This window comes from Phoca vitulina, unplaced genomic scaffold (assembly GCF_004348235.1).
Source record: "Phoca vitulina isolate PV1807 unplaced genomic scaffold, GSC_HSeal_1.0 scaffold10, whole genome shotgun sequence".
NCBI classification, from domain to species: Eukaryota; Metazoa; Chordata; class Mammalia; order Carnivora; family Phocidae; genus Phoca; species Phoca vitulina.
The window spans coordinates 47,307,911-47,596,268 of NW_022589713.1; the positions used below are offsets into that span (position 1 = coordinate 47,307,911).

Below are 288,358 nucleotides of genomic sequence, written 5' to 3' on the forward strand. Positions count from 1 at the left end.
CCTGAGAGTGCTTTTTCCAGGAAACCATGTGTACTCGAATCCTTATCTCAGACTCTGCTTCTCAGGACATTGACCTAAGATTGTCTGCTTACCTGTTTAGTTCACCCTGAGCATAGGATCTTGAATTCGATAGCTGACCAATGTCTATATTATTTTAATAGACATCCCTAATAGTATCTGAAGGAATCATTTAATGGATTTTAGGAGACATTAAAAAGACTACTTGAGAATAATTGAAACCACTTATAGAATAACAACCATATAGATTTTTGAAAAAGTTAATTCATACATAAGTACATGCAACAACTATAGATACTTTTAATGGTGCTCATAAACTAATTTGTACATAATTATACATATACTATAATACATATAATATGTGTGTGTATATATATACACACATTATACATATACATACATAATATACATATACTAATTTCTAATTCCCTTTTCACTCAAACTTTGGTTAGAATCCTTGACCAGACAGATCTTTCCAAGGGCATATTCTCTCTTGTCATCCAGTCTGGACATCCTTTTCTTCCTTTGTCCGTGTTCTCTGAGTGTAAATCATTCCTCTTGGCCTACACCATTTTTGCCTTTTGCAGGAATGCAAGGGAAGCAGAATTTTCATATCAGAATGCTGAGTCTCATTCTCTCCTTATATCTTTGTTTGAAGTTTATTTTCAATATTGAATGATTGGAAAAATGCTTAATGCTGAATCTTTATGGTTGGGGAAAGTTTCTCTGCTTTGGGTTTTTTGCTATCTACTGAGAACCCACAGCCATATGTTGCAGCTTTGCCATTTTGTTCTGCATTACAATTTTTTTTTCTGTCCCTGAAATGATCCTGATTGGAGTCTGAGCTGAAAACTGATCCCTTTTGGGGTTGAATCAGGGCACCACAACAATTCCCATATAACTTGGTGCAGATTAGAAGGTCCAACTGTTGAGCTATTTCATATCTGATATATTTAGAGTAAATGATTTAAGTTTGGTATGTATTTTTTTAAGTTTGCAAGTTTCTAAGAATGTTACCCTTTTATGTTTTGAGGCAGGGTTTCTTCTGGATATGTCTTTCTGATTCTCAGAATCTGTGAGGGAGGAGAAGTGAGGAGGATAGGAAATTAATATCTATTCTGTTTGCTTTCCTGACATAGGAAAACAATCATTGAGTTAGGCAATGGACTGATAAAGATTTCTTCTTACTTGTAAGGTCTCTTCATCAGCCCAAACTCACTGAACCAATGCCTACTGACATGCCTTTGCTCACACTGGTCCCTCTGCTTGAATGCTTTAAGCCCCCCTTTCCACTAAGCTGTCCCATCTATAGTTCAAGCTCACGACCTACTCTCCTGAAGAAGTCTTCTCTAACTGCTCCATTCTTACATGTCTTCACTTTCTCTTGAACTCCTAGAGCATTATCTATATAAAAATGGCCAAGAAATATCATTGTATATCCTTCCATGACTGATTGGTAGTGGCTACCAGGGATACTGTGTGTAGGAGATATTAAAATGAGGCTTTATCCATGCTTAGAGGGCAAAGAAGGTATAATTAGCAATGTCAACCATGGGTATCAGTGATGGGAGTGGTCCTGTATTTGCCATCCTTGCTCTACACCATCCAACTGACAATTTTATACTTCCTGCTTTGTTCTTTAGTTATCTTTTAGAAATATTATCTCTCTCTTCAGCTAGATTTTATACTCACTGCAGAAGAGGACTATGTACTTCTCTGTAGCCACAGAATTTAGTTTCTGGCACATAGGAGGTTTTAATTGTAGCAAACCATTAATGATCTGTATTAGATAAATGATATCTATAGACTCCTAATGCTTCACTATTCTCCAGATAAGGTAAGAACTACTCTTGGAGCTTCTCTTGCCTGTTTAACCCGTAACTGGCAGAAAGTTGCAATTCAAAGAATCATAGGCATAAAACATGGTTTCACAATTAAAGTTGAAACAAAAAAGTGAGACTCCCATTGACCCAGAAACATTAAACACACACTCATTGCCAGTAGGGTTTTAAAATTTTTTTCCATTGCAAACAATGATTTGCCAAAGGAAACCACTAACTGAAGTGGACTTAAAACTCAAACTGGATCCTTTCATGGAAAACCAATTATGAATTACATCTTTATTGAATACATGTCCACAAACATGTAAGACTTACCAGATGAGGGAACATATTTCCCACTAAATGTAAACCCTAGAAGAGTTTGCATCTTTGCCTCAGAGGAAAGACAAAGAGAATATATTCAGAGTCCAAACTTATTAAATGCATAGGACAAGGATCAATACTTGAACGAACAACTTTCTTGGTTAATTTTTTTAATTCCTGAAGTTTACAATATAACATATGGGTGACTTTTTTGGGGAGCAAATAAGTGGATTAGATCATTACCATCAAGGCTTGGACATTAAAACTTGGTTCATTTATAGTGGACAAAGTGTGTGATGGCCATAAGCACTTGATCACTTGGTGGAAAGTATAGAAAATATCTAAGGATAATTTTCAAATTCACACAACAAGCCAAGAAGCTCAAGATTTCGTAAAGATGAGTTTTTAGAATGACACTCTCCAGTGAAGGAACTAACACTATAGTTTTGATATAGTCCAAAGGATACACATGTTAACTGTTGAAGGATGCTGGATACTACATGCCATATAATGATGACTAGATGCAAGGTCATTGGAGAGAACATGAGTCTTACCCTTACGTAATTATGGATTCATATCAGGTACTGTAACTGACAAATCATAGGAGCCTGGGGAATTGTTGATCTTTTCTGAACCTCAGCTTCATCATCTAATGATGCTGACTTGGAGGTCTATTATGTGAACTAGGTGAGATGAAGTAGACCTAAAGACAGTTGGGGAGCAAGAGAAGCTGCTTGAATAAGCCTTGGGTGGGCGGCCGCTCACTGTTGGCTGATAAGGGACTGTAAGATGCCTTCTTCATATATATATAATATATATACTATTATTATATATATTATATAATATAGTATATACAATATCATATATATGAAGATATATAAAATAGTAATACATATACATATATTTCTGCCAGCATATATATACACACGTATACATGCATGCACACATACATACGTGTGTGTGTATGTGTGTGCACATGTAAGGAATTGGTTCACATGACGGTGGGGCTAGCAGGTCTGAAATCTGTAAGGTAGACCAGCAAGCAGGAAACTCAGGCAGAGTTTCTATGTAACAGTTTTGAGGCACAATTCCCTTTTCTTATGGCACTCTCAGTCTTTGCTCTTAGGTCTTCAACTGCTCTGATGAAGTCCACTCATATTATGGAGGATAAACTTCTTACTTCAAGTCTATTGATCTAAATGTTAATATTTCCTCAAAATTTATCCAAAAAATACTTTCCTGGCAACATCTAGACCAGTGTTTGGCAAAATAACTGGGTGCCATAGCCTAGCCGAGTTGACACATAAAATTAACCATCACAGAGGATTAAAGAGATGAGCTGCCCTTAAATTAGTTAGGATTTGCAGACTTTGGGGAATGAAATTTAGTCAAATGATAATAAAAATTACCATCCCATAATAACAATAGTGATGGTAGTGAACACTTACTGAATTCTATGGACCAGGACCCAGGGCTACATGCCCTGTTTATGTGGATTGCTCATTTGTTCAGGCCATACATTTTTACCTCACCTCCCCAGGTAACTAGGGAATAGCACTCCAACAATTTTCTTTATATGCCTATAATAGAATATTATTCAGCCTTAAAAAAGAATAAAGCACTGATATGTTCTACACTGTGGATGAACCTTGAAAACATTATGTGAAATGAAAAAAGCCAGCCCCAAAGATCACAAACTGTATGATTCTTTTTATATAAAATATTTAGAATAGGCAAATCCATACCAACAGTGAACAGATTGGTGTTTTCCAGGGGTGGGGCAAGGAGGGAAGGGTAGTGATTGTTTAATGGTGTGAGATTTTCTTGTGAGGTGCTGAAAGTGTTTTGGACCTTGATAGAGGAGGTGGTTGTACAATATTGTGCCACTGAATTTTATACTTAAAATTACTAATTTTAATTATAAAAAATTTAAAAAGTACTCTTGTGACAGGAGTATAAAGAAATGTGCAGAGACTATAGATAACATTCCAAATGTTAGGCGTGTCAGTGGTATACAGACTCTCCATTAACTGGGAGATATCTTTTTACAATTCTTCTCCACACCCTCAGTCACTAATGCTCAACCTCTTCCCATGCTGGCATATATAACATATCCCTGAAGGAACTCCTATGTTCAGGAGAATATTTTCCATCTTGCCTGGTCATACTCTGTCTCCTCTAGGATCCATACAGCCATGTCTTAGCCCATTAGCGGCCCTTTCCCCCGGCCCCTTGGATCTTAAAGATAGGAGGGGACCACTCAGTGGTCTCAGGTGAGCTGCTATTTTGATTTTTTTCTCTCTTTTGGCCAGTCAACTCTTGGCCAAGGCATACGCATGTTAAATCTATTGCCCAGGAGGGCATGTCGGGAGAGGGGAATCTGAAGTTTTAAACTATCACCTGCCATTCTTTCTTTTCTTTCTTCTTATGGTTTACTCTTTGTATCTCAAAGTCTCTTCTCATCTCTAATACTATCTTCTGTCTTTCTCTTCTATTCTTCTACCCCATGTCTTTTTCTTGGGGACATTATTATATTATAACCTGGCGAGGGACAGCAAGCTTAGCTGGCCATTCCCAATAAGAATGATTGAGATGGTGTGTGGACAATGAGAAGGTTGACACTAAGATTTGGGGAATGACAAGAAATGAGTGGGGGAGGTAGAGTACAACAAAAGATCATTGAAAGTAAGGCAAGGAACTGTGTCCATGACATTGACTGGATTATCTATATGGATGTTGAAGTAACCAAGAATAATAAAAGAATCGAGAAGAAGAAAATGAGTAAGGGAGAATGTCTGAGAAGTCAGGATGTGGCTGCAGGAAACAGGAGTGGTAGGTGACACAGACTTTTGGCATCCACTGCAAAGGAGATGAGGTTTTTGAATGTGAAGAGAGAAAAAAATTCTAGAAGTAGCAAGGAGTTGCTGGAAGGACACCTAAGGTAACTCATTCTCCTGATACTGAGACACTTGAGGTGTGGGAGAAAAACACAGCCACCTCCTAAGAGGACGGTAGGAGAAACATGTCCTTGGGTTTAGCCAGGTTTCAGTAAACGCAAGGAGCTAAAAGAAACTTCACTCTATAGATTTCTCATTACATTAAAAGTTCCTTCTTACTTTGACATTTGACACAAAAAATTGAAATGGAATATTAAAGCCATTTTAATGTAGAACAGCAACAGTTTTCACTTAATAAAAAATGTTGATAGAGATGTGGACATCAGGTCTCAGGTGCCAATTTGCTTGCTGAACAAATTGCCCAGAGCTCTTCTATCTGTGGTGATAGGCCTACATTAGGGGATTTTCTTAGGGGATTGTTCAAAAGAGAATCACTCCTCTCTAAGTTTGAGGTTCTTACATACATATTTAGTTGTTCAGGTTTTCATTTCTAGAAGAATGTAACTTTCCCATCAAAAGAGTATCATTTTATTTTCTGAAGAAGTATCAGAATTTAATAACTTTTACAATATCTTGTTTGGGGGCAGCCAGTCTTTTTATTTTATTTTGCCTCCTTTAAATTGAACTATAGTTGATACACAATGTTAATTAGGTTCAGGTGTACAGCGTAGTGATTCAACAACTCTATATGTTATGCTGGGCTCACCACTAGTGTAGCTCCCATCTGTCACCATACAGCACGATTACAGCACCATTGACTAGATTCCCTATGCTTTCATCCCTATGACTTATTCACTCCATAACTGGAAGCCTGTATCTCCCACTCCCCTCCACCCATTTTGCCCATCCCCCCATGTCCCTTCCTTCTGGCACCATCAGTTTGTTTTCTGTATTTACAGGTCTGCTTCTGCTTTGTTTGTTCATTTGTTTTGTTTCTTAGATCCCACATATGAATGAAATCATATGGTATTTATCTTTTTCTGTCTGACTTATTTAACTTAGCATAATACCCTCTAGGTCCATCCATGTTGTCACAAATCAGCCTGTCTTTTTAAAAGATCAGGTTTTAGGGGCGCCTGGGTGGCTCAGTTGTTGAGCGTCTGCCTTCGGCTCAGGTCATGATCCTGAGGTCCTGGGATTGAGCCCCGCATCGGGCTCCCTGCTCCACGGGAAGCCTGCTTCTCCTTCTCCCACTCCCCCTGCTTGTGTTCCCTCTCTTACTGTGTCTCCCTCTCTCTCTGTCAAATGAAAAAAAAAAAAAAGATCAGGTTTTAGTATATTCTTTTCTTTCAACATTGCAGTTAGGTCATAGGAAAATGTTGAAAGTTAGACAAATCCTGTTGTGTATTATAAGAACAGGACTCAGCATCCTAGGGAAACAGACACTGGCTGGACACCTGTTTGTGTGACTTGACAGGTTTGTGGCAGGTTGTGCTGGGCCATGTTCAAGAGCAGAACTGGCAGTCATGTGTCAGTAGGCTGTGGTTTTTCCATCCAGTAAGCAAAACAGCAGAATATGGGTTGTGTTCAGTGGGTCCTAGAGACTGAGTGAGATCATTAGCCCATAAATCATGTGGCCCCATAATAATAGTGGAGCTTTCTTATTTAGAAAATCATGGGCACTTCTACGGTCAGTATTTTCTTATAGAAGAAGTTGCTTCAACAGCAGATGTTTACTAACGGCCATTAGAACAAAGCCATGCTCCTGGTGTCCTCACCCCCTCCCACTCCATTCAGAAGGGCCAACAGGGAGTTGGAAGTGGAGCTGAAACCTGATACAGGTTTTCAACCTGGTACTATGGGAAACCCTACCATCCCTTCCATTTGAAGGAAACCACTAAACTTCAGAGAGTTGGCCCAGTAATGACCTCACGACTTTATAACATGAGACACGCTTACACATGAAACAGAGAGTAAATATTTAGGACAATTCCCCCTTTTGGTGTGATGGCACATCATGAACAGGAATGAAATGGGATTTGCCTATCATAAAAAGGCTCTTGATATGGACAGCCTATTTGACAGGCATCATTTTATCTAGGCCAGGGTTCCTAGCATTGTAAACTCCCAATGGAAGGCAGAAGTTTCCAGAAAACTGACTTATAACAAAGGTGCAGTTTATGGGAAAATCAGTCAGGACATTTATTTATTTTTCTTTTGTAGGCATCACCTCTATCCAAAGAATGCAGTGGCAAGGGTCTTGGGTTTGGATGAAGCTATTTTAAGAAATAATTTAGAGTCATAGAACATTAGAGTGAGTTGCAAACAAACTTAGTGAAAGCTTATTTATGGATAAGAAAATGAGACTCCAGTTTGTTAATGGTAGAACTGGAAAGAGAATTTGATCTTTCTCTTCTTTCCTTCCTAGTCACCTCTTCTTTCCTATATAATCCAGAGTGTTCTTCTTTTTGGCTTTAATATTTACCATCTTAGCTCAAAGTTGAAGCAAATTTAAACATGATGCTATATTTCAGTTTATGGAAACATAGAAAGAGAAGTATTTTAGAAAGTCCAGTTGAAGGCAGATTCAAATGGGAACATAAGAATGATTTGACATCTATGAATACAGCCTTTTTTAAAGATAGGAAGAGAAAAATCATCAATTATGGTATATGAAATGTTCTTAAATTGTGTGGTACAACTTTCAGGAGAGAAAACAAAAATGTTATCTGTTTACTGGATCTCAATTTCTATATAACTCTAAACTGTTCTGGAAAAATACACTTCCAAAAGCCAATGGCAGGACGGACATTTCTCTGCATTTACAATGCAAACTATCACATGATTATACCTTTTGGAACAAACATTGTATTACAAGTGTGGGTGAGTTCTATCAGAATCACTGAAAATTGTCATAAAGCTTTATTTTAAGATACTCATTTTACTTCTGAATACACATAATGTTGTGTATTAATCTCTGACAAAATGCTTATAGGAGACTCACTTTTAATGATTAATAATTATAATGTATGTATTGAACTTGTCCTATGTCTTATATGTTTTATAGTATTTTTTGGGAGATTGCAAATTAATAAAAAAGTTAAGTTTTATTTTAAGTGTTCTCATGTTATGAATCCACACTCTTCCTTCATTTGCTACATAAGTTATGAAATAGAGGAAATAAACCTGTTTTTCTAAGTGTCTGGCATACATTGTAATTCATCCAAAGGAGCAGATAGTAGACCTTTCCCAAAAAGAGTTAAAGATATTTCAGAAATGTAAGAAGAAAGGAGGGAAAAAACCCCCAACTTTTTGAATTTTCATCATCACTGGGCAAGCTTATCTTTATACTTCCATGATTCTATAAAATGATTCATGTTACAAATGTATACTATGGGTTCTTTTACACCCAGGGAATGATTATGAGACACCTATTTAAAATTACCTATTCTTTTTCACAATGATAAGTTCTTCATAAAGTTATGGGTCAACAGATAGAAAAACGAAGATTTGGGCAGTGGTCAAAAATAACTCCTTAAAACAAACTGAGGGCTGCTGGAGTGGAGGGGGGTGGGAAGGATGAGGTGGCTGGGTGATGGACATTGGGGAGGGTATGTGCTATGGTGAGTGCTGTGAATTGTGTAAGACTGATGAATCACAGACCTGTATGCCTGAAACAAATAATATATTATAGTTAATAAAAAGAAAATAAAAAAATAAAGTTGATTCAAACTTCTTAAAAGAAAAATAACCCCTCAGCTGTGGTGACTCAGTGGTGGGTCAATTGAAGGGTCTTCACAACCCCAGAACATTGTGATCCTTTTTTTTTTTTTTTTGAAATATTTATTTTTTTTTCAGAGAGAGAGAGAGAGAGCACAAGCGGGGGAGTGGGCAGAGGGAGAAGCAGGCTCCACACTGAGCAAGGAGCCCGATGCAGGACTCCATCCCAGGACCCTGGGATCATGACCTGAGCTGAAGGCAGATGCTTAACTGACTGAGCCACCCAGGTGTCCCCATTGTGATCCTTTGAGGATCACAGTAAACCAACAGTAGTGAGCCTTCTACAAAAGTCAGCTTAAATTTTGACCTGTCATTACTAACAGGTCCTAAGGAGACAACGAAGGAGCAGAAGAGCATCTGCAAGGTCTGGAAAGGAGTTTCCAGGAATAAACTTGTTGTAAATACAAGTTATTCTAGTCAGCTTGGCTGCAATGCTGCCTTTGGGGGATAGGAACGTCAGGCACTGGGATTTGCCACAATCTCCTGCTTTTCTGTGCATCATACAACCTTATGATTTTTTAAAAAGATTTATTTATTTATTTGAGAGAGAGAGTGTGTGAGAGTGAAAGAGAGAGAGAGAGAGTCTCCAGCAGACTCCCCGCTGAGCATGGAACCTGACACAGGGCTCAGTCTCACCGCCCATGAGATCATGACATGAGCCTAAATCAAGAGTCAGACGCTTAACTGACTGAGCCACCCAGGTGCCCCCAGCATTATGATTATGATTTATATTACTGTGTGAATTTGTGTGGGAAAATGTATCTACCTGTGAATATGAGTACGAATTTTTTTTAGCAGTCATCATTTATAGAATGCCTGCCATGGTGCCAGTAATATGTTAATATATATTATCCTAACTTTTCCCACATCAGCCTTATGTAGTAGTATTTTTATTGTCCCCATTTCACAAATGAAAACATCAAGGTTCAGAAGAGTTAAATTAAATCACTGCCCAGGATCATACTCTTATAAGCGGTAGAGCTGAGAAATGAAATCAGGTCTGTTAGTTTTCAAAGAGTGAAGGTACTCTTGGTGCTCTGATTGTTCATTGTACAGCAATTACCTAGTTTCTTTCTCAGATGCTGGTGGGTTGATCAGTCTGAGTAAGTCTATGAGAGACTGACCAATTCTGGAGACCAGGACAAAGCTTTCTTAGGTCTGAAAAGCTGGGACGTGGGGTCTGGATAGGTGGTCCCTCCAAGCTCTCCATCTGCTCCAGCCTCCATCTTTACTAGGAGAAATCTCAGCCTTGTTTTCTTTCTCTAGCTTTAACATCACAAACCTCCAGAGGGGAGCAATGGCAGGCAAGGAAGAAAATCACTATGGGAGTGTTTGTAGCTCCCCCTGTAGTAAGTGGCAAGGGAAGAAGTTCTGTAAAAAAAAACAACATATGTTATTTGTCCTTAAATCCAAAAAAGCTCCATGTTTATAGTATGACTATTTACTTTTAGAGAGTTGATAATCCACACCAGAAAGAATAACAGATTTTCTAGTTGATAATGCCAGAACAAGTATTTTTTTTTTTTTAAAGAGAGAGAAAGAGAGAGCAAGAGAGTGGGGTGGGGAGGGGCAAACTGAGAGGGAGGGAGAGAATCTTAAGCAGGCTCCATGCCCAGTGCAGAGCCTGATGCGGGCCTTGACTCATGGCCCTGAGAACATGACCTTAGCCGAAACCAAGAGTTAGACACCTAACTGACTGAGTCACTCAGGCACCCTGTATATATATATATATATAAGTGTGTATTTCAAATAAAAAAATATATATACATATTTTAATTGAAGTATAGTTGACACACAATATTACATTAGTTTTAGGTGTACAGGGCAACTTCTTGAGAGAAGTTCCTGATGTCTAGGCCGTCTGTATTTAGTGCATATAAATATAAGTGGTTTATTTTGAGTGATAAAGCACTGGTCAAAGGTTCTGGATTGTCAGGCTTCATGTTTCAAAATACCTTGTTTAGCTGCAAGGAAATCTGAATGGCTTCTCCTTTGTCTTGGGGCATGCAGCCTCTGTTCTAGGAGCAGGACTCCCTGGAAGGATGGGCGTCCTGCCTTGCAATTTTGAAGCATGTGTCCTTGCTGGAGAAGGATTAGTTCAGTCAGTTGCTTAGTCTGAGGTTAAATTACTCTCTCTCTCTCTTTTTTTTTTAACTGGGCAGTGTTTGGCACACGAAGGGCACCCAATAGATTCTGGTTGAATGAATTAGAGACCAGAAGTTTCAGAAGAGCAGAGAAAATAGAGGGCAAGAAATAATGTAAGAACTGAAGGTAAAATATGTATCAGGCTGAACAAAGGCACAAATTTTCAGACTATATTTTCCTACCTGGCACTAAGGAAGATAAATTTAATCTAGTCCAAGTCTGGTGAAATTTTATACCTTTAAGAGGAAAGAGAAAATTTTCAAACCTTCCAGAAAGGCAAACAAAATACCTAAAAAGGAATTTAAAAAATTAAACTGCCATCAGTTTAGTTTACTAAATGTTACTAAATGTTCCTTAACTAAATGTTAAGGAACAAATTATTATAAAAGTCATTATTGGGACAAGTGGTGAAATTTAAATAAGATCTGATGGTTGGAAAATAGAATTAGTTAAAATTCTTGACCTTGATAATTGTACAGTGGTGATGGAAGTAAGTATCTTTGATTTTAGGAAATACACACTGAAATATTTAGGAATGAAGGAGCATTCTGTCTGTAATTTACTCTCAAATATATAAAAACCACAGGGATGAAATAAAGGAACAAATGCAGCAAAATTAGTGAACATGTGTAAAGGATATGTAGGAGTTCTTTGTACTGTTGGCACAAACTTTCTGTAAGTTTAAAATATTATCAAAATTAAAAGTTAAAAAATTTCTGAGTGAAAGGAAATATTTTGAACTCAAAGTGCTATAGTCAGAAAGAAATATCAATCTGAGAGAAAAATTAAAATATTGTTGCATGTGCAAAAAGAAATAACATTTAACTTCCTCTATGGAATAATTAGTGATATTAGGTCAAGAAATGACAAAGATATCCAAGACTAAAACTATACAACACTACATACATTGATGAGAGAAATCAAAGATGATCTAAGTAAGTGGAGAGACATATCGGGTTCATGGATTGGAAGAACCCACAAAAAAGTAATACTAGACATTTTAGCTAGGCTAATCTAAGTGTCAGCTAGACTAATCTAAGTTGCCATTCATCATTGAAATACATCTGATTTCTTTCTTTCCAGTTTTGGTTATTGTAAATTAGGCTTCTATAAACATCCATGTACATAGGCCCAAAGGCTCAAATACAATAGAAGTTAATTTCTCATTTATGTATCAGTTCCAGGTGGGTTCTTCCCCATGATAATTCAGGAACATGCTCCTTTGGTTTTGTGGGCCTTGTTATAAATAAGTGAGGCTGCGTCCCCATATCCAGGGTGACTCTGGTAGAAGGAGAAAGAATGCGTGGCAGTGGCTCACCATCTCTGAAAATCCTCGACCTAGAAGTGGCTCACATTCTTGCTTATACGTTGGCAAATGTGGCCACATCTAATTCTAAGGAGGACTGGGAAATACAGTTTTTTGTGAAATAAGCTATTTATAAAATTACTGTAGAACCATTCTACTTTGTGCCCTATATAGACAGTTTCCAATTTTATGCTATTATAAGTAACACTTAGTTAAACAACTTTGGGCAAAAAGTTGTTTCTCTGTTTAGTATTTTTCCATTTATGTGGTTCAGAAATAGAATATCCTGGGTCCAAGATCACTGTGTTTAAGGACTACACGTTTCATTTTTTTCACACTTGCCTCTCTTTAGGATGCCTTCATAAGTTTCTTGTCAGCTAAGTTTTCCTCCACAAAGGCTTACCAAGTTTACAGAGTCAAAACAGTCAAGTTTTATTCCTGGATCTGGTTTGAATTTCATTGTTTACTTCTTGGTGTTTACGACTCTCATATTGGTATGTATGTGGAAAAATAGACACAAGACCCTCTCTCATTCTTGGAAAAATTGCAGTTTCCCATTCCCAGAGGAAAATGGGGTGGAGGGGGAGATTTCTCAATAAAAGACAGATCCCTGGGTGGGTCATCCCTGACTGTTCTCAAGGGTTGCTGAGATCATTCATATGTGCGGTTCATGCTTCTTGACTTAGCAGTTTCCCAGAATTAACAGTTCCTTCCTGGATGATCACTTCTCTTGAGTTAGCAAGCCCAGACATTACATCTATCCCTTGGGTTTCTGGCTTTGCCCAGCTCTAGTTCCTGCTTTTAGGATGAATACAAGTCTTATATCTGTTGATTTGCTTTACATCTGTTCTTTTTGTTTTGTTTTGTTTTATTTTTTTAATTTTTATTGTTATGTTAATCACCATACATTACATCATTAGTTTTTGATGTAGTGTTCCATGATTCATTGTTTGTGCATAACACCCAGTGCTCCATGCAGAACGTGCCCTCCTCAATACCCATCACCAGGCTAACCCATCCTCCCAACCCCCTCCCCTCTAGAACCCTCAGTTTGTTTTTCAGAGTCCATCGTCTCTCATGGTTCGTCTCCCCCTCCGATTTCCCCCCCCTTCATTCTTCCCCTCCTGCTATCTTCTTCTTCTTCTTTTTCTTTTTTTTTTTTTCAACATATATTGTATTATTTGTTTCAGAGGTACAGATCTGTGATTCAACAGTCTTGCTTTACATCTGTTCTTACTGCTCAGTTGACCCCGCCAAAAATCCTGCTGTGGTCCTTCTGGTTCTTCTTCTCTGGGAATTTTTTTCCCCTGGTCTCCATGTTTTATGACCTGGCCCCTTCTCTTTATGAAAGCCATAAAAGCATCCTGGCCATTTTTTTCCCCTCTGGAAGTTATTTCTGTCTTTGAAGACTTCACTCAGTTCTGCCCTGCTCTTCTGGTAGCCTTACTTGGGCTGATATTCTCAGGTTCCTCTCTTCATTTCTCTGTTCTGTCCCTTTCCCATTTGGTCTCTGTCCTTCTGTGTGTTTTATGCTTGATCTCTTTTACTATTAGGGTGGCAGGTGTGGGGTCTCTGGCAGCCCCCAGTGGGAGATGGCAGAGGTTTGGGTTGGCCAAAGGGGCTGATGGATCACTATTGGACAAGCAGTCTGAAGAGATGAACATGCGATTTGAAGCCAGAATGGCACAGTCACACCTGTGTGTGAATGTGCTACACAAAAGAAGACAGGAAAATAACTAGGAAAGGAAATATAAAAGAAAACTTCAGATAGTCAGAGGGAAAGAACAAAAAAGAATGTCAGGTCAACAAGGAAAAGGGTAGGGGAAAGTTTTCTGAAAATGAAGGTAAGTTTTGGAAGTGTTGAAAACACATCTCTTAAGGAAAAAAAGTGCAAGGACAGAAGCTGGATTACATGGAATTCAGGAAAAAAGTGTGTAAAGAGTTGAAACTCAGGCTCTGGCATCAGAATCCCTGGGTTCAAATCTCAATGTCACTACATACACACTAGCTGAGCAACAAAGGACAATCTCCTCATTTCTCAAGTTTTTCCCTTGTGAAATAGGGATAATAAAAGTGTCTATATTCCAGGACCATTGTGAGGATTCACTGAGACAGTGTATGTGTATCACTCAGGGTTCAATCAGAGAAGCAGGACTACTCTAAGTAATAGAAAAAACAAACCTTGTAAGCATTGGACTCTGCGATTGTAGAAACTGGCAGAGGCATTTTTGCTGGGCTCTTGTCCCTTCATCTAGCACTGAGGCTGTAGTGGCATTAACCAGGTTGGCAGTAAGCTAAGAAAGCTGGATGTGGTCATGAGTAAAGACAAACTGGAACCCATGAGGATGAACGGGGACCATCCCACATACTTCATGCCGTGGCTGACTTGCAGGGGAAGCTGGTGCCCTCCCCCAAGATGCCACATGTGCATATAGGGAAGTCGCAGGAGGAGAGAGAGTAGGAGTTGGAGCAAGTGACAATGACAATGTGAGCCAGGTGCCATAGTGCCTGTGGCCTTATCCTGACCTTCAAAGCATACAAAATATGGAGGTCATTTTCTTTCTGCTTTTCAAGTCTTAAGCAAAATTTCTTTTGTGTCCTACCCTGACATGGAACCATTCAGGGAAGGGAATTCTGGGAGATGTGGTTCCAGCTTAGCTATATTGTTACAGCTCAAAGCCTATAAAGCCAATGTAACATGTTAAAGAGTGGGCATCATTGGTGAGGTTGGTTTATGAGAGGCAGACAGTTTCTGAGAAAACCAGTAATGGGACAGTGGGTGGTGTTCCCCAAGGGTCCACTGGAGGTGAATGTGTGAGGTGGAGGTGGTCTCTGTGGGAGGTGGAAATCATCCTGCTTCCTTTTTTTTTTTAATTTAATTTAATTTTTTATCTTTTTATTGTTATGTTAATCACCATACATTACATCATTAGTTTTTGATGTAGTGTTCCATGATTCATTGTTTGTGCATAACACCCAGTGCTCCATGCAGAACGTGCCCTCTTTAATACCCATCACCAGGCTAACTCATCCTCCCACGCCCTCCCCTCTAGAACCCTCAGTTTGTTTTTCAGAGTCCATCGTCTCTCATGGTTCGTCTACCCCTCCGATCTCCCCCCCTTCATTCTTCCCGTCCTGCTATCTTCTTCTTTTTTTTTTTTTTTTAACATATATTGCATTATTTGTTTCAGAGGTACAGATCTGTGATTCAACAGTCTTGCACAATTCACAGCACTCACCATAGTACATACCCTCCCCAGTGTCTATCACCCAGCAACCCCATCCCTTCCACCGCACCCCCCACTCCAGCAACCCTCAGTTTGTTTCCTGAGATTAAGAATTCCTCATATCAGTGAGGTCATATGATACATGTCTTTCTCTGATTGACTTATTTCGCTCAGCATAATACCCTCTAGTTCCATCCACGTTGTTGCAAATGGCAAGATCTCATTCCTTTTGATGGCTGCATAACATTCCATTGTATATGTATACCACATCTTCTTTACCCATTCAACTCTCGATGGACATCTTAGCTCTTTCCACAGTTTGGCTATTGTGGACATTGCTGCTATAAACATTGGGGTGCACGTACCCTTTCGGATCCCTACATTTGTATCTTTGGGGTAAATACCCAGTAGTGCAATTGCTGGATCGTATGGTAGCTCTATTTTCAACTTTTTGAGGAAACTCCATACTGTTTTCCAGAGTGGCTATACCAGCTTGCATTCCCACCAACAGTGTAGGAGGGTTCCCCTTTCTCCGCATCCCCGCCAACATCTGTCGTTTCCTGACTTGTTAATTTTAGCCATTCTGACTGGTGTGAGGTGATATCTCATTGAGGTTTTGATTTGGATTTCCCTGATGCCGAGCGACGTTGAGCACTTTTTCATGTGTCTGTTGGCCATTTGGATGTCTTCTTTGGAAAAATGTCTGTTCATGTCTTCTGCCCATTTCTTGATTGGATTATTTGTTCTTTGGGTGTTGAGTTTGATAAGTTCTTTATAGATTTTGGATACTAGCCCTTTATCTGATATGTCATTTGCAAATATCTTCTCCCATTCTGTCGGTTGTCTTTTGGTTTTGTTGACTGTTTCCTTTGCTGTGCAAAAGCTTTTTATCTTGATGAAGTCCCAATAGTTCATTTTTGCCCTTGCTTCCCTTGCCTTTGGCGATGTTTCTAGGAAGAAGTTGCTGCGGCTGAGGTCGCAGAGGTTGCTGCCTGTGTTCTCCTTTAGGATTTTGATGGACTCCTGTCTCACATTTAGGTCTTTCAACCATTTGGAGTCTATTTTTGTGTGTGGTGTAAGGAAATAGTCCAGTTTCATTCTGCATGTGGCTGTCCAATTTTCCCAACACTATTTGTTGAAGAGACTGTCTTTTTTCCATTGGACATTCTTTCCTGCTTTGTCAAAGATGAGTCGACCATGGAGTTGAGGGTCCATTTCTGGGCTCTCTATTCTGTTCCATTGATCTATGTGTCTGTTTTTGTGCCAGTACCATATTGTCTTGATGATGAAGCTTTGTAATAGACCTGGAAGTCCGGAATTGTGATGCTGCCAGCTTTGCTTTTCTTTTTCAACATTCCTCTGGCTATTCAGGGTCTTTTCTGGTTCCATAAAAATTTTAGGATTCTTTGTTCCATTTCTTTGAAAAAAGTGGATGGTATTTTGATGGGGATTGCATTGAATGTGTAGATTGCTCTAGGTAGCATTGACATCTTCACAATATTTGTTCTTCCAATCCATGAGCATGGAACGTTTTTCCATTTCTTTGTGTCTTCCTCAATTTATTTCATGAGTATTTTATAGTTTTCTGAGTACAGATCCTTTGCCTCTCTGGTTAGATTTATTCCTAGGTATCTTATGGTTTTGGGTGTGATTGTAAATGGGACTAACTGCTTAATTTCTCTTTTTTCTGTCTTGTTGTTGGTGTATAGGAATGCCACTGATTTCTGTGCATTGATTTTATATCCTGCCACTTGACTGAATTCCTGTATGAGTTCTAGCAGTTTTGGGGTGGAGTCTTTTGGGTTTTCCACATAAAGTATCATATCATCTGCAAAGAGTGAGAGTTTGACTTCTTCTTTGCCGATTTGGATGCCTTTGATTTCTTTTTGTTGTCTGATTGCTGTGGCTAGGACTTCTAACACTATGTTGAATAGCAGTGGTGATAATGGACATCCCTGCCGCATTCCTGACCTTAGGGGGAAAGCTCTCAGTTTTTCCCCATTGAGAATGATATTCGCTGTAGGTTTTTCATAGATGGCTTTTAGGATATTGAGGTATGTCCCCTCTATCCCTATACTCTAAAGAGTTTTGATCAAGAAAGGATGCTGTACTTTGTCAAATGATTTTCTGCATCTATTGAGAGGATCATATGATTCTTGTTTCTTTTGTTAATGTATTGTATCATGTTGATTGATTTGTGGATGTTGAACCAAGCTTGCAGCCAGGGATAAATCCCACTTGGTTGTGGTGAATAATCCTTTTAATGTACTGTTGGATCCTATTGGCTAGTATTTTGGTGAGAATTTTTGCATCCGTGTTCATCAAGGATATTGGTCTGTAATTCTCCTTTTTGATGGGGTCTTTATCTGGTTTGGGGATCAAGGTAATGGTGGCCTCATAAAATGAGTTTGGAAGTTTTCCTTCCATTTCTATTTCTTGGAACAGTTTCAGAAGAATAGGTATTAATTCTTCTTTAAATGTTTGGTAGAATTCCCCTGGGAAGCCATCTGGCCCTGGGCTTTTGTTTGTTGGGAGATTTTTGATGACTGCTTCAATTTCCTTAGTGGTTATAGGTCTGTTCAGGTTTTCTATTTCTTCCTGGTTCAGTTTTGGTAGTTGATACATCTCTAGGAATGCATCCATTTCTTCCAGGTTATCGAATTTGCTGGCATAGAGTTGCTCATAATATGTTCTTAGAATTGTTTGTATTTCTTTGGTGTTGGTTGTGATCTCTTCTCTTTCATTCATGATTTTGTTGATTTGGGTCATTTCTCTTTTCTTTTTGATAAGTCTGGCCAGGGGTTTATCAATCTTGTTAATTCTTTCAAAGAACCAGCTCCTAGTTGCGTTGATCTGTTCTACTGTTCTTTTGGTTTCTATTTCATTGATTTCTGCTCTGATCTTTATTATTTCTCTTCTCCTGCTGGGTTTAGGCTTTATTTGCTGTTCTTTCTCCAGCTCCTTTAGGTGTAGGGTTAGGTTGTGTATTTGAGACCTTTCTTGTTTCTTGAGAAAGGCTTGTATTGCTATATACTTTCCTCTTAGGACTGCCTTTGCTGCATCCCAAAGATTTTGAACAGTTGTGTTTTCATTTTCATTGGTTTCCATGAATTTTTTAAATTCTTCTTTAATTTCCTGGTTGACCCATTCATTCTTTAGTAGGATGCTCTTTAGCCTCCATGGATTTGAGTTCTTTCCAACTTTCCTCTTGTGATTGAGTTCTAGTTTCAAAGCATTGTGGTCTGAAAATAGGCAGGGAATGATCCCAATCTTTTGGTACCAGTTGAGACCTGATTTACGACCTAGGATGTGATCAATTCTGGATAATGTTCCATGGGCACTAGAGAAGAATGTATATTCCATTGCTTTGGGATGGAATATTCTGAATATGTCTGTGAAGTCCATTTGGTCCAGTGTGTCATTTAAAGTCTTTATTTCCTTGTTGATCTTTTGCTTAGATGATCTGTCCATTTCAGTGAGGGGGGTGTTAAAGTCCCCAACTATTATTGTATTGTTGTCGATGTGTTTCTTTGCTTTTGTTATTAATTGCCTTATATAATTGGTTGCTCCCGTGTTAGGGGCATAGTTATTTACAATTGTTAGATCTTCTTGTTGGATAGACCCTTTAAGTAGGATACAGTGTCCTTCCTCATCTCTTATTACAGTCTTTGGTTTAAAATCTAATTTGTCTGATATAAGGATTGCCACCCCAGCTTTCTTTTGGTGTCCATTAGCATGGCAAATGGTTTTCCACCTCCTCATTTTCAATCTGGGGGTGTCTTTGGGTCTAAAATGAGTCTTTTGCAGACAGCATATCGATGGGTCTTTTTTTTTTTAAAGATTTTATTTATTTGACAGAGAGAGAGAGAGAGTGAGAGCGGGAACACAAGCAGGGGGAGTGGGAGAGGGAGAAGCAGACTTCCCGCAGAGCAGGGAGCCCGATGCGGGGCCTGATCCCAGGACCCTGGGATCATGACCTGAGCTGAAGGCAGACGCTTAACGGCTGAGCCACCCAGGTGCCCCTGGGTCTTGTTTTTTAATCCAATCTGATAGCCTGTGTCTTTTGATTGGGGCATTTAGCCCATTTACATTCAGGGTAACTATTGAGAGATATGAATTTAGTGCCATTGTAGTGCCTGTAAAGTGACTGTTATTGTATATCGTCTGTGTTCCTTTCTGGTCTATGTTGCTTTTAGGCTCTCTCTTTGCTTAGAGGACCCCTTTCAATATTTCTTGTAGGGCTGGTTTCATGTTTGCAAATTCCTTTAGTTTTTGTTTGTCCTGGAAGCTTTTTATCTCTCCTTCTATGTTCAATGATAGCCTAGCTGGATATAGTGTTCTTGGCTGCATATTTTTTCTCATTTAGTGCTCTGAATATATCATGCCAGTCCTTTCTGGCCTGCCAGGTCTCTGTGGATAGGTCTGTTGCCAATCTAATGTTTCTACCATTGTAGGTTACATATCTCTTCTCCCGAGCTGCTTTCAGGATTTTCTCTTTGTCTCTGAGACTCGTAAGTTTTACTATTAGATGTTGGGGTGTTGACCTATTTTTATTGATTTTGAGAGGGGTTCTCTGTGCTTCCTGGATTTTGATGCCTGTTTCCTTCCCCAAATTAGGGAAGTTCTCTGCTATAATTTGCTCCAATATACCTTCTGCCCCTCTCTCTCTTTCTTCTTCTGGGATCCCAATTATTCTAATGTTGTTTCGTCTTATGGTATCGCTTATCTCTCGAATTCTGCCCTCGTGATCCAGTAGTTGTTTATGTCTCTTTTTCTCAGCTTCTTTATTTTCCATCATTTGGTCTTCTATCTCACTGATTCTTTCTTCTGCCTCATTTATCCTAGCAGTTAGTGCCCCTATTTTTGATTGCACCTCATTAATAGCCTTTTTGATTTCGACTTGGTTAGATTTTAGTTCTTTTATTTTTCCAGAAAGGGTTTCTCTAATAACTTCCATGCTTTTTTCAAGCCCAGCTAGTATCTTTAGTTATGATTCTGAACTCTAGATCCGACATCGTACTAATGTCCATATTAAGTAGGTCCCTGGCAGTCGGTACTACCTCTTGTTCTTTTTGTTGAGGTGATTTTTTCCATCTTGTCATTTTGTCCAGAGGAGAATAGATGAATGAGAGAACAAAATGCTAACAGGATAACAACGTCCCCAGAAAATATACACTAAACAAATCAGAAAAGACCTGAAGCTGGGGGAAGAGAAAGAGAAAGAAAGAAAAAAGAAATAGAAAAAAAAAGAAAGAAAAAGAAAAAGATAAAAACAAACAAAAACAGAACAAAACAAAAAAAACCAGAATATGATCAAATATGATCAGGCTGGTGCATAGATCAGTGCCACACACTAGATTTTGGGTGTATTTTGGTCTGTTAGAAGAAAGTGCCTCCCAAAATTTTAAAGAAAGAAAAACTTATATATGTACAAAAATAAGGGTTGATAGGATGAAGGGATGGAATATGACTGTAAAGATGAAAATTATAAAAAATTTTATAAAAGGAATTGATAAGAAGTTGTTTGAAAAAAGAAAGAAGAGGATTTAAAAAAAAAGGGAGAGAATGTGATCAGGCAGGAGAGTAGAACAAAACCATACACTAGAGATTTAGGGTATATTTTGATCTGTTAGAAGAAACTGTATCTCAAAATTTTAAAGAGAGAACAACTTATATATATATATGCCAAAAATAAGGGTAACTACTATGAAGGGATAGAATATGACTCTAAAAATGAAAAATAAAAATGTTTTTTAAAAAGGGGATTGATACGATGTTGGTTGAAAAAGGGAAAAAGAAAAATTCAAAAAAAAAAAAAGTTGAAAAAAATTAACTTGGAAAGACTAAGGAATCATGGTAAAAAAGCCATGAATTCTATGTGCACTATTCCCCTAGCGCTGGAGTTCTGCCGTTCTCATTGATCGGTAAACGTGGTCTTGGCTGGCTGTTCTCACTGATCTTCTGGGGGAGGGGCCTGTTGACGTGGTTCCCAAATGTCTTTGCTGGAGGCAGAATTGCCCCATCCTTGCCGGTCCAGGTTAAGTAATCTGCTCAGGTTTGCTGCTCTCAGGAGCTTTTGTTCCCTGCAAGCTTTCCGTGCAGCTTTGGAGGACGAGACTGAAAATGCGGCCTCCCAATCTCTGCCCCGGAGGATCCGAGAACTTGGGGTCCCGCTCCTCAGTGAGCCCCCAGAGAAAAGCAGTCAGTCATTCCCATCTCCCCGGTCTCCGGCCGCATTCTGTGCTCACCCGGCCTGTGACTGAGCATTTCTATCTCTGGCACCTGACCCCATCGGAGTCTCCAAACCCAGCAGATCCCTGCGGTGCACTCCCGCGCCGCTCCTCCCGGGGGAGGAAGGGGAGTCTCCCCGGATCTGCCGCTTGTTGGGTCCCTGCTGGAGGAGCAGTGGCCTGACTGTGCCGCGGATCACGGTTTATGGCAAACCTGAGCTGAGAGCCCGCGCCTCGGCTTTGTCTCTGCAGCCGGCTTCCCAGCTCCGATCCCTGGGAGCTCTGCTGCACTCAGGCACCCCCGGTCTTTCTGTGACCCTGAGGGTCCTGAGACCACACTGTCCTGTGAGGGTTCCACCCCCCGCTTAGCCACTGGGGTGACATCCCTCAGCGGATCCAACTTCTAAAAGTTCTGATTTTGTGCTCCTCGGCTCTATCACTTGCCAGAAGTGGCCGACGGAGGCCCCCTCCCCCACCATCTATCCTCCCGAATATCACCGATTCACTTCTCTGCAAGTCCTACCTTCCAGAAAGTGGTCGCTTTTCTGTTCAGAGAGTTGCTGCTATTCTTTTCTTTGATCTCCTGTCGAGTTTGTAGGTGTTCAGAATGGTTTGATCCCTATCCAGCTGAATTCCTGAGACCAGACAAAATCCAGGTCTCCTACTCCCTGGCCATCTTGCTCGGCCCCCAGTCATCCTGTTTCTTTCTGTTGTAGTTGTTGACACTGTCTTAAGATGGAGGTTTGGACCTTAGTCCTTTCACAACTGCTCATCAGAGCATTCTCACCCTCTCTGTGCACAAAGGACCTCCTCCTTAGCCCCTCTTGAGCTCTTCTTTCCTCCTAGGTAGAGGCTTACAGTAGCCACAGGAACTTAGCTCAAAATGGAAACTTTGGGTTTTCCATGAAAGGTGCCACAACCACCCACCTTTGGAGTTCTGGCTTATCTGCTCACGCTGACATCACTGACTCAGACTCTTTACCCAATTAGGGAAGCCCCTGCCTCAACACTGCCTCCCTCCCCCCAATGTCCCCTAACCCTCTCAGCCATGTTAAGAGAATCCTAGACTATTTTTCCTCCAAGAAATCACAACCAGGATCTTTGGGGATCCCTGCTGACACTCTGTACATTCCCATGAACACTGGTCTTCACATATAAACTAAAAGTGTAAATGAGGAGGGAAGAATCTGTAATAAGCCCTCTGATTTATTCCTCCATGCCTCAGTTTATTTGTATGGGAGATAAGGTTGTCAGCCACCTTCCTCAAAAGGATATTCTGAGGTTTTACATTGAAGACTTGACATTTATTAACCAGGGTCACATGAAACCTCTGATTTAATCTTTGGAAAAATGCTTTGAGTGTTTCAGACATAGGGACCATATAAGCATAAAGAATTTTGCCCATAGCTCTTGAAGGAGGCAGCGGTCAGTCAACAGGGGTGTGGGCCAATCTTTGGTGTGTTCTGTTTACAGTTGTGTCCAGACAAATTTAACTGGAGAATTAGAGATCAGTATACACTATGCTGGGTTATTAACTATTAACTATTCATGTACTGAACAAAGATATTCCAAAAATAGTTATAATATCTTATAACAGAAGAGGATCCTTTTAGTCGACAGGTTACAGTTGGGCAACAACCTCTTACTAGGATAATACCATTCTTGGGGGACAAGAGCAAGAACTGTGGAACCTTTCATGTGCCAGTCATTACCCTATACCCTTTCATATAAATATCTCCCTTCGTCCCTTCAACAATTATTCCAAGTAAGTATTATTATCTCTGAGGCTCAGAAAGATTAAGCATTTTATCCACAAGCTAGGAAGGAACCAAATCAGGGTTCCAAGTTAGGTTGTTTGTATTAGAAAAAAAATCCATGTTCTCTCACTCTTATCAAACAGTAATAGTTGTCTTCTAGGTCAACAGCTATATTATTAAGCATTGACTATGTTCTTATGTGATGAGGTGGTAATAGAAGTAAAGACAAAAATCTTTGGACTATAGCTAATATATTTTAGAGTACACAGTTGGATCAGTAGCACACCTAGACTTATAAAAGAGCAAAAATATTGTCACTATTTTTGCCCATTTGTGAAACAGATTATACTCCTTGGAAGAAAGTTTGTGTTAATGGGAATTCTTATGAAAGGGAGGCCAAATACACCCAGTTCTGGGAAAGAAGCTCCAGGGAACTGAAGGATACACATGTTAAAAAAAAAAGCCAGAATCATCATTATTATTTTTTTTTAAAAGCCTACTTGTGCAGTAAAATCATGGTGTTTCAGACCATCCCGTTTCTGCTGTTCAGTCAGGGTCTAATTTCTATTTCTCCAAGAGTGAAGCATCACCAAGAATCCCTCACTGTTTCTTGTCCGTGGTATGTTGGAAAGATGACATTCCACAAGTAGTCTGTTTGCAGTAATTATCCAGATCTCAAATCAGACACCCAGTGAAAATCATTTTGTATTCAGCTTGAAAGGAAGGCATTAATAAACAAATGAGCATACACTTCACTCACATCAACAGTCAGCTGAGGAGATCACATGCGAAACCTTTCAAAAAGTAAGTGTTAAAAAGATGACATGGAAACAGTGAAGACAAATCCCAGTTGGCTTCGCCACATGGCACAAATTGAGAATGTATGAAGTGTCCTTCTAAGATGCTGAGGATGGAGTTGTATCCTCTAGGGCCAGTGGCAGGCCACAGACCTGGAGGGGAGAAACCTCTGGAGCTGTTCGAATGTGTTGTTTTAAATAGAGGCTTTCCTTGGTAACTAAAGATTGACTTTTTATTATTATAATTTTAACTGTCATCTAAGTCTTCCTTTTCTTTCTTTCTTTTTTTATTATGTCATCTAAGTCTTTCTACAGAGAGTAGGTGTTGTCAGAAAGAGGACCTCTTGTGCTTCTGAGCATTTGGATATGCAAAGTGAAGGAGCTGGAGCTTCTGGGGGGAGGCGAGAGGAAGCAGAAGGAGCAGGGAGGGGACAGTGAGTTGATGGAGTGTCATGGGCTGGGACTCCTCTCTGGGTCTCTTGCTGACATCATCGTGTCAAGTGTATGAACCTCAGCCCACGGTTTATGGGAGTGGATTTCTTGTAAACACTGGTGAGAAGACAGAGTTCAGCATCCAGCCTGAGGTAGTGCAGAAACAGAAACAGCTTTGCAAGGGAATAGGGAGGCAAAGGGAGTCCAGAAGAACATAGACTTTGGGAATTTCTGGAGATTGTGATGGAGGCTCAATTATACACACACATATACACACAGACACACAATGGAATGCTATTGGAATATTGGAACTATAATGGTATTATATGGAATATATATACCATATTTTCTTTATTCTATCATCCATTGATGGACATTTAGTTTCTTTCCATGTCTTAGCTATTGTGAATAATGCTGTGGTGAATATGGGGGTACAGATATTTCTTTGAGATCCTGTTTTCTTTTCCTTTGGATATCTATACCCAGAAGTGGGATTGCTGGATCATATATGGTAGTTCTATTTTTAATTTTTTGAGGAACCTCCATATTGTTTTTCAATGTAGCTGTACCAGTTATATTCCTGGTAATGGAGGCTTTAGACTTTTCTGGGCCATGGACTTGAGACTCCCTAGTAACCCTTTATAGGTTTCAATGGTTGAAAAGACCTCAGAGAGCACCTCTGTTTTGGAGACAAATTCAGTTTAACCTGAAAAACAGTTATTGATCATTCACTATATGTAGAGAACTGTCTCAAGTGCAAGGAAAAGAGATTCAGCTGGACATTTCACATTGTGTGTTGCTGAAAGTGAGAAAAATCAGTCCCTTCCCCTAAGTTGCTTATAATCTAGTCAGAGAGAGGGACATGTAAGCATCTAGTTTATAAAGCAGATGAGGTAGGAAGTTTTGGGAAGGCATAGAGAGCCAGAGAGCAATCAATTAAATGGGTAGTAGATTCAAGGAGGTTATCCTCACTACATACGTGATGTATATTTATAGATACATTTTACTGACTATTTACTATGTACCATAACCTGTGCTAAGATCTTCCTATTTAATTCTCTAAACAGTCTAAATGAGATGGGCATTATTTGGTATTTATTTTACAATTGAGGAAATGGGCTGTAAGCTCACCCAACTGGCAGGTGCTGAGCCAGATGGGAACACAGCTAGTCTGAGTGCAGAGCTGCTACCTGTCATGACACTGAATGAGGCCTGGGACAATTTGTGGGAACATCTGGGTGAAAGGCTCACAGTTTCTCCTTCTGGGTGCTAATGCAATCTTACTATTAATCTAAGACACAGACTTACTCAATACACTTTGCTATTAACATCACTCATAACTTGAGACTTAAAAATCATAAAATGCAAACAATTCCTATTCTTTCCCCTCATTGCCCCACAACCTGAGTTGTCTTGAAACGTGATGGAGGTGGAGGGCAGTAGATGTACAAAGGGGCCTTGTGGAGGCAGCCCTGTCAGCAAGTGCTCTTTAGGTTGTTTCTCAGGAGGTGATGATGGATCTGCAACATCACACCCTTACCTTGTGACTGGGACTGCAGCTGCATTCCCTGCCAAGGGACAGGACAAAACCCAAGCTCTAGTCCAAGTCTCGAATTTGATCTCTATCTTGGTGGGCTTTGCTGACCGATCCAATCTCTTATAGCAGAGGTCATGGTCATCCAGTGCCATGACCCTGATGTGCTAAGAGGTGGGATGGTGTGCTGGTCATGGTGGACGGGGCTGGGGATGAGTAATGACTCCATGGTACCCTGAACTTATCACAAAGAGAGTGTTTTCCTTCTCCAGGGTGATCCAGCCTAGCATTCTGCCCTCAAGGAGTGTAGAGTCTATTTACTGAAATAAACCTTAAAAATTGCCAGCGGTTGGACAAGAAATGACAGATGCCAATTGAGTGGATCTGGTCAAGGCTGTGTAGTTTCAGGGGTACTGAGGTTGGTCTGGGGTCATCAGAGAAGACTCCACTGTAGGGACTGCACTTGCTTCTGTAGACCGGGATGGGGGGACGGGGAGGGGCGGGGAGCCACTGGAGGGTTTTGAGTGGGGAAGCAACAGGATCAAAGTGATGCGTTAGGAAGATGATTCTGGCTTTGAGATTGCCTCTGAAGAACCACCACCAAAAAAGGTTTTGCAATGGTGGGGGAGCTGTTGAGCACACAGTGTCAGGATGAGGCTGCCAAGCAGGCTGGCTGACCTTGCTGCACTGCCACGGGTCCCTTGTCATTGCCCTATATGGCTACAGGCTCTGCCACTCAGACATGGGCCTCCCTCATCTGTAGCCTGCCCCCTCTCTTGCTCCTAGGAGTGTCTTCCCTTCCATTTCACCTCTCCCAGTACCAATTCTGTTTTTACCCCAACCCTTACAGAATATTGATATCACCCACATTTTATGATGTCTCATAACCCTCCCAGGGTTTTTTCATCTGCCTGACTCACCCCAGTTGTGTTATATTCTTCTTATTTTCCACAATCCATTTTTGATTAGACATCTCCTTTCCCCATGCTTTATAAATTACTTATTACTGTATTCAAGATTGATCTGTCTTGAAATATAAAGTGCATTTGAAAAACAAATTAGAGCTGGGAGTGGAGTTCCTAACATCTAACCATCTCCTTATCATGGCACTGGAGCTCACCTTTGCTCTTGTTACCTCCTTATCACACAAAGCCGAGGTCACTGAAACCAAAATCCACCCTTCCCCTCTGGGAGAAATAGAAATTGGGAGGGGGAAAAATCTTTTACATTCATCTCCGGTGGCTATGAAATTTACAATATACAAGAGAGTTGTTACTTCCTTAAGGAGGCTGGATTTTTTCTAGTGGGACTGGGTCTTGGGTGGTGGTGGTGATGGGGACAGTGGAGGAAGAAGGGATTGAAGCCAGCTGCAAGAAAAGAGAGGTCCAGGGGGGCTCCTTCCAGAGACCTGCACAATGAGACTCTGCTTCATGTGAATAAAACTAGTAAGGGAAAGCTTTGAAACCAATGAACTGAATCAAAGAACATATAACTGCTTAAATCTGTATCACAGCATAATATTAATTAAATCTGAGAATGTGTGTGTGTGTGTGTGTGTGTACACACGCACACACTCTTGGATGTACTCTTACTGGCCAAACTAAGACATCTTTCTTACTTTTCTCATCCCCAGAGGCTAATTGGTCTATTACTATCCAGGAAAGGAAATAATAGCTTCCCACACTGGTTGCATATTACTACCTTACTATTGCATTTTTCCTATTCTCTTTGGTTGGCTTTTTCTGAGTTTTGGGAGCTGTTTCTTTGTTCCTAATCTGTGTTTGCAGGCTTTGGTTCTCCTTGGCCATGTTCTTAAGGTGCAACAATGACATTCAGTTAGATTTCCCCCATTCTCTCTGCACCTTCCCAAGAGGTGGTGCGATGCCATATGTTTCTATTGGTGCTGGAACAAGTGATGCAAACTTAGTGGCCTAAGCAATACAAAGTTATTATTTTACAGTGCGGAGGTTAAAAGTCCTCAATGGGTCTCACTGGAGTAGGGCCCAAGGGTTCTCTTCTAAAGTTCAAGGAGGCTCCCTGGGGGTCCAGCTTGCAGGCTCCAGGAGCAAAAGTAAAGCTCTGTAGATATCAGGATCTACTCTTTCTAAAAGTCAGGTTAATATCAATCTGTTGTGACTTCAGCTCATTCCTGAGGGTCTCACACTCCTAGGGCTTGTAAAGAATTTCTTCCCTTTGCCAACACAGATCTCCCCTACAGAGTTCTGAGAAACATAGCGTGCAAGGACCTGCTACTTTGTTAGTGATCCTTTAGAGCCTGCTGCTGCTTCATCCCCACCCTACAAAGTGCCCCAACTGGAATCTCATCTGCTTCCTGCCCCTTCCCTTCTGCCCAAGTCCTGGCACACTCACTGACCCAATACCCTTTGCTGAGAGTTCATGATACTCCTCGAATGGTGATCCTCCTGGGTACAAGTAACATTTCCTGGTCCCCAGAGCCCATGGATTTCTTTATTTCCAGCACTGGCTTAAGAAGATTTGCCTTGCACTGCTTCATTGCATTGAATTTTATGGTTTTAATATCACATGTCTGTAAGAGTTATGGATTCTATAAAATCAATTTCTGAATACTTAAGATTTTACCTTTTTTTCCTGTGATTGAAAAAAGGAAAAGCAACTAGAGCACTAGGGTGAGCAATTTCATGGTCTTTCTATAGCAGGAAGGCTCTTGTGAGGTTCATCATGTATAAGGTAGGAATCTGGCCCAAATTACAGGATCTGTGATTTAAAAAAAATCCTTGTTTCCCCTGTTGTGAAGAAGTCTCTATTGTGTTTCTATTTTGAAGATGTTTTAAACTTTATTATTCTCTGAATTATTTTTCTAGGTCCTAGACATCAAGATTGATGTGGGATGAATGAGGTCTTACCAGATGGCTTTCTCTCCTTTGGACATTTCTCTGGGGATGAGCTCAAGAACCTAAATGCTCTTTGGAATAAGAGTTAGCATAGATAAGTAAGCAGCCTTCTCCTTCTATCACCACACCTTGGGCTCACCTAACCTTATCCCCTCCTCCTCACCAGCTCCTCTATCTCCCACCAATCTCCTACTAATACTGCTAATATTGCACAAACACTCAACGCTAGAGCCTGAAGGGAGCACCCTGCTGAAGAACTGGCTCACTTTTACAAAATATTGCTTCACCTGAGAAAATTAGTAAAAGGAAATCTTATTTAGAATGGTGTTGGGAGGTCATCAGGGAAAGTTGTCATGCCCTACACTCCTCATCAATTGCAGACCCAACAGGAAAAGCCAGAATCTTGCACCTGGATGCTACCGTAGCATCCCAGCAGGAGGAAGGCAGGCTTCCTCCTCCCCTGGTAGCAGTGGTTCAGCTAAGTAGAGACAGTCATGATGATTGACAGCCAATGAAAAGCCACTATACTTAGAACTCCCAGTTTCCTCCAATGGACTTTTTGTTTATTACAGCCTCCCCAACTGCCCCTCCCCTTTTCCTCTATAAAAGAGCAGTCTTCTCCTTTGTGCTGTATCTTGCTTATCTGGGATTGCAATTCTCTGCTGTTCCTGAATAAATCCATTTTTGATGGTAAAATAACTGGTAGTTTTATTTTTTAAGGTTAACACAACTTATCTCCACAAAATATCCTCCTTCATCATCCATAAATTCTAATGAAACTAGAGTGCTTCCAGTGTTGGTAAATTATAAAAAAGAGACCTGAAAAGCAGCTTTACCACATTCAGTCTAAAATTGCCTTTTGGAAAGCCAGAACGTTTTTGGCATGAGAGGTTTGAACTTTTGTAGACCCTGTTCCTAATGGAAGCAGCATAATTCTAGCATATTCTTGTGGTTCACTGTTCTTTCTCTATTATAGCACTAATTATACATTTTCAGTATTATTGTTTGATGACAGTCATTCCCAGTAGACTCCAACAAGTATTTGTTGAGTTCACTGCAAAAATGACAAGCATCTAATGACCAAAGAAACATCCATGTTTGAAACCAGCAGCTTGTGATTCACCATGTTGAGATTTAGACTCTTAGGTATGAATACATTTCATCAGTTTATGATGTGATTTCCACCCTTCCCAGTCTTGTGGGTGGCACACACTGGAGCTGTGATGAGGTCTTAGCCCAACAGTGATTGTTGATTTCACTGTAATTTTTTCTCTCAAAATTCCCTGACCCAATATTAAAGTTTTCTGAGAATATTTTTGGAACCTCTTCACTTAAAAGTGGGTCCTTTACTGTTTCCTCCAGGGAGTTAAAGAGAATGTTTACTTAAGAACTGACATTAGTGATTCAACCTAAATGTAAAAGGGGAAACTGTGGTGAAGAGCATTTCCTCCCTCCAAGGGCTGGCACCAAACAAGCAATTGGAGATCCTTGCAAGATGTCTCTTATTTCAGTCCACTGTTGTTTACTCTTGACTTCCTTGTCTTTGAGAGAGCACATTAGTAATCATAAATGAGAACACAGATGACCTGAACACTTTATTTAGCAGATACATATTAAACTTTATATACTATAGACATGAGTTCTCTTTTTTTACCAGCATCCATTGGACATTTCTAAAGATTAGTCATATATTAGAGCACAAAATGCCAATTAATTTCCTCAAAGCAGAAACCCTGTGGATCATATTTTCTGACCACAATGCACAATGGTTCTAATCACACACATATACACACACAAAATAAAAATCTATGAGAAAATCAAAAGTCTAATTACAGAGTATTTAGAAATGAATGGAAATGGGAACACTTTCATATGGTCAAAGCTGAACTCAGAGGAAAAGTCATAACCTTGAATGATTTTTTTTTTTTTACCTTAGTAAAGAATGAAAGTAAACTAAGCAAACAATTTTTAGGAAACTTGTTTAAAAGGAGAAGATAAAGAAAAATATTGCCATGCATAAAAACAGATGGGGTCAGGTGTAACCTGAGAACCTGAGGAAATGAGGCCAGTGGAGGAAATCTAAAGAGGATCCACCATTTTTCTTGGAAATAGGTATTGTATTTTTCCAGGGTGTATTTTCAGGATTTCAGTACATCCTGACTTCCATGAACACAGGGAAGATGTTTGACAGCTGTTTAAACTTAATGGTGAGATGATAAAAAAGCCTGCTACTTTTTCATTTTTAAAAAGGAACTATAAAATAAATTGCTATTATCTTGTTAATGTTTTGAGGTACAGTTACATTTCTATTACCCAGGGGAAGATTGAGGACTATTTAAAACTCCTTATTGGAAGCTAAGGAAAAAAAATATATTCTAAGGGTCAAAAACACCAGGTGTTCTACAAAACACACAACAGAATTGCAACTGAGCAAAATCTAAGACACCGTTATGGGATATCATTAAACCAGTTTTAATTTTTTTTTGGTCCGAGTTGTTCGTAAGGATTTTTGTTTTGTGTTAAAGCTGTGGAACACACCTACTCACTCAGTTTCCTGGGGAGGCTATTTTGGGCAATGCTGAACTCTCTTTTACTCCCAGATTTATACCAGCCTATGCCCTACTGCTCAGTATTTGCTAAAGCCATTAGAGCATGAGAAAGTTACTCTTCTTCCTGAGCTTTTCACCCACTGGGGACACAGATCCCACTTTCTCCTACTCCCTAAATACTGATTCCAGAGTAGATTGTCTTTCAGCCTCCATTTTTACTATGATTATGTACTTTTGTCCTTTTCAGTAATTCATGGGTATCTTAGTGAGATGTAGGAAGAGATAGAGGGTATTAGATGGATCCAATATTATATGAGAATTCTCTACCACAGCATTTTCCGAACTATGTGCCTTGGAATAGTCTAGTTGATCCTAATAGGTGTTCCATGGGTCTAAATCCCCTTTTATAGATTTACTGTGAAAATTAGGAAATTAAAGGCTCTGAGAAATCCTGAGTAAAGAAGCCTGGTTTATTTTATTTAAATCTAAGCTAGTTGAGCACACAACACTTTTTTACAGCTGCCTGCACCTGGTTCTAGGCTAAGGTCAACCAGTAGGTTTCCTTCCTGACCCTTTTCAGAGACCTCGACCGGCTTTTGGGCCTCCTTGCTGCTTTTTTACCTTTTAGCAGTACTTGACACCAGACTATTTACAAGTACCATGACCTTCCCCCTGATTTTATTTTTCCCCCTTTAATAGTGAAGAACACTAACTCTAAAAAGTGCCTACCATGTACCATCTCATTGGTTTCTTTAAATATATGACCCAGATGCTGGACTCTTCTTCTTGACAGGAGCATGCGTATGTGTGTGTTTGGTGTGTAGAGGTGAGGAAGGAGGTGGTCTGTGAAATCAACCCTACTAGTAGTCAGTTGGACATCTACACATGGGCTCTCTTTGTAGCCCATAGCCCACATTAAAGGAGTTTCAGTTATCTGCTGGTGATGGGGTAAAAAAAAGTTCTATTCTTTACATCCTGAAGTCCTGAGGAAGGTTTAATCAGTTCTTCACTTCAAATTCACCTCTATAGAATCCAAGTCCTACAGCACTGGTGATGGAATATAGGGCACAGCATCCCTGTTCCAGTTAGATATATGCCCTCCCTTAGCTGCAGGCAGGAGCAGGAGGTGAGGGGGCATAAGGCTGTTCTCTCACACTATGAAGAATATCCCCTCAGGCCCCCCTTTTTTCCCCTTCATATTAGCACTTCCTCTCCAACCCTCTCCCTCTCCAGAATCTGTCTCTTGAGGCCTTCATCTCACTCCCATTCCCAAACTGTGGATCTTCTCCCCGCCATTTCTTGAATCTCGGAAACCTTCAGGACTTTGGTAGGTCACAGCTGTCCTTGTTCTTGCCATTTCTGCAGACAGGCAGGAGGAGAATAAATGCTGTGGCTCCTAAAGTCTGGGTATGTATATGTGTGTGTGTGAATATCCGTGGCAATCTGCATTGAAGAATAGCTTTTTCTCTGATACCTGCAAGACTCCAGATCTTTAAGGAACACCAGATATCTTGCATTGGGAGGGTTCATTGTCCACCAGTACTTGATGTTTGTAAAAATTCTGGGCCTCCTTGTGCAGGATGTGTGTTTTTTCTTCTAACATTGGCTCAAATTACGAGTCCCTGTTCTAGATATCTATTTCTGTAAAACAAATCACTCCAAAACGTAGTGACTTAAAAACCACCAAATCGTATTTATTTTGTTCATAAATCTATCACTTGGGCAGGCCCAGCAGGGATGGCTGCTGATGTCCGGGATCCCAGCTGCAGACACATATGGTCTGTCCACTGGGCCTCTCCCACATGGTGGCCTCAAAGTAGATAAACTTACATGGTGGCTCAGGGTTCCAAGGGCGAGTGTTCCCAGAGAGCAAGACAGAAGTTGCAAGGACTTCTTCTGCCTAGCCTCAGATGTCATGTGGTAGGACTTCTGCTGTATTTTATTGGTCACATAAGGTCAGTCCTGATTCAATGTGGGAGTGGGCTACACAAAGGCGAGAATATCAGGATGTGGGGGAGCACTGGGGGACCACCTTGGGGGCTGGCTACAGCAGCCTCCTTCTATTTGGTTTCCAAAGGCAAACTGATTTTGTAATGCAAGTTAAATTTGTCTAGGATATGACGCCACTGTACCCAAAAACTTCAGTGGATACTCCACCAGAAAGATCAGGACACACGTTTTCTATGCTCCTTCCAGCCACTGTGTTGTCTTTATTCAATGGACTACTCAATTAGAGGCAGAGAGTGTTTGTACTCTGGCATTCCATTTTAGAGAATGGCAGTCATATTATCCACCCTGGTTCTCGGAGAACCCATCTTGACTCTGTACACTCAGTTTTGCAGGTTGTACTGGAGAGGGAGAAAATTCTGGATGCTGGCTTTAAAATGATAGTAAGGCAACCAAACTACTGTGAAACCAGCAGCCATCCCCTCTCAGCTCCCAACATCATGCTGAGCAGTAACAAAAGAAATAAATGGAGATTAATGATACTAGGGTTTGGGAAGTAATGCTTACATGCATAAGATGTACCCACTTAAGTCTTTTAAAAACCAGTTGTTCTAATGCTTTTATTGCTCTGTAACAAAATAAATTGAGCTGACATTGATCCCAAGGTCATTATGAATTGAAGTTTAACCATATTAATGACTAAGTAATCAGATGCAAGTTTGAATGCTAGGAGGAGGCTTGCGGAGGGAGGCATCACAGTATATCGAATGCTTGTAAACATTAGTACAAGTATAGAGTAAGAGAGACTCTCCTACTTGATGCTAAATAGGACCCAAGTTCCTCTACTTTCTGAGGGATGAAGCACTAAGGATTTGTTTCCATTTTACATCTGCTAGGGTATAATATACTGCCCTAAAGAAGAATGGATTTTGATTTGGCTACTTTTCTCCTAAGATGCTATTGGTTCTCCTCCATGTTTCTAGTTCTCTCCAGGGTGGGCTCAGCCTCCAAAAGGGGTTCCTCCAGGATGGCATGAGGGAAAATGCTGCCCCTAGTACAGAGGACGTGAAATGAAATGGGCTCATTGCTGGGACTTTTTGCCCCATTCTCTTTCCCAGGTTCATCTCCGCAGGGAAATGCTTTCCTAACTGAAGGGGCTGCATAATCTTCAATAAATCAGGCTCTCTGCTCCACCTACTCCCACTTTGCCCTCTGTATCAGTGCCTCATGTCCTTCTCTGGCACCTCTGTCAGTAATTAGAATAGCAGCTGGTGCCACCAGCTCAGCCCTCACATCTCACGGCACCCCTAGGACTCACTCGGAGGACAGAAGAGACAGCGCAATCACAAAGTGAGGGGGCTGCGGGGAGCCCTCGCATGTTGGGGGCTGGGAAGCAGGACTTCCTGATGCTCTGCAGAGAGACCGCAAACGTGATGATGCGGATGGGCCAGCATTGGGGACACGCGTCTGGAACCAGAATCACACTTGGCTGTGGGGATCCGAGCCTCGCCCTGGGCCCACGCCGCGAGCTGGAGCACACTCCAGTGGGCTAACTTACATCACATGGACGGGGATGAGGTGGGTCCTCAGGGACAGCTGTGGCTACCGCCCTGCCGCCGCCACCACCTGCACGGCACTCAGCTCTCTCGGCCCCGCCCCCACCGTGGGCAGCCCGGCAATGCTGTGAGATGGGGCCTCTGTCTTGCGGCTGGTACCCCAGTCTCAGATCCGTGAGTCTTGTCTGTTTCCCGGGGGGGCGGGTCAGTGCGGCAGCTCCTCTGCGTGGACACAGTGTGAGATGAGGCATGGCAGCGGAGCCCGGCCACTGCAAAGGCAGGAAGGGCCAGCAATCAGATGTTTTCTAAGACATCCAGGGGGACGAGGCCTCTCTTCTTTCCACTGAGGACTCTGATAAAGCCATCCTGCTCCTCTTCGGAAGTCACGCAGATCTGAATGCCAAGGAAGAAAACATCAAAGTGTCAACAAGGAGGAAATTAGGAGCTGCTTGAATCACTGTGGACTGAGGCCAGGAGCACCAAATTGGAAAAGGGAGAGCACTTTCAGGTGGGGGAGGGAGGGGGGAGACTGGCTCTGTAAGAAAAAGGTTGAATAAATATTAGGCAGAACCTCGGTTTGGAACTAGGCCTAGGTGCTGAATGTTTTCTGAGTTTTATGAATGAAGTTTTATGAATGAAGATCAATAAAATAGGATTAATCATATTGTGTCCCCCCTGAAGAGTCCCTATGAGGACAGAATGATATAATGCTTACCAGAGAACTTAGCATGTGGCATGCAATGAGTCCTCAATATATTAAAGATCCAGATGAATAGCTGGCTCCTGTCATGTGCTTGGAAGTTTATACATATCATATCAGGAAGTCAAAGGAAGCTATTCCATTCCTGGCCCCTAGCAAAGCAAACAGATGCTACCATCTCCCCTCACCCACCTGTGCTGGATTTAACAAGAAAGTGGTTAAAATCTATTTGGATACCCTTGTCACTTATCACTGCCACTTACCACTGAAGGGCATGAAGTGTGGATATGGTCAGATGGACATAGGGTTTTTGCAAATAGCTGATAGGGTGTTGTGAGTTTCACCCACTCAACCTGCTTCCATGGGTGGTGGGTTATGTCTTAGGTTGGATTCCCTAGAAACAGAGCCTGAGACATGAATCCTTGTGAAGTGGCTTGTTGAGGGCATGCTCTCAGGAGGTGGGAAGTGAGAGAAGCACGGGGGACAGGGGAAGGAGCTGAGCAAGGGTGAGGTCTCAGCTGGAGATGAGCTTCAGCCTGATCCCACAGGGAGCTCTGGAGCATGAAGTACCCCGTGGAGTGGTCCCACCTCGAGGCAAGGGGTCTGGCCTCTTGGGCCCCATGTCAGTCATCGGCCACTGGCTGACGTGGGTGTGAGAGGTGTGACCTGTCAGGTGAGGCAGCTCTTGGTCCTCGGAGGGGCATTAGCTGGGTAAGGGGCAGCTGTGAGTTGTTAGTTGACACAGCAACCAGGAGATGGGTGTACCCACCTAGTGAAGGGGATGTGGGCAGAGCATCAACAGAAACCATATCACATGGAATAAGGGGCTTTAACAGGACACTTAAAGAGCTTCATTTGTGACTCCTGGGGTTTGGGACATACAACGGACTGGTTTCTGGTTCATGTTTCAGAAACTTAACTGTGATAAACTTGACTGGAAAGAGGCTCACACAGGGAAGTAAAGAGGAGTTAATTTGTAAAAACAGAAGATGTGTTGACTGTTTCCCAAAGGCCAGAGGTGAGCTGTGGGAAAGAAATAGCCTTGGGGCCATGTTAGATCCTGCTAGAGCCTGATGGGTAAGGTGGCTGCCAAAAGGAGGGTGAACCACCTGATTTTCAAAGGCTAAGACCTGTCACTGCGCATGCCAGGAACACCACAGACAAGGGATCCTAGTGATAGGCAGGTTGTAGAAGAACCCATAAAAATGCCCAGTATAGGTCATAGAAGAACCCATAAAAATGCCTTGAGAGCAGGATTTACCTTTAAAACCTGTCAAAGACTGAGTTTCTTCCTTATTGAAATATGCCCCAAATTCAACAATCCTTACTAAATAGTCCAACCAATCAGCATCAGTAAAAAACTTTACACCTGTTCCCTTGTGCAGATTTGTTCTAGATGCTTATTTAAAAAATGTCCAATTGAAATATTTAAATAGAGAAATGAATATGAAAATAATTTACTGACATATATACACATAGATGCTGTATCATGTTGACGTCGAATACAGAGAACACTTGGGCAAGGAATCAGAAAACTGAAATTCTGGCGAGAGCTCAGAGCCTTACACCATTACCCCAAGCCATAGAACAAACAAAAAAATGATTGCAGTTTGGGTCTCCATTAGCTTTTTTGGTCATTTTCAGAGTTTTCCTGGTTTACATTAACAGTAAATTTCAGTTTGTCTAGTAAGAGCCCACTGACAGTTTAGATGCGTGTCCATATACACTCCAAACCTATATTTTCCCTTTTTCTCTCTAAAGATTTCATTGTAGAAGAGAAAAAGTGCTTGGTAGAGGCAATGGAAGAGTTGTTGGCAGGTGTCTCAAAAATAGGAGGCTAAGATGCACAAATGTTCATGCTTTGTTGCATGTACTGACTTGTTCTGCACCTCCTAGTTGGCATCCCTGTAGTGATTTGATTTGGGGAGACCTTCCAAAGGACAAGGAGTTCTGTACCCACCATGCACTGCTTGGACAGTCTTGGGAGCAGACAAAGGGTAAACAGATGAGGAAGCTAAAGGAAGTTGAAAAAGATGAATACAAAAGGTTGAAAATAGGCCTGTACTCTTCCCAGAAATGAAAGGTCTAGGATTTAAAATTCTGATGGTACAAATAGATAGCTCATCAGGCTTGAGAACCTGCCATTTTAGGAAGCAATAACCAGGTTGGAAAAATCTCCTTTCATTTTGAGGTGGAATGGAAAGATGAACCCAGAAGATTATGGGTAGAGAAGGGTGGGAGGTGAGGGAGAATCAGAGGAACTCCTTTGCTTTGGAGGGTCATGAATAGGGTAACCAACTTGTCTTGGTTTGCCTGGGACTTTCTCAGTCTTTGCACTGAACGTCCTACATCTCAGGAAATTTCTCAGTCCCAAAGTAGACAGTTGATTATCCCAGCAAATGTTTTACTGGCCAGGCCACGTGAGAGATGCCCCCAATGTCTGAGTCCCTTAATTCCCCACTTTCTGTGTTCATTCATTCATTCATTTGCTCATTCATTCATTCTTCAAGTTTTTATTGAGTGCTTACTGTGTGCTAGCTACCACTCCAGAAGCTGGGGAAAAAAAGGCAGATCTCTGCTTTCATGGAGTTTATTGGGGAGAACTGGGAGAACAGACATGTGTGATGAGCACAAGGGCCTTGTGTGTTTTAATCACTGATTACTTAGTGAACAACATTTAATAAGCTGACTATATAAATCATTAACAATTTTTTTAAAAAGATTATTTATTTATTTATTTGACAGAGAGAGACACAGCGAGAGAGGGAACACAAGCAGGGGGAGTGGCAGAGGGAGAAGCAGGCTTCCCGCTGAGCAGGGAGCCCGATGCGGGGCTCCATCCCAGGACCCTGGGACCATGACCTGAGCCGAAGGCAGATGCTTAACGACTGAGCCACCCAGGCGCCCCAAATCATTAACAATTTTTGAATGAGTTTCTGAACTCATGAGGGAGAGGGTCTCTTTGCTGACCTTCTGACCTATCTCATTGACTGGAACTGGGGCACTGTCCAACTACTGAAATCATTACCAGCAAGGATCAATTCAATTAGGATTCACCTGAGTCATGGAAGGAAGACATGGACAAGAGAACAAAAATCAGGTCTCTGCAGTGTGGGGAAAAAGGCAGAGATGACTACTAGTACTAACCAACAGTTGGGTGTTAGAGGATTTTAAGTGGAGGAAGGAGATGGCCAGATATATATAAACTGGTTTTTTTCCTCTCCTGTCCTCTCCTCTCCCTTCTTCTCTTGTTACCTGATGGTCTTCTTCCCTCTCTCCCTGCCTCCCTCTTTCCCTCTCTTCCTTCCTTCCTCTCTTGCTCTCTGGACAGCCAGACTTCTGAAGACTAGACTGATTTCCTTCCTACTGCTGACAAATCCTGGCCTGTCCACCCTGCTTGCTGGCAGTGTTGCAGACTGCCTGGGGGACATCATGTGTGCAGCAGGGATGGCCTGGGCATCTCAGGACCGAGGCGGGTGCAGCATACACAGAACAGCAGCAACAGCACCCACCATACTCGACACAGCACCTCCAGCAGCCTAGTGCTTACCTAGCCATCCAGCTTGACTCCTGCCAGCCCCAGGGCATCACTCAGACTTAGTGTCTTTTTTTTTTTTTTTTTGAGAGAGAGAGAGAGCACACATGCACTTGCAGGGAGTGGGGACAGCAAAGGGAGAAAGAGAATCCTACCCTGAAGCCGACTCCCCACTGAGCGTGGAGCTCTAATAAGGGTTCCAATCCCAGGACCCCGAGATCATGACTTGAGCCAAAACCAAGAGTCAGCCACTCAATCCTGATTGAGCCACCCAGGTGTCCCACTTAGTATTTGTTATTAATGATAACCCCAATCACACATGTTTCTGCTCTGGTTTCTGCATTTATGGCTTCACCCACCCTCCTGCTCTCACTCTCCCTAGTTCTTCAGGACTATAGGAGTGGACCAGCTTTTCCCCATTCTTGTCTCCACTTGATATCTGGTTGCTGACCTACTCCCCAGCCCTCTGCTTCTCTTATGTTGCCCCAAATTCTGCTCCCTGCCAGTTAAGTGCCCCTCTTGGCTCAGTCCCTATAGTGTAACCCACTTTTGGGAGCACATATGCTAATAACATCTAAGGTCTCCCAGGCCTTGCCTCCAAACTCATTAACATTCAAATGGGCTGCCACTTAAACTAGATGAGCAGTCATTTTATTTGAAAAGATTTCTTGCCTAGCGTTCTGATCTGTCTTCCCTCAAACTACCTATGAAAAGATAGGGGGTGGGGAGGTTGAATGTTCTAACACTGAGCACTGGGACTGGCAGCCATTCCGGAGGCTGACAGGCATTTCCCTACAACCACTGGAGCTCAACTCAATTGATGACTGAAGCAAGTTGTACTGCTGGATCTAGGATGAATCTTCCAGCCTAAAACACAGCTCCGCATCCAAGGTCTGCCCCAGGCACAGAGATTCCACAACTGCCCTGAGTAGAAAGTTGGGCAGTCACTTCTCTCTTACTACAGGCTCTACTTTCTAATATAGTCAAAATATACCTTTTCCTTCTTACACTACCCTCCTCCTAACCAATGCCTCTCTTTCTACATTTATTGGGAAACTGTGGTCCTCCAAAAAGAGGAAATGACAGGAAGTAGGGGCACATTAGGTGGCACCAGTGTCTCCTGGGAGGTAAGGTCTCAGCAAATAAAACAGTGGGTGGGAATGGAGACAGAAAGACCATGGGATCTTGCATGAAGGAGGAGGTAGCTTTGCATGTGTTCCAGGAGTTGAGAATGTTGGGAAAAAAGCAATGGCAATGGCAGTGACAGTGGAAAATCCTAACTTGACCCAGCAGACCAACATTGGATAAACGCCTCTCAGATAACAGAAGTTAGCATAAAAGCCATGCGTAATTACCTGCTCCTCTAGCTGAGGATACCTGAAAACCCATGAGTGCACGCTGAGTTGGACCCACTCTGATCCACTCATCTTTCAGCTGGGAATCCTCCGCTTTGCACCAATCTACTCTTTGTTCTAGGATAAGTAAATCACTTGTGGCAGACACTGCCGGTTGATATCAATGCTCATAATCTGTTCCTTTCCCATGCAGTAGAGCCTGGACTTTTGCTCAGTTGTCCATCCCTACCCTACATGACTCAAGAGAATCCTAACTGTCCCAAGTCTGTTTTGATTCTCCTTGCTAGTGATTCCCATGGGACTCAGTTCTAGCTAATGAAACAGGATGGAATATCTTCTAGGGGACTTCTGGGAAAGTCTGTTTTCCTCTTAAAAGAGATACATTAAGAAAAAAATTTCTTTCTTCATCTGGAAGGGATTCTTGGAGTGGCTGCAGCCATCTGTGATCACTAGAAAAGGAGGCTAATATTTCAAGGATGGCAGAGCATAAGGGTGGAAGGATCTAGATCCCTGACCATGGAATCAAGCTGCTGAATTATGAATCCCCGAATTTCCCTGTATCCAGACCTCTCATTATGTGAGTAAAATCTACCTTATGAGATTGACTCAATTTGAGTAACCTGAGATGTGTATTAGTTCGTTCTTGCTGTTTTAACAAATTACCACAATTCAGCAGCTTTAAACAACCCAATTTATTACATTTCTGTAGGTCTGATGTCTGGTAGGCTTGGCTAGTTTTCTCTGCTTTGGGGTTCATAAGGCTAAAATCAAGGAGTCAACAGGGCCCTATTCTTTTCCTTCCTTCCTTCCACTTCTCTAAGAGAGGATTAATTCCAGGTTCATTTAGGCTGTTGCTAAATCCAGTTCCTTGAGGTTGTAGGACTGAGTCCCAGTTTCCTTGCTGGCTGTCAGTCAGGGATCATCCTCAACTTCTAGAGGCCGCTTGCAGTCCTTGACTTGTGGCCCCTTCCTGTATCTTCAGATCCTGTAAGTGTGGGGTGAGTCCTTCTCACATTTAATCTCTCTCCAACCTACCTCTCTGCCTCATCTCTCTTCTGCCCTCTGCTGCTATCTCTTTCTGACTCCAGCTGGATATATCTCACTGCTTTTAAGGGCTCAAGTTATTGGAGCTGGCCAGCCCACACAATCTAGGACATCTCCCTATCACAAGGCCCATAACTTTAATCACAACTGCAAAGTCCCTTTTGCATGAAATCTGGATTAGTGTCCTATGGTTGCTGTAACAATTTACTACTAATTTGATGGCTTAAAACAACACAAAGTTATCTTGCAGTCTGGGAGATCAGAAGTTCTCAAATCAAGGTGAAGGCTGATTGCATTTCTTCTAGAGGCTCTAAGAGAATCTGTTTCCTTACCTTCAGCTTCTAAGAGGCATTCCCTGGCTCCTGGATCCTTCCTCCATCTGCAAGGTTAGCAGCATAGCATCTTCAAATCTCTCTCTCTCTCTGACCTCAGCTTCTATCCTCACATTTCCTTCTCTGACTCTGGCCCTCTTGTCTTCCTGTTCTAAGGACCTATGATGACACTGGGCTCACCTGGATAATCCAGAATAATTTTCTATCTCAAGATCCTTAACTTCACCACATCTGCAGAGTCCTTCTTGCCATGTGAGGCATATTCAATTTTGGGGATGAGGACATGGGGCTCTTGTTCTGCCTACCACAAGGTGAAAGGATCAAAACATTCTGTGGGTGGAAGGGGTTTGGTTGAGAAGAAAACATTACAGACAATACACATTAAATTCAATCTATGTTAGCAGCAGTGGAAGACTGTATTGAAACTTCAGAATATTAAAGGAAGTGGGGCACTATCTGAAAATATTCTCTCAGGAAGAAGTAGAGAGTGATGAAGTGGAAAGCAATCAAGAGGTTAAAACTATAGGGGATCACAGGGGAAGAGAGGAAAAAATAAAACAAGATGAGACCAGAGAAGGACACAAACCATAAGAGACTCTCAATCACAGGAAACAAATTGAGGGTTGCTGGGGGTGGGGGTGGAGGGATGGGATAACTGGGTGATGTACATTAAGGAGTGCATGTGACTGAGTGCTGGGTATTATATAAGACTGATGAATCACAGACCTGTACCTCTGAAACCAATAACACATTATATGTTAATTAATTGAATTAGAATAAAAATTAAAAAAAATAAAACTAGAGGGGAAATATGGTAAAATAGAGCCAATCCAACCAAAGAATTAAGTTCCCAAAGGAAGAAGCATTAAGATAAAAAGGCAAATGATAAACTGGGGAAATTTTGGCCACATATGGTAGACCAGATGTAAATATTTTTAAAAGATAGAGAACAGTGTAAGAAAATAGGCAAACTACATAAACAGATTATTCATAAAAGACATACAAATGTCTGAGTATGTGTGATAAAACTTCATCCTCCTTAACCATCCAGGAAATGCAGATTAATAGAAATGTTATTGAGCTATCAAAATGACAGACATCAAAAACAGTAATGTTTAATTTTGGGAAGGATGTGGTGGTCACCTGAGTATTCTCATAAACAACTAATGTGGGTAGAAATTGGCACAACCTTTTTGGAAGCAATTTGGTCATATGTATCAATAACTGTAAAAATCTTTTATCTATTTGTCTATAAATTCTAAAGTTTATCCTAAGGAAATAATCAGAATTATGGCAAAAGATTTTGGTTTAAACATGTTCGCTGCAATTATTAATAGTTAAAAAAATTAAAATGGAATATCCAATAACAGGGGAATACTGAAGCACATTCTTGTACATCTAGACTAGGGGTTGAAAAACTTTTTCTGTAAAGGACCAAACAGTAAATATTTTTGGCTTTGCAGGCCATATGGTCTTTGCTGCCACCACTCAACTCAGCTGTTCCAGTGTGAAAGCAGCTTCAGATAATACACATATGAATGAATGTAGCTCTGTTCCAATAAACTCTGTTTTAAAAACAGGACCAGATTTGACCATAGGTCAATACGCCATAGTTTGCCAAACCCTGATGTATGTGATAAAATGTTACAGAACTGTTAAAAACTGTTTGAGAAACATTTAGTGACTATGTTAAAAAAAAAACAAACTTAGAACACTATATAGAATATGATACACCAAAATATTAATTAGAAGAAAATTTTGGTAGAAAATATACCAAATTGTTTATGTCGATAATAACCTGATGCTTGAACTACCTATCTATCTTTATTTTCTTCTTTATACTTTTTTTGTATTTTTCAAATTTTCTCCACAATAAATGCATTTGAGTTTTGTAATTTAAAAAAAATTTGCTTATTTTTCTTTAAAGCTTTGACATAACACAAAGAATCAATAAAAACAGTTCTATTGGGATGACAGAACTATGGATGAATTTCAAGAAATACTTCTATGGTATTTAAAGTCGATTTAATAAGGACATTTTTTGAATTTTAAAAATGAAAAAAAACATACTATGGCATTAGTGCAAACTCTAGTTGTGTTCATAACAGAAGGATTACTTGATTCTCTTTAGAAACAAGAGCTCTGTGAAAAAATAATAAAATAATTATAAGACAAATTAACTCCAGAGGCAGAAATGTGATTTGATCAAAGAGACGCATTGCATTTATTTTCAGAATCAAATTTCTTCTATTTCCCTGCTAAAGAGCATTTGTCTCTTTATATTTTTAGAGTTGCAGATATCATACTGGCTATTTTCTGATGCTTACTAGGTAATTTTAGGTGGCATTGGCCATTGCAGATGAATCTGGAACTCACTCTGAATGATGCTGGTAGCATGGGGACCTTGCTAAGCATTGGTGGTAGCTAGGCACTGTGCTGGCATTTTACACAGGGGATCATGTTTAACCCTCACCCCATGTCAAAAGGGAGGTGCTACTATGCCGATTTTACAGATAAGAATGTTGACATTCAGGGATTACTTTGCCAAAATCACACAGGATATGGATCCATTTCTGTAGGACATTAGAATCTGCGTTCTTGCTACTATGTTATACTCTCCTCATTTTGACCAACATGTTTTGAAATTTTACACCTAAAAGGTTTAGTAGGACACTAAAGTGGAGCCAAATTTAAAAAAATTTTTCTCAATAGATCTTTAAAATGTACATTTTCTTTCAAGTGGCTGACATTTTTCCAAAATTGGTTGCCATGTTGATGCCAAAGATTGAAAATAGAGAATTTGTGTAGGGCTAGAGACCTCAGTGCCTTTTGTTGATCCATATGTAACTGGACATAAAAATGCCTTCAGTTGTCACAGGACTACTACAGGATTTAAAAGTGAGAGAATGGAAGTGAAGATCATTCTCAAACTTTAGCTTTGATCCTGGGGAATTTATAAAGAGAGAGATTCTCTGCTTTTTCCCTGAGAAGTTCTGCTTCTGCAGGTCTGGGATGGAGTCCAGTTTTCAACAAGCTCCCAGGTGATTATGATTCAGGTGGTCCAAACCACACTCTCAGAAATATCAGGGCTTATGGAACTTTTCTAAAGGATTATGGGCAGATCCATTTGGTTCCTGGTTTAGGCTGAAATACTGTGTTGTGTCTTGAACATGTCTAATTGAAGAGGTTGGATTGTTTGCCTCTCCCCTACCCACCCCCATCCTGGAAGATGGCAGTTCAACCATGAGAGTGGAAAAGGCAGGTGTGAGCCCATTCACAGAAAAGACAATTTTGGGGACTACAGCCAAGGAATTGGTAAGAGTCACTGAGTGGATGTTCTGCTTCTAGAAATTGATCAAGTTGAGCAAATTTTAATTTGCCTCTGATTTCACTGACTTGTATATTAATAACATAAAACAATGTTTAGTTTCAAGTGGGGAAGCACAAGATTATTCTGAGGAAAAAATCAAACATGCTAGCAAAATTATTTAATAACACTTTGCCAATAAAGATGGGTATCATTCTTGAATTTATTTCATTCAAAAGACCTTCCAAGTTTTTGGAACAGGGAAGATATAGTTGAGTACATTTGGAGAAGCACTGGCATGGGAAAAGTGCCTGTTTGCTGTGTGGGGTATGTGTGTGGCATTAGAGATGGGGTCTCCATCTGATGAGAATCCATTGCCTGGATTCAAGGATGACCCACTTATAGAAGCAAGAATTTATTCCCAAAGGGCTCTCTGGTCCTCAGATACTTGCCTTTATAACATTTGCCTTCCCTGGGAGCCAACCTATGCAAATGGTGCTGTACTGCTCAAAGCTGGTTCCACATTGTCCAGGGCACATGGCTCAGTGGAAAGCACTGGCTTGGAGTTTGCAGACCTATGTTTAAGTTCCAGCCTCAGGGCACCGGGGTGGCTCAGTAGGTTAAGTGTCTGCCTTCGGCTCAGGACATGATCCCAGGGTGCTGGGATCGAGCCCCATGTTGGGCTCCCTGCTCAGCGGGGAGCCTGCTTCTTTGTCTCCTCCCTGCTCGTTCTCTTTCTCTCTCTCTCTAATAAATAAATAAAATCTTAAAAAAAAAAAGGAAGTTCCAGCCTGGATACTTACCAGGTTTTTGCCCCCTTGAGTAAGGTATATAACCTCTATGAGCCTTTGTTTCATCATTTATAAAATATAAATAGTGAATAATTAATCAATAAAATTCTTAGGGCATGTATGGGATCTCAAGTAAAATGTCATAGGTTATATACTTTATAAATATATATGTATGACATAAATAGTAAGTAATAATAATGATGATACTTTTAATAATTATCACTGTGGCAATATCTAGGACTGTATTAATTTGTTCTTCTCTGTGAATCAGGGGCTAGATATAAAGAATTTTCTTTTAAGTAGCCATAAAGAAAAGGTAAATCATTATTCTTTGGGGGTGTACTTGTTAGTTTGAAGATGATCAAGCATTTGGCACTCTATGTGGCATATAAAATTGTTGACCAGTTAGGTAAACCAGTTCTTAAAGGTTATAAATCAGATATAAAGTAATGTAAATATAAAGTAATATAAAGTCTTATGGGACTTAGAAACTGTCTTTGTAGGCAATTACAAAAATGATATTTAAGATGTGTTTTGGGCAATGCTATTGAACAAGGATAGTATTAAAATTATTATCATTTTTTAAAGATTTATCTGAGGATCAGAGGGAGAAGCAGACTCTCTGCTGAGCAGGGAGCCCGATGTGGGCTCTTTTCCAGGACTCTGAGATCATGACCTGAGCCGAAGGCAGAAGCTTAACCGATTGAGCCACCCAGGCACCCTGGGATAGTATTAAAATTATTACTATGTTTTTCATTTTGTACCTCTTTGTAGGGTGAACCTCACCATTTCCAACCAGAGGCATTAATTGCCTTAGGAAGTATTAGAATTATCATACCAAAAGTGGAGACAGAAAGAAAGTCAAGGCTTTGGCTTCCAAAATTGGAAATCAGAGTTAATTGTGAGACTTTATTAGGAGACAGAAGAAATTTCTAATGTCTGATTTCTCAAATCATCCCCAAATACACCAAGAGCAAACGTGGAGGTCTTAGAGTATTATTATACTTTATAGTGAGGATATAGGATCTGACATGAGGAAGTTGGAGTCAGAGAAGAAGGGGCAGTAGGAAGCCCTCTCTCTGCTGAAAGAAGGCAAAGAGAGGCAGAGTTAAGACAAAGAGCTGACCGTGTGTCTTGTCCTTTTGTGTCTGTCAGTATTCCAGGAGTGAGATGGGGGAGCAAGAAGCATGGAGCTTGAAGACATACATGTGCAAGGGGTTCATACCTCACTTCTCAGGAAATTGACAGTGTCATTTATTTGCCGTTGCATGCTTAACCTCACATTCAACATGGCACTAGAGCAAGATGGCGCCAGACACCTCTAGATTAGATGTACAGAGACATCTGGGCACTGGTGTGAGACAGTCTCTGGTTACTTATGTCCTGACTATGTTTTATGCAGCAATGTGAAGGTGTCTTGGATTCCAGTGAAAAGGCAGAAGCTTAGAGTCTGGACAAGGAGACCTTACTTAGAAGGGCCTTTGTGACTAGAGGCAAATACAATGAACTGTGGAATCCTCAGCAAGTAACAACAAAGTATTCCCAAGAAACTATGAAAAATTAACCACGCATTGGTGGAGAACAGCACAGAGCCCAAACTGGAGTAGGTGTCCACATGAGAGACCAGCGGTCCTCAGAGAAAAGGACCAGGACCAGATAGATGTCCTTACGCTGCTGCTATAACTTTATGTACATTTCCTCTTGTGAACAGATACCACCAAAGGAGCTTCTTAACATTCTGGCTTTGCAGGTTTAGATTCTACTATACTACATAATACCACCAGAGTATTATCTTTTCTCAAAGTGAACACTTTGAATATGACCCCATTCATTCAGATTTATGTGTATTGTTACGTTTGTTAGTGACTATTTCTCTGTTTTGGTCGTACCTGGTATGTGCTTGCATGCTTTACTCACCTGATTCTCTTTCAGTGTCATCTGCCCCTGTTCTTTACACCCAAGAAAGGTCCTAACACATCTAAAAATCTTCTCGTTTTGTTGTACTCTCTGAACAAAGTTGGCCGGAAAGAAGCCAATCCTGTCTTGAATTTTCCCCTGAAAGGAAAAAAGAGGCATGCATCCACAATTGTAGCATTTGTTGTAATTACAGTTACCCAGGGATTCTTTTTTTTTTTTAAAGAAAGAGAAATACTTACTTTCCACCAGTCTTCATTGGTGTCTTCTAGAAGAGTAATCATGTCTCCTGGCCTATAATGAAGAATGAACGGGTTAAGTGGGGAAGGTGGGGAGGGGGGGAGAGAAAAAGATGACACTTCAGAGTCACGTAATAGTTTTTCATGTATACAAATAATCCTAAAATAAATAGAAGTAAAATAAACATGACTTTTTCTCAGTTCTTCCCACCCATGAAAATAGTTTTGTTATACACTCAAAACAAGTATTATTTCTGTGCTGTATTTTAAAAAATAATACTAGCTTTATTTTTTGAAAGTTTTTCTTTATTTTGAGAGAGAGAGAAAGAGAGAGTGAGCGTAGGGGAAGAGGCAGACCCAGAGGAAAAGAGAGAATCTCAAGCAGACTCCACGTTGAGCACAGAGCCTGACTCGGGGCTTGATCCCATAACCATGAGATCATGACCTCAGCTGAAATCAAGAGTCAGGTGCTTAACTGATTGAGCCACATAGTTGCCTCAATATTAGCTTTATTTTTACATATAGAGAAGGGTTCTTTATTATTTCTGGAAGGTTCCTATTCATATTTGCCACTTTCTGTTATGGATGTCATATTATAATAGATCTGGCTGAGGCTATTATTATGTTTTTAAAACAATATTTCTTTCCTTTATTGAATTCTTTGTTTCCTCTAGAATTGGTTGGCCTCCTCTTTATCGCTTCTCCTTTTTGTCAAGGAATTTTCTTCAACATCTGTATTTCTTGGTTGTTTCTTTACATTAATGGCTGAACACAGAGGTAGATGGGTGTGGACAGCTGGGCGAGCTTCTCTGCTATTACATGCATCTGCTTCTGCACTGTGTCTCTCTCCCAAGTACAAGGACTACTTTCAGGCTCTGCTTAAGAGAGCAGGGTGTGTCGATTGGGGCATCTCATTTTTAGATGCTTGAAAATGTAGCAGGCAAGCAGCCTGGAGTCTCCTACCATACTCCAATGGCTAAAACAGGGCAGGGCTCTCTCTTAACCTTGGTGAGGAAGAGGTCAGTTGATTCTCCTGTTAAATACAGCTGCCTTTTCCTTCCTCCCCCCCCCGCTCTCTAGATGGTCTGGGGTCTAGAGTTATTGAAACACAGTTCTTTGTCTTTCTCAGACTTCTGTGCTCACATAGGAGCCCTCCCTTAGGCATGGGTTCCCTTTCTTCTGAGTTTAGGTGTTCCTTTGATTCTGGAGTCAAACACCGTTGCTGCCTATTGCTCATTATAAGCAGTAATGTGGTGTCATGAACACAGCTGGGAGTCTGTATCAGTCATATATTGCCATGATAATGCTGTGTAACAGACAGCCACAAAACAATGGCTCACTCACATGCCTGGGTGTTGGCTGGCTGTTGGCTGGGATGACTGAGGAGACTTTGCCCTATTTCCTGTTTCTCATACCCCAGAAGGCTAATTTGCACATTCATGGTAATGCCAGAATTTTAAGAGCAGCAAATGGAAACATGCAAAACACATAAGGCCTCCAAGGCCAGGCTCAGAATCATACATTGTCACTTCTGCCTCATTTTATTGGGCAAAGCATGTCATGAGGCCGGTCAGACTCAAGGGTTGGGACAGGGTCTCCACTTCTGTGGTGACAGGAACTGTAAAGTCCCATGGCAAAGGGCAGTATAGGAAACGGTGAAGAATTTGGGTCATTAATGCAATCAAGCCACTAGAGACACCCTCGTGTTCTTCAATGAATTTGCTATAAGTTCAGTCTCCTTGAATGTGCCCCTATTTGCTGTAGTTTGCCAGGAACTTCTCACAATTTTGGGGTCTCGGATACTATTATTTCTTGTTTTCTAGTACTGTTATAGAGGTATTCTTAAAAAAATATATTTTCTGATATTTTAAGGGATTGGAGCAAGAGAGGAAGTAGATCTGTGGGCTCATTTTGCCATTCTGATTCAATCTCTTCTGCTGTCATTTTCAATTCTCAGTTAATATCTATCTTTGTAGGGGATTCCAAATAGAACAGGCTTGTTGCACCTGAAGCATTAAACACGAGTGGCATTTTGGTATTTCAAGTCACAGTTCCGTGCTGATGCCACAGAAAGCAAGATGGCTGAAAAATCACTCTTTTCCCAGGTGAGGGATTTAATTAAGCAGCAAAGATGAAAGCTGATGTAGAAAAATCTTTCTAGCTCCAGCAGATTTTACTTAACTTAATAACCTAAAGAAACCGTGTGTTAGCATCAAGTCCAATGACTTTGCTGATGGCTTGGAAGAAACGGGAAGTAAGGAATAAAGCTGGAGGTGGGGGGAGGCACCTTTTCCTAAGAGTGAAAAAGGATGCTGCCTGGATCCAACTGCTGGTTTTACAGTCTAGATAGAGACTCACTCTTTACCATGGCCAAAGGTGGGCTGTCCCTGAGCATATGGCCCATGGTAACTAAACCACATATAAGAATAAGGCACTCACTGGAACACAAGCTAAAATTTTATGAGCAATACCAGACACCCTCTTGACAGTGTGATGGGGATTGTCTTATCCTATAAAAGAACATTGCCAGGACCAGAAAATTGCTTAGTGAGGGAGGAGAGTTACATTCAACTATTTATTCCTTTTTGTTTGTTTGTTTACCAACTAATTCAACAAATATTCCAGATTGCCGATTCTGGGTATTCTTTGGAGAATAACATCCTCACTGGAGTTAATGTTCTAGTGAGAAAAATGGACACAAATAAGCAAATATATAACACAACGTTTAACAAGGTTATAAATAATAAGAAGAAGGTAATCTGTATTTCTGATGAATATATAATCACAAATTATCATAAGGGCTATGAAGAGAATAGATGGGATGCAGTTATAAAGCATAAGGGTAGACGACTGATATTAGCCAACTACTCTAATCATCTGGTGGAGACAGCTAATGTCTCTTTTTCACTGCAGGCAAGATCTTGCCCCAGGCAACACTTGAATCCAAGACAGCAATGCTCTGACATCTCGGTCAGCAAACCCGTGGCCCGTGCGGTTCGTCCTGCCCCTTGCCCCTGCCCCGCATCACCCATCAATCTCGGCACTGTTCCACGGCACCTGCACTCATGGGGCCCAGGCCTGTGCATCCGAGTAGGCAAGCAAGATAAAACCACTCTGGGTAATGTCATGTTTTTAATTTAATTAATTTTCAAAGATTTTATTTATTTATTTGACAGAGAGAGACACAGCAAGAGAAAGAACACAAGCAGGGGGAGTGGGAGAGGGAGAAGCAGACTCCCCGCCGAGCAGGGACCCCAATGGGGAACTCGATCCCAGGACCCCGGGATCATGATCTAAGCTGAAGGCAGACGATTAGCCGACTGAGCCACCCAGGCACCCCTTTAATTTATTTTTTAAGAGGTGTCTTGACTCAGTTTTGAAACTCTAGCTAGAGGCCAGTCAGTTCCCCTTAAGCAACTGGTTAAGTCAACACCTCAACCACTTCCCCTAGGACTCTCATAGTCCAGGACATGATACACCAGCCCCAGCCCTACCTGCTTTTGGGGCCAGGTACCAGACAACGAGCAACAGCCCTTATGCCCTGGAACCTGTGAAATTATTCAAATTTGCTAATCCACAGGGAGCCTGGGAAACCAGCTAACCCCAGCTGCTGGCCATACGTAAGCTGCCCCTACAGTCTGAGGGCGCTCTTCCCCTGACTCCCAGCTGCAAGCCTGGGTGGCCCTGGGTGGCTGCCCTCCACTATCAACCATAAGTTCTCTACTCAATTGGTTCTCAACTTCGTTTTCTTCTCCCAGCCATGGTGTTGGTGCACTATGTCCTGCCATCAAAGAACTAAGTGCAAACATTCTGCTCACTCGCTCCACATAGGGAGAGCCTGTCCATCGTTCCTGGAGGAATGGAGGCCTAATACCTAAAAATCCTCCTTCCCCCGGTTGGTCCTAGGATGGACACTGGCATGCCAGTGCATGACTCTTTGCCTTCAACCATTTCATGCTTCTGTGGCCCACCAGGCCCCTCTCCATGGAATAGTTCTTTCTCATTTTGGGGTCTCACACTCCAAAGTCCTGCTCTGGTCTAATAGTCCCTCTCTTTCTTTCAGGAGACCTTATGTTCCTGATCCATAATGTACAGATTTTATAATTTAACTCTATTTCCAAATTCCTGGTGATGAACTTGTCAGGCCCCCAAATATTTAAAAAAAGATTCCCTTTGCTTAATTCAATCAGAGCATCCTAAGTTCAGGTAAGCATTTTGCTGTACTTTACCCAAGAATGATACATGTACACAACATAATGTACATCATAAACAGTAAAGGGATCAGTTTCCTCTTTGGCACAGACTGATCAGAGCACCGCAGCTGGCCTTTTCTTTTGGTTTGCTCAGTAACATTGGTCTTGGATCCAGAGGATGATTTTCGGGTTGGTTATATAATGATTTTTGGAAAGTCTTCACGTGATGAGGGAACTGTGCGCTACCATCAAGAGCAGGAATAGAGTAAGAACAGCTAACTGATGAATCACCACTCAACAGCGAGGGGACAACGTTGATCCGTGAATGTGTGTGTTTGTGTCCGTGGGTGGGAACTGGATGGCTGCTATCTGGTTCCTTTTCAGCAGTCCTCTGCCTCCCTCATTTCTCAGTTTTGCATTTGGACATAGGAACCTCTCTCTCCCACCACAAGGGAGACTGGTTTTGGGGACTTAGAGGGCACAGTATCACTGAGCATATGGCTGATGCTAGCTGAGCCCAGCCAGCTTCAGGGAGCTCTTCTGCAAGGTGTTATGGCCATGGTTTGGTCTTCTAGGGGTGGGCTTTTGGAGGGTGGAGGGGGAGTTGTCCTGAGGCCCCTGCCCAGTCTCTCCATTCTCCATGGGGACCACAGATTCTGTGGTGCAGACACCGACACCTTCCTGACGAGGTCACTGCATTTGAGAAGCCCCTTCTCCACTGTCTCAGACAACCTGAGACTTTAGACTGGCCCTCCACTGTGAGGCACAGGGACAAGGAAGGATGTTCTGGGCCCTTTTTGTTTTCACAATGTTTGGGATATACTGAATATTCTGGAAAGCAAATGACATTTGTCTTTCTTTATTCCTCCATCTCTGCCTATTGAGCCAAAGGAAATTATAGGACATCTGAGTATTTTTTGAATGCTTGTGACATGGTAGGTTTTGGGTGTGTGTTGAGTGTACAAAATGAGAAGAGTTTTCTAAGCATCGGTTTTCCTATCTGTAAGGTGAGGAAAATAATAGTATCTAGCTAATCAATATTTTTGAGGATTAGGTGAGGTAATACTTCTACAGCACATTTAGATAAGCCCAGAACAGATGGTGGCTGGTATTGTTGTTAAGACATAATTACTGCCCTCAAGATGCTGGTACTTTTTTTTTTCTTCTAAATAGTTAAGAGATTTTATTCTAGTAAGATGCTGGTACTTTTTTCTTTCTTCTTAAGATTTTATTTATTTATTTGAGAGACAGAGAAAGTGAGAGTATGAACTAGGTGAGGGGCAGAGGGAGAAGCAGACTCTCTGCTCAGCATGGAGCCAGATGTGGGGCTTGATCCTGGGACTCCAGAATCATGACCTGAGCCGAAGGCAGATGCTTAACTGAGCCACCCAGGTGCTCTGATGCTGGTACCCTTAAAGGAGAAAGACATAGAAGCTGGTAATTTACACCAAGGCTCTTCGCTGAATGAGAAGAAACATGCTGGTGGGGGGGAGGGGACAAACAAGTGTGGAATTGACCGCCCCCCCCAAATCCCAACATATATGCTTCATTGAGACTCAGCTACCTCAATGATATTTATCTAATTCCATACTATACATAGCAAATACTTAATAAACTATATTTATTTTGCATAGTTGCTGTGTGGATTGGATGAGAATGCGTATGTGGAAGGCTTTCGCCCTGACTGATATACATTAAGGGCTCGAAAGTTCTAATTTCTTCCTGAAAGTGTAATTTTTTTTCACTTGGAAATGAGAAGATTAGTGATTATTGCCTTTCAAATGGGTGTTCCCTTAGGATTTTGGCAGGGATGGTTGGTTCACGAGATCATCTTTGGCCTCTCAAGCGGCTTCAGTGTGATTCAGAGCTTTGAAAAAGCTTTTCTCTCTTTACATCTGCCCCTCCCTCTTGCCCTCCACCCCAGGTAGTGACGGAAAAGGTGCGGCAAGGGCTGGGGGCTGGAGCTCCAGCCGCTGATTGCAACGGAGGTGTTGGAATAGTGGAGGAGGCCAGCCAACTAGTCTGGAGAGGGATAGCAGGGTCACTGAATGAAGCAGGCATGGCCAGCTGCATCTGTACACAAGTAAGAAGGTTCGGAGAGACTTCACCAGTTACAGGCAGGATGTGAATCCACTACTAACACCACTAAATCAAGCTGCCTCTTACACCACCCAAGCCCTATGAAACTCATCAGAACTGCCCATTTGACTCTGCCAAGTATTTTTCAGATATCTTTAGTATTTCTTACCCTTTTCTATTCATTAGGAACAACAACAACAAAAAATCAACCAAACAAACAACAACAACAAAACCCAAAGGACCAACCAACCAAAACCAAACAAAGGAACAAAAACCAAATCCGTCTTAGGGCAACCAGAGTCACTCAGCCAGAAGAGATGTCCTGGAAAAACCACGTCAGGGGAACATAAAAAGGAGCCAAACTGCTCCATTAACTTCAGATCGATTGCTTAATTTTTCGCTAGACCCGCTTCTCAATTTCCATAGTCCTGGTCCAGAGCCTTTTACAGTCTGAGCACACGGGTAGGTAACGAGGAACTCCTGAATCCGCAGTTTGATTTTGTCTTAATCCTGGCATCCGTGAGACTGTCTGCGCTTCCCCAAGTCCGGGGAGTGGCTCAGAGAAAAAGCATTCAGCTAAAGGGCCATTTGGATGGGATTTGGTAAATGTTCCTGAACTGTCCTGGATCATGCTCTCCAGAACCTAATTGGAAGAGGCATCTGAGCGAGAGGATTGCTGCTGAGCACATTAGTGGCATTCAGGAGGGTCTGGGCTTCCTGACATAGTGCAGCCTCAGAACATAATATGCATCAGAGACTTTCCTCAAATAGCCTTAATTGCATTTTGATGTCCTGGTGACTGTGAAGATTATTTTTAAATCAAATTGGTGCATTAGAATTACATTTGGTTTTAATTAAGTTGATGCATTTGCCAAGCGGTAATGCACTTAGAGAATGGAAACGAGACACCGAGGCAGTCTTATTCTGTCTTACTATGTCTCAAGGGCTCTCCTTTTCTTATTTTATGAAGGATTTATAAAGCCTCACAGAGTGAAGGACACAGCCACACAAGTGGCTGGCCGAAACCTTGATGCGGACCGGAGTACTGAACGTGACCAAGCATCAGGAAACCTGCCTTGTGGCCCTGGGTCTGTCACTGGCCCATTGTGTATCTTCAGATGTCACAGCTGTTCTGAAGTCTGGCAGATACTCAGAAGCCAGGGGAACACTTAGCCATTCAGATCTCCAAGTGGGATCTGACCGTGTAGGCCTGGGGGGAGCCCAGGAATCTCTATTTTAATAATATTCTCCAGGAGGTTCTTAGGGCTGGTGACAAGTGGTTTAACAATCCCAGCCATAGTTTTATCCTCTATCAAATACGAATTTCTTGGGTGACCTCACAGATTTGTGAAAAGAACTCAAGGAGATGTCAGGAAAAATTGGGAAAATTGTGAAAGACTTTGAAACAGGTACAAATATTACAGATCTGGGTGTTTAGCTCATCTTTCCTACCATCTCCCTCTTTCATTGTCTTTGAGCTATTTTACATATTTTCTACAACTTGTAGAAAACTGGTGATGATGCAAATGACTCTCGTCCCTAGAAATGCAAGTGAACTGTGTCTGGTGGGATGTAACCAGTTGTTGCCCTTGAGGACTGACCAGTTTGGCACGCATTTGTAAATTCATGTCAGCGCTCCTGATTGCCTACGTATGTGTGATGTTTGAATTCTCCTTTGTACCAGATGGGACATTATGCTAGTTCTCTCATTAATTAATGAGTCAAATAAAAATTTTGACATGTGTTCATTTTATATTTGTATAGACTCATGATTTTACCTCAATTTAAAAAAAAATTATTAGTGAACTAGAGTGACTTTTCATGAACACATTCTATAGATCACAAGCTTCCTGATCTTAAAAACAAGACTTAACAATCCTAATAAACTCCTAAGAAGGGATATGAATGGCCAACACGGGATAAATTAATACATTGTCTCAATCTGCTGATTAGAAGGAATTGTATACACAAACAGTGAATCATGGAACACTACATCAAAAACTAATGATCTAATGTATGGTGATTAACATAACAATAAAAAAATTAAAAAAAAAAGAAGGAATTGTCAACCTCATTAGAGAGCACATCCACATAGTCAATGCAAGATGAAAAGTGTGGGGTAAGAAAAAGACCAGTGGACTGGAAGTATGCCTCCCTGGGTTCCAGCCTGAGCCTCTACTTTCCACCTGACAGTTCTTGGCCCTGGTTCTCCCACCTGGCCCCCCAAAAGGTAAAGAACTATAAACTGTCTCATTGAAATATGAACTAAAACAGCTAGGTGTCCATTCACTTAGTTCTACTGAAGTTGAAGTTAGTCTTTCCAGAATGAGGACCGGAAAGCATGTAGTTATGAAAACATGCTCCCACCCAGGCAGTGAATTTGCACCACCTCTTTGTAATGGGGTTGATATTTGCCCCCCATCTCCTACCTCTTAAAGTCATTCTCATGTTCTGCCATTGAACCCATTCTTCCTTATCCTTTCCTTACTGGAAAGGGAGAATGACTGCCCACTAACCAAGCTGCACAGGCATCTGGGTCCCCTCTTGCTGGGAGACTTGGCTTTGTTGTGATGCTACCTCCTTGCAAAGCCTTTCCTGGCCTCCCACGGCTGCTTTGATGTCTCCTTGAGGTGCTGTGGCGACATCCTGAATTACCTCCCCACCCAAAAGACCTCACACTGAAGCGTGCTTTCTTGTCTACTCTTCTGCGCCCCCCCACCCCCTTAGCCCGAGGACCACTTGAGCTCTTCGTGGGCAGGGCCTGCGAACCGTTCACTAAGTCGATGCTCATTCACCATGTGGTGAGTGGTGAAGAGATTCAAATCCTGAGAACAGCCACATAAGGGTTAAAATCAGTTTTAACTAGATTTCAAGTGGTGCTTTGAAAAAAATCAGAAAGAGATGAATTCGGGCCATCCCATCTCCAGAGGTTCTCGTGAATATTAGCTAATGAGACGAATGGTTGCCTGGTTTCATTCAGACTCAACCACGGAAAAATCCGAGACTCGCTGATTCCAAGAAAGAGGCTGGCGATTCAAGAATCTAAATACTTATTTGGGATTACAAAAGAAAATACAGTTTTCTTTTAAGCCCACCCTCCCCTGCCCCATTTAGATGTTCGGACACACACTGAAGTGGAAATTAATTTGTATCTTAGAATTTAATAATATTGGAAAAGCAGTTGCCTCTTTCCCTCTCCTGGCTCCTAAGCATTTTTCTTTTTTCCTTTTTCTTTCCCCCTTATGAAACATGGCCATTATCATATAAATTTGTTTGGGGAGAACTAATAAAAATGAAAATGACTTAGATGTGGGAAGCCAAAATGGATTCTTTGGAATAGGCATTATATGGTCACTAGAATATGCATTTGAACCCATCAGTCTTTTATTTACTCCCCATCCTTTATTTCAGAGTCCCTAAGATGTTTTAGGGGTTTGTGTTTACTTGGGAGTTATTTACATCTGCTGCTTATTTCCATGATATACCGGTATGGCGAAGCCATAAAAATTATTCTTATTGATTTTTATTTTTACTTTCTAAAAAGATTTTTATTTGAGAGAGAGAGAGAGCGAGAGAGCGAGTGCATGCACACACAGGTTTGTGTGGGGGTTGGGAGGGGCAGAGGGAGAGGGACGAGCACCCTGTGCTGAGTGTAGAGCCTACATGGGTTCCATCCTACGGCCCTGAAATCATGACCTGAGTTGAAACCAAGAGTTGTCCATGCATGGAGGACATTAGGAGAAGAAAGGGAAAAATGAATGGGGAGAAATCAGAGGGGGAGACGAACCATGAGAGACTATGGACTCTGAGAAACAAACTGAGGGTTTTAGAGGGGAGGGGGGTAGGGGGATGGGTTAGTCTGGTGATGGGTATTAAGGAGGGCACGTACTGCATGGAGCGCTGGGTGTTATATGCAAACAATGAATCATGGAACACTACATCAAAAACAAATGACGTACTGTATGGTGACTAACATAACATAATAAAATTAAAAAAAATATATTCAAAAAAAAAAAAAGAAACCAAGAGTCGGATGCTCAACCCACTGAGCCACCCAGATGCCACTATTCTTAATGATTTTTAAAAGGCATGTTGGTGTGAATAATAAGCAAGGGCTCTAAGACTGTTTTTGCAGACTTCTGAGCCCAAGATCAGCGAGGATGATGAGACTGGTTACATTGTAAATGTGGAAGGCAAAAAGCTAAGCATGTGCTATCAAGCTCTTGCTAACTATGTGTGTGTGTAAGTGCGTGTGCGTGAATGAATGTGTATTTGAGTGTGCACGGGTGTATGAACGTGTGTGTGTGTGTGTGTGTATCTGTGGGCATGTGGGAGTGTTTGTGCATATGTAAGTGTCTCACCCACTAGGCTAGGAGGGTGACTGGGCACACGGCCTATGTGCACTCACGAGGCAGCATATATGACAACAGTGTCAGTGCGGATTATAATGGGGTTCTCTAGTTTGTGTTCCAAGTAGCATTTTACAAAGCTTGGCTCATATATTAAGCTGGCCATCCATAAAGTGTAATTTTCAAAGCCCTTAAAAAATTTGATAATAAGGGTTATTGGTGGAAACTGTTTAAGACCCGAATTTCAGAAGTTTATCTACTATACAAGCTCATTACACTCAGACAGAGGAATGGGGTGCTCTTTATTGTTATCAGACCTTAAATGGTCAGTGACAGTTCAGGGATCCTGTGCATAGTGGCACCATGTCTTTCATGTCAGTGGTAAAATGTCATACCTATAAGTCAGCAACTGCAAAATAGACTCAGAAGATGAGGGACGGGGTCTCACAGTCTCCTTTTGGCTGGACAAATTAGATGAAGTCCCACTGGATATGCTCAAAGGCCAGAGAGAGTCTTTGGCTGTGTTTTTTCAACTATTATATCCTTAGGGTAGTATTGATGAGATCCAGAGGACTTGGAAATAAGACATATGGTGAAAAGATGCAAATTAAGAAGTTATCTAAAATACACTGGTCACCTTGCTTTGTACTGGGCACGAAATCCCACCTTTTATATACATTATCTGGTTTAATACTTAGTCTCCCTAGGAAGGAGCAAACTGAGCCCCCCAAGAAATTACATCGTTGGCTCAAATAGATGCAGCTGGGAAGGGTCAGCACTGGAAGGCAGATCCAGGTCTCTGTGACTCCCCAGTAGTGCTCTTTTCTGCCCTGCTGCCTTGTTCTGTCCTGCTCTCCGCCCATGCTGGACAGATAGAGCATTATCCATGAGAGCTCCAGCAATTCGGGGAGGTAATGGATGACTTTATGAAGGACATTTATTTTGCACTGAAAGCCTCTGCCTTTAGACAGCATTTGGAGACCAATGATGGGACCATGGCACTTCTAAGAGGAGGACTCACTGCCCTAAGACTGAGGGGGCAGCGCCCTCGTGGCTCCTTTCTGAGGCCTACTCCTCCATTCCTAAACCGTGAGTGCTCAGTAAGGGCTTACCGGGGCTTCTTCAAAATTGTCTGAAACCCTTTGATCTACTTTTCTATCATTTCTTCTTGACAAATAATATTCATCGTAGGTTCAAGGCCCATCTCCTCCAGGAAAGAGGTCCTGGCTAAGCCCTCTGAGCTTGGTTTGCTTCCGCTTTTATCATTTCCATTATATTATCACGTACTTGATGTGCCCACTGATTGTGCATGGCAGGCCCAGCATTAGTTGATTTCATCTCCACGATACTCATGCATTCCTTCATCACGTATTCATTAAGCGTCTACTATGTTTCAAGAACTGTCTTATGCTACAGGGATATATAGCTGCAATGACAGGTGTGTTCGCATGGAGTTTATAAGAGAGATAGAGGTTCACCAGATAATTCCAGAAATATATAAATACAAGTTGAGGTGACTGCTTTAAAGGAAAGAAATATGGTGTCGTGAAAGGAGATAACAGAGGAATTGCACCCAGATTGGGGGTATCAGGAAAGGGTGTACAGAGGAAGTGAACTCTGAGTTGAGATCTGTGGAGGTCAGTAGAAAGGTCTGGATTGTTAGCTGTTGGCAGAAAAGCTTTCCCTGTTCCTGAGCAGATACATAATGGATGCTTGGTGAAGCAATGATTCAGCCGCTCTGAGTTACAGCTATTGGCTCTGCCAGTTGGGTCTTCTTTGCCCTCAAGCTTACACTCCAAACATTCCCTGTGCTCTCACTGCATGTGTCCTCTGCCCTGAGGACAATACCGCGTGCTCCCCTGGGTGAGAATGTAGGTGGATAAGAATGATATTTTGTTAAAAGGAATTTTTTTCTACCTTACGGTATGAGGATAAAAGGATAATTCACAAAGTGCCAGTTCATTCAAGGAATTATACCAAATCCCCAAAGCATTGTATTACACATTCTAAATCAGGTGCCTGGCATTTTAAATTGGGAACACACAATCTCTTGGCAAAAAAAAAAAAAAAAAAGAAGAAGAAGAAAAAAAGGAAAAAGTATGATTTATCATTCCAATCTTGCAGTCTATGTAACACAGGCATTTCACTCCTGGGAATGAATAGTCTTGTTTGCCTCAGAGCAGACTGTAAACGTTTGATTCGTGACCAGACAACTTGACCTTTAATGACCTGCAACTGTCTAAAGTAAGCACAAAAATTTATGACCACCACCAGGCAGCTAGACATCATTCCTCAGTACCCTAATAACATCCTGTATTTCTCTGGAATTGTTCCTTTCATATGCTGACTTCAGAATAACTTTCTGGTATAAAATGGTGGGACTGACACACTGGGAAGTTGTTCCAGTTTAAATTCTAGCTATCCAAATGACGGTCTCAGGAAGGACATGACAAACCGTATTCACTGCAATGTGAACAGATATCACCCTTGTCTTCCTCAGCGGAGAGCTGATTGTGGACAGTCAGCTGAAGGCAAGGCAGCCCCCAGCAATGACTCCCAGGCAGGCTCCAACCCCTCGGGCCGGTTCTAGCTCTGACAGAACAGAGCTTCCCTCGGTAAATGCCGTCACCTCCTCCTGCAGTGATGCCAGACTGTTTGGGTCTGTTTATAGCTCCAGCCAGTGAGTTCAGCATGGCGATTCTTACTCAATGATGGAGAAAACTCAGATTATAAGAGCCTACTTGTCTGAACAAATCCCAGACGCTAGGACTCAGGCCCTAAACTCTGCTCTGGAAAGGCCCAAGAATCACTTGGAAGAAGATGGCAAATGAATACTGAAACCAAGCTGACCTTGGGTACAAGCCAGACTCTGTCAGGATACACACATCGGCTATCAAGTCTTGCTGGATGAGGGGCCTAATGCTCTGGCCTTTCAATAGTTTTCAGTGCTACTTTAGCTGTCTGTTCTTTTCAGAAGAGGAAAGAACCTATCTCTGAGGGAACATGTGACTAGAAAAGCAGCCCCTTCTTTCCTGCTCCAGGGCTAAAAAACACCAAACCCTTATGTTTTGCGGTCATGCATGGAGGAAAGGAATAAAGCATTTTCTCTGAGATAGGCCAGTGAACACCACATTATAAAAATTGTAATAACTATCAGTTACTGAGTGTTTATGATGACGAGGAACTGTGCTATATGCTTAATGAACATTACTCATTTCATCCTCAAAAATACCTCATGTCATTGTTATTATTTTATAAGTAAGGAAATCAGAGCAATGAAATGTTTACACATTGCTTAAGGTCACACAACAAGTAGCATGTGAACTCAGTGCTGACTCCAGCTTCACTATCCCTGAAACAGGAACAACCTAAACTGTGTTCGGATTGCTCAAGGGTCCCAAAGCTCACCTTATCCTCCCCTGTGTTTCAGGTACCATGAAGTGGGATGGATCCTGAAACAAAAGCACAGCTCAGGGCGGGCAGCAGTGGGGAGCTGCCAGGATAAACGAACGGTTTTAGTTTGATCCTTTAATCCATGTCAATTTGGCCATTAAAGACAATTGATTTTGATTCCCTGTTAGACCCCACAGGATGCCAAGTGCATTCGACGCTCAAGCTTCACGCAAACACTCATTGGCGGTTCTGCTGCTGATGCACTAAGTGTGCTCCTTAAAGTGGGGTCCCTGATCAGCAGCATCAGAACCTCCTGCTGACCACTTAGAAATGCAAATTCTCAAGCTTAACCCCCCAGACCTGCAGAATCAGAAACTGCAGGGATAGGGCCCAGTAATCTGCCTGCTCACGAGCTCACGAGCCCGGCAGGTCACTGGATGCTTGCTCACGTGTGAGAATCACTGCTCCATAGCATTAGGAGGTAGCACTAATTGAATTCTTTTTTTCACATGGAAAACACTGGCTTTAAATTGTCTTTCTTTCTTTTTTCTTAAAAAATTTTTTTTTTACCTCATTTCCAAATCTTCATTCTCCTGTGGTACAAATTTGTACAAGGCAACATAGGTGTTCATCTGTAATGGTTCTTTGGAAAGAGATCCCTGGAAGAGAAAATAAAAGACCAATGAGAGAATGAAGGAGGAAAACAGAAAATGAATTAAGTGAATGCAATATAATTCTAGGGTACGGATCATGAGTGTTAAAATACCTAACTATTATTCGAGGCTTTGTTTCAACCGTAGGTTTATTTTCAATTTCTTAGCTAAGTTTGATTTCATTAGAAACCACAACCAATTATGTAGAAATCTGTCAGAAATAACTACGAATTCTTCAAATAAATTTTTTCTTTGCTACTGTTGTTCACGAAAGGTGACAGGCTTAGCCCCAAGAATGGGAATATTCGCGCTATAGAAATAGGGACATATGAATAGTAAACAACTTCCACTTCCTAAAATTGACTTTTTATCAGTTAGCCTAAAATTTGGTATCTAGCCTATCAAAGGGACTCCGGTATAGTGAGGGGCAATTAGTTCAAGCATGTTGTGAAAAAAGCATAGTTTTTGACATCAGACTGATTTAGTTTCTATCAAAGAAGCACCATCTCCTGACCATGAAATCTTGCAATAATGGTAATAAAAGCTACCATTTTTGATAGCCTACTGTGTGTGCCAGGCATTATGTTACACGCATTAGCACACTTGAACCTCACAACAGCCCCCCATTGTTGTCCTCAATTTATAGGTTATCCAAGAGTCTTATAAGTGTTATATAAATATTACCCATTATTATTATCCAAATATATGTCAATGCTATATAAATGTTTTCACTTTGTAATATATAATAAACACAAATTATATAATATACAAAATGTATATTACTATCTTATAATACACAATATAACATAAGCAATATATACACATATCACTATTTAACACGTTATATATGTGTATGTAAAATTATATATACAACATATAATTGTATAATATATTTAAATACATAAAAATATGATAAACATATACTATGTAAGACATAAAGAAAAGTTGTGAACAACTTTGACTCACTCTGTTATCCAAAGCTCAAGTACCTTATGTTATATACTTCTGTCCCAGTCTATCTTGTTCTAATTATATAGATAGGTATTTATAATTATATATTATATATAAATGAGCATAAAATGTAATAAATATATACTTACATACTATAAAATATGGTCATAATAGATTATGTAATTATGTAATTTACACACCTTACGTTATATATCAATTTGTATATAACATATACAATGGTAACAAAAAGAATACAACACAGTACTTATCCTTCTTACCTTCGATGCCCTGTGATAGTTCTGTTCAGCGACATCTATCGGTTTTATGCTATCTGTGCTATGGCACGTCATGCTACATTATTCTTTTCTGTTCTGTTCTACACTCTATTCTGTTCTAGGACCTACTAACTTGATTTCACAACCCACTTAGGTAGTGACCTGCAGTGTGATCTAAGGACCCTGCCTGGTCTGTTTTCTGCGACATCTGCGAAAATTAACAGAGGGAATTCTCACTAAAATGGAGTCAGGAGGTTGGGCAGGGGAGCTCTTACGCCCCATTACTCGTAGTCGTCAGTTTAGACCTTGCTCCGGACACTGCGTTAGCTACGACTTTACTATCCCAGCAGGAGGAGGGAAGGAAAACGGCTCAGCCAATGAAAGACAGACTCAGCTCAGCCAATGAAAATCCACTATATTTAGCGCGCCTAGTTTCCTCCAATGGACTTTTTGTTTATAACAGTCTCCCCAATTATTCCCCTCTTCTCTATAAAACAGCTTTTCCCTTCTTTGCTTGGTGGGATTGCCTATGGTTTTGCCTTAGCTTACTTGTCCTGCATTGACATTTTCTGCTGTTTCTGAATAAACCTATATTTTGCCGGTAAAACAATTTTTTAAGGTTAACACAGCGATAAATACCTGGTGGTTTATGTTCTTTGCTTGGTGTCTGAAATCGTCAGTGCCATTTTCTGGATAAGTAAAAACTGAAGGAGACAAGAAAAAGCAGGTGCTTTATGAATCCAGTCACCATGTTTTGGAATCATGCCTGGAAGATGTGGCTTTATGTGTTCCCTGTTCCCTAGCTTCTACTTTCCTCCTCACTGCCTTTTCCTCATCTTAGTGACACAGCTTTAACGTCATCTTCCACGTGAGGCTTCCCCTGCGCCCCCAGGTGGCATTCCGCACCACCTCCTCTGCATGCCCACAGCCGTGTCCATGCCTCCAGCGAGCATGCATCCTCCTGAATACTTGGCAATTGTGTTCACAACTTGGCCTTATTTGGCAGCGCATTTCATTCATCTTTGAAACAATGTTATTCATCTGTTGAATGTATCAAATCATTTGTTAATGGAACAGTGAGTGAGGGATGGCCTAATTGTATTTGAATGACCTTTTCTAAATACCAGATTCTTTTATCTATTTTCAATATCTTGATTCCAGTTTCTTGATATCTATATTCTATTTTGCACATTAAAGCTTTAGTTTTTTTTTTTTTTTTTTTTTTAAGATTTATTTATTTGAGAGGGGGGTGGAAAGGGCAGAGGAAGAGGGAAAGAGAATCTCAAGCAGACTCCCCACTGAGTGCTGAGTGCAGAGCCCCATGTGGGGCTTGATCTCACCACCCTGATATCATGACCTATGTCCAAATGGAATGGACTGAGTCACCCAGACTGAGTCACCCAGACGCCCCTAAAGCTTTAGTTTTAAACTGCAAAATATTTCCTGGATCACTTATTGTCAATGCATTGGGACTATTATTCACAATAAAAAACAAGTAGTGGTTTCTCATTTAGTTTGTTTTGAAATATGTAATTCTTTTCCTTTTGCATTGAAGCAGCCACTCTGTGGTCTTTAATAAAGAACAAAGCTTCCCCAAATGGGCAGGAGTTTTCACTGTCCACATGCACAGCTGGCGGAGATCTCTGATGGGTATTGGGGGGCTCTGCCTTAGCTAGTTCGGTCAGCCACATTCACCCCAGTGACCAACGTGACAGCCTTATTCTCACCGCATGTATCTGCCTCAAACAAAAATGTGGCAAGTGTTTCCAAGTGTGTACAATAGAGTTTTGGTGTCTAACCTACCAGCTAGATGACTTGACATTTAAAAAGAACACATTGCTGCTTTCTTCTTCCCTTTGGTCTCCTTTCAGATTATAAGGAAATACCAGTAAAGGAGGAGACACACACCACAGAAAACTCTATAACCTATTTTAGTTACTGCATTGACATCTCCACTGTCCTTAAAATGAACTCAATAACTGTGATGCAGAAAACATGCTTCAGAACAAGAGCCTCTGTAAACGTACTGATGCTCAGTAAACATCTATTCTCCACAGTTTATAGTTCCAGAGCCTGTGCATGAAATTCCATGATTCCTTGGAAGCCTAGGCATAAATATGCAGTCATTGGAGGAACTCTGGTTTGTAGGTAAGTGGAAAATGATCCTATGGGCCTTGTCTGCCTCAATATCTGGCTACTCACCTTACTAATTTGAACTGAGTGGAGGCCAATGATACTCTTCTTTGGGATTATGTGATTCCCTAAGAGCTTGGTGTAAATATTTGATCCCATAAGTATATAAAACTGGATACTTCTAAAAGAATATTGAATATCTGCAGGAAAAACGTAGAGAATGTTCCTAGAAAATTCTTGATTGGACTTAAAAAGGGAGACTTCATAGGCTACATATCAGTTTGAACTGATTTTACAATTTTGCAATTTCACATTTTAAGCTTTTTATTGAATATCCATTAACCATCTGGTTCAAAATATGTACCAGTTTTGTGAACTATGCCGAAAATTATTTGAAGTGACTCCAAATGTATTTTTAACTATATGACTGAAAGCAGACCACTGCAAAAAAAAAAAAAAAAAAAAAAGATTTAAAAACCCATTCCTATGGGCTATTTCTAAGACTTTGATTTGAGGGAAAAAGAATAAAGAAAGGTAACTATTTTACTACAAATATATACTTTTTCTGCTTGGTGCTTTAAATTTGTTTTATTAAAAATTATTAGGTTGCTGATTTCACCCAGGACAAGTACTCAGAGAATATATCCATTATGCAGACATATTTTCTAATGTTACGGAAGCAAATGAATCTTTAGTTTCTGCCACATCCCCAAAGGACTTTCTTCTTTTCCTTTTTCATATTCTTTTTCACTTTGTAGTCCTGTGAAGACCATGTCCACCACTTCGTTTTCTAATGAGATGGTTATCTGGTTTTTCTTCTTCAAGCTGGTAATGTACAAGTTATGTTACTTGCTTATCTAATACAAACACATATGTGCATCCCTGGAATAAATCTAACTTGGTTAATTATGCATTACTTTTAAAAAATAATTATCGGGGGCACCTGGGTGGCTCAGTAGGTTAGGTGTCTGCCTTTGGCTCAGGTCATGATCCCAGAGTTCCAGGATCGAGCCCCGCGTTGGGCTCCCCCCTCAGCGTGGCATCTGCTTCTCCCTGTGCCCCTCCCCCAGCTCATGCTCTCTCTCTCTCTCTCTCAAATAAATAAAATCTTTAAAAAAATTATTGGATTCAGTTTACTAAGATTCTGTTTCAGATTTCTGCATCCATATTCAGGATGGAGACTAGCCAGTGATTTTCCTTTCTCAAGCTGCCTTCAATTGGTTTTGAGGTCACAGACTAGCCTGATAAACTAAGTTAAAGAATATAGCAGCCGTTCTTCCCTGCAACTTTTTCATTTTCCTGAAAGAGCTTACATAATCTGGAAATTTTCCATTCCTTAAATATTTGGTTGAGTTTACTTTTAAAGTTGTCTGGGCCTGGTATTTTCGCTGTGCAAAATTTAAAATATTGACTCATTTTCTATTATGACTAGAAGCAAATTTAAGTTCTCAGATCTTCTATTTCTTCCTGAGTCAGATTTTGGTCATTGATCTTTTTCTTGATATGCGTCCATTCAAAAAGGTTTTAAAATTTATCGGCATGAAATTGGTCATGGGATTCTTTTATTTTCCTTTCAATCTCTGTCATAGTCATCCCTTTTCATTATTGCCTTTTGCTTCATCTCTTTTATTCTTAAAAACATTGTTAGTGATTGTAGGGATGCCCGGGTGGCTCAGTTGCTTAAGCAACCCGACTCTTGAATTCAGCCCAGGTCATGATCTCAGGGTCATGAGACTGAGCCCCTTGTTGGGTTCTGTGCTGGCTGTGGAGTCTGCTTAAGATTCTCTCTCTCTCCCGGGGTGCCTGGGTGGCTCAGTCATTAAGCGTCTGCTTTCGGTTCAGGTCATGATCCCGGGGTCCTGGGATCAAACCTGCATCAGGCTCCCTGTTCAGGGGGAAGCTTGCTTCTCCCACTCTCACTCCCCCTGCTTGTGTTCCCTCTCTTGCTGTGTTTCTCTCTGTCAAATAAATAAATAAAATCTTAAAAAAAAAACTTAAAAAAAAAGATTCTCTCTCTTCTAGCTCGTGCTCTCTCTCTCAAAAAAAAAAATTCTTAGTGATTTTGAGTTTTCTTTATTTCTTTTTTTTTAAGATTATTTATGAGAGAGAGAGAACACTCATGTGAGCGGGGGAGGGCAGAGGGTGAGGGAATCTTCAAGCAGACTCTGCACTGAGTGTGGAGCCTGACGTGGGGCTTGATCTCAGGACTCTGAGATCATGACCTTTTTATTGCCTTCCTACTGCTTTTTGGGGGCTTATTCTATTTCTCTTTTTTGACTTCTCAAATATGATGCTTAGGTTATTACTTTTCGGGCTTTTTATTTTTTAATAGAATACTTTTATTTATTTTTTAAAAATTTTATTTGTTTGAGAGAGAGTGAGCACATGAGCAGGGGAAGGGGCAGAGGGAGAGGGAGAAGCAGACTCCTGGCTCCGTGGGAAGCCTGATGCGGGGCTTGATCCCAGGACCCCAAGATCATGACCTGAGCCAAAGTCAGATGCTCAACTGACTGAGCCACCCAGGTGCCCATAGAATACTTTTAAAGCAAAATATTCTAGTCTCAATTTAGCTACATCCCACAAATTTTGATCTGTAGTGTTTTCATTATGACTTAAGTATATTCCAATTTTCATTATAAATTCTTTTTTGACACATGAGCTTTTTGAATGTATGTTTTAATTTTCGAAATGATGGGTTCTCCTATATCTTTTGGTGATTGGTTTCTATCTTATTTGCATTATAGTTAGAAAGGTGTGTTCTCTATAATATTAATGCTGTGGAAATTTATGAAGCTTTCTTTATGGTCTAGCAGGTGATCAATTTTTATAATTGTTCCGTGTCCTTAAAAAGAATGTGAATTCTCCATTTGTTAGATGGAGTGCCCTTTTTAAATCAATTAGACTAGGATTGTCAAATGTGTCCTCAGATTCTCTAAATACTGAATCTTTTTATGCATCTGCTTTGCCAATGACTTGAGAGGCATGTTAAAACCTCTCACTGTGAAGGGGAATGTCAATTTCCCTAATGCTTCTATCAATTGCTCCTTGAGTTCCTGTCACTTTGGGGCTATATAAGTAGACACGAGTTTAGAATTTATATCTTCTGATGAAGTGGACATGATCATATAATGATGCTTTTTTTTCCCCTAGTAATGCTTTTCTGATTTTAATGTCCATTTTTTTCAGACATTAATACAGCTATACAATCTATCTTTTGCCTTTTAAAATATATGTGTTTTTTTACTTTTAAACTTTTTATATCCTCATGTTTTAGACTGTTATAAGTAGTCATTTAAACAATCCAGTGTGTAAAGCTCTTTTATCTAGGGCTTAGTTAATTTACATTAATTTTGATTACTGATAAATTCGGATTCTCTTCTAGCATTTTATTTTGTATTTTCTATTTGTCTCCAATTTTCTATGCTTTTTCTTCTACTTCTGTGCCCTCTCCCCTTTCTTCTTTTTAGGTTATATGGCTAAAGCTATTTTTTTAATCTTCTAGTGGTTAGTCTAAAAATTTTATGAGGTATATTTAACTTAACAAAATCTAAAGTGAAAGAATATCTTTAATTTCCTTCTAGTTAATATGAAAATCTTTGAATGCCCATTTCTTACTTAAATACCCAGTATTTCAGTTAGTAAAACGTTTTATTAACAACTTTTTGCTAACATCGTTATGTTTTTATGTAGCCAATGTTCACTTGGTTCTTTCTTCATGCTTCATTCCTTGCTCCTCAGTCCTTCCTCTGAGGTCACATTTTCTTCTCTGAACTACATCATTTTGAAATTTCTTGAGTGGATCTTTCTTCACTGCTCTGTAGACACAGTGTTGGTCTGAATATATATTTTTGAAAGTTTTGCTTTTGCTCCATTTACAGTTCTATCTTAAGAGTTACTTTTCTTTTGGATTACTGAAGATACTGTTCTACTGTTACTTGGTTCTATTGTCACTTACAAGAAAGAGTTGTCTGTCTAGTTTTCATTCCTCTGCAGGTAATCTGTCTTTCAGTCTGCATTTAACATTTGTAATTCTGCAGTTTTGCTAAGATGGGTCTAGGTATAAATTTCTGAATTTGAGGAATGGTGTCTTTAATAAATTTTGAAACATATTAGCTATTATCTTCTTGAATATTGTCTCTCTCCCATTCTCTCATTATGTACCTTTTAAGTGTCAATTAGATGCATGTTGGACTTTCCTGCTCATCTTCTGTGTCTCTTTCAAGTCATGAATTCTATTGGTTTGTCTCCCTGGCTCTACAGTAAGAAATTTCTTTGCCTGTGTATTCCATGCCACGAATTCTCTCTTCAGCTATATCTAATATGCTATTAAATCCAACAAGCAAATTTCTTCTTCTTTTTTTAATTTCTAAAAGTTCTGTTTGGTTTTCTTAAAATTTGCCTGTTCAACTTGGATAGTGTCTTACTCTTTTGTTGTGTGTTCTAGTCCATTTTTTATATTTTTAAATAGATATAACTATATAGTTAGATATTTCTTTTTTTAAGATTTTATTTATTTCTTTGACAGAGAGAGAGAGAGCACAAGCAGAGGGAACAGCAGGCAGAAGGAGAGGGAGAAGGAAACTCCCTGCTGAGCAGGGAGCCTGATGTGGGACTCAGTCCCAGGACACTGGGATCATGACCTGAGCCGAAGGCAGATGCTTAATTGACTGAGCCACCCAGGCATCCCTAGTAAGATATTTCTTTATTTGATAATTCCAACATATATAATCTCTGAAGTCTGATCATAAAAAAGGTGGTTTTGGCTAACTCTTACACATGGTAGCTCATTTTCTCATGTATTTGGTGTATTTCAATTTTTAGCTCATGTCTTTTGGAAGTTCATTTGTGGAAACTTCTGAGGTCTGGGTTTAAATTCTCTTCCTCCAGAGGCCATTTGTATTACTTCTGCCAAATGTCTGGTGCATTTATCCAACTGGGCTACTTTAAAGAAATTCAACTAAAATTTTAAATTATTTTACTTTGTCCACAGAAGTAGTATGAATTCAGGCCCTAAACCAAATTAAGAGTTTCTTCCCTCCTTTGTTTTCTCTTTTTCTTCCTTCCTGCTCTTATTCCATTTCTTTCTTTTCTTCCCCACTTGAGCTAAGGCCAATATAGCATTTTTCTTTACTAAATTCCTCTGCAGGGCATTCTTTTTTCCTAGTGCTACTAAGGGTGCCTTTTGGGGTATCAGCATTTTCCCAAAGGGCCTCTCATCGAACCTATTACTCTGCCTGCTCGCCAGGTCTTGTTCCCTATTGACCATATAAGGAGCTTATTCTTCCCCAATCTGAGGCCCCAGGGATGTGCAGAATAAACAATAGCCTTCACCTGCTTATGTCTCTGGATTCATGCTTTATTGTCATTTCTAGACTCTAAGGAATTGCCTTATGTTGCTGCCAGCTCAGGCACGCATTAACTGGAACTTTCTTTTTAATTCTTTTTCCCAGCAATTTTAGGTGTGCTAAAGTAGAAAAAAATTTCTCTAAACATCCAGCCCTCCACATAGCTGGAAAGAGAGTCCTCTATGCTTTTAAAAAGACCTTTACCTGCTCTAGATATGAGACATCTAGATACTAGGGTATCTGTCAAAGAAGGCATTAAAATATTTGCTTCCTTTTCTGGGTGACAAATCAAAATGTGAGATATAAAATCAGTGTATGTTAAAGGCAAGGATAAATTTTCCAAATCCGAGCTTGCTTTTTTCCTTTCTGGGCAAAATTTCTTTGCTTCAGTGAAAAGTAAGGTATCATTGGGCTTTGTAATATCCTCCAGTGGATGTGATTAACCCCGTTCTTTTTGAAGAATATTTCTAGGTATTTGTCTTACTTATGTTCTCTTCCCTCTGCTTCTCTTCCAGGAAATTTATAATCACATAGAAGTCACACTGAAATGCAATTATTGAAGGCAGCCAATAATGTCATTATTTGGCATTTTGAGCTGAAATAGGCAGCCTAGATTTTACTTCTCCCTTTGCTCATCACATTGCTTCAAGTGGAGTTTCTGGCCAAAGGTGAAGAGAGCAACTCTCCCCTCTGATGCATCCACAAATAGTGTTGAAAACAACAACCAGAAACAGTCAGACCTGCCCAACATCTTTCATGAGAGAGAAAACAGAGACTGCATGCTTGGTAAAAAAGAAAGGAGTATGAACTATAACCTCTTCCAAGGTGCCTTTGGAAATCCTCCTCAAGGATTTTGACATGACACTTGGCTGGCATAAACAACACCTGTATGCACTGTGTAATTTTTAGAACATAAATGAAACGTGTCATGCAGAACAGCTTGTGACCGGAAGCCAAGTGCTGCTTCTGAAAAGCCAGCACCCTCCATGCCATGACTGTGGGGAGACCAGTGGGAGCCTGGACACACAAGCAGGGTGTTTTCTCTGCGTTGTTTCCCAAACTGCATGGACAGGGGATTAAATCCAATCACAAGAACATGTTTTGAAGCAAACTGCTGCATAATTAATCCCTCCAGCTTCCAAGGGTGCATTGTAAAGAAAGCTATTGCTGATCAAAGGAATAGCTAATAGATCCCCAAAGCTTTACAGAGGTTTATTGCTTGCTAAGTTCTTTCAACAGATTTCTTTGAATGAGGCTCTAAAAATGCCTCTTAACATAAAAGAAATGGCAAACATTCAACTTTGTGTCTTTGAGTGTATTACATCTTGCCTCAGTTTCCTTATCCACACAGTATGTGTTTGTGTGTGTATGTATGGGTGTTGTGTGTATTGGAGGGGAGGGAGTTGGACTAGATGACTTCTCATCCTGCTTCTTGAACTTTAATAAGATTAATATTCAAATTATCATTCTGCAGCTCTGGAAAGGCCTGAGGTTCTGCATTTCTATCAGCCTCTCTAGTGATGTCCAGGCTGCTGGTCCATGGGCCACACTTGAGAGTGGAGAGGCTCTAGGTTGCACCTTTGACACTTGATGACCTCATGATGAGTTTATTACAAGCAAACATGCTTCACTTTGATGATTCTCAAATATAACTCCTTCACATAAAAACTTATCGAAGACCACTTTCTGAGTAAAGAAATCTCAAGGGCAAACAGAGACCTTAACTACTTAGGAAGAGGTGAGCAAGAGCACCAATACCGCTGGCTGGGATGCCTGAGGCAGAGAGGTAAGCAGTGGGCACATGCCGGGAATGATTTTGAAGAGTAGAAAGTAAGATTTACTGACAGATTGGCTACAAGATGTGAGAAGAAGGGGGGAGTCAAGTCTGATGCCAAAAGTTCTGACCTGGAGTAAGACTGACTAGCAGAACGGAGTTCCTATTTACTGAGCAGGGACAAACGGGGAAGCGCCGGTTGGGGTGGGTGGGTAGGTGAGTGAATCAAGAGTCCAGTTTGGGTGTGTTAACGTCACGATGCCTGCTCCGCATTCAGATGGCCGTGTCCAGTGGGCGATAGGCATCTGGAGGCAGCAGAGGGGCCTGAAGTTTCAGATTCATCAATGTATGTATAGTATTTACATTCATTATTTCATTTAATGATCACAGCACCTTATGGATTCAGTACTATCATTATCTTCATTTCAGAGATGAGGAGATTGACGCAGAGAGACCAGGTCATTGTTTTGAGGCCATATGACCACTGAGTGAAGTCCAGTGGTCAGCCTCCAGAGCAAGGAGGGGCTGAGGACCAAATATGTCCATGCAGTTAGTGATGAGCAATTTGGTGAGACGTGTCAGGGAAGGATGCAGGCAGAAGTCAGACTCAGAGGACAGAGCAGCTGACCAGACTTGAAGTGTTAACATGAAGATCTGGCTTCATACCTGTGTCTGGTGAGTTCGTGCTCAGATGCTGAAGAATTCTGGCCAAATTCAGTTGCCGTATCTGCGGTGTTAGACAGACTTGGGCTGGGTGGCCCTGTAGGATTACTGCCCCGCTGTGAGGTTCTCCTGGTGGCCGGCACTCTAATTTGTCTCTCTAATGACACTGCTAAGTGCTCAGTGAATGTTTACATTGATCTGAAAGTGCAGTTTTCTCTATGTGATGCCAAAGAATCCTTAGCCTAGCAGTGCACTCTAGCAGATGTGAGTGGGCTTGGCAAGGGGGCCATGGTGAACATTGATGCTTATTTAGGAAGGAGAATCACAGAAGATTCTCATGTGGGAATCACAGAGACACCATCCTAACTAGAGAAGAGACATAAATGAACTCCTAGAGCTAAGGAAATGGAAGAGATACCTCATAAGACAGTTGCTGAGAAGGCAGCTTTGGGGTACTGAATGCAGACCTTCTGCTTCCAGTCTGGAAAGGGCAGAGGCGACTAGCCAAGTGAAAAATCTACCCAAGGCTGCACATCCCCATGCTTCCCATGCAGGGATAACTTCGACCAGGAGAACGTATTCAGCCCAGGTTAACAACGCAAATCAGAACCCGCAACTTGGCTAGGTTATGAGAGACCTGAGGAGAGCCTGGTGACTCATGTACTTTTGCCGGTCATAGTAAATACTTCATAAATACCTTTTGCATAAATGAGTGGAGATTAAGTAGTTGTTGACATCAGAGAGGCTCGGCAAGATTCCTCCATAAGGGGCTGGTTGTTTCTTTAAACTCTGGTTTAAGAGGTTGTTCTTTCTTAACGTTAGCAAGCAACAGTATGTAGTTAGCATTCAATAAAAATTCTAGAAATGATTGTTAACAAGGGCCTAAGCCATGAAAAAATGAAATAACATTTATATAGAATATTTGGCTAGATCATACAGATCAGTTTTTGAGTCTTAGTTATCTGTGCTGGGGAAGAGCCACGTGTGAGGCCGGTACTCACCTGGTGACCTCACCACCCACCTGGTCTGGGGTACTTCAGCTGTAGCAAGGGAGTGGCTTCTTTCCAGAATGGTTTGCTAATCTAATGTAGGTCAGTGGGGGAAATGATGTATTAACAAAAAGGTCCAGAAGTGACTCCTAGACCCCAATGAAGCTAAGTCCACAAGGGATGAGAATTCAGGGAAAGTTGCAGTCAAATCACGGAGATCCACTAGGAATTATGCCCAGTTTCCCTCCAGAATACTGAACACCTGCTCAGACTGAATTCCAGAGCTAGCAGAGAAAGAAGAGAACTGGAAGTCAAGTTTCCCTGGCCACGGCCCAGGATGAGCAGTGCTCTTCACATCCCTGCTGGGGGTATGACTTTCTCCCGCCCCCGCTCGCTCACTCACCACTGTTGCTGCGTTTCCGTGGGTCATACCCACCTCCTGGCCCGTCAGGTTCTTCAGGAACCTCCACGAGATCTGAAGTCTTAGAGAAAAGAGGGAACAACACGGAATGAGCAAAATCCTTTCAGTGGGCCAACTGAGCAGAGAAATTCGACGTCCGTAGAGGAATCAAGGTAGAATTTGCCTGACACCGTCTGAGGAATCCAATCACTGATCTCTGGTCTGTCTGGCTAACTTCAGAGAGGCTGTGTGTTCCCTCGTGGGTGCTGTAGCTCCCTTCCGGTGTGTCTGTAGGTTCGGGGGGCAGGGGGCACATGATAGGCACTCAGTGAGTGTTGAATGAATGTCTAGATGCACAGGTCATAGTCAGGCTTCTTCCCAGGAAGACGCAATAGGGAGAAATCAGAATTCCTGCCCATACCCTGTCATGTCAAATTCTCACTAACACTAGAGCTCTTTTATAGGTGAATTTTAAATACAGACAGTCCCCACGATGGTTCGACTTATGATTTTTTGACCTTACCATACGCATTCAGTAGAAACTGTACACTGAATTTTGAATTTGGATCTTTTCCCGGGCTGGAGTTATGTGGGACGATCCTCTTTGGGGATGCCGAGCAGTGCCCAGGGCTCCGGGTCAGCCACCCGATCATGAGGGCGGACAAACAGCAAACAGTACACTGACAACCCTTCTGCACCCACACAGCCATTGTTTGTCACTTTCAGCACAGTTTCAATCAATTACATGAGAGAATCAACACTTTATTATCAAATAGGCTTTTTGCTAGATGACTGTGCCCAAGTGTAGGTGAATGCAGTTGTTCTGAGCATGTTTAAGTTAGGCCAGGCTAAGCTATGATGTTCGGGAGGTTAGCTGTAGTGAATGCGTTTTGGACATAGGATATTTTCAACTTATGATGAGTTTATCAGGATGTAACCCCATTATAAGTTGAGGAAGATTTGTATTAATTATAGGGAACAATTGAGAGATGCATTACCTAGGTATGAGTTAAATGCTGTTTCCCTTGCTGCAAAATTATTTATGTAATACTTACTCTGCCTTTTCTTTTCTTTTAATATGAGAAGCCATAGCCATTCTTCCGCTTTGGTTACAGAAATAACAACATCACTCTAAATGGCTAATGGTTACTGATCATTTATCATGTGCTGTTTTATGTACAATTGATGTATCCATTTATTTTTCACAGTAATCCTGTGACAGACCTACTTTTCAGATAGGAATGTGGAGCCCAGGGAGGAATCAGTAACCCTTCTTGAGGTCCCACAGCTACTAAGTGCCAGAGCTGGAGTATGAACCCCTAGTGTTGTCTCCAGAGCTCATGCACTTGTGCTGGAGAGGCTCAAATGGGCTGTTGAGAGTCTTCAGGGCCATCACATTGGGAGCGTGAAACAGGCCTGGGTGGGAATATTTACACCATGGAAATTGGCAAATGCTGCAGATCAGGGTCTGGCCCCAGCTGGTGGTTAAACATTTATCAGCAGTCCACTGATTGCCTCTATCAAAGGACCAGATGCCCCGGCTTTCATCTGCGTGGCTCCCACCTCTTTGGAAGAGGAATTTAGGGGGCCTCAGAAGAGGGTCGCATTTTGAAAACAATTTGTTTACAACTTATTTCAGGGGAGCAAGTTTGCCTTCCCAGCCCTCTTAGTCAGCCCTAGAGCACTTTAGCACCACCCTCTAGAGGCTGATTTTTGTTATAATCTGGCTTTAAGCTTTTCCCCAGCCATTCTTACGTTCATGACACATCAGAAAGAAGAAAAAAAAATGTCACAGGATCTCTAAGTCACTTATACCCTGCTCCTTTGAAGCTCACTATTTTTGAATAAAAATTGCTATTATTAGGACCCTGGGATCATGACTTGAGCCGAAGGCAGACACTTAACCGACTGAGCCACCCAGGTGCCCCTGTGGGAGAGTTTTTAACTACAAATTAAATTCTTTAACAAATATAGGGCTATCCAAGTTATCTGTTTCTTCTTGAGTGATTTTTGATAGTTGGTGATTTTTGGGTAATTTGTCTGTTTTATCTAAAATGTAGAATTTATATTTTTTGGGGAAAAGATGGCGGAGGAGTAGGGAACTCTATTCCAACTGGTCCTCGGAATTGAGCTGGGTATCTACCAGACCACTCTGAACACCCACAAAATCAGCCTGAGATGTAAGAAGACAGATCTGGATCTCTACAAACATAATCTCACAGGCGGTTGGTTTTGAGGTATGAAGCAGGGAGCTGTGATTCCGTGGGCAGATATTGGAGGATAAACGGCAGTGGGAGGGAGCCTAGCCGTGGGGATCCAACACTGCCAGTGAGCGATAGCCTCCAGTGCTGGGGACCAGGCACAGACTCGCAGACCGGTAGCGGCGGGGAAAGGACTTTAGGGCAGTGGGGCTGCATGTGGAAACTGGGGGTGGCTGGTGGTTTTAGAAGCACAAAGGGCAGAGATGAGCCCCGACCTGGAGGCGAGGATTGGGAGCGCAGCTGAGGGGCACACAACCCAGGATGCCGCAGTTTATAGCAGCACAGACAGAAATGGAGATAGTGTGGCCTGGAGAGCTCACTGAAGAACAGACTGTGATCTCTCTGCTCTGAGGCAGAGGGTTGGAAACGGTCTCTTCTGCTCTGACTCTCAGAAGAGATGTGGAAAGCCGCCAGAGAACAAAAGCCCCCCAAAACTGGTTTCCACTGAGCCCATCCCCCACCACAGGGGGCAGGGCAACTCTGCCCAAACAGGGTTGCCTGAGTAACAGCACAGCAGGCCCCTACCCCAGAAGACAGCCTGGGAAAACAAGAGGCCAGCAACCCTAAGGTCCCTAGAAAATGGGTGCATCTTGCTTGGGTTGTGGTCAATAATTTGGACTCCATACATTCCCTCAACCACCCCTCAACAGAATGACTAGGAGTCGTCATTCTTATTTCCAAAATAGGAAAGACTCAGAGATTATGACTTATGTCACAGATTTACAAATGGATTCAGATATAACCAAGATGTCAGAGATGGAATTCAGGCTAGCAATTGTGAAGACAATAGCTAGAATGGAGAAATCGATAAATGGCAACATAGAATCTCTAAAGGCAGAAATGAAAGCTGAATTGGCAGAAATTAAAAATGCTATCAGTGAGATCCAATCTAATCTAGATAATCTAACAGCTAGGGTAAACGAGGCAGAAGAACAAATTAGTGACCTAGAAGACCAATTAATAGATAAAAAGGGAAAAGAGGAGGCCAGGGAAAAACAACTCAGAATCCATGAAAATAGAATCAGAGAAATAAGTAACACCATGAAACGTTCAATGTCAGAAGTATTGGAATCCCTGAGGGGGTGGAGAGAGAGAGAGGACTAGAAGATATATTTGAGCAAATCGTAGCTGAGAACTTCCCTAATCTGGGGAATGAAACAAACATTCGTGTCCTAGAGGCAGAGAGGACTCCTCCCAAGATCAAGGAAAACAGGCCAACACCCCGGCATGTAATAGTAAAACTCACAGTAAAACTCTTAGAACCAAGGAAATCATCTTAAGGGCAGTTGGGGGAAGAGATTCCTTACATACAGAGGGAGGAACATCAGAATAACGTTAGACCTATCCATAGAGACCTGGCAAGCCAGAAAGGCCCAGCAAGACATATTCAGGGTACTAAACGAGAAGAACATGCAGCCAAGAATAATTTATCCTGCAAGGCTGTCATTTAGAATGGAGAGAGAGATGCAGACCTTCCAAGACTGGCAGAAACTGAAAGAATATGTGACCACTAAGCAGGCCCTGAAAGAAATATTAAGGGGGGTTCTATAAAAGGAGAAAGACCCCAAGAGTGATATACAACAGAAATTTACAGGGACAATCTATAAAAACAAGGTCTTCACAGGCAACATGATGACAATAAATTAATATCTTTCAATAATCACTCTCAACATGAACAGCCTAAATGCTCCCATAAAAAGGCACAAGGTTGCAGATAGGATAAAAAGACAGGACCCATCCATATGCTGTCTACAAGAGACTCATTTTGAACCTAAAGATACATCCAGACTGAAAGTGAAAGGATGGAGATCCATCTTCCATGCCAACATACCTCAAAAGAAAGCTGGGGTAGCAATTCTTATATCAGACAAATTAGATTTTAAACTAAAGATTGTAGTTAGAGACACAGAAGGACACTATACCATTCTTAAAGGGTCTATCTAACAAGAAGATCTAACAACTGTAAATATCTACACCCCTAACATGGGAGCAGCCATCTACATAAGCCAACTGTTAACCAAAATAAAGAATCATATTGATAACAATATGTTAATTGTAGGAGACCTCAGTACTCCACTCTCAGCAATAGACAGATCATCTAAGCAGAAAATTAACAAAGAAACAAGAGCTTTGAATGACACACTGGACCAGATGGACCTCATAGATATACACAGAACATTCCACCCTAAAACAACAGAATACTTATTCTTCTTGAGCGCACATGGAACTTTCTCCAGAATAGACCACATAGTGGGTCACAAATCAGGTCTCAACTGATACCAAAAGACTGAGATTATTCCCTGCATATTCTCAGACCATAATACTTTAAAACTGGAACTCAATCACAAGAAAAAATTTGGCAGAAATTCAAACACTTGGAAGCTAAAGACCACTCTGCTCAAGAATGTTTGGGTCAACCAGGAAATCAAAGAAGAACTTAAACAATTCATGGAAACCAGTGAGAACGAAAACACATCGGTCCAAAACCTATGGGATACTGCAAAGGTGGTCCAAGGGGGAAATACATAGCCATCCAAGCCTCACTCAAAAAAATAGAAAAATCCCGAATTCACCAACTAACTCTACACCTTAAAGATCTAGAGAAAAACAACAAACGATGCCTATGCCATGCATTAGAAGAGAAATAATTAAGATTAGAGCAGGGATCAATGAATTAGAAACCAGAAACACAGTAGATCAGATCAATGAAACTAGAAGCTAGTTCTTAGAAAGAATTAATAAGATAGATAAACCACTGGCCAGACTTATTCAAAAGAAAAGAGAAAGGACCCAAATTAATAAAATTATGAATGAAAGGGGAGAGATCACGACTAACACCAAGGAAATAGAAACAATTATTAGATATTATTATCAACAACTATATGCCAATAAACTGAGTAACCTGGATGAAATGGATGCCTTCTGGGAAACCTATAAACGCCCAAGACTGAAACAGGAAGAAATTGACAACCTGAATAGGCCAATAACCAGTAATGAGATTGAAGCAGTGATCCAAAACCTCCCAAAAAACAAGAGTCCAGGGCCTGATGGATTCTCTGGGGAATTCTACCAAACATTCAAAGAAGAAATAAAACCTATTCTCCTGAAGCTCTTTCAAAAAATAGAAACAGAAGGAAAGCTTCCAGACTCATTCTATGAGGGCAGCATTACCTTAATCCCCAAACCAGGCAAAGACCCCATCAAAAAGGAGAATTTCAGACCGATATCCCTGATGAATATGGATTCCAAAATCCTCAGCAAAATCCTAGCTAATAGGATCCAACAATACATTAAAAGGATCATCCTCCACGACCAAGTGGGCTTTATCCCCAGGATGTAAGGGTGGTTCAACGTTCACAAATCAATTAATATGATAGAACACATTAATAAGAGGAGAGAGAAGAACCATATGGTCCTCTCAATTGATGCAGAAAAAGCATTTGACAAAATACAGCAGCCTTTCCTGATTAAAACTCTTCAGAGTATAGGGATAGAGGGAACATTCCTCAAGTTCATAAAATCCATCTGTGAAAAACCCACAGCAAATATCATCCTCAATGGGGAAAAGCTGAGAACATTTCCCTTAAGATCAGGAAGATGTCAAGGATGCCCACTCTTGCCACTATTGTTCAACATAGTACCAGAAGTCTTAGGAACAGCAATCAGACAACAAAAAGAAATAAAAGTTATTCAAACTGGCAAAGAAGAAGTCAAACTCTTTCTTTTCACAGATGACATGATACTTTATGTGGAAAACCCAAAGACTCCACCCCCAAATTACTAGAACTCATACAGCAATTCAGTAATGTGGCAGGATACAAAATCAATGCACAGAGATCAGTTGCTTTCTTATACACTAACAATGCAACTGTAGAAAGAGAAATTAGAGAAACGATTCCATTTACTATAGCACCAAAAACCATAAGATATCTCAGAATAAACCTAACCAAAGAGGTAAAGGATCTATACTCTAGGAACTACAAAACACTCATGAAAGAAATTGAAGAAGACACAAAAAGATGGAAAAACATTCCATGCTCATGGATCAGAAGAATAAACATTGTTAAAATGTCTATGCTACCCAGAGCAATCTATACTTTCAATGCCATACTGATCAAAATTCCAATGACATTTTTCAAAGTGCTGGAACAAACAATCCTAAAATTTGTATGGAATTAGAAAAGACCCCAAATCGCCAAGGAGATGTTGAAAAAGAAAAACAAAGCTGGGGGCATCATATTGCCCAATTTCAAGCTATATTACAAAGCAGTGATCACCAAGACAGCATGGTACTGGCACAAAAACAGACATATAGACCAATGGAACAGAATAGAGAACCCAGATATGGACCCTCAACTCTATGGTCAAATAATCCTCGACAAAGCAGGAAAAAATATGCAATGGAAAAGACAGTTTCTTCAATAAATGTTGTTGGGAAAATTAGACAGCCACATGCAGAAGAATGAAACTCGACCATTCTCTAACACCATACACAAAGATAAACTCAAAATGGATGAAAGACCTCAATACAGGAATCCATCAAAATCTTAGAGGAGAACACTGGCAGTAACCTCTTGGACATCAGCCACAGCAACTTCTTTCAAGATAGTTCTCCAAAAGCTAGTGAAACAAAAGCAAAAACGAACTTTTGGGACTTCATCAAGATAAAAAGCTTCTACACAGCAAAGGAAACAGTCAACAAAACAAAGAGGCAACCCACAGAATGGGAGAAGATATTTGCAAATGACACTACAGATAAAGGGCTGGTATCCAAGATCTATAAAGAACTTCTCAAACTCAACACCCAGAAAACAAATAATCAAGTCAAAAAATGGGCAGAAGACATGAACAGACACTTGTCCAAAGAAGACATATAAATGGCTAACAGACACATGAAAAAATGTTCAACATCATAGCCATCAGGGAAATTCAAATCAAAACCACATTGAGATACCACCTTACACCAGTTAGAATGGCAAAAATTGACAAGGCAAGAAACAACAAATGTTGGAGAGGTTGTGGACAAAGGGGAACCCTCTTACACTGTTGGTATGCAAGTGGAATGCAAGCTGGTACAGGCACTTTGGAAAACAGTGTGGAGGTGCCTCAAAAAATTAAAAATAGAGCTACCCTATGATCCAGCAATTACACTACTGGGTATTTACCCCAAAGACACAGATGTAGTGAAAAGAAGGGCCATATGCACCCCAATGTTCATAGCAGCAATGTCCACAATAGCTAAACTGTGGAAAGAGCCGAGATGCCCTTCAACAGATGAACGGATAAAGAAGATGTGGTCCATATATACAATGGAATATTACTCAGCCATCAGAAGGGATGAATACCCAAGTTTTACACCAACACTGGAGGAGTTTATGCTAAGTGAAATAAGTCAAGCAGAGAAAGTCAATTATCATATGGTTTCACTTATTTGTGGAACATAAGGAATAGCATGGAGGACATTAGGAGAAGGAAGGGAAGAATGAAGGGGGTGAATCGGAGGGGGAGATGAACCATGAGAGACTATGGACTCTGAGAAACAATCTGAGCGTTTTATAGGGGAGGGGGCTGGGGGGATGGATTAGCCCAGTGATGGGTATTAAGGAGGGCACATATTGCATGGAGCACTCGGTGTTATATGAAAACAATGAATCGTAGATCACTACATCAAAAACTAATGATGTATTGTATGGTGACTAACATAACATAATAAAGTAAAATTAAAAAAATAAAATAAAATGTAGAATTTATGGGCAAAAAAAGGTTGCTATTATTATGTTAATTTAATCTTAGGAAACTGAAGATTATTCACAAACTAGCCAGCCGACTTCCAGAAAGTTTTTGAATTTGGTTTCTGCTGGCCTTCCCAAAGCCATCCAGCCTTTTATATTCCAGAATATTTGAAAACACATTAAAGAAACATAACGATTTAGAAACAGCCAGGCGGTGACTTCCCCACAATGTAAAGGCCAATGCCCTGACAGCCCTGGAAGAAAATAAATGCGTGGGACAGAGTTTGCTATGTGGGAATATGTTAACTTTAGGACATAACAAAACTGCAAGAATGGCAAGTGGCTGAAGTTCATTACCATTTGACCCTGCAGGAAGGAAGCAAAATCATTTTAAAGTACCAATCAATTGTTTCTGTTTTCTTCATTGAAGCAAGTGGGACTCTGGGGAAAGAGTGAAGTGACAGATATTTAAGTACAATTTGATTTGTCTTTGTCTCCCTGCAGCCCTGAGAACAATGCCTTCACAGAGCACAATTCCGAGAATATTTACTGATAGAACCAGTGTCAGGAAGTTTAAATGGACTGTGATGAATGGATACCTTATTGACATTCAGAAAACCATGTCTTCTGCCCTGAGAACCAGTCTGTAGGGGCCAGACATGGCTGGAAACAAAACCATTTCAGACAGAAAAGCAAACTGGACATCCTTAAATTGTCTCTCTGATGTTCTTGCTACTTCTACCAGGAGAACAAACTCTGGAGGCTAACATGGTCATTGTCTGCTGTGGAGGGTCTGAGAACATTGTGAGTTTGACACAGCTCAGGATGCAGGGGCAGCCATCTGCTGCTGGGGTGGGAACATCAGGGCCATCCCTGGGGAGCCCCCATCTCTGCTCTTGCCTCCCTAGGTTGGCTTTCCATTTGCCTTTCCACGAATGCCGGCCTTAGACGAGCATGAGAGATGCAGGCACTGGAAGCGGATTGAGGAAATACCGGCTCTCCCCAGAGACAAGAGAAAGGCCCACTCAGCATGCAGGGCAAGTGGCCAGAGCAGTTCGTGTTCTTCTTTTGGGCAGAAAGTCTTGATTTGTAAGGGGTGATGGCTACAGGCTGACAGCCAGCTCTATGTGGCTCTGGGGGAAGTGACGGCCCTCCTCAGGCTCCTACAAAAGAAAAATGTAACGTGGTATGTGGGGTGAAGGACATGATCTATAGATCAGTGGTTCTCAAACTTTGGTGGGCATCAGAATCACCTGGAGGGCTAATCAAGCACACAGAGGCCCAGGCTTGTTGTAGTAGGACAGGGCCTTGATCTTTCTAATTTTACAAGGCTCTTCCGTGGATCCAGATCCCCACCAAAGTTTGAGAATCACTGGTATAAAACAACAGAAATAAGAAGGGAACCAAGAGTCCTCGTGTTTGAGCAGCTTTGTCTAGTTGGGTAGGAAACTATAGGAGAGAGAGAAAAGTGAAATGCAAAAGGGAAAAATACCAAGTAATCTGCAAATCACTATGATTGATGAATTGGTTGCTATGGGAGCCCAGGGAAGGGGTACCCTACCCAGACCAGGAAGAGAGATGTTGTCTTCATAGAGGTAGAAACAAGATGGGGGCAAGGCCCAGTAACTGGGCAGAACATGGTGGTCCAGAGAGCTACAAAGTATGCATGGGGCTGGGGGCATGAGCATCAAAAGGTCAGGTTGAGTTTGAGGGTTCTGAAGTCAGTCTTTAAGAATCCCCGTTACTTTTTCCTCACTCTTCAAGCATTTCTTGAGCACCCACTAGGTGCCAGGGCCCGGTATAATGAGACGAATAGGGAACACGGCCCTGCTGTACAGTCACTCAGTATCTAGTTTAGGAAAGAGAGGCAAAAGCAGAAAATTACATTGCAATCGTCTCTATCTTATAAGAAAGGAATTTTTTGAAGGCCTGTGGGAGGAGCAACTCATTGTGCTTGGGGGAGTCTGAGAACTCTTCATGGTTTGTGTCAAAACCAAGCTGTTCTTAAAGAACTTCAGCTGGGGGAACAGCATGTCCTAAGGTACGAATAAGTCAAAGAGCCTGGCATATTCAAGGGAAGGTGGGTCTTCAGGGCAGTGACAGGCCTCACATGCCATGCTGGAGTTTACGCATCGTCGTTCGGGCATAAGCAAGTCAATACAGTGTTTCGATTTGGAAAACTGCACAAGGTCTTTCTTTAAAAGATGATAAATCTGGAGGTATTGATAAGAGTAGACTCAAAAGGAAGAGGGGAACACAGCTATTTCTTTGAAATAATCTGGGTGAGATGATGAGATTCAAATCTCCAGCACTGGGGACAGAGACGAAGGGCACTTTTGATATACATTTCTGGGTTCTGAGTTAGAGGACCTGATCACCAGTGGCGCATCATTTGAGCTTGGACATGCCAATTTAGAGATATCTGTAGGACCCGTCTGGAGGTTAGGACTAGAAGTATCTAAGGAGTCATCAGCTTGGACGTGGCGGTAGGACCAGAGGAATGTGAATGAGACAACCATGAAGAACTGGTGGCACAGGAAGGCCAAGGCAAAGCAGAGCCCTGGGAACATCCTTGACTTAAGGAGTGACTGGAGGACACATGAGAGAAGACAGGCTGAGCAGGACAGCAGGGTGGAACCTGGAGTGAGTCCAACCTCTTACAGAGCCCAAGAATGAGCCCCATGAATGGCCTGGGAAATGTCCTCAGAGAACATATTTACCTTTCTAATGGATTACACCCTTGTTTCACTTTGTCATAACTCAAACCCAGCCAAGGGCTAAATGCTTAATGAAAATTAAATATCAGCAACTTCCATTTATTGAGTGCCAGGCTCTGTGCTAGAAACTTTCCTTATATTCTTGTTATCATCCAACCCATGTCGCCAGAACCAACATTATCATTGGGACTGCCAACTTGATGTATGGCCTCCCTAGGGAGATCATCAGGATCAGGTACCTTAAAATGTCACAACTTATACCTGCACTGCTTTGAGGGCAATGTCTACTGAAACATTTTCCTTCTTTACTCTGAAATCCTGCTGTGTTCCTATGCCATAGCTATTATAATACACTTAACATGTATGTTATGTTCCAATTCTTAATACAAATAGCACAAGACAGATAAAAGTGTATTTCTTAAAAAGTGCCAAATAATGCTGTCATCATCTGCTTTGTGCTCTACTGCTTTGGTCTTCTGAAATAAGTTGTGAATTCTGAGAGTAAGGAGTCATGTCCTCCCCTTCCTCTGTGTCCTCTACAGTACTGGTGAACTCAAGGCACTTAATTCATGTTTGCTGAGTAAAAGAGAGAACTAATTGACATCAATTTTAGGGTCAGCAAGGAAAAAGAGTACAATATGTTTTGGTTCTTCCTTCTTAGAAGTTAGTGGGATGCACGAAGAACAGGGCTTTCAGTGAGTTTAAAGGTGGCATCTAGGGGCGTCTGGGTGGCTCAGTTGGTTAAGCATCTGTCTGCCTTCAGCTCAGGTCATGATCTTAGGGTCCTGGGATCAAGCCCCACGTCGGGCTCTCTGCTCAGCAGGGAGTCTGCTTCTCCCTCCCCCCCGCTCATGCTCTCTCTCTCTCAAATAAATAAATAAAATCTAAAAAAAAAAAAAAAAAGGTGGCATCTAGGATGACCATGTGGCATCAATCTGAAGACCTTCAAACCTACCTACTCACCCACATGACCTACACATCCACCCACATAACATCTCAGTTATCCTGTGGATTGACCTGCACCCATTGAAGGAGCTGCTTCTACTCAGCCCCTGACAACCCCTCTGACCGGTACGCATCCCCCTTCTCCATTCACCCTAATCACTTGATGTTGACAGGACCCAGCTGGGCAGACCACCTGGTGGCTCATCTGTGCCTTGCCCTGAAATCCTTATTTTAATAGGGGCTGCAACAATGGAACCAGTAACTGGGTGCAAGCCATCCTAATTGGCAACATCAACTGGAAGGTCCTTGTCTCTGCAGGAGAGATGTTGGCCTTCAGCATGAGTGGCAGAGTTGTGTGGCATTGTGGGGTATTTATAGAAATTCTGGTTGGGACAGCCAGAGATAGGATGATGAGAGCATGTCACAGAGATGCACGGGGCAGTCATTTTAGACCAAATATAATGTGGGAGAGGTGTCTGGGAGGCTGAGTGTCCCATGGAGACAGGTCCAGTGCTCTGGGGAGGGCAGCTTTTGTGTGAAACCAATTGGGAGTACCTTGTCTTAGCGAGAAAAGACTGAGAAAATGTAAGAAAGAGCTGTATTCTTGAACTGGGATGTAGCCGGAAGGAGATTTGGAAAACTGGCCACAGCTGGGACTTCCCTGCCTCTGCCACTGTTTGGGTGAAACCTTTCTATGTTGACTGCCATGCAATCAAATATTGGTGGGAGGGCAGGGAGGGGGAGTACATGGAGAGTCGAGGATCATGAGGCCAAGAGCATGGTCTTTGAGGATGAAAGTAAAATGATCCCTGGGTGTTGGCAACAAACAGGAAGTTAACCTTTAGTGGCCCAAGGCACCTGGGCTTTCCCTTCAGAGGCTGCCTGACTCCCAAAGACCTGGCCTCACGATGCATTTATGGGGAGCCCCTGAGGCTTGCCCTTCCCAGAGCACTGCAGGTGGACTGAGGGAGGAGGAGTATAATTACAGAGGTTCTATGAGGCGAATCAGAGCCACTGCCGGAGCTGCCCTTCTTGGTCCTCTGGGCCAGGGAAGTGCCGAAGCGGAGGGTCTCATAGACAGGGTCCACCTTATTGCCACAGGCTGCAACAGAAGAGAAAGGTCATCTGAGTGACAGGTTTCCTCCACTCACCATCAGGAAGGCAGCCAAGAATTTATCAGACCTCCTGGGTCAGCGGCACTTGAGAAGAAGGTTCTGTGCCACAGACTCACTAACCCCTGGGAAAACGGAGCTGTGCGTGGTCAAGCTTTCCCGGCAGGTGGGCCCCCCACAATATGTGCCCTTTGGCCAGGTCTTTCCCGTGCACCCACCACTTACATCCAGAGCTCTCTGCTCCCAGACGCTTCCTGATTTATTGGTTTTCCTCTTTTGTTATCCATCCTCAGGACTCCAATGTCAAGGTTCTGCCCGATACCAGCTTTATTTCCCCTAGTGTGAAGTTCTGCTCACCAAGGGACAAAGCCTTGAGCGAGACTAAAAGTTTGCAGTAAGAGGCAAGTCTTTTTGAAAGAATTTGACATTACCAGGCCTCATGAATTTCTGTTTAAAAGCTTTCTAGTTTAAAGCTTGCCCCCTCCAAAGGCAAAAAGAGATGGAGATTCTCAGGGAGAGAGAGAAAAATAGAAGTAAACTGAAAGATATTGTTAAAGAAAATTTCAAGCCAGAAAGATCTATAAATATAAGACATTTTTTTTGTCCTCATTAAAGAAAAACTGATATTCACAGAGTTCGTTCCAAGCATTGGTCTATAATTTACATTTATTTTTTTGCAGCAATTATGAAAAGCAGCTTTTGCTGTTCTTCATTTATAGGGTCTGACAGTTTGAGTAACTTGTCCAGACACACAGTTAGTGGGTCAGTGGGGGAGCTGGGGTCTGAGCCGGGTTTGTGGGATGCTAGGCTCCATGCTCTTCCCACTCTGCCATGATGCTGAGGGATGGTATAGCATATCAGCAGCCTTTGGGACATGAGTGTTTTTCAAGCTTCATCGGGGAGGGGAGAATTTGCTCCTCCTTATGTTTCCTCTCCAGCAAAGCAAACAATCATAATACCATCAGCCACCAGACAGACGCACAAACATAGCCTGCTAGATCTGCGGTCCTGAGACAGCAACAGCTGTTAATGCTGACATTGCTGCTCAAAACCCAGCTCAACCCATCAGCGTCCCAACTCACCGATGGGCATAACTTCTTTAATGCATCCAAACTGTTCATGGATGAGCAAGGGGGAACTGTAGTAACGCCGAAACCCTTTTGGCTGGAGAGAGAATGAGAAAGAGAAAGGCTTAATGTCACTGAGGAGATGGAGAAAACCACACAAGAGCTCTGAAAATCATACCAGCTGGTTTCTCCAGGGGGCACCGCTCTGTTGCCCTTGAAGATGCTGGCTTATCCTAGAATTTATCCCTGGGGGGGGGGGGGGGGATGGGAGGTACAGGTGGCAATAAGCAAGCTATGCTCCTCCCAGAAAGCAAGCCCCAGCCCTGCCCTTCCCTTTCCTGCCTCTCTTCCGTGTGCAGACCATAGCAGCCTCCCTTGTGTTCAGGCTCCTCATTATCTCCCAGGATACAAATGGACTGGCACGCATTATTTCACTGCGGTTTACTATTGAGGTTTATTAAACTCATAAAAGGCCTGGGCAAGGGGAAGCAGACCTCAGAGAGAGGCCAAAAGGACCTTGGATATATGATAAGCTCCCCACAGAGTCATTTGCCTTGTGTTCTAGACTCTCTGCTATGTTTTTCTGATCTCTCACTCATGGTCTTTGCCTTGGCTTGTGGAAATCATTGGAGGAGGAGGAGGGGGAACAGGTGCGGCAGGGGTTTTAGAGAAGAGGACACTGCCAATCAGAGTAAGGAGATGAACTCTCTAAGAACCTTGAGTTACTATATGCCAATGTTGGAAGGGAACTTTGTGGCCCGGCCCCTACTGGAATTTCAGAATCCTCGCCCATGTTCCTGGCAAGTGGTATCTTCATTTTTTTGAACACTGCCACTGCTGGGGGGGGGGGGGTGGTGGTGGTGGTGGGAGGAGCTCCCACTAGCCATGGAGGCAGGTCTTCAGTGACATTAGCTCTTTGTTAAGACTTGGTATCTACTGATCCTAGGTCTTTTCCCTGGAGCCACAGGACAGGAGAGAATTCCTCTTTTGTATGACAGGTCTTAAATTTTTTTGAAGACAGCTGTCACAGCCTAAGTATCTCTAGGGTAGACATTCTTGGTCCCTTTGATAGTTCTCTGGTCATCCTAGTATCGATACCCTCAAAAGTGCTCTGGGTTGCTTTTTATCCACATGTGGCACCAGTACTGAAGCCCACGCTCCCAAGATGCTAAGACCAGAACTAGAATGGGCCAGGGCCATCTGACCTTCCTTGGCTTGGCCACCATGATCTCTTAAAGTGGTGCGTTGATTTTTATTATTCTCTCCATTTTTAGGGGTGTGGTTAATATCTCTCCCCTTCTTGACATCCAGTGAGCCGTCAGCCAATTTAGCACTGAGGTGACCAGCCACCCTTGTTTTTATGGGCTGGGAAGGTTCCTGGGATGCCACACTTTCCTCTTTAAAACATGAACAGTCCCAGGATATGGGACTTGCAGTGCTAAAATTGAAAAAGTTCCAACCTGGGACAAGTTGGTCACCATGTTAAGGACATGGAGTCCTTTTCACATGGGGAGCATTTGTCTCTCAGGTTGATAAAGCTCCTCTTCTGCTTGATCACTATGCCAACAAGGAAACCTTGTTGGTAGGCCAGGGATTTGGGGGCTGCTTTCCTAGTGTCTGGCTATCAGGGTGCCACGGGGAAGGAGTTTGGATGGGCAGGGGGTTCTGGGCTCACTCCTGGCACCAGCCCTTACCAGCTTGCCCATGCACCGCTGGGGTGCTAGGCCATCCATGCACTTGTGGTGGATGCTCATCTTACAGGCCTTGCAGCGCAGCCCATGCTTAGCGTTTGCTCCTGTCAGACATGTGTGAGCTTTGGTTAGGATACAACCTGCCTTTACCTGGTGACTAGCATGAAGTCCCTAAAAGAGTGGTTACTCCCTAAACCCGGGTCATTCTTCTTCTCTGTGACTTTAGCATGATGTTTTCGAAACAGACAAGATCTTATGGTAGATTCTTTGACCTTCTCCTACATCTGGTACCACTTAAGGTATCAGCTCTGGTTTCTTCCTACTCCTTTCCTCTTCATTACTCCAGAAAATCTCAGCCTCCTCCATGTCACCGTTCAACTCAATTCAAGCTAGCAAATGCCACTTTCTTTGCCCGTTTCTGCTCTTCTGTATGTCTTGCCAAGGAGTGCAAGTGCTGAAATTTTGCCCATTTTTTATCTGAGTTTCTGTCACAGAGTCTGAGCTATTGGGACTCTTGGGAAAATGGCCAATAAAGGGGGAATGGCATGGTCTGTGTGAGAGAGGGCTGAGGATACTTAAAGTGGGGACAGAGGGCTGGATCAGACAGCAGCTCCTGCCTGGTGGAAGAGGAAGAGGAGGTGGGTGGCCATGAGAGCACTGCTGCAGAGAGTCACCCAGCCTCCTGGGACAGGGTGCCTTGATGGGGTAGGAAGAAAGGAGGCAGAGGAGGAGAGGCTCCTTGGTGACCCTGTGCTGCTTCAGTGAGGCTCAGGGCAGCAGTGCTGGGGGGCAGACAAGAGGGTGGGCCCGGGGGGCCTCAGGGACATGGGAGGGATGCTGGCCACCTGCATTCATGTTCTACACAGCAGCTGGAGGGAGGCGAGGCAAGGATGTCAGAGTGGGACATTTTCTGTCTCCACTTGGTCCAAGACAAGAGGTGCGAGACAGAGTGAGTGAGCTGATAGGCTCCTCACAGGCCTCCAAAAATGGGCTGCCAAAATGGGAGTTTATAGCTCTTAGATGGCTAAGCACATCAAGCACATTAGAAAAGTGAAGAAGGTGGGGGCTGGGGAGGGTTTCTTTGTGGAGCTGTTGAGGTCCTACTCCTTTCATCCTGCTCCTCCCACACAGTGACAGGGGTTGGACCTTCTCTACTCAGTCCTACTTAGAGAGGATTCAAGGGGGTTATTTTAAAAGCTTGGCTTATGTCCCCTGGAGTCTGTGGGACACACGGCTGTGGCTATACCCACATAAAGAATGCTGACAAAGAAGACCACTGGACAGGCAATGGGACTCCCTACATCTCATAGGCATTGATATGTACATATACCCAGAGACATGAGGCCACAGGTATCCTGCTGCATATGCAGCAGACTACAGAAGCAAAATGAGGACACCCCAAGATCGTATGTGAAAACCACCCTCTTCTCCGCCATCCAAACCACCATTGGCCCTTGTCCAGACTCATTCCTAGTTGAACTAGTTTCTCTGTTTTTGTGTTCCTCCAGTGCGTGCGCAGTAACCAGAACAATCATTTAAACAAGACTTGAATCACCTCCCTTTCTTGTGTAAACAGCTTTCAGTAGGTTCTCCCTGCCTTTCTGGTGTTATACAAAATGCGCAGCATGGTGGGGAGGCTTTGTATGATTTGGTGGAGCCCATATCTGCCTCTATCTCAAGCTAACCCCCTTGTTCGCTATACTCTAGCCACATGGCCTTCTGCAAGTTCCCTGAAGGCACGAGCTCTTTAATTCTTCAGGGTCTTTCACACACACTGCCCTAAATGCCCGGAATGTTGTCTCTATCACTCCTCACCTGGCTAGCCAATCCTCATCCTTTGGGTCTCTTGTCATTCCTCCCATGAAGCTTTCTTGGCCACATTCCCCCTTTCCTTGTCTAAATTATCTTTATTCTTCTTCTTCTTCTTTTTTACAGCACTCTGTTGTTGTTTTTCACAGCATTTATCGCAATTACTCATTCAAGAGTTTGTTTTTGTATGCCTTTCCTCCTGGACTGTGAACCCAATGAGGCTAAGGGCTGTGTTTGTTCATCGGCCACTGGGTACCCAGCTCTGAGTATGATGTCCAATAAATATGTGTTAAATACGTTAATCAACAAATTCTCTCACAGTCATACATGTACTGAAGCAAGGGTGACCGACTGAGATAATTAAGTGGAGTTGATTCATTGATGGTGTAGAAGCAGCATTCAAGAGGTCAGAGAGGACTTGAAGATCATCTATAGGGATGATTTTATTCCACAGATGAGAAGCCTGAGGGTCCAGGTCAGAAGAGGTCCTGCCTAGTATCACTTTTCTTCTGCTTGACCCTAAAACTTCCTCCATTTATTGGGGATAAGGTACATGAAGATATGAATGGGGATAATTAGACATTAAAATAAAGGAGAGTACAAGATATTCAGCTGGGAAAAGCCACAGGCAAACTCTTGTCTGGACAAAGATCCACAATACCTTCAGGAGGTATTACCTGCAAACTCCCTTTGAGAAGGTATCATTTAACACAAAGTGTGTCTGCTCTTACAACCACAAAAAGGCAAAGTGACATATAAACAAACCATAAATTACTGGGTATGTGTGCTTGTTCATAAATACTAGTTGGAAAGGCTCTTTTCCTTTTTTGAGAGTGGTTACTGCAATGCCTTCCAAACACTGGACTTTGAAAGCAATCATTTATTTTTTTGTTTTCAAATTAGAGAATGCTATTTGTGCCCTATGAGAGAATAAGTAAAAGCTTCAAAGAAGAGTTATTTCATTGTGTACTGGACTCTGAAATAGCACTATTATATATTAAGGTATATTCTCCTTCAGGCCCGAACACTAATTTCAGTTTTCCTTGTCTGTTCTAATACACTCCACTATTTGAATGAATCAGATCACCAACAATAATTTGGTTTTAGGTGTTCCAATTTCTATTGTGGAATAGCAGGAGTGACTGAAGAGGAAAGCTTGTATTCTGTGGCTCATAGAATAGTTCAAAGGGATAAATCACATCACTCACTGGTGTTAGCTTACTGTAGCAGGATATGGGAAAGCTATTGTCTGACCCATTACTAGTGACCTCCATCACAAAGGCATCACTGAATGTGACCCTTAGGCTTCAGTAAGAGTGGGAAAAACATGGTTTTAAATTAGAATCTGTCTCATGCTGGCCCTTTAAACTTAAGAAAGCTACTATCATTCCTGGAGCCTCAGCTGTCTCCTCATTAAATGGCAATACTTCTAAGTCCTCCCAGAGTTGCTAACAGTAGTAGTGTTGAAATATATGCAAAGGGGATTGCATGGATTTAAATACTCATAAACATAAAGATGTCACTGGACTTTGAATAAACATGGTGGATTGGCCACATGAGAGTCCCATTTACTCATACCAAAGCCCACTAAAATGTCAGGCCAATAATAAAAAGTGGTATAAACCCCAAATAACAAGGTTACTGGGAAGAGTGGCAAGTGTAGAAGAGAGTTCAACATGTATTCAGAAGATAGAAAGCAACTGGAGGAATGGCAAGGAATTTAGCAGAAAAGGGGGGAGATTGGATTTCCCAATAACAACTTGGAAATGGGAAGATCAGGGACCCTCAAAAACTGCGGAATTTTAAAATTCTGAGAGAAAAGACTTTCCAACCTTGAATTGTATACCCAGGCAAATAACCAACGATTATGTAGGCAGAATAAACACATATTCAGGGATTCAAAATATTTGCTTTCCATACACCCTTTCTCAGAACATTAATGAAAAATGTGCCTTAGAAAGATCAGGGAATAAATTGAGGAAGAAGAAATTGTTGGATCCAGCGCACAACGGAGGAATTGACACAGAGGAAAGGTAAATGATATGCCCCTGGGACAGCTCTGCAGTAGCCCTAGACAGGTGCTACAAGATGAAGTAAGGCCATACCCCTGGGGGAAAAATGGAACTTAGAAGTTTATTGATGCTTTTCAGGTTTTGATGCTGTAACAGATATGGCATCTGACAGATACATGAAAGCATTTGAAAAAAAAAATAATTATAGGTGCATAAAAGGTCAAGGGAATTAAAAAGGTGATTTCTAATTGAGGAAATATAAAACTTGTGTAAGGAAAGAAATGTAATCCTAGCACAATATTTGAATCAGAAATTAGCAATAGTCACAATAGTGTATACACTATCAAGTTCACACAAAATTGTGACGGAACTAGTTGTGATGATGAGAACAGAGGAACAGCAAAGATTGTGCTGTAACTCTTGTAGGAAGGTGAGAGCAAGGCAGAGGGGAACGAGTGGGGGTGCCAGAGGGGTGACAACCAGAAGCCAATAAATGTTTCACTAATCAATAAATAGTAAGTGCAGCATTTAGACATATTGAAATAAATGCCAGAAGAAACAATTAAAGAGGATGAAAGTAGCTGCCTTTCAGAAGTGTCATGGTTATAGGATGAGAAGTTTTCCACTGAAGTATTCTCAGTACCATCTGTATCATATTTAAACTATTCTCATGTCCTACTGTGGCAAAAAGCAAATAAAAATGAAGCTGCTGGAAGCTGGGTCATATCAGCCCCTTGGATTGATGTGGTCTGTGGTATATGGAGATACAGGGAAAATATGGAGCCAGCTTATCACATAACCATCAGTTCTTCCCTGGAATTTGAACTTCTGGGATAAATCTAAGATAGTTCTATGAGTTATGGTGGAAAATTGTTAAGGATGTTAGTTATGATACTCAAATGGAATTTGGAATGGATCAACACTGACTAACTGTCCGGCACTGGGCTATTTTATGAGCATGGTAGGATTTACCATTATGGATAAGTGAGCTGTCTCTAGAGGAACCAAGTGTTGAAGCTCTTGTGAATAAAGGAGTCTCTATATAGATATTGGCAGAAATATAAAAGGGGTTTTCTCAATGCAAATGGCTACTCAACGACATTGGATGACAGGCTCCTTTTTTTGAAAAATAAAATTGATTACACATATCTACAAAATAGCTGGCCAGAATCGTTTTGATAACATTTGGCCATTGAGGCATTGTTTACTCCTTAGCCAAATTTCATATAGTATCAAAGATAAAACAGGATAAACCAAGGGTTTACAATCAAGACCCCTTAACCAGGAAAATAATATGGAGAATGAGTAAAAATAAATTTGTGTAGAAAAAGAAATGGAATCATAATACAGTACTTAATTCCGCAGAGAACAATCATTGTAATTATTATTAATAATTAGTTTGCTTTCAGAGTCTACAACTATGGAATTACTCCTACAATTTATTTGATTAAAATTAATGTCAGATAATAAAAAAGACTCTTTACTGTGATTTGGGAAAAAACTTAAAAAAATTTAGAACTATATACATAAAAATAGAGTATCTATAAATAGTTCCATAAATATTTCTTGGATTACATAAAATACCTATAAATAATTCAGAGATAAATACAGGTCAAAAAGTTCAAAGACATACCAGCCCCTGTTCTTGTGGGTTCAGGTACTGGGGCCACCTTTGCCCTTCCCCAGTGCAGGGGGCCACACCATGGCTGGGAGAGGAAACTGCACGGATGCTTATATCAAGAGTGTGCAGACACTAGCGAGGACCAGAAGTCCATGTTACAGAAGGTTCTCAAAGCCAGAGAGATGAGAGCAAAAGCAATAAGTGAATTTTTGGTGCCTGGGCAAACCAGAGGCATTTAAGGGCTAGAAACTATGCAAACAGTGGAAAGATGACAGTGTTTTTAAATGAGAGGCTGTAACAAAAAAATCTCTACTGGATAATAAAGACGGGCATTATAATGCAGCTAACATTGTCCATGGGCCCTCTACCCTTAAATGAACACGACACAAGGGATGGGACAGAATTATGGGGGAATCTGTTAAGAAGCCCTCTGTGATGCAACCCCCTGCCCACTTGCCTTGTCTCATTTTCAGTATATTCCACCTTGACCTCCTTTGTTTTCCTAGATCATTTGTGGTTCTTGGCAACGGGGGCTGGATTAGGCTTCTTAAGGGTTGCTCACACAAACTCTTCTGCCTTTCTTGTTCAGTTGCTAAACAGCTTCTCATCTCGAACCCCTTTTAAATATTCTCTGAAGCTGCCTGCACACACACCCTACCCTCTTCCATTATACAGGACCCTCCACTCTCCACAGCTCCCTCACTGTTCCTAGAGTACCTTTCACAGCAGGTCCTCAGCATGGGATGCTGGGTAATTTATTCACCTCTGGAACCTCTGCAGCCAGAAAGGTCCTTGGCTGGGACACTGCAGTCCATCAGGAATGATGAGCCACCCAGGCCTGGGCCAGAGAAGTGTTCAAGCTAAGAGAATGCTGGGGGTCCACCCCACTCATTCTGTGGAAAGAGCTAGATATCTCCTTGTGGCCCCAAATCCTGGAGGCTTGTGCGACTATTGGGTTCTACTCTACTTGCAGATCCGCACTGTATGGGCCCCCACCTGGCTGGGTCTTGTTTTTCATACCCTTGTTCCAATGTGACTATATCCGGCTTTGCTGGGACTCAGACCTCCCAGGTCCTGCGTGGCCCTACAGTCCAGGCCAGATACTGTTCCATGTGATGTCTGCCTGACCTAGGAAGTGAGCTGAAAGCTGATTCTGGGAATCACTGTCTCTGTGTCTGCTACTGGCTCATCATATCTTCCTTGGAGCAGATGCTGAAAACTATCTGGACTGGAATCAGATTAGTCATGCCCCTTGACTCATGTCCCTTTGCTTGTGGACTCCTTGTAGCTAACAGCTTACATTGGCCTCTGAGTCTTCCTCCTGGTATGAGCTCCCATGACACCTCCCAGAGGACCCTACAACAGTGTCTGTTGAGTGCTCTGCTGTCCCGACAGAGACGCTTAAGATTTCCCCCATTGCCTTCATGATTGCCTTCAGTACGGGAATACTTAAACTCTGTATCTTCCGTGGCTTCATTATTAAAAACTGTGGCTTCAACATCTAAATAATAACAGGATGATTTGGAAGAGTCAATGCTCCATAGTGGAATTAAAAATAATACATGCAGAACATGGGAAGTATTTCTGTGACTTTCACATGCTACTTCTTTTTGATGTCAAGTAATGGTGTGGAGACGATCTTTAAGACTGTGAGGCCACACGAAGCCAACTAAGCTAAATGGAGTCACTGGGCATGATTCTCTCTCTTCTCATGAGGACAGAGGGGGACTTGAGAGAAAAACAAATGGATGGAGGAAAAAATCAGTACAATTAAGATGGGAGGAGTTTGGCGGTCAACACACACACACACACTTGCGCACACACCCTCGTGTGCGCACACATACACACTTTTGAGATGAAAGAACATTGTACTAGAAGTCAGAAACGAATTCTCACCCTGATCCTGCAGGAAGGAAAGAAAGCGGGAAGGAATTAAAAATTATCGAGCTCTTGTGCACTGTTAGGCAGTTTCCTGGATGTTTCTTCATTTTATTAATACTTGTTACCTGTTATATGCAAGGTATCATTTTAATTGAAGGAGGCGGGGGTAACTGATAACTTCGATGGCAAAGAATGGACAAACACTGAGTTGGGGTGAATATGTAACTCACTAGCTGTGAACTCAATACTGCAATTTTCCCCCTGTTTTTATCCACTCAGTCCTGTGAGGTAAGGACTTTTGTTCTCTCATTGTTACAGGGAGTGAACAGAAGCCCAGGGACACACAGCTAGTGAGGACAGAGACGGGACGAGGGTCCAGGTCTATACAACTTGGAAGCTTGCCTCTCTTCCCTCATCCCGTCCCCACTGCCTCCTGCCAGCCATCTGCACATCAGCACATCTCTACCCTCACCTGATCTGGATTTCTCCTATTGAAATTGAAAGAGAAAAATTACAAAGGCATTCATGGTCCTCTCAGCTCTGTTTATGATAATCATAGAATAAAAATACAAGTATGTTACCACAGCCATTGAATATAAGGTTGGAAGGTTGGAGGAGAAGGGGCTATTATGTTATGTCAGTAATATTTCCTGTCCCAACATCCTCTTTGGAAGAGGCGTTCTGATCACATATGCGATGGGTAACAGATAGGCTCTCATAGCGGACAGATGTGAACAAGAATTTTTTGGATGAGCCGGCCACTGCAGAGATGCAGGTCCATGTAACAGATATGTATAAGATATTACAGGCTCCACTGATCTTGAACACACGCAGAAGAAAAGTGTGGGAAATACAGAGTCTTTCCCATTGCAGACATTGCCAAACCCGCCAAGCTGGCAATTACTCATGCAATCAATAATGCATTAGGAATCAAGGCTGCAAATGCATTAGCCAATATAAGTGTACACTGCTGTTTCTAGTTTTCATATGTCCTTATTTGGGGACTTATTTTTGTTTTGAAAATGACACTGATGTCATAAATGTTCTCATCTTGGTTGATTCTTTTTAAAAGGAAGAGTGGAGCCAAGGTGGAGAAATAGAAATGTAAGAATACAAAAGTACAAAAGCAGGATAGCTGTTCTACAACTTATTATAACTTTCACACGTAAATTGTCTTATATTTGTATGTTCGATCTGGGTATGTGTGTATATACATGCGCACATAATACATAGATGTACCATGGTGAGGTGGAAGAAGTTGGACTTAAGGTATCAAAAGCCTGAGATATTAGTCCTTAGCTCTGAGACCTTGGACGGACACCTGTCCTCTGATCTCAGTCTCCCCATCTGAGAAAGGGTGTCACAAGCACAAAGTGGAAAAACCAAGGGACCCTCTTTTTAATAAGCACAACTTAACATGCAAAAGTAAATGGTAACAGGACTAGAAAGTGTATCACCTGTAGCTCTAAATGGTGGCTTTCCCTGAGGTCACGATTTCCAGATTCCTTAAGGCTGAGCTGGATATTCCAACTCAGGATTCGATGAGGCATGACCCAGATAGAGCACCGTCTACATTCTACTCTCCTGTGTGTACTACACCGAAATCCCCACACTCACTGTACAAATAAGCAAGGTGACCCTTGCTCTGTAAAGGTTTACCTCCAATACATTTTTTTTTTAAGATTTTATTTATTTATTTGACAGTGAGAGAAACAGCGAGAGAGGGAACACAAGCAGGGGGAGTGGCAGAGGGAGAAGCAGGCTTCCCGCGGAGCAGGGACCCTGATGCAGGGCCCAATCCCAGGACGCTGGGATCATGACCTGAGCCGAAGGCAGACGCTTAACGACTGAGGCACCCAGGCGCCCCCCTCCAATACATTTGAAACACGAATACAGCATCAAATACTAAAGAAACGTATTATTTATAGAAGAATTCGCTCCATCGATCTTTTATAAATAAGATTCATACTTATTTATTAACTATGTTACTACTTTATTTAAATAATACTTAAACATTTAAATATAATAATATATAATGATTATATTTTCGTTATGTATTAACGTCATAAGCTAACCATTTAAGGACTTCTAGCACCTGATGCAGACCAAGCTGATGAAAGTTTTAGCAGCCGTGGCCAACGGGAGAGAATTAGAACCAAAGGTTAAAGCCCATGTGGACTGTCAGTTGCATGACATTGATCCCTCAGCTTTCTAGGAGAATGTCTGCAGGGCAAAATTGGGCCTTCATCTGGAGCATCTCTGTATTAAAGGGCCACATATATCCCTGGAGGATCTGTATCAAAGGACCACACTGGGAAAGGTTTGAGATTGAGGAGAGAATATTTTTTTTAATTTTATTTTATTATGTTATGTTAGTCACCATACATTACATCATTAGTTTTGGATGTAGTGTTCCATGATTCATTGTTTGCGTATAACACCCAGTGCTCCATTCAGTATGTGCCCTCTTTAATACCCATCACCAGGCTAACCCATCCCTCCACCCCCTTCCCCTCTAGAACCCTCAGTTTGTTTCTCAGAGTCCATAGTCTCTCATGGTTCATCTCCCCCTTCGATTTCCCCCCCTTCATTTTTCCCTTCATACTATCTTCTTCTTTTTTTTTTTTTAAACATATATTGCATTATTTGTTTCAGAGATACAGGTCTGTGATTCAACAGTCTTACACAATTCACAGCACTCACCATAGCACATACCCTCCCCAATGTCTATCACCCAGCCACCCCATCCCTCCCACTCCCCACCACTCCAGCAACCCTCAGTTTGTTTCCTGAGATTAAGAGTTTGAGGAGAGAATATTAAAGCAAGCAAACAAACATCCCCCAAACAAGACAAGACAAATGAATGGGTAGGCACTTTCATCCACACTCTAGAAAGATGGGCCACTGAGATGTTAAGTTTCACATTTCAGCTCTGACTAGGATTTGGGAAGCTCTGGCAGGGATTGTGGAGAGAAGCTGTCAGAACTGAGAAAGTCAGTTCTATTGACATGGGTGGGGTCCTCCCTTGTCTTCACTTGCCACTTTGATTTTAGGGGAGCAGGGGAGAAAAAAGAGGCTGAGAGCTGGGGAGGACCATGGAGCTTAGCCTTCTCTGGAGTTTACCCTTTCAGGATGGAGAGGGGACAGAATTACTTGTCTGGCCTTACTCTCTGGTAAGAATCTCGCCCATGCTGAGCATGCCACCAGTGACATTTTTACAACATTCACCACAGCATTAGAAATGCTTTCTTGTCATCTAGTGTAGGATTTTTAAAATGTAGCTTACAAGCTAATCAAGTGAAGGCATAATTACCAGGAGGAAGGCAGATGACCCCCAACTCCTTCTTTGAAAAACACTATATTTCAAGAATCTGGAGATTCTGGTAGCAGAATGGAGGATTTCTCCAGAAGAAAACTCGTCAACCATGCAGAGCTTGGCCATAAAGGAGTTTTCTTGTTTTTTTGGTTTTTGTTTGTTTTTTTCTTCCTGAGGAGTTAGACTAGGGGCCAGAAACGTGTCTCTCTCTGTAAAGGGCAAGAGAGTAAGTATTTTAGGTTGCTCCTGCATCTATTCCACTTTGCCGTTGAGGCATGAAGCAGACACAAATAACAAGTAATCAAATGAGCATGGCTGTGTCTCCATAAAACTCTATTTAGAGACACTGAAATTTAAATTCATATAACTTTCATGTGTTATGAAATATTCTTCTCTAAATTTTCTTTCAACAATTAAAAAATGTAAAAACCATTCCTATCTCGTGGTTCAAAATAGGCAGTGGGCCAGATTTGGCCAGTGGGCCACAGCTTTTTCTTTTTCCCAGTATTTTTTTTAATTGAGGTACAGTTCACATAACATAAAATTGACCACTGTAGAGTGAAGAATTCGGTGGCATTTTGTACATTCGCAATATTGTGCAATTATCACCCCTATCTAATTCTGAAATATTTTCATCATCCCAAAAGGAAATCCCATACACATTAAGCAATTATGTCCCACTCTTCCCTCCCCCAACTTCTGGAAACCATCAATCTGCTTTGTGTCTCTATGGATTTACCTATTCTTGCTATTTCATATAAATAGGATCATCAATCTGTGACCTTTGTGTTTGGGTTCTTTCACTTAGTTTGGTCTTGAGGTTTATCCACATGTATCAGTATCTCATTCCTTTTTACGGCTGAATATTCCATTGTACACAGTCTAGTTTATTATTAGAAATAGCTATTAATCTAATTACTCATAGAAATAGATTTCTCATTCTGATTTAAGCTCTTAGTGAAGATGGAATAGAAGGATATTCTATAATATAATAAAGGATACACATCTGACATGAGTTTGTCTGATGCTTAATGAGGAAACATTAGAAACTCTCTCTCACCAGTAAACTGCTCTCATCGTTACCAGACACCAACATCTGGCTAAATCTGGTAGTCAAAGTTCATCCCATAATTGATCTATCTACCAATAGCAGCATTTGATAAGGTTGATCATTCTCTTTAACATTTTCTTTCTTGGCTTCTAAGATGGTATATCTTCTTGGCTTATCTCTACCACACTAGGCACTTCTTCCCGGTCTCTTGCTGGTTCTTCCCCTTATACCCAACTTTTTAAGATTGGATGGCCCCAGGGCTCAGTCCTTGGTCCTCTTCTCTCTTCTGTCTGTACTTACTCCCTTGGTCATATCATCCAACCCTATCCCTTCAAATACTATTTACATGCTTACAACGCCAGTATTTATATCTTCTACCTAGGAAAGGCCCCTCAAACTCCCTATCTCCTGACTTCTTGACATTTTCCTACTTGGCTACAAGATAAACATTTCAAACTTCAACGTGTCTCAAACTGAATTAGTGATCTTTTCCCTTCAACACCTGCCCCAGAACCTATTCGACCTGCAGTTTCCCCATTTCACTTGATGGCAACTCCATTTTTCCAGTTACTTGGGCCAGAAGCCTTGTTGGCAGCATTCCTGTCTGCTAATTTCCTCATGCAGCCCACATGCAGAAAATCCTGCTGGGTATTTCCTTCAAAATACATCACGAGTCTGGCCCCTTCTCAGTTCTTCTGCTGTTCCCTGATCTTGACCTGTGCTGCTTTGACAGCCTCCTGACTGTCCTCTCTGCTTCAATCCTTGCCCCATCCCTCCAAAGTCTTAGAAGCCACTATTCTTTACATAGCAGCTAAAGAAACCTTTTGCAAATATCATTAAAGTCCTATAATTACTTTACAGAGTAAAAGCTGAAGTCCTCTCAATGGTCTACAGTTACACTTTCTTCTGCCATCATTCACACTGGCTACTGGGCTGTTACTTAGCTTACCAGGCATACTCCTTCCTTAGGCTTTAGTTCTAGTTGTTTCTTTCACTTGAAATGCCCTTTCCCCAGGGTTCTCCCACCTTTCACAAGTCTTGCTCAGGTCTTATCTTGACAAGCTTATGCTGACCACTTCCTGTGATACTGCAATCCGTCCCTTGCCTCTGAACTCCTGATCCTTCTCACCTTGCTTTACATTGCTCTTCCTTCCACATCACTTGGAACCTTGAAAACTCATCCATGAATCCATCCATCCATCAATCCATCCATCCAACCATCCATCCTATCCATTGTCTCTCCGACGAAAATGTCAATTTTACAAGGGCCAGCATCTTTTCCTGGTTTATTCACTGTTACATCCTAAGGGCTTAGAACAAAACCTGGTAGAGAGGAGATACTCCACAAATATTTGTTGAATGAATTCTTTTTAAGTTTGAAAGAAGACAAAGATGCCTGATGTTATGAATACTCAGCATGGTATTATTAAATAAGAAAAGAAAAAAAATATGTGTTGAAGGGATGCCAATTTTCTCCAAATAGTTTTGCAAATTCACCAGAATTCCAGTTGAAGTCTCAATGGGATTTGGGTGGGGGACTTCCTAAAGTGATTCTAAAATTAATCTTGAAGAATAAATGCTTGAGAATAGCAAAACATTTTTGAAAAAGAATCTATGATAACCCACAAGAATAATTAAACCAGAGAGCTATTGGTGCTGAACAAACAAACAAAATAACCAATAAAGTGAATTGAAAACCAAGAAATATACTTAGGTATCTTTAAAAATTTAATGATTGATAAAAGTGACTTTTGAATCAGCAGTGAAAAGAAGGATTATTCAACAAATTTTGGTGAATCACCTGGTAAATTATTTGGTAGAAAAGATCAGATATTTAATTCATAAAATATTCTGAAATAAAGTTTGGATGGGTTAAGGAATTTACAGAGAAGTTGAAAGTATTAGGGGTACCTGGGTAGCTCAGTCAGTTAAGCATGTAACTTTTCATTTCAGCTCAGCTCATGATCTCAGAGTCCTGAGATTGAGCCCTCTGTGTTGGGCTCCATGCTCAGTGGGGAGTATGCTTGAGATTCTCTCTGTCCCCTTTCCTTTGCCCCTCCCCCTGCTCTTTCTCTCTCTCTCTCTAAAATAAATAAATAAATAAAACCTTAAAAAAGTTAAAACTATTAAGTTAATTGAAGAAAATATAAAGCTAGCTTATTTATTCTTGAATAGAGAAGCTCTAAGTATGATTTTATGAGAGAAAACAATATACAAAAGATTGATAAATTTGATTACATTAAAATATACTCACTCATAAAAAAGGCTGAAAGGCAGATAAATTGGGAAAAATATGTGCCTTATAAAATTCAGGATATTATACTGTATTATATTGGATTGATGAGCATTTCTTACCAATTAAAAGGGAAAGATAAATAAACCAAAAGATATATTGCGCAAGGACATAACCTGACAGCTTATAAAAGAAACGGGATTATAAAGCAGGAAAATATATGCAATGGAAAAAAGACAGTCTCTTCAATAAATGGTGCTGGGAAAATTGGACAGCCACATGCAGAAGAATGAAACTTGACCATACACAAAAATAAACTCAAAATGGATGAAAGACCTCAATGTGAGACAGGAGTCCATCAAAATCCTAGAGGAGAACATAGGCAGTAACCTCTTTGACATCGGCCACAGCAACTTCTTTCAAGATACATCTCCAAAAGCTAGTGAAACAAAAGCAAAAACGAACTTTTGGGACTTCATCAAGATAAAAAGCTTCTACACAGCAAAGGAAACAGTCAACAAAACAAAGAGGCAACCCACAGAATGGGAGAAGATATTTGCAAATGACACTACAGATAAAGGGCTGGTATCCAAGATCTATAAAGAACTTCTCAAACTCAACACCCAGAAAACAAATAATCAAGTCAAAAAATGGGCAGAAGACATGAACAGACACTTGTCCAAAGAAGACATATAAATGGCTAACAGACACATGAAAAAATGTTCAACATCATAGCCATCAGGGAAATTCAAATCAAAACCACATTGAGATACCACCTTACACCAGTTAGAATGGCAAAAATTGACAAGGCAAGAAACAACAAATGTTGGAGAGGTTGTGGACAAAGGGGAACCCTCTTACACTGTTGGTATGCAAGTGGAATGCAAGCTGGTACAGGCACTTTGGAAAACAGCGTGGAGGTGCCTCAAAAAATTAAAAATAGAGCTACCCTATGATCCAGCAATTACACTACTGGGTATTTACCCCAAAGACACAGATGTAGTGAAAAGAAAGGCCATATGCACCCCAATGTTCATAGCAGCAATGTCCGCAATAGCCAAACTGTGGAAAGAGCCGAGATGCCCTTCAATAGATGAATGGATAAAGAATATATACAATGGAATATTCCGTATATACAATGGAATATTACTCAGCCATCAGAAGGGATGAATACCCAAGTTTTACATCAACATGGATGGGACTGGGGGAGATTATGCTAAGGGAAATAAGTCAAACAGCGAAAGTCAATTATCATATGGTTTCATTTATTTGTGGAACATAAGGAATAGCATGGAGGACATTAGGAGAAGGAAGGGAAAAATGAAGGGGGGGAAATCGGAGGGAGAGATGAACCATGAGAGACTATGGACTCTGAGAAACAAACAGGGTCTTAGAGGGGCGGGGGAGGGGGGATGGGTTAGCCCGGTGATGGGTATTAAGGAGGGCACATACTGCATGGAGCACTGGGTGTTATATGAAAATAATGGATCGTGGATCACCACATCAAAAACTAATGATGTATTGTATGGTGACTAATATAACATAAAAAAAAAAAAAAGAAACGGAATTAAAAGTTAAGCATTTATTAAGTGGGAGACTTAATTAGTAATCAAAGAACTGGAAATAAAAATAGCAAGATATCCATTTTTACTCTATCAAATGTGAAAAGATTTAAAAAATGGAAAAGAAAACCATCAGTGCTTGGCTGTGGGGTGATTGGCACTCCCACACACTGCTGCTAGGAGGGAGGAAATGGTAGCCCTTAATTTGGGGGCTTAATTTGTTAATTTAAGAACATGCACCAGTTAATTTGGGACCATGTACCAAAAACTTTAAACAGATGCATAATTCTTTGCTACAGCAATTTCAATTTCAGAATTGGCCTTAAAACATAACTAAATATGTCTGCAAAGATTTAACTACAAAGACGTTTGCCATTGCTTTGTGAATATCACAAAACAGGATAATAACTAAAATATCACAGAATAAGGTATTAGTTAATAAAAGCTTGGAAAACCCATAATCAAAATCCTTTTTGGCTACTGAGGCAATTTTTGATTTAATAACGATTGACATAATAGAACGCTCACAGTATAATGTTAAAGTGTCAAAATATGGGTAATATACCACAATGCTTAGAAAACCCTCATTTAAAATGAACATTATATACATGTCAAAAAGTCTGGCAGGGCATATGCAAGACTTTGATAGTATTTCTATCTGGGTGGTGGAATTATAAATACTTTTTAGTTCTTGTTTTTATCTGTATTTCCTCATTTTCTATATGGAGTACATTTCCCTTTTGTAATGAGAAATAAGATACGGCATATTTTTGAAAGGAAGTGCAATTATTTTTGAAGAATTATAAAAATAAGGTCATGTTGAGATGAGAGGAATCACCCTGGTGGTGTGGTTTCGGGAGTTCCCACTGTGGGGAATTTGTGGTTGGGGTCCGGAGCGTGAGAGCTTGGGGCAAAAAAGGTGACAGCAGCTCTCCCCCATCTCCACGCACCACGACCTTGGCCTCAGTAGAATGGAGAGTGTTATCCTGGAGGCCAAGTCCTGCCAATTCCGCCAGGTGCCAGCTGCTCACTCGCTCCATGCCGCACGCCCTGTGCATGCTGACATGCACGGCGGGCTTTGTTTTGCTTTCCTGGAACAACATCCTTCGAGGTGGGGCCTTCTTCCGGGTTCCTCAGAGCACATTCTACAGCAGACCTCATAGACTATTCCATCTCAGTTACCTCTGGTTGGCAAGGGAAAAGTGCTCATCGACTCCCCACCCCCAACCCCTCCTTTTTTTTCAAAATTTAGTGGATAGCTTTATTGCTTTCTAGATTCCAAAGTCTTTTTTTTTTTATATATAGAGAGCGAGAGTGCACATGCACAGGCATGAGTGGGGGGTGAGCAGAGGAAGAGGGAGAAAGAATTTTAAGCAGACTCCCTGCGGAGCACTGAGTCCCATTCCGGGTTTGATCTCAGGACCCTGAGATCATGATCTGAGCTAAAATCAAGAGGCGGACACTTAACTGATTGAGCCACCCAGGGGTCCCTCAAAGTCTTTTTTTTCAAATCCAAGTTTTTTGAGCAGAGTTTCTCAGTCTCTGCACTAGTGACATTTGCAGCCTGTAAGTTCTTTGCTGCGCGTGTGTGTGATGGGCTGTCTTGTGCACTGGGGCATGGTTAATACATCCCAGCCCTCTATTTGCCTGGTGCCGTTGGCACCCTCTGTCCAGAACTGTGATAACCAAAAACAACACCAGGCTTTGTCAAATGTCCTGGGAGATAAGGCTGCTAGATAAAATAAAGTCCAGTTAAATTTTAATTAACAAATTATTTTTTTAATATATGAATACCTCAAATATTGCATGGGATAACTGTGTCCCAAATATTGCCTGTGATACACTTACACTAAAAAAATCATCGGTTGTTTTTCTGAAATTCAAATTTCTTTTTACTTGCTAAATCTTGAATCCCTACCTGGGAGGTAAAATCGCCCCCTAGTTGAGAACCACGGATGAAAGGCAGCAACTATTTTCAGCCCTCTTTTATAGCTGAGGAAAATGAAGCTTTTGGGGAGGGAAGTCCTCAGTTTAAGGTTTAAGTCCTCATGGAGACAAGGGTGGAGAGGAAATCTGAACCCAGTTATCCTGATTACAAATTCCCTCTTCCTTTCTGCACACAGAGCTACTTGTCTTTTCTCCTGGGAGGCTGAAAACTGAGAGACCACTGGGATCAGAACCCCTGGATATGTAGCCTGTGCTCAGGATCACCAAGAATTAGGTTCTTGCCATATGTTCTCTGTAACACAACAATCCCTTCAAGTTAGTTATTATTCCACACTTAACAGATAGAAAATTAAGGTTCAGAGAGTTTAAGCAATTTACCCAAGTCTATTTAGCTGGTAAGTGGTAGGGCTGCAATCCTAAAGCAGGTCTGACTTAATCCATACTCAACATTGCATCTCTGGCTGATGTCCTTTGTTTATTTATTTCTTCCCCACAATCAATTAGGTTTCACTGAAATCTTTTAGCTATATTTTCTCGTTGCATCATGGTACCAGATCTTTGATCCATCACATTTAAAAATCAGGGATAAAAGGATGAACTGGTTCAGAACTCTTTTCTTTTCATTTTTAAAAAGATTTTACTTATTTATTTTGAGAGAGGGAGAGAGCATGAGAGAGAGGGAGAGAGAGCACGAGCAGAGGGCAGGGGCAGAGCGAGAGGGAGAAGCAGACTCCCCGCTGAGCAGAGAGCCCGATGTGGAGCTTGATCCCAGGACCCCGGGATCATGACCTGAGCCAAAGACAGACGCTTAACTGACTGAGCCATCCAGCCGCCCATCAGAACTCTTTTCAAATACTATTTCAGGCAAAAACCAAGTAGTGTAACCACCCGGTTTGTTTTTGGATATGGTGCCTGCCATGTGAGAAGTCTACCAAAAAAACAGAGAGGCAGTGGTTAACCTGGACAAATCTGCAGGCTTTATCATCAGTTTCTGAGACATTAAGAGTTGACTCCCCGTTAACATTTTTTTTAAAGAAAATATGGCATACTTTGGCTCTTTGTACTCAATGGGGAGGTCTAAGACTTATAATGAGTTTGGTAGGAAGCCTACCTCAAAGGCCACATTCTTTATGGAACTTTCATTGACCTCTTCCTCCTCAGGTAGAACTATTGGTCCCTCAGCTGGGTTTTCCTGGAACTTTTAATATGCATTGGTGCATGTATTTACAAGTGTATGTGTATCCCCAATTATTTATTAAGCTTTCCATATTTATTATCTATGGAAAGAAAGATACATATATATGCAAGAGACAAAGTTAGAAATCTTATGAAAATTTAAAATGAGCTCTTTTCTCTATTTCTGTACTTCATTTCTCTTTCCCAGGTACCTATGGCAAGGCCTCCCACATAAATCTTAGTGACTTGCTGAGTTAAGAGTGTCACAGAATTAATTAACTAATTAATTTTTGTTTTTCTTTTTTAGGTGTCCTTTGTTGGGAGTATAGTTCTTTTTAAAATTTTTTTATTTGTTAAAGATTTTATTTGTTTATTTGAGAAAGAGAATGAGCGCTTGCACGCATGAGAGAGAGAGAGAGAAGGAGCAGGGGGAGGGGCAGACTACCTGCTGAGCAGGAAGCCTGATGTGGGACTTGATCCCAGGACCCTGGGATCACGACCTGAGCCGAAGGCAGATGCTTAACCAACTGAGCCACCAGGCACCCCAAGAGTATCACAGAATTTAGTCAGGAAGATCCTTAGTGCCTTGTGACTTAAAATGTGGCCCACAGGTCAGTATAATTGGCATTACCTAAGACCCTGTGAAGAATGCAGAATCTCAGGATCCAACCAGACCCACTAAATCAGGATAAGCATTTCACCGAGACTTCCAGGTGATGTGCATGCATATTCAATTTCTGCGAAGTCCTGCCTTTGAGACCAGTAGCCTAAAGACGGCAGATATATAGTATATGTACTGAAGAAGCGCTTCATTTTGTATACATGGCAGACACCACTCATCAATCACAATAATTTTCTCACTGAGCAGCTTTAGAAGTTTCTCTGGGCAATCACTGCCAATCAATTAGTATGGAAGCCAATTTGCACCCCCCCTTCCCTGATCCAGCCCAACTCCCTCATTTTACAGATAAGGAAACGGGCTTAAAGAAGCAAAGTGATCTGACAAACATTACACTGTTCCTTCACAGCAGAGCTGTGTTAAACTCCGAGTGCCCAGCCCCCTGTTCAATGTTCTTGTCTCACCATGCTGGGAAGTTAGGCAGACATAGCTCAACCCAGGACCTACAATTCTTTCTCACCATCCCCAAAAGAGCCCTAGGTTACCTGTCACTGTCCTCACAATGTGGTGTACTGGAAAGAGCTTGAGCTTTGGACCGAGAGCAAGGCAGCTTAAACTGCCCCCAAACTTTGGATATCACTCAATACTTAGAAAGTTTTCTGCTAACGGGGAAAAAAGGGAACATATTTTCCATCACAGTTGAACTCTAGTCATGGGACCCTGATTAAAAATAACCCATCCTATCTCTCCCTTACTTCACTTGAACAAGATGGGTTCCAAGTTTTCCGGGAAACTCGCTAATAGAGTAATTTACCAGTGACTTGAAATGCCATTAAGCAAGCAGAAAGGGCCACTAAAAAATGGGAAGACCCCTCGGCCATCTTTCCCTGCCTATATTCTCCACTCCTTGCTACACTTACATCTTTCCAACCCCCTCTTAGCTTAAAAAAAAATTAATGGCATTCATTGTTTATAAATGCTTCTGTTGATCTTTCCTATTTCGGTTCCTGACTGCTAGTGGAAAAACTCTCCCTACTTCCCCCGCCCCTCACCCGCACCGAGCTTTAAAAATAGCAATGGGAGTTGGGTTGGCTCGGGGCTTTGTGTTTGGAGACCATAGCCTTTGCCCTCTGGGTCATTAGTTCACATCGTAATACCATGGCCACCAAAATTTCCTTCTCTTAAGTGTGTTTGGCTTCAAATGTTGAGAGAAGACATCCTCCTCAATGATCACTTTCCCATGACCATTTGGGAACTATCTGAACTTGACACCCTTATCAACCCTACTGATAATCACTGCACAAGGGAGTGATTATCTCCCTTGTCTGGGGTCTGACGTTTTTACAGTCCCGTTTGCTTTCTTCAGAACTGTTCTAGCTTAAGGCTTGAGAATTTGTACTTCTTCTTAGGTCTCCCCAGAATTGATAGGCCAGTCTAGGTTCTACTCCTTCTCCCCATCCCCAAAGTGTTTGCCTAGGAATTTGGCATACTGTTAATATCAACCTTTTGTACATAAAGATGGCTTTAGTAACAGTGACCAGTTTTTGAGTTTCATAGTCCACAAAGAATATTCACGTGGGTCACTCTATGTAGTTGTCAGTAAATTCTAAGAAATAGATAGGTATTGTAATTTTCAATCCTGTTTGAAAGACACTGGGATTGAGAGAAGGTCCATCAGCTGTCCGAGGTCACTCGATCTGCTAAGTGCAGAGCCAGAATGCCATACCCACCCGATTCCTCCGCACCATTCCTCCTCTCTCTTGCTCTCTCCCGCAGGTCCACATTTTGAGTCTGTTTGCAAAGATTCTCTTACAGATGTTCGCTCGTACCACTGATGACGACTGCCAGGGGTAATGAACAAAGTACCACTTTCTACAAATCTGATGGGACAAAACCTCATTGCTTCTTTGCTTTTATTGGCTCCTGGAGGTTTTAGAGTAAGTGTCAAGTCAGAGAAGCGTGAGTGTAATTCTTTAGGCAATGAGATAGTGAAGCATTCCTGAGAAAAGCAGTAATTCGATGTCAGTTTGTTTTCAGATGAGGTTTGGCAGCAGTGTGTAAAGTAGATGAGGAGGTAGAGATGGAGAGAAAGAACATGACTGGGGTAGTTCTTGAAACAGTTCATGTGAGATGTGCTGGACGAAGCCTGGGCTGGGGTGGGAGCAATGGGGGAGAGAAGAGGGGCCTGACCTGACCACAGAGAAGTCACAGAGTGTGTGCATGGATGGGGTTTCTGGATGAAGGGGCCAGGGGAGTCAAAGATGGCCTGGAGGTTCTGGCCAGGAGCTGAGAGCATGCAGGTGCCACCTGCCCCAACAGGAGAGGTCCTCAGTGATGTGACATCTTCTATGAGGAAAGGAGCTGCTCTGTGCCACTGTGGACATATTTAAGCATGTCAGCATTGCCAAGGCATCTGGGCAGCCAAGTTCTGGCTGCTGAAGTGAGAGGAAACAGGGAGAAGCAAGGAAAGTTACTATAAGTGGACACTACTGTTTTTGGGTACTGTCTCATTTAATCTTTATACCAAACCTACCAGATCGGCATTTTTTATTTCTATCTTTAAAATAAGAAAATGGATGCCCAGAAAGTGTTCCTTAAAATGTCCTTTTCAAACAGGGATAGTAGGCTGATCTCATGCAAAGTGATATAGGCCTTCTGGATCAAACTGAGTCAGGCTGGTTCACTGTCCTTCCTCAGTTTTAATAAGTCATTCTGGTTACTTCTCTTTATGGCCTTAGAACAGGGTAAAGGTGGTGCCTGGATGTCGTGGGCAGGCTGAAGTGACGTGAATTCTTCAGACAACATTCTTGCTGTGGCAATGCAAGCACGCATTTCCCTGACTGAAGGTATGAATGCGTGCGTGGTGTGTACATGTGTGCACTCCCACATCTCATTTGTTTGTTGTTATGTTGTTGGGGTGTGGAGGAAAGGGTCATGAGAGGCTTTTGGATTTTCTTTCCAGGTAAGTTTAGCATGTGACAAAACAGTCTATGCTTTGTTTTTTCTCCTTCAGCAACCAGGTGGTGTTTGATAAGCTACTAAGAAATTGCTTTAGTAGTATTTAGCCATGTAGGTCTCCCCACCTTGCTCACCCCCCCCACCCCATCCGCAGTCCTGAGTAACTAGGTCACAATGCACAGGTGTCTCCGATACACACACACACACACACACACACACACCACACCCTGCTTGATGCTTTGAGCCCCAGACACACACAAGGAGCTGCCCTATATTTTACTACCAGCCTAGTTCTGTCATCTTATGATGCAGTATCCACTGTGGCTGACAACCAACGGGACCATTCTAAAGTAGGTCAGTGGAACATTCTCCATTAAGGCGGCTGAATGAAGTTCGGGCTACACATTTTCCAACAGGTCTGCATCGCCCGTGTTCACCTGAAGATGGCCTGTTCCCATGGTTCCCCAGCCTCCAAACACAGAATTAACAATGGGTCCAAAGGCAGGCGGCCTCTCTACATTTGTCTGTCATGGCTTAGTCTGAACCTCAAGCAGGAAGGCATGAATCAGCAGCATCATAGTCAGGAAAAGGTTCTGCGGCTTCAACTTTAGAAAACTCTCAAAGCATATCCAGGATTCACAGCAGTGTCCACTTTCTGACTGCTCAAACTCTGCCTTCAATGATTCCTCCTTCTTTCCTTCTGCCCTGGGCACCTTTTTTATTTCTTGGTGGATGGGTCAAGGAGAAAATGTATGAAGCACAGTGGGTCTTGGGAGAACACGGAAACACACATATTCAGAATATATTTGCTATGATATTACTATACCTAGCTGGTGATACATAGGGAAGGCCTAAAAATTAAACAAAAGACCACCTGAAATTATCACTCCACCGCTCTAGTGGGTTATTTACACAGGGAAAATACTGTCCTGTGTTGCCCTTTCTTTCTGCTAAATTATGATCTTAAAAGGCTCCTAAAATACAAATCTCTTCTTTGGGGCACAAAAAACATTATTCTTCTGGGAGATCATTGCTATGCCATGATTCAAGAAATCACCAAACCGTTTGCAGACATCATGATCTATAACTTAAGACGGACAGTCTCTGTCCTTTGTCTGACTTTCCCCCCAGATTGTAACATGTAAGACTCTGGTCCATTACTAGTAAAATAAACACTTCACAGGAATAAAATCTCACATTTTCTTTGTAACACTGATTAAACAGTGGCAGTATCTGGCACTTGAGAAATTTTTATTTTCTGGAGACCTTTATGCATATAAAGATTCTTCCTTCACCACTTGGTCCCTTTCTTTTTCTTCCTAGTCATGAGATGTTTAAGGATGGGATAGAGGAGGGAGGCAGTGTCCATGTTTTCCTAATACCAGCCTATGTGTACATCATGAAAAACAGATTTAGGAACATCTGCCTAAGTATGACCAACCTCATACTCATGTCTAGACAAATTAGACTCTGATAGTTCCTCTGGCTTCCTGACTTCCCCAAACTGGTCCCCAAATGGGGTTCAAATATTCTCCCAACAGTGATCTGGCTTCAGGACATGCCAGTTGGGTCCCCTGGATGGGGGTGGGGGGAAGGCCCTGGAAGGCTAGTGACAGCATCGCGAGGCCTGTTAAACCCACCCTGTCCACCAAACACCACAGTCTGTCACCGAAGGAGGCCCAGTGCCTTCAGCTGAAAGTGGCAAGGGCTCCTTCTCAATTCCTCCAGTTTCTGGATAACGTCTATCCCCTTTCCTTTGCTACCTCCCAGGCTCCTCACTTGAATTCATGCAGATGTGAGATGTCAGCACTGGGCCTGGCGCACAGCTGGTGCTCAGTGTCTAAAGGACACATGGTTATTGAGATTACCTGCAGTTCTACCTTATTTCTGAATATTTTGCTTTGTGTATAACAAAAATGATCCTAGCCATAATTCTGATACTATTATTTCTGATTGGTTGAGGACTCGTTTATCTATTCATTCACTCATTTAATAAATTTGCACTGAGCAACCCCTACAGCTTGGTGCTGAGGACGCTGCAGAGAACGCACGCACCACAGCGTTCATCCTCTGTAAGTTATGCTGTCACACTTGCCCTTCGTCAATGAACGTGACCGCATTCCATAACCTGCCCTCTTTCCACAATGCCTTAGGGAAAGACACACTTTGGAGGATTATACTATATTAAACAAAAGACAATTAAAAACAGCATTTGCTTTGGGTTGACAACAAAATACAAGAAATCCTGATACTTTGATAAAGGAGTCAAGAGGAGAAATAAAACAAAACAACAAAACAAAACCCTGGAAGAATAGTGTAGGGGATATAGGGAAGCAAGAAATAAAATGTCACCATCTAGTAGAGGTGGTACCGGACAGAATTGCCACTCCCGATGATCTAATTACTGTCATAAAGCAGCAATTCCCAGATTTTTGGACTTTCCAGACTGAGAGGAAAGGAGAGGGTGTACCACTAGCTTCAATGGAAGCAGAGTGGGCAGCGAGACAGAGACACAGGACACGGCTGAGGGACATTTCATAGAAACTACAAGAAGCGCTGAGTTGCTCACCAATCTGCCTCAATCTGCAAGAGATTCATTAGCCAAGCAAGTGGGGCCCCTGGCAATTCACTCCCATATGCTTTTGGTAGTGAAAATACACACTGAACAACCGAGAAACAAACAAGAGCTGAAGAGTAGAGATGTCATGTAACAACAGAACAGGTGGTAAATACTGAAATCAGTTAAAACTAGAAATGTCTAAATAGATGTATAAATCTTATTATAAAATGTATATCTATCTTAATATTTATTCTCAAAGGTCTGACTTGTAAAACATTGGAATAACAATAAAAGTCTGAATTAACAAGAGTGGCATACTTGAGTCAGGGTTAAAAGTTTGGTTAAGTTATGGGGCGCCTGGGTGGCACAGTCAGTTAGGTGTCCAACTCTTGGTTTCAGCTCAGGTAGTGATCTCGGGGTTGTGAGATCAAGCCCCATGTTGGGCTCCGTGCTCAGCATGTAGTCTGCTTGGGTTTCTCTCTCCTTCTCCCTCTGCTCCTTCCCCTCATGCTCACTCTCTCTCTCTCTCTCTCTCTCTCTCTCACTAAAATAAATAAATAAATCTTTAAAAAAAGGTTTGGTAAGTTATCTGGAATAATAGAGAAATCAAAATGCCAGATTTATTTTTACTTTTTAATAACCTGACAAATGTAGAATAAAGAGTGTTTATTCAAAGGTAATCAGTAGGAGAAGAGTATATTATATATCTTCCAAAACACAGGAGGTTATAAAAGGAAAGAACACACAAACCACACATGACTAACACACACATGAAATGGAAGGACACAGAAAACACAAAATAGAAACTACATAGTAATAGTTTCTTGTTTCCCTTCCTTTAAGAAGGAAAGGCAAATATTTCACTCACAGCAATGAATACGAATCCATAAATCTCTTTTATTTTAGAATAAAAATTCAGGTTGGGGAATAAAGGAAATCGAAAATCCAATTATGTTTATTTGCAAAAGCAGCATTTAGACAACATGACCAAAAACGTTTAAAGTCAAAAGTAGGTAAAGGCAAATATAAAACAAAAACCAAACTAAGGTGGAAGTATGACCATAACAGTGGGAGTTCAGGACACTAGTATTAGACAGAATGGGATGGCACTCTATTTGTATCTGGATATAATTCGAAATGAAGAAGATATCCCTGTTATGACCCTTTGTGCACTGAGTAACGTTGTGTTAAAATATGCAACACGAAGGGGAAATGAAGAGGAAGATCACGGAGGAGGAAACAGGGCTTCTGTGTCAAGTTTCCTTTTAGGCAGGCTGTAGCCTCAATATACCTGGAAATAACTTTCAGAGGGATTAGGAATTTTCCATGTTCTTCCCCTATTTTTTTAAGAGATTTTATTTATTTATTTGAGAGAAAGAGAGAGAGCATGAGTAGGGGGAGGGGCAGAGGGAGGAGGAGGGAGAAGCAGACTCCCCATTGAGTAGGGAGCCTGACATGGGGCTCAACCCAAGGACCCTGGGATCATGACCTGAGCCAGAGGCAGATGCTTAACCGACTGAGCCACCCAGGCGTCCCTCCTATTTTGTTTTTAGTTGGCTTCTATTTCTGTTGGTTGGTATTTGAAGGCAGACTGGTCTTTTTCCCACCCACGAACTACCATTTTCTAAATACTCAGTGTGTGCCGGCTGTGTGCCAGCTGCCATGGGAACGGGCACATAAATGAGACCTGGTCATGTCTTCAAGTTGCTTACCGATGTCTAGTCTGTTTGAGGAATGATACGCAAGTTCAGAGAAACAGTGGTCACCAAAGAACTCAAGGAAGCACTGTAACTGGCTCTGGATAGATTTCGGACCAGAATTGATGGAGAGAAGCAGGAAAGAAGGGCATTTGGATGTTCCACAAGGAATGGCAAAATGTCAGCACACTGAAAATGGGCTCCAAAAACACTTATTAGGACCTTCCCCAGGGAGTAGGATGTCTGAGGGAGGGTGGTGAGAAATATGGTAACATCCTCTCCACCTCCCTCCTCTTGTTCTATCTTCTCTCTGATCAAGGATCTTTACATTTTAAAAAGGTGATGATGTGCAGGCCCCATGTGATGCTCCAGAGCTGAACACTAGCCCTTAGACCCTAGTTGCTTCTACTTCTGTGTGAGACTCCAAAAAACCTTTCCTGGAGCCCACCAGCATCCATTTCTGCTCAGTCTTTGCTGGAAGGAATGTGGATTACTTTCTCATGTAAGGAATTTCCAGTGAGAGATTTCATAAAATCCTTAGCACCTGGCGGCAGGCATCACATTTTAGGAAGCTGACAGAAGACGCTAGCTTAAAAGTATTTTGTGCCCCTTTCCTTGAAAGGCGCTGGGTGCGATGTTCTCTGAGAACACTGGACCTGAATTGAAGTCTTAATAACTCTTTAATGAATTTGCCTTTGCAAGCATTGAAAAGGCTCTCTGAATTATGTACACTAAAGAGGTACAAGCCAAAAACTGTTAAACAACAGCCAAGTGGAATTAGGGAAAAGTAGATGTTGGGAGAGAGAACTCTGTAGTTATAATCCATTTGATCCACTGTCTGTTCTCCACTGATAACACTCAGTAGTTTTCAGAATAGCAGGACTTCAAAATGCTAACGTGTGCTGTCAATATCCAAAGGGAATACAGTGTACAGCATTTTCCAAACATATACTTTATTGTGGAAAATCCCCCACTCCCCAAATCTGTAGAGCTTCTGGAATTATTTTTAGAAGCTCTCCCCTTTAAAGTCTTCCATCATTGGGCACTTGGGACACTGGGTGAGTTTAAACCCTCTTCCAGATGAGATCTGTTCAGCCGTTTGAGGACACTGACCATGTTCCCCAAAGTCTCTCCACGCCAAACGTCGCCACGTCCTGCAAACATTCCTCATCTGGTAGGATCACAATCTCCTTACCCCGCTTGTGCGCTAGTTTTACTGACTTTCTGTTACTAGAGTCAACAGGATTCTCTCACGCGGGTCAGCTGAGCAAAGAAGACAAAGAATTACCTCTATTGGACTGGGCATTATACTACCATTCTGTCCTCTACAGAAAAGTAGCAGTTAAGTTAGTGCTACTTTGAAGCAGTCAAAATACCAGAAGTGAACAATCCTCTCCGACAAAGCACTGAGGTCTGGGTACTGCATTTCAACATGGATACATACCATGACCCAAAGGAAAGGATCTATTTGAAACTTAAGAAAAAGCTTCTAGAGAGCATTTGTATTTTCTTATCTATTAGCTGTACAACTTCTAAAACAATTGTCTGGCTGAGTGATTGATGGCACCTCAGAGTTTTAATTCTATTCTGAGAATACACAGATTTGACATTTGCTTTTCAATATTCCCCTTGATTTCTGTTTGGCCTTTCCCATCAAGAGACAACTTCATTGGTGGGCAAACACTGCCTTGTCTTTTTAGTTTTATGTACATATGTATGAATGTGTGTATGATTTTTTTTTTTTTCTATTCAAGGTTTGGTTAAGGTTTTATGGCTTTTCTGAGCAATCAGATGAGGTCAGGAAACAGTTAAACTAGTGGTCAAACAAGAGCATAGCAGAAAGGTCCTGGACTCAGTGTAATGTAATATTTCCTCATCTTATAATGTTACCATATTACCATTCATTATGATAGTAACACAATGTTACTGGTACAATGCCAAGGTCCCTCTGCATTTTATATTCATTCATAATGGAGGATGTTTTTATACTGCATCTACGTTTACAGATGTCGTGATGCTGCTGGTGCCTTGTCCAGATCTGGTTTATCATGCTGATGTTGTGACTGTGGGCTGCTAATGGCTCACAGGTGCTTCTGTTCAGAGAATAAACCGTTCTGAAGACTGAGTGACAGGAGATACAGGCCGGCCCCCTCACCCCAAGGTGGGACTACTAGGTAATAGCAATCTGTGTCCCAGAGCTCCCCACGGGTGGTATCAGTTTGAAGCCAACTCCAACCGAGGGCACATCCTTGCTTGGCTCCTTCCCCTGCCTCTTCTGCTGAGAGCAGCAGAATCTGAATCCTCTCCTGAGGGCACGCCCCACAAAAAACCACTTTCACAAGCATCTCTATCTCAGGCTCTGTTTTAGGGATGCTGACCTGAAACAAAGTCATTATTACTTTCCTCTGTGGTTGCCACCTGGAGAGTTTGAAAGCGAATGATTCTTCGTGCAGTGACTCTGTAAGCAACTTGAAATTGTAAGCAATGAAATCCAGCTGTTTTGCTAAATATTTGTTTAGGAAATATGAGCCCATTTAACATGCTGTCTTCTAAGTGGATGCTAACTAAGAACATGTAGTTAATTTAAAAATCGTTATGGAAACAATGTATCTGACAGTAAATAGGATTGAGTCCTTTGGAAAAACCTCCTTAATTGATGGAGTAGACTCATACATTGAGTCAGTTATGTTAATAGTGCATGTTGGCTTGTTCAAGTCTCTGAAATTTCAAGGAGAGGCAGATTACCACAAGCAAATTCAATGCTCTCCTGAAATGAGGGTGCCATAGATGAAATACATTTAAGTTGATGTACAATGAAAAGGAGTCCCCACCCATAACAGTCCCCATCGCCAAGGCTTAAGGATTAGAAGAGTGGATCTGCTTGCTGGATAAAGGATGCCCATCAAGCCAGGAGGATTCTCCTAGCCTAAGACTGGGTCTTCAGTCCTCTTGACTCAAAGGCTGGGAATTCCAGCATTGGGGCTGAGGTACACCTAACTGTCTATTTGTCTCTCCATGGAAGTTTGGGTTGACCATCTTTGGCTTGCATAGCTAAGTTTTCTGGAAAGGGCCAGTCTAAGGAGGTTATCATAAGGGGTAGCCATGTCCTGGAGGCAAGATTAGACTTGCAGAAGAGCCTGCCACAGTGCCTGCTCAACCCAAGGGCCTGGGGGCCACATTGGTGGGGGAGGTGCAAATCCAAGGGGAAGGGCGAAGCTGGCAACAGGGAACGAGTTATAGAGTGAAAGAGCTGAGGAAATTAGAAACTTAGAGCCAGGGAATGAGACTGGGGTCCTAGTCTACTTTTCTTAGTCACTTTCTTGTGGCAAATGTGTAGCCTTTCCAGCTTTAGGGCTCAGGCAGTCAGGCGAGGAACAAATGTGAGGCTTGTCAACCGAACTCTGTGTGTCCATTCCAACTCAGAAATCCTAGACAGTGAGAATGCCAGATTCCTTTTATTTTTAAACAAACATCCATCATCTAGGAACCTCACACATGACTTTTGACTTTTCTTGGCCATCATTGTATAACCTTTGGTTCTCAATTGAAAGGAAAACAAAAACTGCTCTAATATATTTTCTAAAATGTCACTCTCAGGGGAGAGCAGCAGGTGGCCTTTCCCTAGAACTTGGGATATGAAGAAGAGCTGGGGCTTGAAGCAAGCAAATCTGCAGGTAATACCTGTGGAGACAGGAGGCTAAATTTGAAGAGCAAGGAAAGGGAAGGAGGGCAGATCAACTGTGCTCTGGGATCACCGACCAGCGTCACCCCTGCCTCCTTTCGGGAAGTTAGAACATTTGCCAGTCTCTGCTTCACACGTTGCTTGCTCTCTTCACCTCCTCTCCCCTTTCCTCCCACCTCACATAGAGCTCTTCACTAATTCTCCTTCCTCTTTCCTAGAAGGAGCCTGCTTGCTTTCCTTCACTTTCATCTTTGAAAAGAGCAGAGTGCCTGGCTGACTCTTTTTTCCCCTCTGTCTTTTTAAAGATAAAATGGCAACTAGGATATAAATTTAATTCTAATAAGGGGGAAGATATAGTAAGGTTCTCTTTAGCACAGGGCGCATCTTTTTTGTGATTTTCAAAATGGAGTCCTTCGAAATTGTGGCTGGTACTTGAGAAGTTTCTAAGCCCCCCGCTCCCCAGGATAATGATTGTGACGTTCCTCAGAGGCAAACTCATTTCTGTTACTCATTTTAAAAACACACGTTCCTTTGTCTTTTCACACTCGTCACAGTGAGATTTAAAATAGAGACACATCATCACCTATTTAAGGGTTATGAATAGCACTGCCTTGAAAAGGCCTGGTGGGAATTTATAGGGAATTGAAAGTGACGCAGCAGACTTGGAAGACAGCTAGGCAGACAGGAAAACGAGGTTGGAGGCCAAGCTGCCTCCATATCCTGAGCACGGGACATGAGACCCTCTTCCCGCCACGCTCACAGTCAGATTCGAGGCATCACTTCCAGATGGAGAAGTGGAGTGGAAGGGTGGGACAGCCCCAAGACTTGGTGCCATCTACCCAACAAAAAAGTTTCAATGATCCAGAGGTCACCCTCAGTACTGCGGTAGGTTGGATGATTGACCTCAACTTCACCCCTCCCGTACCCATGTCTTTTGCCAGGTGGCTCTGCAGTCCCTGCTATTGGAGGTGTAGTTCTCCACCCCTTGTCATGGGCTGGGCCTACCCACACTCTGGAGGAATGCCACCAGATGGGATAGCGTGTCACCTCCTATCTGAGACCTTAAAAGCTCGGTATGTTTCCCCTTGTCCTTGCCATGGGAGGAACACACCCCGGCTAGCCCACTTGTCCAAGGAAAGGGTAAGAGATGAGCAATAGAACATGTGATAGCAGCCCAACCCCAGCTGATCCAAGGAAGCCTGAGTAAGAGTCAAAGAAAGCTACTCTAAGTGCTGGGGCTCGAGAGCACTCGTTACCCAGCAATACTGTGGAATCGACGAGTGACACAAACACTGCTCTGAAATGGGGCTTGGTCACAGGAAGAGCGTGAATGACCGTGACTAGAAAGTGAGTGTGAATAGAATACGGTTTTCTAAAGATGAGGACAGTCCTTGTGTTTATGGTCGCTAGATGGGCAGACGTTGCTTCCCCGTTTGAACATCCCACCCCTTAACTGGGTCTTGGCCAGGGGTGAAGGGAACGACAAGATCCCGCCTTCCTGGCTGTACTGGAAACCACTGATACGTCCCAGTTCAGTGATGACAGACGTTGGCTTCTTTGGGAAGCACAAACATTTCAAAGACTATCAGATAATTAAGGAAGAAAAGACCTTCAGATGACCTCTGCCTGACACAAGTTAAACCACGCACTACTCACAAGGAAAGCCATTCATTCAGTCAAGTGCATGGCTTAAGTGGTTATATTCTCACTGAAATTTGCCTTTTAACTTTACCCCTTGTTCCCAACCCTCCCCTCTAAAGCCACATTGCATGAGTCTCTTAACTCTTCCAACATGGTACGTTCAAACACAGCCGCACATCCTAAATCTTTTCCACGCCAAACTCCCAGAGTTTCCTCATTCTTTTATTTTGACACACCACTCACCATTCTGATCACTCTCCTCCAGACACATACCTGCTTCTCCAGGTCCCTCATAAAATATGAAATGCAGAATTATAGACAATCCTTGACGTGCACCTAAAACATTGCCATGTACATGAGGGACTAATTACTTCTTGTTACCTGGATGTTATTTTTTTCCCATTATTTATGCCTATTAAGTTTAATTTCTTTTTCTGTAAAACTAATTCGGTTTATCCTCTGAATATATTTCTCTGCTTCAGGAGAGTAATGACTATTTTCTCCTCTAATAATGATGGTGATAATACCAACTCCAATGGGCTCATTGTACCAAGTACTCATGCCTGGTACTTCCCCTCTGCCAGTTCACTAATCCATTCAAAACCCCTGAGGGTGGTATTATCATCTCCATACAAAATGAGGACCCAGGCTCAGAGAAGGTGAGTCACTGGCACTCGGTCACACAGCTGCATGGGGTTCAAGTCCAGCCTGATTCCATGCACATGGTCTTTCTACTATCCTCAATCCCTTACATTGTTTTATCTGGAAAGGGAAAGGCTAATTATGTCATGGGAGTAGCCACAAGCAAAACATGGGTCAGCATTGTCCCCACTCTGTGCACTGAAGAGAAAGGTGCCTCTTTGCCCACTCTGAATGAAATGCCTCTCACCATGTGACATGACACAGCCATCAGCTGTGTGAAAGCCATCAGAGTGCCACAATCACATGATTGGCATCAAAGCCAGGATGGAAAGGAATCAACAGAGGCCAGTCCTGTGATCTTCAACCAGAGTTTTCTTCTACTGTTGTGGTGGACACTGTCGATGCTCTGCCCAGATACCCCTACTGCGTGTGCACAGGCAGAGGGATGGCCCCCTAAAGGTGTCCACCTCTTAATCCCCGGAACCAAAGAACATGTTATGTTACAAAGCAAGGGGAAATTGAAGTTGCAGAAGGGAGTAAGGTTGCTAATCAGGTGGCCTTGAGATGGAAAGATTATCCAGGTGGGTGTAGGAGGGAGAGTCAGGACCAGAGAGAAGGTGGTGTGAGAAAGATGCAACCTGCCATTACAACTTTGAACACAGAAGGGGCCACAAGCCAAGGTGGGGGCCGTCTGTAGAAGCTGGAGAAGGCAAGAACGTATATTCTCCCTTAGAACCTCCAGGAAGGAATGGAGCTCCTGACGCCCTGATTTTAGCCCAGTGAGACCCACTGTGCACTTTCAACGTCCAGAAGTATAAGATAATGAATCTGTGTTGTTTGAACCCATTAAGTTTGTGATACTCAGTTACAGTAGCAAAAAGCCACTAATACACCGGAGGTGTGTGTACTGGCTGCTAATGACTCACAGCTACCCCTTTCTCCAGAAAATTGCCTTCAACAGAACATGAGCCACTTGGCCCAGGGGGTTCTGAAAGGGCCTCCGTCGTGGGAGGAGGAGGGAGGCCCACAGAGAGTAGGCTACGAAAGGCTGGCCTCAAGGAAGGACCAGCTGTGCGACCCATGCGCCAGCGCTCCTCCAGAGCTGGCTGAAGTAAGACGCCCACTGAGACCACTTTTGTATTCAGCAACTTCCCTGCCCCAATCCGCTTCCTCCCTCTCCCTTCTCCTGAGAGCGCCCCCTCAACCCATCACGTGCACCCAACTCCCCTCTCAGGCTGTGCTTCTAGGGAATCTGGCCCGAGACAACAGTCAGCCTCAGAAGAGATGCCAGGCTATAGGAAGCTGGTCCTGGAGGGGAAACGGGGGGGCTGGATGGTGTGTGTCAGGCATGTGTCAGGGTAGAGGAGCTAGAAGACGAGACTAGAGGGCATACCGGCTTTTCCCCGGAGCGTTGCTGGGCCCTGGGCCCAGCTTGATCTTAAAAGTGTCCTTCCCTGAAGCATTCACGCCAAGCCGGACGCTGTGGCATCCGGGCTGTGAGCGGGCGCCACAAGGTGGGGAAGGCCTCAGGGTGCTTCCAGGCGCTCCAGGAATTCGATGGGCTACACTTCTGGAGGGTCAGCACCATCTCGGGAAGACAGTCCACATCTGGATCTGGATCAGCCCTGCATTTTTCATTTTTCAACCTCATTTCCAGTCGTGATACCCTTAAACTTCTCCTAACCAGGGGTTGGGGTGGAGGGGTGGGGGGGGGGGTTTACATCCTCACGCCCCCTGAGAGCAAACACAGGCCTGTGTTCTGTGGCCACTGGTCAATTACCAGGATTTAGTGCTGCTCTTGAAACAACTGGTTTAAACTCACTCTGAATCCCACCCAAACTGCTTTTATGATTTCCTCCATCTGTTTGGTCACTGGGTTCCTGACACTGGAGAGGCAGAAGAGTATGAACTGTGGAAGTTCTGTGCGGGTGGCTCTGAATGGCCTACTTTTTCCTTGTAGCTGGGACATTTTATGGATCATTCTCTTCATCTGGGCACAACCCCTAAGACTCTCAGGCTGCCCCCATTTCTCTGAGGTACCATGAGTGAGTCCGTGCCTGGTCCAGACTTGTAATGGTGGCTCAATCACCTTTCCTGCCCGGTTCAGTGCCTCCCCCAGAATCATCCCCCCCACGCCTGTCTGTCCGGGTCATTCCCCTATAGTTCACCCAGCCACAGACTCCCTCTGCAGGCTACCCCAGAAAGACAGTGCCATGCGCCCTGTAGTGGATGCTGTGACGTGTCACTCAGGTCCCCCCGCGGTACCGAAGTGTTCCGTGCCCACCTGCCCAGCGTCTTGGTTGCCTCCCACTGATTCCCTCTCTGCCCACTGCCCTTGGCTGAAAAGAGCTGCTATGTCCAGGATTATGCCCTCTCCCCAGGGGCTGCCTATACACAGTGAGAGGTGAGGCAGGGCTACAAAGGCCCAGACCTCTAGCCTCAATGCAGATGACTGTCCAGGGCCCTTGGGGGATTAGCTGAAGGTGCAACTGTATCACCATCCAACTTCTCCCTCTGCCCAGTCCTGCTTTCCCTTCCCTGTGCACAACGATCGTTCTCCAGAACATTCCCGAACAACCTGCCCTCATGTACATCTCTGAGGCTCAGAATCTGTCCTGGGGCCTGGACTCGGGCTACACCACTCTCCCTTGTCCTTCCCGGGGGTGCGGGGACCTGGAGGTAGGGGTGGGGGAGGCCTTACCCACGATCATGTGGTTGCAGACATCACAGAAAGTGGGCTTCTTGAAGATATGCTCCTGAAAGGCGTGGGCCTTGCTGCCAGCCCCTGGGTACAGGCCGGTCCTGGTGGGTGTGGATGTCAGGCTTCCAGAGGTGGGGAGTGGGCTGGAGCTGGGGCTGACCTCAGCCAGCATGTCCCCCTGCAGCTTCACGTCACTGTTGGTTCGCTGGAAGAAGTTGTCAGCGCTTTTGCTCCGTAAACTCTTGGTCTTGAAAGAAAGTGATCGTTTTAGTTTCTGGAGCTGCAATGCAATGACAGAACACTCTCTTACGATCGATCATGCAGACTCATGCTTGGGGGGTGAGGTCTGCTCCAGGCACTGCACTGTTCCAGCTGACACCCTCCGCCCCAAGGAGGCTCACAAATGTCCCTGTGTGGGTGGGCAAGGTCAATGCCTAAAGGGTATGTGGCAGTCCCTTCTCCATCCCGTGCTGAGCCAGACTGCCCAGAGAGGCCCCAAGGTGCCTTTGCTTCTGCCCCTGCTCCTCCTCCCCGCCTCCTTGAGGTCCTACCAATGTGCTGTCAAAGTGTCCCATGACACTGAACTTTTGACACCATTTGCCTTCTGAATCGGAATCATTGGAAATATTAGGTGAATGACCTTCTGGGCTCAATGGCTGTGTCTGCCATGCCAGAGCCTCTGCCAGTCTTTCTCTCTGATGGTCACTTAGCAGCTACTTGTCTCTATACATGGCAAAGCAGAAGAGGCCACTGTCTGCCTCGAATCCATCTGGGTGAACTATCCACAGAACGGGAACCAGAAACTCTCAAGCCTGCTTGGGTCTGAAGCATATGGATGAGTAATATGTGTGGATGTGTGTGTGTTTGCGGAGGACACGGCGTGGGATTACTTGTTTGACTTTCTCTGCTCTTCTCCCTGCCTTGCTGCTTGTTTTCGGCCATGGCAAACTGGATCATTTCTCCTTTGCCTTGGAACTTATGAAGAATTAAAACCTGGGTTTGGAGAACTAATTACTGAAAGGTCTGGGTTTGGTGCGGTCTGCACCACCAATCCAGCCTTACTGGAGCTAGCAGGGTCTTTTGGAAATACAGATGTGAGCATGTGAGCCTGATGGTTAAATCCTTCACAAGGTTTCCTTTGTTCTTAAATCTAAAGAAAAGCTCCTTGTCATGGGCTCCAGGGACTGGCAGCTTCTGGGTCCCCATGACAGCTTGTAGCAACGTGTACCTTGCTCTGTCCACGCCAGCTACAGTGGCCCTTTGAAAGTCTGTGGTATTTACTATGCTTTCTCACTGCCACCCCTTTTGTGCATACTTCTCCCTTTGCCCAGATAAAGGAATAAAGCACTTAGTAGCTGCATGACCTGCAACAGGTCACTTTACCTTCAAGGTAGTTTCCTTTTGTCATTGACTATCCATGGGGACTCTGCCTGTCGTCTGGAATGTCTTTGACCCAAAGTTGCAGACAAAAAGGAGCTAAGCACACGAGTCTAATAAAGGCCCCGATCAAGTGTAGTCAAACACCTCTCCAGGACGCATAAGATGAGCTGATCTGGCCTTGCCGAGCCGCGTCACCTCTGCGTCAACCCTCCAACCTCTTCCTCGGAAGACCAGGAAGATGTGGTCTTTTGTGCTTGGGGTAGACTGCAAAAAAGCTATAATTTTCCTCCATTTCCCTTCCCCATTCACCTCTGCAATGTAACTTTGCAGCCCCACCCATCAAAGGTAGCATGTTTCCACACTCCTTGGATCTTGTTGGTTTGGGGAACTTGACCAGTAAAAGGTGCCAGAAGAAATTTTAAGCCAGTTCCAAGCCCAGACCTCAAGATGCCTTGCATGCTTTGTCCTCCCTCTTGGAAACCTGCCAAACTGCCTTATGAACCAACCCAATGTAGCCTGAAGGATGATGAGAGACACACAGTCCAGTCACCTCCCATCACATGAGTAAGACCACCGAAGCAGGGCTACCCTGTTTCCCTGCAGGGAATATAAGGGTCTAGAAGAGACCAGAAGAACTGTCGAGCTGAGTCCCATCCAAATCGTCAGCCCACAGAACCATCAACTAAAGAGATGACTGGTGTTTGAAACCATTAAGTTGGGTATCTATTGTGTGTACACAGCAATACATCGCTTCTCCCCACCTTCCTGCCATGTGCTGGATTTTACTTCTTTCCCCCTGTGAGGTTGGCTGTGGCTGTGTGAAGCCAGCTCCCCACTTCAGGGAGCCATCTGGGGAGGAGGCCTTGTTGGGGCCCTCTAGAGGAGCTCCACTTAGCCAGCGATGAGGCATCATTAGCCAGAGACCAGCAACACCCTATATTTAAAGGTCAGAAACAGTGGGTTGGCCAAGAACACTGTCTCTTTCCCTTTGCCCTATGGCCCAAACCCACCAGAGGCGCTATAGCCACCAAAGAAGGAAGAGAAGGAGGTGCTGGTGAGTTATTTTGGTGTTGTTCATTACTGTACCATAACCTAGCCTATCCTGACTGATATAGGGGAGCAGGGTCATGCATCCTTGGGAGCCCTGCATTTATTGTGAAGAGGACCCTCCATCTCCAGCAAAGCTAAGTGAGAGCGGGCATGAGACAGCACTCACTGAGACAGAGCCACACCAGGGTGAGGGCCAGAAAGCCATAAAGGAGAAGAACAGACCTTCCTTACTTCGCATCCTTCCAGTTATTGCCTGGGCTGGTGCTGGAGGAAGGGGGGTTTAAATAGATAAGACTAGAGTTTTACTGTGGACAGATTTTAGTAAAGTGACCAGGAAGTTAAGGAATCTGCTAAGATTTTGTCGTGGGCTTGGCAACCCAGGGCGAGGGTGCTTTATCAGAGCAAATATCATCATATAGAAAAATAAAATCCTGTCATGGAGTTCAGATGGTTCAATAAATTGGCTACTCTTGTCTCAGAAGCGGAACAAAAGCATCTATCCTAATTATAATAATAGCAGGTGCATCCCCAGGTGACCCTTCTTCATTTTCCCAACCATCCAGTGAAGACACTGTTGTTTTACTCCTGTAGAAATGGCTGAGGGAGGTTAAGGGACTTGCCCAAGGTCACACAGCTCACGTGAGTCAAGCCCAGGGTTCAGAATTAAATTTACCTTCCTTTAAGCCCCCATTCTTCACATTGGCAGTGATGGACAGGTGATGGAGAGGGAATGGAGGAGAGCTTACCCTTCACCCTCGGGGGGACAGAACTACTTTTGGCAGACAGTGAGAGCGGGAAAGAATGTGCAGTGAGAAAGCAAATCTGCTTTTTGGGGAGCTATTTCCCTTATTTTATATATTTCAAATTTCTTAAAAATAATAAAGGAGCATAGCTGTTTATCAAAGGGGAGCAGCAGACTTCCTTTTAAGGCTCCTCTGACAGACTCCGTGGACTCTGTTGCTAGGCCAGGGAAGGTCATGGGGTGCTGCCTACGTACGTCCAGTCTGGTCTCCCTCCTGTGCTCGTGTGCTTTATTTCTGCCTTCAGAAACTTCCATATATGGTATTCTGTGTTCCTTTGAAGTTTAGCATGATGCCAAGACACCTGTAGCATTTTCCTTGTCCTGTGGGATGTGGCTGGAAACTGTGTCAGACTTTCAGAGCCTGCCTGCCTACAGAGTTGGAGAATTTGCCTTGGAAGCCAATGTAACATTTCTTATTCAAGTGGGTAGCTTAAAAGAAAGGCCTACAAGTTAAACAAAGTCTGAGCAGTGAGCTCAAAGGAACACACTTTCTCTAATTATTCCCCAAAGAGTAGAGGCCAGATGGGAACATATAAAATACAGAAATAGAAGCAAACCCTGATAATAGCAGATGTCACAAAATGATTATCTTCCAGACAACATTGGCACAACCCAACTCCATTTTTTTTATAATAATAATGGGAGAAGGAACATACATTCTCAAGTACTTTGCCATGTGCTAGAAACTGCTCTATACATTTTAATTCATGTAATCATCCTGGTGATCTGATGAGTAAGAGATCATTCATTCATTCAATAATTCATTTAATAAATATTTATTGTGTCACTACTATGAGCCAGGCATTGGCCTTGGCTTTGGGGTTATAGCAGTGGAAAAAAGTAAAATCCTTCCCCTTAAGGTTTTAAGGTCTAGTGGGTGGAGATAGAAAGTAAATAAATAATAAAAGATGTATATAATATAAATTTGGGTAAGGATAAGAGACATGAAGGAAATAAAACTGGAGCCAGGCTTTAGAAAGTGACAAGGAAGGCTTCTCTGACCGGTCACATTGGAGCAGAGACACATGAGAAGTGAGGGCATGAGCTACTTTGGAGAAGAACAATTTGGGTAGTGGGGGAAACTACAGGCAAAGGCCCTGACAAGGTGGGTGTGCCTGGGGCAGAAAGTTGAAGGAGAAAAGGGGCAGAGAAGTCAAGGGTCAGCTTTATGCCAGGCCTTGCAGGCCATGGCAAGGGCCTTGGAATTTATCCTAATGGTGATGGTTTTGAGCAGAGAATTTTATTTTATTTATTTTTTTATTTTTTATTTTTTTAAAGATTTTATTTATTTATTTGACAGAGAGAGAGACAGCGAGAGAGGGAACACAAGCAGGGGGAGTGGGAAAGGGAGAAGCAGGCTTCCTGCCGAGCCGGGAGCCCGATGCGGGACTCGATCCCGGGACTCCAGGATCATGACCTGAGCCGAAGGCAGTCGCTTAACCAACTGAGCCACCCAGGCGCCCCGAGCAGAGAATTTTAAAAGGGTTCCTCTGGCTGCTCTGTGGAAAACAGACTACAGGAGGGCAAGATGGAAGCCAGGAGACAAGTTGGAGACTCTTGCAATTATCCCAGGGAGAATCCATTTTGGCTTGGCCTGCCATAGTTATAGTACAACATGGTTGAATATGGGGTACAGTATGAAGGTAGAACCAAATGGGCTTGTTGAGGGATTGGATATGGAGTACAATGGAAAGAGGGGACTCAAGAATGATTTCAAGGTTTTGGGCTTGAGCAAGTGGATGGATGGAGGGACCATTTACTCAAAAGAAGAGTCCTGGAGAGGAAGCAAGTTGGTGTGGGGCAGTGGGGTGGGGATGAAGAGTTGAGTTGGGGAAAGTAAGTTTGAAATGCTTATGTGGAATTCATGTGGAGCTGGGTATATGGCCTTGGGATTCAGGTGAGGGGTCCAAGCTGGAGAAATACATGTGGGAGTCACAAAGACATCGATGGTACTTACAGCTATGAGGCTTGATGAGATCACTATGTAGTTAGTGCGAACACTGAAGAGAAGTGCTCTGAGGATGGAGACCTGGAGGTCAAGAAGATTAAGGAAATATTTCGAGGCCAAGATGATTAAGAAAAAAACAAAGGAATCTGAGAAGGAGAGACTGGCAAGAAAGGAGTGGAAACTCTAGGAATAAAATGATTCAAGGAAGAGAGAAGAACCAACATCATCAAATAATGCCTACACATCGAGTAATGTGAGGGCTAGGGGGAATGTCTTTGGGGGATTTTTTTTTTTTTTGGTTTATTTAGTTGAGAGAGAGAGTTGGAGGGGGAGAGGAACAGAGCGGGGTGGGGGGAGAGGCAGAGGAAAAGAGTCTCAAGCAGACTCCCTGCTGAGCACAGAGCCTGATGCAGGGCTCAGTCTCATCACCCTGAGATCATGACCTGAGCCGAAACCAAGAGTTGGACACTTAAATGACTGCTCCAAGGAGGGGGGGGCGTGTTTATTTAATGGTAGCAGGTGCAGTGAAGTGGTAGGGGTGAAGACCTGACAAAATTTCAAGAAAAAATGGCGGTTGTTGGGGGAGTGAATGCAGGTGGTGAGCACAAGCAGTTTTGCTCTAGAGGGGGATAGTGAGAGGGAAAGGGGATGCAGCATGAAGGGTGGGTTTGGTTTTATTTCAGCATGGGAGTTAGTTCAGCATGTTATTAATCTGATGCTGCAGAAGAGAGTGGGGAAATGCTGGAAGGATGTCCTCGAGTAGATGGGAGGAGGTGAAATCCGGTGCACTGGAGGAACAGTTGACTTTAGCCGGGAATGAAGGATTTGCCTTCAGCTCAGGTTATGATCCCAGGTCCTGGGATCAAGCCCCATTTCGGGCTCCCTGCTCAGCTGGGAGCTTGCTTCTCCCTCTGCCTGCTGCTTGTTGATCCATACGGGGAGAGAGAGAGAGAGAGGCAGACAGGCTGGTGAAATTGGCGCTAGTTGGATGTGATCTTCTCTCTTGATTGCTTTTTTTTCTCAGTGAAAACAGAAACAAGTCTATCTCCCGAGTGAGGGGAAAAGGGAGGGAGTTGGAATCTGGAAGTGAGAAGATGGAGAATAGCTGTTTCAGTGCATTAGCACAATGCACAATGCAGGGTGGTACAAAGGGTCTGTTTCAGGTTATTACCTCATTTTATAGATGAGACAATTGAAACCCAAATTTAAATAGCTAGTAAGTTGCAGAATGAAGATCCACATACAGGGCTCTGTAACTCCAAAGCTCCTTAAGCCAAACAGACTTTCATAAGATTTCCTACTATTGGGACGCCTGGATGGCTCAGTCGGTTAAGGATTTGCCTTCAGCTCAGGTTATGATCCCAGGTCCTGGGATCAAGCCCCATTTCGGGCTCCCTGCTCAGCTGGGAGCTTGCTTCTCCCTCTGCCTGCCGCTTGTGCTCTCTCGTGTTTGTTCTCTCTGACAAATAAATAAAATCTTTAAAAAATCAAAACAAAACAAAACATAAGGTTTCCTACCCTTGACCTCCTCTTAGTAAAAGTCCTCTGTTTGGTGTGCTCTATCTTCTGATACCAGCTGGAATTTTAGCAATAATCCATGTGGTTGCCATGCTGCGCATGGCAATCAATTGCGGAACACAGAAATCAGGCATCATTAGAGCAATGGAACACGGAGAATTACAGCCTGCAGGTGATGGCAGTGGCATGCGTGTGATTTACTAGTCTGTTCTGCAGAAGCACATCAAGTTAATTAGCCAGGATGTGCTTGGTCATTTCAGCCAGGATCTGAAGTTGCACTGCGTGGGAAAGAGGTGGTTCTGGAGCAAACGCATCTCTGCCCACACAGGCATAAATTGGGAGGCACAGTCACCGTGTCAGTTTGGTTTCCTGTTAAGTCTCCTCTATGAACATTTCTTTTGCTATCTGAGGCCCCACCAATAATGTGCTGGCTTTTGCTGCTGGATCGAAATGAGGTCATCTGCAAGCACGTGCCTCCTCTTTGGTATGCACATGTGATCTACATCTTTGGTTCATATTTTGACTTTTCTAAAATAAGGATATGTCCTAATTAAAATACTCATTCTTTTTAAAATTTTTATTTATTTTTAAAAATGCTTTATTTATTTGCCAGAGAGAGAGAGAGAGAGCACAAGCAGGGGGAACTGCAGAGGGAGAGGGAGAAACAGGCTCCCCACTGAGCAGGGAGCCTGATGCAGGACTCGATCCCAGGACCCTGGGATCATGACCTGAGCCAAAGGCAGATGCTTAACTGACTGAGCCACCCAGGCATCCCTGAAATACTCATTCTTTAATTTTTTTCCTGAAAAGGTATTATTAAACCAATTGCTGATAGCTAAGACTCGGGGAAATGAGTTATTTGCCTGTGTGGTATGACAGTCCCACCCACTCCCTCGGAAACTCAGGTCCCTTCATTCTCCACCAGCCATGCAGATGCACTTCCTCTCTTCCATGTTTGGCGGATGCTGTGGTTCCTCCCACGCTCACCCATAACATTTTATTTGTGACTCCACAGGCAGAGAGGGAGTGCTGGGGTCCTGAGAAAGGTAACGCCTGTGATGAGGGCCTTCTCACCAACCTTTTACCCATTCACAGCCTGATTTCTTTTAAGACACAATATATTCCAGGTCCTGATTGGCTTCCGTTTGGATGGGACTTCGAAGTCAGAAATAGTCTTCTTACATCTACCTAGCTTTGTCATAACCAGCTGCAAAAACTGTTGTTAATGAATATGTTGGTAAAGCGAGAGCTACTGGATACAATTAGCTTGGGCAGGCCCTCAAGCTCCTTAGCTTGGGTTCTATCCATAAACGGAGAGGAACAGCTGAGAGACTGCTAAGTTCCCTTTCTGCTCTGACAAGTCAGCACAGTGAGGGAATACAAAAGACTCGGAACAGTCTCTACTTATAGGAAGTCTAAGATCTAATTCTGGAGACAAGTAGCAATGCTTAAGACTATCCAAGGGTGACACAAGACCCTATATTTATATTATCAAGTGATAAGTAGAGTGTTTTGATCACTGCCTATTCTAATATGTCAGAAAAGGGAGTTATCAATGGGGCCTGGAATAATCAGAGACATTCTTTCAAACCTTAAAGAATGAATTGACTTTAAAACACATAACTGAAGAGTTTAAGCACTTTGATGGCCCCCCTCACATCTAGGTTATACCCAGTCTCCTCCCTGTGTGATACAAGAACCTTCCTGATGGATGAGGGCCATACACCTGCCCAGTAGACCTCTAGTCACCCCTCCACCATCCCAGGCACACAGACACATTAAGAGAAGTCCAAAGATTTTCAATGATGCCCAATGATTTTCAAAATTTTTTATTCTGCCTGGAAGTGGCATTCCAGTCTACTTGGAAAATGCCTGATTCTCCTTGATTGCTTGACTTCTGTCTGGCCTCTCGCCTGACCTTCCCTGCAGGTGGACAGGGACTTTCTCTCCTGTGTGACCCAAGTGTGCAGAGTGGAGATGTGTCACTGTTCCTCCTGCCCTCTGCTCTGGGCTCCTCTTCAGACCATTAGGCTACTCCCAACAAGTGCCTAGCACATAGTAATGATATTAATTAGACTAGCAAATAATTATTCAGCTCTTGTTATACACCAGACTCCATCTTAAGGGTTTACATAAGTTATCTTTTGATCTTTGTGCTAACCCTGAAATAACGTGCCCAAATACACCCAGAAAAAGTGCTAGAGTCAGGATTAGAACCAAGCACCAGTTGACTTCAGAATCCAAGCTCTTCGCGTCTATACACATTTGTTAAATGACTGCTGGAAAGACTGACGGATGGACTGAATGAATAGGAGGAGCTCCAGCCAGATTGAAGACTTGGACATGAAGGCAGGGATGAGTGCACCACGAACACGTGCTCTGGGGCCCCACAGGATTTCAGCAGTGCTTACAACCGGACTCTAAACATACAAGTTGTGCAGCAAACCCTAACTGAAAAGCTGGCCTACCTGGTACACTAGGTGTGCTGGCATGAGAAGCAAACGGTGGTGATGAAGGAAATGCGCATGGGTGTGTGTGGGTAAGTGTCCCAGATAATGACGGTAGCCAGGTGGAAAGAGTGTAAAGCACGGTAATCACAGAGACCCACTGCAGGTTTTCCAGAAGGAAGAAACAAGTCCTGATGATCAAGTCGTGGTAGGACCTGGGTGTCTTAGAAGGAGTCACATCAGAGACATACCCTGGGATGGACAAATTAGTAAGCTGCTCCCTCCAGCCCTAAGGCTGGCTGCCATGTTTCCTCCAAAGATGTTTCTGTGTAGCTCCCAAGTCCACAGTTGCTAGAACAGGGAGAATGTAGTAGCATGGAGCTCCTGGCTACTTCTCACCTCCTGCTCTCTGCGGAGAAATTCAAGATCATCAATTTCCTGAGGCATCATGTTCCTTTCAAATGTTGTTGAATTTTTTTTTTTTTGTCTTATCCTGAAAACAGTCCTCACCTAGATTGTTTAAGCCAAGCGTGGTGGCATTGGTTAGATCTTGTTTAATGGCATACATCAAGAGAATAATACTTCATTTTTTTGATACAGCTATACACACACACACACACACACACACGTTTATGTGACATACGTTTCCATGAAACAGCCCTGTGAATGCAGCAGGGCAAATATTACCTCCATTTTACAGATGACAAAATGGGACAAAAGATGTGAAGTGACATTCCCAAGGTCCACAGAGGATGAGATGCTTAATGGGGAGGAAGAGTTTTAAGGATCATCTTAGGCGCAGGGACAGAAGATCCTTTCAAACCTGAGGATGACGCACTCAAGGCTCTGGGGTCAGACAGACTTCTTTGCTGCCCTTCCCGGCCTGAGGGCCCCAGCAGTGTGAACATAGGAAAGTTGCTTAACTTCTCTGAGCCCCAACTTCCCCACCTATAAAATGGGGACAATAACACTTTCCTTGCAGGTTTTTTGTGAGGATTAAATAAGATAAACATCTAAAGCCCCTGGCATAGTCCTGGCACTCAGGGGCCACACCCTCTCAATGCCTCAAAATCCCCAGCACACCACCATCCTTTCTGGTTGTCATGAGGTTGGGAGCATGGTTCTTATCCTTCCCCTGTGTGTGGATGCCAGTGTAACAATATTGGGGCCATTGCAACACCTTCAGGGATGGGTCAAGATTCCTCTTGGGCAAGAGTACTATATGTGCTCAGAAGAAATACTTTGAGAAGCCAAAGGCAAGGGAAGATGGCACCTCAAAGACCAAACTCAATAATAATAATAATAATAATAATAATAATAATGACAATAATAATAAAACACAGCACTGTGTTATGGGAAGCACTGAGAAGGGTGAGGTTTGCTGTCTGAGGGATAGAGCTGTGCTACAATGTATATTGGACTTAAGTCGGGAGAGGGGGTGGGCTACCATGAGGGAGGTGTGCAAGAAGGCAGTGAGAAAACAAATTTAGAGGTGGTATGGATTTTTGAGTCAGACAGCTACTGAATAGGGTGTGTAATATAAACCTCCTCTTTCTTCTTCTCAAAATCTTCAGTAAAGTGTACATTTTTCACTAATGTTTTAGTGAGCGGGTACTTTTTTTTTAAAGATTGATTTATTTATCTGAGAGTGAGCACAGGTGAGCAGAGGGTGAGGGGGAGAGAGAATCCCAAGCAGACTCCCTGCTGAGTGTGGAGCCCAATGAGGGGCTTGATCCCAGAACCCATGAGATCATGACCTGAACCAAAATCACGAGTCAGATTCTCAACCAGCTGAGCCATCAAGACACCCCATGAGCGGGTACCTTTTCAGGGGGAATGCTGACATGGGCATCAGCACCTGGACTAACATGGATTCTGTGGCCCATTTTGGAGAATACTCCTTAGCTCTGGAATCCTGACAGAGAGACGGCCTGCCTGACCAGGAGCCACAGAGGTTGGGACTGAGAGTACTGGTGTTGAACCATGTGGCCCATCAAGTGGGAGTCCCACAGGGCTGTCTGATGCTGTGGTCACCCTTCCTCAGCAGGTCCAGCAGTGGCCAGTCCCCTCTCAGCTGCTGCTGTCACTGTTGTGACAAATTGGGAGGAGGGATACAGCCCCAGGGACCACATTATTATTATTTTTTATTCCCATGAGCAGAGAGAGGGATGGACCCTAGGAAGGCCAATGAACCCAGAGAAAATGGAAAAATGCTGGCTGTCTAAAAGGGAAAAACTGTTTCAAGGTCAAATGAGTTTAGAATGGGGATCCTTCTTGATTCTGATTCATATATTAAATGATTCTACTGATTAAGTGATGGACCAAGAAACAAAAGTATTTACACTTAACTGTGCTGGGCCTCATTTATTAATACCACCTCCCATGGTGCCTTGCAAATAGTAGGTACTTATTAGGGGCTGAATCGTGTCCCCCCAATTAATATATTGATGCCGTAACCCTCCATACCTCAGAACAGGACTGTATTTGGAGACAGGGCCTTTCAATAGGTGATTCAGTTGAAGTGAGGCCTTCACGGTGGGCCCTAATCCTGACTGACTGATGTCTCTACAAGAAGAGGAAATTTGGACACATGGACACTAGGAATGCATGCGTGCAGAGGAAAGGCCATGGGAGGACACACGGAGAAGGTGGCCGTCTGCAAGCCAAGAGGAGAGGCCAAGAGGAGAGGTCTCAGAGATTAACACTTTGGTCTCGGACTTTCAGTCTCCAGACTTCTGAGAGAAGAAATCTCAGTTGCTGAAGCTGCTCCATCTGTCCTAGTTTGTTATGGCAATGCTAGCAAACTATACAATGCTCAGTTAAAGCTAGTCAGGGTGAAATACGGTGCTCCTAGAGCTGTCAGTTCCAATCAGAAAGAACTGCACTGAGGCCATTCCTGCAGGGTCTCTAACGTCCCACATGACAATATGCCCAGCCAAGCGTTTCGCTGGGTAATGAGAATGGAAACCTGGGTAGATGGTCTTGTCCGTGCTGTCTGGCCAGGAATGTCCTTCCTCACACACATTCCTGGGGACCTTCTGCTCATTGTCTAAGTCGCAGCTCCAGTGATGCCTCCCATGGCCAGTCCCCAGTCTTCCCTGACTACTCCATTTATGTGGAGCTCTGGGAGTCTTATCATCAGTGTGTAACCTGTAGCAGAAGCACATCACCACAACCAACCTTCCACATACTTTCATTCTATTCACTGAGGTCAACAGTTTTCACGTTCGTAACTCTCACACAATGGTATGGGGTTCTGGTCTGGGATGGGCATTCTGTGTCGAATAAGTGATTGAATGAATGATGTCTTGCCTTATGTGTTTGAGTTCTACTCATTTAGTAGTGACAAAATGAAAGAGGAGTCATCCTTTCAATCTTTTGACCTGGAACAATCTCTTTGCCGAGGACTCCTTGAGTTTTTCTTCTCTCTAATCTTAAACCCCATTTTCTGCCAGTAACCAAGGTTAATCCCTTTTCCTTTGAAAATGTCTCCTGTATTCCCTCTTCTCTCCAAACCGCACCAACTCTGAATGTTTCTCCCTGTGTTATGGCCTCTAGTCTCTCCCTTCGTAAACTATTCGTGCAGGCTTATCTTCTAGCAGTTAGGTAGGGTTGCCTGCCTGGCTTTGGTAGGAGCGGGGGTCAAAGAACCAGAATGGGCATGGGAGCACATCAGGCCAGTCCGCAGTGTGAAGGTTTGGAACTGAAGGAAACAGATGAGTGCGTTTCTGTTGACCTTGAGTCCCGAAGCCAAAGGAAAAGTTCTACTCCTCACTCAGAAAACCAGAAGACAGCCCTAAGATGACCGAAGGACATGCAAGGGGAGGGAGCATCTTCTACAGTATCTATGTCGGCCCTCATGGCCAGACAGAGGGAAAAAGAGAGCAGTGAAGACCCTGAGTAGGTTCTAAAATGTACCCCAGCACTCCCAGACTGCCCCCTGGTGGTGGATGAAGCCAGGGTGGCTGCAGGTCATGGGGAGCATTTGTCTGCTCAAACTCCCTCTCAAGTGTTGTGTGGGGAAGGCACTGGGAACCGAGGTTGATGGTAGGGTCTTGGCAAAACATAGGGAAGAGCTGGATTCTTCTAGAGAAAGGCCCTGAACTGATGACCCTCGTGCCCTCGAGGGCCCAGGAGACAGTCCTCCAGCTAGTGTCCTCACTCACCAGGCTCCCAGTCAGTAAATGGCATGCCCCACTTTATTTAATTTTATCAGGTCTCAAACCTAGGAATTGCCCTTGACTCCAGTTTCTCCTTCACACTTCATATCCAGTCCATGAGCCAATACATTAGCCAACGAGACTGTCAAAATACGTGCAGAATCCATCCGCTTCACGTCACTTCCACCACCGTTACCCCAGACCAATGTGACATCCTATCTCACCCGCACACCCGCTTCCTCAAGGCCATCCTGAAAAATGTATCAACTGCAGTCAATTTTCTTGCCCCCTTGTACTCTACTTGCTGCAAAGTCGCCCACAGTGATTGTTGCAGATGAAAGTCAGGCCATTTTACTGCTCTGCTCAGAATTTTACCGTAGTGTCTCATCACACTTCAAACACACCTCACATCCTTTCTGTGGCCTCCCAGGCCCTCCTGGAGCTGACCTGGGACCATTCTTACCACTGTCCTTCATTACTTACTCCGCCCCAGTGCCCCAGAGCCCCTGGTCTCCATGTTGTTCCACAAAGACCCCAGGAATGCTGCCACATAAGGGCTGCTGTCCTTCTCTCTTCCTGCAGAGCTGTTCCCTCTGCAGAATTCACTAACTCCTGCCTTCCATCAGCTCTCTGCACAAAGGTCATGTCACAAGAGACCTTCCCTGACCCCCATGCTCCGTCTCCCCTACTCTCTTCAGAATGCTTATTGCTGTTTTATTTTTTAAGCTTTTTACTTTGAAAACCTTTAAACCCCCATAAAATTGGCAAGAATAGTTCCATGAATACTGATCATGCCCTATGCTCAGGTCTGCCAATTATTAATGTTTTGCAATATTTGCCTTTTATTATTGTCCCTACAATAACAGATATTATTATGATTGTTGTCATTGGTGCTATTGTTTTCACTACCGAATTATTTGGGAATGAGCTGCAGATGTCATGACCCTTTATCCCTAAATATTTCAGTGTGTATCTCCCAAGAACAAAGATATTTTGTTATGTATACTCAATATGATAAATTAACATTGATGTGATACTGTTACCTTGTATGCAAGTTATATTCAAATTTTGAGAATTATACTAATAATATTTTTCAGGGCATGAAAAAATCTGCTTTGGGATCTAATCTAAGATTATGCACTGCTTCGGTTTTCATGTATTTTTTTCTTACTGAAGTATACTTGACATACAATAATATAATAGTTTCAGGAGTACAAGATAAGGATTCAACAGCTCCATACATTACTCAGTGCTCACCGTGATAAGTGTAGTTAAGTCTCGTTTAATTTGGAATAGTGTCTTAGCTTTTGTCTTTTGTGACATTTCTATTTTAAATAGTACAGAACAACTGCCTTGTAGAATGTCCTTCAATCTCAGCTTGTCTGTTTCTTCACAGATTTGGGTTACACATTTTTGGCAGGAATATTACAAAAGTGATGCTGTGACCTTCTCAATAGATCATATCAGGAGCCATATGATACCTATTTCTGACTTTCTATTTTATATTATATACTCATTTATTTACTTGTTGACTGCCTCCCAAACCAGAAGGCAGTCTCTATGCGGGGGGAGGGGCAGAGAATTTTCACTGTTCTATTAACCTCTGTATTTCAGAACCTCAAACAAAGCCTGGCACATGATAGGTGCTCAAGAAATATTGAAAGAATGATCCCAGGTGTGGCTGGCTCTAAAGCTCGGGTGCACTTTACCACCAGAAAAAAACCTGCTTACCCCAGCATCCTTCAGGGAATTCCAGAAAATTTTCCTTATCCTACATATTTTTGAGCAGTTACAGCATGCCAGGCAGCCTCAAGGCACCTTGAGCGGCCAGGATAAGGCCTGTAAGTGCATCCTTGGGGGCTCTCAGGCACTTATTTCCAAGGCTAGCCCAGAGGGAATGTTGCCTTGGCCAACTGGAGGCTGTGCAGAGCAGAGCCCAGGCAGCCATGGTGTTGCTGGTGTGGGGAGGGCGTGGGAGGCCGCGCAGGCGGGCAGTCATGCCTGGTGATGCTCACAGCGGTGGAGGGAGGCGAGGTGATCCACAGGCTCACAGACTTCCCAATCAGTCATATCAGCCCTCAGAGCATGAGGAGGGTTGGCTCTACTCCTCACCTTTCAGAGTGGGACATGACTGAGGCCTCCCAGAGCTCCTCTGTGCCAAATTCCCTGTTGATTCAGAAGTGGGAGAGTAAGGGTGAAAGGTGGAGAGGAAATCAGGAAGATGGAGGCTGACTGAAAGGAGGGAGCACAGCTCATCTTGCCAAGGCAGCTTCTCGACCAAAGTCTTCGCAAGGCCTTAGCTGGGGTGTTCGTGGGTGGAGGCCAGGAGGGGGTTGGTGGCAGATGAGCAGAAGGGCAGTGAAGTAACGGTCAGACTGACATCGTGCTTCAGATGGAGTGAACTCTTATTACCTGAAAATAAGACTCTTATGACTAACAAGGAAAGCCGTGACATCTGCCCAAAATGTTGTCAAGAGGCAATGAACAGAATTCCCACCAACTATGTTAGAGGAGGGTAAGAAGAAAAACAAAACCAATAGCTGAGGGCACCCTGCGGGGTTCAGCACACCTCATAAACGGGTATTCTATCCCTATTTGAGATGTATTTTCAGATACACCATATAATGAGTAGCAGGATCAGAACTTGAACCCAAGTTCTGAGTTCCCATCTGAACACCTTTCCCACAGCCTGGTTCTGCTCTTTCGTATTGATTTACTCAGGAAAAACTTACTTAAGCCTTGAAAAAAGTGGCTAATAGATGAAGTCAGTTTATATGCTGAATCCTTTGTGTATTTCACACACGGAGTATGATCCTTGACTTTTCATTTTCCAACCACTGCAGAGCACCTCTAAAGCGGCACGTTAGATTTACAGGAACCTAATAAATGGTTTTTGATTAAACAGCTTGCAGCTTTAAAGGCAGCTTGGAGAATCAGAGCAGCAAGCAGCAAGGATCCCAACTCCGTTTATGAGCCTCATCTGGCGCTTTCTCTGGGTTTAGCGATGTATCTAGCTGAAGATTAGATCAGGGCAGTTCCCTTTGCCAAATGAACAACAAAGATGTTGGTTCTTCTGGACAATTAAGAAAAAACCCCAGTGTTAGATGACACCAAATGAGGGAAAAAAAACCTACTGATTTTAAACATTAGCCATTAGGTGTTGGAGAATTATTCTGAACTTTCCACTTTATCAGGGCTCTGGATCCCCTGACCTACCAGAGAGTAACCCAGTGATAAATTGCACGACCTATTTTTTTTCCAACTTTTTATTTAAAAATAATTTTAGCAGGGCGCCTGGGGGGATCAGTCAGTCACAGAAGGGAGGGGGTGGGGGGAGGGGGTAACCGGGTGATGGGTATTAAGGGGGGCACGTGCTAGGATGAGCACTGGGTGTTATACGCAACTAAAGAATCATTGAACACTACAACAAAAACTTATGACGTACTATATGCTGGCCAACTGAACATAATAAAAAAATAAATAACCATGTTTCGTAAGAAAAAAAATAGAAATAATTTTAGCTATCCAGAAAAGCTGCAAATTAGTAGAGTTCCCCATATATCTTTCACCAAGTTTTCCCTAATGTTAGCATCTTACATAACCATAGTAAAACTGCCTGCAACCAGGAAATTAACATCGATATAAAATTACTAACTATCTATAGACCTTACTGGAATTTTGCCAGTTGTCCTGGAAGGTCTTTTACTCTGGTCTGGGATCCAATCCAGGATTCCATATTGCATCTAGTCATATTTCCTTGGTCTCTTCAATGCACACCAGGTTCTCAGTCTGTCTTTCATGACCTTGACCCTTTTGAAGACTACTGGCCAGTATTGTGTAGAATGTCTTTGTTTGGGTTTGTCTGATGTTTTCTCATTAGACTGACTTTATATATTGTTCGTAACAATAGGACAAAAATGATGTGTTCTCTCTGTGCAACATATTAGGAGGTACCTGATGTCAAATATGTCCTGTTGCTGGCGATACTAACTTTGGTCGCTGGATTAAGGTATTATTGGCCAGACTGCTCCACTGTAAAATTACTGCATATTTTTCTATTTGTAATGACTGAGTTTCGTGTAGGGAAAATACATTGTGATGGTGCAAATATCCTATTTCTCATCACACATTTGCCTTCTAATATCAATACCTATTGGTGATTCTTGCCTGCAAAACTTATTACCTGGCATTTGCCTAATGGTGGTGTTCATTTCCGTCAGTCCTATATTTATTCATTAGCAGTCTATTGTAGAATTCTCCTTCATTTATTTATTCACTCAGTTACTCATTTCTGTTAGTGTGGGGTGATGGATATGTGCTATACTCTATGAGTTACAATTTGCTACTGTTGCTCAAACTGTCCCAGGTTTGGTCATTGCGAGCTCCTTTAGATTGGCATCTGTGTCCTTTTCAACATGCCCCAATTACTTTTGAACACTTCTTTACTTTCTAACACTACAGGGCTCTGGACATATCTTGTAATTTCCCTGTTCTGGCCTTGTAGCCAGTCATTTCTCCAAAGAAGCCTGGTTAGTTTTATTTTGTAATGGTTCTTACAAACTGGTATTTGGGTGCTAGATGTATTCATTGTTACTGTGGTATCACTGACCTGTGGTTCTCTCAGTGGACAGAACTAGGAGATATATTCCCGAGTATTCATATACCCATACACACATATCTACATTTATTTTTTCTATCTGTATAGCTATTAAAATCCATGATTTCATATAGATGTACTCCTTTACTAATTAAAATATGTTTCATTTTTTTCCCCCTGGTTAATAGGTGCATGGTTGGACTTGAAAGTTAGTATCCTCAAGGAAGAGGGGACAGAAATTAGTTGGAAGAAAATACACAGGACAAAAGAGAAAAATTGGAAAAAAAATTAAGGAGCAGAGAAGCTACTTAAGAGAGGAATCTCGCAGTCACTTAATAAATGTTTTTTAAATTAAGTGCTGAAATGATTTTTTCACTTCAAGACATATTTATTGACTCCCTGCTATTTGTAGGGATGGGGAGGGGCACAACATCGCCCCTTGTCCTCGTTTTCATCTTGGGGAGATACACGGAAAGATCCATGATATTAGCTTTATGACACTAAACAACTCAGTCTTGCATACCAAAAAAAAAAAAAAAAAAAAAGAAGAAAGAAAGAAAGAATAATGTAAAATACAGGGTACCAGGGTTTTTGGAGGAGTATTTTAGGCTGATAGTCTATTGGTGAGCGAAGGTAGGAAAATAAGGAACAGCACAGGAAGGGAGCTTCAAGTTTAAGGCATAAGAAGGTACAAAGGGACCTGAAAAATAAAGAAAGGAGCTTGAAAAATGTGTCAGTCTGGACACTATCTTATAGCAACAGATAACTGCTAGCAAGTATTAAGCAAGGGAAGAACTTACTCATATTTATATATTTACACTTTGCAATATTAATAATGATGCATACCTATGGTAAAAAAAAAAGATCATACAATACAAAAAGGGACTTACTGAAAAGTAAGTTTTCTTCTCAGTTTAGATCCCTAGTTCAACTCCGAGTTGAACCTTAATAGCTTCTTCTTCCAGAAATGTTCTGTGTATATATCTGCATGTAAGTGTGTAGGACATCCTCATTTGAAAAACACAAATGTGAATATATTGTGCACATTTTTCTGTATCTTGCTTTTCCATTTCATAATGTGTGTTGGGATCTTTCTATGATACGTACCTAACAGTATGGGAGCTTCAACTCATTCTTTACTTGCTGTCTAATAGTCCATCAAATAGAGGTACCAGACTGTTGCTCTTTTGATGGACATTTGATTGTTTCTAGCATCTTCTTGAGGCAGAGACCTGCATTTGTTTACCAAAATCCATTTTCATTTTCTTCCTGGGTATATGATTCGATTTCATTTCCCAAAGCTTTCAGCACATAATTGTCCAAATGGGACAGCATTCTTGCTAATGGGATATAATGACATGGTATGTGTCACTTCTGAAACTAGGCCTTTAGGCCGTGTGCCTGCCTGCTCTGTCCTCTCTTTCCCTTCTGCACCAACTGCAATATGGACATGGTGTTGATCTTGCTTTGACCATGGAGATAATGGCCATGCTAGAGGATGATAGAGCAGCATCCTGAAAGGACTGGGTCCTTGAATGACCACAAGGAGTAGAGTTGCCCTGCTTACCTGAATAGTTTTCCTTGAAACCTGTGCGAGAGAGAAATAAATATTTCTTGAGCCACTGAGTATTTGTTGGGCTTCGTTGTTACAGCAGTCTATTGTTACCCTCATTAGTATATTTTCAATTATAAACAATACTGGAGTGAACACTTTGCACATACATCTTTGTACACATACACAAAGATACCTAAGAGCTTTAGTGCTGGAAGAAGATTTGCTTGGCCAAATATGTATTTTTAAATTAACAGTCCCGTTGGTTGCTATAAGAGAGTGTCTTTTTCTCCATACCGTAGCCAAACCTGTTATATTTTTTAAGTATTTGCCAATTATATGGATAACAAATGATATATAAACTTTAAAAACTTTCCATATTTAATGTCAGTGGGACTAAATTTCTTTTTATATGTTGATAAGCTGATTTATTTGGAATAAATGAGCAGACACTAACTACTCAAGATAATTTTTTTCTAGTAGGTTACGAATCTCATTACTGACATGTAAATGTTTTACAGATTTATAAATTTACTTTATATTTGTGTAGCAAACATTTTTCTCCATTTGTCATTTATCTTTGACTTTATTCACAGAATGTGTTTACAGTGGATGAATTAAAAGTTTTTCTGGAGTCAAGTTTATCATCTCTTGTTGACAATGGCCAGCATGTACTGAGGTCTTAACTATTTGCTTATTCTGTGGTCCTTGAGGCTGCTGTATCACTTAATTCATGATATATACTTACGTTGAACTCCCTTCTAGCTTAAGATATAATATAAGGACTTTAACAACATCAACAGGAATACTAAAGTTGATCACAGGAGACTTTTCTCACTAAGTTTAGGTACAAATTCCAGATCTTGAAAAACTCTTTTCATTTGGAAATGAAAGGACATAAAACACAAACGAATAATACGGTGCCTCTGAAAACTTCTAAAACACAAAATGAGTAAAACTGTAACACTCAGGTAGTAAAGGAAGAACATAATTACAAAAATGCTTACTACTGGAATAAAAAGTAAATTTTATGTACTTTCTACTTTGAGCTCTCAATACATTTGAGGAAATACAATCTCTGCAAAACAAGATATGCAAACTGAAGTGACCAAACTAGATTAGCAAGGGAGGGATCTGGAAGAGTTAAGGAAAGAATCTGCAGCAACCAGTAAGAGCACAGTAAAATTCAAAACAACAGGAAAAGTAAAAGCAAGAAAAACTAGCTTTGCAGAAGGGTGATCCAGTGATGTGGGGGCATATGTTTGATAATCTCCCACACAATACAAAGTGAGGATACAGTAATTTGAAAACCATTAGAGAAGATCATATTAGAGATGCTATAAAGAAGCAACTGAATCCTGAAGAAGACTCCAGAATGGCTAGAGCAGCTGCATTGCTCAAAGATAAGAGAGAGTTCCCGGGTAAATGAGGAAAACAGATCCAAATCTGTCAATGAGGGAATCACCATGTGCTGGGTCAGCCTAGTGAAAAGACACATCTCTCCTCCTGCCAGCATGCTGAAGTATCCTGTCAGAACAGTAGGGTGTCAAAAGTAAAGAAGGACATCAAGCTTACAGGCAGGAAAAGGGGTCATCCCTGAAGAAAGAGACCTCAGTCTCACTTCAAATCTCTCTTCTACCACATGAAACACTGTAAGACAAAATTATGACCCAAGTATTCTTAAACCCAGACAGATTACCTTTCATGAGCACAGAAAACAAAGGATGGGAAAATATGGAAAACACGAGGCATAAAAGGACTTGTGCTTGAAATAATTTAAACATGGTTAAGTTAAAATGACTGGTATAAACAGTTCACAGAGAAAATTCACCTGTTATAAATACATAATGAAACAGATGACACATAATTGAGAGTGTTTTTTTTAAGTTTATTTATTTATTTATTTAAGTAATCTCTACACCCAATGTAGGGTTCGAACTCATGACCCCAAGATCAAAAGTTACATGTTCTTCCAACTGAGCCAGCCAGGTGCCCCTAGAAGTGTTTTAACAGTAATAAAACTCTCACGACTTGTAGTAACAAAACAGACAGTGGAGGCCAGTGATGGTGGGGTGGGGGGTGGAAGAGGAAATCAGGTTGTGTTAATTTCCTCATTTTATATGGAGGAAAAGTAATACAGACGACAATGGTATTAGTTATAGCTGACATTTGAGTCTTACTATGTGTCACATAAATTTACACCTACCATCTCTTTGATCTGCCAATCCGCCCTATAAGGTAGGTGTTATTGTTATTATCCTCAATTAGGATAAAAAGGAGAACTGACTGATGTGCTATTCTATTCTAAATAGTAATAATTCAAAGCACATAATTTCAATAAATGTTAGCAAAATTTAAAAAGTAACCATTAGTACATTCTAAAAATTGTATTATCTTCAACTTATTAGAAAAATAATTTATATAGTAAAGAATAGTTAAAAAAAAAATGACAAGGAGCATGAAAACTTCCAGAAACAGAAAATAGAATGACAAAGATGAAATCACACATATATCAATAAATGCTAATGGATTCTGTTCTTCTTAATAAATTTAAAATATACTTTACAAGAGCCCCACCAAAATAAAAATTCCTAGAGATTAAATAAGAGAATGAGCAAAGAGAATGGCAAATGCCAGCAAAGGAGAGGGATATTTGCAGTATTAATATTACACAGAGGAGAATTTTTTAAAACTTAAATTCAATTAATTAACATATAATGTATTCTTGGTTTCAGAAGTACAGGTCTGTGATCCATCAGTCTTATATAATACCTAGTGCTCATTACATCACATGCCCTCCTAATGTCCGTCATCCAGTTACCCCATCCCTCTACCTTCCTCCCCTCCAGCAACCCTCAGTTTGTTTCCTATGATTAAGAGTCTCTTATGGTTTGTCTCACAGAGGAGAATTTAGGTTAAAAAAAGTTAGTGGGACAGAATGAGAAGTTACTGGTGACTGGTGCAATCCATAATGAAGCATAAATAGTTGTGAACTGTTATGCACCAAATAATATGACATTAGAATATAAAAAATTTTTAAATTGTAAAAAGAAACAGAATGAAATGATTCAGTAGTTAAATACCTGATTTTCTTCAATCCATGGTAAATGTAACATTGTAAAAGAAAGCAAAAAATTTCTGAACAGTTAAACGTATATTGTTGATTTAATTGAGAGTATTAAGTTCTCTACATGTTAGTAAAAACATTTCCTTTTTAGGGGCCCATGAAACACAAACATTATCTTTTTTTTTTTTTTTTTTTTTAGATTTTTTATTTATTTATTTGACAGAGACAGAGACAGCGAGAGAGGGAACACAAGCAGGGGGAGTGGGAGAGGGAGAAGCAGGCTTCCCGCTGAGCGGGGAGCCCGATGTGGGCTCGATCCCAGGACCCTGGGATCATGACCTGAGCTGAAGGCAGACGCTTAACGACTGAGCCACCCAGGCGCCCCAACACAAACATTATCTTATAAGCAACCACAAAGGAATCCTCAATGAGCTCCTCAATATAGATAACTAGACAGGGCATAGGTAATGAACACAGAGTTATAGGACAGGAATTTAATAACCAGAAGATAAATAAATAACAACATAAAAACACCCAAACATTTGGAAATGAATCCCCACCATCTCATCAGCTTGCAGGTGCATACAACCTGCTTCTGTTTTAGAGTACTCAGAAAATAATGACGAAATTAATAATTATAAAAATTTAGGGGGTATAATCACAGTTACATTAAGGAGTGACTCCAAAGCCATAAAAGATTTCATTGTGGGTGCCTGGGTGGCTCAGATGGTTAAGCGTCTGCCTTCGGCTCAGCTCATGATCCCAGGGTCCTGGGATTGAGTCCCACATCGGGCTCCTTGCTCCTCGGGGAGCCTGCTTCTCCCTCTGCCTCTCTCTCTCTGTCGCCCATGAATAAATAAATAAAAAATCTTAAAAAAAAAGATCTCATTGTTACAAATAAAATAGTGAAAATTAGCAAAATAAGAATGTAACTTAAAAGATAAAAAGAACAAGGCAGTGAGTATGAAGAAATCAGGAGACAGTGTTTAATAGATAAAAGCAGAAGTTAAAGAAAAATCAGAGAATAGACCAATTCAAGAAAAATATGAAAATAGGAAATAGTCTAATCAAGAGGAAAAGAAAATATCTTCACTAAATAGACAAAATGTAGAATGAGAAAGGAGACATAATCACAAATGCAAGTGATTTGCAATCTTTTACGAATAATATACTTGAGCATTTTGTTAAATTTAAAAAGATAACTTCCAAGAAAATATAAGTTGCTAAGATTGATTTAGAAATGGCAGCATAGCGAATTAGCTCAATTGCCATAGGAAATATGGGAAATGATTTCCAAATAATCATCTGCAAAAATGTGGTTGGATTTAATGTTTTATGGGCAAGTTCCCCCCCCCCAAATTTAAGGAACAAATAAATTCTATACTTTATAACCTATATCAGAGCATAGATACAAATAAGTTACTTTCTAATTCGTTCTTTCCTCACTGTATTATAAATATCATTGCTAGAACTTTATGAGGAGAATGGTCCCCAAAGTGTATAAACATCCACATTCTACACACTAATTTCATTTCTGAATACAGAGGGGGACATTCTAAATACAATTTGAGGAAATCAAATAAATCTATGTGTTGAAAGGATTCTATCTTGTGGTCAAAGAGGGCTTATTCTAGGAACAGACTATTACTTATATTGTTCTGAAAAATTCTGGCCATAAACAGTAAAGTAAACAATAGAAAATTTTTGTGAGTGTGTATCACTGTGTGTCCATGTGTGTGCATAAAATATACTATGTCTCACCAAATGAAGACTAAACGTAGACTGTGCTACCTGATTCTCCTGAATCAAACCTTGGATATGCCAACACACGGGAAGGAGGCAGAAGGCTCCCCCAACAAAGGAAAATATAGAAACCAGTAGGTCTTTGGGTTCCACTGTATTGGAAAAAATAGCTTAAACTTGGAAGAGAATTGAACTCCATGGGATACATAAGGAACCACTTTTTTTTAGGCCCTTTTCCTCTCCTACATGGCTTTAGGAAGCTCATTGTCCCCACACTCTTATCCATGCAGAGACTGAAGAAGCAATGCCAGGTTGGGGGCCAGTTAGGGGACATGGGGTAACATCAAGGATCTCTGGATACCTGGTACCATGGGGGGCAAGCCAAAGTCTTGCCCAAACTCCTCCCTGGCTTCCCCTCTACGTGTACACTGTACAGCAGCTCTTGGTATAAAAGAAGTGCTCTGTGTGGAGGTGCAGGGGAGTCTCCTGAAGAGCAGGGTGACCTGGTTGGGAGAGGGGTCTATAAACAGAGAATGGTTGAGTCCAGATAACAATACCAGAGGCTGGCTGCTCTCGATGTATCCGTCCCCCCTAAAACTCACCAGGGACATGCTGTACAGTTTGGGCTTTTGCACCTGATGGACTTCCCATCAGGTACAGATCACCAGCCAAGGCAGCAAATATTCCCAGGATAATATTAGCTCACAGGGAAAAAAAACACAAAGAAGAAAATTAATGGACCAGAATAGAATCTGAGTTTAACACAGGCATAATAAAGATCCTAAAGCATTAAGGGACAACATTAGCATGATGCAGGAATAAACAAGCTTTCACAGAGAACCAATGAGATGTGGACACACTGAATATAAAAATGTAAGAGTCGATATAAGGAACTCAAGAGAAGGGTTGATAGCAGCAAGGATACTTTTCTGTAGGTAATTTAAAGTGTTTTATTAAAGGACATATAAAAATACCTGAATAAATAGAAAGGTATTCCATGTTCATGGATGGCATGACCTAACATTTTTTATTAAGTTAATTCTCTCCAAGTTCTGTAAAAATTCAATGTAATTTCAATAGGATATTTTGAACAAATTAACATCTGAATATAGATGTTATCCCACAGACTAAAAGACCAGAATAAAGAGTAAAGGCACTATTAAAAAAGAAGAGTAAAGATGGTGCTATCCCAACCAGATTTGAAGACATACTACAAAGTCACAGGAATAAAAAGATATGTGATATTTATGTAGAACTATATAAAGCAAAGGACTCAAATTAAACACAGAACCCTGAAACAGGGTGTGGGTGTGTGTAGAACCATGTGAGTGTTACAACGGTTTGTTAGAAAAACATTAGCACTACACATGGATGGACAAATTTGGTTCCTTCCTCTCCTCATACCACACATATATTCACAGTTGAATTAAAAATCTAAATGTGGAAGTAGAAAGCTAACAAAGGAAGATGGAGGAGAGTATCTTGGCACCTGGGTAGGGAAAATTTCTTAAACAGACCCAATCATCATAAACTATATGAGACAATATTGGTGGGTTTTACATTAACAACAATTTCTGGCACCTGCTTGACATTGTTCTTTGATGTGAGTGAGAAGTAATCATTTGTGAGGATAAACCACTGAGGTTTGGGGGTTGTAGTTACACAACAGAGCAGGACAACTAGCACACCAAAATAGAGAAGGTTAGTGTGGCTTAGGTCTGGTATTAATTGCAAGGGGTCTGGCAAGAGGTTGGGGGGTTCTGTTTGTACAATAGAGCTATAAATATCTAACAGTGAAATGGTGGATCAATATTTAGAATTTTAATTAAAATCGAGCCGGTTACTCTGCTGGAAATAGTAGGAGATGAAGAACAGGTTCTCTGTTGTGTAGTTTTGGTGTCACCATACTAAAATCCTTGCATAAAGTCTGCACCCCAACTAATAAAAAAAAATCCAGGGGTGCCTGGGTGGCTCAGTTGGTTAACCGTTTGCCTTTGGCTCAGGTCATGATCTCAGGGTCCTGGGATCGAGCCCCGCATTGGGCTCCCTGCTCAGCGGGGAGTCTGCTTCTCCCTCTGTCCCTCACTCCCACTCGTGCTCTCTCTCTCACTCTGCTATCTCTCTCTCTCGAATGAATAAATATAATCTTTAAAAAAAATCCAGAGAGGCAAGCCTGGCTATTCTCACTGGAATGTGAAGTTCTCAAGAGCAGAGTTTTGCCTGTTTTGTTCATTTCAGTGCACAGAGCTGTGCTGCCCAATATGGAGCCAATTGCAACACATGGCTGTGGGGTGCTCGGAATGCAGTTGGTCTGAACTGAGACGGGGTGCATTAAAATACACACTGATTTGGGAGACTTGGTGCAGAGGGAAAAAAAAAGAACGTTAAACATCTCAGCAGTAATTTTTTATATCCATTACATATTGCAATGATAGTATTTTGGATATATTGAGTTAAGTAAAAATACATTATTAAAATTAATTTCATCTGCTTTTTTTACTTGTATTAATGTGGCAACTGGAAAATTTAAACTTCTATATGTGCCTTGCATTATATTTTCATTGGACAGTGTTTGTCTAGAGTAACGAGTGGAATATTACAGGTGCTAAAAGATGCTGAGTGAAAGAATGAATAAGCGAGTTAGTCCAAATGGCTCTTTTAATCAGCATGAGTTAGTTTTTTTCCATTTATTGTGCAGTCTTATACCATTACATGTTTAACACAGGCATAATAAAGATCCTAAAGCATTAAGGGACAACATTAGCATGATGCAGGAATAAACAAGCTTTCACAGAGAACCAATGAGATGTGGAAACACTGAATATAAAAATGTAAGAGTCAATATAAGGAACTCAAGAACATGTAACTGAACATGTTCTATGAACTGGGAAAAGGGTGGCTTCAGTGGGGACGGCTAACTCAGCAGTTTTCAAAGTAAAAGGAACAATGAACAGAGCACTATTGCTTGTAACCAGATTTCATTCATGGAGAAGTTACTGTGTGGCAGACACATTACATGCACACTCCCACTAAACTCACTCTACAACTCTTATGACATATTACTATTCCAATTTATAGATGATGATACTGAGCATTAGAGTGGGAAAGGACACGGTACAAGGAAGTGGTGAAGCCAGGAGTCAGTTCTGCTCACTCTGACCAAGCTGGACATTTGCAGACAGCCCAGTCTTATTACTATGCCCCTCCATCCTCACACTCTATATTTTAGCTACAAGTGACTAGCAAGGGTGCACTTTCCTGCCTCTGAGCTTTGCTCATGCTGTTCCTCTGCCTGGGAACACCCTCTCAGCCTTTCAGTAAGCCACCTGCTATGCCAGGCTGGTCACAGTTGGAATTATTTGTTTTTTGTCTATGCTTCATAAAATGTGAACTCCACAAAGGCAGGCAGGCTTTCTGCCTCGTTCACTCACTAAGAGACCTTAGCAATTAACATTGAAATGCCTGGTACACAGGAAGTCCTCCAAGATCATTGTTGCCCAGATCAATGAAGATTCTTCCATTGTTCCAACAAGAACTAATTGTTTCTTGGGTCTACTATAACATAATGCTTGTATTCCAATGACAATTCTTATTTTACCATGTAGATATTATAATCCACTCTCTTTTTATGTCTCCCCACTGCAAGATTTGTAAATTCCTTATAGACTGGATTAGGTCTCAATCAACTTTGTACCTCTCCCAAAGCAGTTTTCAGTCTTTTTTCCCTGTAGGACTTTTAGCTGGCAGACTCTGTTAGCTATGTACCCAAGTTCCGGTTTCTGCTTCTCTTTTTCTTACAAAATCTCCATTTGGCGTGGAACAGCAGTGTGCCCAGCCTTCCTCACAGCTGGAAATGACCGTGACATGGTTCTGGCCAAGGAAATGTACATCCGGTACCGATGTCTCCCGAGAGTTCTCTTCCTGATAAAAGAGGGAAGACTTGTTTGGCCCTGCCTTTCTCTCTTTCCTTCTTGTCTTACCTATAGACGTGATGTCTAAAGTTACAGCACCGTCTTGCCATCTCAGGACCCTAAACAAGAGGACATAAGCCAATAGGCCATGGTGACAGAGCAGAGAAGAGGAAAATCCTGATGGTTTTGCTGAGTAGCTGGGCCAAGGCCAGCAACTTTCTATCTCTAGATTTCTTGCAATGTGAGAAAAACAAACCCATAGATGTTTATCATTGTAAGTCGGGTTTTTTTTTTTTTTTTTGTCACTTTTAGCCAAAATTATCTTTAGCTCATCCAGCTGATATATGTAACTGGTACAGCGTGTATATGCCATACTCCCAAGATTATACGCAGATTTTTGGCAAACCCAAAATATTACTGCAGGAAAGCAAATCACTGCAAAATTTTGAAATGTGAAGAGACTGAGGCTCAGAGAGGCCAAGTGTCTACTGATGGCAAGCAGCAGAGTCAAGAATCAAACCCAGGTCCCTCAAGACTCAAAGCCCATGTTTATGCCCTCCCGTGCATGAGCACAGTGTGTGCTGCCTGCAAAGCCCACATCCCTTGGCCTCATGAAGACATATGGACCTCTGAAGACCTCACCCCGGAGTAGACTCTCTCCTGGGCTTAGCTGCCATGATCTCACTTCCTACAATGGGGGCAAAACTCTGTTGGCCAAATACTGCCAACCTTTTTTTTTTTTTTTAAGATTTTATTTATTTACTTGAGAGAGAGAGCAAGCGAAAGAGAGAGAGAGAGACAGAGAGAGCACACGCACAAGTGGGGGGGAGGGGCAGAGGGAGAGGAGAAGCAGACTCCCCGCTGAGCAGGGAGCCCGAAGGGGGGCTGGATCCCACCACCCCGGAACTGTGACCCGAAGGCAGCTGCTTAACTGACTGAGCCACCCAGGAGCTCCTTGCCTGCCTTTCCTGCACATTTCTTTAAAAGCACCTTTAAAACATCTGCTACCAGCACCCTTTGCTTCTGGCATCCTCCCAACCTGAGATGGGAGTACATGGTGTGTGTTTGAGGAATGCCAAGGAGCTTGAGCATCAGTGACCAGAACAGCCTGAGGGAAGGACAGGAGGAAAACAAGATACAGATAAGGTCTTGTCCTGAGCTGTCACCATTTAAGGAGTGGCATTTACTGTAATGACAGACAGTGGGGAGAAGCATGTCTGAGGGGGAGAGCGATGGTACAGGGCAATTGTTTTTGCTGGGTTAATTTTGAGATGACTGTTAGATACCCAGGTGAAGATGTGGTAATCAGAGAGTTCAAATCCCCTAAATTTACAGTCCCAAACATCATCCCAAACTGTTCTGATGAGCCAGAGGCCAGATGGCAAGGCTCCAGAGTGAACTGGATAGTTTATCAGATGTGAAGATGAAGATGAAGACAAATATCAGTCGGGAATTACAAACACACATCCTGAGATTTTAGCTTTTCAACTCATTTTGCAGCTGAGCCCATCGATATGTGACCAAAAAGATACTCTTTGGTCAATTGCCTCAGCCTGAGAAATGTACTGATTGTATTTTGCTGCAGACAATAGAGAGAACTGCCCCCCTCTACGATTTTCTCTGAAACAAACAAAAAATATACAAACACACCCATAAACACAGCTGTTAGGCAGCATGGTAATGGAATCAGTTGGAAGGGCCCTGGGGAGTGGACTGCTCCCAAACGGTCAAGTGGCCGGGGTCTGCATTCTGGTTTTCACTCCTAATAGCTTCGTTAACCTCTTCGTGAATGGACAACATAGGTTGTGGGGTTAATTCAAAGACATTATCTCCACTGAGCTCTTAGCACAGAGTCTGGGACAAAGTATCAACCTAATAAATATGAGCCATTATTTACTTACATTCACAGAAGCATGCAATACAGAGACTCATAATCCACTGAACATGTATCTTCACATCCATGCACTGATAAACACACACCAGTAAATCTCCATCTACAGAACATGCACGAGAGACTCATAATCCACTGAACACGTATCTTCACATCCATGCACTGATAAACACACACCAGTAAATCTCCATCTATAGAACATGCACGCATATATACAGAAAATGCCTTAAAGTTTTTCATTCCCTCACTGGCTGTCTCACCTGCTTTTGACTTGATAACATTCCTTCTTAATGCTTTTCAAGAATGGAAAGTTTTTTTTTTTTTCCCCAAGAGCTGACTTTTACTACCAATGCCTGCCGTGGTTCACAGCTGGCTGTTCTCCTGAATGGATGACAAATACCCTCAGCAAATCACTTTCTCTAAAAATAGACCACCCCGGATGATCTTTACCCTCAATTCTCATTTCCATACACCTTGACAAGAAAAATTCCATTCTTTTTAGAGATTTACTGCTAATCTTTCCCAAGCAATACGACTCTATGAAAATGAACAAATATTTTTTTCTTTTGCAAAATGCCCTAGTTTTGCCTCATCTGTTTAGTGGATTTATATAAAATATAAATGTAAGGCTCACACTTCTCTCCATATTCTGCCAGCTGAATGTTCATTCTGTTTGGCTTTATGGAGCTATTTACCTGGAGTATTTTACCTTGATAATTTAATGTGTGACTTGCCGTCTCTATTTTTTCTTCCAGATGCACCTGAATGAACTGAGTGTATACAAGATATACACAAGTCACAGTCACTGTGCAGAAGCAGATGAATTGCTCTCAGTACTATAAGCCAACTGAATTTTTGATGGACACGATTCCCCAAGAGTTTGCTTGACTTTCTGGGTCAAGGACTACCTGGTTCACATCATCCATACTGCTGGGATGCATAGGTTTATGGCAAAAATAAAAGCAAAAATACCCCCCAAATCAAAATACTACAACACTTAGAATACATTTTATATTGGGAAAATCAACACCATTGGCCCAATGCTAAAAGAGCCTGAGCATGAATTCTATTCACCTCCTTACAACCTGAATATGCATAAACCAACTAAATTCCAATTTGGACCACTGTGCTTCCCTGATCTGGATTGGAAGGAGGCATTCCATCAAGATCTAAATACCAAATCATTAACAGCTCCTCCAAAGTCTGTCTCGGCACACTTACTCTGGATTTTCAAACTGGGGAGCACTGAATCTGGAAGACTATAGGAAATAAGTGAAATCTGTATTTATATCCTCTAGATGCCATTCAGTAAAATCAGCAGCAATGGATTTTGCAAATCTCATGTTGGTGACTTTGACATCATTCCCTGGACAGAGGTACCTGTTGTCATCATCATCATCACAATGGTTATTAATATTTCCAAATATAGTATGTTAAGTAAAGGAAATACAGTATTTTGCACTGATTCACTATGATCTGGGGTAGGTACCACAATTTAAGACTAACACACACACACACACACACAGATTACTTAGTACCTACAACTGCAGGTATTAGGAAACCCAGATTGAACCTGGCTTACACAATAAAGATATTGCTTCATATAACAAGAGGTTGTAACGCAGGGAGACACTACGGATGGCTAATTCAGCAGCACAACGACAGCATGAAGACCTCAAGTTCTTTTCATCATTTTACTTTGCCTTCCTCATCCCAGCCTTAAAGTTGGCTTCCCTCATAGTCAAAAAAGGGCTGCCTGATTGCAAACCTTGAGCAGCAGAAGAGTACTGGCATCTTCCCTTATGTCCCCCTGGCCTGGAGAACCTTTCCCAGAAGCTCGTCATCAGACTTCCCTCCTCTTCTTGGCCAGAACAGTGACACACTCCCTCCTACACCAAACACTGACAAGGAGAATGAAACTGCCATGATTGGCTTCGATCAATCAGGATTTATCTCCTTGGTACCTGCGCAGAGCAGAGGGTCTCCCGAAGAATGGGGATGCACAGAGAAGGGTGAATACTAGAGCAGTATTAGCATTTTGTTAGAAAGGTGAAAGAGGAGTAAATGACTCTGGGGTAGGTGACCAACAGGGCCTCCTAAACAGACAGAGACCCCTGGTAGAGAATGATGGAAGTAGGGGTCTGCAGAAGAGGAAGGCAAAACCTTACGGGTGCAAGTGCATAACCCCTTCCCCGGGGTATGGCAGGGCCTGTGAATATGATGGGTCACTGTCTTGGCTAGGACACATTATATGAGAAAGGTGATGGGACAATCACTCCCAGAATTACTCTGTTATCTAAAACTCCATCCTAGCAGACTGGAGGGAGGTGATCCTGCTGACCTTGGGAAGCATCCCTGGCCTGTGGTGAGCAAGAAAATACACCTGCAAGGAACTGAATCCTTCCGACGACCAGTGAGGTTGGAAGAGGACCCCGGGCCTCGGATGAGACTGCAGAGCTGGCTGAAAGCTCAGTTTTGTCTTGGTAAGATGCTAAGCAAGGGAACCCACTAGACTTGTGACCCAGAGAACCTGGGATATAATAAATATTTGTTTTAAGCTCCTAAATTTGTGGTATTTTGTTATGCAGCAATAGAAACAAATACACCCACTTTGGACTTGTGGATGAGCAAGAAATAAACTTATTCTTTATGTTACGCCATTAAGCTTTGGTGGTTCATAGCAGCTAGTGCTGCTACCTTATCCAAATACAATGGTATTAACAAGGTTGCTCATATAAAGGCAGTAAAAGCCCCATCAAATGTTTAGGGACTGTCTCCTCTGGAAATCTCATCATGGGGACAGTCTCCTGGGACTGGCCTGCAGCACGGCTATACCTGCTAATGAAATGGAATTCTGAACAGCTATGACATATTAGTTGTCACCTCCAAATTACATCCCTTTTCATTTCTAGGTTCTGGTTTGCTCCAGTTAATTATAATCTGGGCCAGATACATAAAGCATGATACCTCTGAGAATCATCAGCCCTATCTGTAACATTGATGTAGCAGAAAAGGTTCTGCATTTCTGGCAGGTGTTAAGGTTTTTATTTTATTTTATTTTAATTTAATTTTTTATAAAACAAACACACACTAACATCTACTCTACCAAGTAGGATTCCAGGCTTTTAAAAAATGTCATACCACTTTTTGAATAGACCCGATGGCTCTCACTTAAGTGAACACAGAGTAAATACCAGGTACTGTGATGGTAATCAACATATGCTTACTTTTTTTCATTTTTAATTTTTTTAAAGGCTTTTATTTATTTGTTTGTCAGATAGAGAGAGAGAGAGAGCGAGAGCGAGCCCAAGCAGGGGGAGCGGCAGGCAGAAGGAGCCCAATGTGGGACTCAGTCCCAGGACCCCGAGAGCATGACCTGAGCCGAATGCAGACGCTTAACCAACTGAGCCACCCAGATGTCTGCACATAGGCTTTCTTACTTAGTATTCACCACAACCCTGAAATGGAAATAATATCAATCTCATCTTCTTGATGAGAAACTTGAGACTTAGGTTAAACAATGGGCCTGAGCCCACAGCTTTTGAATGGCACAACCAAGAATCAAACTCAAGTCCACCTGACTCACTCATCCATCCATCCATGAATTCATTTGTCATTCATCCAAAATTCCATTTCCAGGCACCAGGTATGGTGTGATATGTAAGATAAAGAGCAGGGGTTGGTAAACTTCTTCTGTCAAGAGCCATTTAATAACCACTTTAGGCTTTGGGGGCCATATGATATCTGTCACAGCTACTCGGTGATATTGTGTGAAGTGACCACAGATGATACGTAAATGAATGAGCATGGATGGTGTTCCAATAACATTCTACTTACAAAAACAGCAGTGGGCTGAATTTGGCTTGTGGGCTGTCATGTGCGGACCCCTGGTCTGGTGAGCAGCTGTGGCGCACAGCCTGGTTAGCTGCCTCATCCCCCCTGCTGTTGGGACGCAGCTGGCTGCAGGCTCTCAGGGAAAGGATCTACTTCATCTAGGGGCCTTCCTTCTCCCCTGAGGCACGGTTGAAACATGTGAGGGTAGAAGCCCCACACTCTTTGCTCAATTCGGAACAACCCTGATGAGCCACCCTGGCTTCAGTGCTCCCCAAGGAGCCAGGGGAGGCCTTTGCTATCACTGCATTGAAGCTGAACATCTCCTTCTGCTCACTCCTGCTTTTCAGGTCTCTTCCAGGGGCTGTCCTCAAGAGAGCCTCTCAGGAAACTCTCTGCAGGTGATTCTCCATCTCAAAGTCTGCGTGCAGGGAAGCAGATGTAAGCAGGTGAGTAGGGAGAGGGGCTGCAGGAGAAATGGAGAAGTCTTCTAGTCAGAAGGAAAAGCAAGGGCAAAGATACGGAAACAAGAAACACATGATAGGTTCCAGGAACCAGATGTGGTTCATAGTTGCAGGAGTGTGGTGTGTGGCTGAGGAATTAGCTGAATCTGAGGTGGAGAGGGACGCATGGGCCAGATCACGTAAGCCTCCGAAAAGCAAGCAGTTTTACATCCAAGGATGGAGTAACCGCCAAGAGGCAGCCCCGGGGGTCTGCAGGACCCTTCTCCACCTTCTGACCATGAGGTCCGCCGAGAGGGCTGCAGGGAGCTGTGTGTCTTGGGGCAAGTCTGGCCCCAGGGAGTCACTGGATGGAGGAAATATGAAGACCCGCACAGTAGAAGTATGGTCCCCATGCTTCCAGATTTCAGATGACACAGTGGAAGGCTGGGGCTTGGAGAGTGACACTGTAAGTCAGGGACAGCAAGCTCAGATCAGAATGGAGAGAAGCCAGAAAAGCGAGTGTGTGGCTGGAAGGGCTTGCCTTTGGGATTAAGGAAGGAAAAGACCTGCAAGAGCTGCTCTCCTGGCATCAAGACCTCCTAAAGCCCAATGAGACCCTTAAAAAACTGTCTGTGCTTTTCTATTTCACAGTCTTAAAAAAATAAACAAGTAATAGATGATCTTAAAAGAAAATCAAATAAAATGGCTGTACAGTAGTCCCCCCTTATTCACGGTGTTGCTTTCCATGGTTTCAGCTCCCTGCGGCACGGAAGTAGATGTTCCTCCTACTGACAGATCATCAGAAGGTCAAGGGTAGCCTAACGCTATGTCGCAGTGCCTATGTCATTCTTACTTCCTGTCACCGTGTAGGCATTTTATCATCTCACATCATCACACGAAGAAATAAGGGCAATAAGAAATTTTGAGACAGACAAACCATATCCACATAACTTTTATTATAATAAATTGCTATAACTGTTCTATTTTATGGTTAGTTATTATTATGGCTCTCTCACTGCGCCTATTTTATAAATTAAACCTTGTCATTCATATGCATGTATAGGAAAAAACATAGCATAGAAAGGGTCTGGTACTCCCCACAGTTTCAGGTATCCACTGGGGCTCTTATAAAGAAAGAAAATCACTTTATATAATTTTTATCACCATTCTTAATATTCCACCAAACAATAACTGGCAACAGTTTGGTGTGGATAATCCCAGAACAATTTCTGTGAACTTACTAATATTTACTTGTACTTAAAAATATCTATCATCTATTGATCTATCATTTCAATATTTTTAAATACATGAATTATCCTACACATTTTGTTCTGTGACTTGCTTTTTCCATGTCGGATTTTACAGACATATACGTCATAAATTTTATGAATATTTTTCCATGCTATGGATACAGTGTGTTGTATTTAATCATTATAAAATTGATGGCAATTTGGGGCTGTCCTAATTTTTGCTATTGTAAGCACCGCTGCAATGAACATTACCATATGTATATTTGGATACACAAATGCACAGGTACACTTAATAATATAATAAAAACTAACAGTTGTGGGGTCTGCTGTGGGTTGGGCACGGTGCTGAAGTGCTTACATGTGTTACTCATTTAATTCTTACAATTACTCTTTGAAGTAGGTTTCATTATGATCCCAATACTACAAATGAAGAGACTGTGCCTAAGAGAGTTTAAGTAACCTGCAACTAATTCCCCAGGAAGGAGAGTGGAATGGACTTGCTGTCATTTTTAAAAAACATCTTGTTTTTATGTGATCGAATTGGACTGACATCTTTACAACACTGAGTCTTCTCATCTAAAAAATGTCATGTCCTTTCGTTTATTTAAATATCCTCATTTGTCTTTCCATAATGCTTGCATGTTCCTCACGCTGGATTACATGTTTCTTGTTAAAGACATTCCTAGGTATGTCATAGTTGTTATTGCTGGTTCAAAGAGTATGAATGGATTTTCCATTTTGGTTTTGAGCTTGTAGCATACCAAATTATCTTATGAGTTGTAAGAGTTTCAACTGATTGTTTTAAACAGCCTTTCTTATCAACTGCTTGGTAATGACAATTTTGTCTCTTCACTTCTAATATTTATTCTTGCTTCTATTTCCCATCCTGGAACTTCCAGAGCGATGCTGAGTAACACAGGCATGAGTGCGTCCCTCACTTTAAAGGGACTCATGGGGTGATCGCCGCAGTTTTCTGGTAGATGTTCTTCAACAAGTAAATAAATCCCAGCTTACTAGGGATCTTTGTGATAATCAGGAATTCCAGTTGATTCTGCACCAGTAGAGTCCAGGCAATTTTCTCCTGTTTTCTATCAAAGAAGGGGATTACCTATTTATTTGTGTTTCACTGCCCTTACTTTTTTGGGGTATATTCTCCTTGGTTAGGAGAAATACTTGCATTGCTCAGCCTTTATTGGGGCCTTTCAATTTGAACATATAAATTTAATTTTCTTTTAACTTTCTATTCATTTTACTTTTCATTTTTTAACATTTTGTTCTTAGTTTTTTCTTCTATATCCTTTTCTTTAATTATCTCAACTCCATTTCAGCTGCCCTCTCCTGGTGGCAATGACTGGTTGGCCTCCCGTTTCTACTTTCAATATGAGACTTTTCTTTTATAAATTACCTTTCTTTTGCTATATTTTTTGGTAGATTATATTATCTTCCATCTTACTGATCCAGTCTTCATGTTTGTTTATTCTACTTTTGAGGCCTTGCATTGTTTTTTTTTTTAATTTATTTTGGAAATCTTATTTTTCCAAAAATTGATTCCTATTCATTGATTCTTTTTTAATAGAAACCTGTTCTTTTGGTATTGTCACAATACATTTTAATCTCTCTGAAGATACCATTTGGAAAGTTTTTACGGGTAGCCATAATCCTTGTGAGAACATCATTTCTCTGGGTTAGTGTACACTGGTCCTTCTTGTTCATGCTTCAGTTGTCTGTTCATACCTATGGGTGAAGAACTAGCTTGATCATATAGGTAGCTGGGGTGTGGTACCCTGAGTCTGTCTGACTCGGGAATGCTGACAAGGAGCCTTTGCTGCTTTGGTGGGGATCAAGCAGGCAGGATGGAGGCTCCCACAAATGCCAATGTATGGAGGGTTCTACTTTGAGGATTGAAGGCTTTCATATATTTTATTCCTGGAAAGAGCTCTCTTTTGTTATTTTCTTGTAGTTATGATTTTTGAAGTCTGGAATTATCTTGGGCTCTGCTCCTCTGCATGGCTCCTGAATCCATTCTAGGTGGACCTCCTAGGTCAATGCTTTGGGTTGTTTAGACTGAGCTCCTGAGGCGTTCACCTGGGGTGGAAGCCTGTGCTTCTAGCTCTTTTCATCCCTGGGGAATGAGGAGGAATGATGGGACCTCTGTACTGTGGGCAGCTCTTCATGGCTTGCCTGGGGACCTGCCGAGACCACCCCTGCTCTTTGCACCTGCTGACTCAGTCTCCGGGGCTCTGCTGGGAACATCTGTGCTCACGTCTGTAACTACCAGCCCCACAACCTGCTTTGGACAACAGTTTTCTCTCATTTGGTTTCTCCCTCACCTCAATGCTTTCTGCTTCACATCTTCCACAATTTCCTCACAAATTCCAGCCTGCTGATGGTATCTTTTCTGGTTGTCCCATCCTCTTATCAATGTCATCTTTTCACATATAGTTTCTGCTACACCAATGGGATTTTGCAAGGAAAGAAAATGAAACACCTACACCTGGTCCGGTTTTGGAATAATGAGTCTTTAATGACATTTAAATGATTTGCCTGGACAAGTTACCTTGTCAGCCTCAGTTGGGCCACCTGTCATTTGGAATGACTATTAACCTACACCATGGGAATTGTTCTAAGGATTACAAAACAGGATTTAAAGAACCTGGTGAATGGCAGGCAATCAGTAAACAGGGCCTCAGCAAATGGCACCTGCCATTACTATTTGCACTACAGTGACTTCGATGTGCCTTGCTGGAGGGGAAGAGTAGACAGGCCACTATTTGGGCTGTGAGACTCACTGACACAGGACACATGGTCTGAGGTGCATTAGCTACATGCGGACTATGGGGGCTGGGGGGGGGGGGCGGAGAGCTCGGGCAAGTTAACCAACTGCTATAAGTTTCTCATTTGTAAAGTGGCACAGAAACAAGGTCTGTCTGGGATGGTTATTGTGAGGATTAAATAAAACGTGGCAGGTGGATGCATGCCACCTTTTCCCCCTTCCTGCCCTCTCTCCCCTTTTTACTCACTCTTTCCCTCTCTCTCTCCTTTCTTTTGTCTTCTTTTCCGGTGTTCCCACTATTATTGCTGTCGTTGTTGTTTTTAATTGAACCCAGATCTGCACCATTTGTTCATCTTTTTACTCATTAAAAAAACTATATGGAACGTTTACTTTGGCTTTGGAGGGAATACATTTGAAAACATGTTAAGAGCTTTCCCTACAAGCCGTTACTGCATTAAGAAAGTGGATGTGGAAAAAGTACAACCAACCAACCAATCAGCCAGCCAACTGGGACTTGGCACCAGAAACTGGATATGAATTTCAGCGGAGGCCCCGAGCAGCAGCATGCCTCCAGATGAGCTGGTTCCCTTTCCTGAGCCTGGGCATCTGCAGTTTCCTCATCTGTAAAATGAGGATAAATGAAAGGCTGTGCATCCATCACCTTGCACAGCAAGTGCTAGGGAAATGTCCGTGCCCCTCCCTTGTCCCGCCAAGCTCCGCTGCAGGGCCTGTGTGTGGTCATGCAGGGTCTGCACTTACAAGGGTTTCATTCTCTGCTGTTGCTGTCTTAAAATTCTTCATAATGTTTGAACAAGCAGCTCCTGCTTTCATTTGGCACTAGACCCCATAAGTTACATGGCTGGCTTTGCTCGCTGTGATACGACGCATGGAAGAATCCATACTGCTGCCCTCCCGGTGGACAGAGGGAGCAGGTTCCCAGGTGCCTGGAGGAAGCAGCCCTGGAGTCCTACAGCTGGTTGTGGCTGCCCCTCTTCCAGCTCCATTTCCATCCATGACCTGGAAGCAGCCCGTGCAGGCTGCCTTGGGTTCCGTGCAGGCTGCCTTGGGTTCCCTGCAGCAGCTGGGACCCTAGCTCCAGCCCGACACACTTACTATTTTCTGTCCGGGTTCTTAAGGTACCTCTCTGCCAGATTTTGGAAGTGATGCACCTTACTACCTTTTTGTTTATGACTTTAAAAGGAGTGAGTATTTCCTGAGCATAAAAAAAACCCTCTATGAATATGCTGGGAAAGGCAGGCTCATGCTGTGCGTGGACGTGGACATGAAATCCCGCCAAGGAAATGCATAGCTAGGAGGTTCCCCTGCCTCCTTCACAAACCTTCAGTTGGCCATCTGTTCCTCTATTTCCAGAGGGGAGGGAGACTGGTTTTCACAAGCTAATATAACTCCAAAATGGAGGGATAGAAGTCTTCTTAGAGGCTTGATTTCCTGCTTGTTTCAAAATGAATGCACAAGTTTGGAGGTTTCAGCAAGTTAATCTCAGTCCTATGAAGCTGACCTCCTCTTCCTCTTTTATCCACGTCCACAGATGGGGAGGGAGGCAGTGGGTATGGGAGGTCGAGAGAGGCTAGGTCAGCCCACCATGGTCCTGGTGCTTCCCTCCTGCCACTGGAATTAATTCTGGCTCTCTGTGGGTTGACAGAGGCTATGGCTGGCGCCCTTGCGTATATGCAGACCATCTTGAGTCAAGAGAACATCTGTATATAATTACAGCCAAGGCGATATACGCAGAGCACGGGTACACAAACCCTCAGAGTAGGCAGTTACTTCAATGGAACTAGCTCTCGAAGCTTCTCTGCGCTCACAGTGCCAGCATCACCTGAACCGTATTTGAATTGCAAAATCTCAGGCCTTATCCCAGACCCACCAGATCAGAAATTCTGGGGGTAGGGTCTAGTCATCTCTGTTTTCACACACTCCCTTAGATGATTCTGGTGCACATCACATTTGCAACCAACTGCTCTCTGGCATTCTTTGGAGGTATTCATAAGGCTTCCTAACCCAATGTGAGTGCCTAAATGGTCTGCCCTGTGACTTTGGGCTGTAGTGATTGTTGTGGAAATGGGAGAAGAATTCAACCTCTCTGGGCCTCAGTCTCCCCAACCCTAAAATCATGGGATTTTCTGTGATGATCTCAAATGATCTTTCTACATTATATTTTCTATGCTCCAGGATTCAAAGTCATCCAGTAACACTCCCAAATAGTTATATAACACATGGATGAAGGGTCATTTGACAGCAGATGAACAGCTATTACAACATATCTATTTATATACTTCTATTTCTGTATCTATTTACCTCTCTATTGTCTAATCTGGATCTGGAACATGGTAGCCCAGGTATGGAGTCAGATGACCTAAATTTGACACTTAACCAGCTACTTATCATCTGTCAAATTGGGAAATCACCTACCTCGCAGGGGAGGAGATGATGAATGACAGTGTCTAGTGCGGGGCCTGGAGCTTGAAAGCTTCCAAAGGGCAGTCACTAATACCCTGCTGCCTTACACCGATAGACCTGAGCATTATCTCTGTCCCCTTTTACAGCACAGCAAGCCCTTCCTTCCCCCTATCCCCACCCCCAACAGCCCGCAAGGCACTTGAGCATGAGTGCTCCTATTTTCTGTGGGGCTGTGTGAGGCACCGAACTGACGGTGGTTGCTCAAACCCACCGAACCTGGAGGCACCGTCCAGGCAGATCGGTCCAGGCACTAATTCCAGTCAGACTTTAGTTCGTCTATGACTTCAAAGTCAGTTGGAAGAACTTGTCTACAAACCTGCCAATGTGTGTGAATCAATTTGACTAAAATCTTTCCAAGACTCTTGCATTAGTTACCCCATATTGGCAAGTTTCTCAGGGGGTCTTTATCCTAAGGCCAAAGGATGCCCATATTAGAGGATAAGACCACCAAGGTGGTCTTGGAGGAGCAAGGCAACTGGGCCACCTGTCCCCTAGCCATTTCTGCACTTCAAATTGGCCAACTGGAATCTCAACAAGTGGCATCCCTCTCCTTAAAATGCTGTTTCTTTCTGGGGCGTGGTATACAAGATTCCATCAGGGCGCATCCCCACCAAGATCCCTGGCTTTCTCTCCTGCTATATGATGCGTGTTGCGTTAGGAGTGAGCAACGAGTTCCCACAGGCAGCATCTCTCATCTGTTGTCACTGGGTGTCTATCAGATTTTTTTTCAAATGTAGCACTCTTTTTTTGACCAAAAGTGTTCGCAAAATTCCTAATTATATGGAGCACGAAAGAGGGAAATGATTGCCCTGGCTGAAACAACATAGGTAGAGAGGTGAGCTGGTGGGTGCCATCGGTACCCCACCCAAGTCCTCTCCCCTGGGGCCCCTGCACCCATCTCCCAGCTGCTTTGGTTGGCGGAGGGCTCTTTCTTCTGAGAATTGGCCTCAGCTAATGGGAACTGTGTCCCCTGGGAGATTATGCAAGCACCCACACCCACCCCTCACCTCCACCTCGGGCCAAAGACTGACTGATACAGAGTAAAACAGTCCTGTCCTATTGCGTGAAGGCAGGGACAACTCTGTGGTGCAGTTTGTGCTCCAGAGCCCCATTGTGGATCAGGGAAGACTTCACCTTAGACTACATTCTTGTTCAGCCCTGTCTCCTGCCCTCTCCTGCTTCCTCTCCTCCTTGTAGGCTTTTCCTGAGAGTGTGCCCTCAATAAATTACATGCTTCTGGGGGTGCCTGGGGGGCTCAGTTGGTTCAGTGTCCAACTCTTGATCTCGGCTCAGGTCATGATCTCAGGGTCGTGGGATGGAGCCCCGCTTTGGGTTCTGTGCTGGGCATGGAGCCTGCTTAAGTTTCTCTCTCTCCCTCTGCCCCTCCTCCCCTAATAAATAAAAATAATAAATTACATGCTTCTGAACCTCATGGACCTCCTGGAGACCCCAAATTAAGGTGAAGGATAAGGGAACAATAAAAAATAGAAGCTTGGTAACTTCAGCAGCTACAGCAACATTATGAGCTGGTAGCCGGCTTCTCCTAAGCTGGCTCTACATGCTGAATCTCACCACTGGGGATGTGGTCAAAGAGGTACCTTCTAATGGGCCTCTGTCCGTCTCACAGCTGCTGTCCAGAGCCTGGGAGCCAGATGCATGGGCATTAAGACTCTCAAGAGATTAGGCTCTCTGCGTCCAACCAGGCTGTGGCCAAACTTGTAAGTGAAGGTCCAATTAAGAACCAGAAGGTGCCCTGCCATGAAGCTGGAAGGCCTGGCATTTTGCTCTTGGCTCCCGATATATAAATTTAAAATGTCTACCATCTTTGACCCTATGATTTATTAAATTAAAGAATCAGGTTTTTTTACTTCCTTCTGTCTGCAAAGATCATCCTATTGGCAGTCTATGAAAGGAACTTTGTCAAAGTAATTCTAACCATAAGAACAAGTCAGTCACATATGAAACAGGGCATATTGCTTTCTCAGACAAGTTCATAAAACCCATGAAATTCTAGAGCACTTGGGTTATCGGAACCAATTAAAGTTATTCCTTCTAGAAAAAAGATCATTCACAGCAAGAATCTGCACAGTTGAGGGTTTGAGGGGCTCCAGTGGGTTGAGTCATGATCCGACATGAAGCTTCCTGATTTTATATTGTGTTCTTCCTTATATGCCATAACTGCATGTTTAAATTTTGTAAGCTGGATGTTTTTTCCTTTTGCTCTTTTTTTTTTTTTTGCCTCATGTAACTTATTCATGGAAATTTATCTTGATCATGTCAGTTGTAGGCTGTATAGCTGGGTAGGAGAGATACAGTCCAATATAGCAGTTAGAAAAAAATCCATTCTACAGAAATTGACAATAATGAAACCCTATATTTAGGAATTTATCTTTTCAAATGTTTTAACTGGAAGATCAGCTCCACTGAGGATGATCACCGACAAACTGACCAACGTACGAAGCATCCAGTAAAAATGTGTTGATGAAACAAATGGATACCAGTTTGCCCTTTAAACAAGAATTAAGAAACAGCAAACCTATCAGGAACTTGGCAACTGACTTGGAGAAAATGCAGCCAAGAACTGGGATATGTAAGCAAATCCTGATGAACTTCCAGACCAATCACTATAAACAAAAACAAAACAAAAAAACCCTAAAAACCAAAAATCCTGGTAGTCCACTAGGTTCAGTTTCCATTCCGTTTTAAGGAAAATGAAATTCCAACTAGTCTGATGATTTAGCTTCCAATACAAAAGCAAATTAGAAGAAGCAAGTTAAAAGCGTCAAAGTAGTCTGCAGAGAGAAATGGTCTTGGTGAAGGGAGAGTTAGAAAAATGTCAGAATTAGACACAAGATCCAGGAGAGCACAGCAGTGTGGAGTTGTTGGTACAAGGAAAAAACTCTGCTATCTGCATAAAGTTCAATAACTGCTGTTTAAAATGGTAATCCTGAGTAATTAGGAAAAGTAAATTACAAAAACAATATAATTGCTTTGAAATTAACAAAGCATTTGCAGCTCTGTTATATGTGAATGAAATTCCATGTGGCATATTCTGCTTTTGAAAGTAGGGAAATGTGAACCAGATTACAGAAAGATTTGCAAGCAAAATTCTCAACTGGGAAATGCTTAGCACATCAGAAGACATGTTCTCTGTTATCAGGAAGGCTTGACTCTCCAGGATGACTCCTTTTCTGAGCGTCCTTGCCTGATAAGGTTTCCTGGTGCTTCTTTGAGAGGGAAGGAACTCATTTCTCCAAAATATGGAACTCCAAGAAAATACTTCTGGAAGAAAAAGTAGTAACTAATTTGCATAGTAGTAATAACGTTATCAGAAAATCATCCCTAGCGTTTTTCAATCATAAGTCAAGTTTAAAAGATTGCATTTGTATCATGTGATTTTTTATTGTTATTTTTCCAAGGAACTTCATCTCAGATTTCTTAATAAAAGTCAGTAGGAAAATACTGTTCGATGAGCAGAGACCCAATTTATAATTATTGGCTTTTGTACATATATCTAGGTCACCTATACCTCACTTGAAGAAACTTTGGTTTAATATCTTCTAAAAAGATGATGTAGTTAAAGAAACCAGTCTGAAAATCTTGTTAAGCTTATTAAACTTCAGGGTGGAGACCTCCATTGTGCTTTTAGAGTAAGATTAATGGGGGAAGGGAGGAAACAGGCTTCTGCTGAAACTATAATCAGGGAGATTTTTCTATTCCAGAGATAATAACGATTATTTACCAGAAAGACTCCCTGACTGAAGGAAATTATTCGAACCCAAGGTCTTTCTCCTTGCCCTTCACCTGGCTGTTTGTTAGTTTTACGGAGAGATGGCTCATGCTTATGGAACCCAAAAATCAAAGTATTTTCTTGTTGGATGATTCTGGCCCTTATGGTGATCTTTTTTTTTTTTTTTTATTATGTTATGTTAGTCACCATACAGTACATCATTAGTTTTTGATGTAGTCTTCCATGATTCATTATTTGCATAAAACATCCAGTGCTCCATGCAGAACGTGCCCTCTTTAATACCCATCACCAGACTAACCCATCCCCCCACCCCCCTCCCCTCTAGAACCCTAAGTTTGTTTCTCAGAGTCCATAATCTCTTATGGTTCATCTCCCCCTCTGATTTCCCCCCCTTCAGTTTTCCCTTCCTTCCCCTAATGTTCTCCATGCTATTCCTTATGTTCCACATATGAGTGAAACCATGTGATAATTGTCTTTCTCTGCTTGACTTATTTCACTTAGCATAATCCCCTCCAGTTCCATCCATGTTGATGCAAATGGTGGGTATTCATCCTTTCTGATGGCTGAGTAATATTCCATTGTATATTGTGGTGATCTTCTTGTCACATGACGAGATATGAATGTAGATCATGGTGACTTAACAACCAAGCCTCACAACTAACGGTTGTCTGATAACTTCCATGGCCCAGGCAACATAGCAGAGAGGAACTTCAGTGAAGCAGTGAAGTTCACAATCTTGATTCTTGATGACTCTGGACCTCGTCCCATCCTGCATCTGATTTTCTTCACTGTTAGCCTCAGCTCTATGCTCTCTTGCCTTCTTATCCCACTCTTTGGGATGTTCCCTGACTCCATATTTCTAGCTCTGATCTTGGAATTGCTACTCATTTACTCTGGCCATTCACTCTGACTGTGGAATCTCTGGCCAGGTAAAGGTCCTCCTGGGTGAACCCAGCTTCCAACCTTGTGCAAGCTCTGTGAAGACAGCTCTCTGGAGGAACCAGGCATTTTCCCTTGTCTTTGAAAATCCTCTCAGGCTTGCTCTTTCCTCTTCCTTCCCATTTCCCCTCTGTATTTTCTTGAGACTGGATTGCCCACCTCCCTGGTTTAAGTTCCCTCCATGACAATCCATCTTTCACTTTACTGTGGCAACATTAATGGCTCCTCTTGTCTCTACTCTTCAAATCTGATTCCCTCTGCCCAGCTTCTAAGACGTTCATCCGACCTCGTCAATTTCCCTGTATACAGAATCAGTCAAACCAATCATATCGTCTCCATCTTTGAAAGGTCATTCGTAAGATTAAATTCATGCCCCATGTTTTTGAAGTTTACTGTGACTGCTACCCAGTCATGTTTGCACAGGGCTTTGTGGATCATAAAAGGTTGTGCTCCTCCCTTTCACTTTTTAGGAAGCATCCCTGGTTCTTCTTTCTCCCTCATACCTCGTATCACATTCATAGCAAGTCTCATTGATTCTACTCTCAAAATATATCCTGAAACTTACCACTTCTTAACTATTCCACTAAATAATACCTGGTCTAACACACCATTCCCCCTAATCTGGACTACCACAGCTTTCTCACTGGCCTCCTTACTTCCACTCTTGCTGGGTGGCAGTGCCACCGCAGGTAGTACCCACAGAAATCTTGGTAAAATGTAAATCACGTACTGTCCAGATCCACTTCCTCCCGGGCTTTCTCAAGTGGTGGTCTCTCAAACTTAGAGCAAAATCCAGCTTCCTTAGCATGGCCATTAAATCTCCATAGGATTTAGCTGGACCTGTCTGTAAGAATGTTCTACAACGAGAACAATGTTCCATAATCTATGGTGTCTAATGTACTAACCACTAGCCACAGGTGATTATAAGTACTTGAAATGTGGCCAGTATGACTAAAAAACTGAATTTTTAATTTTAATACATCTAAATTTAAGTAGCCACACATGGTTAATGGCTACCATATCGATGACTCTGGACCTCGTCCCATCCTGCATCTGATTTTCTAATACAATTCTAGTCCCCAGACTCTTTAGAGGTGCGTCTAGCTTTCTGGACTCAGCACTCAGGAACAACCACCCAAGATTTCTTGCTGTTCCTCAGAAATGCAAACTTGTTCCCACCTCGGGGCTTTGCCCAGATCTCTTCCCTACTCTCCTCTTATCTTCAATCTTGAAATGACAGCTCATACGCTCACTCCATTCCAGTCTCTGACTCAAGTCACTTTTTCACAGAATCCTTCCTTGATCTCAGAAGTAAAATAGCTCCTCATGCTCCCGCTTCCACACTGTTCTCTTCTAAGTAGCCTTATCACTGCCTGAAATAATATGCATTTTTCACCTTGTTTATTATCTGTCTTCTCTATTTTCTCTAGAAATGTGGGTATGGAGTAGGTGGGAACCTGCTTTAGGCAGAGCTGAGGTTTCTCTAGATGATTCTGAACAAAGGCACAGAAGGGCAAGGGAGTTTAGGGTGTTTGCAAGGGAGTAAATACAATCATGACAAAAAGGAATCTGAGAACCTAAAGTGGGTGGGGGACAAAGAAAAGATAGTAGGCTCCCCAGTTAATGGATTTTATACTTGGGTGGGGTTGAAATATTCTCAGAGTAGAGGTGTCAGAAGGAATTAGATGGAAAGATGCCAGATGGTGGTCACAGAATGGGAAGCCTGCAAGGGAGGTACAACCACTACACAGACAAAGTCTATGCGGAAGTGGGTGGCGATGTGCAAGAAAATGGAAGACGAGACCTTAGGAGGACAAAAGCTTAAGGGTATTTGGAAGAGTCATGTGTAGTGTATGAACATCACCAACAATCAGGGCAGGAGTGGAATGAGCAAGAGAGGGCCTGGCTCTGCCATCGTGGGGAAGAGAGAGACCTGCTGGGGTTGGCAGCAGACTGGGGATGCTGGCAGTGGGAGGAGGAGCCTGAGCACATGGATTTTAAAGCTATGAGCTTCAGAGGATGAGTGACAAGGGTCTGGAAGCAGTAGTGAGGCTGCCTCCCCAATTACCAGGCCAAGGGAAGGAGAAAAGAGCCACTGCCTGGGATTTTGCTGAACAGTGAGCTGCAGAGGGTGGAACTGGGGATGTTGACCCCAGGGAGGGTGGCAGACAGGCTGGATTAGCAGATGTGCAGATCTGTGTGGAGGGTACGCTGTGAGAGGACAGTGCTCTGCCATCTCGTGCTTCTTCTGGTGACCAACATCACTGGGGAAGAGGGGTTGTTGGGATTCTTTTCCAAGTTCTCCAAGTCACCCTGTTCTCATAAAACTGAGAGTGTTGGAGGCGGGGGGAGGGGGTCCTGCCAGGGGCACACGGACCTCTAGTATCTCTTTTTACTACTTCCCCTCATGTTGGTTTGGAGGGCAAAGAATGGTGGCATTCCCGGGAACCCAGGGTGTTCTGGATCCCTCCTCTTGCCTCCTTCTCTTGTGTCTGACCTCAGTCCTCTATGCTGTGGTCACAGCTGCTGTCAGACCTGAGGAAAACATGCTGACTAGAATATCAGCTATGGGGCCGTTACCAAAAGGTAGCACGGGCAAGTTACATTTTCAGATCAGTGAAGCACCCTCTGGGGGCTGACAGACATCTTGTCTCTTGTCTACTTGCTGCCAAGCAACCTCTCTGCTCAGGCCCCCTGGGGGTCATCAAGGATGACTTTTGGTTTTCTGGCTTGGTTGACTTCATGTATGATGCTCACCTATGGATGAGAACACATGAAGAACTGGGCTGGCATCTGAGTCAAGTATGATGAGTTTGGTTGAGAGTCGGCTGAATTTAAAAGGTATGGAGGGCATCAAGCCAGGCTGTCCAAAAAGCAGCCGGATAGATCAGTCTAGAGCTCAAATTTGTGCTGAATTCAGATTCGGAAGTTATCGGCTGGTGGGTGAAATTAAAATAAGTAACATGTCCCAGTAGAGATGTAGAGAGATTATGGAGAGTCAGAAGGGCTGAGGGCTGATAACAGGATGCTGGAGAAGACCAACATTTGAGTGACCGCTGGAGGAGGAAGTGATAGCCCGAAGGACCAGAGAGGAACTGTTCCAGTAGTAGGAAGAGAATCAATGGAGTGAGAGATTTAAGGAGGGAGCACTGGTGTTTAACTCTCCTGATTCCAACCCAGATCTAAGGGGCTAATGCGCACAGCCTAGGAGAACATGGGAATTCCGCTAGAGAAAGTGAGAATGGGAAGAGATTGAAGGAAGGTTCAGGGCTGTTTTATAACTCATCCAGGGATGTTAGTAAGATTTAAAGGAAATGAATAATTTTATGGAAAAATGCAAATTAACAAATCTGAATCATGCCAATTTGTAAAAAAAAAAAAAAAGAATAGAATAATAAAATTGAAGAAATGTTTTCAAAACTTATTTTAAAATAGGTGTTAGGTCTAGATATTATTGGCAGGTTTTTTTCAAACATTAAAAGAGGGGACCTGGGTTCTACAAATTGCTCCATGGAAAAAACAAAAACAAAAACAAAACAAAGGAGGGCATCTATGGACATCTTCCCAAACTGTTTTTTAAAACTTGGCATATCCTTAAAAATAAAATCTGACCAAGAACACAAAGTAACAGTTACAGAATAATCTCCCTTATGTATATAGATGTAAAAATAATAAAGTATTGGCAATCAAATTGTAGCAGTTTATTAAAAGAAAATCCTCATGGCCAAGTAGGACCTTTTCCAGGAATGTAAGAAGGGTTTAATATTAGGCTATCTATAAATATAATCCATCACATAAAGAGGCCAAAGGACAAAAAACAATCACGTGATTACCTTGATACTTGCCAAAAAGTCATTTGAAAAGATTCCACATCCATTCTTGATGGAAATTCTTAGTAAGCTAAGAACATTACCTATCTTAACACAAGAAAGACTGTCTCAGTTTAATTGTGAACATGAGTGGGAAGTCTGGAATTTGTGTAGAAGGAGATCTTAAGGAATGCTTTAGTTGGAAATGAATTTGTCTTGAAGTTAAATTTGCAAAGCACTGCCTTATGTTTCTCAGACTCAATGTGTAAATTTGCAGTAGCTTCCACAATGGGTTGATAAACAAGAGAGCTAAGGCCACTCCTTAGTACCAACACTGTACAATAAACACTTATAGAGAATGTACATTTACAGCAAAACATTGTTGGCATTTAAAGTAAGCCAGGTATTAGCTCAATACCTCCACTAATATTTACCATATTTGGGGAGTGCAATAAGCCCCTGTTCCAAACCTACTCTACTCCCCCATCTCCAAAAATGAGAATTATGTTTAGAGAGGCGAAATTATTATTGCAGATATTATGATAATCTAATAATAATAGCTAACATTTACTTATTATGTACCAGGCACTGTGTTAAGCACTTAGCATACACTAATTAATTTAACCCTAATGACAATGCTGCAGAAGAGCATTATTATGCTCATTTTACAGAAAGAATAGTGAAGCTCAGGAAAGCCAAGGGCAGGGAAGCTTATTAAGTGGCGTCCCAAAGTGGCACTGTGGGATTTGAACACAGCTATTTCTGACTCCAGAGCCCATGCTCTGAGCCTTTAAGCAACACTGTATTTCTTTATTGATGAATAAGAAAAGGAACATGGAAGAACTTAGATTATAAAACTAATATAAAACAAATTTCCTATATGTCAGCTCTCAGCAGTTAGAAAATATAAGAGATGGTTCATAAGTATAACCCAGAGTATAAAACACCCAGACGATAGCTAAAGAGAATTGGGCAAAAAGTATTTGAGGAAAACTCCCAAGTGTTTATGAGTGTCATAAAAGGCATGTCGATACCTAAAGATATATACTATGTTCCTGGATGAGAAATCCCATTACTGGTAAAGATTTCACTGAAATTATCTTAAAAGTTTCATGCAGTTACTTCCAAAACATTATTTTTATAACTTGATGGAAAAACAAAAAGGTGTGCAGCTAAATAAATAAAATTCCCAGGAGGGTACTTGTATTACCAATTATCTATTATAAAGCTACAATGATTAAAATGTTATAATAGTAATGCCAAAGCACTGTATAGTAATACATGCAAAATCATTAGAATATAACAGATGACTCTAAAGGAGAACCTAGTACATATTAGCATTTATTACATAATAAATGTAACCTTTCAAATCAGTGAAAAAAGAATGAATTATTCAATAAACGGTTTTAGAAATACTTAGTAATCATTGGGAAAAAAAATTAGAGTTCTCCCATACCACATAACACCAAAAATTCCAGATGGATTAAGGTGATAAAAGTAACAAGTATATATTAAAGATCTAGAGAAACAAACAGGTTAATATTTATCTGCTTCCAGGGTGGGGAAGACCTTTCTAAATATAAATGGAAAAAAGAAACCATAGCTAAATAAACCTGAGACACTTAACAACATGACAAAAGAAATCTTCTATATTGAAAATGTCATAAAATCAAAAAGCAAATTTCAGTCTGGGAAAAGGTTAGCAACATATATGAAAGATCATGGTTTTAATATTTATAAAAAAGTTTAAAAAAATCAATAGGAAATGGATGAATGTTCTATTAAAATGGACAAGGACCCGAGCAGATAACATGCAAAAGAAAAAAGACAAATATTGTTTAAAACATAAAAATAATCCTCTGTGTAAATAAATGTAATTAAAACAATAAGAAAATTCCATATATTTTCGTCCTTCAAATGTTCTGATTTAAAAGGCTAGGATACTACAACTTAATAACCAAAAAACCCAAGCAGTCTGGGTTAAAAAATGGGCAAAGGTCTTGAATGGACATCTCTCCAAAGAAGATATACAAATGGTTAATAAGCACATGAAATGATGCTCAACTGATCTTTAGGGAAATACAAAACAAAAACCATGATGAGATACCATTTAACACCCATTAGGATTAAAAAAAAAAAAAAAACCCAGAAAATAACAAGTGTTGGAGAGGATGTAGAGAAATGAGAACCCTGTGTATTGTTGCTGTGAATCCAAAATGGTGCAGCCAGTGGTGAAAGCAATATGATGATTCCTCAAAAAATTAAACAAAGAATTGCCATGTAACATAGCAATCATGTTTTGGGCCATATACCTGAAAGAAATGAAAGCAGGGACTTGAACCGATATTTGCATACCCAAGTTCATAACAGCACTATTCACAAAAACCAAAATGTGGAAGCAACCCAAATGTCCATTGATGGGTAAGTGGATTAGTGTAACTGGGAAAAAAGAAGTTCAGAAAGTGAGAAAATAAAAAATAATAATTTATAAATGAAATCAAATATTATCCTATTGAAAATATAGCAAAATTTGTTAGCTCCAAAAAATGTGATATACCCATATAATGGAATATTATTTTAGCTTTTAAAAGGAAGGGAATCTGATATATACCAAAACATGAATGAATCTTGAAGATTTATGTTAAGCGAAATAAGCCAGTTACAAAGGGACAAATATTATGTGATTCCTCTGATATGAGGTAGCTAGAGTAGTCAAAATCAGAGAATCAGAAAGTAGAATGGTGATGTCAGGGGCTGGAGGCAAGAGGAGATGGGGAATAACTGTTTAATGGGGACGGAGTTTCAGTTTGGGAAGATGCAAAAGTTCTGGAGATGGATGGTGGTGATGGTTGCACAACAATGAGAATGTATTTAATGTCACAGAACTGTACACTTAAAAATGGTAAAAATGGTAAATAGTACATTATGTATATTTTATCACAAATTAAGAAAAAAAAAACTTAGGGGGATTGGATTTTGATGCCTAAATAGAGTGGAGACTTGAAAAAGAAAGAATGAACTAGAAACAAATTTCTCACCAACTCTGGTTGATGATAAAGAAATCTTAGCATAGCCATAAAGCAGAATATACATACATACATATATACATATTTCCTGAGAATTCATAATCACTGATCTGCCTTCACATAGATTTGAGGCCCAAATTTATACAACACAATTTGGTCTGAGAACCCCCAAACTGAAAAAGTAACATAAAATTAGGTTCTCAACTAATGATGCCCTGGGATAATTGCAGAAGCAAACATTCTTTCTTTTTTGTTTTCTAAAGATTTTGTTTTATTTATTTATTTGTCAGAGAGAGAGAGAGAGCAAGCACAAGCAGGGGGAGCGGCAGGCAGAGGGAGAAGCAGGCTCCCTGCAGAGCAAGGAGCCCAATGCGGGGCTCGATCCCAGGACCCTGGGATCATGACCTCAGCCGAAGGCAGACACTTAACTGACTGAGCCACCCAGCAAACCCTCTTGAGTGGTATATATTATTAGAAGAGCAAAGGCAGGAGTGCAATCCTGAATCCTGACCCCTACCTCACACCATACCAGAAAAGTGATTCCAAATGGATTATAAACCTATGTGTGAAAGGCAAAACAACTTTTCCAGGAAATAATATAGGAGAATATCTTCATATCTTTGGGGTAAGTGAAGATTTCATAAACAGAACACAGAAAGGCCTAGCAACCATAACAGAACATAACACAACGTAACAACCATTAGTGAGAGTATGAACTGGTACAGCTACTTTGGAAAGCTGACAGCATCTATATGTATGCCCTACAACCCAGCAATGTTGCTCCTAGGTATACACCCAACAGATGTGCCACAAAGGATATATATAAGAATTACCACAGCAGTACCACTTGTAGCCACCCAAACCAAGAAACAATCCAAATGTCCATCATCAGTAGAGTAGATCAATAGTGAACTATTCATACAGTGGAATGCTATACAGCAAGGAAAAGGAAAACTACTGCTACATGCAATTGCATAGATGAATCTCATAACATACTGCTAAGTGAAAGAAGCCAGGCATAAAAGAATATACACTACATGATTCCATTTATATAAAGTTCAAATAACTGAGATTAATTTATGTTGTTAGAAGTCAGGACAGAAGGGGGTCTGAGGGAGATTCTGGGGTGCTGGTAACATCCTATTTCTTGATTTTTGCATTGGTTGCAGACAGATCAAAAGTTCATATTCTGAAAATTAGGGGCGCCTCGGTGGCTCAGTTGATTAAGCAACTGCCTTCAGCTCAGGTCATGATCCTGGATTCCCAGGATCGAGTCCCGCATCAGGCTCCCTGCTCAGCGGGGAGTCTGCTTCTCCCTCTGACCCTACCCTCTCTTGTGCTTTCTCTCTCTCTTTCTCTCTCTCTCAAATAAATAAAAAAAATCTTTAAAACCAAAGTTTATATTCTGAAAATTCACTAAGCTGGAATTTGTAATGTGTGCACTTTTTGGTATGATGTCATATTTCAATCAAAGTTTACTAAGAAGTAAAAAGCTACGGTATAGTCTTTCTTGAGGGCACTGTGTCAATGAGAATAAAAGACCTCAGAAGTATTTATATCTGGACCCAGCAATTCTCCTTCCTATGAAACTAGTCAGAAATATAATCAAATACTTATGTATCAGGATGTAAATTTTAATATTTTAAAATATATGAACAGTAAGAAAGAACCTAAATATGTACTCAGAAGGAACTGCTGGAATAGATGTGCTATAACAACAAAGTAGAATATTATACCATTTTGAATATTCATGTTATTGATTATCTAAGAGTATACAGAAACTATGCATAACATCAGGTAGAAGAAAAAGTACAGCATGCATTTATGTATATACTGTTCCAATTTTGTTTCGAGTGTGTGTGTGTGCATGTGTAAAGGAAATGTAAATGAAAGAAATACAGCAAGAAATATAACCGTCCTTATCTCCAGGTTGTTGTGTGATAAACAAATTTTTCTTTGTAATTTTCTGTTTTCCAGTTTTCTACATTGAGTACTTATTATTTTTATGATTATATGATTATGAAAATAACTTAATAAGGGCATAGCTACCCTTGTAAATCCAGCTGCATCTGAGAAATGCTTAAGATTATTTGGCAACATGGAGGTCAACAGCCGGTCACTGTTGCAGGAACCATGCCTTTGGACTGAATGATAAATGGGAAGGGAAAGAAAACAGACTAATTACAAATGATTCCTTCAGGTACTGTGGTTAGAAAGAAGAGGATCTTGACAGTCTACAATTCTTACTCAATTCTTATTCTCTATTTAATTTCTTTGACAGTCTACAATTCTAATAGTCTAAATCAGTGTTTCTCAAACTTGGCTGCAAAATGAAATCATTAGGGAAGCTCTAAAACAATACTGATGCTTGGGACCCTCATTCAGAGATTCCCATTTAGTAGTCTAACCGATGGACTGGAATCCCTAAGGGATCTGAATGCAAAGCCAAGGTTCCATTTTCTTTCATCTTCTCCCCTGAGTAGAAGTTAAATTCCTTATCAATAATAGCTTCCCATATATGTATGAGATGCACTGGGCACAAAGTAGGCACTCAATAAACAGTTGCTTATTGGAGGACACACACCTTTCTGGAGGATGCCAGGCACATCCTTATGGTTAAGAGATTTCTTCTCCCTAGCTTGGATGGTAGTCCAGATTCAGAGAGAACCATGGAATGAGGGGACTCCTTGGTCCATGGCTCTTATGGGCCACTGGGTAGCTTATAACACCCTTCCAAAATGAAGCCACAGGCTGGTGAGTCAATGGCTTATCTTCCTGGGGATGCAAAACAGCTAAGGTGAAAACTGCACTCAACAGCATAAGTAAAATCTAAAGGGAGGAAAACTCAGTTATACTATTGGAACATCAGTTTTTGTTACTGAAATGATTCTAGGGATGACAATTGGGGTTGGCTAGGGATAGAAGTCATCTAATGTGAAGCAGGAAGAGAAAGTAAATAATGTTACATGCTTATACATGCTTATAACATATTAGGTCACAGGCCTTACAAAAAACGCATGTCAGCTGGGTATAAGCATCCCCATTCTAGAGATTAGGAAGCTGAGGCTCAGAGGGGCTAGGCAACTAGCCCAGAGTCACAGGGCAACTGATAAGAAAAGATCTCAACTCTTGTCTGTTTGACCTCAAAACCTATAATCTCTCCACGGTATCAAAATGTGATCTTGGGTCATGTAAGTGACGTCAAAGGGCATCCACACAAAACCTTCATATTAGACCCTAGTAAGAGTTCATGTTGTCAGTAAGTCAGTAGGAGAAGGGATATTCATTGAAATAAGGGATGCTGAAACATGACATTTTTCTTAGTATTCAATAGTCTCTGTTAGCACTTAAGAAAAAATGAGGTTGTGGTCTTTCTGGAATAGTTAGTGGAAAGATAGAGGGGTGGCTTTCACATTCTTTCGATTCAACTAATTTTATGAAAAAAAAAAAAAAACCAGATAAACTACATTACTACTTCGGTTTACAGGAATATGCCCTGAGGAAATTGTCCTGGGGTATCCAAAGTCCAAGAGAGCTTTCTTAAACAGAAGTCCTGCTGTTAACAATTTGTGTGATTTTAGGCAAGTCGTTGCCTCTCTCTTGGCTTTGATTTCAAGAGAAAAAGAGAAGCCATTTCGACAAACTTTGAGGGCTATAGATACTTCACTGATCTGATACAAGCTATGGATCCTTTCCCCAGGTGATGCAACTCTGCGCGTAACTGCACAATTCTGAGTGCGGATTCTGGTTGTTCATGGATCTTCCAAAGATTTTTCGTGGACCCCCAAAGAACATACTAACCATTGACTGAAAACACCTGGTGTATGTGATAATGGAACTGTAGTCATGCTTGCCAAAAAGCCCTTATCTTTTAGAGATGCAACCTGAAATATTTATGGGTGAAATGAATTGAAGTCTGAAATTTGCTTTCAAATGATCCAGTGTATTTGGGGAGGGATGGTGGTGGTAGGGGGGATAACAGGTGACACAAGATCATCCATGAATTTGTCATTGGGGAAGCCAGGTGATTAGTTCCATGACTATTCTTTATACTGTTTTCTCTACTTTTGTGTCTGTTGAAATTTTCCATACTAAAATAAATTTACACAATAAAAATTATCTATAATTTAAAAAGTACTCCAACTAGATGATCTCTAATGTTTCCAACTCCAATAATCTATGATGTAGCATTCCAAAGAATCTGCAAAGGAAATGGACTTCCAGAAACATGCTATGGGCTCTGGGCACTGAACCATCCTCCGCCTCTCCTAATGGACTCTGCACTAAAGGGTTTATTGTGGCCTCCTTTTCCAGATATTTCTGTGACATTACATTTAATTATCTCCATAAATATATTTTTGGAGGAAGAGTAGCAAAACCAAACACAAAGAAGCGAGACAAAAATTGGTCTAATCATTTCACATGTGGCTCAATTTGTTTTCAAAGATTTCTTAAGAGAAGACCAAAATACTGCTGTAAATGACTTTGAGCGGCGTGTGAAATACATGCTTAGCATGTTAGGGGAACCAGGAGAAAGTGAAACAATACACAAGCATGACAGATAGTTGTGGTGGAGGGCTGGGCTCCAGAGCTCTGCTGCCCAGGGCTCTGTCTTAGCTGTGTCGTTCAACTAGCTATGTGATCTTGGCCAAGTCACCCAACCTTTCTGAGCTTCTGCTTCCTTATTCATAAAATCAAAGAAACAGGCAATCTCCCTCATAGGGTTATTGTGAAGAATCAAGTTGTACCTGACATGCAGCACGCATTCAGTAGATGCTAACCAGAGTTCTTTCAACTGTGTAAATATAAAAATAGATCTTATAAAAAAGGTGTACGATATAGATCACAATGTTATCAGTAGTTGTCGCTGGATTGTGAGCCAATGTGTCATTTTTTTCTTCCCCTTTATTTTTGTCTGGGCTTTTCAAATTTCTACAAAGAGTATTTTGTTACCCTTATACTCAGAGAACAAAAGTCTTTTAGAAGGTAATTTTAAAAGTCTTTCTTGCGGAAGTTTAATGCCCAGAGAGGCCTAACCCATGTTGTATGTTCACAAACAGACCACTTGAGAGGAGTAAGGTGGAATGACTACTATTACCTTGTTCATACTTTCCTTACTATGCTCTCATCTTCAGGGTGGAAGATCCTTATAAACAGCAGTGAGCTTTCAAATCTGGCACTCCTGGTGTAGAATAAATACAGCCTTCTTCTGCTCCTGTTTCATGCCCTCCTGACCCCTTACCACATATTCCTCCATACCAGGAGCTGAGCTTTTTTGAGGGCTTGGACCCCTTTGAGAACATCACCAATGCTACACCATAAAAATTGACATTCAGGCACGCTATTTTGCATTCAATTTCCTGGGGTTCATGGCCCATCCCCTCCCCCCCAGGCCATCTCCACTGATTAAGAACACCTAAGCCATGACAAATTTCAGAACATATACACACACTTCAGGTGTGTAGACCACTTTGAGAAAAATTGGCATGTACAAATTTGAAAGCATAGTCAGATAAATCAGTGGATAATTATGGGTATTACATATGTAGTTTTTGCTCTGCCAAAGAATTTGCATCAGGATATCTATAAATAGCAAACCCATATAGTGTGTTTAAACCATGCCACTATATACGCAAATGCTAAGCTCTTTCCAGAACACACCTACTGCAGAGCAACAGGCCCATTTCAAAAAGTTTAGTACCAGTTTCACTCTTGAGTTTTGCTGCGCTCATTTACAATCTACGAGATCATCTTCAAAATGGCCACTAACCCATATGCCTTAGGTGGCTGATGGTCGATGACAGACAATGATGAGATGCCCAGAAACTTCCAGTCAGAGGAGAGGTCGTATGTGTGTGCAGGTTATGAAACAGCTTAGGAGTGGATCATCTCTGGTGGGGTGGATCCCCTTGATCTCAGAAAGGAAAAGGATAAACATAGAGTCCTTACACTGCCCTGGTTCATTTTATGTATTCTTCACAGCGACTCTGGAAGGAGGGGCTTTTGCCCCCATTTCCAACCGAGTTTTAGAAAAGTTGACACACACATGCCCCAGATCAGACATTTATCGGGGAAAAAAAAAGACTAAAGATAATGCAAAGCTCTTTTTGATGGTTAACTTCCAGAGGCTGAGATGTGTAGAGTGCCCAGCATCACTTAAACCAAGAGCCACTTGGCTGTGATTTTGATCCTGCTGATTTGTCAATGGCTTTTAGGGATGTACCTAAAGGGAGAGAGGGATGGGACTTTTCTTTGCCCCATCTGCCCTGCTCTCCAAACTGGCATCCACCTTCCCTTCCCTCCTATACAGGAACTGCCCAGCATTCCAAAGATGCCTGGGGAATTCACAAGGAGATCTGTATAAATAGCCAGGAGCCCTGCACTTAAAGAAATCCATATCACCACAAACTCCATTTTATGATTTTCACCCCAGGCTAAGATGCCATTTGGCATGTCACTGCTAGCAGCACATTTTACTCCATCCTCTTTCAAGATTTCCAAACCTGTGCCCGGCCCCCACGGGAGTCTCAGAGGAAATGGAACCGTGGCAGAAGTGCTGCGGAGCTGGCTTTGTGCGTGTGTTAGTGTAACTCATAAAAGCAAGTGTAAGTTCTCCAAGTATTAACTTCCACAAGAGGAACCTCAACTTTCCCACGAATGCGGCTTTTCCCTTTGCTTAGCTTTTCTGAAGTTAGGGGTGAGTCCTTAAATTAAGCAGAGTCTCGGGGACTCCTGTGACACAGACAACCCTTTACTGGCCGCAAGCGCCCTAGCTTTTCTGGAGGTGTATCCCTCGCTATCATCTTTCAGAAGCAGCTAACACCTACACGTGCTTTGGGCACCAGCAGGCTGAAAGCACAGAACCACCAAGCCACCAACCACCCAGGAAAGCGGTCTCTGAGCCCGGAGTCAGTGCGCACTAACCGGCGTGTGCTTGAGGGGAGAAGCCAGCGCAGCCTCGGGTCTGCGTGGGCAGGAGGCTGGGTCCACGCGACGTGGTCCAGCAGCGTTACAGCGAGTCCTGCCCGACATTCAAGTCTCAGGGGAGCCCGGGTCCCATTAGGGGCACGTCTCCCGCCAGCCTCCGCGCCAGTTCGGGGGAAACTAAGGTGGACCAAGAGAAGGACAGGAGGAGAGTGAGTTCGTGTTTTCTTGGGGCAAGTGTGCGCGGTACCTTGGATTCCTGGCTGCTGGTGGATGCTGGAGAGGGCGGCTGCTCGGCGCTCGGCGCCTCCTTGGGCAGCCCGTCCACGCCATCCTCGCGGGCGCCGTTCGGGGGGATCATCCTGGCGGCGCGGGAACGGTGTTGGGCTCCCGGAGGAACAGCGAGGCTGGCCTTCCCGCCGCTCGTGCTAGCTCAGCTGCGGGTCCCAGGGAGGTCCATCGTCTCCCCGCCGCCCACGCGCTCTCCCCCGACCTCGCCCGTGCGCACGCCCGTCCCGCGCGTCCGCCGCCCCTCGCCTGCCAGCGCACTGGCGGGACTGGCAGCCGGCAGCGGACGGGCGGCTCGAGAGCGCTCGCGGGCCGCGGGGGAGGCGGGGCGGCGGGGCGGGGCGGGGCGGGGCTGCGCGGCGACAGCCGGGAGGGGGGAGGCGGGGGGCGAGTGGGGGCCCGCGGCCGAGGAGGTCCTGCAGCCAGGCCGCGCACGCGCCGAACCCAGCGAGGGGTTCCCCAGGAGGGGTAGTGGAAGGAAGAGAAAACCCGGGAAGGATTCAGCCAAGAGGGACCACCTGCAACAACACCCTCTTTCCTCACCCTAAGGAACAGCGACTCCAAGGGGGACGCTGACTTAGCTAAGTTATTTATAGGGCTCAGTGACGGAGAGCGGGGAGAGCTGGGGTTCCCCTGCTAGAAGGCACTTCGCGCTCCCCCATTCAGTTTTGGACTAAAGCAGAGGCAAAATGCAACGAGGCTGTGTCCTCATTTTGTTGTGTGTTTTTGTGCTCAGCCCTCTAAGCATTTAACCTTATTTAATCCTCAAGGCCAACCTCTTGGGCTGGATAGCATCACTTACATTTTATAGATGAGGAAACCGAGATTCTAGGGAAGCTAAGAAATTTGCTTTAAGTCATTGAACTATAAATGGTGGAGCTGGGATTGGAACCCATTTTGGCTTCAAAATCCATGCCATTTGGACTCTGAAGCCTCAGATGGAGGCCAGCTCTGCATGGCTGAAGAGCCAATGGGGTGTTTCAATATAGCAAGGAGTTCAGGGCTATTCACGGAGGGGCAAACCAGTCTGCCTTAATAGAACCTTTGGAAACATAGAGATGGCCCCATTGGATAAAGGGACAGAAGGAGCCATTATTTTTGGAAGACACAACCTCAGTATGCAGGGAAAGGAAATATATCTGGATATTTAAAAGATCTTATTTTTTCATAAATACAAAACTCCCTTGATTGTCTAACAGAAAATTGTAAACTTATGTTCCAGATTTTCCTGATTAAGTGTAAATTTTGCAAGTCCAGCTTCATGGGTATGCAACTTTTGCAGTCTCAGACAGGACCCTATACTTGGTTTGATGCTCTCTATCACCATCTTGAAATTCTTTTATTTTTAATTTTAATTTTTTTTTCAATTGTAGTTTAGTTGATACACAGTGTTACATTGGTTTCAGGAGTACAACATAGTGATTCGACATCTCTATTCATTATGCTCTGCTCACCACAAGCGTCGCTACCCTCTGTCACCGTACAATGCTAGTACAATACCACTTACTATATTCTCTGTGCTGTACCTTTCATCCTTGTGACTTACGCACTCCATAACTGGAAGCCTATGCCTCTCATTTCCCTTCACCCTTTTTGCCCATCTTCCCACCTCCCTCCCCTCTGGCAACCACCAGTTTGTTCTCTCTGTATTTATGGCTCTGTTTGAAATTCTTAATAATATTTGAACAAGGGGCTCTGCATTTTCATTTTGAACTGGACCCTGTGAATTAGATATCTGGTCCTGCATGTTTGTCTTAGCTCATGTCTTTGGAAAGAACCTATTACTCCCTCTATCCTGGACATCAATTGAAAGCTCCTGTTCTAAGTGCCAAGCTCTTAATGGGCATTTGGCTCTCAGAGAGCTCCAAATACCCTAGTGGCCCTTAGCTTCTCATTTGACCAGGCCAGATTGGCTAACTCAAAATGCCACAGCTTTTTCCTCCTCAAAACACAATTCCTAATGGCTGAGTAGATACAAAATTCTAATAGCCAAAATCACAAGAGCAATAACCAGAGCGCATAATGACAAGAACAACAGTATCAACACATCTTTATCAAGCATCTCTTCTGTACCAGACATTGTGCTAGAAAATAATGATAGAGAGAAAACAGTGATAGATTCAGTCTATTGTCCTGGAATAGAGAGCCTGCTGAGAGAGATACAGAGATTAATTAAATCACACACACACACACACACAAATTTTATGAACTGTGATAAATAAAAGTATAAGAATCTAATGAGTATGCACAAATGCAAGGACTGAACAAGAGTGTGGCCAGAGAAGGGTCTTCTGAGGAAGTGAAGACCCTCCGCCCCCCCCCCCCCCCGCCCCGCATCGGTCAATGGGCAGTTCCAATCTTGGTGGGCAAGCACACTGACTTAAATACAAGGAATTTTTCATCTTTGGATTTTATTTTATTTTTTTTTAAGAATTGAAGAGCAGCTGTATGATCTCACCCTTCATTTTAGTAAATGCTCAAGAGCCATTTGGTAGAAAGATACTATCAAGACTATTTAAAATTTTTAAATGCCACACTTATGAAGGATACAAAAAAGAATAGCAAGGAAAGGAAAAGAGAAGATAAGCAGAATGACCAGGGGATGGGGAAGTGACAAGGATAAAGGAGAAAGGGGTCTCAATAAGTTGGTTCTCCTTGTCTGATGCATCGGAGTCATTTTGAGTAATGAGATATATGAAGGGTATGGGGTTTGGCAATTAAATTGATGCTGATAATAATTGCTAACCTGCACTGGGGGCTTCTGCCATGTTGTAGGCATTTTCTATGTGTTGTTTCATTTAATCTTTTATTTAATAAGATGATTATGCTAGGATTTACAGTGAGTGTGAGAACAGGGACTCGGACTCAGATATATCCTGCCCCTGGGCCAAGCTTTGGCCACCTTGTTCTGCTGACCCTTACACAAATGTGGAACCCAGATCTGGTGAAGAGGCTGCAGGCCTTAAAGAGCAGAGTGATACAGATCGAGAGCCAGAAGCCTAAGAGAAGCATAGGGAGACTCCTCAAAGAATGAAGAGTTGCCCACTCCATTCTTTTATCTTAAGAGTGAATAATCACCAGATGTACATTTTGGAGGTGATAGCCAAGAAGTCAAGACAAACATGGCAGGAGGCACCAACTGTGGCCATTCAACCTGTGAAGGAGTATTAGTTGTCGCCTCTGGCCACCTTGCCTGAGGGACCTACTTGCAAGCCAGAGAAACCCAATGCTTTGCCCAGAGTCCTACCAGTAACCACACCAGCCCCTACTTTGAGCCAACTGTTCATGCGGGACTGTGGTCCTCACAACTCCTGACTGGTCTCTCCTCAGCATCCAAGCTAATCATTTAATTTGGAGGCTCCTATTATCAGGGCGGACGAGATCCAGTGTACGCATTCTTAACCTGTTTTTGGAAATGCCAATTAATAATAATGATGGCAACAATAATGGTAGGTTATATTTGAATAGCACTGTTTGACTGCATTGAAATGGTCTCCCGTTGGAGGGACCTGGAAAAGGTAGCCTCATAGAACTAGTTTCTGGTTAAGATCTGCCTCTGTTCTCTAATGAGCAAATTTGTGGGCTGCTTCTAGTTGGTTATAACCTCTGGGAGATGGAGGGGAACTTGAATCTTTACATTTAGTGGAAGGGCCATGAGGCTGAAGTTCAAACATCCCAGCTCTTCCCCTTAAATGCAACAAGATCTTAAACAATTGAGTTGATCTGCCTCAGCCTTGGTTTCCTAGAGTCTAAAATGAGATAATGATCCCTACTTCATAGAGGTTCTGTAAGCATCAGAGGATTAAATGCCTGGTCAAAGCTAGTCTCATACTACTACTAATTATTATTATTATCATCATCATTAGTTGTATGCTTTTGCTCAAATATATTCACTTTGAGTTGGATTTTCTGTTCATTACAGCCAAATGCATGTACAATGTCCAACAGTTGCATTTCTATACACTATTAGTGAAATAGCAGAAAAAGAAATTAAGAAAACAGTCCCATTTACATTTGCACCAAAGAAAATAAAATGCCTAGGAATAAACTTAACCAAGGAGGTGAAAGACTTGTACTGAGAAAACTATAAAACACTGGGGAAAGAAACAGAAGACAACACAAACATGGAAAGATATTCTGTGCTCATGGTTTGGAAGAACCAATATTGTTAAAATGTCCACGCTACCCAAAGTAATCTACAGATTTAATGAAATCCCTGTCAAAATACCAGCAGCATTTTTCACAGAGCTAGAACAAACAGTCCTAAAGTGCGTATAGAACCACAAAGGACTGAATCGTCAAATCAACCTTGAGAAAGAAGAACAACCTGGAGGTATCACATTTCTAAAACTGTTGATAGCTCCTCCCGGGAAACTTCAGATGGGACAGATACCTGCAATTTCCGACAGATTTTGGTCCTTTGATTAGTAATTAGCATGTGACTTTACATATCCTCTTCTGTGGGTTCAGGGTAATAGTTTAAGAGATATGAGAACCACTTCACCCTGGCCTTTTTGTTTCTCAAAATGCCTGGTCTATTCTTTCTACTAGTTTTGGTGCTTGTTGCCATTTCCTGAATCTGAGAATCCCTTACCATTGTTCCCCATGGACAGCTCTCCTCCAGTTTCGGACCTCAGAGTCTACCATCTAAAGAATCTTGTTTCTTTATTTCCTTATTTGGTGTCCTTCAGAATCTAAGCTCTGTGAGGTTGAGGACCTCATGTCTCCTCTTCATCATCTATTTCTGGAGCTTAGGTGCTCTTATAATAGGTGCTCAGTGAGTACTTGTTAAATGAATGAAAGATAAAATGTTAGTCTGTAGAGAAACTTACAGGTCCGATGAAAAACTCTTGTAGAGGGAAAAATTGAAACTCACGAAGGTTAAATACTTGTGCAAAGTCAATTAATACGTGACACAATGAATCACTGTTTACTTGCTTACCAATCCCAATGCTCACTGCTATATTTAGATTTGGAATATATGACCAAACTACCAAAAGCACATGTTTCTTTCCTCAGTTTTCAAATTTATTATATTATGCAAAGTATTTCTAAATACTCTTTTCCAAAACAACACCTTTATCATGATTCAAACAGTATCAAAAAGAATCCTGAGGAAATTAAAAATCTTCCCAAATTCTACCACCCATTTGTAATAACCATTAGATTTTTGGTAAGCTGCCTTCTCAAAGCACATGTATATATGGGTATATTTTAAATGTATATATATTTACATAAAGTGATCTCAGGACACCAAGTATTGGTGTCTTCAATAATAATTCATAGAGATAGTTCTGTGTCAATAAATATAAGTATATATTATCCTTTTGTTTAATGAGCATGCATCCCATTGTACAGATGTGCCATTATTTATTTATGAAGGAGCTTTTATGCTTTTTGTTAGGAACTGTTAGAGGGCAATTAAAAACTCATCATCTCTTGTATTCCTAAATGTCAACCTGGCAAGGTAAGTACCATTAGACCCATTTTGCAGATGAGGTAATCAGAAGCCTGAGAGGCTTTATGACTTTCCCTAATGGGAAATGGTAAGTGCAGAGTAGAGATTCCAGCTCCCAACTTCAGACTTTAAACCTCAGGCTCCTTGCCACATGTGAGCAAACTGTGACACTCAGTGTGATCACTGCTGTATAAGGGGCTTGAGCAACATGATCTGAGAGCACAGGCCGGGGAGGATGAAGTCCACCAGTGGAAAGTTTGTTTAGGAAGGTTCTTGTGGAAATTGAAAGGTGACTATGGTTTTGGTGGAAGGAATTTTTTTTTTTTTAAGATTTTATTTATTTATTTGAGAGAGAGAGAGAGAGAACGAGCAATGGGGAGGGGCAGAGGGAGGGAGAGAGAGAGAGGCAGACTCCCTACTGAACAGAAAGCCCTATGTGGGGCTCAATCCCAGGACCCAGAGATCATGACCCGAGCCAAAGGCAGATGCTTAACCAGCTCAGCCACCCAGGCGCCCCTGGTGGAAGGAATCTTGAGCAGAATGTTCAGTATTGATAGAGACACCGTGTGTTCTCATGCAGGGCTCTTCAGGTTTGGTTCCTAGAAAACTACAGTTTCTTCTCTTTGTTGGTAAGATTTACTGATGACACACATGATGCTCAAAAAAGGGAAATGTTGGAGAAATCCTTTGAATAATCATTTTGAGTACTTTTACAAATGGCCCATGGGGAAAGTTGGATCCCAGTCAGCCTGGGAGGAATAGCACTGGTTAGTAACGAAGGGAGGGAAAAAAAGCATCATGAGGATTTCTGGAGGGCTTCATGGGTCACAGAGTAAGAAAGAGCCAGCACCCAGAGTTCTGAGAGACACACGTAGATTCTTCATGCTTGGAAGCCAGACACGGAGAGCTTTGGCTCCCTCTGAGGCAGGAACGTATTCCGTTTGCAGGGCCCTACAATTCAAACACGCATGTCCCTTGCACACTTACAACCTTTAGAGGATGATAGATATTCAAGGTATGCTCGGTTAATCCTTCTGTATCTTTTTTTTTTTTTTTTTTTAAAGATTTTATTTATTTATTTGAGACAGAGAGAGAGAGCACATGAGAGGGGTGAGGGTCATAGGGAGAAGCAGGCTCCCTGCCGAGCAGGGAGCCCGATGCGGGACTCGATCCAGGGACTCCAGGATCATGACCTGAGCCGAAGGTAGTCGCTTAACCAACTGAGCCACCCAGGCGCCCAATCCTTCTGTATCTTAAACAACATCCCTATAAGTGAGCAGTAAAGAGTGACTCTTAAAAACAAAAAAACAAGAACTCCAGCAAAAACGGGTAATAGTTCCTGCTCCTTATCCCTAAAGCTTTGCACTTACTTTGAAATATGCTCTAAAAGCTTTTAGTGTCATGCTGGGGGCAAATGAATCTCACAAATTCTCGTTACCGTTTTCCAGGGAGGGGTTATATTACCTCTTTGTCCTTCTGCCTTCTGTAACCCTCTCTGTTCCTCCAGTAACTCACTTGGCAGCCGTAAGCCATCCATCAGACACTTGACAACTGGCCTGGAAAAGATGACTCAGGCCTTAAGCCTTAAATTCCACTTCCTTCCCTCCATAGCTGATGCCAACTTATCCAAAAAGCCTGGACTTGGGAAACATACCTATGTTTCATCTGTCTTTATTCTTGTAGAGTTGGCCAGGAAAATGGGGATTTTGTCTCCTCAGTTAATATTGACAACTTGACGCAGGTAATGATGGTGCAGAGTACAGTAGGGGTCGGTATCGGTGGTGGCATTATTCGGACAAACACTTAGAGGAGGTTGTTGGCTGTATCTTGTCCCATTTCCTCCCTGAAATGCAAGTTGCCCCAATGCCAGCCTCTACCAAGCAATGGCCGAGGGCTCTGAGGATGCCCAACCTGGCCGGTAGCTTTGTATGTCACGGAATCCCGGAGTTCCTTAGATTGCAGGTAGAGCTGCTAATGTGTGCAATGAGAGAAACACCCAGATTTTAAATAAAATCGGCAGCATTTTACTATTTGCTTTTCCTCAACCACCTCATCTAGTGAGTCACCATGTCCTATTGCTTCTACTGCTTGAGTGGTCCTGGGAGTAAGGAGTTATTCAACTTAAGATATTTGAGATCATTACAAAAGAAGGCAGAGATGTCTAAATAAATGAAGTCCTCACTTTATTTGCTGATTTATTTGCTAGTTGCTGGGACCTGCTATGTACCAAGCCCTTTATTAGATCCAGGGATATAGAGAGATATATGTCTCTTCCCTGACCCAAAGGGAAATTCAGCTTATTGAGGAAGGCAGAACTGGGGACAAATGATAACCATGAGTTTGAAGAGAGACCATAGCAACCAGGGCAGGAAAGGGCTAATTCCACTGAGGAGCTAGGGGAAGGCTCACCAAGGGGAAAAACATTATCATCATTGAAATGTGAGGCACAATTTTCCAGGAGGAGAAGAAGAAGGCCACTCTTGGCATTTTAATATGAGCCTATTTCTCTGCTTATATTTTCTGTGGCTATTTATTTTCTTATTGTTACTCTGGAGGAAGTGGAAGGACCTAGAATTGTCATCATCAATCTTTGTAATTCCCCTTTTTCATTTTAATTTCTTTTATTAATTGTCCCAAACGCAACCCTCAACTTGCTCAAAATTCCCTTCCTTCAGTGACCCCCACTATCATGTTTTGAAAATATCTATCTTAGACATGTATGCCTATTTGAGAAATATATGCAGTTAATTTGTGTGTATAAGTGTTTTAAGTTGCATCAAACATATTGTGCTATAGCATATTTCCTCTTTCCAGCTTATTTCAGGAAAAACAGTTTCATTTTTAAAAGTAACTTAAAAGGAAAATATGCAAAGATTATTTGTTCTATTTCTTTGCTGTATAGAATTTGACTGTATGAATCTGCTATATTGAATCCATGATGTGTGGCTGGACTGTTAGGTTGTTTTCCTTTCTTCCCTATCACGAATAGGGCTGCTTGAACATTCTTGTATATGACTTCTGGTGCTAATGCATAGGCATAATTACAGGTTCCAGTTGTTTTCTCCAACATGGATACTGCATTATTTTTTATTTCATCACTGTAGCTTTATTTGCATTTCCCTGATGGCTAATAATTCCCCTTGTCATATGTTTGTTGGACATTCAGATACTGTCACAAACATAGAGTAAAAGAAACCAGACACAGAAGAGTACATACTATGTTATATAATTTACGTAAAGTTCAAAGACAATGGCCATATTTGGGAAAGAAGGACAGTTCATAATTGGAAAGAAGTACTGTGACTTTCTGGGGTACCAGTGGAGCTCTCCTGCCTCACCTTTGGTGGTGGTAACTCACTGAACTACACATGAACAATCACTGAGTTTTTCTGTAGATATGTTATGTTTCAATAAAGCATATAAGAATTTTATAAGTGGAAGGTAAACAATCCAAGTAAAAGTGAGTTATCTTCCCCTTATAAGAATATGGAGAAGATATACTTTTCCCTGGTCTTCCCACTAGGTACAACTAAAAACTCTAAATGTTCTATGTAAACCAAACGTAGGAATACTCTGAAAGGTGGAGAGAAGGAGGCAGACTGGCTTGAGATTTCAGGACCTAAGGAATGACACAGTGGTGAGTTCCTTGGACTTTCTTTTTGTCTTATATATCCCAGACTTGGAACTGAAGAGGCTTGCAAATCAGAAATGCCAGTGGGGACAGACCAAGAAAAAAAAAGTGCCAACCAGAGGCTGCTCCTTCTAGCCAAAGGACCAAGAAAGGGTCAACCCAGCAGTGCAGACAAATTTTAGACAATAACTGCTCTCCTGCAGCCAATGCCACATAAAAAACTGAGACTGTACCCTGAGCCATGCCAGCAAAGGCCAAGTGGGGAGCCCAGGCTTCCACTTTTACTAGGCTGTGGGGAGGTGCCCTGACATCCCTGCTGGGGAGGGGTGTCAGAAAGCAAAGTAGGGATCTGGTACTTTAATTTTCATCAGCTGCTAATGAGCCCCCGCCCCCGGCCCATTGGTGTTGGTGGAGATTGCATGGGAAGGGGGTGAGGCTTTCACCCTCACCCAGCAGTAACAAAGGACCAACCTGGCCTGGGGGATCTAGATGTCAGTTTCAACTTGGCAATAACAAGGTGGTGCCCCACCTTCCTCTGCAAGAGCATGGACAGAAAAAACTAGCTAAAAGAGAAGGCTTGAACATAGCCTTCAATAGCATTCAATCTCATAACACAATGCAAAAATATCTAGGTTTCAACAGAAAGTTGCTCATCATATTAAGAAACTGGAAGATATCAAGATAAATGGAAAAAGGCAATCAAAAGACACCAACAGTGATATGACAGAGATGTTAGAATTACCTGACAAAGATCTTAAAGCAGCACAACAAAAATTCTTCAAACACCATTACAACCACATTTGAAACAAATAAAAAACAGGAAGCTCAGCATAGAAATAGAAAATCTCAGTAAACAAATAGAAGACAAAAAGAAGAACCAAGTGGAAATTCCAGACATACAAAATACAGAAATTGAAATAAAATGGAATATTACTCAGCCATCAAAAAGAATGAAATCTGGCCATTTGCAATGACATGGATGAAACTAGAGGGTATTATGTTAAGGGAAATAAGTCAGTCAGAGAAAGGCAAATACCATATGATTTCACTCATATGTGGAGTTTAAGAAGCAAAACAGATGAACATAGGGGAAGGGAAGGAAAAATAAAATCAGATGAGAACAGGGAAGTGAACCATAAGAGACTCTTAACTATAGGAAACAAACAGGGTTGCTGGAGGGGAGGTTGGTGGGGGGATGGGGTAACCAGGTGATGGGCATTAAGGAGGGCACTTGTTGGGATGAGCATGGGGGGGTTATATGTAAGTGATGAATCACACTAACTTCTACCCCTGAAACTAGTAATACACTATATGTTAACTAAATTGAATTTAAATAAAAAAATTTAAAAAGCTCCATGCATGGATTCAGCAGCACAAAGAAGGGGAAAGAAGGAAGAATCAGTGAAGTGTAATCTACAACAATAGAAATTAACCAGTGTAAACAACAGAAGAAAATAAATGGAAAAAGTGAGGAAAGCCTCAGGGCCCCACCGGACTATTCGAAAGATTAACACATCATCAGAATCCTGGAAGGAGAGGAGAAATTGAGTCAGGCTAAAAAAGTACTCAAGGAAACAATGACTGAACCAATAAATACCAAATTTAGCAACAGACATAACACTGTAGATTTAAGAAGCTAAGAGAATTCCCCAAAATGAAATCCAATGAAATCCATGACAAGACACCTCATAATTAAACTTCTGAAAACTAAAGACAAAGGAAAAATCTTGACCACATCCAGAGAAGAAACGACACATTATCCATAGGAGAACAAAACAAAATAAAACAAAAACACACCAAAAAAATAGTTCAGATGACCAAGGATTTCTCACCAGGAACCCTGGGGGCTAGAAAGAAATAGCACTGTTTTCAAGTACTGAAAGAAAAGAACCATCAACCCAGAATTCTATGATCAGTGAAAATATCCTTCAGGAATGAAGGGGAAATCAAGACATTCTCAGGTGAAAAATAGCTAAGAGGATGTGTTACTAGAAGGTCACCATACATAATGGCTAAAGGAAGTTCTCTAAACGGAAAGGTAATGATAACAGAAGCAAACGTGTTGCACAAGGAAGGAAGAAAAACATGGCAAGCAAAATTTATCAGTAAATAGAGCAGGCTTTGAATCTCTTCTTGAGTTTTATAAGTTATGTTTGACTGCTGAAGCAAAAATAGTAACACTGTGATATGGTTCTAAAGGTATGTACAGGTAATATTTAAGACAATTCTGTTATGAATGGGGGAGGGTATATGGATGTAAAAAAGGTAAAATTTTAATATTTCACTCAAACTAGTAAAATGACACCACCAGTAGACTATAATAAGTCAAGTATATATAATGTAATACATAGAGCAAGCACTAAAAATGCTGTATACAGATAAGATTGGCTTCTTTGGAACCAAAGCCACTGGAGCCATAAATTTATAGAAATATTGACTGGAAACAAATTTTTATGAATTGCTGGAAGCTGAGGGTAGACTAGCTTGAGAGTGAGAAACTCCTGGGACCCAGTGTTGGGGGGAATCTACACTTTCATGGGCTTTACTTTTAGGAAACTCACCTGATCCTTACAGTGAAGATCACAGAAAAATTTTCTCCTGTTTTGGGCAGGGAGATGGAAAAATAACCATTTTGCCATAGGCCCAGAGCAATCTCCATAACAAAGTCAAACACTCCAAGGGAAACAATTTTTCAGAGCCCTGTCTGAGCTGTGGGCATAAGCACTGTGCTCTAGCTGATAAGGTTGTTCCCACATGAGGAGAGTTTAACAATTCTGATAGTGTTATACGTGCATACTGAAATTAAACAATTACTTTAATGGATAGCAGATGATAGCGGTTGGTGAGAGCCAGGTTTCCCACTGTTGGTATGAGATTTATAGATGCATAAGGGAGGAGGTGAGAATGATCCACATGGTAATGGATTAAAAGTTGGAGCCATCTAAACTCATATGTAACCTAATATAGACACGGATGGTTACATGTAACATGGTTACATATGTACATGGTTACATATACAAGCTTGTATATTATATACATACCATATATATATGTACACACACCTCATATACCTTATACTTTATATTAATATATACCTTAGTTTTTCTAAGATTTATTTATTTATTTGAGAGAGAGAGTGCACTCATGGACATGAGTTGGGGTAGGAGCAGACGGAGAGAATCTTCAAGCAGACTCCCCACTGACTGTGGAGCTAGATGAGGTGCTCCACGAGGGGCTCAGTCTCATGACCCATGAGATCATGACTTGAGCCGAAACCAAGAGTTGGACGCTTAACCAACTGAGCCACCCAGGTGTCCCAAAATATACCTTATTAATATACATATATATATATACATACACATATATATATATACGTATATATACTCACACACACATACGTACATGAGTGGTATGCACACATATTTGTCTTTTGCTATTGTAGAGGACCTACAAGAAAGTACAACCAGTAGCAACAAACACACCAAGTGCCCAAATCTTGGTTTCAAATACTATTTTTATTAAGAAGGAGCCATGTATACAGCACTAACATTGACTATCGCATCCTACCCATAAACAGTGATCTAAGCCATGCCATTTCCATCACAAGAAACATTCCACAAAGGTCAAATTCAACAAGCATGTACTGAGTGCTATTATGCACCAGCCACTGTTTCAAGTGCTTTTTTTAAAAAAAATTTTATTTATTTATTTATTTGAGAGAGAGCGAGAGGGAGATCACAAGTGGGGAGAGGGCCAGAGGGAGAGGGAGAGGGACAAGCAGACTCCCCGCTGAGCGCAGAGCCCATTACGGGGCTCGATTCCAGGACCTTGAGATCATGACCTGAGCCAAAGTCAGATGCTTAACTGACAGTCACCCAGGTACCCCTCAAGTGCTTTTGCATGCATTGTCTCACTGAAGTCTAGGAAGAAATATTATTATTTCCACTTTGCAGGTGAGGACCCTGTGGACCAGAGAGGTGACACATCTTGCCCAAGAGCACAGAGCTATTAAGTGAAGGCATTCTGACTACAGACTCAAGCTCTTGTATGTTAGACTGTCTCCAAACTGAGCCCCTTGCTGGGATTAAAAATACAAGTGGGAAAATCAGATATATCCTTGTGACTTAAACACCTTATCTTTCTTTCATTTATAGGCCCATATAATTACAGCCTACGATATAGATTAGTTCAAACAAATTGGAGGAACTGATCTACTAACATAAACATGGCTGTGATTGAAAAGCTCCCTCATTAAGTGTCTTTGTGGTTGGCAATTTGATTTTCGTAGCCCTGACGCATGTTCTTACAAACATGCATGTTTTAGGTTCAGCTAGAACTCAGAATGGATATGTAATGATGCTGTTGCCTACCAGGAAATAGCCATTCATAAATGCATCACTGAAGATTCTTTCAATAGTTCTATCAGGAAGGATAAACATGTTACCTCGAGCAAGGTTTTGTATTTCAGGGTTACCACAACTGAGGGGAGAATTGAGGGCCAGGTGGAGCCGAGTTCAAAGGTGTGAAACACTAGCATATGACTAATTAGAAAAAGGCACAATTTCAAAATGTAAGTATTATGCAGTAATTGCAGCTAGTTTAAATTTATGTCAATTTCTGACTTCAGTTAGAACATAAACACTTATGGTTATTAGATATTACTTGAAGTTACTTGAAAGAAATTAAATCTACATTATTGAAAAGGGTACATTCATGTATTTTCCTAATTGTGTTCCATTAGGACAGAATTGTAATTTTTAGGAAATTCTGTTAGACTTGATGTTTAAAATAGAGAAGTAGAAAGAATCGAACCACTTAACACTTAATTTTTTCAGGAGGCCATTAGCAAACCCACATATCCTTCCTATGATGTAGTTAAGTATTACATTCCCCCTGCTGCCCCCATGGGAGATGAATCAGGAAGACGTTATATGTCAGAGAAAGCAGAAGATTCAGCTGCTCAACATCGTGGTGCAGAGGCAATGGTTAAAAAAAAGTAGAAGTTGAATTTAGGACAAAAACCCCACAAATACATAGCACTTCACCAAATAGCATTTAAAAACCTATTAACTGGTATATGAAACACCCAAAGAAGCTGAAACATCAAACAAACAAGAATCCCCATTGTTTACTTTTTAAAAAAAGATTTTATTTATTCATTTGAGAGAGACAGAGAGCGTGAGTGAGAGAGAGCATGAGCGGGGGGGGGGGGGGGGGGGGGGGGGGAGAGGGAGAGGGAGAAACCGACTCCCCACTGAGCAGGGAGCCTGGATATGGGGCTCAATTCCAAGACTCTGGGATCATGATCCGAGCAGAAAGACTGAGCCACCCAGGCGCAGCCCCCCCATTGTTTACTTTCAAAACATATCACAGGAAATGTTATGGTTCTAGTAGTTATAGAGCATACAACATCCCATTGGGCCACTCCTGACTTCTGGAAAAATTAAATTCTGGTTATAAGCATGTAATCATACTATTAATCACTATCTATCTAGTCACTATTTCTATGGTGCCAGACATTGTAAGTTCTTTGTATGCATTATCTTATTTCATACTCTCAGCAACTGAAGAGACAACTCCTCTGATTATTTCCATGTTATAGACGAGGGAACCAAGTTTAAAGAGGTGAAGAAAATTATCCAGAGCCACTGAATGTACCAATTAGTTTTTATTTATATCAAACCATGTCCAAACTTAGCGCTTACAATAGCAATCATTTCTACAGCTCAGAAGTCTGTGCGTAAACAATTGGTGTAGGCTGAGCTGGGCACTTCTACCGCTGGTCTTCCTGGGGTCACTCACACACCTGAGGTCACCTGCTAGGTCTCAGAGTCTCTTATCTGACAGTGGGTAATCAGGCTGTGCACGTGGTGATCTCTGGTCGACAAACCCAGAGAGGACATGATGTAATGCTCAAGGCTCGTCAGATTTCTGCTTGTTCAAAAGGCAAGTGACATGGCGAAGCCAGATGGAAGGAGTAAAGAAGACTCTCCCCCTCTTGATTGGAGGAGCTTCACATTGTGAAGGAAGTAGAGGATTTTGGCTGCTTTTTGAAATCTACTACATTAGGTAGTAAGTGACAGAGCCAGGCTCTGAACGTTGATTCTAAAGCTTCTGTCTGTCCCTAATACTGATCCTACAGTGCCTCTCAAAAAAGGATCCCTTCATAGTTTTCAAGAATACTGTCCCATTTGGAGGGACCTTGCCTTCTCTTATTTGATAAACCCCTGCTCTGCTCCAACTCCCACTGCTTCTCTCTGTGCACCCCTGTTTTGCGCATTCATCCACTAGAGTATTTATCACATTATAATGAATCATTTATCATAATATAGTGTTCACTCTCTAGACTAGGCGGGGATTATGTCTAATTATTATCTATAGCCCCAATGCTTTGCCCAGTTTTTGGTACAGGTTTTGTGCTCAAAAACGACTTGCTAAAGAAAGTCATGATAATTTACCTACTGGTAATCAGCTGTTTCAGTTATAACTGACGTCACAGAAGAGTTAGCAATGCTTACTGTTATCACCTTCAGTTAAATGTCCTCAAATCCCTTGAAAAATGCAATAATAAAAATTTTATTTTTGATCCCCAACTTCTAGAAGAGTACTCTATTTCTTTTTATTTTGGCTCTCTCCCATAATATCAGCAACATTAATTTTTAGAAAAATGCAAATTAGATGCAGAGAGCAAGAAAGGCATTTAGAACCATCTTTACGTCCAATTTGGTAACATCGAGGATGGGGTGCAGCCGAGGTTCCCCAGCTTGTCTGTTAAGAAGGAAGCTCGCAGCACCTTAAGAGAAACAGGTTCTCAGAAGCCCCCTCCTTCTTTCCTGGAAATAGCAGTGCCCTGTGAAATACTGCCCGGAGGGCCCCAGGGCTAAATTTAGAACCTTTGCTTTGCTTGTGTTTTCCTTCTTTTTAGTAGCTGATGTTGGCTCTAGGAGGCCTCCAAAGCCATTTCAGTTCTCTTCTCCCCCCACCTCGGACTCCTCCCTGTCTCTCTGGGCCTTGCTCCTCATCTGTCATCTGCTGTTTGAATAGTCCTCGCACACACTGGAGGTGTGTGCAGGCAACCAGGAAGCCATGGAAAGTTGGTGCACTCACACTAGTGTAGGAGTGAATGAGTCATAAGTGAAAAATACTCATGATCAGTGACTTAACCTTCTCTTCAGTGCTCCAAATACCACCAAAAAGCCAATAGAACTCAAACCCATCTGTATTCCCTGGATTAAAGGGACCAATATTTATTCTGAACTGTTAAACACAAAGCATTTCTGTACTCTACATTTGCCAGCTGGGAGACCTTGGCAAGCTGGGAATCTGTGAGCTTCAGTTTCCTTATGTGTATCCTACAGTTCACAGTATTGTTGGGAAAATGAGACAGATCTGTGCATGGAAAGCACTCAGCTCCCAACCCATGGGAGGTGCTCAGCAAAATGGATAACTGTTATATTAGTATTATTTAGGATTATTTAGGATATCAGAGTTCCCTTGTGTAAATCTCAATGTTTAGCTTAACTTTTTGCATTTTATTATTTTTGAATTAAAGCTATTTTAATTTAGAGAACAGATTCAAGTACATAGAAATACAAAAGAATAAGTCACATTTCTACTACCATTAGCAAATCTAATTATTGTCATTTTTCCCACATTCCTGTTCATTCCTTACCTATACACATAGGAGGTTTTTTTCCCCCTAGCTGCAGTCATTGTGAAGGAAATGATTTTGGTGGATGTCTTAAAATTTTCACTATATCCTGAAAAATATTTCAATCGCCTGAATTTTAAAGGTCCAAGTAACAACTGCTAGAAAGGATACGAGTTTCATAATCTACAGTAAATTACATAGCTCCTGGGGTGTACATATTGCATTGCAATTTTCCATATATGCATTTTTATGTAACACAGTAGTCTTGCAAGGTTATAATAAAATCCAAATGATTATAAATAACACTTTTGAGTGCTTACTATGTGCCAAGCCTAATCTCACCATTCTGATCCTGATTTGACACTCAGGGAAGCCAAGTGCCTTACTCAATCTTACAAATCCAGTGGAAGGTTGAGAAGAGCCTAAAAATCCAGATCTTCTAGCTACTGCTCCAGTCTTCTTTTCAATCTACCACTCCTTTCCAGAAAACCACAACTGTTGAGTTCCAGGTCCCTGGAAGCATACATTGCCATTGGTGCCACCCTGTAATTTTGTTGCATTATATCACTTGGATGCTTTTTTTTTTTTTTTAAGATTTTATTTATTTATTTATTTGAGTGAGAGAAAGAGAGAGCATGCACAGGACCAGGGGCAGAGGGAGAGGGAGTGGGAGAAGCAGACTCCCTGCTGAGCAAGGAGCCCGACGCGGGTCCCCATCCTAGGACTCTGGGATCATGACCTGAGCCGAAGGCAGTCACTTAACCGACTGAGCCACTCAGACGCCCCAACTTGGATGCTTTTAAAGCTGGTTTTGGCCATGTGTCTGGGGCACAGCTTCTTATCTTGGTGGGATCAACTGGTGTCACCTGTGGGAATTTATGGTAGCCATTTACTGTCCCAAATCTTCCAGACAAGCCTGACCCCAGTGATTAAACCAAGAGCAGGAAAAAGAAGCATGCCAGAAAAACATCAAAGAGAATCCTCTACCCTTCACTTTAGGGATGAATGCTCTTTTCATTGGTGTCACTTCTAGAAGTACATTTTTTCTTTTTCCTGGAGCACATACATCCAAGTATCACCAGGTCAAATGTTCTTATTTTACATGCAATCTTTTCTTCAAGTGTTATTAAAATCTCACCAGAGTATTTGTCACTCTTGTTAAAAAGGTTCTAGACAGGGTTTTAGAGCTGTACTTAAAGCCAAAAATAATTGCCATGGTCTGGCACCTCTATTCATTGTCTCAGGTACCCGTTTCCTTTCTGGTCAAATCAGGTCCTTCAGAGAGATGTTCTCTGATATTCTACTTATATCCCTCTTGCACTATGATTCTATTCCTGTTCCCTGTTGCATTCTCTACCCACAACTATCTACTTTGTGAATTGTCTAGTTGAAATCTTAAAAAAGTCCTTAAGTGTCATTACAAAGAATTTCCCATGTGAGCTTCCTGTGTGCCCATTTTCTTATTAGTTAACTACATTAAAGTGCTATTGAAGTTCTTTAGAATTCTTCTGTGTGGGTGCCCGAATTATGGTATTCATTCACAGAACACATAAGTGGGATATTAGCATTGCCAAAATTATAGAGACAATGACTAATTCCCAGAGGATGATATGTAAAATTGCATAAGTTTAAAAAGTAGATATAACCTCTAAAACTAAAACTAAAATGCTGATAAGTATTTGGCCTTGTAATTCCTACTTTATGATCCTTGGAGATTTGCAATTTTAGAATTTATCTTTTGTTTGCAAGAACCATAAGATCAAGAGAGACTATACTATTAAATTCATCAGACATTTTAAGCTTATTAATTTGAAACAAATACACGTGGTATAAGTGTGTTATAGCAATAGAATATATTAAAATTATACATTGTTAAGAACTCTTAATATTGCTAATAAGCAATTGTTTTATGCTTCCAATATGTATTAGTTTCTGTATATTCTTTGTTTCTAAACTCACTCCCAAACCTGCAATCCAGGTTCTATGAATTACAGTCTAAAATTTATGATATTGAAATTTAGTGAGTGACTAAAACATTGTTCTCAGATCGGTATCAAAGAGTAAGTCAATTTTTCTTTTTTTTTTAAAGATTTTATTTATTTATATGACAGAGACAGAGATAGAGAGAGCAGAAACACAAGCAGGGAGAGTGGGAGAGGGAGAAGCAGGCTTCCCGCCGAGCAGGGAGCCCGATGTGGCACTCGATCCCAGGACCCTGGGATCATGACCTGAGCCAAAGGCAGATGCTTAACAACTGAGCTACCCAGGCACCCCAAGTAAGTCAATTTTTCTATACTAACTAGAAACCACGACTTGCTTAACTAACTAGTCATATTTTATTTACTTCAGTATATTTTTTAAATCTTTTTTTTCACCCTCCCTCCTGTTTTCCCTCTCTCCCCTCACCCCTCTCTTTTTTCTTGTTTGCATAAATACAATCAAGATATATAACATCAATGGAAGTTATAAATAAAAATATTAATTATAACACTCATGTACAAATAGATGATCCAGCTTAAAAATAGAATGCTCTCGACACCTTCACTGTCTCTCCCTCAACCCACAGCTATGGCTTCATGGGGAGTTTCCTAGGACCAGTTAGTGGAGAAAGAAAATGGTGGTCTTAGTCTATTTGGGCTGCCATAACAAAATACCACAGACAGGGTAGCTTTTAAACAATAGAAATGTATTTCTCACAGTTCTGGAGGCTAGTTTTGGAGAGGGCTATGACATAATTGATCCAATGATGACATGGCAGTTCTTGTGATTTCATGTATTTTCTATGTTAGTGTTTCAAACTTTTCTAGACAAGAAAAAATACTGAATATGTTGGGGCAAAAGAAGTGAGCTAATGAGTGTGTCAGACTATTTTGCATTTACCTCTCATCCTCCATCCACCCTCCATCCCTTTCCTGAACTTTCCATCCTGCTCTCTGCTCAGGGAGGCTGACCTATATGGAAACCATCAATGATCTCTCATCAACAGGGTGAAGGGTTAAAATTTGAATTTCAGATAAGTAACAAATAAGTTTTTAGCATAAGTATGTCCTCTGAAATATTTGGGATATACTTATGCTAAAAATTTCTTTGTTGTTTATCTGAAATTGGAATTTACCTGTGTGTCCTGCATTTTTGATTTGCTAAATCTGGCAACCCTACTTTCATCGCACCTGGTTTCTGGTTGAATTCCACCACTGGGAAGCTCCAGCAGGAGACGGATGTAAGATTGGGGAGGGAGTTCAAAGTATTTTTCTGCCTCCCTTTGTGTAAGGTGACCTTGGGCTGGCTTTGTTTCTTGACTGGAGCTCAGTGCTTCTCACAGAGACTCTTTCTATGGGACTCCCTCCTTCCAGGTTCTTGGGACCAGTGCTTCCCTTTGACTCTGTAGGCTGAGGAATAGAAACAGCCCTACTCGTCTTACCAGCCCTGTGTTACTATCCCTGGGAGATCCTCAAATCTCATTATAGCTTTGTAAATAGTCTCTTTGTAAATTGACCCTCCTTCAATTACCCTACTGAAGGAGCACTGAAAAGACCAAGGTCAAGGTATTTCTAAAAAAATGATTCTGTTGTAGAGTGAAGGATGGATGGAATTTAATCCTACAACTTCTTATTCAGGGCAGAACCTTGCTTCCTCTTTGGATCAGTTAAGTCCCTGATGTATTTAGGCATAGAGCTGAGTCTCTCTCCTCATGGAACTTATGATATAATAAATATATTTAATGGGAAGGAAACCAGCTTCAGGTCATTGCCATTTCAGCTGTTTTATATACCTTTTCTGAAGTAATTCTCCTATAATTTAAACAAAGAAGGTGTTCTTAACTCTGCAGATGAGGGCAATGAGGCTCAGAGAGATTAATGGGAAATTTTAAGCATCTTTCCCAAAGTCTTGCCAGCAGAGCATGCCAGAACCTTAGTTCTAATGAGCTCACTCACCAGGCACTATTCTAGCTAAGATTTATTGGGCACATTCTATTAGCCAGGCTTTGTTCTCAGCACTTTACATATATTTACTAATTTAGTCCTCCCTAAAGCCCTGGGTGGTAGGTACAAATATTAACTCCATTTTATAGCTAAGGAAATAGGCACAGAAGGGTAATTTTCCCAAGTGGTCTCACAGGCAGGGAATGGCAGGGCCAGGGTTTGAACCCATACAGATGGGCTCCAGAGCTCATGTGCCTACCCATCATGTCACAGTGTCACATTTTTTTTTTAACGATTTTATTTATTTATTTATTTGACAGAGAGAGAGAAAGAGCATGAGAGGGGATAGGGTCAGAGGGTGAAGCAGGCTCCCCGCTGAGCCGGGAGCCCGATGTGGGACTCGATCCCAGGACTCCGGGATCATGACCTGAGCCGAAAGCAGTCGCTTAACCAACTGAGCCACCCAGGCGCCCCACAGTGTCACATTTTGCCTCAATGGAGGGTGGTTCTTTTTTTTTTAAGACAGGGAGAGAGAGAGACAGAGAGGGTGGCGGCAGAGGGAGCGGGAGAGAGAGAATCTTAAGCAGGCTTCATACCCAGTACAGAGACAGGGGCGAGGCTCCATCTCAGAACCCTAAGATCATTACCTGAGCTGAGATCAAGAGTTGGATGCTTAACCGGCTGAGCCACCTAGGCACCCTTGGAGGGTGGTTCTTAATCTTGTGGGCCAACCCCAAGAGACATATGAGATAAGCCAACTGATGTGAACATCTGGAGAAGTGGTCTATGTGGTGCTAAGGCAAGGGGGGTGCTCTTTTGCTGGGCAGTCCTGCATAGGGCTGATGCTAGAGTTCCTCTGCATAGGGGATGGATGTTCTCTGGTTCTGAAGGGAGCAACAGTGGCTGAGGGCCTTATTGTCCTCTGGTCCATCAGAGCTGTGCACAGAATAGGCTGTTTCCTCCAGCTCCTCCACAAAGACCTTCCTTTCTAAGCTTATTTTTCAGAGCCTGGCGACAGCAGGTGTAGTGCCTCTCCTCAATTCCCAAAAGCCACTGAGATACTGAAACTTGGAGCTTTTCTCTGAATCTCAACCCTTATTCCAACTCAGAGCGAGCATTTTTCTTTTTACCAATTCAAGACAGTCCAATTAAAGAAGGTAGTTAAGGGAAGAGAGAAAGAGAAGGAGGTAAGAGGGAAAGATCCAGGAAAATTTTAAATTAATAGTATCATTATTTTCAGATAACATAGCTGTCTACTTGAGAAGCACAAGATAACTAACTTAGAAACTATGAAAACTCATTAGAGAGTTCAATTGGGCAGTTGGTGTGAAAATTAAAGCAGAAATGGCAGCAGCTTTCCTCTCTCCCTATAGTAAAGGAGAAATGTAATACAAGCAAGACCGCATTCAAACAGCAAGAATACTTTAAAAATATATTAAGAAATAGACTTTATAAAATTATGCAGAACTTATATATAATGAATGAAATAAAGCAAAACAATAACAGCAAAAGCTGCATTGTTTTGCACGTGCCTGACACACAAACTATGCACTTAGTCTGTAGCTGCTGAGTCAGTAAGTGGAGGACAAAACTTGAGATTTTAATGGACGGTGAGAGGTATCTTGCTTCTGGATGGTAAGGCATTATTGCCAAATAGATGTTGAACGTCACTAAAACAAGCATCAGTTTTATTTCCCGTACTCTGATGCTTGAGATTTTGGTGAGTTTGAACTCGGACAAGTCAATTAACCCTCCTGAGTTTTCATTTCCTCATCTTTATAGAGTTTAAGTCATTCCATGAAGTTGTCAAAATGGCTAAATAATAAAATTGTCTTTGAAAGCTCTCTTTATAATGTGACAGGTTATACACATGCCCTTTGGTAATAGAAGTCAGACCTGTCTGAGTTGTGCCACCGAAGGGGTCATTTGGCAGGGTCAACAGTGACAGCTTATCACCTCCTGATGGCTCAGGCACTTGCCCACTGCTTCCTGGCTCCACGGTCTCTGCGATGGTGCAGGCAGCCATGCCCCCAAGTTTCAGGCTCAGGCTCCCTGACACTGCTCAGAATGACCTGCATATGACATGCCACTCAATCTGAGGACTGCCTTGAGGATCTCTGTGCTCTGACATGAATGCTCTTTCTAAGTTGACAGTGACAACTGCAGACTACTCTCCAGCATGCATGGTAAAAGGGAATTGTGACCCCACGAAGTTACTGGGTGTACTACAAAGCTTAGAGGAGTATAATTATGTGGGCAGACATTTTTAACCTTCACCTAGGAGAAAAAAATGGGGCAGAAGAATTTGATAGCCCTATGCAGGGAATCCAATTGGAGTCTACCTGACACCTAAAACTGTGCTAACCCCACCCCCCACTCCCCACCTCCTGTCCTAATTCTTGACTCAAGATTTGAGATCCCTGTGGTGAGCACTTCCTTGGAGTCTGTTGTGAAAAAGCAGCCACCCCTGAAAAAAAATGGAGCACATCAAATGCAGGAGTGTTCCAAATTAGTCTTGAAGCTAGGAGCTGATAATGTAAATTGCCTTGGTAGGACCACCTAAAGGGAGCTTTCTTTGGAACGTTTATTTTTAGCTCCGAGCCCGTGAGCAACAAAGACCCGGCAAAACGACTGCTCCTGCTTGACAAATGATGGCATGCACACACTCTGCTGTGGGTTTTCCCTCCTATTTCAACCCTACATTCACAAAGATTAAGGCGGGGTCCAAAGATTAAGGATGCCAGGAAAGGCTGAACAGCCTCAGTTGCTGAAGTCATTGTGATCCCATTTTTTTCCGAATTTTAGAGGCAGATGTCTCTATTTTAGGGGATTGGAAAGGAGTGGGAACTTCTTAGCTGAAGCACCATCCCAACAAGGCCCAGGCATCCCCGATATTTATCTACACAGCGGTTGCCCCTTTCTGTGGCTTACCCGCTTCCCTCATCAGCAGGGGAAGGACAACTGCCTTTCTCCTTGACTAGTCCTCTTCTCCAGCCCCTTCACCCTTCCCATGACCACCTCTCCTCCCACCCTCTTTCCCCCTAAAGGGAAAAACAGGAAGAAAGAGCTGTGAAGGAAAACAATATGTGACACCATCTCTTGCCTGGATTATTAAAATCATCTCCCAGATGGTTTTCCTTTCTCTTCTGCCTGTTCGGAAAACTGCCAAAGGGGTATTTCCAAAACAAACTGCCTGTGAGCCCCTTGCAAGTCCATAAGCTCTTCAAAGGAAGTAATCGTCCTTGTGTCCTTGCCTCTGGATCCAGTGCCTGGCACATAGTAGATGCTGAACAAATGTTTGCTTAATTGGGATAGAACAGAAGGTCTGTCATTCATTAACACGCATGACAAAACATTCTCCTCAGCCTAAGAGGACGTCTGCATGTGAGTCCCCTGCTCCTCCCCCAGACTTCCACAGTCTGCATGGCCCAGAGGTAGTCCATAGAACACTTTGTTCTACAAGTGTTTCCCTGGCAAGGAGGTAAATTACATAACAAGGCTTAAGATAAGAGGAAAGAAACAAGTTAGAAAGCCTTTGAGTTCTGAGTTTCTGTTAACCTGTGGGAGAGGCTCTGCGGAACAACTGGTCATCAAAGGTGTGCCTCAAAGCTTGTTTTTTGAAATCGCCGATATTAGACATTTTATGACAAATAAGACAGCAATTTCACACAGTTCAATATAATATATACTGAGAACCATGTGCCAGGCTTGCGAGGGATATAATGGGGGTATTCCCTGCCTTTTTAGACTTTATATAGCTTTGTGATAGAGAAATATCAAGTGCTATAAAATAACGGAAGGGGAGGAGAAAGGGACCTTATGGCAGAATCTGCTACCTTTTTGCCCAAATCCAAATGCTTCTCTTCTTTCTGGAAATACAGCTAGACTACATTTCCCAATCTCTCTTGCTGTTAGGATGGTTACATGACTGACGTCTAGCCAGTAGAATGTGAGAAGATGTGTTGTGTGCCAACTTTGGGTTGACCCATAAAACCTCCATATATGCTCCTCTGTACTCTTACCCTGGCCCAGCTGACCAGAATGGAGATAATCATGGGATCCTAGAAGCCATATATTGAAGAAGTTGGAGACCACATCAGCCTTTGTGCTTGAATTATCCTCGGACTGCTACTGAGTGAGGCACACCTCTATGGATTTGAGCCATTCTAGTGTTGAAGTCTATTTATTACAGCAGCTGGATTTACCCTAAATACCATAGGAGAGTATTTAAGTTTAGGGTCAGAAGAAGCCTGGTGGAAGTGACATTTGAGCTGAGACCTGAAACATGATTAAGATTATCTAGGCCATGCCCAAAGGGGAACATTTTCAGGGTGCAGGACCATGTATATATAGATGCTGAGAAACTATCTGGGGACATGAAGAAAGCCCAGCAAGGCTGGGAAGCAGGTGGCCTGATAGACATTGAGAGAGGAAGGACACCAGTTCCTACAGGATCTTTTAATCATATGAAAGATCTGGGTTCTTTCTCCTGGGGGAAATAGGGGAATCATTGAAGGTTTTGAACCAGAGAAGCGAACTGATTGCGTAAAGTTCTATGTAAGCATTCTGAAAAAAGTACGTGTAACATTTCCACCTGCATGGTTGTGGCCCTTTGCACTTGCTCTTATACATATTTTTCTAACCCTGGGAATGAGTATGCTTGTGAAAATTAATCACAGTCAAATTATTTTCTCCTTCTGTACCAGCTCTTCCTCTCTCCTGCCTTGCAGCTTGAGATGTGTGAAATTTGAGTAAAGTAATAAGGAATAACTTCCCCCAAAACACAGAGGAGTAAGACCAGGAAGGCAGAGGTGAGAAGGTTGACTTTGGTGTGTCTGCACCCACAATTTTCTCTTTCTTAGTCTTCTTTCCAGAGCATACTTCCCCCTACTTTTAATGCCTAGTATAGGGTGAGCAGTATTAATTAATTAATTAATTAAAAAATTAATTTATTTAACAAATATTTGGAGAGTGCCTACTATATACCAAGGACTGTCTTTGGCCCTAGAAATAATATAACAGTGAATGTGGTAGGCAAAATTCATGCATTGTGAATCTTACCTTCTAGTGTATGAGATGGACAATAAAAATAAATCATATTATTATGCCAGTCAGTATAAGTGTTGTGGGAAAAAATAAAACAAGGAAGCACTCCAAGAGGGACTGCTATTTTCTATAGATATGCCAGAGAAGATTTTTCTTTGGAAATAACATTTGACTCAAAATATGTATGAAATGAGAAAGTAAGAAATCACAATATCTGGAGGAAGAGTCTTCCGGGGTGGGGGAGGGGAGAAGCAAAGGTGAAATGCCCTGGATTGGAATGTGTCTGGCATACATGGGGCTCATGGGTGTGGTCAGGGAAAGAGACAGTCAAAGAGAGTCCTGCCAAAACCACACTTGTTCCAGAGCAATTTTGGGTGTACCCAATTCTTCATCCCACTAAGGGCCAACATCAGAGAACCAATACTGTGGGATGCGGGAATAGACTTCACTAAAAAAACAACAAAAACCATCACTAAACAAACAAAAAAGCAAATAACAATAACAAGTACCAGAAGGAGAGTACCAGTGTCCAGAATTGTTATTATCTAAAATATCCAGTTTCCAACAAAAAAATTTATGAGGAATGCAAAGAAATAGGAAAGTTTGACCCATACACCTAAAAAAATTCAGGCAATGGAAACTGCCTCTGAGAGAGACCAGATGTCAGATACAATGGAAAAAGACTTTAAAGAAATTGTTATGAGGGGTGCGTAGGTGGCTCAGTCGGTTAAACATCTGTATTCAGCTTAGGTCGTGATCCCAGGGTCCTGGAATGGAACCCTGCATTGGGCTCCCTACTCTGTGGGAGCCTGCTTGTCCCTCTCCCCCCCCCCACCACTTGTGCTCTCTCTCACTATCTCTCTCAAATAAATAAATAAAATCTTTAAAAAAAATTGTTATGAATATGTTAAAGAACTAAAGAAAACCATGATTAAAGAAGTAAAGGAAGGTGTGATGATAATATTCCATCAAATAGAAAATATCAGTAATAAGCTAGAAAGCATATTAAAGGAATTTCTTGAGTTAAAACAAGAATAAGTGAAACAAAAGATTCACTTGAAGGGCTTCACAGTAGATTTGAACTGGCAGAAGGAAGAATGAGCAGACTCGAAGACAGATCAATAGAGATTACTCAATCTGAAGAGGAGAGAAACAATAATGAAGAAAAATGAACAGAGCCTTAGAGGAACATTGGTGTGGTAACTGTGCCAACATTTACATAAGGGGAGTACCAAAAATAGAGCAGGAAATAAAATAAATAAATAGAAGTAAGAAAAGGAAAAATATTGTAAAAAATAATGGATAAAATCATCCCAAATTTATTGAGAAACACCAGCACATCCAGGAAGCTCAACACACTCCAAGTAGAATGAATAAGCAGAGATATACAAATAGACACATCATAGCAAAGATACTGAATGCAAAGGACAAGGAGAAAATCTGGAAGTGGAGCAGGAGAAAAATGACTCATTATTAACAAGGGAAACCCAATAAATTAGCATCTGACTTCACAGCAGAAATAATGGGGAGCAGAAGGCAGTGGAATGACATATTCAAAGCGCTGGAGGAATGAAAAGCTGTCAATCAAGAATCCTGAGAGTGATGTCACCAAGATGGCAACATAGGTTCTTCCTAACTTCACTGTCCCTCACAAGAAGAACTACTAACAACTATTTAAGAACAAGACACTACTGAGAGAATCCTAGAACATGAGTGTTAGAACTTTGGGGGCACACAATCCAGTCCCCAGAACTAGTGTTTTCCGCCCTATTATGTGGTTATTAGCATGGAGAGGAGGCTCATTGCATCGAATCGGTAGTGCTGTATCCTCAATTTTGCCTCAGTTGGACCCTCTGCTTCATTTTGTCGTATCTAGACTGTTCTTGGCACATCTGACTTCTACAATCACAAAAATGAAAACATTTTACAATGCTCCTTCTTTATTTTGTTTATAGGCACTTTGTGAGGCACTGGGGGTTGGGACTCCAACATATGAATTTGGGAAGTACACAGTTCTGCCTGTCACAACATCCATGGTGACCTGTACATATTCTTTTGAACATACCAACCCATTTCCTTGAACTTAATTTTTACTAAGTGATCTTAAGTTCTTCTACTCCTCCAATTAAATAAATTCCTGTTTTGATTATCACAGCCCTTTCAACAGAACTCATTTCTCCATGTTTTTCTAAATTTATTTCTTCCTATAAAAAGAATTTTATTTATGATTGTTTCTCACCTATTACTGTTCCCCAACACCACCTCTCAGTATTGTTTTCCTGTATAATAATAGCACACTCCAGGGGCACCTGGGTGGCTCAATCATTAAGCGTCTGCCTTTGGCTCAGGTCATGATCCCAGGGTCCTGGGATCAAACCACCCATCGGGCTCCCTGCTCAGTGGGAGGCCTGCTTCTCCCTCTCCCACTCCTCCTGCTTGTGTTCCCTCTCTCACTATGTCTCTGTCAAATAAATAAATCAAATCTTTAAAAAAATAGCATACTCCTCATTTATGACAGAACCTGTTAACTGTTAACTCACCCTCTGTCCAAGATAAACATAGCTGGGCACTAGTTAAAGTGGTAAGGACAGATTTTAATTAATAGTATACTATTATGATAGTGAAAAGAGTGTGAAATGAATGGACTCAATTTTGACTTGTACAGAGGTGACTGGGCATTTTAAAGGGAGACAATAGGAGGGTGAGTGGAAGCTCAGTAGAGTCAGGGAAGTGAAAAAGTTGTAAAAGGCAGCAAATAGGGTTTGGTCCACGTGAAACCCTTCTAGGTTTGTTAAGCTAGTTTTAGGTCAACAGTCCATCATAGGAGAGAGAGTTTTGATGCCTTCAATTTATTTTGAAAAGCATAAAAAGACTCCATGGATGTTATTACAGGCTGAATCATGTCCTTCCCAAATTCATATGTTGAATTTCCAACCCCCAGTGCCTCAGAATGTACCTGGGACTTTGTATTGGGACTTTGTATTTGAAGAGGTAATTTAACTAGGTAGGCTCTAATCCAAAATAAGAAGAGTGTATTAAGATATAGAGCATGGAAGAAGACCATGTAAAGACAGAGAGAAGTCAGTCATCTGCAAGCCAAGGAGAGAGTCCCTCAGAAGGAACTAACCCTGCTAACACCTGGATCTTAGACTTGTAGCCTCCAGGATTGTGAGAAAATAAATCTCTGTTGTTTAAGTCACCGGGTCTGTAGAACTTTGTTTTGGTGGCCCTAGCAAACTAATGTTAAGGGTATAGGGGATTGAGGATAGATACATGATAAAGTAAGAAGAGGAAAATGTTAATGGTAGAATCTAGGTGTACAGATGGTCACTGTAAAATTCTTACAAGTTTTTAGTATGTTTGAAATTTTTTTGTAAAACATTTTTTTGGGGTGAAAACTACTGTAGAACTCATAATTTGGGTTTACCCATTCATAACATATTTAATGAACAATATCAAAAATGTGTGACTTAACAATCATTGTTTAACTCCTTTTGAACGATCTCTCTTTTTTGATAGACTTATGGATGAATATCTCCTTCATAAGGAGATATTTCTTACCTCTGGCTGTAATGATTATTTTCCTTTTTTATGACCAAATTGTCACTCTTTGACCTCCGTGGATCCTCTCTTCTGGGTGGGCTCACACATCTCTGAACACATGCTACTTTCTTGTAATATGTCTGTGTTGAGTTTTCCTGCCTCAAGTTTCTGTTTTTGTTTTGTTTTGTCTTGAATTTACTTGTTTAAAAAGATGGCTTCCTTCAAGTAATTTGAACTTTTTATTTTCCATCCAGGTGAGCTGATGCCAAAGAATAAAACCCAGAAATTCTTCTTGGTGACCAACCACACTGTTAGGGTTCCTCATTTCCTTATGCACACTACGTTTATGCCACACTAACCTGGTCGGCTTCTGCCTCTTCTTCCTGGGAGGTGGGCGGGGGGGGGGGGGGGGGGGGGCGGTCAGAGCCAGGAGTCACCAGGAGTGGTTTGCAATCAAGAGAAGCCAGGTCCTCAGCCTTTGGCTAATTTATTTTTTCACTGGTAATTGTTTTGACACAGTCTGAAGAAACACTGAGCCCTTTATTATAGGTCACTATTGATAGATTGTTTGCAAGATGGCTGGAGAAGTTTATAGAGTTTTGAGAATCTGTTATGTTTGTTCAGGAGCCAGAATGAATTGTCTTTGCTATAGAACCTGGCTCAGGCTCCTGTACGTTTCCATTTGTCTGTTTCTTCTACAAAGAGGCATGCTCAACCCTATTTCCACAAGGGGCTAGGCTAGGCTTGTTGCTGCACAGTTGGGTTGGATGGACTATGTCTTGGATAGAGAGTTCAGTGCTATGTCTCTTGTGCTTTTAAGTTAAAAGCAACTGAGAAATAGGATGACCACCACTTGACAAGGATAAAGCAACTAAAGGCTCAAATTAAGTTCTGGTTCATTCCAGCAGGCAAGCAACTCAGGCTAGCTGAAGTGCTCAGTTGAGATTAAATACATCCAGAATGGGTGGGGAAGAAGGGCAGTGATAAATATTTGTTTGACTTTTGGGACATGCTGTAGCAAAAGGAACTGTAGCTTTTATTCCCACTAATTCTATTGTTTTACACGATTGAGGTTGTCTACAACCTTGAAGTCAACCTTAGGGCTGCTTAATTGTATTTTCTCAGAGAAGAAGTGATAGTATGTTCTGTCAAAAATAGAGGCCCTGGGGCATGTGGGTGGCTCAATGGATTAAGCATCTGACTCTTGATTTTGGCTCAGGTCATGATCTCAGGGTTGTGAGATCAGAGCCCTGTGTCAGGCTCTGTGCTGGGCGTGGAGCCTGCTTAAGATTCTCTCTCTCCCTCTCCCTCTGCCCCTCCCCACCTTCCTCTCTTAAAAAAAAAAATAGAGGCCCTAAATATAATATTGTAGCATAGGAGCCAGATGTAATGGTGGAGTATGAGCGTATCTGAATGTATAAGGACTGGTTTCATCACACATCTCTTAATGCATCACAGCAGATTCTTTCAGCCTGCCCAGACTCCAGACAAGAGTCTGAAATGTAGGCTGTGGCATGCTGCCCAGATCCCCCCCAGCCCCACCCTGCTTCCCTCACTCACTTTCCAGTCTTGTCCCTAAGAGCATCCCCCACCCCAACATACCACCTGTACATAAATCTCCATCTCAGGGTTTGTTCCCAGGGAACCCAACCTGTGACAGCTACTCTGTGGGATCTGAGCACCTTTCTCCTGACCACACACCCTCTCGTGCCCGCCACCTGCTGCCCCTGGCTTCCCCTTGTTGTGGAGACATGAGACTCCATCGGCGACAGCTGGCACCCACATGCTGGAAGTGCAGGGGAGTTAATGGCTATGTGTTAAACCTTTGATCAAAGGGAGATGGGAACTGGTAGATAAATTCTTCTCTCCTCTCTCATGGTCCACCGTGAGGAACAGGAATCACATGGTGCCTCTGGGGAAGGTCCTTTAAAACTGAGCAATTGTTTGGGTTTGATAATAAATGGATCCACCTCTATACCTATTGCCTTTCTTTCCCTCCACATCCCTGTTTTGTTTTTAACTAGTGCCACTATCACTATCAATTTTTAAAAAATAATTATTGCAGACTGTTTAGTGTTGAATTTCAATTTCTTAGAGGCCCTGATATATGTATATAGAGTAACTATTACCTAAGCTTTCACTCTGCCAAGTATTCCAAATTTGAAAGTATCAGAAAATAGAACTATTATTATTCCACTGTCAGAGAAATACAGCCTATATTAAAATGAGAAGACTTTGGGTGGGAATGTTTTCATAATACAATTTACAGCTCTTTGTGACCTTGACTGTGCAGTGTTCCACCAAAAACATGTCACCAAAGTTCAAGTACAAGTGGCTATATCATATTTCAGTTCTATTTCTACACTTACCTAAAATCTAGCTATCCGCCAATACTGTTATGTGTGATTCCCAGTCATTTTTGATATATTTCAATTTTTTTTCCTTCCTCCCCACTTGTGATGGATAATTTTATGTGTCAACTTGGCTGGGCCACAGTACTGAGATATTTGGTCAAACATTATTTTTCTGTAAATGCACTCTTATATATGAGATTAGCATTTAAATCAGTAGACTTTGAGTAAAGCAGATTACCTTCCATAATGTGAGTTGGCCTCATCCAGAGAGTTGAAGGCCTTAATAGAAAACATATGGCTCTTCTGAGCAAGAAGATATTCTGCAAGTAGACCACCACCTTTGGACTTGAACCGAGATGCTTTCCTGAGTCTCCAGCCTGCTGTCCTACCCTGAAGATTTTGGACTTTCCAAGTCTCCACAAACACAGAAGCCAATTCCTTAAAATAAATCTCTCTCTCTATATATACATACACCCTGTTGGTTCTGTTTCTCTAGAGAACCATGACTAATATTCCACCTAAGAGCAAAATAATTTAAGGTTAAAAGTCAAATAAATTTTAGGGCCCTTCCAATTTTATATTCTGCAGTAACTTTACTTTTAACAGATTAATGCCCACAAAAATGCCAAAAACATTTTTCCCAATCCAATTTGGAACAGTAGGAGAAATAATTTCTTAGTTTTACCTCTCCAAGTTTTATGACACACATATTTCCAATACCTTTTAATTTGTTGGTTTCCATGAAAAGATTTTTAACATTAGGTCTCCAAATAGAAAACAGTTCCAATTTGTATTTGTAAAACTTTTGCTTTTTTAAAATCACCTTTTCCTAGAGAAGCCACAGAATTTCTGACTTCAGTATGAGGTTCTAAAGCAGGCCAAAAGATGGGAAAAATTCTTCCCAACGTTCTGCTAGGAAAAAATCGTGTTGACAACCATTGTTCAAAACACAATGCCATTTGATGCCTGATCTATATGCTCTTTCCGTCTCTTTCAGCTTTGGTCCAACAAATCTCTTTCCAAAACAAATTTATGCCTGAAATACAGGAAACAATGATTGAAAACACACAGAGTTCATAATTAAAAAAAAAAATGTGATAAATAATGATGTTCTAGTTAATTCCATTGTGTGCCCACTGCAATTCAGTACGCTTGAGGACTATAAGCCATTCTGGAAATAATAAAACTTAGTTTTCAAAATTCTCACACATTTTGTCCAAACATTGCAAACTATTTCTCCTGCCAGTTCACATATATACACTTGTTTCATAAAGAAGTTTTAGGAAAAAGTAGCTTATTAGTAAAAAATGAAAATAGTACATTTTCACTCAAATAAACTGATATCTCTGAAAATTAGTTTTTTTACTCAATTAGCTAGCAGTGCAATTTGTACAATTCTGTGATCTCAAGACCAAGATTTAATCTATACTGTGAGTAACTGATTAGTTTATTAGTATTTTAGGTGAAATAATCATTTATTAGCACATTTCCAGTATATATTCACTATATAAACTTAAAAAAACAACTTTATGGAGGTATAATTTATATACCATAAAATTGACACTTTTTTTTTTAAATTGACACATTTCAAGTGCACAGGTATCTAGTTTTGACAAATCTTAACCTGCAATTAAGACCTAGAATATTTTCACCTTCCCAAAAGGTTCCTGCCCTTTGCAGTCTAGTGTAGAATTACATTTACAGATTTACCTGGTAACCAACATTCTACCCAACACCATAGCAAGTTCTGGTTTTTCTGGCAAGCTGGCCCTTTGTCAATTTCCCCATGTCAGTGAAACCAGGGGACTCCTCACATTTACTCATTTTCTCCTTCTCCCACCTGAGTCCTCTGTCATGGGTTCAGTCTCCATCGCTGCATGGTTCCTCTGGGTTCACAGACACATCCCCGACTTGCCTTTGAAGCCTAATTCCTTTTACTATGACAGACTATTTCCATAGCTCCCCTTTCATCCTCTTTAAACTTCCTCCACTCCCTGACTGCTTGATCAGCCATAAGCCACTGAAGCAAAACCCATTTAATCTGGCCAAGAGTCTCACCTCAAGGCTTTTAAATTATCTTTGCAGAGTAAGTGCCGGCTGCCTTTCCTGTCACCTTGATGAGGCTGGCGATTTGAATGCATGTGGCACTGACATAATGACATGGTGGCTGCCTCCTGGTTGTCACGGTCGCCACACTGTTCCCAATCATTCTCCCCCTGGTGAAGGAAGGGGAGGAGAATGCTCTCTCTCCTCTACCCTCTTACACTCCCGATGGACTTGGCACAGTCCCCTTATTAACCAGGTTAGTGCTACACTTCAGGTCAAAGAGCATCATGGGTTGATCATGGGGTAAGCTGAATTTCTGTAAGCCTTCAACCCTTGCCAGGGCTGTTCTGAATTGCCTGCTCTCCTGGCCCTCATCTTGGCCTCGCCTTGCAAAAGGGCCATCTTTCTCTTTGTGCCAGCTTTTAAGCCGTTACCACCCCTTCAGGCGTTAACGCCAAGATTATAATTTCAAAGAACAGTCTTGGAATTTCATCCCTAGAGGCCCCCTAGTTTTTCCTCAGCCCACCCATGTCCGAATCTGGCCCTGTAATCAATCAAATGTGCACTGAGTGTTGAGTGAAGTGTTCATGGGTGGATCCCAGTCTGCTGGTTCCGGTGCTAGGGCTGGTCCTGGTGACCTTGATAAGGGAAATCTGTGTCTTAAGATGGCTAACCGAGCCAGCAAGGGAGTCCCAGCCCCTGCACCCGGGCTCTTCTGGGTTCTTCTCTCTGCTCTGCTTCCCGAGTGCACCAAAAGTACCAAGTATGTGGAAGTGGAAGTGTATAAATTACCCCCTTTGTGCTCGGGGCTCAGATTTTTGGAGATCACTCTCCTCTGAGCCTGCCAATGTTAAATAAACCTCCGATCCTCCAAGATCTCTGAGTGCCACTTGGTTCTCCCATTGGGCAATCCAGTCCAGGTTCCATAACATTTGGTTCCCTGACCGGGAAACCCAACCGCGCTGGCCCATTGTTGCCACTGGTTTGGGGCAACAGTGGGGTGCTGACGGAACGAGGGATCCTAACGGAGAAGGCACGCCCTGCCTAATTTTCAGCAGTCTCCCGCCCCGGTCATCTCGGGCAGGCCCCGCTCCGCTGTTCCCGCTGGACTCAAGGAGACTTGGCAGGTGAGGACCTGGTCCCGAGGTCGGATAACGTAAGGCCTGCGGCCCCAGGATCCAGAGAGGCCTACTCATCAGGGTGGAAGGGGAGCCTGATCACCTCCCAGAGACCTCTTAGAGGCCTCACAGGTAGGGATTCCCAGGGAGGGAATGTAATAACTTCTGGAGTGTGAATGTGTGAGTGAATGTGCAGTCCAACCTGGCTTGCTCAAGTGGACTGATTCTGTGACTCCACCAGTGGGCACCCTTAAGGTCCCCAGAAGCCTACAGAGTCTGAGTGGGCCCATCTGCGATTCTGTGGTGAATGGCATACAGTCTAGGGCGGCATCGGAATAGATTCCAGATTGTAAGTCACAACGCTGAGACTGCTATGGCTAAGCCTCGCCTAAGCTCCTTTGGGACATGGCCAGACGGGCATCTGATTGGTCTCCTCACCACAGGAGGCACCCACCCCCCTTGTCTTTCTCTGTGTCACCACATATGGGAACATCACCATGGGGTCAGGGCAGAGTAAACCTATGGTTCCAGAGACCATGATCAAAAATTTCAAGAAGGGGTTTTTGGGAGACTATGGAGTCAGGATGGACCTCGGCAAGTTGAAACCCTATGTGAATTGGAATGACCCACCTTTAATGTCAGGTGGCCTTCAGAAGGGACATTGAATGTCCCAATGATTCGTCGAGTATGGCGAGTCGTAACAGGAGAACCAGGACACCCTGACCAGTTTCCGTACATGGACTCCTGGCTAGGAATTGCCCAGACCCTTCCCCCCTGGGTGCAATTCACTTGTAATAGGCAGGGACAGGCCAGGGTCTTAATCACCTCATCCAGGATATACACTCCATTTGACCCCAAGGCATAGGAAAGCCAACAGATGGTAAACACCTCCTTTGTGGCTCAGGCCACCCCAGAGATCAGAAAAAAAACTTCAGAAACTAGAGGGTTTTGCCACCTAATAGAGATTGCCAATAAGGTCTACATGAACAGGGACGTCATAGCCGAAAGGGAAGCTGACAAAAAGATGAAAAAGAAGGTCATCCTCCTCACCGCCGCCCTGAAAGAAAAGGATGACACAAAGGTGGGGAAGACCCCGACCACCGAAAGGGGGGAGACACAGAACCCCCTTGGCAAAGGATCAATGTGCCTACTGTAAGGAGAAAGGCTATTGGAAAAATGAATGTCCCATTCGGGGAAAGGCTCAGAAGCCTAGCCACTACAAGGAAGAACCCCGAGAGGAGGACCTCATAGGCCTTGCGGGAATAGACTCAGACTGAGGGGGACCGGATTGGCATCTTGCCTAGATTTAAAGGATGCCTTCTTCTGCCTCTGCTTAGCTCCCCAGAGTAAGCCAATGTTTGCCTTTGAATGGACTGAACCTGATACAGGGCACCAGATGCAACTGACTTGGACGTGCCTCCCACAGGGGTTTAAAAACGCACCAACCCTCTTTGGGGAAGTACGGGCCATGGACCTCACCAGCTTCCCAAGAGAGGCCACACGATGAACCCTCCTCCAGTATGTGGATGACCTCCTCCTCACCAGTGACAGACAAGAAGACTGAACAAAAGGCACAAAGACCCTCCTACAGCTCCTGTCAGACTCGGGATACCGAGTCTCATGGAAGAAAGCACAAATCTGCCAACAACAGGTTGCTATGGTTTCCTCCTCACCCAAGGGAAGAGAGAACTAGGGCCGGAGAGAAAGAAAGTCATCATCTCCCTGCCACAGCCCCAGACAAAAAAAAAGGGCCTACGAGAATTCCTGGGGGCAGCAGGATTCTGCAGCATCTGGATCCCTCGGTTCTTGGCAATAATAAGACCCCTCTATGATCTCTTAGGGGGACCAGATCAAGAACTCCCTGCCTGGACTGAGGAAGCAGAAGCCTCCCTCACAGAGATAAAGACCGTGCTGGGGTGGCCTCCAGCCCTGGGCCTACCAGATAGAAAAACCCTTCAATCTCTTTGTAAAAAATAGTGCTCGGGGTACTCACCCAGACTGTTGGGCCCTGGCAATGGCCAGTTACATACCTGTCAAAGAAGCTAGATCCCGTGGCAGTGGGATGGCCAGTGTGCCTCAGGGTGCTGGCAGCCACAGTCCTACTCATCAAGGAGGCAGACAAACTCACCCTGGGGCAAGAACTTAACATCAAATAGTATGCACAACTCTGGGTGGGTTGAAGCCTTCTTGACCAGGACGGAGCAGAGCTGAGAAGTAGCTAAAGTCCTCTTGCGGGAGATCATGACCCGGTTTGGCCTGCCATTAACAATCCATAGTGACAATGGACCTGCATTTGTAACATTGTACAGGTCTTGACCAAATCTCTCAACATCACCTGGAGGCTCCACACCACTTACCCGCCCCAAAGCTCAGGGAAAGTAGAACGAATGAATCACACCCTCAAGGGAACCTTAGCAAAGTTTTGTCAGGAGACTAATCTCCCATGGCCGGATCTGCTACCCTTAGCTCTCCTGCATGCCCGCTACACGCCTGGGACACTAGGTTTCTCCCCTTTGGAATTAATATATGGACGGCCTCCCCCATGCCTGGGGAGCCTTCCAGGAAACTTACATCAGGTTGGAGATAAAAAATAAAGGAGCAGCTTCAGACCCTGGGGGCCACCCTAAATAAATTACAAAAGTACACCATTGAGAGGGCCCCAGCCTCCTTAGGGTCTCAGGTATACTCCTTCCAGACAGGGGACTCAGTTTGGGTCAAAGATTGGAAGAAAGACCCCCTCAAACCCCAGTGGACAGGGCCCCCCACTGTTGTTCTAACCACCCCTACTGCCCTCAAGCTCTCAGGTGTCACCTTGCGTTCTTTTGTCTTCAGCACTGAGCAGGTTGGGGCAGAGACAGAGTGTTCATCTCATTTGACTAGTTTAAGCACTTAGGGGCCCAATTTTCCAGCTGTGCCCACCTCCCACCTTTCCCCCTACTTGTAGGGATGTACACCAGTGTTGTCCACGGTTCTTGCTCTGAGCTGGGCTGTCGGAGGGTGCTGGCTGGAGGTCCAGATTTACGCCCATTTCCAGAGAGAAGCCCATGCAGCTCAGTAATTGTTTCCAAGAAGGAAGGGCGAAGCTAAATGATCTGAAAAAGATCTAGACCTGAAAAGTGCTGTGAATAAGCTGCAGGAAGCAGGCTGGGGGCTGGTCTGCTCCTTAGTTTTAAATTGTTGTATGGTCTGGACCACAAAATGAATTGCTGGGGTCCATTTGTAATGTGTCCCCTGTAGCGCTTGCTGGGACCTGAGAGAGGAACCTGACATTTATCGGAAGACTGCTTTGTGGGAGGTCCTGGGCTAAATTCATGAGTCTGACTTTATAGATAAGGAAATTGAGAATGGGGATATTCAAATGGCAATATCCTAAGACAGACAACTGAGAAAACCAGAGTCAAGGTGCAGGTCCAGGCCCAAGCCCTGAGATTTATGCTAACTTATACTGCCTACATTGTGAGTTAAGTTAAAAAGCTAACTAAGCTTATTCCCCCAGATCTGTCCCCAGATGTCTGCTCCGTGGAGTAACTACAGTTTCTCAGCTAAACCGCATTGGATGAAAAACCCGAGCATAAGGCAGAGGCTGGCAAACTTTTTTGTAAAGGGCGGAATAGTCAATATTTCAGGCTTTGTAAACCTTCAGCTCTCTGTTCCAACTACTCAACTGCTGTTACACTGGAAGGTGTGCTTCGCTCTGGGGAAACTTAAGGACACTAAAATTTGAGTTTCATATGATTTTCACTTACCACAACGTATTTCCTTTTTCCCCTTTCAACCACTGAAACATGTAAAAACTACTCTTAACTCCCAGGCTGTGCAAAACTAGGAGGATGGCAGGATTTGGTTTGGCCTGTGGACCCTAATTCATACACACAGACACGCAGACACACACACACACGGAATGCTTGATGGTACTTTGAACATTAAACTCCTTGAGTCCAGATTTTTCTCATGCTGAATTCTCAATTTTGTTGTATTACCCCATAGTGAAATAGCAGTATTTTAGACGATGTATAGGAGATATAAAACATGATGGCAACAATAGGGGGAAAAAAACAAGTAATGAGCAACAGGAGTAAAAAATGTGATGTGCTGAGCTGCTGGAACAGTTTGCCATCCACAGGTAATGTGTAAATCAATTTGTTGGAAAATACCAGGTTTATGTATGGGCTTACTTTTTAAAAAAATTTAAATTCAATTCGCCAACCTGTAGTACGTCACTAGTTTCAGATGCAGTGCTCAACAACCCATCAGTTGCATATAACACCCGGTGCTCATCATACCATGTACCCTCCTTAATGCCCATCACCTCTATGTGCTTACTTTAGAACTTAGTCTCAAATAGCACTTGTGGGTTTTATAGAATTAATTTTTTAGGGCAGTCATTTAAACTATCAAGATTGAATAGAGATTCATGTCAAATGAGTGTAAGAGAAAAAGGCCTTTGATGAGATTCAATTATTTTGCTGTTTGGATGTTTTGGAGTGGACTAGATGGTTACAAAAATAAAAGACAAAGAAAGAAACGGATCTTATAAAAAAAAGTTTTATGAATGACTGAGTAACAAGTGTTACTTGGGAAACCATTCCTCACATTTCATGTTCAAAAAACTGAATTAATGATACTATCCCCTAGGATCTGTGTAGTATATTATTTACAAAAAAAGCTTCCCCATATGGCATCCTATCTGATTTATGTACAGCTTTCCTAAGGTAGGCGTTCCACTGATTTAATAATGAAATCCCAGGCTTATAAAGTTTAAGCATTTTTTTAAAATTTAAATTCAATTAGCCAACATATAGTGCAGTCTCTTCAATAAATGGTGCTGGGAAAATTGGACAGCCACATGCAGAAGAATGAAACTCGACCATTCTCTTACACCACACACAAAGATAAACTCAAAATGGATGAAAGACCTAAATGTGAGACAGGAATCCATAAAGTTTAAGCAATTTGAAAGTGATATATTTAGTAGCTTATGTTTAGGATTGGAACTGAAATATTTTCTGATTCTTAGTCCCGTATCCTTTCCTCTATACTTTGGGATGTTGCTAGACCGTACATGAAAAAGCAAGTTCTGTAATCCAGTTACTTGAGAAATGCTGGGATAAACTGGTCCTTTGCTTCAGGACTCCCCAGAAACTTTCATAAGCTAATGTGAAACGTAAATTGCCAAAAGGAGAATATAGGAGGGGGTGTTTCTAGAGTCCTGTTTTAGGAGCCTCATGGTCAAGAGCTTGTGTTTCATATCACCCTGGATGAGGGTTAAGATTGGGCAAAGTACCTAAACCTCTCTAAGCCCCTGTGCCCTTGTCTATAAAAAAGAATTACAATAGCCTTTTCATGGGGTGGTTGGAAGGGTTCAATGAGTTGATACATTAGCCCAGTGCATGCGACATGTAATGCTTAATTGTATGTAATGTTAAATTACACATACAGGTACATTGGTACCCGTTTCTCTAACCAAAAGAAATCCGAAAAGGATTTTTACTTTTGTGAAAAAAGCTGTTCCTGTACTAGTATAGATCTTTTGTAAAAGTGAAGTGAACTTTAAAAAACCAAGGGATACTCTGCTTTATGCTATTTCAGCTTATGAAAGATTTCATAGGAATGCTCTGCTTTTGGACAGTGGGGAAAACGTGTAACCGTTTTATAGCCACATATATATCCAGCACACACACTGTCAAATCCAACCTCTTCTTCAAAGATGGAGAAGCAGTTCAGGGAAATGAAATGATTTTCTCAAGGTCATGTGGCCAGCAAGAGATGGAGCTGGATTGCAGACTTAGCTCTTCTAAACCCAAGGGCAGAGTTTTATTTATCAGAACAAGAAAAATGAAACCAGATATCTATTTTGATATTAAAGTCTGATGGAAAATGGGAGCTGGTGGTCCTTACCTAGATTCTTAAAAAAGATAAAATAAACAACTGAATATTTGGCAAGAGCAGGATGACTGGCTGGTATTTTGCTTACCTTCTGTCCGAAGGATGTGTTGTCCTCTTTGATGAGATTGATTTGTAACTCCATGCATTGCTAAAGCACTGATCTCAATTTAACTATAAATTTGGGGAGAGTTGGAGCTGTGCCATTCTGCCAGAAAATGATTAAGACAAACTCTAAGAATATTGTGAACCTTATCAGGAAAATCAATTCTTCTAACAAGGAAGTGAATCACTATTGATTTTTTTCCTCTTTAATTGGACTCGGAGCCCTGATAGCTTTTCATAAGTGGTGACAGTTTGCTTTCAGCAAATGCATTTTTCACTTTGCAGTGGAGTATTACATGCTCTCAAAAGCCTGTGGCACTCTTTCTCTCTGTTGTCCTGTTCCTACAGGTTAACATGGAAGCTTTTAGACATCTGCTATTTACTGTGACATGATGTTCATTAGGCTTTTTGTTGTCTTAAATGGGCAATCTGCGTTTCTGCAATATGTAGATACATGGCGCGGGGGGAGACGGGTGGACTAGCAGGTGATGCACTATGAGGAGATGGCCGAGATGTAACTAAGGTGATTAGTGAAGGAGCAAGCCATATGCTTGCCATCCAAGATGCCTACACGAATGTGCTGCCTAACTTCCAAGCACAGCATAGCTGGCAACATTCCTAGTAGCCGGTGGGCACCTGAGCATAAGACAGGACCACAGGGCATGGGCTGGTGGTTGCTGGCTGAGCCTCTGGAGAGGGTGGCTTCTTTGACCAGGGGGTTCACCTTGATGGGTGCTAGTAGAATTTAGGACATTGCTGGGCATGTGAGGTTGGAGAGAGGTGGAAGCAAGAAGCGCTTTGCTTGCCTATAACTGATGTCCCTCACTTCTTTCCTTTGTTTTCCTGTATTATTATTTCAACTGAGAATCTTGTCATGCTTTAACAGATGCAGTTTCTGAGATGTTGATTTTTTTTTTTAGATTTATCACCTAATTCTTCTAACTCTTAGGTTTTTAATCTTTCTGCTTCTTTCCCATTTTCTTGTATTTTTTTTCCTACCCTCCTCTGCAGGAAAGGGGTAACTGGTCAGGCCTGGGTTGCTCCAGCCTTGCACATTCCCAAGAAAGACCTGTTTTCAGGACTGGCCAGTGGCTGGTTCCTGGGAGAATGAGCTCTGAGCCCTTGGGATATTCTGCCTGATGAGAGTGTAGTTGTATGCCCGAGGCCTTGGTACTCACAGGATCGCTAAGGTCAGTCATGCAGGTGCTGCATGCTGAGTCCCGGTAAAAATCCTAGACACCTTTGCACCCGTCCTCATACACTGTTGCTGGTGGAATTAGGCCTATCGCTGTAACTCCACTGGGAGAGAACAACTGGAAGATTGCTCCTGGTTTTTCCTGGACTTTATGTACATTTCCCTTTGCTGATTTTATTCTGTGTCCTTTCACCATAATCAACCATAACCATGACTACAACAGCTTTTCTGAGTCCCATGAATCATTCTAGGGAATCATGAAGCCTGAGCATGGTTTTGGGGACCCCTGACATCTTGTATTTTCATTTTCATTTAAAAAATATTACATTTCCCTTTGCTTCTTAAGCCTTAACTTTTAATTTTCTATTTCTTAATTAATATTCTGGAACCTATTTTTACCTTCTGTTGATTTCACTTTCTTATCATATGCTTTTACCTGATCAGCTTTTTATCTGTTATTCTAGTTTTATTAATATTATTTTTGCAATTAGGCTTACATATTTGTTGTTTTTTAAATTCTCTTCCAATTATTTTAATTTCCTGTTTTATTTTCAGTTGACAGTTTTGTTTCTTTTTAATCTCTCCCCTCTGGTTATTTTGTTGCATTTGTTCTTCCTTTCATCTTACCTATATTTTGTAAGGCTTAGGACTTGTGTTTACACCTAATAGCAAGAAAGCCAGGCTGCCGATGTGGCTTTGAGAAAACAAGACAAAATCGCGTAGAGGGCGCGGGAGACTCTCTGTTTGGTTGTCCCTGAAGCCACACTTCTATCTCCCTGTTTGGTGTTCAACATTTCTTTTTAAAGTTGTTTTTCAAAATTCCTTATTATATGAAACTTGTGAGGTTGCTACTTAATAGTCCTAAAAAACATTCCAAATGGAATCTTGAGAGCACATCGAGAAGGTAGAGCCTCCATGAAACAATCCAATGAGGCTACTATGAAAATGGAGACATGGGATTACAACAAATTGAAAAAAAAACTCAAAGGCTAAATGCATATGATGGACAATTGAGTTATCGACCTAAAAACAGACTGCTTCTTAAACTGTGTCTGGGTATGTGCTTGGTGTTTCCTGAGTATTGTCACCTTAAGAGAGATGGTTTTTACTCAAGTTTGAGAAATATCAGAGAATATAGAGCCACCCCATAAAAAGATGGAACAGAAGAGACAAATATTAAAAGGCTTGGAGGACAAATAGACAAGATCTAATATCTAATGAAAACAGACATAGAGGAGGAGAGAGCAGTAGCTGAGGGATGGAAATAGCAAGAAGAAGAGCCAGGAGTCAGAGGAGGAGGGAGAGGAAGAGGAGGAGAGGATGTTGCCATGAAGCTGAAGGAAGGCAGTTTTTTTCAGATGAAGGAGCCCATCAAGTGCACGACAGGAAATATGCCAAAGTCATGTTCAGGATACTTAATGCATTCTCTAGAAAGTAATAAAAATGGAAGGTTGCTGAAAGGATTTGGTAACGGGGATAAAAAAAGCAAACTAAAGAAAAAAATAGAAAGGGAACTTAACAAATACAAATCATCAAATCAATGAAGCAAATGACACAAAAAATGTATCCAAAATACGTTCTTTTAGAAAGACAAAGATAAAATGTTGGCAGTCTAGGAAATTACAAAACAGATAGCAACTATATAAGGAACAAAAGAATGATATACAGACCAAAGTAAATTAAAAATTAGAATAGAATAATATGTACAACATATAGGAAATTTTGAATTATATATATGGCTTACTTTTGTTGGCCATAACAGATGTCTACCGGATAGTCCTGGAGAAGTAGTTGCTATACCTAGAAAACACAAGGAGGATCAAATGAAAAACTCTTATATATATGAAAATTCTATATCATGAAATTCACATACAAATTGTTTTAATTTCTTTATAAGAAATGTGAAAGGGCATTCTTCAGGCTGAAATAAAAGGATGCTGATGGACATTGTGAAAACATATAAATGTATAAAACTCACTGATAATGGAAGATGTATTGTCAAAGTTCCATTCATGAATAATGTAATGGTCGTGCATAATTCACTTACAACTCTAGTTTAAAAGTTAAAAAACAAATGTATTAAAATAATGATAGCTGTAATTTGTTAGCAGATACACATTGCCTGTTTTTAGTTTGTTTCTCTTTCTCCATGGCAGGTGAGCACTTTAAATTAAAGTTATCCAGAAAGTGCTCCAGCCATACTCCTAGGTCCTGGGAGTTTCACAATGCTATTTTGTCTATGGATACTTGCTAGTTGGTTTTCTTGCAGGGGTGCGGGGCGGGGGGGTGGAGAGAGAGTGCACACACAGAGTGAGAGTGAGAGGGAGAAGCAGACTCCCTGCTGAGCAGAGAGCCCGATAAGGGGCTTGATCCCAGGACCCTGAGATCATGACCTGAGCCGAAGACAGACGCTTAACCAACTGAGCCACCCAGGCACCCCTTGTTTGCTGATATTTTAATGAATATGTTGTACCAATAGTCGTGAATTTGGTTGGGTTTCTATGTTGTTATGTTTTAGTCTACCTTTTACAGGTTGGTATTCAAATAAGCTTGGTTAAAAAATATTTTGGAAGCTTTTTTTACTCTTTGGATACTCTGGAAAAAATTTTGTTTGCATTGTCTTTTCCTTAAAAGATTGAGTGTATTTAAATTCCTAAATTCTCTGTGCCTGGTAAATGTTGGCAGTTGGTCTTTAACTTTTTTCATAATTTGTATAATGATATATTTTTTAGAGAATAAGATGAATATCTGTGTACTCATGACCCAGATTAAGGAATAGAATGTTAGAACTTTAGATCATGTATGTCCCTCCCTAATCTTATCCTACTCCCCTGTCTCAAGTTAACAATTTCTTAAATGTTGTGTTATTCATCCCCTTGTTTTCTTTATGGTTTTAACACATGTGTTTGTATCTTTAAGCTAAATATTGCTCAGTCTTTGCCTGCTGTTGTACTTTATATACATGGAACAAAACCAGATACATCCTCTATGATGTGCATTTGTTTACTTGACTTTCTAAAGTGTCATCTGTATTGATGCATGTAGATATAGTTCATTCATTTTCATATATACCACAATTTGTTAATCCATTTTGCTCTTGATAGACACTTGGATGATTTCCAGTTTTTTTTTCTGCTTTGAACGTTCCTGTACATCTCACTCAATGAATGTTTTTAGGAGTTTTAATAGTATATGTAGCTGGTTGTAATTGTGTTTGAAGATATGGGGAATGTCAACAGTTTTTTTGTTTTGCTTTTTAAAAGATTTTATTTATTTATTTGAGAGAGAGAGAGCACAAGAGGAGGGAGGAGCAGAGGCAGAGGGAGAAGCAGACTCCCCGCTGAGCAGGGAGCCCGATGCGGGACTCAATCCCGGGACTCCGGGATCATGACCTGAGCCGAAGGCAGACGCTTAACTGACTGTGCCACCCAGGCGCCCCTGTTAGTAGTTTTTATAAGTGCACTTTAAATTTTTTTCCAGTGAGATAGAGTGAAATTGTATCATATTGTGGTTTTAATTTACATTTCCTCAAGAACTAATGAACTAAAACTTTTTTTATCATATGTTTATTGGCCACTTGAATTTCCTCATCTGTTCTTCCACACATTTTTCCTTCTGAGGTGACTGATTTTTTTCTTACATTTTTCTAATAATGATACTATTCCTTTATCAATTTCTGGTTTTGCAAACATATTCTGCCTTTTCTAATATTGTTGGAAGAGGTCAAGAAGATGGGACCCCCGGTTGACCCATGAGCTGGACCTTGATATTCACAGGCTCCTCACCTCCTCCCCTGTCCTTGGCATGTATGCCATGCCTACCTTTTCCACACCAGGAGCTGTCCCAGGTCATAGCCTTGATAGTGTAAGGTGTTTTCGAGACCATTTACATGGTATATATGGCTGAGTCCCATTAAGACCTCTATGTAAACCTTTAGGATTCTGGCAGTGGGTGCAGAGATCTACTGGCCTTGTAATTTCCCTTGCTTGTTAAACCTGCCACCTCCTGATCTGCAGTAGCCTGCCTCTTCATCTCTCCCTGCCCTATGTGTATGGGGGCCAGATTGTCAACCAACAATTATATAGAAAATCTTATTTTTAATGCAGTTGATTTTATAAGTTTTTTCATTGTGATTTGTTCCTTTTTTATATCTTAAGCCCCTTTCTCCCCAGAGACCTCTGTAAGTTTAACATATTTTACTTTTGTATTTATATATTTAAACCACTTGGAGGTGTTTTTAAGTGCCATGATTAGGATCCATTTTCTTTCTTCTTCTTCTTTTTTTCCTCCGGAAAGAATCCACTTTCTAATTTTTGCATAGATATCTAATGATCCCATGACCATTAAGAAATCAATAATTTCCCCACTGGTCAGAAATGCTCACCGTGCATTATGGGAAGCTTCCACATATGTGAATCTATGTATGGGCTTTCAATTCTCTCCTGTTATTTGTTATACTGTTCTATTTGCCCATTTATCAAGATGGACAAACTTTTAGCATATTGTCTTAATTTTTATAGCTTTAATTTGTTTTTAAGATTTATTTATTTGTTCGAGAATGAGAGAGAGTAAATAACTGGGGAGAGGGGCGGAGGGAGAGAGAGAATCTTCAGGCAGACTCCCTGCCGAGCATGGAGCCTGATGCAGGGCTTGATCCCAGGACCCTGAGATCATGACCTGAACTGAAATCAAGGCAGACACTCAACCAACTGAGCCACCCAGGTGCCCCAATTATTATAGCTTTAAAATCCGTCTTGATTTTAAATAAGGCAAGTCTTCCTCCTTGCTCTTCTGCAAAATGTCTTGAGTGTTCTTGCTTCTTGTTTTTCCTTATAAATTTTGCAATAGCTTATTGAGTACCTGAGGGTGGGGGCAGGGCATTGGGATTTTGATTAGAATTGTATCAACTCCATTAGACAGTTTGGGGTATTGACCTCTTTATGGCATTGATTTTTCTTATCCAGAACCAAAGTATACCTCACTGTTTATTTAGTTCTTCTTTGATGACTTTCATTGAAGTTTTATAATTGTCTCTGAAAATTAACAGTTTTAATGGTATTTTTCCTAAGTACAGTATATTTTTGATACATTTGTGTTTTAAAATTACATTTTAATTACATAAAATTACATGCAATTGTTAGTTGCATATAAAATGTGGCATTGTTTTCTTGCTAAACAGTCCTGCTAAAATCTCTTATTTATTCTAATAACTTGCTTGAATTTGAGTTTTTCAAATACGCAACTCTTATCCTCTGTAATAGTGTCAGCATTGTGTCTTCTCTTCTGATCATTGCCCATTTTGTTTCTTTCTTTATGACATTGACTAGGACTTTGGATAAAATACAGAGTAAAATGGTTGATGGCAGTTATCCTTGCCTTGTTCCTAATCTGAAAGGGAATGCTTTGGATATTTCAAAATAAAGGAAGGTATTTGTTCTATTTTGTTTTTTAAACACATGGTGTTTTAGTTTTCTTGGGCTACCATAACCAAATACTACAGGCTGGGTGGCTTCCACAACAGAAATTTATTTCGTCATAGGTCAGAAGTCAGGTCAAGATGCCAGCAGGGTTGCATTCTGCTTGCAGATGGCTGCCTTCTCCCTGTGCCCCCACGGCCATCCTCTGTGTGCAAGCATCCCTGATGTCTCCTCTTGTGTCCAAATTTCCTCTTTTTAAAAGGACCCTGATCAGATTGGATCTAGCCTATCCTAACATCCTCATTTCGATTTGATCACCTCCTTAAAGGCTCTATCTCCAAATATTCACATTCTGAGGGAGCAGGAGTTAGGGCTTCAACATGAATTTTGGGGCACACAATTCGGCCCATAGCATATGGTTTTTTTTCTTTGATCCTTATTTTTCAAAAAATTTAAAAATCATGAATATATGTCTCGTTTTGGAAATGCTTTTCCTGCATCTATTGAAATGGTCTATATTTTCTTTTCAAAAAATACATTGTTAATTACACTAGTAAATTTCTAATTTTCATATTTTCTTTTTTTTAAAGTAAGCTTTATGTCTCTTCCACATTTTGGTATGTAGTATTTGAATTATATTCTTCATCCTAATATTTTCTAATTTTTATATTAATTTCTTTAAGCCATTTTTTAGAAATGTTTCTTAATTTCATTTTTTTAAATATATTTTTAAAGATTTTTATTTATTTATTGAGAGAGAGAGTGATAGAGAGAGAGCATGAGAAGGGGAGAGTCAGAGGGAGAAGCAGACTCCCCGCTGAGCAGGGAGCCTGATACGGGACTCAATCCCGGGACTCCAGGATCATGACCTGAGCCGAAGGCAGTCGCTTAAACAACTGAGCCACCCAGGCGCCCGAAATGTTTCTTAATTTCAAATATGTGTGTGTGTGTGTGTACTTTTTTCTCATTACCCTTTTAAAAATTATTGTCAAATTTAATTGTTTGGTGATTGGAGAACATATCAGTTCCAATGCCATACATTTTCACTGAGATTTGTCTTGTGGTATAAAGCAGTCTATCATTGTAAATTGTATGGAAAAAAAATGTGTAGCATCCAATTTTCTATGTCTGTTGACTAATCTTATCAACATTGCTGTTCAAACTGTCTACTTAAATTTTCGTTTGTTTTTTGGTTTTCTTGATATGTTATTTATTGAGAAACTTATCTTAAAATCTCCCATTATGACAGCAAATTTGTTAGTCTCTCCTAGTGGAGCTGTTAATTTTTACTTTATATATTTTGAGTCTATGTCATCAAGTAAAGTTTACTTTGACTTGCTAAATAAATAAAATGTCTATATAAATAAGGAGGACTAAAATGAAGTAAAATTACCTTTAACTATTTCCATATAAATATGTTAAAACTAGGTTTCACCTTTTAAATCTTAGTCAAATTAGAATTTTATTTTCAAAACTGTACCTTTATTTATTTTTTTTATTTTTTATTTATTTATTTTTTATTAAAGATTTTTATTTATTTATTCATGAGAGACACAGAGAGAGAGAGAGGCAGAGGGAGAAGCAGGCTCCCAAGGAGCAGGGAGCCCGATGTGGGACTCGATCCCAGGACCCTGGGATCATGACCTGAGCCGAAGGCAGACGCTTAACCATCTGAGCCACCCAGGCGCCCCAAAACTGTACCTTTATATATGGTGTTCAGATATTCAAATCCACAATAATACGAAAACAGGATTAAGTCTTCTATGTAAAATGACAATATATCAACACATGAAATAAAAGTCATCATATTAAAATGATAAATTAACAAAACCACCATTGCCATTTTGGACATTAGCACAAATATCTATGATAGAAAGATAGACAAACTCAGTAAGGCTTATATAATTGTTTTAAAGAGGTAAATGCAGGGGGCAGGGGTGGCTCAGTTGGTTAAGCGTCTGCCTTCAGCTCAGGTCATGATCTCCAGTCCCGGGATCTAGTCCTGTGTCGGGCTCCCTGCTCCTTGGGGAGCTTGCTTTTCCCCCACCCCCTCTCTGCTGCTCCCCCTGCTCATGCTCTCTCTTTCTCATAAAAAAATAAAATCTTAAAAAAAAAGAGGTAAATGCACGCACAATACAAACAAAAAATTCTGCTGTCTACTAAAAGAAAATTGATTTTTTCAATGGTTTATAGGACATTTATAAAAAAATGGGTTATGAACTGGAGAACAAGGAAAACCCCAATTAATTATAAAATCCAGAAATTATATAGGAACACCTAATGCAGATCTTAGTACCATCTGCAAAGTATAGCAAAATACAGGGAAATCCTAAGATCAAACATGTATTTCCTATGAATTATTGTAAAGGGGCTAAGAATGAAGATTCATGCATAATCTTTTGTCCAATATATAATTAAAACTTCAATTACATAATATTAAGAAAATATGGTAATGTCAAAATGAAAGAGCAAACTTTCTAGAATGAAGTCAACATTGTATTTCTATAATTCTACCTATTTACTTAAAGCCCTTAATGCTCAGACACAAATAGTAGGGCTTATCGATCACTGAATTTAAGCACTAAGCCACATAGTTATATACATTGATCTTGCTTTATTCTCTGTACCTTTTCAGTCTCATTTGTATTGGAATAGAACCTAGATGTGATTTGGGACTGTGGAAGTGAGGTGGCTGTGGCCACAGTAGTTCTCCTTGGGAGCCAAGCTGAGAATCCGCAAAGGACCCAAACACCTCTTCATCAAAACCACCACCTAAATCCAAAGTAAGTCAGCTAAAATATGTATGGCCACAGTTGAACGTTTGTTTGAAAACACAATTATTATTTTTTGTGTTCAATCAACCATAGGAAGAATTTCATGTGCCATTTTATTATTTCATATTTTTAGATTTAAATTTCTTACTCACAACACCCTCTGTGACACTTGGACATCAGCCGTGTTGGTTTTGTCTGTGTTTACCGAGCAGATAAGGCACGTTCTCTTTGATTTAGCACAGCTGTGTGGCAGCAAACTCTTGCAGAGCCAAAGCAAGAAAATAAAACTATCCATAAAATTGAAAAAGAAAAAAATACTAAAGTTACAGAATTTTCTGTGTGTTGCTTGTGGAGTGAGAGATCATCTAGTTACAGAGATAGTGAGGGAAATGTTGCTTTTTTTCAAGCAAGACCCACTTCTCTGTACAGCATGAAAGATATAAAATCTGTTGCCTTATACTTAGAAAAATGAAAACATGCTCACAATTCAACAGAGAAAATCTGAAACTAAAAAAGGATGTGCAAATCTACCATTTAAAAAACTTTTAATTGAACATATGTACATGCATAGAAGTGTATGTATTTATTGTTAAGTGTCTCCCTTATCCAAGTTTCACAAAATGAACACACCCATTCAGCTGGTACCAGATCATGAGATGTAGAATATTGCCAGGACCCTAGGAAGTACGTCTTCTTGTGCTTTCTTCCAGGTGATACGGTATACCTCCCAAGTGTAACACTCTCCTGATTCCTAACAGCACAGAGGAGCATTGGCTGTATTTGTACTTACTGAACTGAACCATGACACACATATATTCACACTTCGTGTGAAGTCTATTTTCTTTCACAACACATTGTTTGTAAGAATTATTAGTATGTTGCATATCATTGTAGATCCTCTGTTTTCATTGTTGTGTAATATTTCACTGTGTAACTATATAACAATTAGTAACAGTTGATTGGCATTTGGGTAATTACTCTCCTGATTAATTTCCTGGAAGAGTTTGGGTAGAATTGGTACTATTTCTTCATTAAATATTTTGTAGAGATATAAATGAAGCCAGGGACCTAGGAATTTGCTTTGCAGGAAGATTTTTAACTACAAATCAGTTTCTTTGATATTAGACTATTCACATTATCTATTGCATCTTTTTGTTTGTTTGTTTGTTTGGTTTTGAGCAATAAACACCTTTATTACATGACCAAAGATAGGAGGGAGGAAGATTTATTCTTTCCAGGTTTGGATTTTTCCTCAGATGGAACTCTAGCTCCGAGAGCCCTCTAGCTGATTGCCATCTGCTCAGCCACACTGGCCTGATCTTGCCACGATGCCTGCAAGAAGCTGGGAGTCAGCTTGGCCCTCTTCTTGTGGCCCGGGGCAGTGTGCACAGTGGAACTTATCCCGTTGTTGTTAGTGTGGTGTGCTGTCAGTGAGCCTGATACAGTCCTTCACCGGGGGCTCAGTATGGAGCAGTTCACTGTTGGATGTGTTGTAAACAACATCAGTAATACGTCATGCGCACAACACTGGGACCCCAACAGAAGTTCCCCACGTCCAGCCTCAAGGCATGGTACTTCTTACTTCCCCGAGCGGGGACTGTGTGTATGGGGTGGGGGCCAATCTTAGCGTTGGCAACCGGCCATGGATAGTATCTGTAGTATCTGTAGTGATACCACTTCTCTCATTCCTGAAAGGGGTAATGTGTGTTTTCTTTTTACTTCTGATTAGTCTGGTTAGATACTTAATCAGTTTTATTGATCTCACGGAGCCAGCTTTTGGTTTTACATTGTTTATCTCTGGTAACATTCTTTTTTTTTTTTTCTCTGAAATCCCCTTTGATATTAATATAGTTATTCTTACTTTCTTTCAATTGGTGTTAAAATGGCATATCTTTTTCATTCTAATTTTCACCCATTTGTGTCTTTATATTTAGTGTGTCTTGTAAACAGTATATCATTACATCTTGATTTTTAAAAAAAGATTTACTTATTTGAGAGAGAGAGAGAATGTGAGCAGAAGGAGGGGCAGAAGGAGGAGAGAATCTCATGCAGACTCCCACCTGAATGGGGAGCCCTCCTCACCTGGATCTCGCACCCTGAGATCATGACCTGAGCCAAAATCAAGAGTCAGCCGCTTAACTGACTGAGCCACCCAGGCGCCCCACATCTTGATTTTTTTAAATTATTTTTTTTATTAAGATATAATTGACATATAACATTATAGTAGCTTTAGGTGTACAACATGATTTTGTATATAAAAAACAAAATGAGCACCATAGTAAGTCTAGTTAACATCCCTCACCTTACATGATTACAGTTTTTTTTTTCTTGTGATAAGACATTTTAAGATCTACTCTCTTCACAACTTTCAAATACACAACATATATTATTAACTAGATCTTGATTTTTAATCCAATCTGACAATATCTGGCTTTTAATTGGGTATTTAGATCATTTGCATTTAATGTGATTATTGATATGATTAAGTGCAAAACTATCATTTTGCTTTTTTTTGGTCTCATCTGCTCTTTGTTCCCCTTTCCCCCCTTTTTTTGGGTTTTTTTTTGCCTTCTTTTGGATCAATTGACTACCTTTTATGATTCCATTTTATCTGAGTTGATTGATTACTTAAAACTTTTTGCTTTGTTTTGTTTATTGCTTTAGGGTCCTAGTATACCTCTTAACATCACAGTCTACCTTCTTTTTTTTAAAGTTTTTATTTAAATTCCAGTTGGTTAGCATACAGTGTAATATTAGTTTTAGGTGTAGAGTTTAGTGATTCAACACTTAACAAATCAAAATAAAAAGCTCTGCACAGTGAAGGAAACAATCAACAAAACTAAAAGGCAGCCTATGGAATGGGAGAAGATATTTACAAATGAGAAATCTGATAAATGGTTAGTATCCAAAACATATACAGAATTTATAAAACTCAACACCCAAAAAATAAATAATCCAGTTAAAAAAATGGGCAGAAGACATGAATAGACATTTTCCAAAGAAGACATGCAGATGGCCAACTGACATGGGAAAAGATGCCCAACTTCACACATCATCAGGGAAATACAAATCAAAACCACAATGAGATACCACCTCACACCAGTCAGAATGGCTAAAATCAACAACACAGGAAACGACAGATGTTGGTGAGGATGCAGAGAAAGGGGAACCCTCTTACACTGTTGGTGGGAATGCAAGCTGGTGCAGCCACTCTGGAAAACAGTATGGAGTTTCCTCAAGAAGCTAAAAATAGAGCTATCCTACAATCTAGCAATTGCACTACTGGGTATTTACCCAAAAATATAAAAATACTAATTCAAAGGGGTACATACACCCTAATTATTACCAACAATAGCCAAATTATGGAAAGAGCCCAAATGTCCATGTCCATTGACTGATGAATGCATAAAGAAGATGTGGTATTATATATATAAATTATATACATAAAATATAGTTATATATAATATATATGTGTATATATCTTATATATAAAATATAATTTATGTCCATATATTTATATATATCACATATATATAAGTGGAATATTACCCAGCCATCAAAAATAATGAAATTTTGCCATTTGTAACCATGTGGATGGATTATGCTAAGCGGAAACAAGTCAGAGACAGACAAATACCATATGATTTCACTTATATGTGGAATTCACAGTCTATCTTCAAGTGATATCATATCACTTCACATATTAAATAAGAAGCTTATAGGAATTTACTTCCATTTTCTCTCTCCTGGCTTTTATGTTATCATTGTCAGATATTTTACTTGTGCTTATGTTATATGTACAATATAATAAATAACATAAATGTTATTTTTGTTTATGCAATCAATTTTATTTTAAAGAGATTTAAATAATGGAAAAATATTCTTACATAGTTACTCAGGTAGTTACCATTTCTGATGCTTTTCACTTCTCTTGGCTGGCTTACAATTTCAATCAAAAGAACCTATGTTAACATTTCTTGCAACACAAGTCTGCTTATGATGAATTCAGTTTTTGTATATCTGAAGTAGATGTTATTTCATGTTTTTTTAAAAATTTTTATTGTTTTATTTAAATTCAATTAATTAACATACAATGTATTATTAGTTTCAGAGGTAGAGGTCAGTGATTCATGAGTCTTATATAATACCCAGTGCTCACTACATCACATGCCCTCCTTAATATTCATCACCAAGTTACCCCATCCTCCCACCCCCCTCCCCTCCAGCAACCCTCAGTTTCCCATGATTAAGAGTCTCTTATGATTTGTCTCCCTCTCTGATTTCATCTTGTTTTATTTTTTCCTCTCTTCCCCTATGATCCTGTTTTATTTCTTAAATTCCACATATCAGTGAGATCATATGATAATTGTCTTTCTCTGACTTATTTTGCTTAGCATGATACCCTCTAGTTCCACCCACATCATTGCCATCAATGGCAAGATTTCATTTTTTTGTTGGCTGAGTAGTGTTCCATTGTATATATGTACCACATCTTCTTTATCCATTCATTTGTTGATGGACATCTGGGCTCTTTCCATGGTTTGGCTATTGTGGACATTGCTGCTATAAACACTGGGGTGTAGGTGCCCCTTCAGATCACTACATTTGTATCCCTAGTAGTACAACTGCTGGGTCATAGAGTAGCTCTATTTTCAACTTTTTGAGGAACCTCCATACTGTTTTCCATAGTGGCTGTACCAGCTTGCATTCCCACTGAGAGTGTAAGAGGGTTTCCCTTTCTCCGCATCCTCACCAACATCTGTTGGTTCCTGAGTGGTTAATTTTAGCCATTCTGATTGGTGTGAGGTGGTATCTCATTGTGGTTTTGATTTGTATTTCCCTGATGCCAAGTGGTGTTGAGAATTTTTTTTTTTTTTTTTTTTAAAGATTGATTGATTTATTTATTTGAGAGAATGAGAGACAGAGAGCATGAGAGGGAGGAGGGTCAGAGGGAGAAGCAGACTCCCCGCTGAGCAGGGAGCCCGATGCGGGACTCGATCCCGGGACTCCAGGATCATGACCTGAGCCGAAGGCAGTCGCTTAACCAACTGAGCCACCCAGGCGCCCAATGTTGAGAATTTTTTCATGTGTTTGTTGGCCATCTGTATGTCCTCTTTGGAGAAATTTCTGTTCATGATTTCTGCCCATTTCTTGATTAGATTATTTGTTCTTGTTGTCAAGATTGATAAGTTCTTTATAGATTTTGGATACTAGCCCTTTATCTGATAAAACATTTGCAAATATCTTCTCCCATTCTGTCGATTGTCTTTTGGTTTTGTCAACAGTTTCCTTTGCTGTGCAAAAGCTTTTTATCTTGATGAAGTCCCAAAAATTCATTTTTGCTTTTGTTTCCTTGCCTTTGGAGACGTGTCTACCAAGAACCTGCTGCGGCTGAGGTCACAGAGGTTGCTGCTCATGTACTCCTCTAGGATTTTGATGGACTTCTGTCTCACATTGAGGTCTTTCATCCACTTGGAGTCTATTTTTGTGTATTGTGTAAGAAAATGGTCTAGTTTCATTCTTCTGCATGTGCCTGTCCAGTTTTCCCACCACCGTTTCTTGATGAGACTGTCTTTTTTCCATGGGATGTTCTTTCCTGCTTTGTTGAAGATTAGTTGATCATAGAGTTGAGGGTCCATTTCTGGGGTCTCTATTCTGTTCCATTGATCTATGTGTCTGTTTTTGTGCCAGTATCATACCGTCTTGATGATTACAGCTTTGTAATAGAGCTTGAAGTCTGGCATTGTGATGCCTCCAGCTTTGGTTTGCTTTTTTAACATTCCTTTGGCTATTCAGGGTCTTTTCTGGTTCCATATAAATTTTAGGATTGTTTGTTCCAGCTCTGTGAAAAAAGCTGATGGTATTTTGATAGGGATTGCACTGAATGTAAGGAAGGAAGGAAGGAATGTCTCCAAGGAAGACATACAAATGGCTAACAGACATATGGTAAAATGTTCAACATCACTGGCCATCAGGGAAATACAAATCAAAACCACAGTGAGATACCACCTTACACCAGTTAGGATGGCAAAAATTAACAAGACAGGAAACAAGTGTTGGTGAGGTTGGGGAGATTTTTGATTACTGCTTCAATTTCTTTTCTGGTTATGGGTCTGTTCAGGTTTTCTATTTCTTCCTGTTACAGTTTTGGTAGTTTATACATCTCTAGGAATGCATCCATTTCTTCCAGATTGCCTAATTTGTTGGCATATAGTTGCTCATAATATGTTCTTATAGTTGTTTGTATTTCTATTGTGTTGGTTGTGATCTCTTCTCTTTCATTCATCATTTTATTTATTTGGGTCCTTTCTCTATTCCTTTTGATAAGTCTGGCCAGGTGTTTATCAATCTTATTAATTCTTTCAAAGAACCACCTCCTAGTTTCGTTGTTCTGTTCTACTGTTCTTTTGGTTTCTGTTTCATTGATTTCTGCTCTCATCTTTATTATTTCTCTTCTTTTGCTTGGTTTAGGCTTTATTTGCTGTTTTTTCTCCATCTCCTTTAGGTTTAAGGTTAGCTTGTGTATTTGAGACTTTTCTAATGTTTTGAGAAAGGCTTGTATTGCTATGTACTTCCCTCTTAGGACCGCCTTTGCTCATCCCAAAGATTTTGAACAGTTGTGTTTTCATTTTCATTTGTTTCCAAGAATTTTTAAAATTCTTCTTAATTTCCTGGTTGACCCATGCATTCCTTAGTAGGATGCTCTTTAACCTTCAAGTATTTGAGTTCTTTCCAAATTTCCTCTTGTGATTGAGTTCAAGTTTCAAAGCATTGTGGTCTGAAAATATGCATGGTATAATCTCAATCTTTTTGTATAGGTTGAGACCTGATTTGTGACCCAGTATGTGATCTCTTCTGGAGAATGTTCCATGTGCAGTCGAGAAGAATATGTATTCTGTTGCTTTAGAATGGAATGCTCTGAATATATCTGTTTCATGTTCATTTTTGACACATTTTGTTGGGTATTGAATTAATCTCTGTCGATAGTGTTTTCTCTCTTTTATTACTTTGAATATAATGCTCCCCTCTCTTCTCACTTGTACTGTTTGTGTATCAGTTTCATATTGTTGTCGTAACAAATAGCATAATGTCTGGACTTCAAACAACACAAACTAATTTTATAGTTCTGTCAGTTAGTCATAAGTCTGGTGGTCTCACTGAGCTGAAATCAAGGTGTCAGCAAATTGTGTTACTTTCTGGAGGCTCTAGGAAGGAGTTTATTGCTCTTTTGGGTTGTTTGTAAAATTAAGTTCTTTGTGGTAGTTAGTGGGGTCAAGGTTACTGTTTTCTTGCTGGCTCTGAACTGAGAGCTCTTCTCTTAGCTTCTAGAAGTCACTGCATTCCTTGGTTTGTGGTCTCCCTCCTTCCCTTCAAAACTAGCAATGGAGGTAAAGTCTTCACTTCATACCTCCAATTATAGCCAGGAAGGTTTCTCTGATTGTAAGAATTCATGCAATTAGATTGGGGCCACCTGGATAAACCAGGATATTCTCACCATCTCAAGATCTTAACCTTAATCACATCTGCAAAGCCTCTTTTGTCACTATAAAGGGATATATTCATGGGTTTCAGAGATAAGGGTATGGAAATCTTTGGGGAGCTATTGATCTTCATAGCAGTTCCCAATGAGAAACGTGTCTTCTCTTTGTTTCTCTGTGTATAATGTGCTTTTTTGTTCTGGCCTCTTTTTTCTCTTTGTCACTGGTTCTTAGCAATTTGATTATGATTTCTTCATGTTCTTGTGTTTGGAGTTTATTGAGTTTCTTAAATCTTTATAGCTTTCATCGTATTTGGAAAAATCAGTTCAAATAATTTCCTTGTTTCCTCTGTCCTTTCCTTCCATATATATCATATTGCTTGAAGTGACCACAGAACTTACTGAAGGTATTTTCAGTTTTTGATGTTCTGTCTGTATTTCCTTTTGATTAGTTTCTATTGCTATGTCTTAGACTTCACTAATCTTTTTTTCCCTGCAATATCTAATCTCCCATTAAACCCATTCAAAATATTTTTTTTTCATCTTGGTCATTATACTTTTCATCTCTAGAAATTTGATATGGACCTTTTCATATTTTTTATGTATCTTTTTACATTTTTGCACACCTGGAATTCAGTTAGAATAATTTTAATCTCCATTTCTGCTATTTCTAGTATCTTTGTCAGTTTTAAGTTGTGATTGGTTAATTTTTCTCCTCATTTGAGTCATATTTTCCTGTTTTATTCATTTGTTTGTTTTTGCACACCTGGTAATCTTAGAATTGATGTGAGCCACTCTGAATTTTACCTTGTCATGTACTGGATGTTTGTTTTTATACTTCTGTAAATATTCTTAAGCTTTGTCCTGGGACATAGTTATTGTAGAAACAGTTTGATCTTTTTCTGTCTTATTTTTATGATTTGTTAGGTGGGATTGGGACTAGAGCAGCATTTAATGTAGGACTAATTGTTCCCTACCACCACTCTGTGTACTCTGCCTGCTGCTCTGTAATTTATGAACTTTTTTACTCTGGGCTATGGCAGACTCTTCTCAGCCTTGGGTTTGGAGCCTGGTTCTCCTGCAATCCTCTCTGATGGTTCTTCCCTGGCTTCTGGTAGTTTCTTCACATGCATGTGGTGATCTCTGCTGAATAGGGGCAGGATCTTTGTAAGATTTTCAAGTTGTCTCTGTGCAGCTCTCTTTTCGTGGGTCTGTCCTGCAAACTCTAGTTGCCTTGATCTCTCCAGAATATCAGGTCCATCCCTTCAATTTAGGGAACCTGTTAGGCTCTGCCTGGATTCCCCTCTGCACCACAGACTAGAAACTTTCTCAAGGTTGTAAACTGGGGCCATTGTGAGGTTCAGCTAATTTGTTTTCCATCTTTTAAGGATCACTGTTTTATGTTGCCTGAGAAGTGACTTGAAAACTGTTATTTTATTTATTTTGTTTGTGTATTTATTTTTAATTTTCAGTTGTTTCAGGCAGCAGTGTATATCTGGACCTTTTACTCCATCATTTTCAGAGTCAGAATTAATCCTACTAATTTTAAAATAACCATGGTCCACACTTTTCATTTATAGAACTCTTTGATCTATTTCCCATTGGTGTATCTGTGCATTCATCTATCTTTATGAAATGGGATAAAACTTTATGTTTTAAATGGAATGTCAGTACATGTAAATGTTAATGTAGTGTAAGTATGAAGGTTAGATTGACTTAAGTAGTTAGACTGTCAGAGGTTGGAGTATTCCAGAGATGGAGGGAAAGTCATTGATCTTTCAGGAGTTCTGATGAAGGAAATCCACAGAAGGGTTCCCTATTACAGAAGTAACACCTCTTTCAGCATCATGGTTTTAACTCATATTATTGTCTTTATTGGAATATCTCAGGTCCTAGCTAGTATTGACATCTTCTTATCAGTAAATATACACGTTTTAGAGGACTATAGAGTATACGTGGAAATATACACTGAGCTCTGATCTAAATACAAGGAAAAAAAATCTAGATTCTTCTAATATTCCTTGAGCATGAGAATTTTTTTCCTTTCAATTTTTCTGTCCCACATAAACTGTCCCTCAATTTCTATTGATTCTTCAATCTAAATATTGCTGTCTGTGATAGCCCTGCTCCACAAATTATTATCAATTGACATGAGTACTGACACTGATTCTTAACTGGCCATTACTTTGTCTTCATTCTTCATGTGCCTCCATGTGAATAATATTAAAATGCAAATTTGAGGGGCACCTGTGTGGCTCAGTCCCTTAAGCCTCTGACTCTTGATTTGGGCTCAGGTCATGATCTCAGAGTTGTGAGACTGAGCCCTGCATGTGGCTTCACCCTGGGCATGGGACCTGCTTGAGATTCTCTCTCTTCTTCTCCCTCCCTCTGAAAAATTGCAAATTTGAGCATATCACTCATTTTTAAACCTTTGATGCATTTCTGGCTTAAAAATGATGATATGAAGTTGGTATTGTTTGTCCATTGTGTATTCATAAAAGTTAGGACAATAAGAAATAGAAGGATAACCTCAGTCCTTAATGGAACTAAAATACACCTAAAACCTTGCACCACAAATAAGCTAAACAATTATAGCATAACAGAGGTGTGGGAAGATTCAAAGAGAGTGCTCAGTAAAAGCCAAATCAGAACACTTCCCTATGTGTGTGCGAGGACTTTAAGTACAAAACTAACAATCCCTTGTTTGTAACAACAAGCACTGGGTGCATGATCTGGCAGCAGGAGAATCCCTAGATTTCCACTGGTACAAAATTTGAAACAATTGAGCTCTTAGGTAGGAAACTGTCTGTTCAGGAGGCAATTTTAAAAAGAGAGGTTCACAGTGGGATCACAGGTGTCAATCTTGGTGGTCTGGGAAGAACCAGTATAAAATTTATACTTGCACCACAAAACCCTGTTTCATAGAACTCCTAAACATCAGTAACATGACCTTTTCAATCAACTGACTATTTTTAGCTGGTCCAGGAAGAATTGATCTCATCCACATGTGAGCAATGAATAAAAAAGACCCAAAATAAGTCTTTCACAAAATACTACAAAATAAAAACAACTACCACAACAGATGATTGAAGGGATGGGGAAAATTTACAAATAAAAAATATTTATATTACACTGGTAGAGAAGAAAATTATAATAAAATTTATCTTCATGAATTAAAAAAATCAGCAAAGCAAATGTCTCTGTAAGCACAAAGAGACAAAAGATATAAGGAACAGAGGACAAGACAATAGGAAAAGATAAAATGTAAGTTAGATAAATGTGAGAAAAAATAAAAATAAAAAGACAGACAATGTAATTTAAAAAAATGGGCAAGGATTTGAAAAGGCATTTAAAAAAAAAAAACAGGATATCCAAAGGGCTAATACTCATTTGAAAAAAGGTCTATGAAAAGAAACTTTAAAACAACTTGAATGACCAAAATTAAACAAAACAAAACAAAACAAAACATGACAGTACCAAGTATTGTTGAGGACATATTAAGCAAGATGAATTTCTATACAGTACAAATGGGACTGTACATTGACAAACTTCTTTTGAAACATGTTGAGCATTATATAATAAAATTGAAGATTTGTGTAGTCAGATAGCCAATAAAGCTATTTACCAATACTTTTAGTTTTTCCTCCTTTTGGACACTTGATGGAATTCTTTGTTTCCACCCCATTTAAGTTAGGTTTGGTCATGTAATTTGCTTTAGCCAATGAAATGTGAGGAAAAGCAAATGTATTACTCCTTTTTCTGTGAATGCCTTAAGGTCAAATGCATAATTTGCCATTTCCATTTTCCTTGCCACAGCAACCAGTCATTCTTAAGAGGATGGAAACTCTAGCCTTCTACTTTGCTCAGTGAGGTCCCTAGCTCCCTAAGATAGATACAACGAGATGTAGAATGTGTGAGAAATAAACATTTGCTGTTTAAACTACTGATATTTGGGTATTGTTTCTTACTAGAGCTTAGCCTAATTCATCCCTAACTGATACGCAAACTCCATTTTCCTTACTTACATTCCCTGGAGTACCAGACTGTTTTTGTGCCATGTACCCTTTGGCAGTCTGGTGAAGCCTAGGGATCCTTTATCATAGTAACTTAAAATTTTTTTAAATATGTAAAATACATAGAATTTACAAAGGAAAATAATTATATCAGAAAACAACTGTCAAATATTAAAACAATAAATTTGTGCTATAGTAAAAATTCTCCATCTTTATTAACATATTATATAACAATAACTAGTAGGTTTAATAACTACCATAATTTCAAAATAGTGATGAGCACAAATATTTCTAGATACCTGCAACCATAGTGTGATATAAAATATCTGTTATTTCTGTCAGTGACAAAGTTACCTGTGACAAAGTTACAGGTATAAGTATTGTTTTTCTTTTGTCTACATTTGTAATGGAAGAAAATGCTGATTTTCAGATTGAAGTTAGTGAAAATAATGATGTAATTTTTTTCCGCATTCAAGTTTATGGACTCTCTGAATTCTATCCATGGACCCAAGGGTTAAGGACATTTTTGTGAGGTATGCATTAGGGTACAGTTAGAAGACTACATTTCACAAGATTGTTTATAACAGTAAAAAGTTAGAAAGGTTACTCATCTCATTAAAAGATAAAAAAATAAGCAAAAAAGGTATATTCATACAATGAAATATTATTTAGCAATAAAATTAACAGTCTTTGGTTATACACAGCTATATGAAATAATCTAAGCATACATACTGTGTGATTCCATCTATATGAAATGCCAAAATAGGCCAAGCTAAATTAAAATTTTGAGATTGCCAACATAGTTGCTAAAATTATAAAAAAAGCAAAGAATGATTAGCACAAAAGTCAGTGTCTTTAGTTCTAAGGGAGGAGGGATAATGTTGAAATTGGAAGGGTCATGTCTGGGGGCTCTGGGTTTCTGGAAATGTTCGATTTCTTGACTTAAGTGATGGGTACATAAATTTTAATTGAATGATAATTCATGATGGTATACATTATTTCATGACATTTCACCTTTAGGTATGAGTATTATATTTTATAATGTTGCACAATAGTATTGCATTAAATGGAAACATGGCAAAGCTAATATGTAAGTGCAAGATTTGATGCTTCTGGAAAAAAAAACTGACAACCATTAGTGCACAAATATCTAAAATTAGCAATAATAATGGGGAAATAAACACAGATACAAGGGAAATAAATGAAAAGAATCATTGGAAACTATTATGCTCATATCTATTCAATAAATTTGAGAGCCTGAAAGAAGATGATTGTCTAGAAAAATATGAATTTCTGAAACAAACCCCAGTAGAAACAGAAAATTTGAACAAGTTTATTATTATAGAAAGATAGAGAAAGGTGTCAAAGGCTGCCTCCCTATAAGGTGTAGATGGTTTCAGAGGAGAATATTACTATACTTTTAAGGAGGAAATCATTCCAAAGATATTTAAATTATTTCATGGAACAAACAAACAAAAAAAAAGGACTTTCCAAATTATCTTTATAAAGCATATATACATTGTTTAAAAAGCCTGCCAAAGATAGCAAAATAGAAGAAAAACTACAGAATAAATTCAGCTATAAATATAAATGCAAATGTCTTAAAGCAGCAACATTTTTTTAGATATGTCTCCTAAGGCAAGGAAAACAAAAGCAAAAATAAACTATATTGAGACGACTTCAAAATAAAAAGCTTTCACATAGCAAAGGAAACCATCAACAAAACAAAAAGACAACCTACTGAATCGGAGAAGATGTTTGCAAATGATATATCCAATAAGGAGTTAATATCTTCTCCCTCTCTTTCTCTCTCTCTCTCTCTCTCTATATATATATATATGAACTTATAAAACTCAACACCCAAAAAAACCAAACAATCTGATCAAAAAAATGGGCAAAGGACCTGAATAGATGCTTTTCCAAAGAAGGCATACAGATGGCCAAGAGGAACATGAAAAAATGCTCAACATCACGCATCATCAAGGAAATGCAAATCAAAACCACAATGAGATATCACCTCACACCTATCAGAATGGCTAAAATAAAAAAGACAAAAAATTACAAGTGTTGATGAAGACTTGGAGAAAAAGGAATACATGCACACTGGTTGGTGGGAATGTGAACTGGTGCAGCCACTCTGGAAAACAGTATGGAGACTTCTCAAAAAAATTAAAAATTAAAAATAGAAATACCATATGATCCAGTAGTTCCACAATAGGGTATTTACCCAAAGAAAACAAAAAAACTAATTCAAAAAGATATATGTGCCCCTATGTTTATTGCAGTTATTTACAATAGCCAAGATAGATGAATGGATAAGAAGGATGTGGTGTACACACACACACACACACACACACACACGCACAGGAATATTATGCAGCCATAAGAAAGATGAGATTGTGCCATTTGAGACAACATGGATGGCCCTAGAGGGTATTATGCTAAGTGAAATAAGTCAGACTAAGAAAAACAAATACCATATGGTTTTACTCATAAGAGGAATCTGAAAAAAAAAAAATGAATAAAGAAAAAAAAAGCCGAATCAAACCTATAAATACAGGAAACAAACTGGTGGTTGCCAGAGGGGAGGAAGAGAGGGGGTTAGGCAAAATGGGTGAAGGGGAGTAGGAGGTATAAGCTTCCAGGTATGGAATGAATAAGTAACAGGAATAAAAGGCATGGCATAAGGAATATAGGCAATGATATATATAATACATATATACTATATATATATAGTGATATATATAATATATAATGATAGTGATATATTGGGACTGATGGTAGCTACACTTGTGGTGAACATAGATAGCATCATGTATAAACTTGTGAAATCACTATGTTGTACACCTGAAACTAATGTAACATTGTGTATCAACTATACTCGAATAAAAAAACATGTCTTCAAGTGTAGCAAATGCATTTCCGTGTGCTTGCTGTGCTGATGCTTTGGGAGATGCAGTGGTGGAGAAGTGGTACTGCCCTGTCCTCAAGTAGCTTAAACATAAGAATTGGGGATCAAAGTAGAAACACGACTTTACTACCTAGTAAGGTAAGATAAGGACTATCACAGAAGAACCGTATACTGCCGAAGAGGCTCGAAGGAAGATGCTTGGTATGTTTGGCTTGGGTATAGAAATAACTTGGAATTGCTGCTCTTTGAGTTGAGTGGTGAAGAATTACGGCTAAGAGCCTCATTTTGGCCTTGTTTTGCCCAAGTCCAAATTCCAACTCTGGGACTCAATTATCATAATGTCTTGCTCGAAACCCTACCGTTCATTAGTGCAGTAACTGGGTTTTCTGACTCACATTTGAACTGCTTTCACATGGCTCACAATCTTAATGAGAACTGCTCACAGAAGCCCATCAGCTTCTTGCCTCACACACAGTTGGATGCTTTGAAGAATACAGAATAAATTTTCAAATAATCCTGCTGGAGGATGAGACTGTGTGGACAGAGGGAGCCAGTCATCCCAGCCATCCCAGCCCAACCCCAGACACGTCAGTCTACCCAGCCAAACCTGGCTGATGCCATGGATTTCTAAAATTTTCCACCCTTTTATTTGTGAGCATTGAAAATTTATTCTGTATTCTTCAAAGCATCTAACTGTGTGTGAGGCAAGAAGCTGATGGGCTTCTGTGAGCAGTTCTCATTAAGATTGTGAGCCATGTGAAAGCAGTTCAAATGTGAGTCAGGAAACCCAGTTACTGCACTAATGAACGGTAGGGTTTCGAGCAAGACATTTGGCTGCTGGGGCTTTAGCTCTTCACCATGAGAGAGGGAGTGCAGCTGGGTCTCCAGGGTCCCATTGGATCTGCTGTGCTCTGATTCCAGCACCTCCTGCCATGTTGAGTCACTTTCCAGGTCCACGGGGCACTGGAGTCAGTAAAAATTCTCCACTATAACAGAAAATCATTTCTATCTTCAAATTTATTTTATTTAGTTTTAGTTATGCCACTTACTCACATACCGGTAATTCACCAGTATGCAGAAAATAGAATACTCAGATATGAAAAAATCATCAGATTTCCATAATTCAGATACAAAAATACTATCCCTGTTAATAGTCTATCCTTATTTTTAAAAATAGGGCTGTAATATACATATCGTTCTACCAGTTGATTCTTGTGTTGGTGTGTGCCCAGGTCTGTATGTTGAATGGCTGTACTGTAGCCTATGGATGAACTACCCGTAGTCTGTGGCTTCACATCTAGGCTATTGTCAATTTTTACTCTTATCAACAAAGTTGTGACAAACAGGACAGAATTCCCTAAACTTGAGAAATAAATATTTGAAAAGTAGAGCAGCAAGCAGAGCTTTGGTGAAGATATTGTCCAAATGATAAAAAATAAATCTGTATTGTTATATGCTGCATTTTGGAGTTTGTGTTAACCACTGTTTCCTCAACTCATGCCTCAAGTGGGACACCAAAAAATCCTAAAGACAATGAAAGTGTTTGGACCCCCTACGGAATCTAATTAAAGTGAGGGTCTCCAGGGCAATCTCTAGATGCACTGCTAACAAAAGCTTGCAGAGATAGCATTTCTTAAGTGTATTTGTTTATTGACCTAATTAGAAAAGTGCAAGAGAACAAGCCACTTTAAAAACCTTGTCCCCATTAACTATAGATGATGAGATGTCCCCAAACCCTACAACACATTCTGAGATCAATAAAACGAGCGTCTAGAGAAATAACCTCCCGTTTCATTTCCAGACAGGCAGAAGAATTTCATTTTAACCACAAAGGAAGATTTAGAAGTCTGTCAGAAACGACGTAAGCAGGAGCGATCCCTGAGGAGAAACCATAAAATATGAACATACATGGGCGGAGGAACACACTTCTTCACAGATTGCCGCAAGTGGCCTCCTCCCATATCCTGCAGACCTTCTGCCCTTCTTCCATTAATTTTTCCTGACTCCAAAAAAACTGTGGTCCATCTTGCACATACCAGGCCAGATAAAGTTTTTAATACTTTGAGTCAGATATAAGTTAAAGCGCACATACTCATCCCCTTTTTGCCTATCTCTCTCACCTCAGTGTGAGGCCCTTGAGGGTGAGATCCGAGTGTTATTTTGCTTTGATTGCATCTGGCACACAGGAAAAGTAATAGTTGTTACTGTTTACCACGGCCCAGGCATTGTGCTGGATGATTTGGGTATATGGTAGGTTAATTAGTTAGACTATTCTTCTTATGGTTTCCTTTCTTTGTTGGTTATCTAACGGTAACCGGAGTTGGTGCTTCTCTGCCATGGGGATTTCTGCAGGACAGAAGGCAGATGTTATAGATATTATTAGCTCTTCCTAATGATCAGGACTGGAGAGCTCCTGCTGGGTATCCCGGATAGTGAGGTAAGAGAGTGGAGTGATTACAGGGGCAGAGAAAGGAGGAGAGAGAGTTCTATCCCCACTTCCCTGGTCCACACCGTGGAAGAGAAGTTAAAGGTCCAAGTTCCCAGAATGTGAGATGTTTAGTTGAAAGACCACAGAAGTCCCTGCAATTTGGGTGGTTGGTCACCCTAGGTGGGATGACGGTGGCCTCAGAGAAGGCTAGGGCTTTCGTGGGAGGGCCTGTGATGTTCTGGGGCAGTGGATGGAGTACAAACTGACGTTTGTGGAAAGACTGTGTCTCCACAGAGCAGAGTTTGAATCCAAGGGTCATACATGGATCGAAGGAGATTGGCAAGTAAAGTGAAAATACAATAAACCTTCAAACTTCAGAAGTGGAAGAGGGGTGAATGGAGAGCTTTCACATGGTAGAGCAGCTCCCCCACCTCCCCTCCTCTGGAGGTGTACTTGGGGAGACGGGACACTATCTGCAGGAAGGGATGCAGGGAGTAAGATTGACTTGATTATTTCCTGTCAACATCTTAATTTGGGGAACCATGCTGAGGGCTCTTCAGTGTTTTTTTTTCTCTGAAATTCAGGCAGTATCTTAACCCTCACTCATCAGACCTGTTTCCTTCTAATTTTGCTCCACAGAGGGCAGCTTCTGGTCTTACTCCCTGGCTCCAATCAGAACCACTATTCTTTGTTACGTTTTATAGATTTCAATCAGTTTTAGTGAGGTTCCAAGTAAGATGTTGGAGATTGATTAAAAATGCAATCCATCAAACTGGACAATGACTGTATAGTGCCCGAGGGCAGAACTAGCTTCTGGTCACCATCTGTACCTCGAACAGAGCCTGTCCTGCAGAGATCCATTGGAGGCCACCATCAGAGGTGTGAACTGGGCAAGCCGAGGCACCCGGGACTCTGAGAGAAGCCAGACAATCAGAAAGACAGGGTTTGTATCAGTCCCTCTAAAAACATCTGTCATGCTTCACAAAATGTTTAATAAAGTAGAGCGGTACTGTCTTCAGTCAGACAGAGAGAATTCTTCATAAACAAGGCTGCCACTTATAAATGCATTTCTTCTTCATGAATTACCAGCCAAGATGGGATTCCTGCAGGGCAACTTTCAGGATCTGAGGGGGCCGAACAGTTGTGTCAGGAGAGCTCTTCCTCCAATAATAAGCTACATTAATCACGTTATGCTTGCTTGAGGAAAGTATGCTGAGACTCCCTGAACTGAATCATATAAAAACTCCTGCAAAGCTTTGAACTGCAGCCCTCTCTTCCCTTTCCCAGAATTCTCTCTCAAACTCAAAGCACCATGCATATGTATGCATAGGTTTAGGGATATAAAAGTAAAAATATGCGGACCCCTCATGTAACTCCCATCCCTGAATTCCCATCATTGTGGGTCACACCTCTGAGAGGCACTTCTCACGTTGCAGGTGGTGGTTTGCTTGGCTCTGTCACCCACATGGGCCTATGCATTCCTCCACAGCAAGACTAGGGCGACCATGTTTAATAAGCACTATGGAGATAGGCAGATATCTATGTTGTTTCATTTAACGTAATTCATTCAAGTACCCTAAGAGGTCAGCATTATCCATAACCGTTCTCCAGTTCAAAGTTGTTCAGGAGTTGGGGCAGGGCATGCAGCAGAGCAGAGCTTGAGCCCGTGCTTCCTCCACTGTGAGACCCTACCACAGTCCACACACCCAAAGCCCTACCTAACCTCCTTTTACTCTCAGTGCCCAGCTCAGTGCTTGCCTGAGTTTGTAGCAGGTTGACAGGGAACTGAAGGGCTTTGTATTTGAGTTTCTTTGAGCAGTAGATAGTGAGAAGGTAGGTGTTGAGGTGGGAGACTTGACAGTGGAGGTGGTTACAGGAGCAGGAGTGGGACATGGAACAGAGAAGGGAATCACGGAATGAGGGTGTCGGTATCTTTGGTTTGGGAAATTCGAGTTTGGAAACCACAGTCCCCATGAGTTTTCTGTAGCATCCCTCTGCTGTGTGTAGACATTGAGAAGGAGACCAGGGTTGTACTGGGATATGTGACCCATGGGCAGGGGTTAAGGGAATTACGGACATGTGTGAGACGGTGTCTGAAGTGGGAGGTAATCTTGACAGGGAGGTAAGTGAGGGCAGCTAGAGCTTGAGAAAGAGGGAGGAACTGTACAAATGATAGTGTAGTGAGTTTACGGAACTCTGGAAACCTTAGGAACTGAGTGATGGAGCTGAAAGACTGAGGTATCATAATTGAAGACTTAAAGCGGGAGTCCAGACTCTGGCCAAGGGGATGTGCAGCTGAAGAGGAAGTGGAAGGGAGATCGCTGGAATTGGGTCACTCAAGGAACTGAGAAGGTGGATGCTTGCATAGGCCATCCCGGTGGACATTGAAGTCACCCAGGGTGGTGACAGGATGTGGGGGAGAGAGGGTGCTGTATAATAGGTGACAGACCCTTCAGCTGATGGAGTGGCTGACCAGAGGTTTGTTCAGAGCAGGAGTGATGGAGATAAATTACCCGAGTGCCTAAAAACAAGAGGGGCAGCTGTTTCATGTACAAGTGGCATTGGGGAGTGAGATGGTACTGGTCATGCTTCTGGATTTAAGATGAGAGGGGTATGAAACAGACCGTGTCCCCTTGAGGGGGCTGAGCAGATAAGAAATGACAGGTGAGAGATAATGAAGGTTTGAACTGAGGAGGTGGCAATGGAGAGGAAGAGGAAAGAACAAACCTAAGGGACCATAGAGAGGGTTTGTGCCTGATTGGATGTGAGGGGAAGGAAAGAGCGTGATGGGTCTTTAAACAGAAAGGACATGTTGGTCAGATGAGGAAAGAAGGACGAGCATGTTGGAATTGGTGTATCCTTCAGGGTTTGGTCAGGAACTGAGAGCCACTACAAGTATCACGGGAAGAAGGTGATTCATAGGAGAATGAGAACTTCCATGAATCTGGCAGGTGTAAGTGAAGGTCTGGAAACGCGGTGGTAAGGTGAGAAAGACAGGCACCAAGTCAGCCTGAGACACCAGCATATATGGACCAGAGTTTGCTGGAAATTTTGAGAAATGATACACTTGTGAAGATTTTTGTGGAGCCTGCCTCTATGGAAACAGCCACCTCTGTGGAAGCATCAGCTCTGTGGGCTGAAGTCCGGGACCCCGTGATGGGCTTGGGGCCACTGCTGGGCTGTGGGCCAGCGCTGGGAAGCTGAGCTGGACCCAGAGCAGGTGTATAGCAAGGACAGGCTGGACCCCCAGATCTCTCTGCCTTTGCTTATTATCACCTCTGACCACCACGCCCCTCTCAGAGTGGTACCCCCAGCTCTGGACAATTAGAAATGTGGATCTAGAGTTAGGAAAGAAATCTGCTCTAGAAAAATAGATCCTATGAATCAGCCAGTTGTCAAAGACAAATCATGATAAAGGAAAGAAAGAGAGAGCTGAGAATCAGCCGAAGGAGCCTGAGTGTCTAGAAGGATGGGCACAGCGGACACCCAGGAGGGCATGTCAGCAAGGATTGGCATGTAGCAGCACTACTCTCAGCGAGGTTTAGTGAGGTGAGGTTCATGCGGATCTGAAAGAGAAGAGCCAGCCAGGCCACACCCCTGCCTGGAGCTAACTGACCACTCTGGTTCTGGGTCTGGTATTCTCATCAGATTCCTTCTAGAAGCCATGATGCAGCATAACCGTGCTGAGAAAAGGCAGCAGTGTGGGATGTTTGGGTTTAGACCCCCTGAATTTCATTAGAAATCTCTCATTCTGATGAGAGGGCACTTGAAAATGTGGCCTATTGTTTTCCCTTCTAGTAAGTCAGTTTATTGCTGTTTGCTATGCTAAAAGTCCACGTAACAAGTCTCTGAACCACATTTCTGAGTTTAGCTAAGTTAAACACACACACACACGCGCATCTATATGTATATACACACATAAATGTAGAGAATATGATTTCTTCATACCCATAATAGTCCTCTGTTTAATTTTGCCATTGAGATCATTTAGTTCCAAAATAAGAAAGCACTAAGTATCTATTTGAATGGTTTTCATTGACTTTGAAAATCTCATTTAGGGTATATTTTAAAATGCACTCAGTCATGTAATTGCATCCACAGGTTATGTCTTTTTCCTGCTTGATTCCAATTTGAACTTTTGTGTTCCCATGTATGTCCTTCCCGTAATTTTTAAAGATCACATTTAGGCGCTGCAATTCAGTTTATGTAGCTGTTTAAAAATCTTATAATTAGAAAACATCTTAAGACAAAAACCAAGGATGAGGCCTCTGGTGTCACAAACTGTGCTTCTGGGCTTTATCTAGAGCAATGGCAGAGACGTGTGCCTAAACCTCGAGAGTAGGGTTTCTTGTTCCAGAATTACACCCTTTGAAATATTATGCTCTCCTCTCTCTGTCTCCTGTATCAGGACCCTTCTGCCTTACTGATGTGCAGAGAACTTCCTCTGTCATGTTCCTAACACCTGGCTTAGCCCCAGGGACATAGCAAATTCTTAATGTGTGTGAGCTCCCCTAGTAGAGTAACTCCAATTCATTTGTCTCATGCTTTCAAATTGTTGGTCTGTGGATCTTCCCACCTTCCTACTTTAATAAAGAGAGATATGGAGTGAAAATACTCACTTTTTTCTTTGTAAAAATTTATTACTTGGAAAAACTTAGTATAAAAATATACCTATACACCGACTGTTCAAAATTCAAAAATCTAACTTTTTGTTATATTTTCATATATTAAAATATAAGACCTAAAACATGACTAATAAAAGGGAAGTCCTCTTTGCACCCACTTGGCCCTATGCCCCCATATGATATGCCAATCCTTTACCAAATTCCCATAATGATTTTTTTTCGCTTCCTACATTGAATTTTAAAAATGCATTTCATTAGTGTGTATTGTTTGGAGAAAGATTCTCATCAAACATCGATTTCTTTCAGAAAAGAAAATGATCTAGCATAATGAAAAAAGGTCTAACAGCAGAAACAACAGGTACTTCATAAAAGCATTGCAGTCTTTCTCCTTGGGTGGAGGAGGGGCAAGAAAGGAAAAAGACCAGGATATTTAAAGACTTGATGCATAATTTATGTGCAGGCTATTTTTGCAGGCTGTTGTAATGGCAAAGGAGATGGGAAGGCATCAGCGAAAAACCAAACGGAAGTAGAGCTTTGATTAATCTCAAAGTAAGTCCCCAAGAAAGAAGCCCCATGAATTCCATGGCTTCTCCCTCAACAATTATGGGAAGGTGTAGCTATTTAAAAGTCTTGCAGACTTCATGAGAAAAAAAAAAATCACCACTCCCTCTTCAGAGGAGGTCACTGTAAATGTCAGCATTCTCTCTGGTGTCAATGATCTGCAGTGTGGAGACGGGGTTCATCTTAGAGGAGCAGGAATCTGGAATGCCTGATGCAAGAGCTAAAGTTTGACCAGGGCTATACACTGATTAAGTGCACTGCCACATATAATTTCTTGGTGAGGAATAAAAAAAATTATTTGGCAAGGTCAACAATTTTTGTTGCTCACGATGCAACACATGAGTTACAACTGGGCTCCCAAGCGAGAAATAGCTGATGAGCACCTGCTGCGTGCCAGGCAGCGCTTTAGGCTTGGGCATTTGGCAGTAAACGAAGTTTCTGTGACAAGCAAGTAAACAACTCTGTGAGTGACATAATTTTGGGAAGTGATAGGGTCTACAAAGATATGAAAATCGAGTAGCGAGGTAGAGATTACCTAGGCGAAGAAAGGGGCTGCAGCCAGGGCAGACAGAGAAGGCTGTGGGGACTTCCGGCCAACGCCTGCATTATGACAAGAGAGGTGGGCAGTAAGCAGTGTTTGTGCAGGAGATACTAAGTGCAGAGGCCCTCAGACTAGGATAAGCCTGGCATGTTCTAGGTACTGAGAGCAGACCAGTGCTGCTGGGGTGTGCAGGAGGGAGGGGCACGTGGTAGGAAATAAGGGGAGGGAAGACATGGATACATGCATCTGGATTTTAAGGGTGAAGCATGGAGTTTATTTACTACATAACCAGGAGGGGAGGGTGTGAGCATTTGAAATACTTTATATATAATTCCTTCAAGTAGTACCATTCCCTGACAACAAAAGGGGAGAAGCATAATTCACTGTGTGTCTATTTGACAGTAGTTTCTTGCTTGATTTTCCAAACCACCTTTATTTTCTAGGGTATGATATTGAGGCTCAATGGAAGTTAAGGGACTACAAAAGGTCATAAAACCAGGGTTGGGATGCACAAGTCTAGCAGGTGCAAGTCCCTTGCAGAGTGGCTATGGCCCAGGGAGCCACTCCCCGTGCACCCAGCATGGTGTACCCAGAATGGTTAGCCATTCCACCTTGCATGATTGCATAGCCCTTCCATGTTATGTAAGCAAAACCAAACTTATGAAGGCAGAAATGCGTGAGCAGTCCCCACGGTATTTGCAAGAACCTCATGCTTCCAGAACAAATTCTCCTTGTGACAGGATCACTTCAAAGAGATGAAAATCTGAACAATGGTAGTTGTCCAAACAAGTAATGAACCAAACACTGGGCCAAGGACAAAGAAGATATGTCTCTTTAAATATTCACTCATGGAAAAACTAAGCACTTGGTGTTAGCTGAAATGACCCCGCAAAGTTTGAGAACATGAACAGCATTAGCAAGCAATTTGACAATCCATTTTGGTAGTTATAAAAATGTTCAGTCCTTTGACCTGAAAGTTTTGCTTCTGGGAACCTAAAAAAATTTTAAAAACTGTAAGAATGTTACTCACACATGAGTATATCATTTATGGTGCTATTCTAATGCATGAAAATAAAACAAAATTGAATATCCCCAAACAAGGGCAAATAGGATATTGTCCATGAAACAGGCTCTTAGTGAATTATTGTGCTGACATTTAAATCAATCCTCATAAAGATGACATAGCTTCATGAAAAATTGCCTAAAATGTAATATTTTACTGAATAATGCAAAATACGAAAGAATGAGCTAACCTTAATAGTACTCTCAAAATTGTGTCAGCACATTTGGAAGGACTACAAATGAACAAGAAAATGTTAAAACTGATAATCTGTACCTATGTTGCCATTATAATAATTTTTTTTCTATTTTTTTCCAGCTAAATACAACACATTCCAACATATAATTTGTTTGGAGGCCTGCTTTCATCTTGGATGTTGGAAATGGCATCCTCCCCTTCTAGTACTACCTCTGTCTACTGTCCTTGCCCTGCACTGTGGGAAAAGGACAGGAGGCAGAAGGAAAGGACATCAGGGGGGCCTTGTGCGTGGTCAGCTCTTGCCAGAATCATGGATGGATGCTCCTACCCGTATCCTTCTGAGGGTGCTCCCACCCATGCCTGGAGACATTCCTCCTGAGGTATACAAGGGAGAGGCTCTCATGGCAAAGGGTTGCAGATGGCCTGAAGTGGAAAACCTTCCATTTGTGGCATTTGGAGAAATAAAACTCCCTAATGCCAGGAGCATTGTCAGAGAAGATTCACTGAGCCAACAGAAAGGCCATGGGAGAGGCTTGTTTCTTCAACACAGAAGCACAAAAATAATTGCATTTCCTCTTTATCTAGTTCATGGTTATTGGCCCCAGAGGAATGGATGATAAAAAGCAACAAATAATCCCTAAAGCTCTGAATGCCTCACTTGCAATCTTTAGCAGATTTAGCTTTCTAATGATCTTTGCATTGAAATATCCATGAAAACACAGAGACACACACAGATAAAACATTGTAATGGCACAGGTGATAAAGGATATTGTTTGGCAATAGGCCATTTTCTTGTAAAAGTTTCCTAAAGGAACTGTGAAATGTGGGAAGTTTGCTCATTCCTAAACATCTCTAAATGAGCAACATGTCAAGGCAAGGGAAAGTGAGAAGGACTTTACCTCACCCGCAGGTATGTCCTCACGTTAGAGACCCAGGGTCTATGCTGCTGAGCGGACATCTGGACAGAACGTCCTCCCCATCCCCAAGCAGCACCCTGAGCCATCCCAGGCGTGTGGTCCTTCCACACTTCCTGCCCAGCAGTGCTCTTTAATACGTGTTGCAGAGGTGACAGCCCTCAGGAAAGCCGTGCAGCTGCGGGGGAGAAAGTGGAGAGTAACCGGTGGCTCCTGAGAAGCAAGTCAGCAGCAGCGAGGAGGTGTCGGGAAGCCCCCTGGCAACTGTGTGTTAAGGGGATTTCAGACCTCCCTATACTGCTTTCTGCACATGATTTTTGTAATTATCTCAAAATAAGTCAACTTCCTAATAGCCAGAAGCCATGAAGGGGAAGACTTGGGCCAGGAGAGCTGCCCTAGGTATGGGTCAACGTGGTGTTGCACGTTTGTTAGGAGCCCTGTTGAGGACTTGCCCTGAGCTCCCAGTAGAGCTGATCCTGGCAACACCCAGGAACACGGTGATAGGAACCACGGGAAACACACACACCGTGTGCTGGGAAATGCAGGGCCTGATCAGAGCTCTCATCATCCAATCTGAGGATGCAAATACAAAGTTAACACGAGGCTTAGTGGGGAGATTCTCTTACATAGCAGAAGGGAGGACGTTCCCTAGATATGCAAACAAAAACTGAACGTGTGAAAATCACTTATACTAAAAGAAAAATTTGGATAATATCTACTCTTAGTTCTCAATAATGTGTGAGAAGACATGGTTTATAAAATTAGGAATTAGGAGGGGAAAATTACAAAGAAATGTTTAAGAATTAGACCTTAACTTGATGTTAGCATGGCTGGAAAACAGATTAAATTGGATCAATCCCTTTAATACACTGGGAAAAAAGTGTTTCCCACTTAGAATTCTGTACCCAGTCATAAAAGCATTTTTACACATGCAAAGTGTTAAAAAATGAACTTCCTATACACAGCTTTTGAGGAGGGTCCTACTGCTCTGAAGAGAGGAGTACCATGAAAACTCGGTGTCCGGGATGCCTGGCCTGGTGGGTGGTGGGTGGTGTCTTGTCCTGCCTCTGGCTCGACCTGCCATTCTTCCCCATTGGGTGCAACATGCCACCAGCAGTTTGCTGCACTGTTTCCTGCACACCGGCTTTCTGGGAGCTCTAGTCTCTAAAAGAGGAGGGGAGGAAATTTCTTAGTTTCTCCAGAAAGCAGCAGACCCTTTGCCTCAGCAGCTCCTTGCCACAGACTTCTCCCACCTGTCTGTAGACATAGCCGTATGTGGATGGATCCTGCAACTTTGTTTGAACTGGTGCAACCCAGGAGCCCAGTGCCCATCCCTAAGTGGCTGCTGGAATAAGTCCACAGAACGGAATTCTTCATAACAGCGAAGAAAGACTGAGGAACATTCATAGAAGGGATATGGAAAAATGTCCCCTGCTTATCAATCATGAGAACCAAGAATTGCAGAACATGCTGGCCTGCCCCCACAGGCCCTGCCCTCCTCCTGGCTACTACAGGGCTTGGGGCCAGACCTGCTGGAGATCTCTAACTATGTTCTTGTCCCCTGGTTCTGCTGGCGCTCAGAAAGGGTAGAGGGAAGGAGCAGAGGACAGAGTTTATATCCCTGACCCCCTCCCTGCAAGCTGGCTGGGTCCCATGACTCAGAATCCTGTGGGGCAGCCCTCTCTGTGTACCCTTTCTGTCTTCAGTCTGCAACCAGCTCACTCCATCCCAGGGTGGCGACCGTGCCACTGGTAAAGCCCCAGATTCCTGCACCCTCCCTGCATTCCTACTGCTACAACTTCATGCCTAATTTTGTTGTTAAACTCTACTCACCATTTGAAGGTGTTATCTGTTTCATGCTGTGACCCTAACTGCTGCATATAATACAATCCCATTTTTACAACAGTAATTTCCATTTGCGCTCAGTTGCCTGGCTAGAAGAAGGCAAACTGTAAATAGTGCTAAACTCCAGAAAGTGGATTCGAGAGAAGAAAAAGATGGAACTATGACCTTCACGTGATCTATTCCTGTATTATCTGAATGTTTAGGATGAATATGTTATATTTATTTATTTATTTATTTAAAGATTTGATTCATGTATTTGAGATAGTGAGCAAGAGAGCGGGAGCAGGGGAGCAGAGGGAGAGGGAGAAGCAGGCTCCCTGCTGAGCAGGGAGCCCGATGCAGGACTCGATCCCAGGACCCTGGGGTCATGACCTGAGCCAAAGGCAGACACTCAACTGACTGAGCCACCCAGGCGCCCTTGAATATGTTACATTTAATAAAATAAATTATACATTTATTATAATATACTACTAAGTTAAATAGCACAACAGAAACAAAAACAAAAAAAACCCAAAACAAAACAAGACAAAAAATCATACTTAAATTTCTGATCAGTAGACCCAGAATTTTTGAACCAGAGTTTAGGTACTGAGAAAGGGCTTATTTATCATAGTTTATTTCACATCAGCAGGTTTATATAGAGTGGTGGGCTTCTGATTTCATTAAAATATTTGTTTCAGAGTATTTTATTGATGTCTCAGGGTATAATGTGGATAAATTTGTAATTGCAGAAATTTATTCAAAATTCCCCAATTAGGCTTGATAAGTGGGGCTACTCGATCTCATGATTTAAAGTTTTATATATTACATCATATATCATCATCTTAAGATTTTAGTAACTAATACTTTGATTTCACTTTCTGGAAATTTTTTTTAGCATATTCCATTACAGCATGATATCTGAGATTGAAAAGTTATTTTTATTCTGTGCCTGTGCTTAATTGGTGGTTTTCAGTTTTCCACATGGAAATTTCATTTTGTGTCAGGACTTTGGAATCAGAGGTTGTGCTACTTCAAAATATAGTCCTTCCTTTGGGAGTTGGGGTCATTATAGTAAAGCCAAGTAGGACACAGTTCAAGTTTTTTTCCAGAAAAACCAAAGCATATAAGATCATGTTTTTTTGACTTTCAAAATTTTACTCCCATGAAATCGATATATGTGGCAAATTAGATCTTTTAATAAGTCAGTTTTCTATGGGGGACAAATTTAATTGATTAAAAAAAAACCTGGATAATGCATTTGAGATAATTTATTCTGAATTTTGTCTCACCTCTACATTTGCTAAGACAAGCATAGATGTTCCTACTGGTGGAACATGATGGGAAGGCATAACATCCCATAAGTAAGAATTTGGGTCCCAGGAAGTAGCATTCACATGCACAAGATCATGAAACAAGATTTTAAGAACATGTCTCATTCATTCCTTGCTAATTTAACAAGCATGTGCACAACTGTTGACCTGGAGGATATCAAGGCAGAAATAAGGGCTTGTTCTTGAGAAGCTCCAGATCTAATTGAAGTAGCAAGACACATCTAGAGGAGCAGGACTTCTTCTTCTTCTTCTTTTTTTTTTTTTTAAAGATTTTTATGTAAGAGAGAGAGAGAGTACACAAGCGGGGAGGAGGGGCAGAAGAAGACTCCCTGCTGAGCAAGGAGCCCAAAGTGGGACTCGATCCCAAGACTCTGGGATCATGAGCTGAGCCTAAGGCAGATGCTTAACCGACTGAGCCACCCAGGCACTGGTAGAGGAGCAGGGCTTCTAAACCCAAAGAGTGCCGAGACCCCTTCCAAGGAAAAGAAAGCATTTCAGACCTCTCAGGTTGATTTAAAATGGTTTTATTATGTTATCTGCATAAGTATAAACAAGTAGAAATATTGAAAGTTTTGGATACTTCTTAAAGTTATGGTGTTATTCATATAAAAACCAAATTAAATTTGCAAGTAAAAATCTCTATAAATTAAAATGAAGTTAACAACACTGATTTAAAATGATAGGAAACATGGTTTTGTAGAAACCGCATGGACACACACAGAATGAACTTGGGCTGCCTTGCTGTGGTTGTCTTTTTTTTTTTTCCTTCCAGTTTAGCTTTCTCTCCTTCTTGTGGGCTGAGTTATGACTCCATTCTTCCACAAGTAACTGGAATGATCACCCCCTCACAGTTTGCCATCTTACTATCTGGCTCCATGCACCTTGAAAGCATCTTTTGCAAATTATGTCTGCCTCTACTCCTTTTTTTGATGGATTGTTATTAAGATAGTATTCAAAGAACAACTTATGTTTCTAGAAATGTATCCATTTTTTTTCTAGGTTGTCCAATTTGTTACTTGTAATTTTTCTTTTCTTTCTTTTTTTTAGGATTTTTTTTTTTTTATTTGAGACAGAGAGAGAACAAGGGATAGAGAGGGGCAGAGAGAGAGGGAGGAGCAGACTCCCCGTTGAGCATGGAGCCCCACATGGGGCTCCATCCCAGGACTCTGAGATCATGACCTGAGCCAAAGGCAGATGCTTAACCAACTGAGCCACCCAGGTGCCCCTGTAATTTTTCATAATAGTCTCATAATCCTTTGTATTTCTGTGATGTTGGTTGTTATTTACCCTCCTTCATTTCTGATTTTATTTATTTGAGTCCTCTCTGTCTTTTTCTTGATGAGTCAAATGGAAAGATATACCATGCTCATTGACTGGCAGAATTAATACTGTTAAAATGTCCAAGGACACAAAACAATCTACAGATTCAATGCAATCCTTATAAAAATACCAATAGTATTTTTCATAGAACTAGAACGAATAATCCTAAAATTTGTATGAACCAAATAACCTAACCAATCTCAGAAAAGAAGAACAGAGATGGAGGTACTGCAACCCCAGGTTTCAAGACATACTATAAAGCTGTAGTAATCAAAACAGTATGGTCTGGCATAAAAGTAGACATGTAGATCAATAGAACAGGATAGAGAGCCCAGAAATAAACCCACACCAATATGGTCAATTGATCTGTGACAAAGGAGGCAAGAATATACAGTGGGGGAAAAGACAGTCTCTTCAATAAATGGTGTTGGGAAAACTGACAGCTACATGCAAAAGAATGAAACTGGACCACTTTCTTACACCATACACAAAAATAAACTCAGAATGGACTAAAGACCTAAATGTGAGACCTGAAACCATTAAACTCCTAAAAGAAAACATACGCAGCAATCTCTTTGACATTAGCCATAGCAACTCTTTTCTGGAGGGAAACAAAAGCAAAAATAAACTATGGGGACTTCACCAAAGTACAAAGCTTTTGCATAGCAAATGAAACAATCAACAAAACAAAAAAGCAACCTAGTGAATGGGAGAAGATATTTGCAAATGATATATCTGGTAAGGGGTTAATATCCAAAGTATATAAAGAAGTCATACAACTCAACATCAAAAATGCAAACAATCCAATTAAAAAATGGGCAGAGGATCCAAATAGACATTTTTCCATAGGACAAATGGCCAACAGACACATGAAATGATGTTCAACATCACTAATCATCAGGGAAATGAAAATCAAAACCACAATGAGATATCACCTCATACCAGTCAGAATGGCTGTTATCAAAAAGCCAAGAACTAACAAGTGTTGGTGAGGATGTGGAGAAAAAAGAACTTGTGCACCATTGGTGGGAATGTAAATTGGTGCAGCCATGGTGGAAAACAGTGTGGAGGTTCCTCAAAAAATTAGACATAGAATGACCATATAATCTAGTAATTCAACTACTGGGGATTTACCCAAGAAAATGAAAACATTAATTTGACAAGATATATGCATCCCTGTGTTTATAGCAGCATTATTTACAATATCCAAGATATAGAAGTAACCTAAATGTCCATCAATAGATGAATGGATAAAGAAGATGTGATATATGTATAACTCAGCCATAAAAAAGAATGAGATCTTACCATTTTTGACAACATGGATGTTCCCGAAAGGGTGTTATGATAAGTGAAATAAGTCAGACAGAGAGAGGCAAATACTATATGATTTCATTTATATGTGGAAGCTACAAAAACAAAACAAACAAAAACCCAGACAGATTTAAAATACAGAGAACAAACAGGTGGTTGCCAGAGGGGAGGTGGGTGGGAGGAGGGTGAAATAGATAAAAGGGATTAAGAGGTACAAATTACCAGTTATAAAATAAGTAAGTTATGGAGAGGAAAAGTACAGCATAGGGAATATAGTCAATCATATTGTAATAATATTATGACAGATGGTGACTACACTTCCTGGAGTGAGCATTGAGTAATGTATAGAATTGTTGAATCAATACATTGAACTCCTGAAATGAATAGAACATTGTATGTTAATTATACTTCAATAAAAAATATCACTGAAATATTTAACCCCTGAGTATGTACCCACAGTCTCCTTCAGGAATCCATAGACCCCTGGTTAGGAAATTCTCACCTATGGAATATAAATTAAACAAAATATAATAATATGACTCAATAAATAAGCAGTGAGAATGATATGGGAACGGTCAGTGTGATTAGGAAAGCAAAGATCTTCTGGGTGAACTGCTGGAAATGTTTTAAGAATTTAATCACTAAATACTTTTAAAACTTTATTGTCAAAGAAGGCTCTCAAAGGAGGAAAGAAAAATATTAGTTTCCCCCCCTGAATTCTGTATGTTCTGAAATACTGCATTGTGAACATCGCTGTATTCATAAATGGAAGCTTGGTGTGCTCCTCAGAGTCAAATTCCAGTTTGCAAGGCTTTAATTTTTCTAATTCCTCACCAGTAGGAGTCAGGTTGCTATTTGCATTAGGGCCACAGCAGCCACAGGTTAAAACTCATTAAAATTCTGGTACACAAGTGCTTCGTTTCTTGTTTTTTAATTGCCAATTTCAACTTCTTTATTGCCAGTTACCTGGAGCCCACATTTTATTTCCGGAATGGTCCTTTGAGTCACCTGTTTTCCAAACACTGGGACATCCCTAAGCAAGAAAGGCTATCACATAAAGAAAGAGTAAATGTAATCTGACAAATGACTTGTGCAACCTAGCATAAAAAATCTGCTGTGCCTAACTGAGCTTACTATGGCACGTACAACTATGGCAACTGGCTGATATAAACGTCAGTGCATTAAAGAATGTTCATGGAGCTGACTCCATGTACACATTTATCTGGTATCTGGTCATCTATTTATATATATTTGCATGCATACGTTTATATACATCTATCTATATATTTATAAAACGCTGATACCAACATCAAGTAATCTTGCAAAAACAAGTTAGGAAAATTAACTCCAGACACGATTTATGCCGAGTGGTGATTTGGCTTTGGCACATCTACTTCGGCTCATAACTTATTAAGGCTTTCATGCAAAACAGAAACGAGAAACAACATTTAAGTGCAATGACCAGAGACAGGGTATATTGTAAAGATATTATTTGATCTACATCAGAAATCTAGAGAGTTGCATAAGATATCCTGCTGCTTTGAAAAGTTTTCTCATATTTCTAATAATTTTGCATTATATAGTTCAAAGGCAGGATATTTGAAACATAAAACTTAATGACATCTATGTATTTCTTAGAGGTTTGTAACCTTTTCATTATAAAATAATTCTTTGTCACATCCATCTAATAATTTTTGCTTTGAGTTATATTTGATCCCTACAAACATTGTTACCTGTTTAAATTATTTATTTTTGCCTGGTATTTATTTCTAATTTTTCTCCTTTTTTAAGTTACGAATAATGGTTGTTGGTTTCATTATCTGAGAATCTTTGTCTTCCAACATCTTTAGATTTCTTATTATTTAATTTTATACTTTTTGTTTTTAATGCCTTTTTTTTTTTGCTTTATTTTTCTGCTTTTACTTGCTCAACTTTTCTAGCTCTATTCCCCCCAGTTATCTGGTAATTTTTCTGTTAAAAACATTTAGTATCCAATCACATTCTTAATGCCAATGATACTGATGAATAGAACACAGACATCCTTGCACTCTGTCCCTGATCTTTCATGGACAACCTTGTGAGTGGTTATGTGTGCCCATCCAGCCTCTTTCCTTGCACTTTATTGATGTTCATGAACACATCTCTCTCTTTTTTCCTTGTAAACAGTATTATATGATACCTGTTTTGGGGAGGCACATGTTTATTTAGCAGCATGGCTAGAAAAGAATTCCATGTTAGTAGGTTATATATATCTCATTCTTTTTAATGGAAACATAATTATGTGGACATTCCAAAATTAATTTAAATATTCCCTTTTTGATGGACATTCAAGATGTTTCCATTTTCTTTTCTTTTACACACAAGTCTACAGTGAACATCCTTGACTATGTAATTTCATGCGTGTGCAATAGCCAGGACGCTTTCATAGACTTGAGATCTACGCCTTTGCATAGGGCTGCATGCTCAGAAGAGGTCTCTCTGTGGTCTAGTGCTCTGCTGTCACTATCTTGAAATTCTTAATCATATTTAAACAAGGTTCCTGCATTTTCCTTTTGCACTGGGCCCCGAATTTAAGTAGCCATTGATGTGGTAGTCTTTCTGCAAGATCGAAATAGAATTTCCATGTCAAGGGGTAGGTACATATTATATTTTGATAGGTCCTGTCCAACTGCCTTCTTCCTTTACATTGCCCACCAGCACCATGTGCGATAGCTCATTTATCTTCACTTCCCTCTATTCATATCAAATTTGTTGCCAATACAATGCACAAAAAACATCTCATTGGTAGTTAATATTTCATTGTTCATTAATATTCCATTGTTATTTAGTTTGTTTTCCCTGAAGAGTAGTGAAGGTGACATCTTAATACACTTGGGTGAATTGTTTTTGACCCTCAATGTCTTTTAAAATTTTTAACTGAAGTATGGTTGACACACAATGTTATGTTAGTTTCAGGTATACAATTGACAAGTCTATATGTTAATGCTGTGCCCACCACAAGTGTCACCATCTGTCACCATACAACGCTATTACAATACCATTGAGTATATTCCCTGTGCTGTACCTTTCAATCCCCTGACTTATTCATTTCATAACTGGAAGCCTATGCCGATTTTGCCCCTCCTTCACCTCTCCTCCCCTCTGGCAATCACCAGTTCTTTCTTTGTATTTATGTGACCCTCAGTGTCTTAATTCTTTTTCTGTGTTTGGAGTATTTCCCACCTTTAGGATGCTTGATGAGAGGAAGAAGCTCCATCCTACTGGGTGCCTCGTGCTCATGCGCGGGCCTTGCAGGTCAGAGAAGAGAGGGATCTGGAACAAGAGAGGTGACTGGAGATGCTGGTCCCCATTAGCCAGATCTTGGGAGTACAAAGCATCTGCCTAATTCCCGGCCCAAAGTTACACAGAGGCTGAAGGCAGGGTGGGAGGAAAGTGGACTGCCTTGCCGGGGTGGGGCCTGGCTGACCAGCTGGGCTATCCTCCATAAGGGACACCTGGGAGCCTTGATTGCTAGAGAAGCTGGAGACACTGTCAGGCAGCTAGTCCCAATTCCAAACTTTCTCTTACTCTAATGCACCTCTTGAACCTAATGGCAGAACTGGGGGCAAGTGGACTGCCTTGCTGGGGGTGGGGGGCTGGCTGACTGGCAGCAGTACTTCCAGCAAGAGGCACCTGGGAACCTGGATGGCTGGGGAATTAGTCCAAATGGGGACTGAATGTCCCACTTTAAAGCAGCCCCCCTCGGAAAGATTTCCAGGGGCGGGCTCCCCCTGCCCTGTAATTCCTGCAGGTGTTTGTTTTCATTGTAACCTGGGCAGGTCCCTTCATCTTTCTTAGTCTCGGTGTCAAATAGGAGTAATTGCAATCCAGAGCTCAGGGGGCGGTTGTGAGGGGGTAAGTGAAATATATACGGTGCTGACTTCTCCCAGCCGCAGGCTTTAGCAATTTTTCTCTCCTCCCAGCTCTTACAATGGCTAAAATTTTTACTGCTGTTGTAGAATATGGTGGAAAGCAAATATATGTCCATCTTATAAATAAACGGAATTGGTGACACAATTTCATTTTTATCTGTGAAGACATGTTTAAATTGTAGAAAGTACTTCCATACCATCTGGATAAAGACTATAACCCAGAAATTCTCTTTTTAAGAAAAGCTGAAGGGGGCGGGAGTCCAGGGAACTGCATTTTGAAAAACACTTGAGGTGATTCTAAAAAGGTGGTTTATGCAACACACTTGAGAAATGCTGTCTTGGGGAGCCAAGTTTAAGCTAATATTTTCTGCGGCTGTTTACTTAAAGGAAAATAATAGAATAGGTAATTGCTTTAGAGCTGCTTGAGTTTGCTTTTCCAGGTAAATTGGCAGATCTTCCTGCACCTTCTCCCTGCCCTGTCTTCCTGCCAGTGCCTATAATATGTATAAGTTAGATATTCCAGACCCTACATATTAGTACCTTTGCTCATACTATTTTCTTTCCTGGAATGTCACATCCCCTGTTTCTCCTTCGGGTGAGCTCCTACTCCTGCTTTGAGGCCCTACTCAAATTCTCCATCCCCTCTGGGGGTGTTTACTGCCATATTCAGGCAGAATCCAGTTTTTCTCTTTGTGTATTCATAACCCACAACACTTGCCATGTGAATTAGAATCTTTGGTTATATGTGTATATAACTCAGGATTAAGTTGTGGCCTCGTTGAGGCCAGACGCCACGGCTTGTTCATCTTTTTATTTTTAGCATCTTTTGTAGAAAATTCTCACTGATACATAGTCTTCTTCTCTGTTGACTGACTGTGGTCATTCCTCTAGTTTCCACTTGCATGTTAGGGCTCATGCTAGATTTTTCTCCCTGTGCTTTGGTTGCTTCTTTTCTACTCAATGTTTAGATGCTGACAAGCTTGTTTCCAACATAGAGACTTTGCACCTGCTGTTCCCTTTGCCAGGAAAGTTGTGCCTGGGGATCTTTAGGTGGCTTATTTCCTTCTCTTGTTCAATTCAGTCTCTGCTCAAATGACCCCTCCACAGGAAGGGCTTTCCTGATCACCCATTCCAAAGCAGTCACGGCCCTACAAGTCACTCTCTCACCTTGGCCTGATTAATTTTCCTTATGGTACTCCTTAAGTTCTCCTGTGTGTATATGTACTTCTTAACTATCCGACTTAGACATAGTATCGCCATTAGCTGTGTATAGGACGGACAGTGGCTTGTTCATTTTTGTAAGCTCAGCATAAAACAAGGACCTGGCATAGATAGGGACTTGTATTTCATCGAATCCGTAATGTTTGTTCTTTTGTGGACAGGAATCCAGTGAGAGATCAAGTCTCCAGAACAGTTGTAGTAGACACTGTGGGTGCCCAGCCAAACTTCCCTTAACCACAACCCACTCCCACAATTTCCAGTAGTGTTGGCTGTTAAAGGCTCACAGCTGCCTCTTCTCTGAAGACTGGGAGCACCTCGAACAGGAGATTATGCATTTCTTCTCCTGGGGCTGACCATCATCAATACCTAACTGATACGGATGTGCAAAAGCCAGCATCCTCACCCCCAACTTTAAGCAGGGGTGTTTCTGCAGTATATTTATGTTCTACAGCTCCCTGTGGAACAGGTCAAATCTATAATTTCCAGAGAATATATCTGCACTCAGTTTCTTTCCTGCCCCTCTATCGTCCTCCTTCCTTCTCTTAAGATTTCTCCTAAGAGTTCTTCCTAATAAATCATTTGTATCTGAATTCCTGTCATGGGTTCTGTTTCTGGAGAGCCTAATCCAAGACAGTGGTGTTCCTTTGTGGAAGGTAAGACCAAGAATCGATGTCTTTACTTATAAGGGGGTTACAAAGTAAAAACATAGTCCCCGAATTGTGAGGAAATCTACCTTGGATGTTACTCATGTCCTGTTGGTCAAACTCCCTAATGGAAGTAAAGCAATTCTGAGTCACACAGTTCTAACTCTGGCCTCCAGTATTAGTGGCCTGACTCACAGGCTATTTCCTGATTTTCTGAGTGCTAAAACCTTGAGATTATTATTTTCTTCAATAAACACTACATGTCTGGCATTGAGTTAGGTGATGGAGTTTCAACAGTGAGTAAGACCGACAGTCCGGAGGCTGGATCCTGATGATCATACCATCAGTAGTAATTATTGTTCTGCTTCTCACAGTGTGGCTCTGAGTCAAGGCTCTGGGGCCAGAAAACCTTGGCTCTGAATGTAGGCTCAGGCACTTCCCAGCAATGTGACTCTAAACATGTGATTGAACTTCTTGAACCTCGGTTTTTCCCTGGAAAAACTAATATTAGCTTCTCTGAAGATTCAACCACTCAGCCTGGCATTTAATAAACGCTAAGTGGGTGCTAGCAATTAGTGCTAGCACAAGAGTATTTTGTCTCTAAAAAAAACCCCAGTGATTCATCTGTTAGTACGGCAGCCCTTTCTGATTCCTAACAAATTGAGAAATCACATTTGATCAGGGGACAGAACATCTGGGAGCTCTTTGAAGTAAAACATGGAATATCAATAGATTAACATAACCATATACACAAATTTATTCAGAAGCAGACACCATTGTATGCTAATTATAGTACTTATGGTATCAGGTATCAGCATTAAAAGAAAGTTTATAACAGGAAAATAATTAAGATAAAAAAAGTAATTATGTTTCTTTTGCAGATTTGAAAAATAATAACACTTCATTTTATTTTAGCAGTGGCCTCCAGAAAATAGTTCCTATGGGAGGGTTGTTTTTAAGCCTCTGATCTAAAGTCTATCTCAGCTGTGAGCCTTTTGCCCTGTTTCTTTCTGCAGTGGAAACTAAGCATGGGAATTACATCACTGGCCAGATAAATCTTACTTTTCATACTAGTGAAAGCCCTGAAATGTTGCTGTGATTCAGTGCTTTGCCTATCAATTTCTATTTTAATTGGGTGAGGGAGCAAGTATTTAAAGACAAGAAAAATATTTTGTTGAAGCTTAGATAGATCAAAGTTCATTTTTATTTTCAATGAGAACAAACCATGTGCCATGCTTTTCTTCTTGACTTACAGTTTTTCATTTGTGGGTTATCTTAAATGTGTGCCCCAGAGATGAGCCGGCTAATCCATATCCAGAAATAGGAAAAAAGCACTTTTCCAAAGGCAAGTGGACCCAAACCCTGGGCAGGGGATGATGGGGACATATTGGGTCTAAGGGTTTGTGTTACATGCATCCTGTTTGCTGCATACTGATGCCTTTGTTTTTCTCCTGCTACGCAACTCCTCAGAGATGTATGATTTTCCGTAAGAGGAGGGGATTGAAATTGAGAGGAACGTATCTTTCTTATGTGTCCTCATTTCCAGATTCAAGAGTTCTGTCCTAATTTGGGAGGCATAACTTTTATCTTTGGAGGTCTGCCCTTCCTGCACCCTGCGTCCTTGGAGGCGTCCTGTACTCTTACCTTTGGACACAATGACTACTTTGCGGTCACTAGGGTATGTCTGAGTTCTTCAACATCGACGAGGTAGCAGATTACAGGCTTCGTGCCTTCCCTGGAGAAGGGCAGCATTCTGCCAGTCTCTGCTGTTATCTGATCTGTTTCTCTTTAAGGACTCCTGTCTCAGGGAACAGCTGCTCCTCGTGCCCTCCTGGGCTTTGCACACAAATTAAAAGCTGAGTAGTTATGGAACGAGGACTATGGCAATAACCAGAGCTGGTGAGTTATTTAACTCAGGAGGCCAACTGTAGTTCTTTCAGTTGGAATAAATACCTAAAACTTTTAATAGGTTCTGCTGCCTTTGGCCCTGCCTATTACAACATACTTGAAATTAAAAACAGTAGATTTGCATTTCATCTTGGGAAAGTTAGAGCCCTGAGGATCCTGCTTTATGATTTCCTTTTCTCCCCCCTCCCTCTCTGTGATGAAGCCTTTCCTGAGGTTAGGCTTGTGTTCCCATGAATTAATTGCAAATCTGTGTTTTCACTTATCTTATTGTGTGGAAAGATCTCTTTCATATCTGCCTGTAATTCCTCCCCACCAAGGTTGTAACCTGAGGACAAAGGTCAGACCTGCCTTTTTACTCATCTCGCTTAATCTGTAAATCATAGCAGGTTGTTTTGGATGAAACAGACAATCATTCTTTATTGCTGAATTAATTTATAAAGGAAGGAAGATCAGTTTTTTTTTTTAATTTTTAAAAAAGATCTTATTTTTTAGGGGGGGGGGGGGGGGGGGGGGGGGGGGGGGAGGGGTGGGGCAGAGGAAGAGAGAGTCTTAGCAGACTCCATGCTGAGTGGACCCCAAGCGGGGCTCGATCTCACATCCCTGAGATCACAACCTGAGCCAAAAGGAGGATTAGACACCTAACCAACTGCGCCACCTAGAAGCCCCCAGCTTTTTTATTTTTAATTGAAATATAGGTGACAAATGACGTATTAGTTTCAGGTGTACAGCATAGTGATTCAATAATTCTATACATTATGCATTGTTTACCACAGGAGTAGTCACCATCTGTCACCATACAAAATTATTACAATATTATTGACTATATTCCCTATGTTGTACTTTTCATCCCCATAACTTATTTATTTTATAACTGGAAGTTTGTATCTCTTAATCCCCTTCACCTATTTCACCCATCCCTCCATCCCCCTCCCCTCTGGCAACTACCAATTTGTCCTCTCTATTTATAAGTCTGTTTCTTTTGTTTGTTCATTTGTTTTGTTTTTTAGATCCCACATATGAGTGAAATCCTGTGACCTTTCTCTGAATTATCTCTCTTAGCATAATACTTTCTAGGTCTATCCATGTTGTTGCAAATGGCAAGATTTTATTCTTTTTTATGGCTGAGTAATATTCCATTGTGTGTGTGTATCATATATATATCACATATCATATATATATCACACTATATATATATGTATATATATATCTCACATCTTCTTATCCATTCATCTGTTGATGGACATTTAGGTTTCTTCCATATCTTGGTTATTGTAAATAATGCTGCAGTAAACATAGGGGTGCATATATCTTTTTGAATTAGTGTTTTCATTTTCTTTTGGTAAATACCCAGTAGTGAAATTACTGGATCATATGGTAGTTCTACTTTTATTTTTTTGAGGAACATCCATACTGTCTTCCGCAGTAGCTGCACCAATTTACAATCTCACCAACAGTACCCAAGAATTCCCTTTTCTCAACATCCTTGCCAAAACTTGCTATTTCTTGTCTTTTTTTATAATAGTCATTCTGACTGGTGTTAGGTAACACCTCAGTGTGGTTTTGATTTGCATTTCCCTGATGATTAGTGATACTGAGCATCCTGTCATGTGTCTTTTAATCATCTGTATTTCTACACTAGAAAAATGTTCAGGTCATCTGCCCATTTTTAAATTGAATTCTTATTATTATTATTATATTGGTGTTGAGTTGTATGAGTTGTTTATATATTTTGTATATTGTATGTATCATTTGCAAATATATTCTCCCATTTGATGAGTTTCTTTTCATTTTGTTGATTGTTTCCTTCACTTTCTGGTTTGATGTTGTTCCAATAGTTTATTTTTATTTCCCTTGCCTGAGGAGACATATCCAGAAAAATATTGCCAAGACAAAATATTGTTAAGTCAAAGAGATTATAGATCCATGTTTTCTTTTAGGAGTTTTCAGGTCTGACATTTAGGTCTTTAATCCAGTTTAGTTTAATTTTATTTATGGTGTAAGAAAGTGCTCTAGTTTCATTGTTTTGCATCTAGCCGTCCAGTTGTCCCAACACCATTTGTTGAAGAGACTTTTACCTATTATATATTCTTGCCTTCTTTGTCATAGATTAATTAATTAACCATATAGTTATGGGTTTATTTTTGGGTTCTCTATTGTCTTCCATTGCTCTATATGTCTATTTTTGTGCCAGTACCATTACTCTTTAGTTACTATAATTTTATAGTATAGTTTGAAATCTGGGATTATGATACCTTTTAGCTTTGTTCTTTCTCCAGATTGCTTTGGCTATTTAGGGTCTTTTGTGGTTCCATACAAATTTTAGGGTTTTTGTTCTTGTTCTGTTAAAAGTATTTTTGGTATTTTGATAGGGATTTCATTGAATCTGTACATTGCTTTGTGTAGTATGGACATTTTAATGATATTAATTCTTCCAATTCATGAGTATGGTATATCCTTCCATTTATTTGTGATGTCTTCAGTTTTTTTTTTTTTTTCACCTGTGTCTTATAGCTTACAGAGTACATTTACCACCTTGGTTAAATTTATTTCTAAATATTTTATTCTTTTCAATGCTATTGTAAATGGGATTGTTTTCTTTCTACTAGTTTTCATTATTTGTGCATAGAAAGACAACAGATTTCTGCATATTTATTTTGTATCCTGCAACTTTACTGATTTCATTTATTGGTTCTAAGAGGCTTTTTTTGATGGAGTCTTTAGGGTTTTCTTTATATATGATCATGTCTGCAAATAGTTATGGTTTTAGTTTTTCCTTTCCATTTTGGATGCCTTTTATTTCTAGTATGATTGCTGTGGCTAGGATTTTCAGTACTATGTTGAATAAAAGTGGCAAAAGTAGATATCCTTGTCTTGTTTCTGATCTTAGAGGAAAAGCTTTCATTTTTTCACATTTGGTATGATGTTAGCCATGGATTTGTCTCATATGGCCTTTTATTATGTTGAGATGTGTTCCCTCTATACCCATTTTGTTTATGTATGGATGTCAAATTTTGTCACATGCTTTTTCTCTATCTATTATCATATGATTTTTGTTTTTCGTTTTGTTAATGTGATATTTATGGTTGATTGATTTGTGGATATTGAACTATCCTTGCATCCCTGGAATAAATCCCACTAATCATGGTGATTAGTTTGTTTTAGAATTCAGTTTACTGGGGTGCCTTGGGAGGCTCAGTCAGTTGAGTGTCTGACTCTGGGTCTCAACTCAGGTCTTTATCTCAAGGTCGTGAGTTAAACCCCTGTATTGGCCTCCATGCTGGGTATGGAGGCTACTTAAAAAAATAAATACATACAAATAAAAAAAATAGAATTCAGTTTGCTAATATTTTGTTAAGGATTTTTGCGTCTATATTCATCAGGGATATTTGTCTGTAATTTCCTTTTTTTGTAGTGTCTGCTTGGTTTTGGTATCAGGGTAATGCTGGCCTCATAGAATTAATTTGGAAGCATTCCTTATTTGCCTATTTTTTGGAATAGTTTGAGAAGAATAGGTTTTAAATCTTTTTGTTTGTTTGTTTCAGGTTTTTATTTAAATTCTACTTAGTTAACATGTAGTGTAATATTGGTTTCAGAAGTAGAATTTAGTGATTCATCACTAACATATAACACCCAACACTCACCACAACAGGTGCCCTCCTTAATACCCATCTCCCACCCATCTCCCCTCCATCAACCCTCAGTTTGTTCTCTATAGTTAATAGTCTCTTATGGTTTGCTTCCCTCTCTTTTTTTTCTTCCTTCCCCTATGTCCATTTGCTTTGTTTCTTAAATTCCACACATGAGTGATCATATGGTATTTGTCTTTCTCTGACTGACTTATTTTGCTTAGAATAATATATTCTAGCTTCATCCACATTGTTGCACATGGCAAGATTTTGATCTTTCGGATGGCTGAGTATATTCCATTGTGTGTGTGTGTATGTGTGTGTATGTGTAAATATATATATACACACATACACACACACCTGAGCTGTGTGTGTGTGTGTGTGTATACACACCTGAGTCAAAGGCAGATGCTCAACTGACTGAGCCACCCAGGCACCCCTTTGCTTTTCTTTTTCAAGATTACTTTGGCTATTTGGGGTCTTTTGTGGTTCCATACAAATTTTAGGATTATTTGTTCTAGCTCTGAAAAATGCTGGTGGTATTTTGATGGGGATTGCATAAAATGTATAGATTGCTTTGGATAGTACAGACATTTAAAAAATATTTTTACTTCCAATCATGGGCATGGAATGTTTTCCCATTTCTTTGTGTCCTCTTCAATTTCTTTCTTAAGTGTTCTATAGTTTTCAGAGTACAGATCTTTTACCTCTTTGGTTGGATTTTTCCCTGGCTCTCTTATGGTTTTTCCCATCAATAAATGGGATTGATTCCTTGATTTCTATTTCTACTGCTTCATTAGTGGTGTATAGACATGCAACAGATTTCTATACATTGATTTTGTATCCTACGATTGCTGAATTTGTGTATGAGTTCTAGTAATTCTTTGGTGGAATCTTTCAGGTTTTCTAGATAGAAGATCATGTTGTTTGAGAATAGTCAAAGTTTGACTTCGTCCTTGCTGATTTGGATGCCTTTATTTCTTTTTGTGGTCTGATTGCTGAGACTAGGATTTCCAGTACTTTGTTAAATAACACTGGTGAGAGTAGACATCCCTGTCTTGTTCCTGACCATAGAGGAAAAACTCTCATTTTTTCCCCATTCAGGATGATATTAGCTGGGGGTCTTTCATATATGGCCTTTATGATGTTGAGATATGTTTCTTCTATCCCTACTTTGTTGAGGTTTTTTTATCAAAAATGGAAGCTGTATTTTGTCAAATGTTTTTTTTCTGCATCTATTGACAGGATCATATGGTTCTTATCCTTTCTTTTATTAATGTGGTATATCACATTGATTGATTTGCAAATATTGAACCACCATTACAGCCCAGGAATAAATTCCATTTGATTGTGGTGAATAATTCTTTTAATGTACTGTTGGATTTGATTTGCAAGAATCATGTCGAGAATTTTTGCATCCATATTCATCAGGGATTTTGGCCTGTAATTCTCCTTTTCAGTGGGATCTTTGTCTGGTTTTGGAATCAAGATAATGCTGGCCTCATAGAATGAGTTTGGAAGTTTTCCTTCCATTTCTATGTTTTGGAACAGTTTGAGAAGAGTAGGTGTTAACCTCTCTTTAAATGTTTGGTGGAATTTTCCTGGGAAGGCATCTGGTCCTGGACTTTTTTTTGTTGGGAGATTTTTGATTAGTGATTGAATTTTTTTGCTGGTGATGGGTTTCTTCCAGATTGCCCAATTTGTTGTCATATAATTTTTATAATATTCTCTTATAATTGTTTGTATTTCTATGGTGTTGGTTGTGATCTCTCCTCTCTCATTCATGATTTTATTTATTTGGGTCTTTTCTTTTTGGTAAGTCTGGCTAGGGATTTATAAATTTTATTAATTCTTTCAAAGAATCAGCTCCTAGTTTCATTGATCTGTTCTACTGGTTTTTGTTGTTGTTGTTGTTGTTTTTTGTTTCTTTGTTTCTTTGTTTCTATTTTGTTTATTTCTGCTCTAATCTTCATTATTTCCTTTCTTAGCCTGGCTGTAGGCTTCATTTGCTGTTTCTTTTCTAGCTCCTTTAGGTTTCAGGCCTGTATTGCTATATATTTCCCTCTTATGACTGCTTTTGCTGCATGCCAAAGGTTTTGGATTGTCATGTTTTCATTTTCATTAGCTTCCTTGTATTTTTTTAATTTCTTCTTTAATTTCCCGGTTAATCCATTCATTCTTTAGTAGGATGTTCTTTAACCTTATATTTGTGGTCTTACCAAATTTTTTCTTGTGGTTGACTTCAAGTTTCATAGCATTGTGGTCTGAAAATATGCATGGTATCATTTCAATCTTTTTGTATTTGTTGAGGTCTGGTTTGTGATCTAGTATGTGATCTATTCTGGAGAATGTTCCATGTGTGCTCAAAAAGAATGTATATTCTGCCTCTTTTGGATGAAATGTTCTGAATATATCTGTTAAGTCCATCTGGTCCTGTGTGTCATTCAAACCATTGTTTCCTTGTTGATTTTCTGCTTAGATGATCTGTCCATTGTTGTAAGTTGGGTGATAAAGTCCCCTACTATTATTGTATTATTATCAATGAGTTTCTTTATGCTATTTATTAATTGATTTATGTATTTGGGTACTCCCAAGTTGGGGGCCTAAATATTTACAATTGTTAGATATTCTTGTTGGGTAGCCCCCTTTATTATATATTATGATATAGTGTCGTTCTTCATCTCTTGTTACAGTCTTTGGTTTAAAATGTAGTTTGTCTGATATAAGTATGGCCATGCTGGCTTTCTTTTGACATCCATTAGCGTGATAAATTGTTCTCCATCCCCTCATTTTTAATATGCCAGTGTCTTTAGGTTTAAAATGAATCTCTTGTAGGCAGCGTATAGATGGGACCTATTTTTTTATCCATTCTGAAACACTATGTCTTTTGATTGGAATATTTAGTCCATTTACATTCAGAGTGATTACTGATAGATAGGAATTAAGTGCCATTGAATTACCTGTAAAGTTGTTTCTGGAGATTTTTTTCTGTTGCTTTCTAGTCTTTTTCACTTTTGGTCTTTCTTTCCCACTCAAAGAGTCCCCTTTAATATTTCTTGCAGGGCTGGCTTAATGGTCACAAACTCTTTTAGTTTTTGTTTGCCTGGGAAACTCTTTATCTCTCCTTCTATTCTGAATGACAGCCTTGCTGGATAAAGTATTCTTGACTGCATATTTTTCCTATTCAGCATGTTGACTACATCATGCCACTCTCTTCTGGCCTGCAAAATTTCTGTGGATAGATCTGCTGCTAACCTTATTTGTCTTCCCTTGTAAGTTAGGGGTTTCTTTTCCCTTCCTTTATCTCTGTATATTGCAATTTTACTACCATACGTCTTAGTGTTGGCCTGGTTATGTTGATTTTGATGGGATTCTCTGTGCCTCCTGGATTTGGATGTCTGTTTCCTTCCTCAGATTAGGGAAGTTTTCAACTATAATTTGCTCAAATCAAACTTCTGCCCCATTTTTTCTCTCTTCTTCTGGGACTCCGTGATACAAATATTATTATATTTTATGGATCACTGAGTTTCCTAAGTCTACCTTTGTGATCCAGTATTTTCTTTTCAGCTTGATTATTTTCCATAGTTTTATCTTTTATATCACTTATTCATTCTTTTGCTTCTTCCATCCTTGTGGTCATTACATCCAGTCAGTTTTGCATCTTGGTTATAGCATTTTTTATTTTGGCCTGACTAGTTTTTAAGTCTTCTAACTCTGCAGTTAGGGACTCCCTGGGGGAGGGTCTCACCACACTGGGGCTGGTGTTGGTTTGTCCCAGAAGGGTAGTTGCATGAATGCACACCACAGCTTGGAGTTTGGAGTAAAGGGCAGCAAAAAGCTGGTGTCTAGGTTAGCTGCCCTCAGCAGGCGTCTCTGCTTTTATGCTAATGAATGGGGCAGCACAATGGTGCCTGCTGGCTCTTTTGTCCCCTGAGAAGCAATGCCCCTTCTCCCAAAGCACTCCAAGAAAGGGAACCATCTCTCCCAGTGCATCCCAGAGTACCCTCAGACCATGCTGTCCACTCCTGGGCCTCTGCTCTCCTTCTCCACAGGAGCACCCCTCTGCCTTCTGGGCTCTGCTTCATCATGGTGCAGACTTCTAAAACTTAAGCCTTTGAGCTCCACTGATTATAAAAACTCATGATAATTAGCCTCTCTTGTTTTCCCAGTCAATGGTTTTGGGGAAGTGTTTCTCTTGTGTAATCCCCTGTGCACTGCTCTCTCTTTCTCTCTCTCTCTCCTTCCCTCTCTCCCCCTTTCTCTCTCTTCTCCTGCTGCTCTCCACATGATCAGGGCTCCCTCTCCTCTACAGTGCTGACTATTCTTTTCTCCCCCAAATCATGTATCCTCAGCTCCCACCTTCCATGAGGTGGCCTCTTTTCTCTCTTTAGTTATGCAGTTTGTTCTGTCAGTCCTCAGATTGGTTTTTTGGGTGTTCAGAATAATTTGATATTTCTCTAGCTGTGTTCCAGGGATGAGGCAAGCATTGGGTCCCTCTACTACTCCACCATCTTATTTCCTCCCTGCAAACCAGGTTTTAATTCTTCTTTAAATGTTTGGTAGAATTCACCAGTGAAGTCATCTGGTCCAGAAATTTTGTTTGTTGGGAGTTTTTGATTTCTGATTCAATTTTGTTACTAGTAATCAGTCTGTTCATATTTTCTATTTCTTCCTGATTCAGTATTGGAAGATTATTTGTTCCTAGGAATTTATCCATTTCTTCCTGGTTGTCCGGCTTGTTGGCATATGATTCTTTGTAGTAGTCTCTCATAATCCTTTGTATTTCTATGGTGTCAGTTGTAACTTCTCTTTCATTTCTTGTTTTATTTATTTGAGTTCTCTCTTTTTTTCTTGGCTAATCTGGCTAAAGTTTTATAAATTTTGTCTTTTCAAATAACAAGCTGTTAGTTTCATTGATACTTTCTACTTTTTAAAAAAGTTTCTATTTCATTTATTTCTGATCTAATCTTTATTATTTCCTTCCTTCTGCTGGTTTTAGGTTTTGTTTGTTTTTCTTTTTCTAGTTCCTTTAGGTGTAAGTTTATATTATTGTTTTCTTGTTTCTTGAGGTAGCCCTGTATTGCTATAATCTTCCCTCTCAGAACTGCTTTCTCTGTATCCCAAGAATTTTAAACCATTGTGTTTCCATTTTCATTTGTTGTAAGGCATTTTTTGATTTCATCTTTGATTTCTTCATGGACTCACTGGTTTTTTACTAGCATGTGGCTTGTGTTTCTTTCTGTTTTTTTTTTTTTTTCTAACATGAATGATTTCTAATTTTATAGTGTTGTGATTGGAAAAGATGCTTGATATGATTATAATCTTATATTTATTGAGCCTATTTTGTGGCCTAACATGATCGATATTGGAAAATATCCTATGTGCTCTTGAAAAGAGTGCGTATTCCACTGGTTTTGGATGGCATGTTCTGTGTATATCTCTTAAGTCCATCTAGTCTAATGTATTGTTCAAAGCTGCTGTCCTCTTGTTGATTTTCCATCTGGATGATCTATCCATTTATGTAACTGGGGTGTTAATGTTCCCTACTACTATTGTATTATTGTCAATTTCTCCCTTAATATTTGTTTCATATATTTACATGTTTCCATGTTGCATGCATAGATATTTACAATTGCTATAGCTTCTTGTTGGATTGATCCTTTTATCATCATGTAATGCCTCCTTTTTTTTGTTTCTTCTTACAGTCTTTGTTTTATAGTCTGTTTTGTCTGATGTAAGTATCTCTACCCTAGCTTTTTTTTGTTTCCATTTGCATGAGATATTTTTTTCCATTCCTTCACTTTCAGTCTGCAAGTGAGTCCTTAGGTCTCTCATAAGCAACATATAGATAGGTCTTTTCTATATATTCAGTTACCCTATGTCTTTTGATCAGAATATTTATACCATTTACATTTTAAATAATTATTGATAAGTATGTAGTTATTGCCATTTTGCTCATTGTTTTCTGGTTGTTTTTGTAGTTCTTCTCTGTTCCTTTTTCCTTCTCTTACTCTCTTCCTTTGTGATTTGATGACTTTCTTTAGTATTATGCTCAGATTTATCTTTATTTTATTTTATTTTATTTTATTTTTTTGTATATATTATAGGGTTTTGGTTTGTGGTTACCATGAGGTTCATAACATCCTATGTATACAGAAATCTATATTAATTTGATGGTTACTTATGTTCAAGTACATTCTGAAAGCACTACATTTTTACTCCCTACTCCATGTTTTATATATGTGATGTCATATTTTATATCTTTTTTTGTGAATTCCTTGACTAATTTTGGTAGATGCAATTGATTTTACTACTTTTGTCTTTTAACCTTTATGCTAGCTTTATAAGTGATTCATTTACTACCTTTATTCTATGTTTGCTTTTACCAGTGAAGTATTTTCTTTTCATAATTTTCTTCTAGTTATGGCCTTTTCTTTTCCATTTAAAGAGGTCTCTTTAGCATTTATTGTAAGGCTGGTTTAGTAGTGATGAACTCCTTTAACTTTTGTTTGTTTGGGAAATTATTTATCTCTCTTTCAATGCTGAATGATACAACTTTGCTGGGTTAGAGTATTCTTGGTTGTAGGTTTTTTTGCTTTCAGAAGTTTGGATATATCATGCCACTTCTCTGGCTTGCAGAGTTTCTGTTGAAAAATCAGTTGATAGCATATGGGGTTTCCCTTGTATGCAATTGTTTGCTTTTCTCTTGCTGCTTTTAAGAATATTTACTTACTTATCTCTCTATCATCTATCTATCAATCAATCTATCTATCTATCTATCTATCTATCTATCATCTATCATCTATTTATTTTCTGTTTTAATTCTTATGTATCTTGGTGTGGACCTTCTTGGGTTCATCTTGTCTGGGGTTCTTTGTGGGTCCTGGACATAGATGTCTGTTTCCTTCCCCAGGTTACAGAAGTTTTCACCTACTCTTTCTTCACATATTTTTTTTGTCCCTTTCTCTCTTCTAAAAGCCCTATGATGTAATGTTAGTATACTTGATGTTGTTGCAGAGGTTCTTTAACCTAGCCTCATTTAAAAAAATATTATTATTTTTTTTTGCTGTTTAGCTTGCTTGCTTTCACTACCCTTTCTTCCAGATTGCTAAATTGTTTTTCTGCATCCTCTAATCTGCTGTTGATGCACTCTAGTGTATTTTTCATTTCAGTTATTGTATTCTTTAGATCTTAATAGTTCTTTTAATTTTTTTTTCTATTTCTTTGTTAAAGGTCTCACTGAATTAATCCACTCCTCTCTCAACTGTAGTGAGTATCTTTATGACTATTAACTTGAACTCTTTTATCTAACATATTGCTTATCTCCATTTAGATTAGGTCTTTTTCTGGGGTTCTGTCTTAGTCTTTTGTTTGGATCATACTCCTGTGTCTCCTCATTTTATCTGACTCTCTGTGTTTGTTTCTATATATTAGGTAGGTAACCTATGTCTTCTGGTGATGAAAGTAGTGGCCTTGTGTAGAAGAGGCCCTGTGGTGCCCTGTGTGCGATGTCCCCTGGTCACCAGAACCTGGTGCTTCAGGGGTGTTGCCTGCATGGGTTGCATGTTCCCTTGTGTTCTGGCTGGGCTGTGGCTGCTATGGGCACATTGATGGGCAAGCCTTGCCCCTACTGCAGCTGATTGAGATTGCAGCTGATTGGCTACAGTTGCTTTGGGTGTACTAGGGGGGATAGACTTTATCTTGGTTGTCTGCAATGACCAGCCTCAACAGTTGCAGGTACACTGATGGACAGGGCTTGACCCTGGCATTGCTGACTGAGAGGCTGGGCTATAACTACTGTGGGCATGCTGGTGGGTGGGACTGCTTTCCCCTTTGCCCAGGGTAGGGCTTGCTCTGGGGAGCACAGATCTTGGCCAAAGCTGCCTGCTGTGTGTGGTGGGGGCAGGAGCCACTTTGGAGGGGTGCCTCCTGGGGCAGGCAAATTGGGCAGGGCAGGGGTCCCAGTACTATCAAGGTAGATGGAAAGTGTCAGAACTGGTTTCCCAAAGTGTTCAGCCAGCTAGGCTGAAGAGGGCAAGAAAAAATGGTACCTAGTAGCAGCTCCTTTCCCAGAGAAAGCTCCTGCAGATCCCTGTCCCTCTGGCACACTTCCTAAAATTAGTAACTAAATCTTCTTTGCATGCACCCCAGGTACTTTTCAAACTGCTGCTTCCATGCTGGGCCTCGGACTGAGTGATATAGTGTGCTGGCCCTTTAAGAGTGGAGACTCAGTTTCCTATAGCCCTTCAACTCTCCTGGAGCCAAGACCCTCTGATTTTCAAACCGGATGTTATGGGGGCTTATCTTTTGGTGCAGATCTCCAGGGCCAGGGGTGCCTGATTTGGGGCTTGAACTCCTTGCTTCTTAGGGTGTACCTCCATGCCTGTGGTATACCTCCCACTTGTGGGTCCCAGCCACACTGGGGGCTTATTTCCTCACTGTGCCTCTTCCTCTTCTACCTTTCTCAATGTGGCCTTCTCTTTATGTCTTTAGTTATAGAATATATGCTTTGCCAGTCTCAGGTCATATTCAGAGTGAGTTGCATGACATCTAGTTATTATTTCTTGTATCTGTGGGAGGAGGTGAGCTCAGGATTCTCCTACTCTGCCATCTTCTCTCTCCAGAAGATCAGTTTTTGAGTAAGGACTACATGCATAGCTCTGAAAAACACAAAAGAAAGTCAAAATAAAAATAACTTTATATATCATTTCGTGATGACTTACTATATTTCTGGCTCATGTTCTAAATGATTTACATCTAATCTATCAATTTACTCATACAATGCTCTTTTGAAGAAGGTTCTATTATCCCCATTTTGCAGATGAGGAAACTGAGGCCCAGAACTGGGATGTAAAAGAGGTGGGGTAAAAACTCTGCCCATTTGGGTCCAGAACTCATGCTCTTAAATGTTATGTAGTTTAGAATTTTAGTCTATATTCCTTTGCCTGATTTTCGAGAATTTTTATTTTTGAGACAAAGTTTAAAAAAGAAGTTAAAGGATAATTTCAGGAGTATCCAGTGAATCTCCGACCAGAAAAATGTAAGTGAATTATTGGGACTGAAAGAGAAACCATGTAGACTCTGCTGGTAGCTTCACAGAATAGGGGCAGGGGGATTTTGTGAGTGGGCAAAGCAGAAGAAAAGGGAAAAAGTGGTGAAGACAAGGGAAAAGAAACCATTCTGTCTACTTCCATAGAATGTGTTATTTCTGGGGAGGTCTGGAGAGGTGGACACAAAAGGATGTATGGATCTAAGAAGGAAGGCAAGGCCAGAAACCGGAGTCAAATGGAAAAAGATCACCTCATCCCAAGGGGGAATGACTGAATCAAACTAGGTCACCTGTTGACTGCCTGATCAAGTGAGAACTTTACTTACTGGGGCTTGGCTTCTGGGTGCCCAGAGACATTTCCTGAGCTGGATAGTGGCAAGAAAGTTGATTTCAGAGAGGCTGTGGGTTACAATTAACATGCTGTGATTCTGCCATGTGAGAATTTGGGAGAGGATCACTGGGCCACCGACCCAATCAAGACCTGAGACTCTAATTCCAGGTGCTGGCATAGCCAGCAAATGGGCAGGCTGAGGACTCTGAGCCTGCCCCTGCCAGGGCACAAGCAGGGCACTAAGGCTGCAGCTTGGCTCTAGGACTCAGGACTAGGAGTAGGAAACCCAGAACCAAGGCTTGAGGAGAAAAAAAAATTCTGGAACCCTTACTTGGTCAAGAAGGTAATCCAGACCTCTGATCTAGGCTAATATCTAGATATATAAAGGGATCTGAAAATAGAGAATTTGAGGGCAATGTGGGTTCATAACCCAAGAGACAACAGAAATCATGATGCCCCAACTAAAGGTGGGAGAATGGGTGAGAACTGGACCCAAACCTAAGGGACACAGAGGTAGATTTGGAGACTTGACCAGGACATGGAGCCTGTGGCCAGGAATGATTTTATAAGGAGCCCGAGGCACTTCCATGAGTGGCGAGGAAGATATTAGGGCTGATTTGGGTATCATCAACCAGAGTTTGACAAAAATACTAATTAAAAGGTCAGGATATATTGTGGAATTCTCAGTTTTCACACAGAAACACCCACTTGTTTATAAAATGTATATCCATATATGTCTTAGGTTGGGCTCTCAGGAGGAAGATATTGATAAACGGGTTCATCTACAAGTGGTTATTGAGAGGAACCTTCCAGAAGAAACCAGTAAGAGAGGGAAATATAGGGCAGGAGAAGGAACCAAGCAAGGATGTAGTCTTGGCTAAAGACCAGCTTTGGACTGACCTTTGGGGAGTTCAAATTGCACCCCAAACTAGGCTCAATCTGAGATAAAGGAGCCTGACTTTTGTAACCTTATGCCAGTTAATCATTGGCCTCTGGCTGCCTGAGGCAGAAGGAAAAGGGTAGAAGAAAATGCAGTCCCCTGGGAAGGCAGTCCTGCCTGAGAAAGGGTCAGCTGGGAGCCACTAACAGCCAACACTCACATGGCCAGCAGTGTGTGCCCAGATAAGGTGCCTGGATAGGGTGCCACCCACACCCACTACAGTCTATGAGCAAGTGCATGCGTAGATGTGGGAAGGACCCAACCTCTATTTTGTGAAAAGATCTTGGTGGAGATTGTGGCAATGAAA

The 288,358-nt window shown here is 41.3% G+C and overlaps 1 protein-coding gene across 1 annotated transcript; it reads right to left on the reverse strand.

Annotated features, from left to right (window-relative positions):
• Positions 1-35,426: 35,426 nt before the first annotated feature.
• Positions 35,427-186,033, reverse strand: STAC (SH3 and cysteine rich domain). The gene is made up of 11 exons (XM_032409236.1): positions 185,723-186,033; positions 126,180-126,459; positions 91,075-91,175; positions 89,396-89,477; positions 88,188-88,303; positions 75,550-75,628; positions 64,882-64,946; positions 62,934-63,022; positions 48,353-48,404; positions 48,114-48,251; positions 35,427-35,525 (listed from the first exon to the last, which is right to left on the reverse strand). The coding sequence occupies exons 1-11, from the start codon at positions 185,831-185,833 to the stop codon at positions 35,427-35,429; spliced, it is 1,212 nt and encodes a 403-aa protein (XP_032265127.1). The 5' UTR covers positions 185,834-186,033.
• Positions 186,034-288,358: the final 102,325 nt, after the last annotated feature.

Excerpts from the sequence above, each read along its gene's own strand:
- STAC (XM_032409236.1), bottom strand. The coding sequence starts at position 185,833 with ATGATCCCCCCGAACGGCGCCCGCGAGGATGGCGTGGACGGGCTGCCC. Across the intron at positions 89,478-91,074 it reads AGCGGTGCATGGGCAAGCTG|CCAAAAGGGTTTCGGCGTTA; the intron begins GTAAGGGCTGGT and ends TTCTCTCTCCAG. Across the intron at positions 48,252-48,352 it reads CCAATGAAGACTGGTGGAAA|GGGAAAATTCAAGACAGGAT; the intron begins GTAAGTATTTCT and ends TTTTCCTTTCAG.